Source organism: Staurois parvus, unplaced genomic scaffold (genome assembly GCF_062004578.1).
Source record: "Staurois parvus isolate SC_StPar_1 unplaced genomic scaffold, SC_StPar_1.0 ptg000257l, whole genome shotgun sequence".
Lineage (NCBI taxonomy): Eukaryota > Metazoa > Chordata > Amphibia > Anura > Ranidae > Staurois > Staurois parvus.
In genome coordinates this window covers 909,219-1,180,340 of record NW_028318053.1, presented here as the reverse complement: position 1 = coordinate 1,180,340, position 271,122 = coordinate 909,219, and the positions used below count along the sequence as shown (strand labels likewise).

General features: G+C 41.9%; 1 protein-coding gene across 1 annotated transcript; it reads left to right on the top strand.

Annotated features, from left to right (window-relative positions):
* Window positions 1-27,930: 27,930 nt before the first annotated feature.
* On the top strand, window positions 27,931-217,447 carry GALNT4 (polypeptide N-acetylgalactosaminyltransferase 4). Its single transcript, XM_089681040.1, has 11 exons — window positions 27,931-28,053; window positions 48,958-49,382; window positions 85,855-86,024; window positions 129,950-130,139; window positions 132,094-132,279; window positions 155,573-155,690; window positions 160,267-160,443; window positions 164,249-164,380; window positions 174,209-174,319; window positions 201,861-202,013; window positions 208,099-217,447. Exons 2-11 carry the CDS (start codon window positions 49,006-49,008, stop codon window positions 208,228-208,230), a joined length of 1,746 nt encoding a protein of 581 aa, XP_089537166.1. The 5' UTR covers window positions 27,931-28,053; window positions 48,958-49,005; the 3' UTR covers window positions 208,231-217,447.
* The last annotated feature ends 53,675 nt before the right edge of the window (window positions 217,448-271,122 follow it).

The following is a 271,122-nucleotide window of genomic DNA, read 5'->3' as shown; positions in this document are numbered from 1 at the left end:
CCCCTTCACTGCCCTGTCACCAGTGTCACTGATCAGTGAACCAATTTTTACTGATCACTGTATCAGTGTCGCTGGCGACTTCCGATAGTGTTAGCGCCCCTCCCAGATAGCGCCAGATTGCCCGCTAGTACACCAGTAATCCCATTTAACCCTTAATCTCCCCCCCCCCCCAGTTAACCCATTCACTGCCCTGTCACCAGTGTCACTGATCAGTGAACCGATTTTTACTGATCACTGTATCAGTGTCGCTGGCGACTTCCGATAGAGTTCGCGCCCCTCCCAGATAGCGCCAGATTGCCCGCCAGTACACCAGTAATCCCGTTTAACCCCTTGATCACCCCCCCCTCCAGTTAACCCCTTCACTGCCCTGTCACCAGTGTCACTGACCAGTGTCGCTGGCGACTTCCGATAGTGTTAGCGCCCCTCCCAGATAGCGCCAGTTTGCCCGCTAGTGCACCAGAAATCCCATTTAACCCCTTGATCGCCCCCCCCCAGTTAACCCCTTCACTGCCCTGTCACCAGTGTCATTGATTACAGTGAACAGATTTTTACTGATCACTGTATTAGTGTCACTGGTGACTTCCGATAGTGTTAGCGCCCCTCCTAGATAGCGCCAGTTTGCCCGCTAATGCACAGGATTTTTTTTACCAAAAACATGTAGCAGAATACATTTTGGCTTAAATTTATGACCAACTTTGAGTTTACGATATATTTTTTATAGCTGAAAGTAGAAAATATTGTTTTTTTTCAAAATTTTGGTGGTTTTTTTGTTTATAGCGCAAAAAATAAAAAGCGCACAGGTGATCAAATACCACCAAAAGAAAGCGCTATTTGTGTGAAAAAAAGGACGTAATTTTCGTTTGGGTGCAGCATTGCATGACCTCGCAATTATCATTTGAATTAGTGCAGCGCTGTATAGCAAAAAAAGGCATAAATTACAGCATCTATACGATAGTTTGTAGACGCTATAACTTTCACACAAAGCAATCAATATACACTTATTGGGATTTTTTTTACCAAAAACATGTAGCAGAATACATTTTGGCTTAAATTTATGACTAACTTTGAGTTTACGATATATTTTTTATAGCTGAAAGTAGAAAATATTGTTTTTTTTCAAAATTTTCGTGGTTTTTTTTGTTTATAGCGCAAAAAATAAAAAGCGCACAGGTGATCAAATACCACCAAAAGAAAGCTCTATTTGTGTGAAAAAAAGGACGTAAATTTTGTTTGGGTATAGCATTGCATGACCGCGCAATTATCATTTGAATTAGTGCAGCGCCAAACAGCAAAAAAAGGCCTGGTCATTAAGGGGGGTAAATCCTCTGGGGCTCAAGTGGTTAATAGTCATGTATTGATATCTGTATATGAATAAAGATGTCAATAAAGTAATCTAGCTGTTATCAATAAAGCAGTTTATATCAAAATCAATGTTAAGCCCCTTAGGGTGTAGGGAGCCCAATTCATAAATCCATTTAGATTCTAATTGTGAAACTGCTCTATTCTTATTTGACCCTCTCCAGTTAGCATTAATGATACCTACGCCCATAAACATGAGCAAGGATGGACCCCTGTTATGGCATATCCTATAATGGTGTGATAAAGAATGTTCCTTATAACCCTTTTTTAGTACTATTTACATGTTCTCTCAGTCTGTCTCTTAAGCGTCTCGTGGTACGCCCGACATACTGCATCTTGCATGGGCATTGCAGTAAATAGACCACATGTTTACTAGTGCATGTAATAAAATCCTCAATGTTGTAGGTATTACCTTTTACCGTAGAACTGAAGCAGTGGTTTTTCCTAGTAAATCTACTGCATTGGCAGATTACACATTTCTTGCAGGGATAAAAACCCGTCATGTTTGTAAAGAACATAATATCTTTTGGAGGGTCAATAATGTTAGGAGCTATCCTATTTCTAAGTGGCATGGCTTTTCTGAATGTAATTTCTGGTTTCTTTGGTAGTATATGATTTAAAACAGGATCAGATTTTAGAATTTTCCAGTTATTATTAATGACTTTAGTGATGGCTTTGTGTTGGATAGAGTAGTTAGTAACAAAAGGGCAAATCTTCTTTGGTCTTTGTATAACATTATCACTTAGCATAATATCTCTGTTAGAGTTCCCTATATCTACCATAACCTGATTCAACATGGGTTCATCATATCCTTTTTCCAGGAACTTAGTTTTTTTAACAGATGTTTGCTTATAATACATACTAATATTTGTACAGTTGCTTCTAATTCGTGAGAAATGCCCTTTGGGGATGTTACGTAGCCAATTTGGATGGTGGTAGCTGTCCAACGGGATGTAACTGTTTCTGTCAGTTTGTTTAAAATAAGACTCCATGACAATCATGCCATCTTGGTTAATTAGGGTCAAATCTAAAAAGTTTATACTGCTTCTGCTATAGTTAAAAGTGAGTTTAATATTCAACGTATTATAATTAAGAGTCGTAAAAAAAATTAAAAGAGCCTGTTCGTCACCATGTATTGGTAACAGTCTGTGTTTACATTGTAATATCATTACTGTTAAAGTTATAGCAGCTACTTTTTATTTTGTTGTAATTGATTAGTAGTCAGCTTCTTTACTGTGTAAATAAATTAGATCTTTATTTTTTGCACAGTTGTTATCATTTGGTATTAACATTACTGGTATATAGCCACATGAGGATTGGCTAAATTCATGTATAGACAAAAGGTTGTAATCACTTATTATATTTATCAGCAAGCGAATAAATGTAGGATAACTGCCAAAACAAATGGTGCCCATTGGTGAGGAAGTCTGAACGTTTGGGTAAATGTTACTTCTTGTGTGGAATATAGAGCATTTACATCTTTCTTCATTTTCCTGTCTATCTTCCATGTCTGTCTGAAATACCTAGACTAGTAAGCTTTGTCGAACGTCATTTTTACCTTTTATCTTTACTAATATTTTTATGAGACTGATTTTAAACAGTATAATTGAAATAAAATTGTACTGAGAGTGAATGAGAAAACATCCTAACTGCTCGGTTGCACCTATTGCAGCAGGGTGTGAGTGTGAATGAAAAGGGCTCTGACTGGACTCTTAAGAGGCAGTGAAAAAAAAATGTAGGATCTGTGCCTTTCTGCCTAAAAGCAGTTCCAGTTGACCCTTGAATGTGATTAGGTCAAGACGCTTCCCAATCTTTGTGGTTGAAATGCACCTGTGGGCCTAAATCAAACAGACGGATCTTGATGTGTTTGAATCTGTCTTCTTTGTAATCTACTAACTGGGATTTGTAAACTTGTAGTTAGACCTGTGAGCAATAGCTATATTGTAGAAAACAACAGCAGTGAGCGCTAATCCTGATAGCGGCTGAGCACTCTAAGCAACCAATAAAACTTAAAAGCAATAACATAAAATAGTGCAGCGCTGAAATAGTGACAATATGACAAAAAATTGTCCACTCAAAGTCTTGTTCATAAGAACGTATCCAGTGTCAGATGTGAATTCAGAATTGGTGACCCTTGAGCTTTTAATGCACACTGCGTTTATGTGTCTTACTTCTGGTGAGTGCGTTTTCCAGCCATTTCCACACGGATCACCAATTCTGAATTCACATCTGACACTGGATACGTTCTTATGAACAAGACTTTGAGTGGACAATTTTTTGTCATATTGTCACTATTTCAGCGCTGCACTATTTTATGTAATAGCTATATTGTAACTGCTATAAACCATACTGCAAATAGTTGTGCCTCAATTAACTGCCTGCTGTACTCTGAGCACTCATATATTTTTGATTATCCAAGTTTGCTTTAATTTTTTTTGAGACAATAGAATTTATAGTCTTACTTTAAGAAATCTTTTAGAATACTTTACGTAGTCAGGGGGGGGGGGGGGGGGGATTTGAACTATTGGCAAGTTTCGGGAAATCCCCAGACTGTTTGAAGGCTATAGTCAGAACAGGGAAAAAGTATTGTTTTGACAAGTAGTGAAAAGCAGCAATGGTGACAAGGGCGGTACCTGTTAGCCCAATCACTGGCCAGAAATTAGCTACCTCTGGGGGCAACCTCTTAAGGTTGGGAAATTATTCCAGGGTCCAGTATCCGTAAGGATGGGTAACAGTATCAACTCAAGGTGGGCGTCTAAGTGTGGTAAACCCTGCCAACTGACCCCAAGGGAAGAGATGATAGGTAAATATGGACCCTGGGTGGTAAAATATATACATGATTGGGAGCGCTGGACTGGAATGAAGTTTTCTAAAAGAGGTATTTTTAGGCCAAAGATTTGGGAGAGTCTCTGGTATGATCATCATACAAAGATGACACGCCCAAATGAAAGAGATGCTTGGAGTATATGGTTGTTAGAGTCAATGAGAAGGGAAGAGGCAGGGAATGTTTTTATTATGAAATTTAAAGAGAAATCATCCCAAACAACACTTGAAACCCCGGAGTTGTGGCAGTGATGAACAGGGGGGACTGGGGCCTTATGCAGTTGCCCAGTCCTTGACAGTGAAATGCTCAAGTGCTAATATGGACTGTCCTCTTTCAGTAGTTGACAAAAAGGGAGAGCCACAAGATAATCCCAAGTCTGATATCCCAGTACAACCCCCAGATGATTTACAGAAAGACTGTGAGGCACAGGAACAGAAAGAGGAAAGCAGAGCAGCCAGGCAGGGGAAGGCCAGACTGGAGTTAGAAGAGTATATGAAATCAAAGCCTAGCAGGAAAAGTTGTAAGCGTGCGGGAAAGACTCCACTGATCTTTGCTGCCTTTTGGATGGCTAAGCAATATGAACATTTAAAGTTGCAAAACGAATCCCTAAAGGAAGCTCTTGAAATATCCAAAAGTGACATGAGTAGTTTAAAAATGTCTGTATAATTCACATAGACCGTGCTTAAGGTAATTAAAACAATCAACTAAGTGACAGTATACAAATAATAGTGATTACAATGGACAAAAACATGTTAAATATTGGTATTCCATCCCAACATGTGAATTTGGTGCAGTAGTGCTGTATCCTTAATGGTGAACCTCCGTACTGAGGTGACAAGTGCTTCACTGTGCTCACATTGGTGCCCCACATGGATTTAAACTCACCGTCATCCCATGACAACCTATCTCTATGTTTGTTAAATGCGCTTTTGGGACTATCCCAGTATGTAACGTGGTGTTGTTGGCTGATATTCCTTCACACCCTTAACCATGGTTGCTATTGGTAACTGGTGACCCTCCACTGGGGCTGCATCAAGAAAGCTCCTCTCCTCCACAGGCAGTAATGCATATTCTCAGCATACAATAAAACAAAACCAGACATCCCATAGTGTAAAACCGTAAGAGGTGTATTCAGCCTTGTTGTACATAAATAAAAGTTAAAATGGCCGCCGCATTCCAGCATGCATTCCAAATGGTGGAAATGACGTTGACGAAAGTTGCATCATAAAACCTCGACGTGTTTCCACCAATAGATCATCTTCAGGAACCAATAGCAACCACGGTTAAGGGTGTGAAAGAACATCAGCCAACAACACCACGTTGCATACTGGGATAGTCCCAAAAGCACATTTGACCAACCTAGAGATAGGTGGTCATGGGATGACGGTGAGTTTAAATCCATTCGGGGCACCAGTGTGAGCACAGTGAAGCACTTGTCATCTCAGTACAGAGTATGTTGGGACTGAATACCAATATTTAACACTTTTTTGTCCATTGTTATCACTAATATTTGTATACTGTTACTTAGTTGATTGTTTGAATGACCTTAAGCGCGGTCTTTATGAATTATATAAGATTTTGTGTATACGAGTTCACAATTAGGACTGCTGCTGTATAGGTATTATATAGTTTTTTGGTTTGTTCATTTTTTCCTAAGCGCAACAGCACTCCCTTTTTTTTAACCACCTCCCGCCCGCCATATAGTTATATTATGGATGCAAGGTGGTTCTCTCGTTCTGGGAAGACGTCATATGACGTCCTCCCATTCTCACCGGCTCTGGGAGCGCGGCGATCGGCGGTGCGCTGTGTCCCTCGGACACAGCAGATCACCGATCCATGGAAAGAGCCGAAGATGTCCGCTCGGTCATGTGATCAGCTGTGTCCAATCACAGATGATCACATGTAAACAGGGAAATGCCAGTTATCGGCATTTCTCTCCTCTCAAGCTGTCATGCTGACAGTTCGAGAGGAGAGGAGAGCCGGTAATCGGCATTCCGCGGAGGGGCATGTACACTGATCATCAGGGCACTGATGATCAGTGTAGCCCCAGCAGTGCCACCTATCAGCGTCCATCAGTGCCTTGTGTCAGTGCTCATCAGTGCCACGTGCCAGTGCCACATCAATGCCACATATCAGTGCCTACCAGTGCACATCAATGCCACATATCAGTGCCCATCTGAGCTGCCTTTCAATGTCACCCATCAGTGCCAGTCAGTGCCACCTATCAATGCCAATCAGGCATCAACAGCATGGCTCTTACTTTACTTTCCATTCATCGTGCATCAGCATCAGAGGTTGGTCATCAGCTCTGAGGAAAGGGATTCGTCCCCGAAACGCGTCAGCCATTTGACCGCACTGACAGTGAGAACACCTTGCCCGCCGTTGTGGCCATTGTCATTTTTCTATGCTTTTTAGATACATGCTTCGTCTGTGAGTATGTTTTTATGATTTAATTCCTACAATAAACCTTGGATAATGCACTAGGTGTGTGCGCCACCTGTTTTCTCTCTATCCAGTGGCTGATTTCCCTGTCTGAGGAGGGCTGCACCCCTGGAACATTTCCTTTTGGTTGTCGCTGTCCTGGTACCCTTGGCTTCCCTTTTGGCTGTGCATATCCTGAGGCGCTGGAGAGTACATACGCTATCCAGTGCCATTTATCAGTGCTACCTTTCAGTGCCCATCAGTGATGCCTGTCAATGCCCATCAGTGCCACCTACCAGTGCCTCCTCATCAGTGCCCATCAGTGCCACCTATCAGTGTCCATCAGTGCAGCCTATCAGTGCCCATCACTGCAGCCTCATTAGCTCACATCAGTGAAGGAGAAAAATCACTTATTTACAAAATTTTATAACAAAAACTAAGAAAAAAACCTTTTTTTTTTCAACATTTTCAGTGGTTTTTGGTTTGTTTAAGAAAAAATAAAAAACCCAGAGTTGATTAACCTCCCTAGCGGTATGATTATTTCAGATTTTTGGTGCTGAAAGCGGTACAATTATTTTGCATGGAAATATGTAGTTTTTTTATTGTAGACTGTAATTTTTAGGAATAACTCACTGAAATCTGTCCGAACAAGAGTCTAGTAAACATCCCGGGTATGATAAAATTTGAAACACGAAATCATAAATTATAATTTAATAAATAATCATAAAAAATAATAATATAATAATAATACATTTAATTCAATAATATAATCAAACCAAAAACACTGAAATTTGAAATGGAGCGCCAAGTTCGCACATTGCTGAGCAAAGTCACAAAATCGTTTTCAGTGTGATGACGAATTTTCCCACGAATCATTGTCACTCAATTCTGCAAGTGGTTCTGATTTACTATCGCTATTCTCTAGCTGATCTAAACCCGCTTTTGACCTAAAGGGACACTTTTTGGAAGCCATGGACTTTTCTCAGTTTCCAGGCAGAATGAACAGTCAAAATGCAGGCAGGGCACAGGACAAAGCACTAGGGACAAAATGTATGTGAAATGGGTTGAAACAGCAATGTTTTACTATGCAAAATTTGTTTGGAAAAAAATGACATTTTAAATTTTCAAATTTCCCACCGCCGGCGGTGCCCTTACGTCCCAACGTCACAGGGACCGGAACACAGAAGCCAGATGCCGGCATCGGCCGGAGGAGATGGCCGGGGATGCTGCAGGGGATACATCGCGGGAGCGCAGGACAAGGTAAGCTCTTCACGGAATCCCTATGCAGCGCCGCATTATAAGCCCGAGTGTAGCTCGGGGTTACCGCTTTTGGTACTGACATTTTACCCCGAGCTACACTCGGGAATACTGCTAGGGAGGTTAAATACCACCAAAATAAAGCTCTATCTGTCACAAAAAAATGATAAAAAATTTCATATGTGTACAGTGTTGCATGACCGCACAATTGTCATTCAAAGTGTGATTAGGGAAAAGACCAGTGGGTCATGATCCAACCAGGGTGAGGTCGAGATGACAATCTTTTGAATTAAAGATAAATGATGGAAGGAAATGAAAACGTGATCTATTCTGCAAAAGCTCAAGTGTGGGGTCGAATAAAAAGTGTATTCCCGTGACGTAGGATGCATTTCCCGCCATACATCAACCAGACCATAAGCTTGCAATGTATCAAGTAATTTAGATTCCTGAGAGAGGTCGTGGCTAGGGGTCCCTCCCATCGGGCAATGGCGATCGACAGAGGAATTAAGAGCAACATTCGAATCACCCATCAATAAGAGGATACCATGTTGGTGGTGCGAAATCACCTTCAGCAAGTGAGAAAACAAATTTGTGTTGAAATCTATTTGGCGCATAATAACCCGATGGCTTCAGGCAGGCCGCGTAGGCAAAGATTACCCCGACGGGACCTATTTTCAAAATCTTCCAAGCGCAAGAGAGCCGCGTCAAGCTCTCTTCACAGGTCTGAAAGGTCCTGTTCGTGATTTTCGATCACCGTAGCCGTGGCGTCCATCTTATCTTCAAGCACATCAGTGCAGCTACCCAATTCGCGAATTTCCTTGGTGAGATGATTCGCCAACCTGGAGGTAGCGGTGTGAAGCTCCTGTTGCAGCATGGTTTTAAAGCTGGCCAGGAGGTCCGCATCCTGCATGGAGGGCTGTGGGTGCTCTGCGGCCCGCATGGAGGGCTGTGGGTGGTCTGCAGCCCGCATGGAGGGCTGAGGGTGGTCTACGGCCCACATGGCAGGCTGAGGGTGGTCTGCGGCCCGCAGTGGAGGCTGTGGGTGATCTATGGCCCGCAGGGAGGGCTGTGGGTGACCTGCGCCCTGTATGGAGGGCTGTGGGTGGTCTGTGGCCCCCGAGGGCCGTGGGTGGACCGTGGCCCACAAGGAGGGCTGTGGGGGGTTGGTGCCCTGCACAGGGGGCTGTTGGAGGTCAATAGGGTAGTCTGTCAGGCTCTCCAGGTCCGAAGAGGCTTCCGGGCAGCCTGAGGACCACGGCGGGGATGCGGCCAAAATCGAGGCCACGGTTTCAGCTAATGAGTAGGCCGCATCGGTGGGTCGGCTCTGGAGCCGAGCGCTGGAGGCGCGGGAGGCTGTGTTTTTTTTCCCCATGACAGCGGGGGGAGTCGGCAGAGAGTGAGGACAAAGGTGGGGGACAGGATCAGCTCCCCAGAAGGCCGAACAACAAGGAAATGTGCCCGGCTGTGGAGGAGTGCAGAGGTCAGGCAGCCATTCCGTGCGCTGCTCACGAGCGCCCCCCTAAAAATGACAACTTTAAGGAAAAAAGTATGTATATACATGATGTAGTGACCAGAGAACTGGTATATTAATACTCATTCCCACTCAAAATTTAATCCTTTGGGTATCCGGGTTTCAAGTTTATAAATTAAAAAAACTTCCCTTTTACAGGGAAGGGAGAAATGATCTCCTCCCCTTATTTGAGAATCTATGCATTCTATAATTTGCATTTTTAGAGATTTAGTATCAAAATTATGGTGCAATCTGAAGTGTCTAGAAATGTTCATTTCTTTACTGGTCTCAATATTGGATAGGTGGTTTCATATCCTATCACATCACTGAGACACCTTCTTGTGTGGCCTGCATATTAAACATTACAATTCTGACAAGTGATAATGCAGATTACAAATCGAGTGTGGCAATTTACTAATTGTCTAATTTCATAGTTGTTGCCATTAACACAGGAAGTGACAGTATGAGAGTCCCCAACAGAGCCTATGGTGTGTAACCAGGTATGTTCAGACTGTTTAGAGAGGAACAGGCTGGGGGAAACTTTATTGCCTATTCTTGGCCCTCCTAGCCACAAACTTCACTTTTTTGGACAAGCTGGTTTTATAGGCAGGATCTCCATTCAATATAGCAAGATATTGGGAAATAATGCGTTTGATGTTATTGTATTGGTTGCTATATCGTGTTGAAAAGACTACATGTGTAGTAGTTGTTGTTCTTTTCTTATTTCCACTGAGGGCTTTACTGAGAAGGTCTTTCCTTGGCATGTTACTCACGGACTGGTAAGCTTGGGTCATTATGTGATTTTTATAACCATGCTCTAATAAAATGTTCTTCATATGCTTGGCATTTATTTCAAAATCCTTGGCGAGAGCAGTTTCTCTTTAAGTGAGTAAACTGGCATTCAGGAATGGCCTGAATGACATGTTGTGGGTGCTCCTGGCACTCCAATGTTTTTTACTCCCTCTTATTCTTTTCTTTTGGAAAAATGTTTTTGAACCCCCTTGTTCTGGGGGGGGTAGTTTTTTGGCTGGGGGAGTCGTTATTCTTGAAAAAGAGAATTTTCAATTTTCTCTTTCTGTCCTTTATGCCTGATGTAGATGGAGAGGGGGAGCGAGAAGCATTCGTGGTCTCCCCTTCATTATCTGAAAAACTGACTCTCTTGGGGTTGTAACTGGTGTAGAGGATGTCCTGAGGATGGAGTGTTTAAATTTGCCTGAACTATGCAATCTATTCTGTAGCCGTGAAGTCGTCTACTTGTATGCTGTGCCTTCCTCATGATCTGATTTGTCTCTGAGAAATTTTGATCTCTTTGTGTGCACTATATGTTCTTCAAGAGTGTCCAAGGACTTAGTCATTTTCATTTCTCTTGCTTTAAAGTCAGGTTGGCTGTGAAAACTCTCCAAATTCTACTGACATTATGTAATTTCATTTGTTAAAGCCTCTAGGTTATGTTGTTTCGTGTTCCACAATTCGTTTCATTAGTTTGACTTAAGTTTAATCTAGGACTTGAATCCAAATGGTTCTGAAGATTACATCCTCTATGTGGAAAGAGGGGAATTTCTTTATCCCCATGTGTCAGGGTGCTGTCCACGGCAGAAGTCCTGGAAGATCTGGCATTTCTGCCAGTGCTCTACATGGCCGCAGAGGTACACATCAGCCTCAGTCTGGTGCTAGACGGCCTTTATAAAGAGGCTCATCACTTCCTCTGGTTGCTGGATGATCTCTAGCTCCCCGTGCCCTGTTCCTGGTTCCTGTGATTCTGACTTGTGATTTCCTGTTACTGACTCGGCTTCCTCCTGGACCTGTCTACTCTGATTTACCCCTGATCTGACCTCGGCTTGGCTTACGGATACTCTCTCTCTCTCGCTCCTCTGTGTAGGACCTTGGCTTTCCCATCTGACTACGTCCGCTCTGATTCCCACCTGGTACCTGACCTTGGCTTGAACCGACTACCCAGTAAACAGCCAAATCTCAAAAGGGCTTACATACCACGCACTATCTCCGTGCACCAGCTGTGCTTCTGAGTGGACCACCAACCAGCACTCCTACAGGCGACCAGTGCAACTTTGGGCCTGACTCCCGCTGTCCCACTCTCAGGGGAGTCCAGAACTTAGCCGCAAGGGAAGCCCTCTCTCCATTGGCCTCCATCACCAGGTATGTGATACCAGGCTTCTAGGAATTCTTTTTTCTTTGAGATACTCTTCAAAGGATGCTACATCCCACCACAAGCGCATCTCTGTAGCCAATAATCGTTGTAACTTCCAGAATGTCATCTCAAAAGTTTCCTTGTCTGTAATATTTTCAGCAGAATCGACTGTTTTGCTTTTCATGTTCCGTTCCATTATACAGTTTCTAGTGTCCCTGAAATGTGGTGCTGGCAGGGCTCCTTCCATTGTTGCTCTTCAGAATTTCAATACTTAATAAAAATTCTGCAAATTTTATGATAGAACTTTCACTGCTGATGAACAAAATAGCTAATAAAAACATAGATAGTAAAACAGACAGCTGGACAAATGTCCAGATGACTCTGTAAAGTAAATGCTTGTTTTTCAAATATGTGCTTGTTCTACAAATGCAAGCCTAAGTTTGGTTGATGTTTTGCTTTTTATATTATTTCTTCTAGGGTATATTAATATACAATCAGCATTGATAGCAGTGAACCAGGGCTGTTAAGAGGCCAAAAATTGATATGCCAAGGTAGGTGATTAGATCCTTCAAGTGAAAGGTCATCCACAAGTAGATATTACGCAGGCTTAGCTAATGTTTAAAAATTTAATGTTGTAAAGTAGTGTGAAAATGTGAAAAAATTATAATAGACTGTGCAAAAGAACAAGATTGATGTCATGAACGAATAATTTAGGTGACAACAGAAGGATATGTATCACTGTGTCAAAAATAGGTGCGCAGCGTACACTAATTTGGTGACTTGAGGAAAAATTATTGTGTTGTGTCTAAAATTCATGTTGTGATAGCTGATAATCTGTCTTTATGAGTAAGAAGTAGGGACTCCTGGAGAGGTGTACAATTTATAAGCACCAATCTTGTTGTGAAATAAATATTTTAACACATAAATAACAAAGAATTGCTAAATCTGAAGCTACAATGTTGATAGAGTGTAAACAGTAATTGGTGAGATAATGAACAGACAAACAAATACGTGACAGTAGCCTGATAATGATTGAGCTGAGTGGTATGTGTTGAGCAGGAAAGGAGAGTCTTATCTTATCTTCAGCTGGTAGATTAAGTTGGAGATATAAAAAGCAGTAAACAATCCACAATCCCACTGTTTTTAGGATTGAAGCTAAACAATTGTTTAATTATTAGTACCTCAATACCAGACACTTTCACTCCTTCCCTGCCCAGACCATTGTTATGTCACACTTTGAATGACAATTACTTAGTCATGCAACACTGTACCCAAATTACATTTTTATAATTTTCTTTGAGATAGATGGAACTTTCTTTTGTTGGTATTTAATCACCACTGTTTTTTTTATTTTTTGCTATATAAATGGAAAAATGCCAAAAAATGATCTTAGTTCCTGTTGTAAAAATGTGCAAATAAATAATCTTTTTTTTTTTTAAATTTAGGCCAAAATGTATTCTGCTACATCACTTTGGTAAAAATAACCCAAATCAAAGTATAATATTTAGTCTGCGTGCAAGTTATAGAGTCTACAATATATGGTATATACAGTTTATTTGAAAATTGATCAATCCTGATGTACATAGGGGGCCCATCTCATTTCTTGAGGGCCTAAAATGCCAGGACAGTACAAATATTCCCCAAGTTACTCCTTTTTATAAAGAAGGATGTCCAAAGTATTTAGTAATAGGCATGGTGAGGTTTTGAAGTTGTAATTTCTCTTGCAGCTTTTTGGTAACTAAAGACATTAAATAAAAGTTGTAATTTTAAATAGTTATGGCTCACACATGACATAGGCATACTTACAATTACACCCTAAAAAACACATTCTCATATGCCTCCTGAGTATGGGGATACCACAAGTGGGAGTCTTTTTCACAGCCGAAATGCATAGAGGGACCCAAAATCCAGAAAGCACCTTTGAGTGTCCAAGAAGTATAAATTACATGTACTAATGAACACTATGCATCTAATTTCTTTCACTATCACATTTTTTTTAGTCCCTGGAGTACCAGCAAATGCTCCAGGATATTTTCTACGAGGTATAATTTCACTTTTTGCCACAATTTTTGGAATATGCAGGAAAGAAAATGAAAATGTGTTTTTTTTACACAAAGTTGTCAATTAATAAGATATTTCTAACACACATCATAGGCATACTTAGAATTACATCCCAAAACACATTCTGCTACTCCTCCCTATGATGGGGATACCACATGTGTGGCACTTTTTTCACAGCCTAGCCACACATAGGGGGCCCAAATCCAAGGAGCACCTTCAGGTTTTCTAGGGGCATAAATTATGCACCTAATTTATTCACTACCTATTATATTTTTGAGACCCTGGAGCACCAGGAGAGTGAAAACACCCATAAAATTAACACATTTTGGAAAGAAAACATCCCAAGGTATTTTCTAAGAGGCATGGTGAATCTTTTGTAGACGTAATTTTTGCCAAGAAAAAACAAAGAAATAATATCCTACTAGGTAAAAAAAAAATCATGTATGTTGTGTATATTATCATATACCTGAGTGTGAGCCATCCACAATAATGATAATCCCTCCAAAAAAAATCATAAAATGGACTCCATGGCTCAAAACCAATCCCAAAAAACTGATTATTTCTTGACAGATATCCTTCTAATTCTTTTTCTATTTTCGTAAAAAAAGAGAAATTATTGTGAACACAATAACACATGGTACCTAGTGGGTTAAAATACATACAAAGCACCTATCATGTCCCCAAGAACACACATATATAATAATTGACATTCTGGTAAATTGGCTTTATCACATGATAATCAATGGGCACAGTCTACAGTAAAGGGATCCTAAGGGTAAAAATAAGAATGAATGCCTCCTGGCACTTTCCCTCATTGTTCTGGATTGGGCGTAATATCAATGCTATCAACATGACCGTTCTCTGTAGCCTCCCTAGCGGTCTGATTATATCCATATTTCTGTGCTGAAAGCTGTACATTTTTTTGCATGGAAATATGTAGTTTTATTTATTGATTGCCTGTAATTTTTAGGAATAACTCACTGAAATCTGTCCAAACAAGAGTCTAGTAAACATTCCGGGTATGATAAAATTTTAAACACGAAATCATCAATTATAACTTAATAAATAATCATAAAAAAATTATATAATAATAATAACAAATTTAATTCAATAATATAATCAAACCAAAAACACTGAAATTTGACTGATGGCGAATTTCCCCACGAATCATTATCACTCAATTCTGCAAGTAGTTCTAATTTACTATCGCTGTTCTCTAGCTGGTCTAAACCCACTTTTAACCTAAAGGGATGCTTTTTGGACGCCATGGACTTTTCTCAGTTTCAAGGCAGAAAGAACAGTAAAAATGCAGACAGGACAAAGCACTAGGTACAAAATGTATGTGAAATGGTTTGACACCGTAATGTTTTACTATGTGATTTTAGTGAATGTCACTTTTAAAATTTTCGCAGGGAACGGAACCCGGAAGACAGATGCTGGCATCGACCAGAGAACATTGCCAGGGACACTACGGGGGGCATCGCGGGAGCGCAGGACAAGGTAAGTGAAGAAAAGATCCGGGAGCAGCGCTGCAGGGTATTCCTGAGTGTAGCTTGGGGTTACCACTTGTGGTGCTGAAACTTTACCCTGAGCTACACCCTGGAATACCTCCAGGGAGGTTAAGATTTTGTACCTCTTCTGGATGCTACCAGTCTGAGTCCCTGCATTCTTTCTGCATTCTTTGCAGAACAAGATCATGGCCTTCATCTGGGCCTATAAACGTCCCAGGGTACCTCGTTCCACCCTCTTCACTCATAGGCTGCGGGGTGGCTGAATTTGGCTGCTGTAACCAAATGTTCTTTAAACACTGTCACCATGGAAGGGGCCTCCTTCGCTGGTACTGGGATCCAGCCCGCATAGCTCACTCGAACCCATTATATAGTGATAGATGCTTAAGGGGCTGCTGCCAATGTGAAGATGAAATCTATATATGGTGGTTTTGCCCCCGTCTGGTGGGCTTTTGGTTGCGGGTCTTCGGCCTCCTCTCGACCCTCTTTCATGTTCCCTTCTGCAAGGACCCCAAACATGCACTTCTTCAATGCCCGCTGCCGGGTCTCTTCTCCTATCAACAGAAACTAGCCACGTACCTGTTTATAACTGTTAAACACACCATTGCTAGGGCCTGGAGGAAGCCCTCAGTGGGGTTTGCGGAGGTGAAGGGCATCTTGACCACTCTTGGGATTCGTAAGAAAATGACAAGTATTATCACCTTTAAGTGCATTTTGAATGTTTTTTACTTAATAAAAACTGTGTTACGCTATGGAAGTTTCCCTTTTGATGTTTTCACAGTGGTGGAGGAGTATTGTAGATGTTCTGGAGGTGTTTTCACTTATGGAACCTGCAACCAGCAGATAGAGGCATCAAGACCATACAGACCGCGAACTTGCAGGAGAGTGCTGCTACACCTAAAAGAGCCATTTGACCTACCATTGCAGGTGGTCAACAATTTGTGGTTAGTGGGGCCCTGGAGGGGGAGCACTAAGTGGAGCACTCAACACAAACAATTTGAAGGATAAGATTAATCACTGTATCACCTAGTTTTACACTGGATGTGGATATTATTTCTTGTTGGAACTTTAAATGGCTGAACGCTGATTGGGACTTACTATTATTTGTATACAAGTGCAATATTTTGTATACAAGTGCACTATATTTATAGTTTGATGGTTTCATTGTTTATTTATATCACTTATTTGGTACACTCGTTGGTTGAAGCACGCAGGGTATTTACATATAATTTTTTCCCCAACCTAAGGACGCATTAAGCCACTGGGAAGGAAGGGCACATCTTGTTTAGACCTATGGTATAGAAAAACACGTATGTTTTGTGGGTCAATAACACGTATATAGGGTGGTATATTCACCCACTAGAGGCAGCGCAGCAATTATTTATGATTGTCTTATTTGAGCCTTAGTCCCCTGTGCGGGACTCCACCATTTATTTTGTCTTGTAAAACTTTCTCAATAAAAGATTATTGTACCAGAAAATAAGAATGAGTGGATGAGTAAAGGCTGAAACTCCTTCTGAAATTTATTGGAAAGTATCCTTTTTATAGAGATTAATGGCAATTTTCCAGCAATGTAGAGAATCCAGAATGATGGAAATGTTCCAAGATATGCAGTGACAATACCATGAATATGGATGTAATTCCAGAAATTCAATTTGCACAAAGGAGACTACTGTGGTCCAGGGGAGGAAAAGTATGAGCAAATAGAAGACTGACTAAAATGCTTTATCTTTGATGCCTCATACTTCGCTCACACAGATATGCAGTATAAGCAAATTCCAGCTATCTTGTGTGCAAGACAAAGGCTGGAATAAATGACATCCAATAATATACAGATATTTACTGTGGTCCAGAGGAGGAAATGGTGTATTGATAGAGAAGAAGATGTATCTTTCATATATTGCATGGTTGTCTCATACCTCCCTCGCAGACATCCAGCATGTATGTACAAACTCATCCATTACAAGTGGTAAGGATTTCCAGAAATATCCCTCATAGCGCCCATGAGGTATGTAAGATTGGCAAAGTGCATAAAGCCATGTATATAGCAATTGTGAAAGTCCCAGTATACTTATCAGTCCATCATATTGAGGGCTGAGCTGAAGCTAGCTCTGTTCCTGTAAGCTGTGTGGTTATGTGTCCCTTCTCTCCAATCAGTTCTCCAAGCTCTCATCGCTGATGTAACTTTAGCTCCCTGCCCCCTGCTTTTCAGAGCTGAGAAATCCTATGTAAAATTTGGACTTTGAATGGATGTAGGAGTCAGATTGCTGTAAATAGGTACAATTTATGTAGGAGGATTAGTTTAATCTGTGTATAACCTGAAGACAGTCACTTCACTGAGTATTTGTAAGGGTTTAAAACCATTTTAACCACTAGGGGACTGCCCGCAGTACATATACTGCTACAAGGCGGCCCCTGTGTGCAGGATCACGTATATAACCGTGATCCTGCTTTCCAGGGTAGGGGCGCGCGCGAAGCGTGTGATCAACGTACCTGCGGCACCGATCGCGGCCGCGGGTGTCAATCACCGGGTCCTGGCCGGTGATTACCCTCTGGAGCCTGGCGATTTCCAGCAATCACAGACCGAGAGGAAGGCTGCATTGTTTTCAATGGAACTTTCCTCCCTGTCAGCTTTCAGCACAGTGTGTAATAGAGCTGGTCACAGCCTTCCGGGACAGTGTGTAATAGAGAGGTACACACCCCCACCCCCTAGTAAAACACTCCCCTCACATAGTTAACCCTTTGATTGTCTCCAGCAGTTAACTCCTTCCTCCCCAGTGCCATTAGTACAGTGTCAGTGTTTTTTCTTTTTGCAATGATCAATTTATTGGTGTCAGTGACCCCAAGTCAGTTCCCCCCAGTGTCAGAATGTCCGCTGCAGTCCCACAGTCCCGTCATAAGTCGCTGATTGCTGCAATAAGTCACTGATTGCCGTCATAAGTCGCTGATCGCCACTGTTATTAGTATAAAAAAAAATTAAAATGCAGTATGTATGCGTTATACATATTTTTTTGTATAAACGCTATAACGTTCACGTTTGTAAACGCTATAACATTCACGTAAACCAATTAATTTACACGTATTGGGATTTTTTGTTAGCAAAGACATGTCGCAGAATACATTTTGGCTGAAATTTATGACGAAATTAGATTTTTACATTTTTTTACTGGAGATGTTTTAAAGCAAAAAGTCCAAAATATTGTTTTTTTTTTCTCAAAATTGTCAGTCTTTCTTTTATAGCGCAAAAAAATAAAAACCGCACAGGCGATCAAATACCACCAAAAGGAAGCCCAATTCGTGAGGAAAAAGGGATGTAAATTTAATTTTGGTGCAGCATTGCATGACCGTGCCATTGTCAGTAAAAGTGATGCAGCGCCATAACACAAACCTCTTCTGTAACCACTTCCTGACTGCCCTATAGCAGAAATACTGCTACAGGGCGGCACAGGTGCACAAAATCACGCTCCTGTGGTTTTCACTCCCCTCCCAGATAGCGTCAGATTGCCCATCAGTACACCAGTCATCACCTTTAACGCCTTGATTGCCAGGAAGATGCTCATACACAATAAACCTCCATTGATAGCATAGTGTCTGAACGGATCAATATGTTTGATCAGATGAGCACTATACCAGCGTTCACATTAGTATAGCTTCCCCAAAAAGGCATTTAGCGGGATCAGCCCCGGCACCTGCCAGCACCTGCATTTAGCCCCTACTCTTACCCCCCCTTCTCCCCCAGCAAGTGCAGTGCCAGTAGGTCAATGTCACTTGATCTATTGCACTCAAAACCGCAGGGTTCACAGAATCAGGCCTGATTCTGTTAGCACTTGCCAGTAAATTTTGATGACTCTCATATGCAGCAGAGTGCCAGTACTAGTGCCGCGCTACCTTTTGGTGAACTGGCGAGCACCAGCGGTCTAGTACATCCGGGTCTATCACATACCTCTTAGATTGTAAGCTCCAAGGGGCAGGGCCCTCCTAACCCTCTTGTATTGAACTGTATTGTCTCCCGTTATATTGTAAAGCACTGAGCAAACTGTAGACACTATATAAATCCTGTATAATAATAATACCAGCACTGCAGTATGACTTGGCAACATAGCGAGTCCCATAAGTGTAGTACAAGCTGGTGCGGTGGCGAGCATAAGTATTGTTCAGATTTAAGAGGGAAAAGATAGTCACGTGGAACCCCCCAGATGCCCAGACTACATGGGGAGCAGTGGCAAGATAGTTTGGGACTTGGTGTCATCCTTCTCCATATGGAGTACCACTTATACGTGGGCAATTTTTATTCAAGCGTGACACTATTTAGACATTTGTACAATCTTGGAACTGGCATATGTGGCAAAGTGTGACCTAATGTGTGTCCACCATTAGAAGTGGGTGGATGCAGGGCGGTATATTCTAATGGTGGGCATACCACACACTTTTTCTGGCAGAGATTTCTTCTCTTTTTTTTCCATTCAGTCCACAGGCTGCATACAAAAAAACAAACATAGCATATACAGTAATACTTCGGTCTACGAAGTTCTCTGCTAACGTAGTTTTCAGTTTACGAATGAAAATCCATTGAAAATAATGCCTCGGTTTACAAATTATTTACTAATTATTTTCACAATACGAAGTGTATGTCAGTGCTGATTTTTAAATGCAATTGCCATCTTTTTTTTTTCTTCAGTATAGCTCACATTAGCTGTCAGTTTCCCAGAGCTAAAGGATACTTTGTATATTTTAAGAAACTGAAAGGAAACATTGTATCTTTTAAGAAACTGAAAGGAAACATTGTATCTTAACTTGGGGAAATAAACTAAAAGAAACTTTCTCTCTTTCAGCTGGAAAGGGAAAGTGACTGCTGAATTTCTGAACTACTGTATAGTGAAGGGAAAAAAACAAAAACAGTAATTACATTTAAAAACTGGCACCTGACAGCTGAGTGAATTGCCTGCAATTAAATTTTTTTACATTCATCTGTCAGTGGGGAACCCCGCTGACAGCTGAAACATTAACACATGGTTGTCACTACTAAAATACTGCATGAGTTAATAAAATAACTCATGTGGTATTTTAGTAGAGTTTACTGTTTTTCTTACCTTCTGAATGGATTAATTGGTTTTCAATGCATTCCTATGGGAAACAGTGTTTCGGTTTACGAATTTTTCGCTATATGAAATGTCCTGCAGAATGAATTAAATTCATAAACCGAGGTACTGGTACATCACTGGAATTTGAATGGTTATACCAGGATGATGCCTACAGCTGCAGGCACCATCCTGATAGAGTTTTTTTCAGCCAGCGATCTGCTTTCATGTAAAAGCAATCCTGGTAGCTAATTAGCTGCAGGATTGCTTTTACAAGCAGCAGAAGACGATGCCCCCCTCCCCCGCTGCCTTCCACGGCCTTCTCATGCAGTCCTGTGCCATCGGGGCAACCTGAGAATGCAGCCGGTGTTTCTGCCAGCTGACCATAGAGCTGATTGGAGACCAGAATGGTGCCAATCATCTCTATAGTCTAAGAAATCAGAAGCTACGAGCATTACACCACTTCAGTTTCACAGGATATAAACAGCGCCATTTGTAAATTGGGAAAGCATCTGATCACACCGATCTTGGTTTGATTAGATAAAGTAAGGGCAGGGGAGATATCTAGAGTCTGATAGAACCCAGATTTCTCAAAAAAGAATATATGACAATGCCCATTGAAGTTATAGGGGATATTTGCATTCCCTGTGATAGCATTAAAAGTGATCAAAAAAAAAAAATGAAGGGGACAGTGTAAAAATAATTTAAAAAATCAAAATAACTTAAAAAAGAAAAGTACCCTTGCCCCCCTGCATGTGCACGCACGCATCTGCGTTCGTGAGCATTGACCCTGTGCCAGTATGGAAACATTGGTTGCACCATGCATGTGAGGTATCGCCACGAACGTAAGATCAAGGGCAGTAATTCTAACACTAGACCTCCTCTGTACATCTAAAATGGTAGCTTGTAAAGGCTTTTAAAATATTGCCTATTGATATTAAAAACGTATGCAGTTTGTCGCCATTGCACAGGGCATGCTCAGTTTTAAAGCATGTCATGTTTGGTATTTGTTTACTTGGCATACCATCATCTTTTATATTTTACCAAATAATTGGCCAATATTTAGTGACGTGTTTCGCGCTCCCGTGGTTTTCGCGCCCCTCCCAGATAGCATCAGATTGCCTGTCAGTACACCAGTCATCACAGTCAACTCCTTGATTGCCAGGAAGATGCTCATACACAATATACCTCCATTGTTAGTATAGTGTCTGAACGGATCAATAACTTTGATCACATCAGATCAGCACTACACCAGCATTCACATTAGTATAGTGTCCCCAAAATAACTTAAAAAAAAGTACCCTTGCCCCCCCCCTGCGCATGTGCGCATCTGCATTTGTGAGCATTGACCCTGTGCCAGTATGTAAACAGCGGTTGCAACATGCATGTGAGGTATCGCCGCGAACGTCAGATCAAGGGCAGTAATTCTAACACTAGACCTCCTCTGTAAATCTATAATGGTAGCTTGTAAAGGATACATTGCCTATGGATATTTAAAAACGTATGCAGGTTGTCGCCATTGCAAGGGGCATACGCAATTTTAAAGCATGTCATGTTTGGTATCTATTTACTCTGCATACCATCATCTTTTCTATTTTACCAAATAATTGGTCAATATTTAGTGTTTTTGTGCATTAAAAGTAAAAAAAGTGAATTTTTAAATTGCGTTTGAAAAATCACTGCGTGAGTACTATGTGACATAAAAAATTGCAGCACCCACCATTTTATTCACTAGGGTGTTTGCTTTAAAAAAATATATAATGTTTGGGGTTTAAATTAATTTCCTAGCAAAAAATACAGATTTTTTTCATGTGAACAAAAAGTGTCAGAAAAGGCTTGGTGTTCAGGTGGTTAGAAGAGTGAGTGATGTGTGGCATAAACTTCTAATGCTGGGCCAAAATCGACCCCTTTTTTGAATGTAGACACCCCAAACTATTTGCTGAGAGGCATGTTGAATCAATAGAAGAATTTATTTTTTTACCATGAGTTTTTGGAAAATGACAATCCAAAAAAAAATTTTTTTTTTTTACACAAAATTGTCACTTAAATGATTTATTGCTCACACATGCCATGGGTATATGTGGAATTACTCCTCAAAATACAATCTGCTACTTCTCCCGAGTATGGGGGTACCACATGTGAGAGACGTTTTGGCAGTCTAGCCAAGTACAGGACCCCAAAATTCAATAAGCACCATCAGGCTTCTTAAAGGACTTTATCTCCTCATTACACTTCCTGACTACCTATCACAGTTTCGGAGGCCCTGAAATGCCAGGATAGCACCAACCCCCCCCCCCCCAAATGACCACTTTTTGGAAAGTAGACACCCCAAGGAATTTGATCAGAAGAATGGTGAGTATATTGCAGATCTCGTTTGTTGCCACAAGTTTTTGCAAATTGAAGAAAAAAAACAAAAACTTATTTTTTTTTCTTTTTGTTAATATTTCAAAACCTTGTGAGAAAAAATTAGACCTGCAAAATACTCACCATGCCTTTTTTTTAAATTTCATGGGGTGTCTACTTTCCAAAAAGGGGTAATTTGGGAGGGTTTGGTGCTATCCTGGCATTTCAGGGCCTTCAAAACTGTGAAAGGTAGTGAGGAAGTGAAATGAGGAAGTCACGCACCTTCAGGCTTTCAAAGTGGTCATTGGATTTCAGGCTCCTGTATGTGGCTAGGCTCCCAAAAAGTCTCACATATGTGGTACCCCCATACTCGGTAGAAGTAGCAGAATGTATTTTGGGGTGTAATTCCACATATACCCATGGCTTGTGTGAGAAATATATAATTTAAATGACAACTTTGTTTAAAAAAAAAAAAAAAAAAAAAAAGTTTTTGTCATTTTCCAGAAACTTGTGGAAAAAAATAAATCTTCCATGGACTCAATATGCCTCTCAGCAGATAGCTTAGGGTGTCTACTTTCCGTAAAGGGGTCATTTGAGGGTGTTTGTACTATCCTGGTATTTTAGCACCTCAAGAAATGTGATGGGCAGTCAGAAAGTAAATGCTGTGTAAATTCCATTATCTATACCATAGTTTGTAGATGCTATACCTTTCACACAAAGCAATAAATATATACTTATTGGGATTTTTTAACCAAAAACATGTAGCAGAATACATTTTGGCCTAAATTTCTTATGAAATTTTAGTTTTTTGGGATATTTTTTATGACAGAAATGAGAAAATATATATTTTTTTAAATTAGTTTTACTCAAAATTTTTTTGTTTATAGCGCGAAAAATAAAAAGCGCACAGGTGATCAACTACCACCAAAAGAAAGCTCTATTTGTGTGAAAAAAGGACATAAATTTTGTTTTCATACAGCCTTACATGACCGTGCAATTATCAAAAGAGGCCTGGTCATTAAGTGGGGTAAATCCTCTAGAGGACAAGTGGTTAAGCTACCACCACCACCTTTTGACTGAGAAGGCAGAAACTCACGATCTTGGCAAGAACAACCCTATCTTTAATACAGTGCTTTTGTTTTTTGTTTAAACGTGCAATAAACAAGCATATATCCTGGTGCAAGGGTATGCGCCTAACAATGTGAGTGGGCATAGTGGAAATGGTTTTTAATAAATAAAAGGTTTTAAAAAAAGGTTTCACACTATGGTGGTCTCCCTCCATCTCTCCCTACATGTTGTGAGACATTTAAAAGGAAAGAGTTCAGCTGGCCCAAGAAGAAGGCTGATGGTGGTTTTCCATGATACTAAGTGCTGTGACTCACCTGTGATAGGTAGTCATATAAATCTGGTGAGTGCTTATGGTGGAGGATTTCGGGAACTGATAGTTGGAAATTGAGCACTTTTTTGAGCAAGGACACTTTAATATGTTTGAAGGCATTGTGCATTAATACTTTGAAAAACTGAAAACACTTGGACACGTTATATGCACAGAGAGACTTTATTGAAGCACAAAGGACACATTATTAAATCATATTTAAGGATATGAGCATTGTAGAGAATGTGCTTGTTTATTGCACGTTTAAACATAAACCAATGGCTCTGTATAAAAAAGGTATATATAAGAGCTGATACGATTAGTATAGCACTTAGTAGAGCAGCTGTGGTGAATTAAGGGATCACATCCAAAGCTCTGGTTCACATTATTTAAATTACTTAAGCACAAATTTGAAAAAAAAAGGTCTGTACACACAGTCATCACAGACAGGTATATTCAGAGATTCGTCATATACAGTTGCACTCTTCATGGGACATGGATTCTTTTAGTTTGCATTAGCAGTAAAGTGGCTTAATGGTTAGCACCTCTGCCTAGCAGTACTAGGGTCATTGGTTTGAATCCCAACCATGGCACCACCTGCCTGTAGTTTGCATGTTCTCCCCATGCCTGCATGGATTTCCTCTGGGTACTGTGGTTTCCTCCCACACTCCAGACATGCTGGTAGGTTAATGGTTTCCTGTCTAAATTGGTCCTAGTATGTATATCTTTATTCAAAATACAAAGATAATCAACATTTGCACAACTATCACATACCATAAAAAATGTGGTTCCTTTCACAATGGTGTTTAACCGATATCTGTTTGTCAGTTTTTCAGACAGATACAGGCTAAACCACAATGTATGCTTTTAGACAAAAACTAAAAAAATGGACATGTAAAAAATGGATGCAAAGCAAATGTAAACTAGATTGAACTGAAGACAGATGTGCACACTTATGTAACTTGAATCAGAATTCAGCATTTTTTCTTTTTTTGAAGGCCCCTTTCACATGAAGGGTCAGATCTGATCCGCCTGTCAGTTTTTCAGGCAGACCTGATTGGATGGTCCATGTATTTCTATGGACTGCCTGGTGTAAACGGGCTACCTCCGATCCAATCTGCAATCTATTCCCCTCTATTTAGGAAGATTAGAGTGCAGTTGAATGTAAACAGCTGGTCTGTTTACATCCGGCCGCTCACAGAGCAGCAGTGTCTGTATCTGTCCTGCATAAACTGAGTAGGCATTGACCTGTCATCCACCTGCTTTGCAAAGCAAATTCCGCCTTGTGTGAAAGGGGCCTTATACCAGCCTACCACCGAGTACTTTCTAGAGTCACACAGGTAGCAGAGGGGTGGTAAAAACCAGCTGTTGAGCCATGTCTTTACTGCCCCCCTCCAAATCAATATGGCAGCCAGTCAAATGAGTACACATTGCACTGTGCCTGTGTGGGTTTCCTCCGGGTACTCCGGTTGCTGTTAGGTTGTCTCCTGTCTAAATTGGCCCTAGTATGTGTACGTATGAATGTGAGTTAGGGACCTTATATTGTAATCCCCTGAATGGTAGGGGCTGATGTGAATGTACACTATATTGTCCAAAGTATTGGGACACCCCTCCAAATCATTGTATTCAGGCATTCCAATCGCCTCCATGGCCACAGGTGTATAAAATCAAGCACCTGGGCATACAGACTGTGTCTACAAACATTTGTGAAAGAATGGGTCACTCTCAGGAGTGAATTCAAGCGTGGTACTGTGATAGGTTGCCACCTGTGCAATAAGTCCATCTGTGAAAGTTCCTTGCTAATAAATATTTCACAGTCAACTGTTAGTGGTATTATAACAAAGAGGAAACAACTGGGAACAACAGCAACTCAGCCACCAAGTGGTAGGCCATGTAAAATACCAGAGCGATATCGTCCGCAGACGTCACCAACTGTCTGCAAAGTCAATAGCTAAAGACCTCCAAAACTTCATGTGGCCCTCAGATTAGCACAAGTGCGTAGAGAGCTTCAGGGAATGGGTTTCCCTGGCTGAGTATCTGCATCCAAGCCTTACATCACCAAGTTCAATGCAAAGCTTTGGATGCAGTGGTGTAAAGCATGCCGCCACTGGACTCTAGAGCAGTGGAGACACGTTCTCTGGAGTGACCAATCACGCTTCTCTGTATGGCAATCCGATAGACGTGCCTGGGTTGCCAGAACGGTACTTGCCTAAATGCATTGTGCCAAGTGTAAATGTTGGTGGAGGGGGGATTATGGTGTGGGGTTGGGCTTGGCCCCTCTGTTCCAGGGAAGGGAACTCTCTTAAGGTGTCACCATACCAAGACATTATGGGAAGAGTTTGGGGATGGCCCCTTCCTGTTCCAACATGACTGCACACCAGTGCACAAAGCAAGGTCCATAAAGACATGGATGAGAGAGTTTTGGGTGGAGGAACTTGACCGGCCTGCACAGAGTCCTGACCTCCACCCAGTAGAATACCTTTGCGATGAATTAGAGCAGAGACTGTGATCCAGGCCTCCTCCCCCGACATCAGTGCCTGACCTCAGAAATGCGCTTCTAGAATGGTCAAATCTTCCCATAGACACCCTCCTAAACCTTGGGGATGGCCTTCCCAGAAGAGTTGCTGTTATAACTGCAAAGGGTGGGCCAGCTTAATATTGAACCCTATGGACTAATGCAGGCCATAGATGGGGAGAAAACCGGCTGATTTTTCTTTAAAAAAACGAAAAATTGGTCGTTCAATCGGCTGACGTTACCAGGAACGGTAAAAAAAACGAACGATTTTCATCCCGTCCACAGCCGGCAAAAAGTGTCTCTGCAGAGAGCTCCACTATTTGACAGTTTTTTGACATTTATAGCGGCTGCAACAATGTATCTATTTGTATCCATTTCGGATACAGATGTTTTTAGTCGTAAACAAATAGATACAATGTTTCAGCCGCTATAAACGTCAAAGAACTGTCAAAGAAATAGCGGAGCTCTCTGCAGGGACACTTTTTGCTGGACTGGAATTCTTCTTCGTCCTCTTCTTCATCTTCTACTTCCTCTTCTTCTTCATCCTTTTCTTCTTCCTCCTCTTGCAGGTCACTGCTCATGTGCTATTTTTTTATCGGTAAAAAGATCAGCCGATTTCCCCATCATTGCTGCGAAAATCGGCAGATCGGCAAAATCGGACGATTTTTTTTCAAACTTTACCGATAAAAAAAATCTGCTAAAATACCGAAAAACGGCCGACCTATTAACCCACTAACGATCCGAATATCGGCTGATTTTTTTGGGGGCTGAAAAATCGGCCGATTTTTGACCCATCTATGGCCTGCATAAGATTTGAATGCCAGTAAAGTTCATGTGCGTATAAAGGCCGGCCGACCAATACTTACAATGTAGTGTATGTGTAAATTAATGGTGCTCAATAAGTACTTATAATAAATGAACCTTTAATAGGTGTCCCACCTGGTAATTTCACCAAGTCCGTATTTTAATGCAAAATTCCCCTTTAGCTGAAAAACAAAACAGGCATGAAGGGGGTAGCTGTATCGCAATGTGAACGCCGCCTCCACCGCGGAACGCTTTTCACAAGGGAGGAACATTCACACAAGGGAGGAACATTCACACAAGGGAGGAACATTCACACAAGGGAGGAACATTCACACAAGGGAGGAACATTCACACATGTGAAGGAGACCAGAAGTCGTCATTGCAGATTGTGTTGAGCTGAACACGGGACTGTGGTAAGCAGCTCATGTCCGGGTAGCACAAGGTGTAAACAGACAAGTGAATAGAACGTTTCCTCATACAGTGCAGGGTGTCAGCCGCCTGCTGGAGGGATGACATACAGCCTGTCGCCAGGATCACAAGACCCGTGTTGGAGACAAGACGATGACCTACATCCATTCCTACATCCATTGTCACACAAGAAATACCGGTTTGGCCTGATTTTCCGTCCAAGGGTCTGAGCTCCCAGCCTTACACAAGCCCAGCGGGGAGGGGAGGGCGCCTCTGACAGGAAAGACGGGGGGGAGGGGCCTGAGAAGTCAGGAGGACTCCGAGAAAGTGAAAGGAAGAGGCGAGCAGGGAACCTCCCCGGGAACTACACAGAGGAAGCTAGAGCGCCATCCTCAGAGCAGCGCACATAAGGCGGGGATGTGTTCCTGGACGGCACTTTATACTGTAAGTACCTGTATGATCCTTGTACGAGCCGGTAGTCCGCTACCCCGTATCATTACACTGGAACTGTGTCAGGGCTTTGGGGAATGGAGGAGATCGAGGCGGGGAAGATTCCCGGTACATAGAACCTGCACTTCACTGCTGGAATGTGTCTGCCATGAGTGCAAAGTTCATCTAGTAATTGTGGACTCGCTCTACAGGTATGTACAGCTACCGAGGAGGAGGGATCACCCGCCGAACCGGCCGAACTTCTCATGAATGTCTTCCAAATCAGATACTGTATGTACAGCTCATCACTGATACAACGCAGGCAGTGTTAGCCATTGTTCCCCACATTCTGACCTATACAGGGATGGACAAAAGAAGGAAACCATACATGATATGCAGGTGTGAAATTGATGAAAACAGAATTGATGGAACTTTCTATTTCTTCTGCTGTGTGATGAGACACCTGTGGGAAGAAGCCTCACTATTGTCATTCACTGCGTGCAGTACTGGTAATGCGGAGTCAGAGCTTACTGAGCTTCAAAGAGGGCAAGTTGTTGGTGCCGCTTAGCTGGCGCCTCTGTGACTGCACTTGCCAATTTATTTGCCGTGTTGTGAGGTACAGTATCCAAGGTTATCATGACATATACAGTTTCAGGGAAAATGTCGTCTGATAAGTGCGGTCACCATGGTCAACTGACCGAAAGAGACAAAAGGACATTGAGCAGGACTGTGACCCGGAAAAGGAAATCAACTGCTGCTAAAGTGATTGCAGAGCTCAATATCAGCCCCGTGACGTAACAATCAGCATTTTTTTTTGCTAGAAAATTAGGTCCGACCCCCAGACACTATATATGTGTGTGTGTGTGTGTGTGTGTGTGTGTGTATCTATGTGTGTGTGTGTGTGTGTGTATCTATGTGTGTGTGTGTGTATATATATATATATATATATATATATATATATATATATAATTAGCAGAGGCCCTAGTGAATAAAATGGTGGTTGCAATTTTAGTCAAACGGTATTTGCGCAGCGGTTTTCCAAACAGTTTTTATTTGGGGGGGAAAAATACACATTAATGAATTTTAATGCAACAAAACCACAATATATTACCCATTTTTTGGGGGTAAAATATAAAAGATGATGTTACACCAAGCAAATGGATACCTAACATGTCACTCTTTAAAATTGTGTGAGCTTGTGGAATGGCAACAAACTATGATACTTAAAAATCTCCATAGGTGAGGCTTTAAAACATTTTTACAGGTTACCAGTTTGGTGTGGTACGAACACCTTTTACATATGCATGTGCAAACTACATATGCATTCACTTCCTTCATGAAGGGATGAGGCATTCTAAAATATATAAATATATATATATATACACACACATTATTTTTTTTATCACTTTTATGTTACCATCCCTTGTACCAGGAATAAGGGATAAGACCCCAGATCTCTCCTCTACCCTGGAAAGCATGAGACTAAAATAAAACATTGATCTCATGCTTTGCAAAAAAAAAAAAAAAAAAAGCAGTTTTTACATCTGCCCTAACCGGAAATGATGTGATGATGTTGCTTCCGATCTCCTAGACCAGCAATGGGCAAACTACGGCCCGGCGGATGTGGCTGTCAGGATGTGTGTAGGCAGGGCAGCGTGACGAACAAGAGGGGAGGGGAGCTAGGCTCCTCTCACAGTCCGCCCTGAAGACCGGAACGGCGCGGGAACACGGCGAGAGGAACGCGCGGAGCAAAGGTAAGTGAATTGACACGGGGGACTTGGCTTACTACTTGGGGGGGAATAGTACTATGGGGGATGAATTAATATGGGGGATGAATTACTATAGGGGGGATGAATTACTATATGGGGAATGAATTACTATGGGGGATGAATTACTATGGGGGATGAATTACTATATGGGGGATGAATTACTAAATGGGGGATGAATTACTAAATGGGGGATGAATTACTAAATGGGGGATGAATTACTAAATGGGGGATGAATTACTATATGGGGGATGAATTACTATGGGGGATGAATTACTATATGGGGGATGAATTACTATATGGGGGATGAATTACTATGGGGGATGAATTACTATATGGGGGATGAATTACTATATGGGGGATTAATTACTATGCTTACTATGGGGGAATATTACTATACTTACTATGGATGACACATACACATCATTCATCTACTCTTGGTCCGGCCCCCGGGTCCAATATATGAACCCATTGCGGCCCTCAAGTCAAAAAGTTTGCCCACCCCTGTCCTAGACCATAGAGATGGCTGGGAACTTTCTGGTGCTCACCATCTCTATGATAACCCAGCAGCACTACCGGATTAGATATATGGCTCCGCGAACTGACGGGAGAGCCTGGAGAAGAGAGGGGAGGGGTGCCGCCTGTTAAAGCAATCCAGTGGATATTCTTAGATTGTAAACTCTAATGAGCAGGGCCCTCTGATTCCTGTATTAATTTGTATTGTAATTGCACTGTCTGCCCTTATGTTGTAAAGTGCTGCGTAAACTGCTGGCGCTATTTAAATCCTGTTTAATAATAACCATCTGCTGGGATTGCGTTTTAGATGAAAAAGCATTGCCGGCTGGAAAATAAATACCGGGGTTATGGCATACAGCTGCAGCCTTAACCCTGGTACAACCACTTGAAGCCGATAACGTACATGTACAGTGCTCAGCATAAATTAGTACACCCTAACAGATTTGTCAGAAAACCTTTTACTTTCATTTCAAAATAAACATTTCTATGGGACATTCTACTACAAAATACTCCCTACAAGGATTCCAAACAAGATTTCTTAATTTGCACACACAAAAAGTATTTTTCCTAACAAATTAATTCAAGACCATGTTGCAAAAATGAATACACCCCAATTAAAGTCTTAGGAGCAAAGCTAAATTTTAGACAAAACCCTAATAAAAAATTAAACTACAGTCTAATTATTCATTAAACAGGTATCCAGCAGACAGTTGATTATAAAAGGGCGTTGCTTAAAGAAAACCCCTTCCCATTTCATGCTGTCAGCAATAGCACCGCATGGAAGAGAAATGTTAAAGGCCTAAGATAGAAAATAATTTATTTACACAAGAAAGGTGAAGGCAACAAGAAGATCAGCAAAGCTTTACTTATCAGTCAGAATCAGGGTGGATTTGATTTAAATCAAACTGATTTAAATCATGATTTAAATCACTAGTCAGTAAGGCTTGATTTAAATCCTAGTTTTCTACATAAAGACTAATTCTTGCTGGTGTAACTTTTTAATATGCATTTAGATGAAGATTTTTAGAATAACAACTTTTCATATTAGTTTTTTATCCCCAGTTTAATAGGTTAATCATTCATATTTGGACAACTTTTCTGTTGTACTTAGGAAGGAGAAAAATAATCATTACCTTAATAACAATTTAAATAGATTTATTCAACTGAAACAATAATATTCCAGCATATGTTATTTGCTTAAACAAACATCCATGTTTGTTAACTAATTTGGCTAAAAAAAAAATATATATATTAAGAAACTTAGACTGTCAGCCCCTTCCTCCTCACACTTAGTTTCACTTTCTTCTTGTGCAGATCTATTCCACTCCAAACAATCAGAAAAATATGGTTTCTATTCTATTCACTGAACTTCTTGATACTTAGCACTGAAGGGGTGGATTCTTTATTCATAGGTTTGTAGAAGTTAGGATTAAGGTCTTTTTCTTAACTCTGTTCATGTTATAACATTTTTGCTGTGAAGAAGAGGCATGTGATCTCCGCTGAGTCAAATTCAGTTTTGATAACTGCAAAGTAAACCAAGCATCTGTGATAATATCTTGTAGGCAGAGAAACTGCCCAATAATCTTACAAAAACCTCTGGAAGAGCATGACATTGTGAATGGATTAATGGAATTTATTTACCAAAAAAATTAAACATATACAGCCTTATTCTACATAATTAAAAAACGAATCTTTATTTCATGATGGAATAACCTTTGGATGGTAATATATTTTCCTCAAAAAGCATTTTATTTAAAAAAATCCGATTTAAATAAAAAAAATCCGATTTAAATCAAAAAAATCTGATTTTTTTCTTTTTTTTTTTTTTGATTTTTTTTTAAAAAATCATTGATTTTTATCCACCCTGGTCAGAATACTGTAGCAAAAGTGATACACAAATTTAACAAAGATGGAACTGAAACTATCTCACAGAGACGTCCAGGCTGTCCACAGAAGTTAACACCAGAAGGAGCATCTTCTCAAGAGAAAGGTTGAAGAAAATCATCATGCAAGTTCACTGCAGTTAGCTAATGAAGTAGAAAGCCAAACTGGGGTGATTTGTTTTCTATGACACAATACAAAGTACGCTGCAGAGGAATGGCATGCATGGGTGTTGTCCACGAAGGAAACCTCTCCTAAAGCACATGCACAAAAAAAGTCCACTTAGAATCTGCCAGGGCCCATGCTAAAAAAGAAGACTACTGAGACTCTGTATGGAGTGCTGAGACCAAGATAAATGTATTTGGAACTGATGGCTTCAAACCTGTATGGGGTTACAAAGGTAAGGAGTACAAAGAAAAATGCATGGTGCCTACAGTGAAACATGGTGGTGGCCAGGGCTGGTGCACTGCTACTTCTGGGCGCAGCACAGGCTGACACTCTCTCTGTGTGGGATGCCGCCACATCATGATTGATCCTTCAGCTGAGGGGAGGAAGAAAAGACAGAGAAAGCTGTCTGGTGTCCAGGGCCAGTGTAGCAGCTGAGCTGCCACTCCTTCCAGTGTTCCTCTCAGACACACTCTCCTTACTGCAAGCTGGCTGGTGGCTGATAATCACTATAGAGTTCCAACCCTTCTCTCCCCATTCATCATCAGAGGTTGTGCTCCATCTGCGGAGGAAGGTAATGTCTGACTTATGTCTGTGTGAGTGTGACCCAACCGTCCAGCCATCCATCACATGTGCAATGTGTCCGTGAGTGATGACATCATCACGAGCCCACAGCCTGCTCTTCTAGTGTCTACTGATATGTGTCAGTGACGTTCAGAGTGGTGTGTTGTCGGATCTGTCACAGTGTGGGATCTCTCAGTAAAGATGTTCTTTCTGTGTGGGCTGGGCTGCCTGCATTTTACAGTTGCAAGAAAAGTATGTGAACCCCTTGGGATTACATGGAGTTTTGCATGAATTGGGCATAAAATGTGCTCTGAACATCATCTAAGTCACAACAATAGAAGAACACAGTCTGCTGAACATAATACTACACAAACATTAGATGTTGCCATGGTTTAATTGCACATAGCATGTAAACATTCACAGCATTTTAATGTTTTGTTGATTTTATTATTTTCTACTGGTTTTAAAATGTGTTTAGTTTATTTTTTTGTGGGGGTGGCACAAGTAGCTGGTCTTGCCTAGGGCACAAAATTGTATAGCACCGGTCCTGGTGGTGGCAGTGTCCTTCTGTGGGGCTGCATGAATGCTGCTGGTGTCGGGGAGCTGCATTTCATTGATGGTATTATGAATTCACTGTTCTAGATTAAAAGAGAAGATGCTACCATCACTCCATGCCCTTGGTCGTTGTGCACTTTTCCAACATGACGATCCAAAACACACGTCTATGGCCACTGTTGCATTTCTGAAGAAGAAACAGGTGAAAGTGATTCAGTGGCCAAGTATGTCTCCTGATCTGAACCCAATCGAACACTTTTGGGGAATTCTGAAGAGGCAAGTTGAACATAACTCTCCATCCAGGATCCAAGAGGTCGTTCGGGGGGGGGGGGGGGGGCATGGCCAGGCACATGGAGAGATAACAGCACTTCTGCATAGCTCCCGGCCCGTATCTGCTTTGCGGGCTTTTCTCCCTCACACAGGCTTTCTTCCGCCCTCCACGTGGGCAAAAATCAGCACCGGAAACCTGTGGGGGGCTGGTCCGATGGCGATTTGAGCTGCTATGTATCCCGATCTTCGTCTGAGGCCTCGGGCGCCCCGGCCTGCAAGATGGCGCCGGCACCTCTCCCTCCCCCCCCCCCCCCCCCCCCCCCCCATCCCCGGTGACATGGTGCTTCATGAAGATGGGCAGGTAAGCCCCCGGGGCTCCCTCTCTACACCAGGGGATTCTGCCATCAACCCACATGGCACACAGGATACACAGACATCTCGCAGCCCTTCCCCAGCATCTCTCTGCTCTGAGTCCCACATGTGGTCCCTGCACATCTATATTAAATCTCTACCTACAAAGGCTGATTTTGAACTCTGTGTGAAACGTATTGAATAGACTTACAAACAGGAAATCTCTGATCTTAAACAAGATATTTGCGTGCGTATGGAAGAGATTGAAAATACCGCCGACGGCCTGTGTAATGCCTTACAATCCCATGAAGAGACCCTTAACTCCCATACAGTCTTAATTCAACAGCTCATGTACCAACATGATGACATTGAGAACAGGAACCGCTGTAATAATATACGGATCAGGGGCATACAGACTCCATTGAATCTAAAGATTTAGCTGCAGCGGTTACTGCCATATTCAATCAATTACTACAAGCTAAAGACACACCTGTTGAGCTGGACTGCGTACATCGCACGATGGGCCCCAGAAACCCTGATCCATCTTTTGTCCATGATGCCCTTTGCAGGGTCCACTACTTCAAGGTCAAGGATGCCATTATGCTAACAGCCAGCACGCAGGATACCAGCCTATTCAATGAAGTGCCGGTGATGCTCTTCCCTGACCTGTCCCGCCAGACCCTGGCCATCCGCAGGACCCTGCGTCCTCTCACTCATATGTTGCAGGAGAGGCATATTCGCTACCAGTGGCGATTCCCATTTCAACTCAATGCCTCACAGAACGGAAAATCAGCACAATTTCGTACTCTCTGGGACTTGCCAACATTTCTCGGTGTGTTCGAGCTACCTCAGGTGTCCCGTCTGGACTGGCCCTTCCCAGCTCCCGTCCCCAGGCCTTCCATTTCCCTCATCCTGGCAGCGGTCCAATCAAAAGAAGAAGAAACGTTCCAGATCCTCCTCCCAGAAGATCCCAGTGGGCTGATTGACTTTCCGCGTAAACCAGGAGGTTTCTCCCCTCCTTTTTTCTTACAGTTTTTATGCATTCTGTTGGTTGCTCTTTTTTACCTGTGACTTCTACTCAAGCCAGGTGCCTTTTTGGCTCCGGCACTGTGACTTGGGGCTAGTTCTTGGGTTCCACCGTTTGCTGTGGTGGGCGAGGATGCCTTCGGCCATAGTCTCGGAGGTCCTGGGCCCTCCTTTCTTTTTGATTTATTCACACCCTGTCCTTGCTGGCTTATGTTTATGTCTATTGTCGGGGGAGGGGCTGTTTTTTTTTTTTTTTTCTCCCCCCCCATGCCTGTTTGAGGATTTACTTAACACGTTTTATGGGAGGGGGTCCATCCTCATCCTAGGGTGGCCTCACTCTAGGTTATCATTTGCCTGCGGGAGGCCTGGTTCGGGATCGGATACATGTGCCTCTGACGTTCCCCCACCTAGGCCTTCAGTGTACTACGTAGTATCACACTGTATGTTACCTAGACAGTTCACCTGTCTATTAGTTTTTCTTCTCACTTTCCTCTTTTTTTTTTTATGCTCTTCCTTTCTCAGCTTTTTATCCTTTTTCTTACTAGTTCTTTCTTTTAACTCTCTTCTTTTCCTTCCCTTTTTATTGTTTGTTTTTCTTTTTCCTCGGGAGTCGGGGACGGCCTGGTGAAGCTCTGATGATACACTCTTCCTATTTGCTCTACCTCGGACAAATATGACTCCGATCAAATTTTTCTCTATTAATTGCAGGAGCTTTAACACTCCGGAGAAGCAGAGCCAGATGCTCTACCATTTCCATAAACAAACATAAACCGCAGATCTTGCTCCTCCAGGAGACTCCTTTTCGCTCCGATGATATTCTAGTCCTCCGCAATCGCTACTATACTCAGTGGTATCATAGTACTAATCTGCAGGCCAGGTCCAGAGGTGTGTCGGTGGCTTTTCATCATACCTTTGGCCCGGAGGTCTTGGACTTACTAGTCGATCCAGCTGGTCGCTGTCTCTTCCTCAAATTGAAATACCATGATTTTGTTTTTTCAGTGGCGAACGTTTACACTCCCAATCAAGATCGGGCTCCATTTCTCGCGGCTGTCCTTTCCAAGCTGTCCGCTTTTGGGGGTCCCTGTTTCATTGTCGGAGGGGACTTCAACATATCTCTCTCTCAGGATCTAGACACTTCCGCGGGTAAATCTTCTTCCTCCTCATCGGTCTTATCTCAAGCCAATTCACGCTTGCATGAATTACACTTAGTGGACGTCTGGCGTATCCAACACCCTTCGGAGCGAGACTATAGTTTTTATTCTGCAGCTCATGCATCCTACAGTCTTGTAGACTATTTCTTTGTTTCACAGTCCTTTTTTTTTTTTAAGATTGTCCTACTTCATCCTCTCTAGGTCATTTCTTATGGTCAGACCACACCCCAATCCATCTTACGATTCAAGACCGACCCATCGTCTTTATGCCACTTCTCCTGGCGATTACGAAAACTATCCAAGACTTTGTTTTTGATCACACATTGGACACTACCGGCCCCCTAAATAAATAAAAGAAGGGTAAAACGAGCGCTGGATGGGGTAGTAAAAGTGATAGAAGCCACTGGCATAAAAGGCAAAACCTCAAAAAGCCTCATGATAGATAGTTAAAACATAAAATATGCAGCGCTAAACCAAAATATAAACAAGTAAAATGTATATCAAATAAAATGCATATGAGCAATCAAGGGATTGGTGCGGAAACCAATGATTGAATTTATGCTGAGGTATCATAAAAACAAAGCATAGTGCGTATAGTGACAATGGTGCCAAAGTCAATATATCAGTGGATATTTCAAGGTGACATGGGAAATCCGTGACATCTGTGGTATAGAATGTGATTGTTGATTGCACTAACCAGATAGAGCAAAGGATAGGGCATTGGAGTAAACAGACTTACTCCTGGTCACTGGATAAGGGACACTGTTAGAAGGGTGGTCATCAATTCAGCAACCTCCAGATGCTCTGTGTCGTCTCCAGGTGTACGCATGTTAGACCCGGTGCTCATGGTGGACTTATCTAAGGCTCGTAGAGACCTGCTTCAACTTTTAGATTCCTCCTCCCTTGTTGCACGAGCTAAAGCACGCAACACTCATTACTCCCTAGCTAATAAATGTGGCCAACGTCTGGCACGTGTACTCCACCCTGACCGTCCTGTTGACTGATCCAGCATATCAAGACGCCTTACAACACTAAACTCCACCACAACAAAGGAATCACTTCCGCGTTTGAGCGTTATTATTGTCAACTTTATCATTTTATCTTCGACAAATCCCACTGCTCCTCTCATTCCCTCCCTTCCGGCTATGTCCCAATACATTGCAGAGACAGCGTTGCCTGTTTTGGATGTCCAGGATGGACTGGATTTAGAGGAGCCCTTCTCGATTAGGGAACTTCTTGGGACAATTAAGGCCCTGAAAACTGGTAAGTGCCCAGGTCCAGACGGGTTTACCCCGCGATTTTACAAAACATTCGCCGCCCAACTAGCCCCACTTTTGGCCCTGGCTTTTAACGTTCTTGACGATCTGAACGTACCTTCTTCAGCTTTATGTGCCAATATTTTGGTTAAACCTAAGCCAGGTAAAGATCCTTCTCTCTGCGGTAGCTATCACCCAATTTCTCTACTTAATCTGTACATTAAGCTTTTTGCAAAATTTCTAGCGAACCGCATTTCACCTTTTCTACCAATCTTGATCCACCATGATCAGGTTGTCTTTGTTTCCCGGTTGCGAAGCTAGGGATAATACTTCTAAAACAATCCACCTTATCTCTTATATTAAGCAACGCGGCTTAAACGCTTGCCTCCTTTCATTTGATGCTGAGAAGGCGTTCGATTGCGTAGACTGGCGTTTTCTCTGTCTTACCCTAGAACAAATAGGTTTAGGTTCGCAGTTCCTCGCTCAGGTTATCTCCCTCTATTCTCATCCTTCGGCGTCTGTCCTTGTGAATAATAAGGTTTTTTTTCGCCCTTCCCCATATCGAATGGAACTAGACAAGGTTGTCCCCTCTATCCTCTTTGTTTCAGTAATGAAACACCTTGCGAGAGCTATTCAAGCTAACAACTCAATATTGGACATCCGCACTCCCTCCACACACCATAAACTATCCCTATACGCAGACGACCTTCTGGTTTACGTTCAACAGCCACTTATCTCCCTCCCCAGTCTTTTTCACGAATTCCGGAGATTTAATCTATTCAGTAACTTCAAGCTTAATATCTCTAAAATGGAGGCCTTGAATATTTAGTTACCTGACCATGTGTTGGCGAATCTCCGCTCTTATTTCTCTTTTCAATGGCGATCAATGGCTATTACGTACCTAGGGGTCATGATTTCTGCCGATATTAATATTATATTCCCTTAATTACTTAACCCTGCTTTCACGTATCTGAACAGATCTGGCTTCATGCGGTGCCTTTGCCCTGCCCTGGTTCGTCCTCATCAACACCCTTAAGATGGATACCTTACCTAAGTTGCTATACGTTTTTTTAGACTATACCAATCCAATGTGCCTAAGAGTTTTTCTTTCTCTATGCTCCCTTTCATTTAGATTTTATTTGGCACCGAGGATTTTCAAGAATAAAATTATAGGTTACTCACACGAAGCTCGGAGGCGGAGTGGGTTTACCAGACTTTGAGATATATTATAGAGTCACATTACTAGCCCGGATGCTTGATTGGTTTCCCAGACCCTTCTGTAAAGCCTCTTGTATGATAGAAGATTTATCTCAGGTCGATCTTCGGGCTTTCCCATGGGGTTACAGCCAAGACTTTCAGCATTTTTCCTGTCTGTCCCCATTGACTGTGGCTGTACTACGGTTGTGGTATAAACGGGCCTCATTGCTCTCTTATCTTCTGATCCCTCGCCTTTTGTCACCCCTATTTGATAACCCTGCTCTTTCTCCAGGGTGGGTTCTTCTACTATCGGTCCTTTTTTAATGCGTGCCTCATGGCCCGTAGCTCAAGACTATATTTGCCCCGAATCGGGTCTTCGGCTTCTTCAGGGTGGATCTAAGGATTGGTTGACCACTTCTCTCCTCATTTTACTAACACTTATATTCTTCCTCCCACACCCATCGCCCACTCTCTGAGTTTGAGCGGTTGTGCTCCCTCTCTGAACTGTCCTAGCTTCCCCCTATAAAGTGTTACACAATGCTCTTCATTCAGAACTCCATTCTTACACCAGGCGCGGGCTCAAGACCTAGGTAAAGATGTCTCGACGGCAGACTGGTTCACATCGTTCCACTTCACTCATAAATCGACCATTTCTTGTTATTCCCAGAAAATGAACTTTAAGCTCCTTTCTCGCTGGTACAGGTACCCCCTCTCCCTACACAATTTTTCCCTCTACACCTAATCTCTGCTGGCGTTGTACTAAAGCTGTTGGTACATAGCTCCATATTTGGTGGGATTGTGGCCAAATACAGCCCTTCTGGCGACAGGATTTTGTGGTGTATAATAGAGTCTATGGTGAGTCATTGGCCCCTTTGCCAGAGATTGCTCCACTCTCTATATTACCGGGCTCAATGGCAATACAAAAGAAAAGTCTGTTGCGCTACTTTCTATCTGCAGCCCGCCAATTGATACCCCTCTTTTGGAAAACGGCCACCCCCTCCTCTTCCGATATGGGTTTCTACGCTTTAATGATATCCTATGTATGGAGAAAATGCTGGCATTTGCCAAGGATACCTATGATAAACAACATAAGTTACTGTGGGTCAGTTTGGCTCCATTCCTCCTCCTCTTCGACTCTCCGTGATATGTGTTCTCCTGTCGTGCTCTAATAGAGTTGAGCCGTGCTCCCCGATTTCATTTTTCTTTTTGGAAGGTCCGCCGTTGTGGCCCCACGGCTCACACCAGGTGCGGTTAGAGAAATCACCCTGGTGGGATACTGGTAGAGGACAGCCTTGGTTCTGCTTTTTGTCGTTCCTGTCTCCCGACCCCCCTCTCTTCTCATCTTTCTCTATCTCTACAACTGACCTTCTCTTTTTTTCTCTTCTTTTATATTTTTTTCTCCTTTTTTTTTTTTTTTCCTCAGTTTGGGTTTATACTCTTGGTCATACGGAGCGATCTCATTTTGTTTCTTACATCTATCTGGGGATGCCTCCTTGTTACTCTGTTCGTATCTCCTTAATATGTGTTACTATGTTATTGATCCTTCCATCTGTCTGTTGTATGGAATCATTTTCACCCTTCCACATGAATCATTGCCACATCTGTGAGTGATGTGTGTGTTGGTTTTTTTTTTTTTTTTTATGTCCATCTACTTTTACTTGTTATCATTATTTCTCATGCCTTGTTTTGCTAATTTGCTGACAATGTAATAAAGACTAATTTGCCTTTAAAAGAGGGCGTTCTTGAAGAATGGAAAAAGATAGCTGTTGCAATATGTCGCCAGCTGGTTCATTCTATGCCTAGAAGACTTGGTGCTGTCCGTACAAATGGAGCTCATACAAAATACTAGATGTAGTTTTTGCTGTGGGGTGTATTCATTTTTGCATCAACTAATTTAAGATAAAAGGAAGATTTTGTAATCTAAGTTATATTATTTATTCTTACTTTCATGTAATGAGCTAAACAAATGTTTTATATGAGTCCGTCTTTTTGTCAAAATTTTGGAAATAGTTCTTGTGTTCATTGAGATGTTGATTAAAATCTTACTTTTCAGAAGGGGTGTACTCATTTTATGCTGAGCACTGTATGTGATCAGGCGCGGTCACCATGGCGACTAGAAATTGTGTCCTGGCTCCTGGGCTTTTATCAGCCCATTCTCCTCTCCGCACACTCAGGCCATCCTTGGCACTCGATCATCAGTTGTTCGCATGCGTGCTGGGCGCTGCTCAGTCTTGGCATAGGGAGGAGGAGAGATTGGCCTGGGCCTGCCTCACACAGTGCGGAGGGTGGCAGGAGAGCGGCAGGTGTCTTTCCAGGTTGCAGGATTGTGCCCTGGGCTTGTCTACCTTGTACTGGGGAGGGAGGAGGAGGACTGGGGGAGCGTTGCTGCTGCCGTCATGGCTCAGGAGAAAGTGGAGCTGGAAGTGGAGATCCTCTGCCATGGCAGCCTGAGAAGGTTCAATAGAGCCCCCCAATATTAACAGGCTCATGGGAGGCTGGGGGTGCAGATGGGGGGCTGTGTATTGTATGGAGCATCAGACATAAGGTGACTGTAGATGATTTGTTCAGGATGGAGACAACCTAGGGATTGCCAGCTGTGAAGGAGCTGCAGCACTTGGCATAGTACCCGTGGTGCTGGTATTTGTAGTTCTTCAGAGCCTGACATGCTGAATACATTCTAATGTGGGGATGCAGGGCATTTGTCTGATTGGCCGCCCCCTGGTGGTAATGATGGTAGACTTTACTACCACTTTAACCGGTTCCCTGCTGTCCTATAGCAGAACTAATTTGGCAGGCCTGCGCAAAATCACGTGTGTGTGTGTATGAGATTATGCATTTCCAGGTAGGTGGTGCGTGCTGCCCTACCCTCGCTGCCATTGGCGGCTACAGCTGTCAATCACTGGGTCCTGGCCGGAGATTCCTTCCGGCGAACAGTGACGGGAAAGGTCTGTATGTAAACCGAGATCTCTCCCCTGTCAGCACAGACATGCTTGTTTGTATTACTCTGCATAGCTGAGCAATACAAAGTAGTATGTCTCCCTAGTAAAACAGTACACAGCTAACCCTTGGATCGCCCCAGATGTTAACCCCTTCCTGCCCAGTGCCATTAGTACAGTGTCAGTGCTTTTTATTAACACTGATCACTGTATTGGTGTCAGTGGCAGTTAGTTTCTCCCACCCCCAATCCCCCCCCCCAGTGTCAGACTGCCTGCTGCAGTCCCACTATACGTCGCTGATCGCTGCCATTTACTAGTATAAACAAAAAAAATTCCAGTGTATATACTGCTATTCCTAGATGCTATAATGTTCACCTAATAATTTCCGTGTATTGCGATTTTTTTTTTTTTTTTTTTTTTTTTTTTTTAAACTGGATATACTTTATAGCAAAAAACTTTTTTTTTTTCAAAATATTTTTGTTTATAGCGCAAAAAATAAAAATGCCGAGGCGATCAAATACCACCTATTTGTTAGGAAAAAAAAAGCTATTTGTGGGGAAAAAAAAGGACACGCATTTCATATGGGTGCAGCGTTGCATGACCGTGTCAGTTAACCACTTGCCTGCCAGGCACTTATACCCCCTTATTTACCAGGCCAATTTTCAGCTTTCAGCGCTGCCGCACTTTGACAATTGCGCGGTCATGCAACATTGTACCCATATGAAATTTTGATAATTTTTTTCTCACAAATAGAGCCTTCTTTTGGTGGTATTTAATCGCCACTGGGCGCTTTACTTTTTGCGCTATAAATAAAAAAAGTGCAAAAAATTTGAAAAAAAAAAAAAGTTTCTTTGTTTCTATTATAAAATTTTTCAAACAGGTAATTTTTCTCCTTCACTGATGTGCGTTGATGAGGCAGCACTGATGGGCACTGATAGGCGGCACTGATAGGCAGCACTAAAGGGCACTGATAGGCAGTACTAATGAGGTGGCACGGATAGGCGGCACTGATAGGTGACACTGATGATGGATACTGATAGACGGCACTGACTGGCATCACTGCTGGGCACTGACTGGCGGCACTGACTGGCACAACCGCTGGACACTGACTGGTGGCACTGACTGGCAGCACTGCTGGGCACAGGTGGGTGATCTGCTGGGCACAGGTGGGCGGAGCTAGTGGGCGCACTGCTGGGCACAGGTGGGCGGAACTTGCGGGTGCCACTGCTGGGCACCGATCATCAGGGCACTGATCATCAGTGCCCTGATGATCGGTGCCGATCCTCGCTCTGACAACTGCCGGTTCTCGGCAGTACTTTCCTCACGATCTGACAGCATGAGGAAAGTGCAGCCGAGAACCAGCACTTGCATTTCCCTCTGATCAGCGTGTCATTGGACACCGCTGATCACGTGGTAAAAGGCCGCTGTGATTGGCCTTTTACCACATCACGTGATCAGCTGTGTCCGTAGGACACGGAGATCGCCGGGTGCGCGCCCCCTGGGGCGCGCAGGAGAGCGCGTTCTGGGAGGACGTCATATGAAGTCCACTCAGAACTCGCCAGCCGCAGTGCAGCCGTCGTTCCGCTATCTGCGGTCGGCAACAAGTTAAAGTAATGCAGCGTTGTATTGCAAAAAATGGCCTGGTCAGGAAGGGGATAAATCCTCTGGAGGGAAGTGGTTAATATATTTCCACGCTGTTGCAGATTCTTTTTTCCTTTCCCTGAATCAACTGTGGATATAGGATTGTGCATATGGAGGTGTTGTATGTTTGTAGGTATGTATTTTCTATTGGTTAGACTTACGCCTTTTTTTTTTTTTTTTATTCTCCCTGCAGAGAGAAGTGACTGTTAATCACCGCTGTCCGCTTTGCCCCCCCCAGCGTTCACTGGAGCGCTGGGCTGTGGAGAAGGCGAGAGCAGCATATGGTCGCGATCTTGGGCCGGCTCTGTGATGTCAGCTGAAAACATGGCACAGGAGTGCATAACAAACTGCACTCCTGTGATCCACAGAAGTACAGCCAAATGAGCTTTGGCTGTGCTTCCCCCCCACCCCCCTTTTTTTTTCTTTTCTTTTTCTTTTTTTTTTCTTTTAATCCAAAAACAAAAATGTAATATATTGCAGCTTACAAATCCATAAATGTGGTGGCTGCATTAGAGTGTTTGTTTTTTTTAACCTTTTATTTTGCCTGGTGATCCAGCCAGTAACACTTCTTGTCTTACCCTCCGGTCACATCAAAGCCGATTTTTGAAATCGTGTGACTTACAGTGACGATTTCAAAATCGGGTGACCTGCTGATTTCATTGCTATTTGCAAGACCTCTGACACAGAAGTCTATACAAATTGCAACAAAAGTAGTGCATGTACTACTTTAGAAATTAGTGCGGCTTCGACCATAGGGTGCGACTTAACATACGATTTGCAAGTCGCAGGGCATGCAAATCGCATGCCAAGTCGCACCCGATGTGACCGAGGGCTTAGGCATTTTGGAAGAAGTAGTAAAACAAACGTTTGGGCTGTCATATTGTCAGTTTGGGGAGAGGGTAGTGTTAGACTAGCAGATTTAAGACTGGTACACACGGACTGAATATTAACCGGTTCAACATAACTGGCCGACATTTGGTTCATGTGTATAGCAGCCTGTCCTGACAGAAGCCAGTGTAATGGCCAGTTTTTAATCGACCAGGCAGTCCCCCTGTCAGAACATGATAGCTCAGCGGGGGAGATCGCCCCACTAACAATACTTTAGTTGGTATGGCTTCATTCTGGGATAAAGATTTTACATGAATAACAGCTGATCATTGTAGGCACCCCTGTCGGTGTACAGTGGGGAAAATAATTATTTGATCCCCTGCAGATTTTGTAAGTTTGCCCACCTACATAGAAATGAAGGGTCTATAATTTTTATCATAGGTGTATTTTAAATGACAGAAACAGAATGTTAACCAAAATTCCAGAAAAAAACACGATACAAATGTTCTAAACTTGAATTGCAGTTCAGTGAGTAGAATAAGTATTTGATCCCCAAGCAAAACATGACTTAGTACTTGGTGGAGAAACCCTTGTTGACAAGCACAGAGGTAAGACATTTCATGTAGTTGGTTACCAGGTTTGCAAACATCTTCAGGGATTTTGGTCAATTCTTCTTTACAGATCTTCTCTAAATCCTTAAGATTTCTTGGCTGTCGCTTGGCAACTCGAAGTTTCAGCTTCCTCCATACATTTTCTATAGGATTAAGGTCTGGAGACTGGCTAGGCCACTCCATGACCTTTAATGTGCTTCTTCTTGAGCCACTTTGTTGCCTTGGAGCTATGTTTTGGGTCATTGTCATGCTGGAAGACCCGTCCACAACCCATCTTCCGTGTTCTGGCTGAGGGATGAAGGTTCTCATAGGACAGTCAGAGGTAAATGGAAACTCTTCCTACAAGATTAACCAGTGCTCGGCCGGACACTGATGGAAGTCACAAGACTGCTATATACTGCTGATTAGGTATTTAGCAGTTTATATTTACTAACATAATTTCCATGTTCTGTGTACTGTGAGAGACCAAATATAGTGAATGCAGGGTCCTGTGTTTAGTAACACTTTCAATCCTCTGTTATTTTGTCTGGACAGCTTTGTTTGTTATAGTAATTTGAAAAATAACACTTACTGGCTGGATCACCAAGTGAAAATAAAGGGGGGGGGGGGGGGGAGTCTAAAAAAATAAATTAATTCAGTAGCCACATCCAAGAGTCGGTAAGTTGTAATTTAATACATTTTTTTTTCTTTTTTTTTGGGGGGGGGGGTTTAATGATGAGCTCAAGAAACCGTACTATTTGGGACAGCTTGGCGTGATGTAAGTATGGATATATATGTGGAGGTAAAAAAGAAGCTGGGGAAACTAACAACCACTGAAGTAGTTGGTACTATATACAGTGAGATTGGTGATCTTCCTGGTTCTGTGTAAGCAGCTCTCCCTCTCCACACACCACAGGTAGTTGCAATTTCAGTATTGCCACCATTCATAGAATGCTTTGTATTTTTTATAATGAAGTTGTTCTCTGATTGGACAAGGTAGAGATTGTGACATCACCATCCCTCTTCTCCGCTTTGTCCAACCAAAGAACGCCTTGTATTCATTTTTTTTTTAATTGTGCCAGTAGTTACTTTTTACATTTTTTTCTTTTTTCTCTTACTGTATGCTTATTTTAAACTACTTGTCTAAGAAAATTTTTATGTTACGGGGACTCAGGCAAAAAAAAATGCTGTGTTAATGCTAGCGACAGAGTGTAATAAAAATATATTGTATATACGGTAATAACATTCTGAATGGACAGGGCTCTAAAAAATCTGGATAGTGAACAATAGTCTTTTTAAATATGCACTCCCTTACCAATATTAGCAGCTGCTGCTCTATTTATATCCAAAGATGTATGCAATTATTCCACTACCATGCAGCACTAAGTAATTGATAATATATTCTAATTATTGCAACTTTAAAGTGATATTAAAAAACCCAAACAAATTTCATATTTGTCATATTTGCCTGCTCTGTGCAATGGTTTTGCACAGAGAATCTCCAATCCTCTTCATGGGTCCCCCACTGGTGCTATGTGCCCCTCCTTCCTACCTAGTGCCCCCAGAGCAAGCAGCTTTATGTGGGGGCACCCAAGTAGGCTCGCTTCCAAGCCGGTGCTCTGCATATACTTTCACATACACAGCCACAGCTTGGCCTTGCCCTCTCTCTCCTCATTGGTTCACTGGCTGTGATTGACAGCAGCAGAAGCCAATGACTCAGCCAGTGAAGAGGGAAAGTTCCCGGAGAACCGAGGCTCTTGACGCATGTGTTTTCAGTCTTAAAATTGTTGATGACCCCATAACTTCAATTACTGGAGGGGCATTCATTGTAAAGGAGAGGATAAACAGACACACGGGAGCTGCTTTTGACATTGCAAAAAAAAAGTGAAGGGGTATAGTAGACATTTAGACCCTGTCCGTTACTCAGGTACAACGTTCAGCCCCACTGCCTGCAGCCTGTCAGAGTCTGACAGGCCAAAAAAGGCTGCATCTGGTTGTGGCTGGATGCTCCACAGAGCTGTGAAGTGTTTAAAGAAGAAATCTGGGCAAATGTTGTATTTTCCCACGCAATGGGGCTGTGCCTGTACTGCATGGGTTAAATGCTAATTTTTGTCTAGGGGCTCAGAAAGTAAAGAAATACTAATCTAATTCGCTGATCCTCCGAGCGCAAGATCGGTCCCTGCCACTCCTGTCCCCCCTGCATGCTAGCAGTCTTGTGAATGGTCTGTTCCTAATGTTATCATACCCATATACTAGCTCCGGACGTGAGGATGGCAGAAAGTCCACCGCTGAATGTGGGGGAGCGCGGTTTTACGGAACATTGAAGGAATGAGTAAGTATAGCTTTACTCTGAGCCCCTAGACAAAACAAGCACTTAACCCATGCAGTGCCGGCACAGCCCCACTGCATGGGAAATTAGAATTTTTAACTGGAGTTCTGCGTTAAGACCCTGTGCATTCAGAGCACGTCTCCTAAATGCATAGGACCCTGAATGCAAGTACAGTGTCCACCCACAGCATATTTCAGCCTGTCATAGATTTGGTCAGGCAGCAGGGCTGGACGTTGCTCCTTTTCCTCCAGAGAGCTTGAAAAGACTGGGATTTGGTGCATACAGGGTAAATTTCCAGTGTGCATGTAACCTAATGGGTGCAAGGATCTTTAAAGTGATATTAAAGGTTTGTTATTTTAACCACTTCCAGTCCGGACACTTTTACCCCCTTCCTGTCCAGGCCAATTTTCAGCTTTCAGCGCTATCACACTTTGAATGACAATTGCGCGGTCATGCATCACTGTACCCATATGAATTTTTTAGCATTTGTTTGAGACAGGTGAAGCTTTATTTTGGTGGTATTTATTCACCACTGGGATTTTTATTTTTTTTTTGCAATATAAATGAAAAAGTCCAAAAATTTGGGAAAAAAGTGTTTTTCTTATAAAATTTTGCAAATAAATAATCTTTCTTCATAAATCTTGGCCAAAATGTATTTAGTTTATCTTTTTAGTAAAAAAATAAATAACCCAAATTTAGTTTATAACAAAAATTATAATTTAAAAAAAAAAAAAATTACTTAATTTTTTTATATTATTGTTTGTTTATTTTTTTTCCGTTTTTTTTACATACTGTCACCCTAGCAGTACAGCATCACCATGGTGACACTGTACTATATGAGGGGGGTTATGAAGATTTTTTTTTTCCTTTACACTGATTGCTTTTACACCCATATAGGCTGTAAAAGCAATCATTTCTCCTTTTCTCTGGCTGCATTCTTGCAGCCACTGAGAAATACTGTGTGATCTGTGATTGGTCACAGCTTGTCACATGGTACAAGGCTGTTGTAAATAGCCTTGTACCATGTGACCTCTGTGATCATTTACAGATTTCTCTCGTAGTAAGCAATGATGTCAGAAGTGACATCTTGTTTACTACTCTTCATGTGATCACTGATTGGCCAAAAAGTGATCACATGATCGGGACCTCGCACAGAGGTCCCTTACAACGATCGGTGCTCCACTGTGTCCGGAGGACACCGCGGGCACCGGATCGCAGTGCTGCACGCTCCCAGGGATTGCGCACAAGTAGGGTGCGGGAAGGACATTTATAAGCGGCCACCCGCCCCTGCTCTGCCACTGTCCGGCCATTTTATATATATATATGGGCCGGACAGGAAGTGGTTAAAGGAAAAAAAAAACAAACCTGTCATACTTACCTGCTCTGTGCAGTGGTGTTGCACAGAGCAGCACCGACCCTCTTCTTCTCGGTTTGCCCGCTGGTGCTCCTGGCTTCTCCCCCTTGACCAGTGCCCCCAATAGCAAGCCGCTTGCTATGGGCGCACTGGTGCGCGCTTGCTCCGGAGCCCTTGTCTGTGTGTCCATAAAACACACAGACCCATGGCTCAGCCCTGCCCCACTCTCTCCTCATTGGCTCACTGGCTGTACTTGACAATGGCTCCTGCTGCTGTGACTCAGCCAATGAGCAGAGAGAGACCCGGGACAGCCGAGGCTCCTGGCTCCCAAGAGGGGTCTCAGGTGAGTATTAGGGAGGGCTGTGGGGGGAGCAGCACACACGTATTTTACCATCATGCATAGAATGCATGAAGGTAAAAAACCTTTATCCTTTAGAAGCACTTTAAATATTTCTGACACTAAATACTCTTCCTTTTTTTTTCTATATATGTCATAAAAGAATTTCTGAAGATGCAACAGTTTTTTTTTTTTTCTCTTTTCAGACGTGATTTGTTGTGACTTGGTGTTGACAAGACCAGAAGTCTCATGCAATGAGGATCCGTCTAAGAAGATGGCCTCTACTTGTAAAGACAGTAGTACTGCTTGGCATATTCATATTTACATATATGGTGATTGAACTTTCTGTTTCTTATTCCCTCTCAACTGAAGAAAACACTTCCACTAAAAGGATATGGGAAAGAGACTTTGTTGGTACTAAGGAGAAAATTCAGGACCTGAGTCATCCAGTTTACATTAAACCTCCACCAAATCCAAATTTTCCTGGAGAATGGGGAAAAGCTGCACATTTGTCTCTGAGTCCGGCAGAAAAAAAGATGCAAGAGGATAGCATAGATAAATATGCTATTAATATTTATTTGAGTGACCAGATATCATTGCACCGGCACATACAGGACAACAGAATGTACGAGTAAGTGACGTAATTTTTTTCTCTTCTTTAAGGCTCAGGTTTGATGTATATTTTTTTGCTTTTGTGTGTGAACACATAAAAACAATATAATTCACATACACGTATAGAATTAACAATTCATATAGTATTGCACATAACTTAAAGGGGTATTAGCCCTGGTTCACACTGGTACGACTTGGAATTCGACAGTTTTAAGTTGCACCCTATTGTCTACAATGGAACTGTTCAAATCAGTGCGACTCTGACTCCAATTTTGAAAGTAGTTCCTGCACTATTTTTTGCGATTTCAGGTGCAACTAGCATAACCGTTCACATCCAGCAATTTGGAATCATGGACAGAAATGTCAAAATTCTGCCCTTGCTTCCAAATTGTGGCAAAATGCATGACCCATGTTTGGGAGCATGGAATGATATTGTCGTGCATGAAAAAACTTGGTCCTTAAGGCTCCATTCACATCTAGGCGTTTTTTATCTTGGGAAGAATCGCCGCGATTCTGCCTATGATCCCAAAATGCTCTGTAAAACTAACAAATCACACCACGCTTGTTCGGGTGCCATTCATTTTCTGTAGCACCTAACATGCGGTGCGATTCTGTCGTGATTATAGTGCAGTAAATCGCTCTGCATTCGCGCAAACCTTGTCACCCCCTAAAGAAGCTCCTGCTCCTTTTTGGGCTACAAGCTTCGCACAATGTGGTTTCCCACAATTGCAGCACAATTTATCATGCACTGCGTTTTTAGGTGCCAGTGAAAACGAATGGCACCTGAACAAGAATGGCGCGATATGTCAGTTTTATAGAGTGTTTTTGGTTCGGGGCAGAATCACTGCGATTCTGCCCGCTATACAGACCACTGAGATGTTGATGGAGCCTAAGCTTTTTTGCTACGACAAATACTCATGAGGCAGTTCATTCATGTAAATGGGCTGCAGAAACGCTAACTGTTTTTTTTTTTTTTTCCTTCAGGGATAAAGATTTTATATAAATTAAGAAAAACTGAGAATTGTAAGCACCTGTCACTAGTAAATGGTTTATCTCATGCCTCTAACTCCTGCTTGGTCTGGATCACCAAGTGGAAATTGACTAAAAAAAAAAAGAACCTCAAACAAGTGGGTTGATTTGTAAAAGTGTGTAACACATTTAGGCGTGTGAAGCATTTGGGCATTAATGCATTTGATTGGCCAGAACAAATAATTTATCCTGGCCACTGAAATTAACGCTCAAGCGCTAAGCGCGCCTAGCGTTAATGCATGTTTAGAAGCGTCAAGCATCTTTTTTGCTGAAAAAATGCTACTGCTCCTGGACGCACTGGAGTTTTTTTTTTTTTTTTTTTTTTTTTTTTAAGGCCTCCAAATGCCTATGCTTCTAAACTCCTCTAAAAGTTTATTTGTACATGGATATGCAGGGGATTTTAAGAAAATAAAAAATGCCAGATGTCCCTGGAGCAGCTGTAAGAATGTGGCCTAATTGAACAAGCTGACGTTAGAAGCTAATTGGCTGCTATGCACTGCTGCTCACCAGATTTTGCACTCTCCAGTTTTATGGCCAATTCACACTACATGTGTTTTTTTTTTTTTTTTTTTTTCTCTGCATCCAAAACGCACAGAAAGTGGGTTATATGGTTGTCCATATCATAGTTCACATCAGTGCTTGCAGTTCCAGTGCTTTCTGGTTGCAGAAAAAGAAAGTAGAACTGGATGCATTTTTCCTGCACAGAACTGTACTGGAATGTGGTAAAATGCACCAGAACACACCAAAAACGCACAGGAACGCACATGTCCCTATTTCAATTGAAGAAAAAGAGCGTAAAAATTAACCGGAATGTGTCAAACGCGCATGCGGAAACACATCTGGACTGCATTTCTGTGGTGTGAACCGGCCCTTAAGCTTCATGCACACTGGTTTATTGCAAACGTTTCACCTGACAGGCAAAATCAGCATAGCTGTGTTCAATCATACCAGTTTAGGCAACCATCATTTGGTGTTAGAGAGTGTATTTCAATGGCCAAAATTTTAATTTATTCTGGCTATTGAAATGAATAAACTCTGAAGTGTTAACTGTTTAAGTGTACCTAGCGCTTAGGCACATTTAGCCATGTTTGGCATGCCCTAAAGCTCCAAAAAGCCTGCACACATAGACTTCTATTGACGTGCGTTCATGAGCTTAGACAAAAAACGCCAAAAGCCTTAAAAATGTTAGTTTAGGAGCAGCAGTGTGCATGAGGCCTTAGTAAATCACCCCCTATCTGTCCATGGGCATGTAGGCTTTTAGAGGAGTTTAGAGACAGAAAATAAACTATTCTAGCAAATTAAATGCATTAGCACCCAAGCACTTGACGCCTAAATGCGTTACACACGTTACAAGTGTCGGGATTTTTTTCTGCCAAAACACTTCTGCCAGGAGGGAAGGGAGGGTGTGCATGTGGCCTAAGATTTCGTTAGCTGCAGTTTGATATATTTTTGCTTTTGGGTATAATACTGCTTTAAAACTGAACTCTTCTTTGCAGTGGGACCCCCCCATGTAGTGAGCTAAATGCTCATATACAGGTGAAGCTCAAAAAATTAGAATATCGTGCAAAAGTTCATTTATTTCAGTAATGCAACTTAAAAGGTGAAACTAATATATGAGATAGACTCATTACATAAAAAGCAAGATAGTTCAAGCTGTGATTTGTCATTGTGATGATTATGGCTTACAGCTCATGAAAACCCCAAATCCACACTCTCAGAAAATTAGAATATTGTGAAAAGGTGCAATATTCTCGGCTCAAAGTGTCCCACTCCAATCAGCTAATTAAGCCATAACACCTGCAAAGGTTCCTGAGCCTTTAAATGGTCGCTCAGTCTGGTTCAGTAGGAATCACAATCATGGGAAAGACTGCTGACCTGACAGTTGTGCAGAAAATCATCATTGACACCCTCCATAAGGAGGGAAAACCTCAAAAGGTAATTGCAAAAGAAGTTGGATTTTCCCAAAGTGCTGTATCAAAGCACATTAATAGAAAGTTATGTGGAAGGGAAAAGTGTGGAAGAAAAAAGTGCACAAGCAGCAGGGATGACCGCAGCCTGGAGAGAATTGTCAGGAAAAGGCCATTCAAAAGTGTTGGGGACTTTCACAAGGAGTGGACTGAGGCTGGAGTCAGTGCATCAAGAGCCACCACACAGAGACGGATCCTGGACATGGGCTTCATAATGTCGTATTCTCCACTCCTGAACAACAAACAAGGTCAGAAGCGTCTTATCTGGGCTAAAGAAAAACAGACCTGGTCTGTTGCTCAGTGGTTCAAAGTCCTCTTTTCTGATGAGAGCAACTTTTGCATCTCATTTGGAAACCAAGGACCCAGAGTATGGAGGAAGAATGGAGAGGCACACACTGCAAGATGCTTGAAGTCCAGTGTGAAGTTTCCACAGTCTGTTTTGATTTGGGGAGCCATGTCATCTGCTGGTGTTGGTCCACTGTGCTTCATTAAGTCCAGGGTCAACGCAGCCATCTACCAGGAGATTTTGGAGCACTTCATGCTTCCTTCCGCAGACTAGCTTTATGGGGATGCTGACTTCATTTTCCAGCAGGACTTGGCACCTGCCCATACTGCCAAAAGCACCAAAACCTGGTTCAATGACCGTGGGATTACTGTGCTTGATTGGCCAGCAAACTCGCCTGACCTGAACCCCATAGAGAATCTATGGGGCATTGCCAAGAGAAAGATGAGAGACATGAGACCGAACAATGCAGAAGAGCTGAAGACCGCTATTGAAGCATCCTGGTCTTCCATAACACCTCAGCAGTGCCACAGGCTGATAGCTTCCATGCCACGCCGCATTGAGGCAGTAATTGCTGCAAAAGGTGCCCAAACCAAGTACTTAGTACATATGCATGCTTATACTTTTCAGAGGTCTGATATTGTTCTATGTACAATCCTGGTTTTATTGGTTGCATGTAATATTCTAATTTTCTGAGATTGTGGATTTGCGGTTTTCATGAGCTGTAAGCCATAATCATCACAATTATGACAAATCAGGGCTTGAACTATCTTGCTTTGCATGTAATGAGTCTATCTCATATATTAGTTTCACCTTTTAAGTTGTATTACTGAAATAAATGAACTTTTGCACGATATTCAAATTTTTCGAGTTTCACCTGTATGTCAAGAGTACGAGTAAAATGGACTTTTACTCAACTTATCCCTTGTTCTCCCAGTGGCTGGTGCTCTGCTTGTGGGTTGTTCCTTGACATCCTCACGTAATATGCAGAGCTATCGGCTGTGCATTATACTTGATGATGTCAGAGTGCCTGTGACCAAGAACCTCTCTAGAAAAGAGATTGTGGGGGGCAGTTACAGAGCATGGAGGAAGCCTGCAGGAGCAAGGCATTTGGTGTGTAAAAGTCTTTTATTTACTGGTACACAAGGCATAAATGAGCCCTATGGCATTTCAGGGGAACCCCTCTGCGAGGGAGGATTTTTCTTTTCCCTGGAGTTTAAAGCTGAACTCTAGTCATACAGTTAAATAAACAGATGGAATACATATATAAGATCTGTTGTACCTGGCAAGCAATTTTTGTATTCTCATTCATAGAGTTCTGAGATTTAAACAGTTGTGCTACACAGCATAGTCATATCTGACGGTGGAGGAATTTATCTCTGCTGTAGTTCAGCAACATTTTCTGGTCTCCTCACCACCCCTGCCGTGTTACTAACTAGATATTGAAGAAGCGGCAGACTGATCAGCTGTTTACTTTGTCCGCATGCTTTCTTCCCTAGCATGTCCCTTGCACTGCAGCACAACTGACTAACTTATTGTGCTGCTAGATCCCCTATAGTCTGAACTCTGCTGTACATTGACAGCAGAAAGATTATATAAAGCCAAATTCAGGTATTTACAATGTTTGCATTAAAAAAGTACATTTTAAGAATGCAATATTTACAACAGAGCTTCATATGTGTCTTATGTATCTGCCTAAATTCAGCTCTATAATACAAAAACAGCAACAAAACATTGGACTGTGTGTGCCATTTAATTGCTATTAATGCAGCAATTCTGTCAGGCTGTTTTTTAGGACTGTTGGTTGAAATTCCTTGTAAATACCAGCTTACTTCCTAAATACTAAATAACTATAGACCATTTACAAACTGGGTTTATTATCCACATTTTAAAAAAAAATTGAATAGCCATCTTGCTGTGAACTAAGTTTAAACTGATACTGAAGAAAATAACATCTACGATTCTTTACTTTAGTTTAGACCAGTGGTGGATCATTTTTTGCACTGTGAGGTGCATTGAGTTGAGTTAGAAAGCCAATTCAAACTCCATGTTCTGTAAAAGCACCTAACCGCCCAAATGTTTTGGTACTGCTGCATTTTTTGCAATGTAGAGCTACAATCGCTGATCAGAATGATCATTTAATTCAGTGGATGCAGTAATAACCCCAAGTATTGGTGTCAGTGACCGCAATAATAATCCCCAGCAATGTGTTCTCAAAACAGTGCTGGCGCTGCTTGCTATTTACCAATAAATAAAACAATTCATCAGTAATCCCCAAAAATAAATAATTAAAATGCGCAGTTCATAACAAATACACTAATATCTGTGTAATAATACATCTAAATATATAACGTGATCAAAAACAAAGTGCTCAGTGCAATAACTACTGTGATATCAAATCACACCTCAATTTATAAATGCAACATAAAAAAATAAATAATATGAACAATTCATAAATCTAAAAAAACGTGTATTTAATACAAAATGTGCAACGTGTCAAAGTCCCATAAATAGTCCAAAAAAGTGCCATGTGCAGTATCTACTGCGATATCCTTGAATATCAGATCACACCCCAACAGGCACTGTCTACCAACACCAGTCAAATTTTATGTTCACCTCAACAATAGACCCATCCATACATGTAGGTAACATGCGCTTTAAGCCTTCAACATGGTCCGCCACCAATGGAAGCTTGTTTTCATTGCCATACAATTCTGGTATGGATCCCTTGTAATCAACCTCAGCACCCCAAAAAATGGCATCTGAGATGAGGTGCCTAGGCACAGTTGGGGAGAAGAGCAGCAGAGAGATCTGAAGACTTGGACGATATCGCTGCCACCTCAGAAGAAGCTGGGGGACCAGCGTCCCAGATACCGTTTTTTAAAGCCTCAGATGGGACTATTAAAGTGATCCATACCAGGATTGTGTGGCAATGTAAACAAGCTTCCATTAGTGACAGACTATGTTGAAGGCTTAAATGATAAGTTATACCATATAGACCACGCATAAATGGTGTAAGACATAGAAAAATCAATTATATCGATAATCATAATAATCAATACACATCTGTAAAAAAAAAAAAAACCTTTCAGTGCAGTCCCAATATGTGCAAATAAAGTGCAAAAGGCTGAATTCTTGATAATAAACTCTGAATTAAGGTGACAAGTGCTTCACTGTGCTCAGACTGGTGCCCCACATGGATTTACGCTGGCCATCATCCTATGACCACCTATCTCTAGGTAGGTCACTAGCGCTTTAATTGGGATTATCCCAAAATGCCACGTGTTAGGAGTACCATGAGATGATGGATGGTGTCCTGGATTATTTCCTCCCAGATCTGGACCAGGGCATCACTGAGCTCCTGGACAGTCTGAAGGGCAACCTGGCAGTGTCGGATGGACCGAAACATGATATCCCAGAGGTGTTCTAAAGGATTTAGGTCAGGAGAGAGTGGGGGCCATTCAATGGTATCAATTCCTTCATCCTCCAGGAACTGCCTGTATACTCTTTCCACATGAGGCTGGGCATTGTTGTGCACCAGGAAGGACCCAGGACCCACTGCACCAGCCCAGGGTCTGACAATGGGAACAAGGATTTCATCAGGATACCTAATGGCAGTCAGGGTGCCTTTGTCTATCCTGTAGATGTACGCGTCCCTCCATGGATATGCCTCCCCAGACCATCACTGACCCACCACCAAAACGGTCATGCTGAACTATCTTTCAGGCAGCATATTGTTCTCCACGGCTTCTCCAGACTCTTTCATATCTGTCACATTTGCTCAGGGTGAACCTGCTCTCATCTGTGAAAAGCACAGGGGCCAGTGGCGGACCTGCTAATTCTGGTGTTCAGTGGCAAATGCCAGTCGAGCTCTATGGTGCTGGGCAGTGAGGACAGGGCCCACTAGAGGACATTGGGCCCTCAGGCCACCCTCATGAAGTCTGTTTGATTGTTTGGTCAGAGACATTTAACACCAGTGGCCTGCTGGAGCTCATTTGTAGGACTTTGACAGTGCTCATCCTGTTCCTCCTTGCACAAGGGAGCAGATGCCGGTCATTCTGATGGGTTAAGGACCTTCTACGGCCCTGTTCAGCTCTCCTAGAGTAGCTGCCTGTCTCCTGGAATATTCCTCCATACTCTTGAGACTGTGCTGGAAGACACAGCAAACCTTCTGGCAATAGCATGTATTGATCTGCCATCCTGGAGGAGTTGGACTGCATCTGCAATCTCTGTAGGGTCCAGGTATCACCTCATGCTACCAGTAGTGACATTGACCATAGCCAAATGCAAAACTAGTGAAGAACAGTCAGAAAAGATGAGTAGGGGGAAAAAATGGCAGTGGCCTCCACCTGTGAGACCATTCCTTTTTTGGGGGTCATTTCATTGTTGCCCATCTTAGTGCACCTGTTGTTAATTTCATTAACACCAAAGCAGCTGAAACTGATTACCAACCCCCTCTGCTACTTAACTGACCAGATCAATATCCCAGGAGCTTAATTGACTTGATTCTATACTCTGATTAAAAAGTGTTTATTTAATTTTTTTTGAGCAGTGCATGTATGGGTGCACAGTGCCTCTTGGGGTGCAATCTGATCTTCAAGGAAATCACAGTGGATACTGAACATAGCACTTTTATTTCCCACTATTTATGGGACTTTGAATTCATGTTGTACATTTTGTATTAAAGGATAAGTTCACCTTTTAACAAAAAATAAATGCACTTATTTCTTTCTTCATTTATTTTTGCAGGTAAAAAAAAATGTGCATTCGCTATTTTTGTTAGCAATTTTTTTTGTTTTAGGAACCTAGAAAGCATTGCAACAGCAATCAGCAGATCGCCGGTGCCATGCAGGTCTCCTGTAGTCTCAGTGTAATCTGTCTGCCTGTTCATTGATTTTCCTGTCTATACGATGAACTACCACAGCGCTCAACGGCTCCGTTGTAGTTAATTGAGAACTGCAAGCTGACAGCCACAAAGGTTGTCAGTACTTGTAGTTTCCCGTTCACAGAACTCTGTGAATAAATGACGCAGGCGGAGCTCTGCGCAGCCGCAGTTTTTTTAAAAATTGTGACACAATTTAAGTTTCCTCTACCTGGCACAACGAGGGATCGTAGGATGAGAGGGTGGTCTGGGCATCAGTCCTACACAACATGTTACACTCCTTTTTTCATATATATTAATTTTTTTTTTTTGTTTAATATTGCTTGTGAATTAATTTTTATTTATGCGGTATTTATAAACTATTGTGTGATTTTGAGGTCAGTGATTCTTGCACTGAGCACTTTGTTTTTGATTATTTATGGGAGTATGATCACATGCTATATATTTTTTATATGCAATATTACACAGATTTCAGTGTACTTGCTATGAGGTGCTCATAATCAATATTTTTTTTATTTATTTTTGTACATCCCTGATGAATTGCTATTTATTCGTAAAAAGTGGGAATACATTGGGGTGCATGCAACAGCTGTCAGGTGTTGTATATTAGGGCTGCAACCAAAAATGTATTTTTAGAATCGATTAGTTGGACGATTTATTGTTTAGATTACTCGGATAAAAACCTCTAAGTTTGGTGTATAATGTAGTTATTATGTAAAGTAATTTTTTCTTGAATACATACATACATACATACATACATACATACATACAGACACACCGGGGTAAATATAAATAACCAGCTATATGGTTAGGGAACAAAAGATCTAATCCACTCTTGAGAATAACAGAAGAGATATACAGTCATGGCCAAAAATATTGGCACCCTTGCATTTCTGTCAGATAATGCACTACTTTACTCAGAAAATTGTTGCAATTACAAATGTTTAGGCATTCTCATGTTTATTTCTTTTGTTTGTATTGGTATGACGCAAAAAAGTGGAGAGACAAAAAGTCAAATCTGACACATTCCATGCAAAACCCCAAAAATGGACTGGGCAAAATTTTTGGCACCCTCAATTTAATATTTGATAGCGAACCCCTTGGAAAAAATATCTGAAATCTATTGCTTTCTGTAACCATGAGTGCTTTTCTTACACGGATGGAGGTATAGGCGGGACAGAACACACGCAGAGAGTAGTGGGCACACAAGGTTTTTATTGAGGGATTTGGGACACTTGATCGGAGCAACAAGGGTTAAGTCCAGGGCACACAACAGAGGGACAGTTCAGGCAGGTAATGGGTAATCCGGGCACGCAACAGAGGGGCAGTTCAGGCAAAGATAATCCGGGCTCAGCAGAGGGCAGTTCAGGCAGGCAAGGGGTAATCCGGATACACAGCAGAGGGGCAGTTGAAGCAATGAGAGTCAAGGCACAGCAAAGGGCAGTCCAGGCAGGCAAGGGGTAATCTGTGCACACAGCAGAGGGACTTGCAGGGACACTCAGCAGCAGGCGGGCTTGCAGGGACACTCAGCAGCAGGCGGGCTTGCAGAGGCATTCAGCAGCAGGCGGGCTTGCAGGGACACTCAGCAGCAGGCGGGCTTGCAGGGACACTCAGCAGCAGGCGGACAGGCTTGCAGGGCTCTCAGCGTCAGGCAGACTTGCAGGGCTTTCAGCAATAAACAGGCTGGCAAGTTCACCTAGCAGAAGGCAGGCTTTTCAGGGTCTTGGCTGTAGGGTCTGGCCGCAACTCAGACCTCACAGCACTTTGTCACGAGCAGGGAACGAAGTAACTGCTCGGGTCCTGCTCCGGTCTTTTTATCACCGGAGAAGGACACTTAGTGGTTGCAACGGCCAGCCCGGCGTCGGGTTTCGGGGGCAACAAGCCCCGCCGCCTCATTCCAGCCACGCATAGGGAGTGCGGCCTTTGTCTCCGGCAGGCACAGAGCGCGGGAACCTCGGGGCTGTGCCTGCCGAGACAAGGGGAGGGGGCACGTGGAGACACCCAGGTGGCCTGCATGTGGGGAATCCACATGCAGGTGCAGCGGGGTGGCAGACTCCTCGGTGCCCGGCCGAGGAGAGGTGCGAACCTCACTGCAGGGGGCAGATCCCTGGCATCCAGCACACCACTTTGTGTGAGCTATGTGCGGGCGCAGGGACATGTAATGGCGAAGGGAGGGGGAAAGCGAGGGAGTGAGGGGGGAGACCGTGACACACCTCTCTACTGGAATTTTGAACCACTCTTCTCTCGCCAACTGCTCCAAGTCTTTCAGATTGAAAGGGTTCCTTTTCCCAACTGCTGTTTTGAGATGTTGCCACAGGTGCTCTATGGGATTGAGATCTGGACTCCTTGCTGGCCAGTTCAGTACTCTCCAGCGCTTCGTCTTAAATCATTTCTGGATGCTTTTTGATGTGTGCTTTGGGTCATTGTCCTGTTGTAAGACCCATGACTTCTGCCGGAGACCCAACTTTGACAATAGGCCCTACATTGCACCCCAGAATTCTTTTGATAGGCTTCAGATTTCATAATGCCATGCACACGGTCAAGACATCCAGTGCCTGAAGCAGCAAAGCGACCACAAAACAGTGAACCTCCACCATGTTTGACTGTAGGGACTGTATTCTTTTCTTTGACCACTTGCTCTCCAGAGGAATCCCCCCCCCCCCCCCTTCCTTACCAGTTAATTTTTTGCGTTACGGCGCTGCGTTACTTTAACGGAAAATTGCACGGTCATGCAAATTAAATTTTCACCCTTTTTTTTTTCCGACGCATAGAGCTTTCTTTTGGTGGTATGTGATTGCCTGTGTGGTTTTTTTTTTTTTTTACTTTTTGTGTTATAAAAAAAAGACAATTTTGAGAAAAAAAACAATATTTTAGAATTTTTGCTATTAAACATGTCCAGTAAAAAAAAAAATTAAAAATCTAAATTTCATCATAAATTTAGGCCAAAATGTATTTTGCTACGTCTTTGTTAAAAAAAAAAATTCCAATACATGTAAATTAATTGGTTTACATGAAAGTTATGGCGGTATCTTTACTAATGGCAGCGATCAGTGACTTCTAGCAGGACTACGGCGGGCATTCTGACACTGGGGGGAACTGACTTGATGTCAATGACATCCCCAGTGACACCAATACAGAGATCAGTGCTAATAAAAAGCACTGATACTGTACTAATGGCACTGGGCAGGAAGGGGTTAACGTGGGGCAATCAAAAGGTTAACTGTGTGCTGTTTTACAAAGTGTCCTGTGTTAGTGTTTCGCTGTAACAAAGCAGTGTGCAGGAGCTGACAGAGGAGAGAATTGTTTTGTTTACAACAATTCCTACCCGGATCTGCAAAATCACATGTGTGTGTGTATATATACAGTACGTGATTTTGCGCACCTATGCAGCCCTGTAGCAGTACTTCTGCTATAGGGCGGACGGGAAGCTGTTAAAGACTTAATTTCTTTTTCTGAAAACAATAGAATGATGGGCTTTTCCAAAAAGCTTTATTTTGTTTTGTCTGTCCACAGCACATTCTCCCAAAAGGATTTTTGCTTCCTCAGGTAAGTTTTTTGGCAAACTCCAATCTTGCATTTTTTATGTTTCTGTGTAAGCAGTGGGGTCCTCACTGGTCTTCTACCATAGTGCCCCTTTTCATTCAGATCGCAACGTATAGTGTGAGCTCACACAGTTGTACCTTGTGCCTGAAGGTCAGCTTGAATTTGTCTGGAAGTTGATCGAGGTTCTTTATCCACCATCCGAACAATCCTTTGTTACAATCTTCAATCAAGTAAACTTCTTGACAATGTTGCGCACAGTGGACACAGGAACATTAAAATCTGTTGATTGACACAGGTGAGTTAAATTACAGGAGCTTCACAAACAAGCTGCTTGCTGTAGGGGCACTGGACAGGAGGGAGGGGCCAGGAGAGCCTGCGGGGGACCCGAGCGGAGGAGGATCTGGGCTGCTCTGTGCAAAACCACTGCACACAAGCAGGTAAGTATAGATATGTTTGTTATTTTCATAATAAAAAAATGAAGCCTTTAGCATCGCTTTAAGATCTGTTAATTGATAGAGGTGAGTTTAATTACAAATTACAAGAGCATCACAGACTTGGAATGCAATTATTTCTTACAATTTGGAGAAAGTGCCATTCATTTTATACAGTCCATTTTTGGAGTTGTGTGGAATGTGTCAGATCTGGGTTTTTTGTTTCTGCACTTTTTTTGTGTCATACCAATACAAACAAGAAATAAACATGTGAATGGCAAAACATTTGTAATTGCAACAATGTTCTGGGCGAAGTGGGGGGGGGGGGGTTTGTGTGTGTGTGTGTACACTGTTAGCAGTTGAATCTGGTACACATCCTCAGGCTCAGATATCAAAATGGAACTTTAGCCTAAAATATTAAAATTGGTGGACAAGCAGGATTTTTGTCCCTTCTGCATTACAGCTACTTACCTGCCAGTGAGCTATGATTAAGTGCTAAGTGAGTGTGAAACTTGTTAGCTGGTGATACTCATCCCCCCCCCCTTATTTGTGTCTTTGAGCTGTTTTTATGAATATGCTGTAAGAAAAGGTGATATAACCGGATGTGCGGCCAACCAGAGCTTTCTTGCTACTTACCTGCCTGTCCACCCCCATGCAGTGGACTGCACACGTGCAGCTTGCTGTACAGATTCTGTAATGCCAAATTTGACTGAACTCCCTTGCATGCACAGAAGAGACATCTTCCCCACCCAGAGGATGCCACATAACTGGAGCTGAGGTGAGTATTGTTTCACTTTAAAGAAAAAAAAAAAAAAAAATTAATAGACCTAAAACTGTTTTGCAGATTTTTCAGACACTCTTAAAACAAACATTTTAAACGAAAAATTCATTTGTGTATGGCCGTCATAAGTGAAAGCAGTTGCAGGTAGCTTGATAGAAGCTGCCTGCCTATGACAAGGGAGTCTGTTATGCATAATATATTTAATAATATTATATTTAATAATAATATGCATAACAGACTCCCTTGTCATAGACAGGCAGCTTCTATCAAGCTACCTGCAACTGCTTTCACTTTTGATGGCTGTACACAAGTGAGTTTTAAAATTGTTTTAAGAGTGTTTGTTTGATTTTCTAATCATTCGTGGGATCAGATCTATTTTCCTTTTCTACAACAGTGACGGGAAAATGTGAAGGAGCAGAATAGAAAATTTTTCTTGATCAAAATAATTTTCTGACAGTGTAGAATGTACAAAGAATTTTCTAGTCTGAAAATCGATACGTGTATGGCCAGCATAAGACCTTTAGTAGCAGCAGCATGCATTTTTTTATCATCTGTCATAATGGTTATATTGTAATAATAATATAAAAACAGCACATAATCACTACTATAAGGGTTAATTTATACTGTGAAAGAGTGAAAGTAATTCTATATAAATAGGGTATTTTAACTGGGAGTCAGACATGAAGCTACATGAAGGGTGGGATGGAGGGGTATAAATCTTTTATATTAAAGTAGTACTAAAAGGCAGAGAGTTTTTTTGCATAGATATAATCATTTTATATAAAATGCACAATACTGGTAAACTTTTACATTGAATGTGATTGTAATGCCTTAAATTGCCTCCAGTGTATCAACCTCCAGCTTCTCTGGGTTCAGATGCTGATCTTTCCTACACAGGGCCCTGAAAGTGATTGTTGTTTATTTAAAAAAATCCAACATTTACAAACGTGTCATACTTGCCTGTTCTGTGTAATGGTTTTGCACAGAGCAGCCCCGATTCTCCTGTTCTGGGGTCCCTAAATGGCGCTTCTGGCTCCTCCTGCCTTCAGAGTGCCCTTGTAGCAAGCCACAAAGTATAGTATAATGTGCCCCTATAGCATGGTAGAAAAACTTCTGACTTTAGGATCACTTTAAATCATTTCCTTCTGCTCAGGACTACATGTCCCACGAGGCATTGCTCCTCACACATAAGTTCTCATTCACTTACATGTATGAACGGTGTACTGAGCTTTATGTGTGCTGCACTGTATTTGATATGTAAACAAATAATGCATTCTGTATATAGGCCAACTAATTTGATTATGAAAATAGCTGACAATTATTTTTCATAATCAATTATGGTGATTAGTCGTTTCTGGCCTATTATATATTATTCAGTGGGATTGGTTTTTTGATTGGGTAACAGTGCATAACTATTACTTAGTAATCCCCAGCAATGGTGATCCATGCAGTGGTAGTGAAATTTATTCCCTCCCTCCTCCCCCAGTTTGTGGTGTTTGCAGTCGAATTGAAATGTAACCCCCCCAAAAAAAACCTTGGAGGACCCACATCTAAAGAAAAGACACAAATATACCAGACTGGAATTTTGCTGAAGTGCATGTTGACAAACCACAGTCCTGGGAAAAAGTACTTTTGCAACAAAATTGGGTTTGGTTTTTGTGGATTGCAGCAGCTTTATACTCAAAAGTTTGCTTAAAGAGAAGTATTGGATGGCTTAAGTATTTATCAGATATCACCATCACAAATCTGCTGCTTCTTTCCTACATTCTTCTGTGTTTCCAGCACATGCACTGCATCTTTCATTTAGCTCCCAGTAACGGTCCATCTTGAGTTTGAAAGTTTAGATGGGGTGGATAGAACTTCAGCAATCCACCCGCCTTCTCTGTCCCTCCTTCCCTGGGAGCTGTGGACGAGCTTCCTGCATGGGCCCACATCCAAGCCACAAACTAGAACAAGCTCGTGTCACATGGCTCTGTTTTCTTGGTGTCACACAGAAAACAGGAAACCAAGGCTGCCTGGCAAGATGGTAAATGCTGTGTTGTTTACTGCTTGGACACACGTGTAATAGGCATGTCTGGATCTGGGGGTGTTGGGGAGGGCTTCTGCTCCCCCAGATTTCAGTTGCACCCCTCTTCCTTCTGTGGACACTGTGGCTGTTGAGTTGCTCCTCTCATCCTGTCACTTCACACACACACACTGCAGTTACTGAATTCTGTTACAGACAGCTTGGATTTGCACTGTGTGTATACAGACACATCCTAGTTCCTGCCATTCTTTATACAGACACATCCTAGTTCCTGCCATTCTTTATACAGACACATCCTAGTTCCTTCCATTCTTTATACAGACACATCCTAGTTCCCCCCATTCTTTATACAGACACATCCTAGTTCCCCCCATTATTTATACAGACACATCCTAGTTCCTGCCATTCTTTATACAGACACATCCTAGTTCCCCCCATTCTTTATACAGACACAGCCTAGTTCCCCCCATTCTTTATACAGACACATCCTAGTTCCTCCCATTCTTTATACAGACACATCCTAGTTCCTCCCATTCTTTATACAGACACATCCTAGTTCCTCCCATTCTTTATACAGACACATCCTAGTTCCCCCCATTCTTTATACAGACACATCCTAGTTCCCCCCATTCTTTATACAGACACATCCTAGTTCCCCCCATTCTTTATACAGACACATCCTAGTTCCTCCCATTCTTTATACAGACACATCCTAGTTCCTGCCATTCTTTATACAGACACATCCTAGTTCCTCCCATTCTTTATACAGACACATCCTAGTTCCTCCCATTCTTTATACAGACACCGCCTAGTTCCTCCCATTCTTTATACAGACACAGCCTAGTTCCCCCCATTCTTTATACAGACGCAGCCTAGTTCCCCCTATTCTTTATACAGACGCAGCCTAGTTCCCCCCCATTCTTTATACAGACACCGCCTAGTTCCTCCCATTCTTTATACAGACACAGCCTAGTTCCCCCCATTCTTTATACAGACGCAGCCTAGTTCATCCCATTCTTTATACAGACGCAGCCGAGTTCCTGCCATTCTTTATACAGACGCAGCCTAGTTCCCCCTATTCTTTATACAGACGCAGCCTAGTTCCCCCCATTCTTTATACAGACACCGCCTAGTTCCTCCCATTCTTTATACAGACACAGCCTAGTTCCCCCCATTCTTTATACAGACGCAGCCTAGTTCCCCCTATTCTTTATACAGACGCAGCCAAGTTCATCCCATTCTTTATACAGACGCAGCCGAGTTCCTCCCATTCTTTATACAGATGCAGCCGAGTTCCTCCCATTCTTTATACAGACGCAGCCGAGTTCCTCCCATTCTTTATACAGACGCAGCCTATCTCTGCCCCCTTTCTATACCGAGATCTTTAAATATATATTGTTTTCATTATGATTTTAGCAGAAATATGAGTACATGTTTATTGTGGCTAAATGGTTAGCACTTCCGCCTGGCAGTGCTGGGGTCGGTAGTTCGAATCCCAACCACAGCGCCACCTTCCTGGAGTTTGCATGTTCTCCCTGTGCCTGCGTGTTTCCTCCTGGTACTCCGGTTTCCTCCCACACTCCAAAGACATGCTGGTAGGTTAATTGGATCGTGTCTAAATTGGCCCTAGTATGTGTATGTATGAATGAATGTTGGGGACCTTCGATTGTACACTACTGGAGGTTTAGGGACTGATGTGAATGTACAATATATATGTAAAGCAATGTGTAAATTGGCGTTGCCATAGAAGTACCTGTAATAAATAAATACACAGCACCTTCAGTGATTTCTCTTGCCTTACAGTCTCTGAAGTGCTAGCTTCTGTTTACTGAAGATTGGAACAGCCTGATGGGGGGATTGGGAAGAGGGAGGGGGGAGCAGCTGTGATCTGTGGGGTCTCCGCAGCGAGCAGGCAGCCCAGACCAGATATCAGGGAAACAGAGGAAGGTGGGTGGATCCCGACCTCAATGTTGACATGACACTACAAAGATGGCTGTAACCCCTCACACGTGTATTTAACTCGATTCTAACAGTGTGCACTTTTGGGAGATCTGGAAAGATTTTTAGTTGTTAGCAGCTCACATCGAACAGATGTAAGCTAGAAGAAGGAAACCTATACTTCTCTTTTAAGAAGAACGGTGCCAGATGAAAAGTTTAGAAGTCTCATTCAGAGATACAAAAAATGCCTGCGTGAAGCTATCACCTCAAACAAGTGTGCGATAAATATTTGGTTAAGGGTACCAATAATTATGTCATTTTCCTTTTTGCTCTCTTATGTACTACAATATTTCCAAGTCATTAAGGAAAAGCTTAGCAAACGCTATAATGACAATGGAATAAAGTGAGTGGATGCCATTTACTTGTCAGTTTCACCTTATAACACAGCAAAGTGTGATTCTTTGGGGAAAGCCCTGTATGTTGCTGATCACAATGTGCGTGTGCACCGAGTCACTATATTTTGACAAACCTTAGTCACTACCTAGCATAGGTAAATCTCCTGAAATTGCTCAGTGTGTGTTTCATGCAAAAAGGTCAATGCTATATTATGAGAAAAGAATAGTAACTCCACAATGCTGTCATTATGCTCTTTGTGTGTGCCACGTTTACATTTTTTCCCTTTGACGTCTATGGGAGGCTTTTTCCCTTTTTGACGTCTATGGGGCGTGACTTCCCATTGAAGTCTATGAAGCGTGACTTCCCATTGAAGTCTATGGGAGGCAGTGTGTGAACCCTAGAACCAGGAGGCAATTTCTAGTCGCCATGGCGACCTGGGATTTAGGATCGGGTCCATCTTCATGATGTAACTGAGTGTGCGGGTTCTATCTTCATGCAGTCCTTTTTTTTTTTCTTTTCTTTTCTTTTTTGTGTGCCTCCTTTCAGTGTGTGGTGATTAGATATGCACTCTATGTACTGCAACTGAAGGATTGGTCTGTAAGATGTACATCAGGTACAGGCTGTGTCTGTGGCTGTTTGTGTGTGGACTGTTTGTGTTTTCTGACTATGCAGTGTAATTCTTTGTGGTCTCTCTGTGTACTGTGGCAGTGAGCAGTTGATCTGTGCGTTCGGACCGAGTGAGCAAGTTTATGTATTATGGCTGGAAAAGGTGCAAAATGCTTACTAAGTTTACAGTGTGCAGGACGTTTCCAGTGATTGATATGTAGTGTTCTCCCTTTCTTCTTCCTTTTTTTTTTAACTGGTTATCTTGAACACTACAATGTAATTTAATGTATATCTACACACTTTTGTGACTGCAATATTGTCAGGTGATGGATCCTCTGTGTCGTTAACTTTTATGTAGGCCCTGGGCCAAGTTGAAGGGCCTAAAAAAAAATGCTCAGTATTTACCAGAGCACAAGGGATAGTGAACTTTGCTGTGGAAGGCTCCCAGGTTTTGGCCCTCAGTTAAACTTGGAGTGGAAACCGCTAATAACAGGCAGACCCTAAGCATGGTACAAAATCGGACCCTAAGCATGGTACAAAATCGGACCCTAAGCATGGTACAAAATCGGAAGGCAAGGACATGGTCAAATAGGCAGAAATTCAGGGCAGGAAGATGAAGAGATTCATTGAGAAACATGCATAAGCTCAGGGTAGGTGGAAAACAAGGATCATCGAGAAGCAGGCATAGGTTGTAAACGGATATCAGAACTGGAACAGAGATTATTGGTAGAGGAACCTGGGAAAAAATACTCCAGTGTTTTTCAATCAATTTTACTTAACCTGTGCCAGATAGAGAATACATACATTTCTCAACAGCTGTATCAAACACATAGGTGTTACAATTTTGCTATATATACTGCGCTCTATGCAAAAAAGAAATTCTTCCTACAAATCAATTTATAGTTCATCAAAAACATACAGTATATGCATAACTGTGATATTTCCAGTTAATAAAGTGGCATTTACATCAATAAATCTATAAAGTGTCCACTGCTTTCAAATATATTCATAAAGTGACCAGTGCATCAAAAGCAATCATAAAGTGTGCTGTGCACCTATTAAGGAACCAGTGCTATATTTCCTCCACAATTATGCCACTGCTCCACCATGTCACAGGTGCCCACAAGCCACTCTGTGCTTCACACCACATGGTGCATCTGTATATTTCCACCTCTGCAAACTCACTAAATTGCTTTGACCCCTTTTATACAAAAAGTGGCTTCAATAGGACTTTTTCTCCTTGAGATATATCTTCTCCAGCTTTACCTGCTCACTTCATAAGCCTCATGCCAGACAGGTATTTACACGAAAAGAAGAAAGGCTGGCTGTAATTGAAGCATCACACCAAATGGCTCATTGTGCAAAGCAATGTTGACATTGTACAGAACTTCTTACCATCGCAGACCTCTTTACAATTATCCGCGTGTGTCAACTGGAGCCTGGGAGGCTGGCTGATGTGATTTCTAAACTCAAATGCTGGATTATTTTTCCATCTCACTGCCTGCTACCCTCGTCTGGCATGAGTCTTTTGAAGTGAGTTGGTGGAGCTAGAGCTTTTTTGTATACAAAGAACACTGAGCCAGTCACATCAGTCTCTGCACCAGAGAGGTTGCTTGTGCTGTAACTCTCTCTCTCCAGACACTAGGGGACCAGGTCTACCTGCCTGGCCCCAGTGAGTATGGAAGATTCAGGGAATGGCCCAGGCAGTGTTCCCACTGAGAGACCTAGCTTACGCTCTCAAGCTTTGTATTCACCTGAAGACCTTGGCTGTGGCCCTAAAAAAGGGGAATCCCTCCCTGCTTTCAGAGAGCGGGCTGCTAACCGTTTGCGAATTGCAAAGGAGGAGGAAAAGCGGATGAGCCTAAAAGCAGGTAAGAAAAAAGATGCTGCACAATAAAGCATGGAGCAGCAAGCATCAGAGTCTTAAACCAGAGCTGAAAGTTTTGGAGAATGCCATCGAAAAGCAGCAAAGTCTGATTAAAGCACTGAACAAAAAGAGCGGAGCATTCAAGAAATGTTCCAGAACGAGGAAAGGTTCCAGAAAATTAAGGGAGACCCCAGTCATGGTAAAGTTGCAGTATGGGTGGAGGGGGTCCTGGATGCCGCCCCTAGTATCCCATCCACCTCAGGATCTGTTTCACCAGAGCAAATTGCGGCCTCTGCCTCACTCTCTCCCCAGCAAGCTGGAGGAACAGCACAGGAGGTAGAGGAAAATAGGGAAGGGCTGCTAAACTTTATTACAGAAATGGAGTTTCCATTAACCTGAAGAACCTTCCGTTTTTCAGCTCATTCAGCTGATGATGGCGAGGACTCTGTACCTGATCCTCCTAAAGGAAAAACCTACAGAAAATCCATGCTTTATTAAAACTGTCGGTATGCAGAGCAGTGTGCACACATCAGAGTTTTGGAGAGAAATCCTCCTGTGTCTGCACAGACCTCTGCAGGGAAGATGGCTGCTGTGCCTGTAGGACTGGACTTTGCTGATCCTGGGATCTGTGACTGTGGACTCTGCTACCAAAAATTATGTGACTGTAGACTCTGCTGGGAGGAAGGTAAATGTGGGAATTGACATATTTTCTGAACAATTCCTGCTGGTAGCCGCAAGTACAGCAGTAAATGGTGGGAAGAAAATGTCAGCTGTAATGTAAAAAAAGGTGTTGCTGAAACCCAAGGGAGAGTGACAAGGAGTGCAAGGCTTTTGCCTAAGTGGAGTATGTTGCGGGAGGAGGTGAAGATGGGAGCATCTAGTGTGAGTGGGTCTGCTTGGAGCAGTAGTGCCACGAGTGAAAGAAAGTATGTGAAGGATAAAGCTGCTTGAAATTCTGGAAAAGGGAATGCACGTGTGGTGGCGGATGGAGTGACAGTTGCTGCTTCCTCTGGTAATTTGCAGAGTGCTGATTCTGTGGCTCCTGCAACCAATGGCCAGAGTGCAGATCTGAGTTCTGGAGCTTCTGATACTGCAAGTAAAACTTATGCTGGGGCTCTGGCTGGGAGGGAGGGGGTTACATCAGGCTGTCAGCTCGGGGGGGGGGGGGGGGGGGAGTCTGCTGCAGGTCTGCCATCTGCCTTTCAGGCAGCGGAATGTGATGCAGCTCAGGGTGGGAGGGTGGGGGTACCTCCCCTAATCAGGAGGTTGGTTGTGGACAAGATTTTGGTGATGGGTATCATTGGGAAGAATAGGATTGTTGTGTTCTACCCTGTAGAGCTCAAGCTCTGTAATAAGTGCGGTTCTCAGGGTCATTTCGCCTCCTCATGTGCTCTGTATCAGGACCTGGGGCATCTGGCTTAGGATTGCAATATCATCAGATGCAGTCTTTTTGGCAAGGTTGGGCATGCATAAAGCCAGTGCCCTTAGGCCATGCGTAACCTGTCAGCTTTGGTGTCAGTTTTTTTTTTCCCCCAAATCATCTTCCAAGACAGCCCATAGATATACAGTTAGGTCCATATATATTTGGACACAGGCACAATTTTCATACTTTTGGCTTTGTATGCCACCAGAATAAATTAGAACGAAACAATCCAAATGAATTTGAATTGCAGACTTTCAGCTTTAATTCAAGGGGTTGAACATAAATATCAAGTACAAATTTTAGGAACTGCAACCATTTTTATACACAGTCCCTCCATTTTCAGGGTCTCAAATGTAATTGGACAAACAAATATAATCATAAATAAAATGGTAATTTTCCAAATTTTGTTGAGAATCCTTTACTGGCAATGACTGCCTGAAGTCTGGAACCCATGGACATTACCAAAGACTGGGTTTCCTCCTTTCTGATGCTTTGCCAGGCTCTAACTGCAGCTGTCTTCAGTTGTTCTTTGTTTGTGGGTCTTTCTACCTTTTTTAGTTTTGTCTTCAGCAAGTGCAAGGCATGCTCAATTGGGTTGATATCAGGTGATTAACTCGGCCATTGCAGGATATTCCACTTCTTTTCCATCAAAAGCTCCTGGGTTGCTTTTGCAGTGTGTTTTGGATCATTGTCCATTTGTACTGTGAAGCACCGTCCAATCAACTTTGCTGCATTTGGCTGAATCTAGGCTGATAGTATATCTCTAAACACTGCAGAATTCATCGTGCTGCTTCTGTCACATCATCAATAAACACCAATGACCCAGTGCCACTGGAAGCCATGCCTGCCTTTGCCATAATGCTGCCTCCACCATGGTTTACAGATGACGTTGTGTGCTTTGGATCATGAGCTGTTCCAAGCCCTCTCCACACTTTGTTCTTCCCGTCATTCTGTTACAGATTAATCTTAGTTTCATCTGTCCAAAGAATGCTTTTCAAGAACTGGTCTGGCTGTTTTAGATGTTTTTTTTGGCAAAGTCTAATCTTGCTTTTCTATTCTTCAGGCTTATGAATGCTTTGCACTTTGTGGTAAACCCTCTGTATTTGCTCTAGTTAAGTCTTCTTTTGAATGTAGACTTTGACAATGATACGCACACCTCCTGGAGAGTGTCCTTCACTTGCCTGGATGTTGTGAATGGGTTTTTCTTACGGTAGTAGAGAGGATCCTGCAATCATCCACCACTATTGTCTTCCGTGGACGTCCATGCCTTTTTTTTAGGTTGCTGAGCTCACCAGTGTGTTCTTCTTTCCTCAAAATGTACCAAACTGTTGATTTGGCTACTCTTAATGTTGCTGCTATCTCTTTGATGGATTTGTTTAGTTTTTGAAGCCTTACAATGGCCTGTTTCACTTGCATGGACAGCTCCTTTGAACGCATGATGTAGGTTCACAGCAATAGATTCCAAATGCAAATACCACACTTAGAATCAACTCCAGACCTTTTACCTGCTTAATTGATGAAGAAATAATGGAGTAGCCCACACCTGGCCATGAAACCGCTTTTGATTCAATTGTCCCAATTACTTTTGGTCCCTTCAAAAAGGGGGGTGGCTACTGTTAAGAGCTGTAATTCCTAAACCCGTCCTCCAATTTGGATGTACATACCCTCAAATTAAACCTGAGAGTGTGCACTTTCAACCCATATCCAATGTAGAACTATAGCTTGAATATGTTTTGGTAAATACCTGAAAAATCCTAAAATGTTGCTGGTGACCAAATATATACCGTATTTTTCGCACCATAAGACGCACTTTTTTCCCCCCCAAAAAGGGGGGAAAATGTCAGTGCGTCTTATGGAGCGAATGTAAAGCGGCCGGTCCGGTATTTCTGCCGCCACCATGTCAGAATACCGGGCCGGCCGCTCAGCTGTTCTCTCCTGCAGGGCCTTACCTGTTCCTCGCTCCAGCGCTGCACAGTCTTCCCGCGCTGGCTTCTGTGACAGCCGGGTGCCCACTGCGCATGTGCTGCGCTTTGTGAATGATCCGGTGTCTTCTGGGACACATGAAAGGTCACAGAAGGCGCCGGGCCATTCACAAAGCGAAGCGCTTCTTGCACCTGCGCAGTGGGCACCCGGCTGTCACAGAAGCCGGCCCGGGAAGAAGAGGGAAGGCAACTCCGCGGAAGTGGGAGCGGGTACCTGTCAAATTCAGGTACCCGCTCCCCCTCCCTCCCCAAAGGTCAGCAGTCTCTGGTCATCCCCTTCACTGTCTGCAGTCTCTTATCATTCCCTGCACTGTCCGCAGTCTCTGGTCATTCCCTGCACTGTCTGCAGTCTCTGGTCATTCCCTGCACTGTCCGCAGTCTCTGGTCATCCCCTGTACTGTCTGCAGTCTCTGGTCATTCCCTGTACTGTGTCCGCAGTCTCTGGTCATCCCCTGTACTGTCTGCAGTCTCTGGTCATTCCCTGTACTGTCCGCAGTCTCTGGTCATCCCCTGCACTGTCCGCAGTCTCTGGTCATTCCCTGCACTGTGTCCGCAGTCTCTGGTCATCCCTGTACTGTGTCCGCAGTCCCTGGTCATCTCCTGCACTGTGTCCGCAGTCTCTGGTCATCTCCTGTACTGTGTCTGCAGTCTCTGGTCATTCCCTGTACTGTCCGCAGTCTCTGGTCATTCCCTGTACTGTCCGCAGTCTCTGGTCATTCCCTGCACTGTGTCCGCAGTCTCTGGTCATCTCCTGCACTGTGTCCGCAGTCCCTGGTCATCTCCTGCACTGTGTCCGCAGTCCCTGGTCATCTCCTGTACTGTGTCCGCAGTCTCTGGTCATCTCCTGTACTGTTTCTGCAGTCCCTGGTCATCTCCTGTACTGTGTCCGCAGTCTCTGGTCATCTCCTGTACTGTTTCTGCAGTCTCTGGTCATCTCCTGTACTATGTCCGCAGTCTCTGGTCATCTCCTGTACTATGTCTGCAGTCTCTGGTCATCTCCTGTACTGTGTCCGCAGTCTCTGGTCATCCCCTGTACTATGTCTGCAGTCCATTGGTTCAGAATATTTTTTTTTCTTGTTTTTCACCTCTAAAACCTAGGTGCGTCTTATGGTCAGGTGCGTCTTATGGAGCGAAAAGTACGGTATATGCTTTTTTATCATTCCTTGATTTATCCTTCTTTTTCCTCTTTATCTTACCCTCTCCCATATACTCTTTGCTAATTTCAAACCTTACTTTTTTCAATCTATCCGGATCATAGCCCTTTTGTACAAATCTTTGTTTAATTATTTTTGATTGCTCAATATAATCGCTCAACCTTGAACAGTTCCTCTTAATACGGTTGAATTGGCCCTCTGGTATTCCTTGAATCCATTGTGGGTGATGGCAACATGAAGTAGGAACATATCCATTCCTGTCTGTATCTTTAAAATATGTTTTAGCATATAACTTATTTTTATCTTTAACGATACATAAATCCAAAAAATTCACAGATCCTATCTCTATGGTCTGGGTAAAGCTTAATCCACGTGGGTTGTTATCTATATGTTCCAAAAAACTCTGTAATTACTCTATACTCCCTTCCCAAATCACCAGATGTCATCAATAAATCTTTTCCACAATCTCAATCCTTTCCATTCCTTTCCAAAGATCTCAGCATGTTCCCATCTTGCCATAAAGATGTTTGCTAGGCTAGGAGCAAACTTTGCCACTCCTTTCCACTGTATAAAAAAATTTCCTCCATACCAAAAATAATTATTCAATATACTAAATTCTAACAATTGAATAATAAATGTTCTTTGTTTCCTATGGATCTCTGTATAATCTCTTAAAACCTATTTTATCGCTTTAATTCCATCCTCATGGTCAATACTAGTATACAATGAATTAACATCAGTTGTAACTAGTAAAGTATCATATGTGATCTCCATGTTCTCAATCAAATCAATGATGTCCTGTCCATCTTTCAAATATGCAGGCATCTGTTTGTTTGTTTTTATGGGCTGTAAAAACATGTCAATGTATTCTCCAATTCTGGAGTGTATAGATCCTATCCCACTTACCATGGGCCTACCAGGAGGTTGGATTAAATCTTTATGAATTTTAGGTAAATAGTAAAATACTGGAATTTTACAATTGGAGGGGATTAAATATTTGGCTTCTTTCTCATCTATAATCTTTTGCTTTGTTCGCTATGTTATATAGTTGTTTCTTAAATTTATTAGTAGGGTTTCCTTTAATCTTATTATACGTATCCCCATCACCTAGAATTCTATTCATCTCCATTTCATATGCACTTCTATCTAAAAGGACCACCCCTCCTCCCTTATCTGCTGGATGAATATTATTGTTTTTTTCAACCAATGTTGTTAAACCCTGGTGAAAGAACTTTCCTTCTCTTTGTTTTATTAATTTGAAGCTCCTTCAAATCACTATTAACCATTTGTTTGAAAACGTCTATGTTTTGATTTGATGTAATAGTAGGGTTAAAAATAGATTTATTCTTGAGACCACTGTGCTGATATATACAGTGTGTTCCATTTTTATTCACAGAAGTAGTAGGTCCAGGTAGGGAAGTAAAATACTTTTTAATATTCAATTTCCTAATAAATTCAAATCAATAAATGTTTGAAACTTATTTAAATTAGATTTAGGCGCAAACTTTAACCCACGATCAAGTACTTCAATTTCTTTATCTGACGGGGATGGAACTGAGGTTATATATCCCCTCTCCTAAGTTTATTTTCTTTTTTTCTTGCTGTTGCTTTCTTTAATTTTTTTTTCTTCTACCTCTGCCATTTTTTCCATATCCTCTCTCGGGCTCTGCCTGTACCATACTCCCTACTCCCTCCAATTTGATCTGAATTCCCTGGGTTCTTCTCCCCTGTGCTGATGATGATACTCCTGCTGGCATTGGATCAGGCCACAGCCTTTGATCAGGTCAATCATGAGTACCTATGGCTGCATGTTGGCCTGGAGGGGGGGCTTTATCGTTTGGCTGAAGATTTTATACAAGGGGGCTAAAAGCTTCATGCTTGTGAATGGTTGGATCGGATAGCCTTTTGAGGTTGGCTCAGGTGTATGTCAGAGATGTCCTTTGAGTCCTCTGCTATACGTGTTCACAATCAATCCCTTCATCTGGAGTTCAGAGAGTGGACCGTTGTGCGGAGTGTCTTTGGGCATTCCTGGTGAGCCTCCTTTGAGGGTCGTGGCCTATGCTGATGACGTGTCTGTTTTCATCTGGGCAGCACAGTGGCTAAATGGTTAGCACTTCCGCCTGGCAATACTAGGGTCGCTGTTTCAAATCCCAGCCACGGCACCTCCTGCCTGGAGTTTGCATGTTCTCCCTGTGCTTGCATGGGTTTCCTCCGGGTACTCCGGTTTCCTCCGACGCTCCAAAGACATGCTGGTAGGTTGATTGGATCCTATCTAAATTGTCCCTAGTATGTGTATTTATGAATGTAAGTTAGGGACCTTAGATTGTACACCCCTTGAAGGTTAGGGACTGATGTGAATGTACAGTGTAAATGTAAAGCACTGCATAAAATGACAGCGCTGTATAAGTACCTGAAATAAATAAAATGAAGAATAAATCTCTGAGACGCAGGAGATGGTCTTGGTGATGGAACAGTATGCTGAGGCAAACGTTTTGGGATTTGGCCTGGCTCTTGTTCCATGACAGACTCTATGTGAAGGTCAACCTTAAGCATCACTCTGCGGAGAACCGTGGCTGTCCAAGAGTGGACTGTGGTGGGGTGGGGTGGAGGAGATGATGGACCATTTTCTGCTTCGGCTTCCCTTCAATATAGAAGTCTATAAGCGGGTGGGTGGGGCTCTGGACATCCCTTTTCTTTCAAACTTGAGTTTCAAGGAATGGTCTTACGGGGCCTTTCAAACTCACTGGGATTTTGATTTCGAGACACTTTTTCTAGTTAGTTTAGTAGTCTGTTACTTCACATGGAATGCATGATGTTAAGTTTCTATATGCAAAAAAGTCCTTCCTGTCGAGGTGGTGCACAACATTCTGGGTGTGGTTGGGAAGATTTGGGGACTTGTGAAGGACAGGTGGTGGCTGGGGGCTTGGACAAAGGCGTGGAGGAATGTCAAGTCCCCGTAGCTGCTGTCAGTCTCTGGGTGTACGGATTTTCTTTCTGTCCTTTCACAACCCCTAGATTTTTCTAAGATCAGATTTTGGAAAAAGGCTCCATGCATGGGTTCACTGTTTAATTGTGTCTTAGCCTGAGGGTGTGTTAAAGTGGAGATAGGGTTTGGTGAGGTGCCTTTATAAAGATAATCTTAAAATATGATTTTAGTTCGGTTTTTTTTTTTTTCCCTTCCTGACAAAAAAAACATTTCCTGTTTTCTATGCTGAAGTGTGTGTGTGTAGTTTTATTCTGTATATGCGTAAATATGGTTTTATTATGATGTTTGTAGGATTTTTAATAAACAAAAATTTGCCCAAAAAGAAGAGAGGCATCACACCAAATGGCTCATCATGCCAAACAATGTTGACAGTGTACAGAACTTCTGACCGTCGCAGTGTGTGAAACACAGATACCTGTGACAAGGTGGAACAATGGAATAGTGGTGGATAAAATATTGCACCGGCCACTTACAAGGAGCACAGGACACTTTATGAATATATTTAAAGCGCTGAATACTTATTTATTTTTGCTCAGACAACTTTCAAAGAAACTGAATAGGTTTAACTGTTTCCCGAGGAAAAAAAAGACAAAAAAAAGACCAACAATTTTGAGAAGAAACAATATTTTTGACTTTTTGCTATTAAACATTCAGTTTAGAAAAGTAAAGAAAGATATACTGCTACAGGGCGGCACGGGTGCGCAAAGTCACGTGTGTATATATATATATATGTGATTTCGCATTTCTGGGTAGGGGCACGCGTGCGCCCTACCGCGCCGCCATTCGTGGTCGAGGTTGTCAATCACCGGGTCCCGGCCGGTGATTACTTGCCAACACCCGGTGATTGCCAAGCATCTCTGATGGGGATAACTGTATGTAATCAATACAGTTCCCCTCCCTGTCAGCCTATGCACACTGCTTTGGATAGCTGTTCACAGAGCAGTGTGATTACAGTGAAGTACACAGACACAAGTAAAACAGCACAGGGTTAACCCTTTGATCACCCCTCATGTTAACCCCTACCTGTCCAGTGCCATTAGTCCAGTGTTTAGCACTGATCACTGTATTGTTGTCACTGGGGATGTCAGTGACACCAAGTCAGTTCCCTCCAATGTTAGAATGCCTGCCGCAGTCCCGCTATAAGTCACTGTTTGCCGCCATTACTAGTAAATAAATAAAAAAATTCCAGTATCTATACCGCCATTTGTAAACACTATTAACTTTCACATAAACCAATTAATTTACACGTTTTGGGATTTTTTTTTAAGCAAGGGCATGTACCGGAATACATTTGGCCTATATTTATGAGGAAATTTAGATTTTGTTTTTTTTTTCTTTACTGGAAATGTCTAATAGCAAAAAGTCAAAAATATTGTTTCTTCTCAAAATTGTTGGACTTTTTTTTTTCTTTCTCCTTAATAGTACAAAAAATAAATGCACAGGCGATCAAATACCACCAAAGGAAAGTTCAATTTGTGGGAAAAAAAGGACGTAAATTTCATTTGGGTGCAGCCTTGCTTGACCGCCCAATTGGCAGTTAAAGTAACACAGTGCCGTAACGCAAAAATGGCCTGGTCAGGAAGGGGGGTAAATCCTCAAGAGGGCAAATGGTTATGAGAAGTCTGTTTCCTTTTTTTATTTTTTTGGGGGTTTTTTAGCTTACAAAGGAAACAAAGTAGCCAGGGCACAGGAGGTAATTAAAACATTGTAACTGTTTAATGAAATCAAATATCCAAACTTACATCTGGGCAATAGAGGTGCAGCATGATTGTAACTGTGAGATGACAATCTGACAGGAGGGATCACATAGAGCCGCAGTAGCTGTGTATGTCAGTGTGCGGTAAGCAGAGACAGGACCCGCTGAACTACCACGAGGCTATGGAGTTACAGGCTCCCTTCCAACTATGAGGCTGTACATCGAGGGATTAGGATGGGGCAGGAGTGGGCGGGCACAATTCATTTTAGAAGTTCCGCCTCCTTTTGTCAAGTGCCTGTAGTGGGGAAATGCTGTTTTAAATACCGGCGAGTGACAACAAAAATGGACTGGCTCATTGAGGTCACCATTGCAACAGTATGGGAATCCTAATACAGATGGAACCAACTGACAATATATATTAAAATTTTATATTATTTGGGATCCATGTAAAAAGAAAATAAAAAGTGAAAAATAAATAATAATGGAAAAAGTAAAAAATGATAAATTGGCTATTTAAGAGGATGAATAAAAATACACAATGTTTCCCTACATCTATAAGTTACATATATTAAGAACAGAGGGATTGAAATGCATACATGCATATGCACATATGGGCAGACATGTATATACATCTATACACACAAACATTCCTACGTGTATATGAGGATTTTGAATTACAAATGCATGTGCATATATATCAACAGCCATAGACTAATTCGATGCATAAATCCCCTAGGAACACTAGTGGAACTGAAAGGATGCGTGTAAAGTCTGAAAAAATAAAAAAATAAAAAAAATTAATTGTCAAGGTTAAAAGGTGGTGTGGACCTCCAGGTCTTTGTTCAACTCTTTAGGAGCCAAAAGTATTAAGGGTGAAGATCCAAAAGTACCTGCATAGTAGTTGAATCCTTTTGGCAAAAGGAAGAGTATTCAAAATGGATTCTGTCATCCAAATCCTTAACCCTTCTGTGAATTTCCCATGTTTCAGAGTGAAATTACGTGGGACACTTTGGTCTACATCTCCTTCCTCCATTGATCTCCTATGTTCCCCAAACCTGGTGCGAGCTGCACGGATTGACTAGCCTTCATATAGGAGGCCACATGAACAAGACAAACAATAAATGACAAAAGGGGTGGCACAGGTGTAAAACTGATTTATGGCAAAAGTTTTGCCATAAAACATTTCTTTACACCAGTTGCCACCACCCTAGGTGCTTAGCAATATATCCAAGGGACAGTTCAGTAGGCTGAGGAGGAATTGTACTTTGAATATGTATTACCACCTACGGGGGGGCCAGTATAAAAATAAAATTTCTTGATAAGGGTTACAAAGCCCATATCATTGATCAGGTCCAGTCAAAGTGTTCCCCGGTTAATGGTATGAAACAACACAATAAACTAGCCCCTCAAACCCACCAGCATGACATAAAGTTCATAACGAAATTTCACTGTTAATACAAAGAAATGGAAAAAATCATTCTTTGCTATTGGAATATCCTCCTTGGTGACTCAAAATTGAGATCTGTTATTCCATCAAGGCCCCATTTTTGTATACAAGAGAGCTCCTAATATTGAAAAAAAAAAAACTGCCCCTAGCAAATTAAAAATTTCCCCTCCACTTTTGTCATCTACTGTTTTACTTGTCCATGTGGCCTCCTATATGTAGGCCGGACCATCTGTGCAACAACATGTACAGTGGGGCAAAAAAGTATTTAGTCAGCCACCAATTGTGCAAGTTCTCCCACTTAAAAAGATGAGAGAGGCCTGTAATTGGCATCATAGGTAGACCTCAACTATGAGAGACAAAATGAGAAAAAAAATCAAAAAAATAAATTCTTTCCAAATCAGCCAATGTGATTGTCTGGATTTTTTTTCTCATTTTGTCTCTCATAGTTGAGGTCTACCTATGATGCCAATTACAGGCCTCTCTCATCTTTGTAAGTGGGAGAACTTGCACAATTGGTGGCTGATTAAATATTTTTTTGCCCCACTGTAATTTCACTCTGAAACGCGGGAAATCCACGGAAGGGTTAAGGATTCGGATAATAGAATCCTTTCTGAATACTCTTCCTTTTGCCGAAAGGTTACAACTGCTATGCAGACGTGAAACCTTTCGGATCTTCACCCTCAAAACTTTGGCTCCTAAAGGGTTGAACGCAGACCTGGAGGTCCACACCGTCTTTTAACCTTGCCCATATAATTTGTTTAGACTTTACACGTACCCTTTCAGTTCCACTTGTGTTGCTAGGTGGTAAATGTATCTAATAAGTCTGACTGTTGATATATATGCACATGCGTTTGTAATTTAAAATCCTTATATACACGTAGGCACGTTTGTGTGGATACACGCGCACATGTGGGTGTGTGTATATGTACTGTATATACATGTGTGCCCATATGTGCATATGTATGTATGCCTTTCAATCCCTCTGTTCTTATTAATATATGTAATTTATAGATGTAGGGAAACATTGTGTATTTATTTTTATTCATCCTCTTTAATTGCAAATTTATCATTTTTTACTTTTTCCATTACTATTTATTTTCCACTTTTATTTTCTTTTTACATGGATCCCAAATAATATAATTTTAATATATATTGTTCGTTGTATACTTTTAGAAGTTACTCGAGTATTACAATAGCTGACTGTGTCAGCCCCTTTGTGTGGTTCCATCTGTATTATGATTCCCATACTGGTTTATTGCAATGGTGACCTCCATGAGCCAGCCCATTTTTGTTCTTGCTTGCTGGTATGTAAAATGGCCTTTCCCCACTACAGGCTCTTGACAAAGGAGGCGGAGCTTCTGAAATGCATTGTTCCCGCCCCATCCTGATCCCTCGTAGTTGGAAAAGAGCCGGTAATGCCGTAGGCTGGTATTTCAGCGGGTCCTGTCTCTGCTTACTGCACACTGACATACACAGCTACAGCGGCTCTGTGTGATCCCTCCGGTCAGACTGTCATCTCACATTTACAATCATGCTGCATCTCTATTGCCCAGATGTAAGTGTGGATATTTGTTTTCATTAAACTGTTACAATGTTTTTATTCCCTCCTGCTCCCTGGCTACTTGTTTCCTTTGCATGTCCTCCTTGGATCTTCCTCTGATCTGTTACTGCCAAGGAGCTGTAGAGTCCATCATCTCCTCCGTCCCTCCAGTGGGCTGTCATTTTTACCGACCACACTGGAACGCTCTCATCTGGCATCACCCCCCCCATGGTTCATCCACGGATTCTGTCCATGCTGGACTTCCTTCACAGCGGGACTGGCTTCTAGTCCTCTTCTCTCTCTCTCACCCCACTGGAGGATTTGGATCTGCAAAGGACTAATCCCATAGACCAGGGGTCTTGAATTAAAATTTTACGGAGGTCCGGTCAGCAAAATTTCCTTCCAACAGAGGTCCGAATCTTGTTAGCGATATAACACATCACTATCCTCCAGTACCTTTTACACTGTAGTCCCCTCTACATCACAGTCCCCTCTTTCAAGAAGTCCCACAGTGTCCTCCATTCCCCTTCACATCACAGCCCCCCTTTACAACACCATGCCCCCTAACACAACACAGCACCCCCTAACACAACACAGCACCCTTAACATAACACAGTGCCAATTTTAATGCAAGCCTTCCCCTGCACAGTCCTATGGTACCTTAGGCAGAACAGAAGCACTAATCCTTCTGGGGTGTCCTCTCCTGGGCCTCCAGCCCGCCACCGATGTCATCCTCATAGCGGGCGGGGGTGGGAGGAGCTGCAGACCGGGACCGAGGGGCAGGTGCTGCCCAAGTGGTCCGCCATTTAGTGACCACTGCCATAGACCCTTGTTCCATGAGTTTTTCATCCTACTTGAGGACTTTTCCTTCACAGGACTGTGAGCGCTGAGTTGTTATACATTGCTGCTTTTTTTTTTTTTTTTTTTTTTTTTTTTTTAGCTTACACCTGTTCTGTGCAAGTTGCTAATAACTAAAAATCTTTCCAGACCTCTCAAAAGTGCAACCTATTAAAATTGAGCTAAAGTGATTCTAAAGGCTTATTATTATTTTTTTTTTTTTAAGATAACAAACATGTCTATACTTACCTGCTGTGTGCAGTGGTTTTGCACAGAGCATTCCGGATCCTCCTCTTCTCGGGTCCCCCACTGGCGCTCCTGGCCCCTCCCTTCTGTTGGGTGCCCCCACAGCAAGCAGCTTGTCCATTCACACACGGAGCCATGGCTTGGCCCTGCCCCTCTTCTCATTGGCTCACTGGCTGTGATTGACAGCAGTGGGAGCCAATAACTCCCGCTTCTGTCTCCACCAATGAGGAGAGGGAGTCATGGGTTAGCCGAGACTCCAGTGCACATCACTGGATCGAGATGGGGCTTAGGTGCGTATTGGGGGGCTGCTGCACAAAGAAGGCTTTTTACCTTCATGCATAGAACTGATGATAAACTGATGAAAGAACTGATGGAAAAAAAAAAACACCCGTTTTGAAAGGACCCTAAATAGAAAGAGGCCAAAGATAGGCTGTGTCTGTATAAAGAATGGGAGGAACTAGGATGTGTCTGTATAAAGAATGGGAGGAACTAGGCTGTGTCTGTATAAAGAATGGGAGGAACTAGGCTGTGTCTGTATAAAGAATGGGAGGAACTAGGCTGTGTCTGTATAAAGAATGGGAGGAACTAGGCTGTGTCTGTATAAAGAATGGGAGGAACTAGGCTGTGTCTGTATAAAGAATGGGAGGAACTAGGCTGTGTCTGTATAAAGAATGGGAGGAACTAGGATGTGTCTGTATAAAGAATGGGAGGAACTAGGATGTGTCTGTATAAAGAATGGGAGGAACTAGGCTGTGTCTGTATAAAGAATGGGAGGAACTAGGATGTGTCTGTATAAAGAATGGGAGGAACTAGGCTGTGTCTGTATAAAGAATGGGAGGAACTAGGATGTGTCTGTATAAAGAATGGGAGGAACTAGGCTGTGTCTGTATAAAGAATGGGAGGAACTAGGCTGTGTCTGTATAAAGAATGGGAGGAACTAGGATGTGTCTGTATAAAGAATGGGAGGAACTAGGCTGTGTCTGTATAAAGAATGGGAGGAACTAGGATGTGTCTGTATAAAGAATGGGAGGAACTAGGATGTGTCTGTATACACACAATGCATATCCAAGCTGTATGTATGAGAATTCAATAACTGCAGTGTCGGAGGAGGAACTCTGATAAGCACCATGTGTGAAGTGACAGGATGAGAGGAGCAGCTCAGCAGCCACAGTGACCACAGAGGGGTGCAACTGAAATCTGGGGAAGCAGAAGCCCTCCCCAACACCCCTCTAGATCCAGACATGTCTATTACACTTCTGTCCAAGCAGTAAATTAGCACATTTACCATCTTGCCAGACAGCCGTTTCTGTGTGACACCATGAAAACAGAGCCATGTGACACAAGCTTGCTCTAGTATTATGCTTGGATGTGTGTCCATGCAGGAAGCTCGTCCACAGCTCCCAGGAAAGGAGGGACAGAGAGGGGGTGGATTATTGAAGTCTTATCCACCCCCTCTAAACTTTCAAACTCAAGGTGGACCGTTACTGGGAGCTACATGAAAGATGCAGTGCACGTGCTGGAAACGCCAAAGGAGGTAGGAAAGAAACAGCAGCTGATTTGTGATGGTGATATTTTCTAACCATTTATCCCATCCCATACTTCTCCTTTAACTCGATTTTAACAGGGCACACTTTTGAGAGGTCTGGAAAGATTTTTAGGTATTAGAAGCTAACAGAGAATAGGTGTAAGTTTAAAAAAAAAAAAAAGGAAACCTATACTTCTCTTGTAAGGTGATTGCCAGAGGAATGTGGTGTATGTAATGCTGCTTTGTTTGTAAAAGGAAAACTTCAGTCATAAAAAAAAAAAAAAAAAAGCATTAGATGCACACATGGACTACAGTATATAAAAGGTGCAGCGCTAATATACAAATGAATAAAAATGATTTTACATAAAAGTTCAAGGTGACATAGTGCATGTAGATAATAAACACTAATGATGTGTCTGGTAGACGTGAGGAAAGGATAATATCCAAACAGGAGTTCAATGTGAGGATGTGACTAAACTTTCAAACGTTCTGATACTTTTCCAGGCAACACCGACTGTGTGCACGGTGAAAAATGGGGGTACAAATTGCGCACTCACCAAATGCGCAACCTTTATGCGCTTTTCTCTCATATATAAGATCTCCAATCCCTCCTCCAGGGTCTGGTCAGATCTGGTCAGGTCCCCTTCTTAGTCCAAAACCTTGTAATCAGCGTCCTCCTTTGATTATCACCACTCTCCAAGATACCTGGCTCCCTCAGGAGCTCAGAAGAAAGCAAAGGAGGCCAATAGTGCAGTATGTCTCAAAGGTACATTTATTCCCACATATAGCAGATACAGGTATGGAAGAAGCAAAAAAGAATACTGACCCTGTGTGTAGTAACCGCCGGGCCCCTCGTGGTGCCGGCGGTGCATGCGTCAATCAGCTGAAGCCTGACCCAGACGCGTTTCGAGCAATAGCTCTTTGTCAACGGGTATTTGGCTATCCAGGATAGCCAAATACCCGTTGACAAAGAGCTATTGCTCGAAACGCGTCTGGGTCAGGCTTCAGCTGATTGACGCATGCACCGCCGGCACCACGAGGGGCCCGGCGGTTACTACACACAGGGTCAGTATTCTTTTTTGCTTCTTCCATACCTGTATCTGCTATATGTGGGAATAAATGTACCTTTGAGACATACTGCACTATTGGCCTCCTTTGCTTTCTTCTGAGCTCCTGAGGGAGCCAGGTATCTTGGAGAGTGGTGATAATCAAAGGAGGAGGCTGATTACAAGGTTTTGGACTAAGAAGGGGACCTGACCAGATCTGACCAGACCCTGGAGGAGGGATTGGAGATCTTATATATGAGAGAAAAGCGCATAAAGGTTGCGCATTTGGTGAGTGCGCAATTTGTACCCCCATTTTTCACCGTGCGCACAGTCGGTGTTGCCTGGAAAAGTATCAGAACGTTTGAAAGTTTAGTCACATCCTCACATTGAACTCCTGTTTGGATATTATCCTTTCCTCACGTCTACCAGACACATCATTAGTGTTTATTATCTACATGCACTATGTCACCTTGAACTTTTATGTAAAATCATTTTTATTCATTTGTATATTAGCGCTGCACCTTTTATATACTGTCTATTGGGAGGTCTTATATGGTGCCTTTGGTGTACAGCTGCTGTGTTTTTTCATGAGGCGCTCGCTTATTTATATATTTCAAACACATGGACTACAGTTTGCCCGCTGAGTAATTCATTTTATTATATCTTAACATTGCTTGTATTGCTCCAGTTTACCCCATTGACTGACTGTCTCATTACTGTTGCTTGTAATTGCTCTTTAATTATTTAAAAAGAAAACTGCTCAATAAGCTTTATAACTGCCATTCATATTCTCTTTGTAATATTTAGGCAGTTTGTATAAATTTAATCTGCTTACACATCTTCTATTTAACAATTTTCAGGTGCAAGTCCAAAACATTTCCTTATAGGAGACTTCCAACAACTTCGGTTATCATAGCATTTTATAATGAAGCTTTGTCAACACTGCTTCGTACAATACACAGCGTTTTAGAAACCTCTCCTGCAGTACTTCTGAGAGAAATCATATTAGTGGATGACTTCAGTGATAAAGGTACTTGTTATGAACATCAGTGACTTTTTTTTATCCTTGGGACTTAATGGGTAATGGTTTGGTTTTATACATATTATCTTTCTCATTTTATTATATTTAGAATTAAAACAAACTTTTGCCAGGTAAATATGACATAATAAATAAATATATATATATATATATATATATATATATATATATATATATATATATATGGAGTACCCCATGAAATATCTTTGGAAAGTAGAGCAGGAATAAGAGTACTGTGTTAAACACACTACCTGCATGTATTCCTTTCCAAGATACACCTCTCCTAAAACTTCCTGGGACATAGCAGTACACTCAGGTTAACACTTTTTGCTTACAGACCCTTCTACTTTCTGAATAGAATTAATTGCTGCAAGTGGTGGCCCCAGTAAACTGTTGCTACAACTACTACTATTAAAAAAAAATAAAAAAATAGAAGCGTGAAGTAGATATCGCATGGGCCAGAAACATTGAGCTACTGATGTCTCCTCTGTGTTTCAGCATGAATAATTGCATAATTGTGTCACTTTGCCTCGCATGATTTGATTTCTTAAACTTTTTAAGAACTGTGATATTCGCATCATATTTCCTACTTTTTTTTGTGCTGTTTTAACAGTAACTTTTTATTAAATAAAATAATCACAATTAATTCTAAAACAATGTCTGCATTAAGGGATAAGGTCACCTTTCATAACATGTTACACAGAGTGTAACAAATCTTATTCAGAGTGCAACAAATTACGATCTGACCAGCCCCCACACCCCCCAGATCCCTGTTGTGACAGCTAGCGGGGGGGCCACATCATTCATTCACAGCATTCTGTGAATGGGAAAACTACAAGTCCCTGCAGCCTTTGCGGCTGTGAGCTTGTAATTTTTAATAAACTTCCACAGCGCTGCACAGCACTGTGGTAGTTCATTGAGCCTTCCTGTCAGTACCATCTGCTTGCTCATGTGGGATGTACAAGCAAGCAGATTTACTGATCGGTCAGGGGGAGGCTTGCAAGGCACCAGTGATCTGCTGATTGCTGGTGCAATGCTTTAGAGACGCCACAGACAAAAAATAATAAATGCACATTTTTTACCTGCAAAAAAAGTGCATTTTTTATTTTTTGTTAAACGGTGAACTTATCTTTTAAGACACTCAGGTATCAACGTACATTTCTAGTATAAATTGATCTAGTCTAATTCCTGATTATCTCCATTTTATAGTGATTCTAAAGGTTATTTTTTTTTGGGGGGGGGGGGGGGCATGACAAACATGCTATACTTACCTGCTGGGTGCCTCACCACCTCTCTCTCCCCTCATTGGCTGATAGCCCAATGGCTCCTGCTTGCTGTCTCAGCCTGGGGCAGCCGAAGCTGTTGTTCACATCACTGGATCGCAATGAGGCTCAGGTAAGTTTCCAGAGGGCTGGGAGCAGTGCAGCATTCCATGCATGAAGGTAAAAGCCTAGAGCCTTTACAACCACTTTAAGATTTATCCCCTCCATTGTTAAACTTCCACATTTATTCTCCCTGGAGAAGAGGTGCTTAATATGGAATGTGATCACAATATACAAATCTTTAAATGGTGACTATTTAATCTAGGTGTAGAAAAATTCAAACACTTGAAAATGCGCTTCTTGGTGAACGCAATGTACAGGGATGTGGAAAATGATAGTGACATATGTGCACACACACTTCCACTCTGGTTGAACTGGATTGACTAGTGTCTTTTAACCTTACTATGTTCTGTATTAGCTTAATTATAAATACAAAATTTGCAACAGACCTCTCTTCTAATCTCTTCATCTGTAAAAAGAAAAAAAAATGTACTCCTATATTTTTTATTCTTTAACAAAGAACTGTTTATTTATATGCTTTCAGATCCTTTTAAAAGTTGTGGTTTAGCTCCTGTTCACACTGCTGCGACTTGTCATGTGATTTGACCATTCAAATCCCATGACAAATCATATCCAATGATTTGGCAATGGAACCATTCTAATCGGTGTGACCAATTTTTGAAAAGTAGTTTCTGCACACTAAGATGCAGTTTGCTAAGATGCCCTTGAGTTTTTTTCTTTTCTTGTTCAAAGTGTTTTATTGAAAGAGCATATCGGTGTACAGGCATAAATAAAACCATGTACAAAATCAGTGTAATACACTCCGTTTACATGAAGAAGAAAGATTTACCAGTTAGTTCTAAAAGTGGTTATATCTATAATCAAACAAAACCATTCTGTAGAACTGGGAACTATCATGAATAATCGTACAAAATAACCCCAGTTTTCAGGGGTAAAAGCTGTGCCTAAACACTCCAAGGTGTTTTGCGCAGAGTGCAAAATAGTAAGCCTGTAATGGACAATACAAAGGAAGAAAATAATGAGAACAAGGGTAGAGGGGGAAGTGAAGAGAGAAAAGCAAGAGGGTAGAGAAAAGGGTGTGGGGGGAGGGGACTTTTCAGTCTCCAAGAAGTCAGGTAGTGCCTCTTGATCTGGTGGCAGGGAACAGTTGTCTCCTATAATGGCTTAGTCAGGGCTCAAACAGTGTTTGATCAGAGTTAGTAAGAAGTGATCGACCCATAGTTGCCAAATTTTAAGGTGTTTCGGCACCCGGTCAAGTAGAGTGGCTTTGATTTTACATGGGATCATAAACAGTGTTTCAATTTGTAGTCTCGTAGAGACTTAAGGGGGTTTATTTACTAAAGCTCGAGAGTGCAAAATCAGACTCACTTCTGCATAGAAACCAATCAGCTTCCAGGTTTCATTGCCAAAGCTTCATTGAACAAGCTGAGGTTAGAAGCTGATTGGTTTCTATGCAGAAGGGAGTCTGATTTTGCACTCTCCAGCTTTAGTAAATAAACCCCAAGGTGTCAGTCTTCCAAGCTTTAGCAATGGTTTGCTTAGAAGCAATGGTCTCATACAAAAGTATATTAAATTGTGGGGGCATCAAATCCAGGTAACGTTTGTTCAGTAGTGCTACGGTAGGATCTGGGAGGAAGGAGATATTAAAGAGAACAGATAGCATTCGGAATACCTTTGTCCAGTATGAAGAAGCCACAGGGCAAGTCCACCATATGTGTAGGTGTGTGCCACTGTCCGCACAGCACCTAAAGCAATCTGGGGAGTATGAGGGGAGCATTTTAGCAATTCTGGCTGGGACAAGGTATCATCTGGTCATAACTCTGTAGTTGGTTTCCAGCACTAGAATATTAGCATTAGAAGATTTAGTGGATTGCCAGATCTCTCATTTTTTTTTTTTTTTTTCTTGAGAGAGTCCCTTATGCATTTTAAGGTTAAATTGCTTCTTGGCCAACTTCATTGAGTGGCCACGTGTCTTCTTAAGCAACCTGAGACTGAATGGTTTCTTCCCTATGGAACATTCACCATTGAGATGGACTATGTTGCCAAATGTATTGGGATGCTTGCTTTTACAAGCACATGAACTTTAAGGGCATCCCAGTCTTAGTCCGTAGGGTTTAATATTGAGTTGGTCCACCCTTTCCAGCTATAACAGCTTCAGCTCCTCAGGGAAGGCTGTCACAAGGTTTAGGAGTGTGTTTATGGGAATGTTTGACCATTTTTCCAGGAGTGCCTGGCTCCCAGTTCTCCGCTCTAATTCATCCCAAAGCTGTTCTATTGGGTTGAAGCAGGACATCCCCAAACTGTTCCCACAAAGTTGGGAGCATGAAATTCTCAAAAATGTCTTGGTATGCTGATGCCTTAAGAGTTCCCTTCTCTGGAACTAAAGAGCCAAGCCCACCCCTGAAAAACAGCCCCACACCATAACCCCCCCCCGACACACCAAAGTTTACACTTGGCACACTGCAGTCAGGCAAGTACCATTCTTCTGGCAACCGCCAAACCCAGACATGTCCATTGGATTGCCAGACAGAGAAGTGTGATCCATCACTCCCGAGAACACACTCCATGAAGCTCTCTATGCACTTTTGTTGTGCTAATCTAAAGGCCACATGAAGTTTGGAGGTCTTTAGCTATTGACTTTGCAGACAGTTGGCGACTTCTGCGCACTTTGTGCTTCAGCATGCACTGACCCTGCTCTGTCACTTTACGCGGCCTACCACTTCGTGGCTGAGTTGCTCTTGTTCCCAGTTGCTTCCTTTTTGTTATAATACCGCTAACAGTTGATTGCAGAATATTTCATGGATGGACTCATTGCGTAGGTGGCAACCTATCAGAGTACCATGCTTGAATTCACTGAGCTCTTCAGAACAACCCATTCTTTCACAAATGTTTGTAGAGCGCAGTCTGCATGCCTAGGTGCTTGATTTTATACACCTTTGGCCATGGAGGTGATTGGAACACCTGAATGCAATGATTTGGAGGGGTGTCCCTATACTTTTGGCAATATAGTGTATTTGTATATTAACCACTTGCCGACCTCCCGCAGTACTTTTACTGCGGACAGGCAGCAGCTGCAGGAGAAGCAACGTACCGGTATGTTGCTTTGCCTGTACTAACACGAAGGGTGAATCAATTTAAATCATACCGGCTTTGCTTCTGTTTCTGAAGAGCTGTGATTGGCCCACAGCTCTAACCATGTACCATGTGACCAGTTGGAGCCAATCACAGATCACTGTATGTTGAACTACAGTTTAAAGCAAGCATTGCATTGCAGAGCAATAATCTCTATTGCTCCTGCATTGCAAAGTGTAAAGAAGAAAAAAAAAATCCCTGATCACCCCTGCTCAGAAGTTATTATGGTAACATTGTACTCTGATGAAAGCATTAAAAAATAGTAAAAAAAAAAGAAATATAATGCTAAAAATAAAATATTGAGAAAATGTATACCCTTTTTTTTTTTTTTTTTTTTTTAAGGTTGTGTTTTTTTTTTTTGGCTACTTGCCAACCACCCGCTCGCAATGTGCGGGCGACTGACGGCTCTGGGCAAAGTGAGGTACTCTTACATTGCTTTGCGTGTGCCCCCTGCTGCCCCCTATGCCGGTCCAGGGAGAGAAGAGAGAACACTACACTGGGTAAAAGCACTACATTTTGCACACATGCACACACACATTATATTAGCACATTTAACCCTTTGATTGCCCCTAGTAACCTTTTGATCACCCAGCCAGTACTATTAGTACAGTGTCAATATGTAGAAATTTTCACTGATCACTATATTACTGCTGCTAGTGACATCAGATAGCATCAGGGTCAGTTAGCTCCACTCCCAGCCAGGGTCAGCTAGCGTTAGATTGCCCGCACACTATCGCACTCATACCATAGATTGCTGATCACCGCCATTACTTTTATAGTGTTTGTACGGATCAATATATTGATCATGAACAGAACTATACTAGTGCTTCCTTAGTATAGTGTCCACCAAAACGCAGTTAGGATCAGCCCGGTTCGCTGCCAGCACTAGTGTTTAGCCCCTCTGCTGTTTTTCATGGAAGATTTGTATTTGATTGTGGGCCAAAGCAATTTATACGCACAACAGTACATGGCTACCCACCCAAATTCAGTTCTTGCCAGACAATTTTCATGGAAACCTATCACGGTTTCATTCTATGCCCATGTACTCTGCTGTTCCATGTATGCCCAACAAGGACCAGCAACATACTGGTATGTAACTGGACTTTGGTTATACTGAAATCATGTCTGCAGCTACAGGCATAATCCTGGTATTGTTTTTTTTCAGTTGGCGGTCAGCTTTCATGTTAAAGCAATCCTAGTAGCTAGTTAGCCACTAGATTGCTTTTACAAAACAACTCGAAGGGACACCCCCCACCCTCTGCTTTCTCGGGCTCTCCCGTTCCACCAGGAATCCCAAGAATGCAGCCAGTAGTTCCGCTGGCTGACCATAAAGCTAATCGAAGAATGGAATGGCTCCAATCATTTCTGTGGTCTAAGTAATTGGAAGCTATGAGCATTTCATCGTTTAGTTTTCGTCAGATATAAACAGCGCCATTTTAAAATTGGGAAAGCATCTGATCACACCGATCTTGGTGTGACCAGATGCTTTAAGGAAAGAGGAGAGATCTAGAGTCTAATAGACCCCAAATTTCTAATAAAAAAAATAAATACTTGTCACTCCCTATTGCTATCATGGGGGAATATTTACATTTCCTGTGATTTAATAAAAGTTAAAAAAAAAAACAAAATTGAAAGGGACAGTGTAAAAATAATTAAAAATAAATAATTCACCCCCACCCCTGTGCTCGCGTACAAAGGCAAACGGCGGTCTCATGGCGGTATGTAAAAGGGTTTGCACCATGCATGTGAACTATCACCGTGAACATCAGATCGAGGGCAGTGATTCTAGCAGCAGACCTCCTGCGTAAATCTAAAGTGGTGACCTGTAAATGCTTTTAAGGCGTCAACTATGGATATTAAAAATTTACATAATTTGTTGCTGTTGCATGCGCAATTTTAAAGTATGTTATGTTTAGTTTCCATTTACTTGGCGTAATATCTTTTGTATGTTATCAAACAATTGGGCAATATATTATGTTTTTGTGCATTAAAATTCTAAAAAGTGTATCTTTTCCAAAATAAAGAGTATCTGTCACTGCATATTGCTATCATAGGTATCTATTTACATAACATCATCTTTTTTTTTATTTTAGCAAACAGTTGGGCAATATATTGTGTTTTGTGTATTAAAACTCTAAAAAGTGATTTTTTTATTTTTTTAAATGTTCATTGTGTGAAAAATTGCTGTGCAAATACTGTGTGATAGAAATTGCAACACTCGCTGTTTTTTTTTATTATCTAGGTCCTCTGCTTTAAAAAAATATATATAAAGATTGGGGGTTCAAAGTAATTTTCTAGTAAAAAAACTGTAAAGAAAAAGTGTCAGAAAAAGGCTTGGTCCTCATGTGGTTAGAAGAGTGGGTGATGTGTGCCATAAACTTCTAAAGTTGGCCCTCCCCAAATGACCCCGTTTTTGGAAAATAGACACACAGTATTTGCTTAGAGGCATGGTGAGTATTTTTGTTTGGAAAATGAAAAAGAAACTTTTTTTTTTTCTTTTTTTTTCCTGAAAAATTATATCTGAAAAATTCTCACTATGCTGGTTATCAAATTCTTTGGGGTTTCTACTTTCCAAAAAGGGCTCATTTAGGGGGGTGTTTTGGCATTTTAGGGCCTCCAAAACTGTGATAGGTTGTGAGGAGGTGACATGAGGAAATATGCCCTTTGCAAGCCTGAAGGTGGTTTTTGGATTTTGGGGGCCTGTATGTGGCTGGACGCCATGGACTTTTTTTCAGTTTCTTCTCAAATCTTTATTAGAATTTTGTATAAAAGTACAAAAATATAAGGTTAAGGGTAGAAATTGGGTACACACATCTCTTGCTCAACACCACAATTCAAATACAGTCTTAAGGTTGCAATGGCAGACATAAGATGGCCCATTGGCCATGAGCAAAATATACATCAACTATAAATTGCATTAGATAGAGGTTACGTGTCCAATCCAAATGATTATAAATATAGCATAATGTAGTTGCATAGTATTTTACTAATATTAGTCATAGTAAACCCGGATGTACGGGCCCACCAGAACCAGACCTCCTGAAAATATACATATAACAAACAAGAAGGAAAAAGAGAAGAACCAAACAAAGAGGGTACCAGGAGGTAAGGGAGAAGAGAAGAAAGTGTGAAACAAAGCAACCCAAAGGGGGAGAAGATAACAGAGCTCACATATTATTTGATACCACCTCACATTCAAGTCTATACATTACTATTGTTTGACAAGAATATCTCTTTCCATTGGGACCACTTCACCCATAGACTGATGAGTAACTGCTAAGGCCCTCTCGCATACATAATGTGTCTGTACTCTGTGAGTCACTTCTAAAATAGAAGGAATATTTGTTGATTTCCATTTAGTGGTAATAGCCAGTCTAGTGCCAATAAAGATATGACCTATTATCGTTCTATAATTGCCTGGGAAAAGGTTCAAAGTGATATTAACTAAGGCTAAACCCGGTGTTGGAGTGGATGTTGTGCCTGACACCCTTGAAATAAGAGCAAAGATTTCTTGCCAAAACATCTGTAGGCAAGGACACTTCCACATGATATGAAGAATGTTCCCTTCACCGCCAAAGTTCATCCAACACAGTGGAGATACATTGGGGTACATTTTAGATAGTTTCTATGGGGTAAGGTAGCTTCGATGCAGTAATTTCAGTGAACATTCCCAGTGGTTGGTACATTTAGTGATACTCAAATTGCTGCCCATGGCATTCTCCCACTAATCTCGTGTGAAGGATCTTTGTAGATCCCTTTCCCACTTTCCCACACAACGTAGCATGGATAGGTCATTATCGTAATGTAGAAATTTATTGAACCAGGAGATTCCATTTTTCAGTCTAATGGGATTAATAATAGTATGCCATAGCTTAGTCTATTTCCAGCCATGTCTTCGGGCCAGTACCGAGAAATCCTTTAATCTGCAGAAAAGGGTGTAATCCTTTACTCAGGACAGACGTTCCTCTATCGGCAAAAGTGTTGTAACCAAGGTCTCTTAAAGGTTTAGTATTGAGATTTGGAATGAAGTGTTCGTATGCAGAGAGTGGGATATTAATTTGAAGTTTGGGCGATGATTTAAATAATTTATTTAAACCTGTTATCCGGGCTTCCAATGTTGTAGTGATAGATGGTAGGAAGGTAGTTAAAATCTTAGAGGTAACCGATCTAGCCAGAAGTGCCCTAAGGTCTTTATTAGGGACCACATTCTGTTCTATTTGTACCCATAATTTGTCTGAAGGGGCGAACCATGCCGGAAGTTGGTCTAGGATTGTTGCATAATAATACATAGAGATTTCTGGGAGGCCTATTCCTCCTTTTGGACTTATGTTTGGTAAGGGACATAAACGGAATACGTGGTTTCTTCCCTTTCCAAATCTTTTTTTATGGCCACCTCTAGTTTATGGAAATAGGTCCGAGGGATGAGAATCGGGATTGTTCTAAAGTAATATAATATTTTGGGAAATATCAACATCTTGAATGCTGCTATTCTACCTATAAACGAAATTTCAAATTTGTTGATTCTTTGCATTTCCAATATAGTGGACTGAGACAATTTTTTAAAATTATTTTTAAAGGTATGTGAGGTTGGAGCTGAAATACAGATTCCAAGATAGTCCAATTTTTTGTTGGTCCAATGATAGGGAAATTTGTCCTTAAGGAAACTCAGAGGACTTTTCCTTATCGCAATTGGGAGGGCACAAGATTTTGCGATATTAAGTTTGTAAAAAGATACTTCACTAAAAGACTGCAGGGAGGTTGAAATTTCTGTGAGGGAGTTCACTGGGTCAGTGACAGTTAAGATTACATCTTCCATGAACAGACCAATTTTATGAGAAGTGGATGCCCGAAATCCGTGGATTATTTCTAATCTCGGTCGCTTCAATCACCAACGAGAAGATGATGGGGGATAGAGGGCAACCCTGTCCTGTGCCATGAGGTGATATTAAAGGGAGCTGACAGGGCATTGGATGTGAATACCTGAGCCGAGGGGACTGTATATAACGCCATGATGGTGGATTTTATGAAGCCATTGATGCCAAATTTAGTTAGAGTAGCATCTAGGTATTGCCAGTGGACTCTGTCAAACGCCTTCTCGGCATCTAGTGCCAAGAACACCGCCTGAAGTCCCCTTGACTCAACCAAATGCATCAAGTTAAGAATCCTACAAGTCCCATCCGCGGCCTTTCTGCCTTTTACAAAACCCACTTGGTCAGCCTGAATGAGGATAAGCAAATTGCTAAGATTTTGGCATATATTTTAAGATCTGTATTTAGTAGGGAGATTAGTCTAAAATTTTGGGAGCAGTCAGGAGTTTTTCCCGGTTTGGGTAGAGTAACGATAATAGCCCTCAACATTTCAGGTGGAAATGTGGATATACAGTGGGGATTGAAAGTTTGGGCACCCCAGCTAAAAATTTGTATTAATGTGCATAAAGAAGCTAAGGAAAGATGGAAAAATCTCCAAAAGGCATCAAATTACAGATTAGACATTCTTATAATATGTCAACAAAAGTTAGATTTTATTTCCATCATTTACACTTTCAAAATAACAGAAAACCAAAAAATGGCGTCTGCAAAAGTTTGGGCACCCTGCAGAATTTATAGCATGCACTCTCCCCTTTGCCAAGCTGAGACCTGCCAGTGTCATGGATTGTTCTCAATCATCGTCTGGGAAGACCAGGTGATGTCAATCTCAAAGGTTTTAAATGCCCAGACTCATCTGACCTTGCCCCAACAATCAGCACCATGGGTTCTTCTAAGCAGTTGTCTAGAAAACTGAAACTGAAAATAGTTGACGCTCACAAAGCTGGAGAAGGCTATAAGAAGATAGCAAAGCGTTTTCAGATGTCAATATCCTCTGTTCGGAATGTAATTAAGAAATGGCAGTCATCAGGAACAGTGGAAGTTAAAGCAAGATCTGGAAGACCAAGAAAAATATCAGACAGGACAGCTCGCAGGATTGTGAGAAAAACAATTCAAAACTCACGTTTGACTGCACGATCCCTCCAGAAAGATCTGGCAGACACTGGAGTTGTGGTACACTATTCCACTATAAAGAGATACTTGTACAAATATGGTCTTCATGGAAGAGTCATCAGAAGAAAACCTCTTCTACGTCCTCACCACAAAAATCATCGTTTGAACTTTGCAAATGAACATATAGACAAGCCTGATGCATTTTGGAAACATGTTCTGTGGACCGATGAGGTTAAAATTTTACTTTTTTGGCCGGAATGAGCAAAGTTACGTTTGGAGAAGAAGGGGCACAGAATTTAATGAAAAGAACCTCTGTCCAACTGTTAAGCATGGGGTTGGATCAATCATGCTTTGGGGTTGTGTTGCAGCCAGTGGCACAGGGAACATCTCACGAGTAGAAGGAAAAATGGATTCAATAAAATTTCAGCAAATTTTGGATGGTAACTTGATGCCATCTGTGAAAAAGCTGAAGTTAAAGAGAGGATGGCTTCTACAAATGGATAATGATCCTAAACACACCTCGAAATCCACGGGGGATTACATCAAGAGGCGTAAACTGAAGGTTTTGCCATGGCCTTCACAATCTCCTGACCTCAACAGAATTGAAAATCTATGGATAGACCTTAAAAGAGCAGTGCGTGACAGACAGCCCAGAAGTCTCAAAGAACTGGAAGACTTTTGTAAGGAAGAATGGGCAAAGATACCTCAAACAAGAATTGAAAGACTCTTGGCTGGCTACAAAAAGCGTTTACAAGCTGTGATACTTGCCAAAGGGGGCAGTACAAGATATTAACTCTGCAGGGTGCCCAAACTTTTGCAGATGCCATTTTTTTGTTTTCTGTTATTTTGAAAGTGTAAATGATGGAAATAAAATCTAACTTTTGTTGACATATTATAAGAATGTCTAATCTGTAATTTGATGCCTTTTGGAGATTTTTCCATCTTTCCTTAGCTTCTTTATGCACATTAATACAAATTTTTAGCTGGGGTGCCCAAACTTTCGATCCCCACTGTAGACACTGCTTCGTCGTAAGCTCTTTTAAGATGAGGTACTAAAATAGATTGAAATTCCTTATAGTATTCTGCAGTAAAGCCATCCGCCCCCGGGGATTTCCCTTTAGGCAAGGCTTTGATGGCCGCACTTATCTCGCTTTCCAGGATGGGTTGATTGGGCCCTTCCAATTTTGCTGCGTTAATTTAGATATTGGTAGGTTATGTAAGAATTTATGGATCAGCTCTGGGGTAGGCTGAGGAGTGGTAGGATCCTCTTTGAGAATATATAATTGGGAATAATAGGATCGGAACGCGTCCGCTATTTTATTGGGATGATAGGTAGGTTTGTTCGACACAGGGTCCAGAATTGATGCTAATTTGGATTTAGATTGTCTAGTAGCAAGGTATCTCGGAAGCATTTTACCCGCTTTATTTCCTTGCGTCTAAAAGGTTGTCTTGGCTTTTTTTAGATTTAAGGCATGTCGCCATGCCATAATGGTCCTAAGCTCAAGTCTGGCTTTTGGAGTTCCTGCAGTACAATGGGAGATAAAGATTGTGGAGTAGTTCTAGCTTAGTTATCCTATCAACCATGTCTAAGAATTTTTTTCTTCCAAAAATACTTTATTAATATAAGAGGAAACAAGGAAGCATATAGAGCATATGCAGCTATAAATCATAAATTACATTCAGTACATAGACATGACGTTGCCTCCCGTGTCGCAGACGGGACATATTGTAAACTGTACTACAAGTTGAAATGGGGTAGAACGTTACATCAAATATACAATGCAAACCAGAGGACACACAGAGGAAAGTGGATAAATCAATGTTGGTGCATGTTGTTTCGTGTTGAATATCAGCAATTTTTAGTGATGAGGTGACAATTGAGATTAGGGTAGATGTCTAAGAATTGTTTGTCCCTGTCCCACCTCGCTTGAGAGGCCAATTTCAAAAGTAAACCTCTGCAAAATGCTTTACGAGCAGACCATGTACTAAATACATTTGTAGTAGGAGAAGAGTTAATATCAAAATATTCTTGTAAGAGTGGAACGAAAAGCAGGGTTATAATACATAGATATGTAATTACGCCATAAAAACACTGGGGAAACTTTTAAGGACTCCTCAATGCTTAGTGAGATAGGTGCATGATCCGACCACGTCATAGGGTGAATTTCAGCACTGGAGACATTTTGTAATAGTTGGATATCTGTCAAGAAGAGGTCTATTCTCGAGTAAGATTTGTGGAGTGCAGAGTAATGCGTATAGTCTCTTTCAGATGCATGTAGACATCTCCAGGGATCATACATATTGGCTTCAGAAAGCACATTAGCTAAAGAATGTCTCAAGCTGTGAGAGGGATGGGAAACATCTAAGGAATTATTAATAGTAGCATTGAAGTCTCCACAAAATAATAGGAAGCCCTTCTGAATTTTAGCCACTTTTTTCCGCAGAGAATTGAGAAAGTGGATCTGGTGCACATTAGGAGCATAGAGGTTGACTATGGTGTAGGTGATATTATTAATTTCGCACACAATAATTAGGTATCTACCTTTGTTATCAGACACTTGGGATAACAACGAGAATGCAACAGAATTGCGAACTGCTATAAGAACGCCACATTTTATAAAGTATGTGGAAACATATGGTGTGAGCAGTGTGGTGCTTTAGTGGATGCAAAATGAGTTTCCTGGACACAAACCACATCTCCAGCCAACCGTTGTGCTTCTCTCCTATCTGGCGTTTAAACGGGCTGTTAAGGCCATGGGCGTTCATAGAGATTATTTTCAAGACCATGATGATTTTAGGAAAAATGATGAAAAGGTTGCCCTCATGCGGTGCAAATGGGAAATGCATGGTAGCATAGATAATCCAAATGGTTAAGCTTACCCTTCCTCTTGTGTTAGTTTCCTGTTACCATCTCTTATGTTAACTGGTCGGTTTTGACCCGTGTCTTAAATCAGCTGTAAAATACACTAAAAACAATTATCTACCATCCAATTTGTTTCTCATCTCTTGGTTACCTTATTGGGCTTCCTTATCCATGAAAATATTGGTTTTAATATTTTTGGTGTGGGCCCCTGGGCCTTTTATTTGTCAGTATACCCCTCGATTTCAATTAAAAAACAATGTAAAATGAACCTCAAGAGAATCATATAAATAAATAAAAGGTTGTTATGCCACCTGACTATTACTGAGGGGATTTAGAACACATCTCTGAAATAAATTTGTTTTGTTTATTTTTTCATTTTAATATTATTAACTATAGTAACATCTATGGTGTTACGGGTCAATTTCAACCCATATATATAGAATTACTTCAAAAAGGCAAAAAAGTCTCTTTTTTTCAGCAATAGAACTTTAGTACAAACACAAAATGAAAAACAGAACAAATATATGTATATATATATTTAACATAAATATAACAAAATATAGATTTGCAAGGTCAAACAAACAACAACCAATCAAGCAAATCAAACCAATAGAAATCAATTACTTGTTCCAACACTAATAAAAAACAAAATCAGAGTCTGTGTGCAAGAATGTGTGTGTGTGTGTGTGTTTAGATGCATGTGTGGCAAAAAGTGACACTTTTAGTGTGTTCTTTGCAGAGATATTGCAGTTGAAGCACAGTACATTTGTCTTTCTGTCCTTACTGCTTGGGCAGACCTGACACTTCTTTCTTTTAGAATCAGGTGGCCTGAGTGGGGTTGTGGTTGTGGCTGTTGTGGATGATGTTGAGGCAGGGCTGGCTGAGGAGGATGCTGGCTTGGACAAAGTGCTAGGTGATCTCTGCAGCTGTCTGACCAAGATTGCAGCATCTGGGTCTCGGGGCACCCGTTCCCTTCGCTCAATGTGTGGCTTGACAAGGGAATTTCCCAGCTCCTCAAGAAACATTCTCTGCTTGTTTGTTTTATTTGGTTGAGTTCCATCCTTGGTGGATGTGGGTCCACAACACAAATGCATTATATGCAAACACATCAAGGATATTGTAAAACACAACCATTGACCATCTCCTGGTCATTCGCTGGCAAGTGTAGGTGGCAGTCAGCTTGTCCAGGTTGTCCACTCCTCCTTTGTTTTTGTTATAGTCGAGGATAATTGTGGGCTTTTTGTCGCTTCCTGATGAGACAGCTGCATCTTTGTGAAGAGTAGACATAAGTATCACATTCCGTTTTTTTTTGGACAATATGAGACAACAGTGGTGGTGTCTGTAAAAGCAAACTTTGTGGACAGTGCAGCCCTGTCCTTCACCTGCAAGATTTCAGCAGGCAGCTCAGGTTTATTTTTCTTCACTGTGCCCACCATGGTAAGTTTCCTCCTGAGAAGTTCTTGTCCAAGGTCATGGCTGGTAAAAAAAATTGTCACAAGTGACATTGTGACCCTGCAGTCCAGTAGTCATATCGAGGACCACACGTTTTCCTTGTTTTTTTCTCAGGGATGCCACTTGCAGCTTTGCCTGTGTAAATCTGTAGATTCCAGGCATGGCTGGTTTTTGCATCACAGGCTGCCCAGATTTTTATGCAGTACTTCCCTGGCTTACTGGGTATGTATTGCTGGAAGGGGCATTTTCCCTGCAAAGGGACAAGACGTTCATCCACTGTCACCTCTGGCCCAGGGTTGAACATCAGTGGAAGGAGCTGCACCCATCTTTCCCAGACAGCCCTGATGGGGACAAGCTTGTGAGATCTTGCTCTGGTATCTCTGTTGTCAAATCTGAGGACTCTTGATATCATTTGAAAGGTCTGAAGTGACATTGTTGCCTGGAAAATATTTCTGCCTGTTGATGTGTCCCACAGACTATCAGTGGCCTCATTGCAGGATCTGTACGCTCCAGCAAGAAGAACACCAATATAGGCAACCAGGTATTTCTCATCAATGTCTTTCCACATGCTGCCATGGACTTTGTTTCCTTCAAGGTTTGTCATAGCAATGATGACTCTTTTTAGTGACAATGGCATAAATAGCTCAAAACATGTCTTGATGTCACTGACTCTCATCACAGCAAACCTTGTGATTCCAGGGGTCATTTTGATGACATTTGCAGCAGCGGCCCTGCTATGTACATCAGGAGGTACTGAGTTCCAACAGATCTTACCATTTTTGGACTTGAATATTTCTGCGGGAGCAGCTTCAGCACCGGTGGACTCCTCATCAGATGTGCCTGTGTCTTCTGGATGATACTCCACATTGTCTTCCTCCTCAGAAACCTGCTCATCCAAATCCCTATGCTCCTCTGTGTCCTCTCCCTCATTTTCACCAAAAATATTATCCAGAACTTGGCTCAATGAAAATCTTCTCATTTTTGCATGCTACAAATTGGAATGTGCACTCTGCAAGTCACCAATTCTATACTGAATTGGCCTCACATGTCTGGACATGCCCGTCTTTGTTTGTTTTGTTTTTGTGCAGGTATACTGGAAAACAAGGCAGCATGAGAATCCCCTAAAGCTCACATGATTGGGAGAGGAGCTGGCTGTCAGTATGCTGGTTGACAGTGAACTTATGATTTCAGTTTTGGCTCTAATTATTGCTTTATAAACTTATTTTTATAACTGGGTCGAAACCAACCCTAACAACACAAAGGTCATAATTTCAACTTGAGCATTTTAAATTTAGTGAAAACAATTTTTTATTTTTTTTATTTTGTTGAAATAGAGGTTCCTGACAAAGTCATAAAGCCTTGATGCAATAAACAAATTTTATGATTATTTTATGCATTTAAAACCTAAAAACGGGTCGGTGCCAACCCTTACACAAGACAAAGGTTACAAGGACCAAAGTGTTCCAGCAAGGAGAAAAAGGTGTCGTTCACTTAGGATGAGAGGAAGTCAATGTATGTTTATTCCATAACTTGCTGATCAGGGTGCTCTGTGAAAAAAAGGTTGGAAAAAAGGAGAAAGAAACTTGTAAAGAGACAAAAAGAACAGTTAGCGTGAAACTTTGTGTGAAATTAATCACTACGATGGGTGGGGGGTTCAGAGCCGAGAAGCGCAGCTCACTAAATTGCTGTCTAAGTGCACAGCGGGTATGCAGCAAATAATTAGGAGGCATGGAGAAGTAGCGACATGGCGCATCATCCTGCTACCTGTTCCCAGTCAGGGGTTATTTTCCTGGGTGAAGCTTTAGTAGGCGCTGGCATTTCATCTGTTGGTAGAAGGCCCCATTTTTTGGCTAACTGGAATCCCTCTTCTTCAGAGTTGACCGTGAGCACACGGTTATCTTTAGTGATAATCCAAATTGCAGCTTTGCTTTTAGCAGAAATTGCACTGTGAAAATGTTTCCAAACTCTAGATGAGGCTTTTTTTTACCTTTTGAGGAACCCCTGGCAAAAAGCCTGAGATCTAAGGGAACCCCTGAAATAATTTTTGTATGTACAGCTTGTCACGATCGTGGCGTCAGACCCCAGCCCTTCTCACCAAACTCGTGAACGAAGGACTAGCCAATCTAAAACCTCGATGTCGCGTGCGCAACACCCAGCTGCACCCTGCACAACAATTTTCCAGCTAATTAGACCACAACCCATGTACCGGCAGCCTGAGCGATTGTTACTGGGTCAGGTTAATTACGCAATTAACCCTTCCCACTGCCACCACCTCATTTTTGTACAGAGAAAGAGGAAACTCGGCGATATCAGTTATAACACTATATTGGTTGAGGTAATCGCCTGTATAACACGGTTATACAGAGGGTTAAACAAACACAGTAGCGTTCTCTTTAGAGGCAGGAATTCGTAAATTGCAATACAGAGTTATAGAAACAGTTCAACACTTTCAGAAGGAAAGATTTATTATTAAAAGGTCAAACGGGTGCAATAAAAATATATACAGAAAAAGATGTAACTAAGATATATATATATATATATATATATATATACATACATACATACACAGAGACTGACAGCACAGCAAAGAGATATCAGAGAGAGGTGAAAGGGTTAAGGTACTTGCCAAAGTCCTGGGTTAGCAGATCCAAGTTTCAGAGCGAAAGGGCATGGGTCTCCCCAGGTGGTACTGATGTTAAAATGGGAGACGTCTTCAACTCACTTTCTCTTAGGCCTGAAAGACTAATTTGTAGTTCCCCAACAGGGGGTGTCTCTGAAGTCAAGGACCTATACCCCGTTTAGGGCGTGGAGGTCTGGGCGTGGACCTAAACTAGAGCCAAAATCTCCCTTACCTCATATTTTGGCCCATAACTTTCCATCTGCACAAGTGACATTCCAGCCGCGGGTAGATTATTATGCAGACACATCTGAGGATTGATTAGATATGAATTATGAAATTATACACTGAACGGTTCACGAGATCTATTTTTCGGCTTTCTTATGTATTCGAGACAAGGCGAGTGACCCATCAAATTGTTCGTCTTCTCTTAGCCAATCTGACAATATGTCCGGTTTTTATGTAAGTCTCTCATATTCCAAGATATGAGACATAGGGGAAAAGGGATTTTAACAAAGGTTTTCTGGTAGTGTTTCCTTGGAAGGTTCTTTGAACTCCGGGGAAAGCTTGCCTTATCTTATACGAGGTGTTAAATTGCACAGGTTCTTTGGACAGCTAGGCCCTGGCTCAGAGAGGTGTTTTATAGCTCTGTGCTCCCTGCTGGCTCTAGCCTGCCAGTGACCCACAACCAGATGTCACTGTGGCTGAACAGAGAGGAAGGGGGAGAATGGGGGGGGGGGGGGCATGGAGAACTCTTAACCAAATGGAGGACTGCGTCAGTCTCTGGTGCGCACATTTGCAACACAGCTCACGAAACATAGATATAACAATTATTCTTAGAGTATTAAACAATTAGATAAATATTAAAACTTGGCTCCTTGCGGGTTTTTTTTTTTTGCACAGATGCTCAATTCTGGGTCAAACTGGAGATAAGCCTTGTACAGGGGGTCAGCAGGGCAGAGCACAGGGGATCCAGGAGAGAACAGTATAGGGGGGCTAGGAGAGAACTGTACGGGGAAGGGGCAGGAGAGAACTGTATGGGGAGGGGTCAGGAGGGAATAGTACAGGGGGAAAGGAGGGAATAGTGCAGGGGGACAGGAGGGAACAGTATGGGGAACCTGGAGAGAACAGAATAGGGAAGCCAAAAAGGAACAGTATAGTATAAGGGGGCCAGTAAAGCAAGCACAGTACAGAGGGGCCTATAGCAGTTATTCTCATGCAGATTAGCTCAGGAAAGCTGCTGCATCAAATCTGACATGCTGATCCCTACCCGCCCTTCTCTCCTGTCCCTCCTGAGCTATGTTACACATACGCACTTGGGACAGACAGGAGGGGAGGACTGGCTGGGATCGGTGCTGGATTGTGATGCAAGTTTCCCTCTGCGACTTTGCTGCTTGACTATCAGCTTTGTGAGGATGAGATCTACTCTTCTGCTTGTGATGGAACGGCAGATCATGGGGGAACCCCCTGGGGACCTCTCGTGGAACTCCGGTTGAGAAATACTGCTCTAGATGTTGGTCTCACCATTTTGCTGAGAGGAGAAAAAGAAAAAACACCTTTTAGAATACTGACCAGACTATAGGTAATCATTATGCTATGACGGTGGAGAACATTAATATGATGTTTTAATGGTTATAAAGATAAACTAATTTGTCAAATTTACCCTCTTACCTGTCAGTTAAGGCCTGAGAGGAGGACATCTACTGTATCCCAACAATTGTGCAACTGTAGGAGGTACAAGATGAAGCCCACAAGCAAAGTAAATTGTTCCCCTGAAGTGCCCCCTAGCGACAGAAATGCACATTTCTCTTGTCTGAGAACTACAATGAAAAGTACAGTGTTTGAATTAGGGATACGTCAAAATGTATCGGCCAAAATAGTGTTATTGGCAGTTTGTCGATAAAAATTGTGTAAAAAAAACAAAAAAAAAAACTGACTACTTTGGTCATAGTGCAATATCAAAAAAAATCTTAAAAAAAGAGAAAAAACATTTAATAACTCGCCATGCCTGTTATGAAATACGTCCGGACTGTCTACTTTTCAAAAAGGGGACATTTGGGGGATATCTGTACTGTTCTGACATTTTTGGGCCTCAAGAAATTAGATTGGCTGTCAGTACTTCAGGATTGATCAATTTTCAGATATATCCCATAGTTTGTGAACTCTATAACTTTCCTACAGACTAAATAATAAAATCTAAGTTTTGGGTTATTTTCACCAAAGAAATGTAGCAGAATACATCTTGGCCTAAATTTATGAAGAACAATTATTTATTTTTAAACTTTTATAACCGAAACAAAGAAAAACTTGTTTTTTTTTTTCTTCAAAATGTTTGGTCTTTTTTTGTTAATTTAGCAAAAAATAAAAACCCCAGAGGTGATTAAATACCACCAAAAGAAAGCTCTAGTTGTGTGAAGAAAATGATAAAATTTGAATTTGGGTACAGTGTTTTATGACCGCGCAAATGTCATTCAAAGTGTGACAGCACTGAAACCTGAAAATTGGCCTGGGCAGGAAGGGGGTAAAAGTGAGTCATATATTATCTGTGATAATTAATAAATAATGATAAATGAACGCTGGATAGAATAAATATAGCCGCTAGCATAAAAGGTGAAACCTCTAAAAACCTTTTCCTAGAATCATAATATGAATAGATGCATCGCTAATGATAAATAATTTATAAAAAACATAGATAATATATAAAACAGCATCAGCAATATATCCTATAAAATTGCGCTCTGTGGCGCTAAAATGAATGATGGTATATAGATATTATATATAAAGCAGCATAAGCAATCAAATAAATTTGCGCTCTATGGCGCTAAAGACCGTAACATGTGAAAACGTCCAGACTTGACGTCAAGGTGCGTATAGTGATGTATAGAAATACAAAGTTCAATAGCAGCAAAAAGGTGAAAATCCGTGACCGTGGTGTCTATAAGAATGTGTAGATTGCACTAATCAGAAAGCGCAAAATAATGCACGTTGGAGTAAATCAAGACCAACTCCTGGTCATCAAGGCAGGTAGCACACCATAGGAGTATCCAGGCTCCAGAGATATACTCTCCAAACAGCAGGGGGATCCAAACATGCAGGTAATACAGGGTTACCAGGATTCACCTTGGGGGGGGGGGGGGGGGGCTCGTGATGAACAAGCCAAAAAGAAATAATCTCCAATAGTGTAGTACTTTTATTGAAGCATAGGGGTGATAACAAAGCAAATACACTCATAGACTGGTGTATGACAGCAACCAAAAGGGCTGCCGGCTGTCCACGTGGGCCGTGCGGAGTGATGCACAGGGTGATGCACAGGGTAGGGCACCTCCCTAACACGTTTCGTGCTCGTGCACGTTCTCAAAGGGAACGTGCCTCATTGAATGTGCTTCCTTTTATATCGTACCGCGCGCATGCACGGTATCGCTTATTGATGTCATTTTGGTCCGTTCACGCATGCGTGATGCATGTGAACGGTGGCCATTTTACTGGAGTTCATTTGCAGCAACACAGATAGAAGACATCCAAGGAGGGGATAAGTTGGGTAACAGCTGGTCACCAAAAAATAGATTAATAATGCTTAACAACACTGAGAGGTAGTATAAAAAAACGGACCTCTACTACCTTCAATGGAAGAAGAAATTTAAACTGGAATTTACAGCATTGCTGCTGGTTTATCCATGCAACTACAGGTGGCAGTGGAAACTCTGCCTTGGGTGTATTCATATGTTGCTGGAATAAGATGATCAAGCACTCAACATTATTGCATTTTATTCAAATATTATATAAAAATAAAATTAAAAAAGAATTTCTCATTATTTGTAAAATGAGATTCAATCTATACAAAACACATATATAATACAATCAATAATAAAATTAAAAAGATGTTGCTACAGACTATCAATTATAGCAATACCATGAGTAAATCTAATATGTAATAAAGAACCAATAATAAATTATTATAAAAATCAAAATTAAAAGTAAAAAAAAATATACATATGAAAAATTGGGAGATGCTATCCATTAAATCATAAAATACCTGGAAAACTATCATATGATGTACAACGAGATCTATAAATATAGATATAAAATTATCATATGATGTATAACGAGATCTGAAATAAATTATAAAATGATAAAAATGGAGAGTATTATAAGATTATTAAAAGCTCATTATATGATCACCTATAACAATGATTGTTGTTAAAAAAAAAATTAAGATAATGGGATGGAAAAATAAAATAGAAATGGATGATAAATAAATATATCAGGCATATAGAGGATGTTATAAATGTTAATTAATAGGAGATAATGGCAACAGATGGTGTTTAAAAAAAATCCACTTATGTTCATCAAGGTGCTATTGTATCTAAAAAATCATGAAGAAGGGAATCAGCTAGTATCAATAAAACAATTGATGTCGAGATCAATGTTTAGGCCGAGTGGTGTAAGTGTTCGCAATAACAAAATCCACTTGGTCTCTAGCATGGACACCGCTCCAGGTTTGAAAGTCCCTCTCCAATGTTTCTTTATAATATCTATACCTGTGAATTTTAAATGGTGAGGGTTCCTGTTATATGATTCCCGAAAGTGCATGGATAAAGAATGCGCTTTAAAACCTTTCTTAATGTTACACAGGTGCTCTCTGAGTCTATCTCTGAGTCTTCTTGTGGTCCTTCCTATATACGGTTAACCACACGAGCATTCTAGGAGATACATGACGTGCATACTATTACATGTGATGACCGATTGTATGTCATAAGATTTTCTAGTGGAGCTAGAATGAAAGGTTTTCACGGGTCTTTTGTGAACTCCATTGTTGACGCATAACATACACCTATTGCATGGGTAAAATCCTTTGACTAAAGCAGAAGGATACCTTTTGTGTGGATTTACTATGTTAGGGGCTAAAGACTTCCTCAAGGAGGGTGCTTTGCGGTAGGTGATTTCTGGGAAATCCGGTACAGCAGTACCCAAAACTGGATCGTTTTTTAGAATGGTCCAATTTTTTCTAATAATTTTCGCTACTTGTTTATTTTGGACGGAAAAATTGGTTATAAACGGACAGAATCTGTCCGCCTTGGTTTTATTATTAGGGGCAAGGACGTCTTCTCTATTAAGATCGCCCACTTCTTTGATCTCTTTCTCTAAGGTAGTAATATTATAACCTTTTTCCATAAACCTCTTTTTTAAGGATATTTGATGGGAGATGTAATCTTCCGTCTTATTCTGCGTAAACGTAGGAATTGCCCCTTTGGGATGTTGTCCAACCATCTAGGGTGGTGACAACTATCCTTTGGTATAAAACTATTCCTATCCGCTGCCTTAAAAAAACTTTTAGTAAAAAGTCTTGTACCATCGTTAAAAAGAGTTAAATCTAAAAAACTGACATTGTTGTAGTCATATTGGAAGGTAAGTTTAATGTTCAAGTTGTTATAATTCAAAGTAGTAAAAAAATTTTGTAAAGAGAACTCATTGCCTTTCCAAAGTAATAGAATATCGTCTATGTAGTGACAGTAAAACAATAAATCAGGCCATTCCCTAGAGTAGATCAGATCTTCTTCCCATCTTGCCATAAATAGATTGCCTAAACTAGGGGCAAATTTTGCCCCCATAGCTACGCCCGTGGTTTGCAAGTAATATTTATCACAGAACCAGAAATAGTTATGGCTCATAGCAAAATTGAGCAACTCCAGTATAAACAGTTTCTGTGGTGTGGGTATGTCTTCTGCCGTGTTGTGGTAGAACTCGGCCGCTGACATCCCATCTGCATATCTGATATTACTATAAAGTATGGCCACATCAGCCGTCACAAGAAATGTGGGGTGTTTGTATATTAATCCCTTTTATTTCCCTCAGAACTTGTTTCACATCTTTAAGAAACGCTGGAGTTTTGCAAACTAGAGGCTGGAGAAAATAAGCGATATACTCCCCCACACGTGAGCAGAGGGAGCCTATGCCGCTTATTGTGGGCCTACCCGGGGGGTTAATGAGGTCCTTATGGACTTTGGGCAAAAAGTATAAAATAGGCAATTTGGGAGCAATAGGACAGAGGTCAATTTTCAACAAACAGGTCCATTCCGCAATAGAGGACACCCTCAGCATAATAAATCCTCTAATCCTAATAATAAGTATTACAATCATAACTATAGAGATCAGACAAATAATGTTAATCAGCTATGGGGGCAAAATTTGCCCTTAGTTTATCCAGTCTTTTTATGGCAAGATGGGAAGAAGATCTGATCTACTCTAGGGAATGGCCTGATTTATTGTTTCACCATTGCTACATAGACGATATTCTATTACTTTGGAAAGGTGATGAGTTCTCTTTACAAAATTTTTTTACCAATTTGAATTACCGTATCTTTCGCTCCATAAGACGCACCTGACCATAAGACACACCTAGGTTTTAGAGGTGAAAAACAAGAAAAAAAAATATTCTGAACCAATGGACTGCAGACACAGTACAGGGGATGACCAGAGACTGCGGACACAGTACAGGAGATGACCAGAGACTGTGGACATAGTACAGGAGATGACCAGAGACTGCGGACATAGTACAGGAGATGACCAGAGACTGTGGACATAGTACAGGAGATGACCAGAGACTGCGGACATAGTACAGGGGATGACCAGAGACTGCGGACATAGTACAGGGGATGACCAGAGACTGCGGACATAGTACAGGAGATGACCAGAGACTGCGGAAACAGTACAGGAGATGACCAGAGACTGTGGACACAGTGCAGGAGATGACCAGAGACTGCGGACACAGTGCAGGAGATGACCAGAGACTGCGGACACAGTGCATGAGATGACCAGAGACTGTGGACACAGTGCAGGAGATGACCAGAGACTGCGGACACAGTGCAGGAGATGACCAGAGACTGCGGACACAGTGCAGGAGATGACCAGAGACTGCGGACACAGTGCAGGAGATGACCAGAGACTGCGGACACAGTGCAGGAGATGACCAGAGACTGCGGACACAGTGCAGGAGATGACCAGAGACTGCGGACACAGTGCAGGAGATGACCAGAGACTGCGGACACAGTGCAGGAGATGACCAGAGACTGCGGACACAGTGCAGGGAATGACCAGAGACTGCGGACAGTGCAGGGGATGACCAGAGACTGCGGACAGTGCAGGGGATGACCAGAGACTGCGGACAGTGCAGGGGATGACCAGAGACTGCGGACAGTGAAGGGGATGACTAGAGACTGCTGACCTTTGGGGAGGGAGGGTGAGCGGGTACCTGAATTTGACAGGTACCCGCTCCCACTTCCGCGGAGTTGCCTTCCCTCTTCTTCCCGGGCCGGCTTCTGTGACAGCCGGGTGCCCACTGCGCAGGTGCGAGAAGCGCTTCGCTTTGTGAATGGCCTGGTGCCTTCTGGGACCTTTCATGTGTCCCAGAAGACACCGGATCATTCACAAAGCGCAGCACATGCGCAGTGGACACCCGGCTGTCACAGAAGCCAGCGCGGGAAGACTGTGCAGCGCTGGAGCGAGGAACAGGTAAGGCCCTGCAGGAGAGAACAGCTGAGCGGCCGGCCCGGTATTCTGACATGGTGGTCGCAAAAAAAATATTCCCTCCATAAGACGCACTGACATTTTCCCTCCTTTTTGGGGGGGAAAAAAGTGCGTCTTATGGTGCGAAAAATACGGTATAACAACTTGAAGATTAAACTTACCTTCCAATATGACTACAATAAGGTACATTTTTTAGATTTAACTCTTTTTAACGATGGTACAAGAATTTTTACTAAAAGTTTTTTTAAGGCAACGGATAGGAATAGTTTTATCCCAAAGGATAGTTGTCACCACCCAAGATGGTTGGACAACATCCCAAAGGGGCAATTCCTACGTTTACGCAGAAACTGCAATAAGACGGAAGATTACATCTCCCAATCGAATATCCTTAAAAAGAGGTTTATGGAAAAAGGTTATAATATTACTACCTTAGAGAAAGAGATCAAAGAAGTGGGCGATCTTAATAGAGAAGACGTCCTTGCCCCTAATAATAAAACCAAGGCGGACAGATTCTGTCCGTTTATAACCAATTTTTCCGTCCAATACAAACAAGTAGCAAAAATTATTAGAAAAAATTGGACCATTCTTACAAACGATCCAGTTTTGGGTACTGCTCAACCGGATTTCCCAGAAATCACCTACCGCAAAGCACCCTCTTTGAGGAAGTCTTTAGCCCCTTACATAGTAAATCCAACTAAACAGCTGTCCTTCTGCTTTAGTCAGAAAGGCTTTTACCCATGCAATAGGTGTATGTTATGCGTGAACAATGGAGTTCACAAAAGACCCGTGAAAACCTTTCATTCTAACTCCACTGGAAAATCTTATGACATACAATAGGTCATCACATGTAATAGTACGCACGTCGTGTATCTCCTAGAATGCTCGTGTGGTAAACCGTATATAGGAAGGACCACAAGAAGACTCAGAGATAGACTCAGAGAGCACCTGTGTAACATTAAGAAAGGTTTTAAAGCGCATTCTTTATCCATGCACTTTTGGGAATCACATAACAGGAACCCTCACCATTTATAATTCACTGGTATTGATATTATAAAGAAACATTGGAGAGGGACTTTCAAACGTGGAGCGGTGTCCATGCTAGAGACCAAGTGGATTTTGTTATTGCGAACACTTACACCACTCGGCCTAAACATTGATCTCGACATCAATTGTTTTATTGATACTAGCCGATTCCCTTCTTCATGAATTTTTTAGATACAATAGCACCTTGATGAACATAAGTGGATTTTTTTTAAACATCATCTGTTGCCATTATCTCCTATTAATTAACATTTACAACATCCTCTATATGCCTGATATATTTATCATCCATTTCTATTTATTTTTCAATCCCATTAATTATCATCTTTTTTTTTTTTTTCTTAATGATCATTTTTATAGGTGATCATATAATGAGCTTTTAATAATCTTATTATACTCTCCATTTTTATATTTTTATAATTTTTTTTCAGATTTCATTGTACATCATATGATTTTATATCTATATTTATAGATCTCGTTGTACATCATATGATAGTTTTCCAGGTATTTTATGATTTAGTGGATAGCATCATCCAATTTTTCATATTTATATATTTTTTTTCATTTTGATTTTTATAATTTATTATTGGTTCTTTATTGCATATTAGATTTTAATAACACTATATTCAGATTGTTTACACCAAGATTTTTTACCCCCATTTGTTGGGGCTTATTTACTCATGGTATTGCTATAATTGATAGTCTGTAGCAACATCTTTTTAATTTTATTATTTGTTTAAATTTTCTTCTTCCATTGAAGGTAGTAGAGGTCCGTTTTTGAATACTACCTCCCAGTGTTGTTAAGGATTATTAATCTATTATCGGATCGATAATCTATGTCTCTGATCAGATTTGTTACAGTAGAATGTTTGTTGGTGACCAGCTGTTACCCAACTTATCCCCTCCTTGGATGTCTTCTATCTGTGTTGCTGCCTAATGAACTCCAGTAAAATGGCCGCCGTTCACATGCATCACGCATGCGTGAACGGATCAAAATGACGTCAATAAGCGATACTGCGCATGTGCGCGGTACAATATAAAAGGAAGCACATTCAATGAGGCACGCTCCTTTTAATAACGTGCACGGGCACAAAACGTGTTAGAGAGGTGCCCTACCCTGTGACGTCACTCCGCACGGCCCACGTGGACTGCCGGTGGCCATTTTGGTTGCTGTCATACACCAGTCTGTGAGTGTATTTGCTTTATCACCCCTATGCTTCAATAAAAGTACTACACTATTGGAGATTTTTTCTTTTTGGCTTGTTCATCACGAGCCCCCCCCCCCCTCCAAGGTGAATCCTGGTGACCCTGCATTATCTGCATGTTTGGTTCCCCCTGCTGTTTGGAGAGTGTATCTCTGGAGCCTGGATACTCCTATGGTGTGCTACCTGCCTTGCTGACGCTTGCCAGATGACCCCTAGTGTTCCAGTTTCCAGATGCAGATGACCAGGAGTTGGCCTTGATTTACTCAAACGCGCATTAGTTTGCGCTTTCTGGTTAGTGCAATCTACACTCATTCTTATAGACACCACGGTCACGGATTTTCACCTTTTTGCTGCTTTTGAACTTTGTATTTCTATACATCACTATATGCACCTTATGACGTCAAGTCTGGACATTTTCACACGTTACTGTCTTTAGCGCCATACAGCGCAAATTTTTTTGATTGTTATGCTGCTTTATATATAATATCTATATACCATCATTCATTTTTAGCGCCACAGAGCACAATTATATATGATATATTGCTGATGCTGTTTTATATATTATCTATGTTTTTTAAATACTATTTATCATTAGCGATGCTTGTATATATATTATTATCTGTGATAAGCCTGTCAAGAATAAATCCCGATTGATCAGGTGAGACCAAGGAGGAGATAATAGGGGCCAATCTACGACTAAATATTTTTAAATCTTTATTCATCACCGAAATGGGCCTATAGTTTTGTAGTAGAAGGTGGTCTTTTAAGGGTTTAGGCAACAGAAGACATGTTGGCCAAAAGCATCTCGTCTGGAATCCTGCCCCCCTGCAAAACCTCATTGAACATAGACACCAAAGATGGGGCTAAAAGAGGGGCAAAATGTTTGTAATAACTGACCATGAACCCATCAGGGCCTGGTATTTGTAGATTTTTTCATTGTGCTAATTACACGTGTAACTTCCTCCATAGTACAAGGGGCATTAAGGGTCGAAATCTGACAGGGTGTAACAGTAGGAAGAGGTAAAGCATCAAGCCAAGAGACTTTTGGGGGAGGGGAATCTGCCTGTGGTGGAAGCAACAGGGAGGAATATAATTCCTGAAAAATGTCCAACACTTCGTGGGGTAACGAGCAGACCATACCATGCTTATTACGCAGTTTATATATACAGTCAGGTCCATAAATATTGGGACATCAACACAATTCTAACATGTTTGGCTCTATACACCACCACAATGGATTTGAAATGAAATGAACAAGATGTGCTTTAACTGCAGACTGTCAGCTTTAATTTGAGGGTATTTACATCCAAATCAGGTGAACGGTGTAGGAATTACAACAGTTTGCATATGTGCCTCCCACTTGTTAAGGGACCAAAAATAATGGGACAGAATAATCAAAAATCAAACTTTCACTTTTTAATACTTGGTTGCATATCCTTTGCAGTCAATTACAGCCTGAAGTCTGGAACGTATAGACATCACCAGACGCTGGGTTTCATCCCTGGTGATGCTCTGCCAGGCCTCTACTGCAACTGTCTTCAGTTCCTGCTTGTTCTTGGGGCATTTTCCCTTCAGTTTTGTCTTCAGCAAGTAAAATGCATGCTCAATAGTGATACAAAAAAATTCAGCGCCCAATACTTCCACGATAAGAGTCTAACCTTATCATTGCATAGAATATCCAAGCCCCAAATAGGAAGCAAGGAGATCCACATAATCTTGTATGACTACAATCATGTACAAACATTAAAAAAACTAAAACATAAATCAATAGAGACAAGGCCGTGCAGCCCCGAAAACGAGAGATCAAGACAAACCATGGATCAGGTGGTCAAGGTGCCTCACCTGAAAAGACAGAATCCCAAACCCTATCATCTCCTAGCTCAGTAAACAGAGTGGACACTCCGCAACAGGGCAGTGACCACGCCTGGCAAGAGGGTGGGGTGACACATCGGCGACCCACGCAGAGTCAGCCTGCTAGCCAAAAACAAGGGCCTAATAACACTGTTCAACAGGTAAAAAGTTTTGGGCATAAAATTAGCTAATCTTACATAATTTTGAGGTGCTGAAAATGACCCTAAAAAATGTTGATTGGCTCTAGTTTCCATGATATATTCACCCATCTAATGACGTAAGCCATTCAAAATTATGATGCAACTTCAGCTGCATATTGCGCAATTGATACTGGTGACCAATATAGAAAATTGCATGTATACTGAGATGATGCAATATTAGCCTTTAATTGCATCACTTCACTGCATAAAAGCTGCAGTATCTGTAGCTGATTGTAGTTCGACAGCGTCTTTACATTTCGTTTTATGCTTATATAGGCTACTCAGTAATGCCTCGAACTTGTGTGAAAAAAGCAGATAATTTCTGCTATATCTGCGGTGAAATAACTTTTATCTCACAAAAAAGGAGGATAACAGGAATGATTAAGAAAGCCTACAACTTGTATTTTGGCTGCAAGATAGGAGACCAGGACAAGAGCTGGGCACCACATATATGCTGCAATTCTTGTGGGACGGCACTGGAGCAATGGTTGAATGGAAAAAAGGCATCTATGCCTTTCGCTGTGCCAATGATTTGGAGAGAGCCAACAGATCATGTTAGTAATTGTTACTTTTGTATGGTGCCTCCAATTGTAAAAGGGCTAAATAAGAAGAAAAAGTTATCTGTGCACTATCCAAATATTCCATTGGCAATTGGCAATACGTCCAGTTCCTCATGGAGAGGGGCTACCAATTCCTAAAGCACCAGAATCCTTTGTGGTTGAGTCAAGTGAGGAAGAACCTGAAGCGTGTAGTCACGTGCAGTTGTAAAAGATAGCCCTTTCCTCGAATACAAGAGAAAAGCCAAGAGAAGCAAAACCGACACAAACTGAAGACAAAACTAGTGAGAATCCTAAGTATTAAAATGATTCAACTTAGCTTATGGCTATAATTTTTCTTGGTAATCCTATGCAATATATTATGCCATTTAGGCTTTGTTATGTAGTCAATATCACTTGCTTTATATTTGTGGAAAGACATCTATCTATATAATTATTGTGCATTATGTAGTCATTACGCCTATAGTAGAAAACTTTCCGTTTACAGAAAAACTAGAGCCAATTGACAAATTTCATTGTTATATTTGAACTCAGAATGTGAAATTCATTAAGAAATGGATCCTTTTGTTTCCAAAACTGGCAAAAAATAAAAATTTGTTGAACAGTGTAATCTGTTAGGTAGCACGTCAAATTATTTAGGGCATACACCCAGAGTTAATTGACACAACTAGTTCAAAGGCATCAATGGCATGTCCCAATAAGTGAACAAAATAGGGGATAGCAGCCAAAATCATCCTGCCTCCTGTCTGACTCTCCTCCTCTACCGCTTTGGATATGGTGTGTTCCAAATAGGAGATATTTGGGGAGTTTAAGGTGGATGTTGAGGCATGTGAGCATCCGCTAGACCCAGTTTCACCAGGATATCTCGCTCTTCAAGAGGAGTGGTAGCTGTATATGTGCTTCCATTGTGTGGAATAATCAACTTAAAGGGAAAGCTCCACTTATTTTGAATTCGCGCTGAGGCTAAGACAGACGTGACATCTTTCATCTTCAAGCGTTTCTCCAACATGGCCTGAGAGACATCAGGAAAAATTTGTAAAGGTGACCTGTCCAAGGATATCATAGGGGTATTGCAAGCAACCCTAAGAATATCCTCTTTAATCAAGAAATCTTTCATGCACAGAATAATGTCCTGAGGAGGCTTGTCAACAGGAGGTTACAGACGCAGCACTCTATGTATACGATCACAGGCAAGACTTAGAGTCCTGATCTGGAAGAAGGGACTTGAACAGCTTCGTTACAGCTTGTGAAAGATCAGTCATGGTCTCAGGGACCCCACGGATGCGTAAATTATTTCTGCGATTACAGTTGTCAAGATACAGTTGTCACTTGCGCCTGTAACTGTAAATGTGGTGTGCAAAAGGTCATGATCCCTGGATAGCTCACTATAGGCCATACTAAGTTCATGTTTTGTTTTGTTTCTAACCATTCTGTTCTAGCCCCAAGTGCAGCGATATCCTGCGAAAGGACATTAGTGCTTTTATGGAGTTCAGACTGAAATTTGGCGGCCATTTTCATATACATAGACTCCAAACAAGACTCCAAGTCCCCCTTTGTAAGGTGATGTGAATACTCACATTCCTGTGCAGATGGCTGAGGAGCTGTGTCCCATGAGAAATGGGATGGGGATGCTCCGCCGGCGCCATCTTAGGACATTCTGCACTACTCCTGTGTCTTTAATAGATTGGGACATGCTGCACTACTCCTGTGCCTTTAATAGACAAGATCCCTTACTTCTTTTTTTAGCTGATGGCATGCAGGTCACTCTCCTGGAGGTGATCAGCTGATTTGCGGGCAAAAATGAGGGTTCGGCAGGCTCCAGGGAGCGGTGAGAGCTGAGTCATGGACTGAGCTCCTGCTACATGTGGCTGTTCTCCATGGTGCCGCACATGCGCCCCCCAAAAAAGCACGATTTTACTGCAATTTTGCCTGCGGTTTTACCCATGATTTTGCAACGATTTTTGCCACGTTTAGGGTGCTTTTTTTCATAGGCTATGTGACTCAAAAAATGCATCAAAACTCAACGTGTGCATTTTTTGATGGGTTTTCAATGCATTTCAGGCCTTTCAATTCATTTCACAGCAATGCAGTGCATTTTTTTGATGCTTTCTTTGATGCTTTTTTTTTTTTTTTTGGCCAATTTATTGCTAGGCACATTCAAAACGCATTTTCAATGCATTTCAGGCCTGGTTCACACCAATGCGGTTTGTGTTTTTTTCCATTTTGCAGTGCGTTTCGCATTTTTGCACACACATTTTTGATGCGTTTTTTACGGCAAATGCATTATATGCGTTTTCTTCAGTATCTCCGTTGAAGTCTATTAAACCAAAAATGCAACATTTTGCGTTTAAACAAAGTCCCTGTCCCTAAAAAAAAAAAACCACATCAGCTCAAAAAAATCATAGATATGAACGTGTATCATAGGAAACCGTGCTAAATGGATTGCAGTGCATTTCTGCAAAAAGCTCTAAAAACGCATTAGTGTGAGTCAGGCCTCAATGGGGTGCATTTTTGGTGCGGTTTTTTTTTTTTTTTTTTTGCCAAATATGCACCAAAAATGCACTAAGCAGGATTTTTAACTAAGAGAAGCAACGGACCAGTGTGAAGATATACATTGAATTTAAGGATGCATGAGTATAAAGAAGGGCTGACAACAGAGGGGGACAAAGTAATAGTTACATTCCAAAACTGGGGTGGTGGAGAGGAGGGGGACAGACTAGAAGATTCAGTGAAGATCAACCCAACCAAGATCAGGGAGGTCAGAAATAAGGATGGGGAGAACCGTTATTCTGACTGATCCCAGATGTCCCAGATCTTGTTAAACTGTAATAAAGTACCATTAACAGAAGCTGTGAGGTATTCCATTCTACGTATATCAGTGATAATGTTTTAGACTAATGAACTAGTGGGTGGTTCCACTAATAACCAGCAAATAGGAATAGCTCTTTGTGCCGGCAGCAGTACATGAGATATCAGCTGTTTTAGATGATTTACTAAGACATGAAAAGGGAAGAGCTAACAGGTAATAGAGTGGGTCCAATGATAAGTTCACATTAAATAGCATTTGAAGGAGAGACATCAGACACCCAGAAAAGTTGTATGAGTGGGCATTGCCAAAAAATATGGAAATGAGAACCTATGTCAGTGCCACATCTCCAGGAGAGTTGTGAGAGTTATGAGTCGTGACGATGCAGGACTTCTGGGGTTCTGTACCAAATTAGTAGTATCTTAAAAATAGTCGCTCTCTGCACCACACATCTAGAGGATTTGGAAGCGGAACTCCAAATTTCCTCTCAACTAGGGAGAGGGATGGGTCTCTGTAATATCAGAGCCCATTTTTTTCATATAGGTATGAAGAGCCAGTGTAAGAGGAGTTGCATCATGAAGTAGATGGTGGATATTAAATGGAGCTGATATGGGCCTTGGGCACAGGTGAATTCAAATATAGTGGGCCTATCTAAGGAGAGGGATGGGGATAGAGAGGAGAAAAAATGTTTACCTTGGAGGTAAGAATAATGTAAGTGTTTGAGAATATGATATTTGGACTGTATGCCAAATCTTCAAAGTAAATAACATGGGTGCTAGACAGAAATGTTTTGAAGTTGTGTCTATTGAGAGTTGGGGACCACACCAGAGCACAAGGATGGTCAGGGTAGAGGGAACCCATTTCAATTTCTGAACATCTATTTGGGGAGTATTGGCTCGACCATGAGTGATGGTACGTAGATGAGTAGCATAGTAATATTTGATATCTGGGGCCCTCCACCTTCCCCGTATTCGGGAAGAAAAAAAAACAACACAGCTGGTGACACGATGGGCCTTGTTATTCCATGTGAAGTTAAGAACCCAGCTGTGAAGTGTTTTGAGTTGGCACATGGGTATAGGAACAGGTAAGGTAATAAAGCAATTTAGGGAAAATAGACTTTTTTATTTTACATTTATCCTACCCATTAATGAGATGGGATAAGCGTCTTACTGTTTAAGCATACAGTTGACGTCTTTTAAAATGAGTTAGGATAGTTGGCGGTGAGTAAGGTAGAGTATGTAGGAGTTAGATTAACTCCAAGATAGTTGAGGGATTGAGAGCCCCATCTATAAGGGTATGTCTGTTGTAAAATAGCTAGAAGATCTGAGGGGAGAAGGATAGGAAGGACTTCAGTCTTAGATGGATTAACCTTGTAGCCCCATAGCAATCCAAATGTGGACAGTAGTAAAGATGGGAGGGATAAGAGAGGATTTGCTATTGACAGAAAGCTTATATTCCCTCTGTCTTGTCAGAACTCCATTTATGTCTGGGTGAGTACGAATGGCTGCAGCCAAGGGTTCTAGACCTAAAATAAAAAGTAGAGGTGATAATGGGCACCCCTGCCTGGTCCCATTTTGACATCAGGAAGGAAGGAGACTAAAAAATCTGATAATTGAACTTGGGAGGTAGGGCAAGTGTACAATGCCTGCAAAGCTGCTAGGAAAGGGCCTTTAAAACCAAACCGTAGTGGGACAAAGTAGCAAACATATAAGGCTTTCTGAGCGTCAAGGCTTAGTATGTGGGCCAGATGGTGAAATTTATTCAGTAAGTTAATGAGGTCAATAGCGCGTCTGGTGTTGTCTCCCACATGTCTAGCAGGGACAAATCCCACCTAGTCCTTATCAATCAGTTTGGGAAGAACTTGGGTCAGTCTATTAGATAAAATGTTCATAATGCGATTGGCCTATAATTGTCTGGGGTAGAGGGGTCTTTCCCCAGCTTGGGTGTTACGGTAATAAATGAATGCAAAAATTTGAGAATGGGGAACCTTACCCTTGAGGGTTCATTTTGAGTGTTCATAAAAAGCTCGCATATGGGGTTGTAAAATTTGTGAAAAACTTTTGTAGTATGTATAAAGGAGTTCGTCAGGACCAGGAGATTTTTGTGATGGGAAATGTTTGATAACGTGTTAGCTCTTCTGGGGAGACAGCCTCATTTAATAGCTGTATTTTAGAAGAAAATTTAGGCAAGTTTTTAAAGCAGCGAAAAAAGAATTGAATGATACTTCTTTAAAGGTGATATGATTTCCAGGAGTCAGAAAATTATACAGTTTTGGATAGAAGGCTCAAAAGACCCTGGTCATGGACTGGGGGCAATGTGTAGGTGTGCCGTCTGCTTGAATAAGGAAATCAGGGAAAGTAAGAAAAGGAGAAGAGCCACCACGGAAGAAAGGATACATTTTTTTCTTTCAGAAGTACTTAGTTTGCCCAACAAAGTTGTTCCTTAAAGCATCTCTTTTAGGGTGGGAGCCAATGGAGATGCATTATCCCCTGAAAAAGGCCATGTGGGCTTCCTACAAAGTGGACTCCTCCAAGACGGGACCCTCGTTGAGTTGGAAAGACTCCAACAAGTCATGGGAGAGCTGCTCTTTATTCTCCACCATGGAGAAGGGAATCATTAAGACACCAGTGTCACTTTTTAAGAATTTTGCAATGTAAGGTCCAAAAAGATTGAAGCACAGTCGGACCAGGTGAGTTGACCAATTTCAGAAGCTACAGTATTGGATAGAAGAGGAGCAGAAATGAGAAAGTAAACAAGTCTAGAGTACATTTTGTGAGGTGGGGAGTAGAATATGAATTGTTTACCAGTGGGATGCTTTATCCTCCAGGAGTCTAGGAGGAGGAGGCGATAGGTTCGGAGGAGTTTATGGAAGGAGGTGGGCAAAGAATGGACCTGGTGAGATGGGGTGGAGGGGGATAAGGTGCGTCTGTCTCTTGTGGGGGAGAAAAACGTATCGTAAAAGGTTGGGAAAAACTTTCCAACAAATCAAAAGTTGAAGTATGGAATTTGGAGCATAAATATTCATGATGGTGAAAGAGGTAGCCATGTGCTGACAGGAAAAAAATCACAAAACGCCCCTGCAGATCCAGATGGGAGGCCTTAACCCAAATAGGGCAGGCACGTCTGATCAAAATTGCCACACCAGCCTTTCCAGTAGGGTCAGAGGCCAGGAAGGAGGTGGGGAACTGTTTAGAGACAAATTCAAAAGATTCCCCAGGGCGGAAATGTGTCTCCTGTATCAGCATCACATCCGCTCCTGAGTGTTTACTTTTTCAATGCCAGCCACCGTTTCTTAATGGACTTCAAACCTTTAGAATTATGGCTTTAAACATAATATCCTACAATGTAAAACATCAAATAGCATATGTAAACATAAGATAGAAAAAGAGGTGACCCAAGGTGTATGTAACATTGTCCCATAGCTTCTCAGAGCTTAAGAACACAAAAACAAAATTTAAAAAGTGCAGAAAAAAAAAAATAACAAAACAGAAGCAGAGTAGGTGAAATCCACAAATGGCCTAAGGGAAGGGAATCTCTTCTTAATGGGGCTGAGAGACAGATGTATCTTCCGGGACCACAGTCTCGGAAGGTAAGGGGAGACATGGAGACCTCCAGAGATGGCATCTGGGAGGTCCCTCACTGCATATCCAACATATCTGAAGTTAAGCTTTTTTAGCTAGCAAACTGTGAGATAACTCAAAAAGAAAAAATCTTTACCCCATGGGGCACAATGGGGCCCTAAATACAGGCCAAAACAGACCTAATGGTTGGGCAAAAAAGAAAAGAAAGGAGAGAAAAAAAAAGGGTAGCATCCCAGAGAAGACAGGATCCTCACATCAGCGTTGAGTGTGGGTTGCTTGGGAAGATGCTTGTGTTGAGGCATGGCAGAGGCCTTTTTTGATTTAGACTTGGCCGGGGTCCAAATCTGGGACGGAGCAGGAAGAGATCTTGGTGTAGAAGGAGTTGGTAATTTTTCCTCTGGAAGAGAAGGTAGGCCCAGGTTTTGAAGAAGGCTTCCCCTTTGTATAGATCTCAAAGCACATGCTGGGCGCCATGTTCGGTAGCTACAAGGCGAAACAGGAAGCCCCGGAAGTAGGAGACATGATGAATTTGTAGGTGAGTGGTGATAGGCCTCATGTGCCGTTTAGCCAAGGTGATGGGTGAAAGATCATTCTGTCACCCTTATATTCAATTTGTGACTTATTGTGAGTAGCTAGAGTAAGGGCTTCCTTGCTATCATAGTATATCATAGTATCATAGAAAGCAAACAATAACGTCTCCGGGTTGCGCTCCAAGTGGAGGTTTAGGGGCCAAGGAACGATGGGCCCGGTCAAGACACCAATCTATGTCATCAATGTCAGGGGCCAAGGTATTGAACAAGCCCAGGAGATGAGAGCACTTTGGTGTCACTCACGGTTTCCGGTACTCTGCTGATGCATAGATTTTGGTGCCTTTCTCTGTTCTCCAGGTCCTCCGGTTGTAGTTGCAGTTGAGAGACTGTATGTTTAAGTGCAGAGTTTTCCTCCTGCAACACATGAATATATTGGACTAGATAGTCAAACTTACTCTTTAATGTACCTGTGCATTCACCCAGCTGATTAATTTTCCCTCTCAATTTCTGGGATAGTTTACCCACTGCTTGAGAGATAGTGGGTTAGTTGGTGGAGTGAGACCTGCAATTTTTCATCTAGGAGTTCCAGTGTCAGAACTGAATGAGGAGGAAGGGATTTATTGGGAGGGAGAGTGGAACATGGAGCCTCTTCCACCATGACAGCGCCAAGCTGCTCAGCTAGGTCTTCTTATGTAAGCTAGGCTGGGAATGCGGGCCTAGTAAGGAACTGCTCCATGATGGCTGGAGGCCACAGCTCGAATGGCAGCGAGGCAGTATTTTTTTGCCACCCTATTTTGCCCATGAGGTGCACTGAGGCAAGGGGGATCGGTAAAGCTTACCTCTGGAGTGGATGGAGCAGTCAGCAGCAGAAGGGGGGTTGTGGAGAGCGGGTCAGGACCAGAGCTAAATGTCCGCCATCTTCAGAAGCCACCCATGCGCTGGTCTAAGAATTTTCATTACGGTGCACCACTAATTTGAATTGTATTCCATGATTTGCTTATTCTCAGCTGAGACAACTTTACATAAAGTCTCAGAATCTTTCATTAACCACTTGCCCTGCAAAGGGTTTACCACCCTTCCTGACCAGGCCATTTTTTTGTGATATGGTTCTGCGTTACTTTAACTGACAATTGCGCGGTCATGCATTCCCCACAAACGGAGCTTTCTTCCTTTGGTAATTGATCGCCTGTGCGGTTTTTTAATTTTTGTGTGCTATAAACAAAAAAAGACCAACAATTTTGAAAACACCAATATTTTTGACTTTTTGCTATTAAACACATCCTTTAGAAAAATTTTAAATATCTAATTTCGTCATAAATTTAGGCCAAAATGTATTCTGCTGCATGTCTTTGCTAAAAAAAAAATCACCCAATATATGTAAATCAATTGGTTTATTTGAAAGTTATAGCGTCTACAAATGGCGGCGTATATACGTATACTGGAATAAATTTTTTTTTATATATATTAGTAATGGCGACAATCAGCAACTTATAGCGGGACTGCGGCGGGCATTCTGATACTGGGGGGGTGGGGGAACTAACTGCCTCTGACATTCCACTGACACCAATACAGTGATTAGTGCTAATAAAAAGCACTGTCACTGTACTATGCAGAGCAATACAAAGCTGCGTGCTGGTGCTGACAGGGGAGAGATCTGTATTGTTTACATACAGACCTCACCCGTTACTGTTCTTCAGCGATAGCCAGCTGGGAATCTCTGTCCGGGACCCGGTGATTGACAGCTGTAGCCACCAATGGCGGTGCAGGTAAAGCGGCGTGCACATGACCCCTACCCGGAAATACAAAATCACATGTGTAATATATGTGATTTTGCACAGCCCTACTGCCCTGTAGCAGTATTACTGCTATAGGGCGGTCAGGAAGCGGTTAAGGTCTTCATGTTATATAGTTTGAATGTTATGTCATAGATATATTCTTTATCATTTTAAAAGTACATATTGCACACTTCTTTATTTTTTTCCCAATTTTAACGGAAAAAAACAAAAATGGCTTTGGAAAAAAGTTTTTCAGGTTTTTTTTTTTCCCCAAGACTTCCCATCTCTGTTAGGATATATTTCTAATTAACTGTTAGTTTGCCAGGCAGTGTATTTTGCCAGGGTTTACTATCGGTGCATAGAGCGGATCCCAGATCTTAATGATCAACCTTGAGGAGATGCTCACAGCAAATGATGATTTAGGCTTGAGAGAAAAAAAGAGAGAAGGATGGGACTCTCTAGGTACCAACCAACAACACCATTAAGATAACACAATACAACATTTATTGAACATGATTACAGATTATACATGACACATATATACTGGACCAGTTTGTGCTAAATTGTAACTACATTAGTAGGTGGTGTTCGGTCCGTTGGGAAATTTCCATATGGATTTTGCGACCTTAACACCGACGTCACACAAATATGCGGCCTTCTGGGCTTTTTTTCATGGGGCTGCGCTCCCAGCACAAAGACCGCGGTGTCACTGAGACCCCCGTGTCCCGTTCTAATGATCAGGACCCGGGACTTCCGATTCCGGATCACATGATCACTGTGATAGCCTCTGATTGGCTAGCACAGTGATCAGTCACTGTACAACCCGGCCCCCTTGCTTTTTTCTCTCTCTATGAATGGAGAAGAGAGATACATTGTATCTCTAACTCCTGGCATAGAGAAAAAAAATGTTTGTAAAAAAAAAATAAATATTAAAAAATGAAAGAAAAAAATAAAGAAAAATACCTAGATCAAGTTTTGATCTAGCTCAGTGCCAGGGTTAGTGTTTGGGTCAAAGTCAGGGTCAAAGGTCAGGATTTAAAAAAAAAATTGGTGTTAGTGTCAGTGTGTCTTAGGTAAAAAAAAAAAAAGACAAAAACAAAATGCGCACTATTGTTTCTGGGCTGTACTACGGGTACAAACAACAAATAACACACATGGTATCACTGCGATCATCAAAAGCTGGATAATTTATTTTGGGTTGTTCTTTGGTGGTAGGTTATGGTAGTAACAAGAAACACCGCTAAATAAAAAAAATGATTTTTTTTTTTACTATTTTGGGCCAGTTTTCCTTTGATAATAATAAAAAATCAGGAGCTATCCATTACCATTTACCACCAAATAAAAGCCCAGTTTCTCCTGAAAAAATCGCGGTATAATCCACCTGGATGTACAAAATAGTCGTGATGATATGTATGATTTTACTAACACTTGTCAACGTTGCAGAATTGTGCTTAGGCATTTAGATTTGTTTTACCCTTAGGCGTGAAGAGGTTAAAAACCTCAATGCGTTTCAGCCCTTAACGAGCCTTCATCAGGAGGAAGAAAAATGGTCTAAATCAAAAACACAGGCCATTCATGTTACATAGGCTACTGGTACATATCCAAATAAGGGAATGTATAAAAAAAAAATATATAATAGTGCAGCGCTATAAATAAAAATAAGTATACACTAAATCCCTCCAACAAAGTGATAGGATCCTAAATGGATCTATAAATGTAAAATAAGTGACACAGTGATAATCATATATAGAAACACGTGAACCATAAATAAATTCCTAATCCCCTCCACAATCCACACTTGAGGGATCACTAAATCACAGATAAATGGTGCAAAACTGTGTGCATCCCTATACAGGGATAAAATCCTACAAAGTGATAAGTGTGCCACACTTGACAAAATGGTCCACACTAAAATAAAATAAAACTCAGAACACCCCACATAAATGCTATTATACACAAATGAATATAGTCCAAAATTGAAAATATCAAATAGTGCTCCAAACATCAAAATCATGCAGGTGATATTGTGTAGTCGTGGTCACATCACAGGTGCAAATCCTCAAATGGGCAAAATGCCCCCTCACCTCCTTACAGTGACCACATGGGCCATCTCGCTTTTAGGATCACACCACGATCCTCTTCGTAGATCAATCACCCCACTCGGTGTCATCAATGGTGGCACTTACTCCTCTCCTTACATATCTCCTCCAGCCACTGGCATCAGCAACACCGCTTACCCTCCACACAAGATCAAAGTAATAAAACAAAGAGATCCTCCATGGTGTAATAACGTTTTAATAAAGCCAGATATTTAAATAAAAATACCCACTGACATTTAGGTAGTGTAATAGTCGCTTTTCACCACACACTATTAGTGTACTGCATGGGTATAGGGTGCACCAAGATCGGCGAAACGCGTTGACGTCACACGTCAGATACGTCACTTCCGATTACATGCATTGGTGCCATACACACTGAGCAGCAGGGAAGTGGCCATATTTGTTCGCCACGAGCTGTGCTAGGCTGCACAGGCACCAAGGGGAGAACGGAGCCCGCCAGTCACAGTCCTGATGTTAGCGGCTGTTCCCGGGACTATGCCTGGTAATCCAGACAGAGGAAACTACCAGAAAATATCACCTATGGCTCGGGTGGTGAGTCACACAGCTAGATGAAGAGGCGTTTATTCGCCACTCTACACATACATCAGCAAGAATATATTGATTAACTGTCCATTTGTCATCAATTTATTGCAGGATGGGGACAATATGATTCACTATCCAGGTGCAGGGCACCAATTATATATCACAAGAGACGGAGGACCCAGCAGGCTTCATACTATCATCTATATTAAGGTGGTTTATAGTCCGCACGTTGCAGTGAAGAAACCCCTTGAAGCAGGGCCCTGCCATCTTTATCACCTTTTCCTCATTAAGGATGCCAACAGTGATTCTTTCATGAATGACTCTGCATTTTTACATATGGGCATGTCCACTGTGAATCTGTACATATTCACCACTCACCCATGCCCTGCATAGGAGCTGTATTGTTATTATTTCATCATCCTGTTATTATAGGAGCATCCGTACCCCCATTTATATTTCTAATTTTTTCACCCACATTGCCTTGATTAGGTTATGGGCAATCGTATTACTATATGGTGCCTGTTATTAGCCATTATTGCATAACGTTGCACAGTATTATATCTGATGGGACAATTTTTTTACACACCCCCTGCTGGTGGTGTAACCAATGTGTTGGTGCTGCAAATGCACTAGACAGGTTTCTGTCATTGCATATGCAGCACATCAATAATATTAAGACCCGTCTTGATGTTGCTTTTATGTGATTTTAGGTCTTTGTGTATTATCTCACACTGAGGTGATGGTGAACCAGGGTATTTACCCTATAGTCTATAACTATTCTGTAATAAAGCATAATTTTTGGGAATTATTCTGAGTATCGCATTCTGTCCATGATGTAACCACTTTTCTGTGAATCTCTTTTTCACAACCCTTCTTTTTTGTATGCATGTTTTTTGGTTACTGGGCAGAAACCATATATTGGGTGATACAGCATATTTATGAACCTCTACCCTCTCCTATTCTTTGCACCAAGATGGCGCCCACGCCGGAAGTGACGTCACCGCGTACCAGAAGTTCCTCCCCGCGTACCTATTTCCGGTACGCGGTGATGTCCATCTACACAAAAACTTTAGTGCATCTAAAGTGCCTAAGAATTTTTTTTACACTACTGTGTATATTGAAGATATATAATCACAAAAAAAATCCGTAATTGTTTTTCCAAAAAACAAACACACGGTGCAAATAAATTATCTGTGATTCCAAGGTCCAGTTAAATACTTGTGCAGGCTTCTTCTGGTTAAAGTGTATGTTTTAGTTTTGGATATGGTAAGGTTAAAACCTTCTTATTGGGTTGTTTTAGTTATTTATTTTGTTTGTGTGGTGTTTTTTTTTTTTCTTTTTTGCTGTTCTAGTCCTGCTGGGGGGATTTCCCTTCATTTTCTTTTACAAATAGTAAAGCTTCCACAAAAATATTGTGTGACGATAAAGGTAGTACAAAGGTTCAAACAAGACAGAATATTTTCTATAATTTTCTGTCTTAGAAATTCCCATCTTGTCACCAGAACATTTAACTCTTATTGGAGCATTTTTGCTCTCATGTCAGTTCTACATTTTAGAATTTCCTCTCACTTTATTTGTTTGTTACTTTATTTTTGCCTTGGCTGCTCAAAATGGTCATTCACTATGTTAACTTTTCATATAAAATAATGCAAAATGAATGTAGACTTCCGGGCTTATTAACTGTGCTTAAAAATGCTCCCTCCCCCCTCCTAACACCTATACTAACTAACCTGTGTAAACAAAAAAGTATATACGTACCTAATCTCAGGTCGCTCCAGTCGAGTCACATGATATCCCTGGTTGTTGGATCTTCCTCCTCTCCCCTGTAGTGACTGCTACCTCACACTATTTAGTATAGGTGTTAGGAAGGGGGAGGGTGCATTTTTAACATAGTTTAGTAAAGGCCCAAAATTCTACTTTAAAGTCTTTAAAGTGTTACTGGGTAAGGGGGGGAGGGGTTAAATAATGGGCAGTTTCCCTCCAGTGCTGACAGGTCTATACTCTTCTTCACTTATATGACCATTTTAGTTGCACTTTAGAAGTAGTACTTCATTTGATCTTGCATGCTTTAACAGCGTGTCTCTTTTGCTCAAGGGCTAATTTACACCAGTGAGTTGATCTGCATTTTAGTTCAGCTGTAAAATGCAGATCAGTGAAATGACATCTGAAAAACAGTAATTTCCAGTGTGTCCTATTCACACCATAATGCTGTGTCTGCATGTCAGTGGACATCACAATGTATGTCAATGGACGTCGGCACGTGTTAAAACTAAAATGGATGGAAATGTTAATGCATTTGCCATACATTTTAGCTCAAGTCAGTGTGAATTTGGCCCTAAAGTGGTTATAAAGCTGGGTTTTTTTTTAGAACCTTAATGCTTTGCCTGCATTGAAGTGAAAAAAAAATCCCCACTATTTCCCTCCCCTGCCTCTCTAAACACCCAAGCCTGTCAGCGGTCCAGCACTGTCCTAGGTCACCCCCCCATAGCAAGCGTCTTTCTATAGGGGACCCTGAAGAAGAGGAGCAAAGAGCACTAGTGGGGGACCCCAGAAATGGAGGAAGGAGACCACTCTGTGCAATACCATTACACAGGGCAGTAAATACCACCTGTTTATTATTTTAATCTAAAAAAAAATGCCTTTACAACCGCTGTTGTAAGTGACATTAAAAAAAAGAAAACAAAAAGAGGCTAGATTTTTTTCGATGAATATCAGTCATAAGTGTCCTCTGTGTAGCAAAGAGTTCATTTGTTTATATCTTCTTTTGGTAGTATTTCTGTGGAGCAAAGAGTTCATTTGTTTATATCTTCTTTTGGTAGTATTTCTGAAGTCTCAGCTGGAAAATTATATCAGTTCCCTGGAAAGAGTACGTTTAATCAGGACAACAAAACGTGAAGGACTTGTACGGGCACGACTAATTGGAGCAACTTACGCTACAGGTGATGTACTCACATTTTTGGATTGCCATTGTGAGTGCATTAATGGTTGGTTAGAACCACTTCTGGAAAGGTATGTGTAGACAATATTGTCAATTTTGAAATATTAGCCTCCTTGATTTCAATTGGAAAATGGTTGTGAAATGTTTTTTCTTTGCTGTCATTGTCCCATTAGGGGAAATATTAAATTTCTTTCTTGTAGACACAAGAGGAAATAGTGGGATAGTTTCCTTTCACACAGTTGTCGTTGAAACATTTTTGCTGATTGGTAAATATCCCCCCTATTCTTGTTCTGGCAACAATTCAAAATGTTGGATTTTCCCCTTCTTTCTGTCCCTGTGACAGTTGTCACCAGGTAAAATAGAGAGAAAAAATTGTCAGTGGGAAAACCAACAGCAATAAAAACCGATTTCAAGGAAAAAAAATTGCCTTTTTAGATTCACTTTAAAGGTTGCACCAATATCGGTATCTGTGCCGAATACTAGTTCAAATGCTCCGATACCTGAAACCTATACCTTTTGTGGTGAGATTTGAGCTCATACAAAATGAATAGGGCGCTCAAGTCGCTGATAAAAAGAAAACGGTATTAGTGCAACCCTACTTTTAAAGCTGTCTTTTTTTTTTTTTTTTTTTTTTAAATAAATAGGGTGAGCGGTTAAAGCAGAATAACAGTTAAAGTAGGATAACACTAATACTCCCCCCTCCAACCCCTGTTCTAACTAAGCTGTGTAACAGAGATGCATATTCAGTACTTACTATTTCCATGCAGCTCCGGTCTGGTTAGCTACTCTGTTCTCAGCCAGTGGAGGCTTCAGGGGAAAGGAGGGAGCACTGACAACGGATGGACCATTAAATACTGTAGTTGACATCATAGCTCTAGGTTTTACCAGCCGTTGTCAAGCGCTCTCTCATTTATCCTGCAGCCATTTGCTGACACAGGAGGATATCACATGACCTGACTAGAGCAGAATGAAAAAAAGTATACGCATATTTTTTACACAGGATAATTAGAATAGGTGTTCAAAGGTGAGAGGGAGTATTTTTAAGATTTGCTCATTTTATCCCAGAATTCAACTTTAATACTGATGAGACATACTCTATGAGCAGATTCATAGTAGAAAAGCTTGGTGAACCACTTATTGTTCTAGAACTAATGTGTACAGTTGGTGCTGTTGTATATACTGTATGTCCATAGATGCATAATGTCATCAACACATCAAAGATGCTCCAAATAAACCTTTTTCCGGTCGCACACATAAGCAACATTTGGAGCCTTAAAACAGCCCCTTTCTCAGTCAATAGTGAAGTTGTGCTTTATGAGCAGTTTTTCTGGTGCTTATCCTTGTTTATATGGTTATATGGATTCTCGGTTGTATATATATGTAAGCGGGAACTTCATGATTTTTCTTCATTATGCGGGCAGCAGTAATTACGTTGCTGCACTCATGAAAAGGCTGGTGTTGAAATCTATCTCTATATGCTCAAACATTGTTTTTTTATTTTAGAATTATTTTTTAGTTTTATTTTTTTTTTATGAGCATAAAATGAGCATAACACTCCTAACACAAGGCAGCATTTGTAAATGAGCGCAATAGGGATTGGGTTGAAAATTATAATCCTGGTGAATCTAAAGCTTGGCATAGATGGATCAAAATTCAGCCCGTTTAGCAAGGACCAGCCCAATTTTTCAATCTTTGTGTGGTCTGCCTGTTTGAAAGTTGATCATTAGATTGACTTCTGTTGAAAGGACACAATGAAAAGCTTGGTGTCGCTGTCAGGTCCCGGCGGTGTAGAGGGGTTTCCTGAACAAAAAATCCAACAATCTATGACCAGCCTGAGAATAAAATTAGTACTATCAGCATATATGTTATACATTGCTTTTTCACATGAGAAGGCCTTTAGTGTGCTCAAATGACAAGTTTAAAAAAGTTCACAATTAGAATGACGAGCTTTATCTTGTCTTGTCTCAGATGAGGAATATGATGATCAATCTCACTGAATAATTGCTTCATTTCTGTCTCTTTTAGAATTGGGGAGAATGAAACTGCAGTTGTCTGTCCTGTGATTGATACCATAGATTGGAACACCTTTGAATTTTACATGCAGACAGGGGAACCAATGATTGGAGGATTTGACTGGCGACTTACTTTTCAGTGGCATGCTGTGCCAGAGCAGGAGCGCCACAGAAGGAAATCCAGGATAGATCCAATAAGGTAATGTATTGGAACCATTAGTAACATCAACCTAAGCAAGGTCTGCTAGCTGAACATAAGTAAATATGAAGAATGTCAAAAAGATATATATATATATGACAGTAGGCAGGTAAAATCACCTGGTTGCGTCCAGGATGGCAGGTACATTTGTCCTAGATTCAAGCTCTATGTGGATTTGTTCCACTAGGGGGAAGTGCTGAGGCCTTCAGCAGTGAGGTAATGAGCCCAGCTGAAGGTACTGGGCTCATTAGGGCCTCTATAAAACTTCCCAGCCTGCATAGGGAGTTGCTCCATCCTGGAACCAGTTCTGTGCCTGTGTAGACTGGGGAGCTTCATAGCTGTCTGAGCGGTGAGACAAATGCCTGTATGGCCAACCTCTAAATAACAAGGAGATAGGGACTGGGTGCAGCACAAGGATGCACCTAGTTGATAGCGAGGAAAGCTGTGTGTATAGTAAGTGGCCAAGCTGGCAAGGATTTATTTTCATGTTTCTTTCTGTTTAGATGTTTTTCCTCTTGTAAATAGTGTAAATATACGGCACCTTTGTTTTCTCACCTAAACTGCTCTTTTGCTGTGCCTGTTTTTGTGTTGTGAACTCATCCAGGGGGTCACACACACTCGCTGCCGAGCAAACCCCATTACACATTGTAGAGGTCCGCGGGCAGTTTCTGGTAAATAAAGGCCAGCATGGAGGAGATGGCTCTGGCAAATGCCAATCAACAACAGACTAATGCAGGTCTCCAACAGAGCATTGCAGCCCAGCAGCAAGCCCTGGAACAAGCGGAGGCCTACCATAGGGAATTGCTGGCACAGCAGGAATAGAGGCACCAGCAAACAAGTTGAGGACATCATGAAGCAGCTCCAGCAGAGGCAGCAGACTGAGGCTGGGAGTGATTCCGGTAATACACCATCATTTTGTGTGAGCCGTTTATTGCCAAACATGACTGGAGAGGATGATCCTGAGGTGTTTTTAACCACATTTGAACGGACTGCTAAAAGGGAAAAGTGGCCTAAGGAGCAGTGGGCTGGACTGATGGCCCCATTCTTAGCTGGTGAGTCATAGAAAGCTTACTATGACCTGCAGCCTGACCAAGCAAAAGACTATGATGTGCTGAAAGTAGAAATATTGGCACGGTTGGGCGTTACCCTCACTGTCCGGGCTCAGCGTGTGCATAATTGGACTTTTCAGCTTGGGAAACCCCCCAGGTCGCAGATGTATGATCTCATTCACCTGAGCAGGAAATGGCTGCAGCCAGAGACTTTGACCGCACAAAAGGTTGTGGAACGTGTGGTTATGGATCGGTTCCTGAGATCTCTTCCTAATGCCATTCAAAGTGGGTCAGCCATGGAGACCCAGAGACAGCGGACAAGATTGTGGATCTAGTTGAGAGGTACTTGGCTATGGAGAACCTGACCTGCTCTTCCAGAGACTCAGACTTTCCACCCTAAGACCAGACCATCCCCAGTGGCGGGTAAGATGGTACCAGGGTGGAGAGAGTAAAAGGGTGGGAGTCCTTCCCAATGTCTGGCGAGAGCAGCCGAGAAGGTCAAGGCCACAAGAGGCGGCGAAAAAGGTTATTTGCTACCGCTGCCAGCAAGAGGGACATATTGCAGCCAATTGCCCAGTTGTGGATAAGCCAATGCAATGTGGCTTTCTAAGGGACAGACGTCAGTCGCTGTTTACGACAGTCGCATGCACTGCCAGCTGGGGAACCGAGGAACATTTATGTAAAATGTATATCAATGGGAGGAATGTTGTTGTGTTGCTGGATTCAGGTAGCCTGGTAACCTTGATAAAAGAGGAATTAGTCACTACAGAGGTCTCTGGGCATAAAAAAGTGGCTGTTGTGTGCATGGGGACACCAGAGAGTATCCAGTGGCAACCATGTCTTTTGGGACCCCCAAAGGTAACCTGTCTTATCAGGTAGGGTTGGTGCCTCACTTACCACATGATGCCATTGTGGGGAGGGATTTTCCAATATACTGGGAACTCTGGGATTGTCCTGACCACTCCCACTGTCTCCCCTTAAGACCAGGAAGGTGAATCCCAGGAATCCTTTGAGTGTGGTGCGGACTCTCCTGAGTTCCCCTTGTCGATATTAGCAGGGAAGACTCAAGGAACTAGGGAGGAGCCTACATCTTCAGCCGAAAACATGCCGGCTTAGAGGTGACTTAGAGGTTCACAGGGAATGTGTTGCCACCGAACAATTAAAAGACCCTGCACTGATAAAAGCACGGGAAAATGTGGTAAAATTAGATGGCGAACTAGTGAGCTCATGTAAGACTAAAGGGACCTACTATATCGAGTCACTCAAGCGGTGGAAGAAACCATTGAGCAACTGGTGGTACCCAAACCTTGCAGGAAGTTGGTGTTGGAGTTAGCCCATGGACACATCCTTGGAGGTCATTTGGGCACAGTGAAAACCCGAGAGAGAGTATTGCAGAGGTTCTATTGACCTGGGGTCATTAGGAAAATAGAAAATTACCGTTCCTCGTGCCCTGTGTGTCACAAGTCAGTCCCTATGCCCCATTTCCGTAATCCACTCGTACCTCTTTCCATCATTGAGGTCCCTTTTGAGAGGATCACAATGGATTTGGTAGGTCTGCTGGTGAAGTCCGCAAGGGGGCATCAGTACATGTTGGTCATACTTGACTATGCAACCCGCTATCCAGAAGCAATTCCGCTCAGAAATACCTCTGCCAAGACCATAGCTAAGGAGCTATTTCTCATTTTCAGCCGAGTGGGTATTTCAAAGTAACTGCTTACGGACCAGGGTACCCCCTTTATGTCCCGGGTGATGAAAGAGTTATGCAAGTTGTTCAAAGTAACACAATTGCGCACCTCTGTGTATCATCCCCAAACAGACGGGTTGGTTGGAAGGTTCAACAAAACCCTGAAACAAATGTTAAGGAAGGTGGTGGATAAAGATGGAAAGGGTTGGGATTATCTAATACCTTATTTCATGTTTGCCATCCTGGAGGTACCCCAGTCCTCTACGGGTTTTTTCACTTTGAGTTGCTATGTGGGAGACACCCAAGAGGGCTGTTGGATACTGCCAAGGAAACTTGGGAAAGTGATAGTTCTTTTGACAATTGTTTTCTGATCCCCATGGCTCAGTATCTAGCCTAGTCAGTGCGTCCACATAAGAGCTAAAGCTCATTGACTATTTATACACTGACACTAATTGCTATTTAGAAAGCCACAGATGTGGGACATTAACCCGTGTGTGTCACCTTGTGTGTCTGTACCAAGGCCAAACATTCCAGGGTATGTAAACTTTTGATCATGGCCATTTAAGTGATTTCTGTTATTATGATTTTAGAAGGAGCCAAACAACTATTTGATAATAAATGGCTTCATTTGATCATCATCCTTCAATAAAAGAGCATTTTTTGGCATGATCAGTCATATTCTTAATATCAATGCCAATATTTCACAATTTCAGCCAGGGTATGCAAACTTTTGAGCACAACTGTATGTACATGTCGTTTTTTTAATTCATTTCAAAATAAACTTCTTGCACGTTGTCATTATGGGGTATTGTTTGTAGAATGTTGAGGAAAAAATGAATTGAATCCATTTTGGAATAAGGCTGTAGCATAACAAAATGTGGCAAAAGTTAAGCGCTGTGAATACTTTCTGGATGCACTGTATATATAATCTCACTTCTGATCCATTCCAGACACTTTTTCGTTTATTTGTTTTTGATAGAGTAGGGAAAGGTTAAAATATCAGGATTTTACAATGCTATCTGGCCATACTGGGGAATTTGTCCATTTATACAGGACAGCAATCATGTGACTGGCCTATCCTCCAGTTACGAAAGAGAACTCTGTGACACATCAGGCTTCATGCCTTGGCCTACATAAAGGGCCATAAAACGCAGACCACTGTGAGGAGTAACTTTGTGATGCATAGCGATAATGACATCCACTCTTTTTTTAAATGGGCTCCAAAACATATGTAGGTCTGTGGAGAAGAGATATAACTTCTGACAATGGTTCTATGGTAGTCTGTTCCTTCCAGTCTCATTGACCATGGCACCCCACTTCTTGCATGGGCAACACAGAGACAAGTAGTGAGGTCACAGACAGAAGTAAAATCTGTCCTTTCCCTAACCAAATGGGGAAAAAAAATAGTTTGACACACAATAGAGAGAGCCCTATTTCATATATTTGTTCAGATGTGGTGGGCCAATAGATATTGGAATTTATGTAGTTAAAGTGTGTAAATGTGAAGTTGATAACTACCTGTTTTTCAGCTTGAGGATTTTGTTGTATTGTTCTGCAAGTGGCATGGACAGCACTAAAAAACAAATTTAGCCTATGCATGCCACATCCCTATTTTACTTGAGAAGCACAGTACCTATTTGACATGGCGGGGACTTTAGAGGCACAAAAAAAACTTACAGCTTTAAAAAAAATTAAAAAGTTTGTTTTCTACCAAAAAAGACTCCTTTTAAAATCAAGTTTCCAATTCCATGTCAGATAAAATCTTATTCTTATTCAAGCTCAATGCGCTTCACGGAATGTATCCACTTCATCAGAAACTATAAACATGATAGATGAACATTTCTTGATATAAAAGTACATGAGAATACAACATATTCATAAATTTCATGATGTGTAAAGTTGGCCATAGATGGTTCAAATCTCATTCTGTTTCTGCTGAACCGGCCGAGATTCGAACCATGTATGGGCCAGCTGAATGTACTGAAGTCGATCGATCAGTCAACCTAGGTAAAACCAGCCTCATGGAATTTTCATGCGATTATTGCTAGTGGCTATTATAGCCACTAGTAATAGTCACTGTGCTCTCCCAGTGGGGATGGCTTCTTTAATGGACAAGCTTTGGCAATTGCCTCTTGCACTACCTGGTTATAAAGAAATGTAAACAATCTTGCACAGCTGGAAATATGAATTCAGTTCTTATTTCTGGCAGAAAGGTGAGTTAGAAACCCTCATTCTTGTAAAAACTTGACTGGTTTCAAAATGAACTGAGATTTTGTAGGCACATTCAGCCTTGGATAACAGAAAAAGCTAATTGTGCTGAAACAAAAACAGCAGCAGAGGTACAGTTTGAAGGTATGGCTGACTCCTTCTGTATATCCATTAGTCTGGGCATGGAGTTATGCCTCTCATAAGCATGTCATTCTCAAAATGATGTATAATACCTTTGAAAACCTTTATATGTTTTGCCACACCAATCTAGCACTGCAAGTGGAATCTCTTTAACTAGTCAAGTGGATGAGATGTCTTACAACCTCAGTAGGATTAGCAGACAGTGGGGGCTATTGACTAAAACTTGAGTGCAAAATCCGGTGCAACTCGGCATTGAAACTAATAAACTTCCAGGTTTTATTGCCAAAATCTTAAATGAACAAGCTGAAGTTGGAAGCTGATTGGCTACCATGCACAGCTGCACCAGATTCTGAGTGCACCAGTTTTAGTGAATCTCCCTCAGTGACTATATCCAAACGACATCTAGCAGATCATAGAAAGTTTTTACTCAAAAACTTGTGAAAACCATACAGATGAAAATCATGGTGTGTGTTGTGTGTATATCTCCAGCTTATCACAGTACACGTGGAGAATAAAAATGGAGACCAAGCATGAAGAAGGGAACTAACTACATAGAACATGCCCAATGTGTCTCTTCCTCAGAGTGAGGAAGAGACAAATTGTTAAAAGGCAAAGAGACAATGGGGTTAATTTAGTAAAGCTGGAGAGTGCAAAATCTGGTGAGGAAACCAAGCAGCATCCAGTTTTTGTTTTTTTTTTGTCAAAGCTTAATTGAGCAAGCTGAAGTTAGAATCTGGCTGCCATGTTTTAGTAAATGAACCGCAATGCATATGTAACATGATATGAACTGTCTCATGATCTCACAGTGCTGCCTGGAACTTCATGAAGTTTAACAATTTATTTTACAAGTGCACATGTTGTTTCCATTGCTGAGGGAATTCCCTTTATTGGTATAAAAAAGCAAAAAAATTTAGGTTTTCAGATGGGAAAGCTCAACAATTAAGTCTGTAGAATGTTCTTTGCCATTGCTTCATTTTAACTAAGAAGAACTGATTTGGGTTTATGCACAAATACAGATATGCATAAGTTCTAAGTACAACTAGGAAAATGAAAGAGGATAACATGGGGTGGCAGTGAGATGGATATGGGAGGAGTTTTCTCTTTATGCTTGCATTTTCATTTTCTTACACACAACACATCTGTGCTTATAGGTTTAAGAATGACTTGTCTAAAACCTAATAATTGTCCTCTGTTCCATTTTTGTGACATCTGAGCTCTGAAGATGGTAAAAATGGGCTGAGATAGAAAGGACTGAAGTTTTTCCCCTTTTATATAACTGATCACATATCCTCTGTTCTCAGCTGCATAAAGAGCTTAGAGTGCTTGGGGAGCAGAAACTGCAGAACACTGAACTTTTCAGTGAATGGCTGGTGGGGAGGGGGGCATGGCAGCAGAACACTGAACTTTTTTTTTTTGGGGGGGGGGGGGGTTGGGTGGTTGGTGGAATCAGCCCAATTAGAAAACTGACAATGCTGTGCTTCCTTGCCCAGTGTGGTCAATTTTAATAGGAAATCAGAGAAACTAGCAGGAACACTTGGTATTTCACACAAAGGAAGCAATACAAAGAGAACAGGATCAGGGTGGATTTAAATCACTATTGAAAAGGCTCGATTTAAATAATTTTTAAAGACCAACTGTCATCGCTGTCCCTCAGTGGCTCCTTCTCTGACCTGCTGTTGACTCACCGACAGTCCCATTCACTTTAATGTGATGGCTCGTAATGCTGCAGTGACACAAGATGAGGTACATGGCGGCACCAAGTGAGTGGATGCCCGCTAACAGGCGCTGCCATGATGGATGGATCTAAAATGACAGGTGCTCTTTAAATCTCACTCTTGCTGGTAGTTAGAATCTTTTAAAATTTGCAAACCAAATAAAGGTTTACTTTTTAGAATAATAAGCTGTCAGGTAAGAATAACATCGATATCTGAATCGATTTTAGGTTAATAGGTTAATCAAACATAGTTGAACTACTCAAATTCTTTTATTTCATGTTTTTTCTCATGGTTACTGTGAAATTGTGTGAATGTATTAATGCAGTGCATGTTATCTCAGCTTGCAGAGCTTGGATTCGTTGAATGAGTTTAGTAAAAATTTCAATATTGCAGAATATACAGCCTCATGCTACGTAACTAAGCTCCACTTCATGCGGAATAAACTAAATTATTAATGTATCTTAAATAGAAAATTATCTTTAGATAAATAGATTTTTACTCCAAAAGCATTTAAATTTGATAAAATTTTAAAAAAAACCTGATTTTCTTTTTCTTTTATTTAAATCATCAACACAATACTTTTTCATACAAGCACATGGTACAGCAGGTACATATAAGGAATATGAAATGCTGGGTTTACATATTCTTTAACCTATTTAGGACCGCCCGCCTGCATAGTACTGCTGATGGGCGGCTCTTATAGGCACAGCAACATACCTGAACGTTGCAGGCCTTTTCCAGGTACAGGACGCATGTACACTTGTTAGGCACACACTTGACCCCTTGATTACCCAGAGATGTTAACGCCTTCCCAGCCAGTGTCATACAGTATTATCACAGATCACTGTATTAGTGTCACCTGTGGATATCCGTGTCAGTCAGTTTGCATCCAGTGTCAGTGTCAGAATGCCTGCCACACTATCACAGTCCCACTATAAGTCATTGATCACCTCCATTTCTATTGTAGTATTAAAAAAAAAAAACTTTTCAGTGTGTGTATATATATATATATATATATATATATATATATATATCATAGTTTGTAGAAGCTATAACTTTCACACAGATCAATCAATATATACTTATTGGGATTTTGCTTTTTACCAAAGACATGTAGCAGAATACATTTTGGCCTAAATTTATGCAGAAGTTAGATTTTTTTAACATTTTTTATTGGATAGGTTCTGCAGCAGAAAGTAAAAGTATTGTTTTTTTTCCCGAATTTTCAGTCTTTATTCGTTTATATGATTAAAAAAAACAGTAGTGTTCAAATTCCATCATAAGAAAGCTGTAATTGTGTGGAAAAAAATTATATAAATTTTTTGTTTGGGTATAGCTTTGCACGACCACGCAATTATCAGGTAAAATAGCACAGTGCTAAATAGCGAAAAATGGCCTGGTCATGAAGGGGGTAAAACCTTCCGAAGCTGAAGTGGTTAATCAGCATAATTGCTCGGCAAGTCTTTTATGGATGGTTTATGATTCTCATCAGCCTTAACACAGTGATTTGTATACTTTAGTTTATATCAAAGCTACATAGATTTTATCAATTCCAACAAATTTTAATGAAATAATGTCCCAGGACCTTTCAGGAATAGAAAGATATTTCAATAAGCCCAAGGCATTAGTTTTGCTGCTGTTATTTTTTATGTAAACTGCATGTCAACTGAGTTTATTTTTTATATACTATATATATGTATTCTTTATTTATAGATTTGAAGTATTAAGACACTTAGGCCCCTTTCACACTGTCTTTTTTTCAGGCGGACCCAATCGGACCTTCCATTCTCCTCTATGGAGTGCTGTATGTAAACAGACTTGTGTCCGATTACACCAGCCTACCTCCAATCCAATCCGCTAAAAATAAACTGAAGGTGTAACTGAACTGGACCCAGACTGCACTAGGGTATTTCCATTAAACTCCCACTTCCCTGTCCGAACACAGATCCACGGACACCACTCGAAGTAAAATCAGAAAATAGACTGCTTTATTTTAACACAGACACAAGATATAAACATTCAAGAGAACAACCCACCTCCCTGCATAAGAACACAGGGCGCGGCAAACCAAATCTAGCAATAAGAAACACATCAGCAGACAGTCCCATCAGGGGGAAGGGCTGCTGGAAACAACCCCACCAAGCCAATACACAAACACATGCATCCCATAATAGTTTGCTCCCAAGCCAGACACACAATAGAACAATGGAATGCACCACATGGCAGTACAATGAACAACCCCCACACCCCACCTATACATGTCTACACAATATCAGGACATTCCACCCTGTACCCCTAACAGGCACAGGATGACTTACACATAGGAGGGATATGGGGAGCTGAGACAGGGGTCTCCCCACCCCTCCAACGTGAGTTGTGTTCCATGGGCCCCCCACCTAAAGTCACTCCCGTCACAGAAGGGCGATCCATTCCCCTTCTATCTAGCAGATTGAATTGGATGCGTTTACACCTGGCTTCCCATAGAGCAGAGCAGGCTGTGCCTGTAACTGCTCTGCAGAAAAAGAATGGACACTGACCTGTCATCCTCTGGCTCTGCTCAGCAGGGGATCAGCTGACAGATCCCCCACTGAGCAAAGCGCAGGCAGCCCCCTGCAAAAGGGGCCATATTGTAACACACGTGAAGTTACAAAAAGTATCAAAGATTTGCATGGCATAGCATTAAAGTCATAATCATTACCTAATTGATGAATGGAAGAAATGAGTAAGTAATGATCATACAACAATGTATGTTGAAAAAGCCCTACCAAAATAATAGGGCTCAAATTGTAGCACCAGGTACAGAACCGTTTAATCATCAATTTCTCAGCTGTTAGATTGGAATAATACTGTTCTGAGATTTTGAACAATGACCCTGCGGAGGAAGTATATAGATATTAAATCGAAAATCAATGAGAGGGCTTATAAGACAAGGAAGAAGAATTGATGAGTAAGTGTTAAAAAGAAAAACGTAAGTAGAAGACACAAGGGAGGGGAAAGAAAAAAGAGGATAGTGAAAAGGAGGAGGAAGGAGGGAAAACCGGTTGAACCAGGTTGAGGTAACCGACATCGAATAATGCTCAGATTATTAGCATGGATGATTAGTCAAAAGAGAGTTGATCTCTTGTCAGATGATATATTGCTTCGTAAGTTGTTTGAACTCATCACTGCAGGTAAATTATAGCTAATAAAACCATGTGGCAGTAAATTTAGAATAGTTGCTTTTAAGGTGCTAGTCAGACATTCCATTTGTCTGATGTCTTCAACTCGATTAATCCTTTACTGGATTGTAGGGATGCAGGTGATTTCCACAGTGTAGGAGTACAAGAACAAGCAGGACTGATCAAGTGGCAAACTGCTTACTTTTTGTATGCCTTAACAGGAATCAAAGTTGTAGTGTAGAAAAAGAAAACTGGAATTTTGAGAATTTTCCTGTCCCAACATAGTTATAATGTGTCCCTAATAGAGAAGTATAGCCAAAGCCCTTTTGGTCATACTACTTTTGTGAGTCACAGGAGTGCATTTACTTGTGCTTTCCTGTGACCCAGAATAAGCAGAGGGCTAAAGCTAATGTCACAGAGCTGCTCCAGACCCTGGAGGGATGTCGACAATATTATCGGGATCCACCCAGATGCCTTATATGCAGTTGGCTCAGCCTTTCAGTGCACTGATGAGAGCTTGAGCTAGATGCTCCTACCCCTTCCCCAGCCCAAAGCTATAATGCTTGTTAGAGGGGCAGAGTAGAGAGCAGTGACTGACAGTCCCTTCTCTCTGCTCAGTGCGGACCCAAGAAGTGATCGATTAGCATTCACATGATTTCTCAGTTCTTGGGCTTAGAGCTGGTGGGGACAGCAGCAGCATTGGCCCAGTTCTGCAACAGGTAGGTAAGTATGTATGTTTTTGTAGAATTCACATACTTCCCCTTTTAAATACTACAAGTTCTTATGATCTTTAAAAATCATTTATAGGATAGGCTACACTATGATGTCATTCATCAATAGCTGGTTTGATCGCCCAGAGTTCTTGGTCCTTCATTTCATAGTTATTCCCAACAGCGCTTGATTTCCTGGAAAAAAGGATACAGGATGCATAAAGTATTTAGGTCCTTGGCATTATGAGGTGCCAACCTCCAGGATATATAGCAAAGCTGGATATGGGTTCTTTAGGATAGGTGCTGCAGTAAGTTGTCTGTTCAACCTGTAAAATTTAGACTGCAGTTCAGGGGACCTTAAAAAAACAGTCCTGCTTCTTGAGCAGAGTAATGGTGCAATAATATCTGATAACACTTTTTAATACAATTTCTGTGAAAATGTGTGAATCCAATGAATCACTGTACCTCTTTATGCATTTGGGGTGGCAAATTTAGAAAAGAGGGTACGTTTTAAGGGTCTATTGCCATGCCACCAGTAGAGATAAGTTCAATGAACTGAACGACCTGTTGTGCAAATTCACATTTCGTTGCTTAGGTATAGAGGCCATAATGTTAACAATATGCTGGAATGTGGTGGATGCATTGCAAAGACCGAAGGGTATACAAAGGTACTAATAGTAGCCAAAGCATGTTCAGAATGCTATTTTCTATTCACCACCCTGTTAAGTGAATGATCTTTTTTTTTTTTTTTTTTTTTTCTTCTATGAACAATATTCTGGCTCCAGCTACAGTTGATGATATAAAGGGATGGATCAATTCCTTGAGGTTTTAGTCAGTCTATTCCTTCAGGTCCTCTAGCTAAGGCTTCAAGACTGCAAGAATTCTCCCAAATAGAGTTTCTGCCCTGGGACAGTTGTAAGTTCTGTGCAGTGGAAGTACCCCTGCTTTTTGTTTGTCAAACAAACTCCAGAAGTCATGATAGGGTTAAGGAAAGTCTGTATTTCAGAGCTGGGCTCAGGCAACAGAAGGGAAGCCAGTTCTGTAAGCAAACAGTAGTCAGACTAGAACATAACCCTGCCCATACTCCAGTCATTGTGAGGAATTGTGTGTCTATAGCTACAGCAAAGCCAGAATAATCAGAAACCAGGGAGATACAGTGATGTCTAGGTTTAGTAATTCTCTGTGCCCACGATTATTCGTTAGAGGATGGCTCTGCTGGGAACTGGGTCACAATTTGATGTTTGACCCATCAAATTGAACAGAAAGTCTTTTTAGAAATTGTTCAGAGGTATATGATGCTGTTGTGCACAGTCATGGTCCATGAAACCACTTCATGTGCCGAGTCCATTTATATACTGGATTTGGATTGTCATTTTTGGAGACTACATGTAGACAGGGCTATATGAATGAAATGAACTTCAACTAGATAATCACAATCGGAAGAGGAGGAGTGACATCTACTGACCTTTGTAAGATAGGTCTCTATATGGTGTCCCATCCCACCATAGTATAAGCAGAGATTATTCTGGTGTCATTGTAACATAATAGTGGGGGATTTGAAAGACCCAGCCTCATAGACTACTAGCTTTTCAGTAGCAGCCACAGTAGGTGTTGAAGAGCTTGCAGCAGCAGGAGGTGCATCTTTAGGAAACTTCCAAGTTGAGTGAAACTGGCTGGCATTCTTAGACTTGAGCTGCCTTAGATGGCAATTTATTTGAATTGACACCAGGAGAGCTCCTTCAGTGAGCTCCAAAAGCAAGGAAACAACAAAGCCTACTTTAGTGGATTCTAATGAGAAGGTTCAAGACTGCAACGTGAAGTTGAGTTGACCTGTTTTGTGAAAGCTCAAAGCTTGAATTGGTTCCCTGTGAATCTTTCTGCAGTAGACATGTGGGATTCTTTTTGGGGATACAACCATTGTGGGTAATTGGATGAATGTTTCTGAATCAGCTGAGGCTAGAGAAGTAGGTCTTGTTTATGCCAGGTTTCAATTTGACTCTGAAGTTGCAAATCTCCATCTTTAGGCCCTTTCGCCGCTTACGTCATAGCTGCAGACCTTTGATCATATTTGGTAGACCAATAAATAGTAGTTTATTTTCTCACATTTTAAACTATATAAAAACACCAACTGTGGGGCAAGTATTCATAGTTTTATTTTTAATCAAAGATATAGCGCAGACTATTCCCCTTCATATTTTTCCTACAGTGAGGTTTATGTTGCCCTTTGCTATATTTTTGCCTGCAGGTGTACCTGCAGAGCTGTGACCAACACAACGTGCTGTGAAGGGACGCTCTCATAGCAGTAATTTATGGAGCAGGTAGGTTGTGCAGTCCTAGAGCACCACTACAGCTGGCTGTACCCTCCTAAGTATGTCACATATTGCTTCCCTTCATAGAACTGTACATGATTGATGCTTGACTCTGCAAACATTTTTCCAGCTAGGTGGAATTTATTTTATACCACCACACCATAACCTGTATGTCTGTACTGATATCTTAATTCATACTCTTTAAAAGCCATGGATTCCATACACTGTACTGATTATGACAAGCTAGCCGAGAACAGCTCTATACAGTTAGGAAGAAATTGCTGTATCTGTACTCCAGTGGTTCAGGATGTATACAGTTAGTTCCATATATATTTGGCCACAGGCACAATTTTAGTTTTTTCAGGTATTTACCAAAACATGTTCAAGCTATAGTTATATAATAGATATGATCTGAAAGTGCACACTCTCAGGTTTAATTTGAGGGTATGTAAATCCAAATTGGAGGAAGGGTTTAAGAATTACAGCTCCTAAGAGTAGCCCCCCCCCCTTTTTCAAGGGACCAAAAGTAATTGGACAATTTGAATATAATCATAAATAAAATGTTCATTTTTAATATTTTGTTGAGAATCTTTTACTGACAATGACTGTCTGAAGTCTGGAACCCATGAACATTACCAAAGACTGGGTTTCCTCCTTTCTGGTGCTTTGCCAGGCTCTAACTGCAGCTGTCTTCAGTTGTTCTTTGTGGGTCTTTCTGCCTTTTAGTTTTGCCCTCAGCAAGTGAAATACATGCTCAATTTTGTTGATATCAGGTGATTGACTCGGCCATTGCAGAATATTCCACTTCTTTTCAATCAAAAGCTCCTGGGTTGCATTTGCAGTGTGTTTTAGATCATTGCACATCTGTACTGTGAAGTGATGTCCAATCAACTTTGCTGCATTTGGCTGAATCTGGGCTGACAGTATATCTCTAAACACTGCAGAATTCATCCGGCTGCTTCTGTCTCTTGTCATGTCATTAATAAACCCCAATGACCCAGTACCACTGGAAGCCATGCATGCCCATGCCATCACACTGCCTTCACCATGGTTAACAGATGACGTTGTGTGCTTTGGATCATGAGCTGTTCCAAGCCCTCTCCACACTTTTTTCTTCCCGTCATTCTGTTACAGATAAATCTTAGTTTCATCTGTCCAAAGAATGCTTTTCAAGAACTGGTCTGGCTGTTTTAGCTGTTTTTTTTGGCAAAGTCTAATCCGGCTTTTCTATTCTTCAGGCTTATGAATGCTTTGCACCTTGTGGTGAGCCCTCTATATTTGCTCTTGTGAAGTCTTCTTTTGAATGTAGACTTTGACAATGATGCGATCACCTCCTGGAGAGTGTCCTTCACTTGCCTGGATGTTGTGAATGGGTTTTTCTTTACCGTAGAAAGGATCCTGCATTCACCCACCACTGTTGTCTTCTGTGGACGTCCATGCCTCTTCATGTTGGTAATAAGCTCACCAGTGCGTTCTTTCCTCAGAATGTACCAAACTGTTGATTTGGCCACTCCTAATATTGCTGCTATCTCTCTGATGGATTTGTTTCATTTTTGAAACCTACATTTTTGAAAAAGCCTGTTTCACTTGCATGGGCAGCTCCTTTGAACGCATGATGTAGGTTCACAGCAATAGATTCCAAATGCAAATACCACACTTAGAATCAATTCCAGACCTTTTACCTGCTTAATTGATGAAGAAATAATGAAGCCACACCTGGCCATGAAACAACTTTTGATTCAGTTGTCCAATTACTTTTAGTGCCTTGAAAAAGGGGGGATGGCTACTCTTACTGTAATTCCTAAACCTTTCCTCCAATGTGGATGTACATACCCTCAAATTAAACCTGAGAGTGTGCACTTTCAGCCGATATCCATTATAGAACTATAGCCTGAATATGTTTTGGTAAATACTTGAAAAAAAAACTAAAATTGTGCTGGTGTCCAAATATATATGGACCTAACTGTAGTTGGCCCAATGGACAAATAAGTATTTGTGAGGTTTGCACACTCTAGAAAAAATAGGAATAAATGTCTTTGTGATCTGTGATGGAGATGAGGCATGCAGATACCTTTTTTTATTTTAAGAAGGCTCTACTGTGCTTCCAAAAAACAAAAACATGTATAATCCTGTTTCAGAGCTAAAGGAAACGTAGGTATCTAGATACCTGTGTCTTCCCATTGTGTCTTGGGGGTACCAAATTTCACTCCCTGTAGGCTGTGGGGAGTAGGAAGATGCAAGCATCCTTACCTGGAGAGCAAAGATCAGCAGTTATTACTTGTCCTGCATGCTAAAGCAGGTGTTTGCTGGTGTCTGTTGTGTGTCAGTGGTGGGGGATGGTGCCTTGTTACAATGCAGGGAACGGTTTCATCTTTTTTTATGTTTTTGAAGTGTCACAAAATAGCATTCAATTAATTTCTTTGTGATGTGGCTTGAGGTGGGGATACAAAAATAGTCTACATTTTTACACAACACACTACAACCCCCCTTGAGCAAATAATCTGGTGTGAAGAAGACACCTAGAAAAAATTTGTTTTTTCTAGGTGCTCTGGTGTTGAGCCTAATCAGAGTAACTAAACTGAAATGATGTGAATGACCCCTTATACATATGTACTTTTAATAGGCTAATTATAGTTACCTTTTTGTGGCATTAAAATTATTCTGAAAGTCACCCTTCCAGTTTTACTGGTTATGTGGCCAATTGCTGAGTTGTGCTAAAAATTTCATTCAGGCTATTAGTTCATAGAGATACCACTCCTTTGCAAATAATCCTAAGAAGGATTTTAATTCCATTGCTTCAGTACTACAATGTTTGGTGAGTAATGACAAATGTATTAGGCTAATGTACAGTCATTGTGGTCTTTACTGTAATTATAGCTGTTTTTTTTTTTCCCTTAAAGTGTTAATAACCTACAACAGTACAATCAGTCTCTATATGCAGTAAAGCATGCTTGTTATACTCACTGTGGAACCTAAGGAGTTAATCCTCTGCAATCTGCAAAAAGGCCGTTTTTGATCCTTTCTTCTCTGCTCCTCCCTTTTGTTTAAATGTCTTGTTTCTGAGAGCATGTAATTGGCACAGGGACAATCTGCACTCTCCAGGCAGAGGTCAAGGGTTTTGCATCCTCCTAGAGCAGAAAGAAAACTCCAAGCTTTAACCAGTGCTCTACTGAAAACTGATAGCAGTCACAAGACTGCTCTAACTGCTGATGAAAAAGGTATTAGTTTTGTATTTACTAAAATAATTGCACTTCCATGTTCTGTGTACTGTGGAAGACCAGATAAAGAGAATACAGGGTCCTGGGTTTAGTAACACTTTACGAATCACTTTTAAATTTAGTTTGCTCAGTGTCACAAATCATGAGAAGTAAGAATCCATATCACTGGTTAGCGAAAATAAATAATATTCAGTCTTCCGTGTTTAACAATTAACAATCGCAGCTGTTGTGCTTGCATACAAATTAAATTTTAGTATTTTCGCATTTGGGGTCCATGTGCACTAGGCGGCTAAAAAAAATATGCTCATAGTGGCTCATATCACCCAAGAGTTTTAGCATTTCTTTGGGGTTTTGCTTTTAAAAGCATTTTTTTCCAAAACATTCCCCTCTCCTCATTTTTCACTATGATCAATATACACTTGAAAATGCTAAACGCCACACTTATGCACATTTAGCCATGTTTATTTGCATCAGGCATTTTTGCTGCCTGAAAGCTCCTCTCAAAAACACACTTGTGTTTATTTAAATTTTTTTTCCCCCAGTCTGAAAAACCTCCTTGGCGAATATGCCTGTAAACACCCAAATGTGCATGGACAATAGGCTAACATAGAGTTGTTTATGCAGGCTGAAGAAAAAACACAGCCTGTATAAGTATAAAGAAAAGGACCCCCTGAATTGCTTGGGACCTTGAAGGCATAGATACATAGATTGAATTAAAAATGTGAAATCTTTATTTTGTCAAATTTACACACACAGAAATTATGACGTAACATGCCATCTGTGATTATATTGTGACATCACCATCAAGGCTATTTGCTTGGTAACAATGCTTTGTATAACCATACACGATAAACCATTTGTGATCATATTAGAACATCCATTTTGGGGGGCCCTGGGTACCCGAGACTCGCCGGTTCCCTGGCTCGTGAGGTGGCGGCAGACTGAAGCCTTGGTTTTAACTTTGGTTGAAGATTGATTCATGTCTTCTCACTCTTCTATATTGTGAGTACAGAGACTGGGAATCACAAAATGTATTGCCAATTGACTTAAGTAACGCTCTAAACAAATATATTTTAAATTTTGTAGATCATATCACCCTTATGCAGAGTTCTCTTTTCCCTGAGGAAGGAGTGAAATCACTCCGAAACGCGTTGGATCTATGTAAATTGTTCCTGCAATTCTTTCAAAATAATGTTTTGACGGTGATGTTCTAATATGATCAGAAATGGTTTATTGTATATGGTTATACATTTGTTGTTACCAAACAAATAGCCTTGATGGTGATGTCCCAATATCACAGAAAAGGAAGGCCGGCCCTGGGTTTGTGCACCCAAACCGATTTGCCAAGTTGGGTGAAGATGTGGGGGTGGCAAGCTCTTGGGTAGCAGCCCTGGATGTCACTGCTATCCCTAACAGCCAGAAGGGCAGATCATCTGGGAGGGGTGGTGAGGGTAGTGCCAGAAGGCCTAGACAGCTGGTGGTAGTAGGGGATTCTATAATCAGAAGGACTGATAGAATAATTTGTCGCCAGGATTGCCTCAACCGAATGGTTTGCTGTCTCCCTGGTGCCAGGATTCGGCATGTGGTGGACCAGGTTGATAATTACTGGGAGTTCATGTTGGAACCAATGACAGAATACATGGAGGTGGAGGCTCCTTAAGAATTAATTTAAAGAACTAGGCTGCAAGTTGAAGGGAAGGACCTCCAAGGTGATATTCTCTGAAATATTACCTGTTCCATGCGCAACTCAGGAAAGACGGGGAGATTAGAGAACCCAATGCATGGCTGAAGACCTGGTGTATGAGGGAAGGGTTTCTAGAGTACTGGGCTGACTTTTAATAGGGGTGCAACATACAGTCAGGTCCATAAATATTGGGACATCGACACAATTCTAACATTTTTGGCTCTATACACCACCACAATGGATTTGAAATGAAACGAACAAGATGTGCTTTAACTGCAGACTGTCAGCTTTAATTTGAGGGTATTTACATCCATATCAGGTGAACGGTGTAGGAATTACAACAGTTTGCATATGTGCCTCCCACTTCTTAAGGGACCAAAAGTAATGGGACAGAATAATAATCATAAATCAAACTTTCACTTTTTAATACTTGGCTGCAAATCCTTTGCAGTCAATTACAGCCTGAAGTCTGAAACGCATAGACATCACCAGATGCTGGGTTTCATCCCTGGTGATGCTCTGTCAGGCCTCTACTGCAACTGTCTTCAGTTCCTGCTTGTTCTTGGGGCATTTTCCCTTCAGTTTTGTCTTCAGCAAGTGAAATGCATGCTCAATCGGATTCAGGTCAGGTGATTGACTTGGCCATTGCATAACATTCCACTTCTTTCCCTTAAAAAACTCTTTGGTTGCTTTTGCAGTATGCTTTGGGTCATTGTCCATCTGCACTGTGAAGCGGCGTCCAATGAGTTGTGAAGCATTTGGCTGAATATGAGCAGATAATATTGCCCGAAACACTTCAGAATTCATCCTGCTGCTTTTGTCAGCAGTCACATCATCAATAAATACAAGAGAACCAGTTCCATTGGCAGCCATACATGCCCATGCCATGACACTACCACCACCATGCTTCACTGATGCGGTGGTATGCTTAGGATCATGAGCAGTTCCTTTCCTTCTCCATACTCTTCTCTTCCCATCACTCTGGTACAAGTTGATCTTGGTCTCACCTGTCCATAGGATGTTGTTCAAGAACTGTGAAGGCTTTTTTAGATGTCGTTTGGCAAACTCTAATCTGGCCTTCCTGTTTTTGAGGCTCACCAATGGTTTCCATCTTGTGGTGAACCCTCTGTATTCACTCTGGTGAAGTCTTCTCTTGATTGTTGACTTTAACACACATACACCTACCTCCTGGAGAGTGTTCTTGATCTGGCCAGCTGTTGTGAAGGGTGTTTTCTTCACCAGGGAAAGAATTCTTCGGTCATCCACCACAGTTGTTTTCCGTGGTCTTCCGGGTCTTTTGGTGTTGCTGAGCTCACCGGTGCATTCCTTCTTTTTAAGAATGTTCCAAACAGTTGTTTTGGCCATGCCTAATGTTTTTGCTATCTCTCGGATGGGTTTGTTTTGTTTTTTCAGCCTAATGATGGCTTGCTTCACTGATACTGACAGCTTATTGGATCTCATCTTGAGAGTTGACAGCAACAGATTCCAAATGCAAATCGTACACTTGAAATTAACTCTGGACCTTTTATCTGCTCATTGTAATTGGGATAATGAGAGAATAACACACACCTGGCCATGGAACAGCTGAGAAGCCAATTGTCCCATTACTTTTGGTCCCTTAAGAAGTGGGAGGCACATATTCAAACTGTTGTAATTCCTACACCGTTCACCTGATTTGGATGTAAATACCCTCAAATTAAAGCTGACAGTCTGCAGTTAAAGCACATCTTGTTCGTTTCATTTCAAATCCATTGTGGTGGTGTATAGAGCCAAAAATGTTAGAATTGTGTCGATGTCCCAATATTTATGGACCTGACTGTATATGCTAGAGATGGTTTGTACCTAAATGGAAGGGGGTCTGCTGTGCTAGGGTAGAGGTTTATGGGAAAGCTGGAGGAGAATTTAAACTAGGATCGAGGAGGGTGGGAGAATTAGATTATAACGGGGTAGACAGATCAGACAGGGGTCAGTACTTATTGGTGGGTGGAATGGGGAAAGTTGGGGGGGAGGCTATGGCAGATAAGAAGGTTCCCATGTTACCAACCAGTGGAATTGGTACCATTTGTATGAAAATAAAAAATATGCAAAATACGTGTGAACAAGGTATCAATGCATTAAAGTGTTCACCAATGCCAGAAGTCTGCCAAGCAAAATAGGTGATTTGGAAGCTTTGGTGCATGAAGAGAACTATGATTTAATTGGTATTGCTGAATCTTGGCTTCATTCTTCACATGACTGGGCCATTAATATTCCTGGCTATGTTCTCTTTTGGAGGGACAGGGTAAATAGGAAAGGTGGTGGTGTCTGTCTCTATGTGAGAAGTGATCTCAGAGCAAGTGTGAAAGAGGACCTAGCTGATGGAGAGTGTGATGAGGCTGAAGTATTATGGGTAGAACTGCACATGGGGGTGCCATACTACAAAGGTAATCATTGGAGTTTGTTATAGGCCTCCCAGTGTTAATGAGGAGGTGGAGACTTGGCTCCTTGCACAGATCGAAAGCGCTGCAAGGGCTGGGACAATGATAATAATGGGGGATTTTAACTACCCAGAAATTGACTAGAGTAATGGTACTGCAGCAACAGTTAAAGGACAAACATTTTAAAACCTACTACAGGACAATTTTATGGTACAGTTCATAGAGGCCCCTACTAGGAATGATGTTCTGCTGGACCTGATGATCTCAAACCATGCAGAGCTTATTATGAATGTCCATATAAAAGAACATCTGGGTAGCAGTGACCATAACAACATGATTTAATTTATTGTTTGCTGTAAACGGCAAGTACATATGGAAAAAATCCGCTCAATTTTAAGAGCGCTAATTTTACAAGGCAGAGAGCTGCTCTCCAAGACTTAGACTGGGAGGGAATATTGGCACCAATGAACACAACACAGAAATGGGAGTTCTTCAAAAAGACTGTATGTGAACACACTGCAAAATATATTCCCATGGGCAACAAGTTTAAAAGGCTAAAAATCAAACCTATGTTGCTTATGGCCAAAGTTAAAAAAGCTATAGATAATAAGAAAAGAGCATTTATTAAATATAAAAATGAAGGAACGCTATCATCGTTTAAACATTACAAAGAATATAACAGAATATGCAAAAAGGAAATAAAGGCTGCAAAAATTTAAAACGAACGACAGATTGCAAAAGATAGCAGGACCAACCCCAAAAAATTCTTCAAATATATTAATAGTATAAAAGTCTGGTCCAAGCATGTAGGCCCTTTACAAAATAATCTAGAGTGGTTGACAAGGGACAAAGAGAAAGCAAATTTATTAAATACCTTCTTCAGCTCTGTGTATACAAAGGAGCATGGTGGAGCTCTTGTCCATAATGGGAATGGTATTGACACAGCTCCAGATGATCCACATTGGCTCACAATTGTTATGATCCAAAAATATTTAGGTGAATAAAGCACTTGGACTGGATGGCATACACCCACGGGTCCTTAAAGAATTGAGCTCTGTCATTTCAAAGCCATTGTTTCTAATTTTTAGGGATTCTTTAATGACTGGCATAGTACCACTGGATTCATGTAAGGCCAATTTGCCAATATTTAAAAAGGGGTCAAAATCTTTACAGGTAATTATAGACCTGTTTGTTTAACTTCTATAGTTGGGAAGATACTGGAGAGTTTAAAAAAGACCACATAGATGAGTTCTTGCTGTAAAAAAATATTTTAAGCAACAGACAGCATGGATTCATGAAAGACAGAAGTTTTCAAACAAATCTGATTTCTTTTTATGAGGAGGTGAGCAAAACCGTGGACGTGGTATACTTGGATTTTACAAAAGCGTTTGACACAGTTCCCCACACACAGCTAATGTGTAAGGTAAAGTCTACGGGCTTGGGAAAATCGTTTGTAAATGGCTAGAAAACTGGCTAAAAGATCGTATTCAAAGAGTAGTGGTTAATGATTCATACTCCTGAATGGTCTAGGGTTGTCAGTGGTGTACCCTAAGGTTCAGTGTTGGGACCCTTACTTTTTAATATATTTATAAACAATATAGGGTTTTGGATTAAAAATTTCAGTCTTTGCAGATGACACCAAGCTGTGCTGTGGAATATAAGGGGTAAATGTGAGCGCAATCCAATTTTGACCAAAAAAAACTGCTAGCATAAAAGGTAATACCTCAACACCTCAAGATAATAAATATGGATAAATATGCAGCGCTAAAAAACATGTAGACTAAATAAGTAAAAGTGTAAACCAGTAATAATAAGGAAGCGTTGATATTGGCGTTAAAATTAGTGCAGCAATAACACGTCTATGAGTGACGTGACTACAATCCCATAACAGTAATAGTCCAAAAATGGTGATGTCCGTAAAATGCGGTAATTAGTGCTTCGTGACATTCAATATAGGTGCCAGAATCTGGTAAAGTGATGCACTTACCAGAAGTACATATACTATGCGCCTTATATGTATAGCCTTAATGGTGGGGTCATCGGGATCTGGTCTATGGCTGCAGGGTCATCAGGCTCAGTGGTGGACACTCAAGATGATGGCTCACACTCAAGGGTCTCACTCCGCTCACAGACTCATCTAGCAACAATAGAATACTGGCTCCTCTCTCCCAAAATGGCTCCACCTTATAAGGCTCGCAGCAATCAAGCCAAAGGACAAAAATGGTTCTTCACGATGGTCAGGAACAAACATTTGTTTGTGTGCCCCCCCCCCCCCAAATCCTTACCTGAGCCCCCTATGATCCACAATAACCTCGGCTGTATGGGAACTCGCCCTCTTCATTGGCTGAAACAAAAGCTGGAGCCCATTGGCTCCGGCTGCTGTCAATTACAGCCAGTGAGCCCATGAAGAGAGAGTGAGGGGGGACGGGGCTGAGCTATAGTTCTATATGTCTTATGGATGCATAGAGCAGCAGCTCAGGAGCATGCAGCAGTGCTCCCATGGCAAGCCTCTTTCTCTGGGGGCACTGCTTGAGGGGGAGGGGCCAGGAGCACTGGCGGGGACCCGTAAAGAAGAGGATCGGCGCTGCTCTTTGCAAAACTACTGTACAGAGAAGATAAATATGTGTGTTATGTAAAAAAAAAAAAAGCTTTAATATCACTTCAAACATTAAAAGCACTCTCATGGGAGTACTGCGTTGTCTGATATTTATATTTGCTGTATACTGGTTAATTTGTATATCAATTTGTGCTTTTTTTTAAACTTAGTCTATATTATCCTTATTTCAGTATAGCAATGACTGAAGCAAAATTGGCACTCAAATTAGACTCACAGATAATAACTCAAATAATTTTATGCTTGGTAAAGTGGAGCCCACCACTTCAAACTAAACGGGAAAGGACTGCCTACATAAGAGTCATAGTGAGGTATGACTCAAATGTTTATGTCTTATTTTTAAACCTGCTACTGATATTTACAGGAAATTAACATTTTAATTCTAGATCTCCTACCATGGCTGGTGGATTGTTTGCCGTAAGTAAGAAATATTTTGAATACCTTGGAACTTATGACATGGGGATGGAAGTTTGGGGAGGAGAAAACTTGGAACTTTCATTTAGAGTGAGTATAAATTAAATTGTAATGACTTTATACTATGTAACATGTTTCATGCAATATTTCATTGGAGTTGCTTTTATTGCACTGCCCTGTTTGGGCATATTTCACCTTTTATCTTTCTTGGTGACCAGATAGAAAGCAAAGTTGTTGTTTTTTTCTCCTAGTGCTTTTTCAAGAATTTTCTCCACACAGAAATGAGATGAGGATTCTCCTCCAAGAGAAGAGAATTCTTCTCCAAGAGAAGAGAAAGCAGGCAACTAAAAATACCTACTACTTAGAATATAAACTTGGGCTGAGGGGGCAACTTTAAAGCAAATGTGTTTGCCTATTAAATTATATATACTGATACATCAGCATGGACTTCTAGGTGCCTGCACATCAGATTTATCCACTGTATTAATGCCTCAAAAACTGAGATCTCTGCTATGGAAACATTTACCATTTTTCTTGGTAGCTGCCGCTGGCCCACCTCCCTCTGCACCTTACTGCAGGCCCTCACTCTTTGGCAGCCTTGTTGACTTGTAGTAAAGGTCAAGAGGCAGTGGGGTAGGACGGGTCCAGTGATGGTAACAGATCACCCCTGCTTAGGATTTTCATAGGGGATTAAAACTGGCATGTAAGCACCTGGCGGTCCCTGCTGAATATGTTTCAGATAAAAAATGAAGGCTGGTGACATGGTCACTAATGTTTAGTTGTACAATTTAAAAAAATTTTTGCAGCAGGGAATAATTTATGCATTTTTTTAAATTATTTATGAGCAAAGTAAGTAAGCTTTTGGTGCTCTGCACATACTTTCTTGCTGTCTGCCTTAGCTTTTTGACATGACAGAGGCAGGCTGTCTTGGGAGCTACACAAAGAAACAAGTTCTAGAGCAGAAGCTCCATTTTTTTTCTTCTTCCTACCGTATGTGCAGTTCCAGCACAACAGAAGCTCATAAAAAATAAAGGGACTCTGGGGATGCTCTTTATTCATAGCAGAGGAAGATCAGCTTTGCTTCCATGGTTCCCCCCTCCTTAGAAGCAAGTGGCCAACCAAGTGACAACTTGGATAGCTGTGTAACTGAGCAGAGCAGCAGAGCTTAATACAGTGCAATGATCCAAATTAGTGTAAGTAATAATGAAAAAAGACTAATAATTTAACATGAATATTAGTCTTGTTGCGGAAACAGTAGTGTGCTGACAGGTATGGAACACAAACTCCTCCAATCCAAATGCATCTCCGCATAACCCAGTTCTTCCAGAGAGATACATTTATTGAATCCAGCAATAGATGACAGAGTAAAGACTCTTCACTGTGTTCTGTGCAAGAGGCAAATGCCTTTCCTTTCGTATTTGAGGCCAACCTGTTTATAAATTTAAATGCAAGTTTTCCAGTTAAACGTGAAAAGTCAGGGGACATTTTAAAGTTGGCTATTTATAAATCTACAAGGGTTATCAAATACAGGTTGGTTATTTAAATGATGGTAAATAGACTTGAAGGGGTCTTAAATATTAATGGGGTGATGTAAATGTTTCTGTCCTTGTTTATGGAAAATAGCATTTCAAAGGGGTAAATAGTTTACCTAGTTAAGAGTGTTAATGCAATTTGGCCATAAACAATACAAGAAGTATATAATGGTGGTAAATAGACTTGAGAGGTATTAAATATTCACAGGGTACTTGTTTATGGTAAATAGCATTTCAAAGGTGCAGCTTGTTTATCTATGCAAGCATGGTAAAGAATGCAATTTTGCCTTGAACAATACAGGAAACATCTGAACACCTTCAAATGAAATTTATTCATGCAGCTGTTCTAGGCCAAGGATCCTTGTTTGTCATGCGTAAGATCAAAATTGCTGGTATAATCAACCAATTGGGATTGCTCTACATCCTTGTCAATGGGGAAATGTGTATATTAGAGAAGAATGACTTGGTGATTTGGCTGAGTTATGACAAGAAAACTGGGTACCCTGGTAGCTTTTGATTATTATATTGTTTTGCAAGTACAAAACTGTATTGGACTTTTATCTATTGCTGAATCCAATAAACGTGACTCTTCCCAGAAGAACCACGTTGCTGCGGAGATTTATTTGTATTGGAGGAGCTTGTGTTCTATACCTGTTGATGCACTCCTGTTTACTCAAAAACACTAATAATTATTCTTAATAATTAGCTATCATTATCCGTGGATGCAGAGAAGGCTTTTGATAGGCTGGACTGGGGGTTCATGTTAGACACGCTGGAAGTTTTGGGGATAGGTCCCAAAATGAGGGAAAGGATCTGGAAGTTATATAGTCAACCCTCTGCTGCAGTAAAGGTTAATGGATGGAGCATTATCGGATTTTTTTATAATTGTATAGCCATAAAAAGGGATCCGGATGGGAGAGACAGAGCATAAGGTAGCAGCGTATGCTGATGACATTCTATTCTATGTGGTAAACCCCAGGTTGACATTGCCCAACTTAATGAAAATAATGAAAGATTACGGAGAACTGTTAAACTTAAAAATGAATCCAACCAAGATCTTAAACATTCACGTTCCAAAATCTGAGGAGAAAGTTTTACAAAGAGAATTTCCCTTTTATGGAAGGAAAGAAAATTAAAATACCCGGGAATAAACTTAACCTCATCCTTAAAGAACCTATATAAAGCAAAGTATATCCCATTAATGAATGAGATAAAGGATGAATTAAGGAAACTAGTGGTAGGATCCCTATCTTGGATAGGACGAATACATTTAATAAAAATGATTGTTACAAAAATTCTGTATAAATTCCACATGTTGGCTATACAGCTTCAAGGAATGTACTTTAAAATAATAAAAAAAATGGGAACAAGGTATATTTGGGGGAATAAAAAAACGAGAATAAGTTACGAAGTGCTACGCAGAGATAAGGAAAATGGGGGTTTAGGTGTACCAGATTTTAAGAGATATTATTATTCAGTATTATTATCACGTATTTTTGATTGGACATAGAATGCACTTGGGAAAAGTTGGGTAAACATAAAATGCACTAAGTGAGACATAATTGAGTATGATGGTGTGGTTGCCACCTCAATATCGTGGGCTGGCAGAAAGCACGAGCACTTATACACAAAATGTATTAAAAACTTGGGATATAGTTCACAAACAAATGGGATGGGAAGTTAACTGAATGTTGATGCCGATTGTGACTACAGATTTCTTTCCACCTGGGAATGAAAACATTTCGGGTAATTGGATAAGAAAGGGAGATACACAATTAAAAAAAAAATAGCCATTATAATTATATAGTTACAACAGGCATTACGCTCATCGCTGCCCCAATCTGAGACTGACAACTGGTGTGTGCATGTAGAGCAGCTGGGTACTGACATTGGTCTGTCACTCCAGAAGTTGCAGATCCCTGCTATTTTAACTTGTTTAGAACATAAACTGTGTAGAGTCCTTTTAGAACATGTTATTCCCTATTCCCTGATGCAAATGTTTAACTAAAAAGTGATGACTGAAAACTGGGAAAAAAAAAAAAAGTGAAGTAAAACTTGTATTAATTTTGAATGGTATAAGTGGCACTTTGGTGGTTATTGATTTTCCCTTTTCTGCTTTACAATATCATAATTTGAATCAAGCAATTTTGGGGGCTGGTAGTACTTGAGGTACTCCTAAATTTGTTAACTGCCATTGACATCCCCAGTGACACTAAAACCGCGATCAGTGCTAATAAGAAGCACTGACACTGTACTAATGACACTGGGCAGGAAGGGGTTACAATCTGGGGCGATCAAAGGGTTAACTGTGTGCTGTGTGTGTTTTACTGTGTGCTTTGTGCTGTTTTTTACTAGGGAGACATGCTGTTTTGCATCTCTCTGCTGTGCATAGAGATGCAAAACAGCATGTCCATGCTGACAGGAGAGAGACCTGTGTTTAAACAAAGGTCTCTCCCGTCAGCTTTCCTCGTGTATCGTCGAGTCCTGATGATTGACATCTCTAGCCGCCAATAGCGGTGCGGGTAGGGAAGTGTGCCGCACCCTACCCAGAAATGCAAATCACGCGCGCGTGTGTGTGTGTATATATATATATATATACACGTGATTTTGCGCAGCCCTGCCGCTCTGTAGCAGTACTTCTGCTATAGAGCAGAGGGAAAGTGGTTAAAGGATCAGTTCACCTTTTACACTGCTAAGTGAGGCCTAGTTATTACTGCTTACCTCCACCATCACAGAAGTGAGCACTTTCTCTGAATCAAATCCCATCACATGATGTTTCTCTCCCGTGATGCAGTAGCACGAAGCTCAGCTTTTGAGACCTCAGTCCTGTGATGGTGGGGGCGTGCAGTAATGACTAGGCTTAGTAACGTCTCGGGAGTATTCTAGTCAGGCTTCATAAGGTGGCCTACACCTATAGTAAGTGCAGTATTCAACTTTAGCCAGAGCTGCCCAGTTTTTTTTTTTTTTCTATAGACACCCTTTATCTGCTTAGGCAGTTTTTTGGTAGAGGTGAACTAACCCATTAACAAAGAGCATTTACCCTTCTCAGCAAGTGCATATTGCAACTTTACACATGTCCAAGTTTAGTAGATATAATAAAATCAGTAATTTTATTCCGCTTTCATTCATGACAGGTATGGCAGTGTGGTGGTACATTAGAAATTCACCCATGTTCCCATGTTGGACATGTCTTTCCCAAGAAGGCTCCTTATGCAAGGCCAAACTTCCTACAGAACACAGCTCGTGCTGCTGAGGTGTGGATGGACCATTATAAGGAACATTTTTATAACCGAAACCCACCTGCCAGAAAGGTATGTGTGAATCAAGGTGCAGGCTTATTTCCTACAATTAATTTAAAAAAATGTCTTGCGCTGCTTACAGCATTAATTCAAGTACATAAATAAATCCATAAATGTGCAAATAATTCATAGCAATATTAAAATAATAACTTCGTGACAAATTAGATGATTGTGAACACATGAAACAATCATAACGTCCAACAGGCAAATTGGTGCGATAAAATCATGTTCAATCCATGCATCAAAAAAGTGAGATGTGCTTGAAATTTTCACCACTGTGCGTGCCACTCAAGGAAATATAAGCCTCTTATCAGAAGCTGAGACCTCTACAACAAGGTCTAACAGAGCTTTTTATAGGGCCCTATATTGAATGGATGGATCAGCACGTGGAGCTCCTATGGCCACCAGTCGTTGGTAAGAGCAGTATAGATCGCACTCGTAACCCTGCCGTCAGGTGCTGACCCAAATTGTGGAAGTATATCAATCAGCAGACTTGTGATAAAGTCAGTACTGGAGTTCTCTGGAGGATGGACCTAAGGTCTAAAAAGCTTGGAGGTGAGAATGAGCGCAGTCTGCTGTTTTCTGAGGGAAAAAAGGTATGTGTGTATTCTGGAAACACCATGTAAAAGAATTAAATTGTTACTTAATATGGTGTTTGTCCGCCTTAGGCATCCAAGACGGTTTGAATTCTCCTGGGAATTGACAAATATAAGTCTTGGATGATGAATAATGGAATCTGATACCACTCTTCATGCAAAAATCATTCCAGTTCTCGCAGAGGTGCCAAAGGCGGCGGAAAACAAGGCCGAACCTTGTTCTACAAAATTGACATAGTGGCCCTATGATATTGAGGTCCAGCAACTGCGGCACCCAGAGAATGTGCAAGACTTCTTCTGCATGTGCATCAAACCATGATTTGATAACACCAGTTAGGTGATTTGGAGCATTATCATCTTGGTAAACGGTGCTGTCTTTGGAAAACAATGTCTGCACCTTGAGATGCACGTTGTCAGACAAAATTTGTACATAGTTGCTAGCAGTGACTCACCCTTTCAAGGTGCTGATGGGGCCTGCAGAATACCAAGATATGGCTTCCCAAACCATGATTGCGCCCCATCTTTCTTTACTGTTGCCACAAGACATTCTTGGGAATGGGGTTCGCCACATATAAGCACGTCCAGTGGCTGGGAACAGTGTGGAGCTCTATTCATTGGACCATATTACAGTCTTCTGTAGATCCATTATTTATGGGTGTTGCACCTCTGTTTCCTCTTCTGAGCAATAATATCAGTGGTTTGGTTCTTGGTTTTTGTGGGCACGGGCTTTGGAAGACTGAGATTGAGCTCTGCAGTCACTTTTGCAGCAGTTTTCTTGTTCTGGGTCACAATCCTGCACAATGTCCTTTTTGTCTTTTTTGGTCAGTTGATGTTTTCCTGGAAACTGTATATGCCATCATAACCATTGATACTGTACCTCGCAAAATGGCAAATCAATTGGCAACTTCAGTCACAGAGGGACCAGCTAAGTATGCACTAACAGTTTGCCCTCTCTGCCCAGTAAGCTCTGACATGACTCATATCACTAGCAGTGCACGCAGTGAATGACGAAAGCGAGGTTTCCCACCAGTTAGCTAGGTGTCTCATTACACAGTGGAAGCAAAAGAACGTTATATCACTTTCGCTTTTCAAATATGTCATCACTTTCACACCTGCAAATCAGGTAGGGTTTCCATATTTTTTTTGTCTGACCTGTGTGTGTGTATGTATGTGTACACATTAGGACCACTTGACAAATCGTCCATAGTGCTCAGCATTGACACATTTCTCACTTCTTCAGGATAGGCATGTGAGCTTATTCACATTATTTGGTTCTAAGTTGCAAATGTATCTGAAGATATACACACAAACTCTACCATCACCCCAACAGGTCATAATAAAATATTATGGAACATATCCACATTTATGTATACATTGGGGTGGACCAATACCAGTTACCCCTTTTTTTTTTTTCCTTCATGCCTCCCTATTGCAATAGGTGCATACACAATGATCCCCAAATAATAGTGAGTCCCTATAAAATAATGGTTAGATTACTGGTTTCCCTTCCAGCAGGAAATCTCCTTAATATACCACATTTGCTCCTTTTTTTCCCCCTAATGTCTTTAGGTGATGCACACCTTCTCCGCTGCCCAACCAACGACCCTAGTACTGCCAGGCGGAAGTGCTAACCATTTAGCCACTGTGCTGCCCAACCAACGACCCTAGTACTGCCAGGCGGAAGTGCTAACCAACTATATGTATACCTTTGCTTGTACCCCTGACTCCATCCTTGCTGGAATAATTCCCCTGGCAGCTAGGGAAGGAATTCTGTTTCAGCAGTTCCACTCCAGAGCTGATATGACATACAAGGTGTGACAATTTAATTCCTGGAATGGACTGTAGTAAAAAAAAAAAATTGAATGAAATTTGAAGATTGCATTCTTTCTCATCTTCTATCAAGATTTGGGGCACTGTCTTTGTGGAAATCATTCTCCGTTAGAATCTGCCACACTGTTTCCCTGGTCATGTTCAATTCTTCTTCCATCATTCGCCCACTCAGTCTTTGATCTGAGCATAGGAGCGTTCTTTGTCCACATTTGCATTTGTCCTTTGCATTTTTGGCTGCTCACTTCTTTCTGCTCCTCCTTTAACCACTTGCCTACTGGGCACTTATACCTCCTACCTGCCCAGGCCAATTATCAGCTTTCAGCACTGTTGCACTATGAATGACAATCGCGCAGTCATGCAATATTATACCCATATGACATTTTTATCATTTTTTTCACACAAATAGAGCTTTCTTTTGGTGGTATTTAATCGCCACTGGGTGTTTTTCTTTTTTGCACTATAAACAAAAAATTTAAAAAAAAAGGTTTTTCTTTGTTTCTATTATAAAATTTTTCAAACAGATAATTTTTCTCCTTCACTGATGTGCGTTGATGAGGCTGCACTGATAGGCAGCACTGATGAGGCGGCACTGATGATGCTGCACTGATATGCAGCAATTATGGGCACTGACTGGTGGCACTGTTGGTGGGTACTGCTGGGAACTGATGGGGGTCACTGCTGGGTGGCACTGATGGGGGGGCACTGCTGGGCACTGATCATCAGTGCCGATCTGTTCTGACAGCTGCCAGTTATTGGCAGTACTTTCCTTTCGCTGTGACAGCGTGAGGAAAGTGCAGCCAATAACCGGCAACTGTATTTACCCGGTGATCTGCTGTGTCATTGGACGTAGCTGATCACTTGGTAAAAGGCTGCTGTGATTTGGCCTTTTACCACATCACGTGATCAGCTGTGTCCGCAACTGGTCTGCAACTCTGTTGAGTGCAAGTCAGAACATCGTGAATGGCTGTACAACTTACTACCATTGTGCTATGCCGTGGGCATTCCGGGAATTAAATTGTCACACAAGTAAATATATAACATTTGAATAATCCATTGAAAGAACAGGCACACTTTGCTAAGCCATTGGTAATAATGTATTTAGTTATTTTTTTAAAATCAGTAGATTTTTATTTCCCTACAACTTTCATATACCATTGTCTTCTGCTTTATAGTTTTTGGCTATATTTTTCCTTCTCCCTCTTTCTAATTTAATACTGTAGCTGTAATTCACAAGGGTTTATTTTTAGGCCTGCAACACAGTTACATTGACCTGTTTTTGCTTTGTACAACCTAGTGGATAAAGATTAAAACAGTATGAACTACATAAAAAAACTTTAAGAGCCATCTTGCAGTTTGTTAGTGAAAGCTTTTTTGTTTTTATTGTACTACAGGAAAAATATGGAGATATTTCTGAGCGTAAGCTACTCCGAGAGAGACTGCAGTGCAAGAGTTTTGATTGGTACTTGAGAAATGTTTTTCCAGAACTGCATGTGCCTGAAGACCGTCTTGGCTGGCATGGGGCGGTAGGTATTCTTTGATAGTTGTTTCATTCAGGTACAACATATAATAACCACTTCAGCCCCAGAAGGTTTTTCCCCCTTTCTGATCAGGCCATTTTTTTATTTGGCACTGAACTATTTCAACTGGTAATTGTGCGGTCATGCAACACTGTACTCAAATAAAATGAATGTCCTTTTTTTTTTTACACAAAACCCCATGGTATTTGATCATCACTGGGTTTTTTTATTTTTTGTGATTCAAAAATGTTTTTGTTTTTTTTTTTATAAGAAATATTTTCTACTTTCTGTTATGAAAAATATCCAATAAACTAAAGTTTAGTCATAAATGTAGGCTAAATGTATTCTGCTACAGTGGGGCAAAAAAGTATTTAGTCAGCCACCAATTGTGCAAGTTCTCCCACTTAAAAAGATGAGAGAGGCCTGTAATTGGCATCATAGGTATACCTCAACTATGAGAGACAAAATGAGAAAAAAAATCCAGACAATCACATTGGCTGATTTGGAAAGAATTTATTTGCAAATTATGGTGGAAAATAAGTATTTGGTCAATATCAAAAGTTCATCTCAATACTTTGTTATATATCCTTTGTTGGCAATGACAGAGGTCAAACGTTTCCTGTAAGTCTTCACAAGGTTGGCACACACTGTTGCTGGTATGTTGGCCCATTCCTTCATGCAGATCTCCTCTAGAGCAGTGATGTTTTGGGGCTGTTGCTAGGCAACACGGACTTTCAACTCCCTCCAAAGGTTTTCTATGGGGTTGAGATCTGGAGACTGGCTAGGCCACTCCAGGACCTTGAAATGCTTCTTACGAAGCCACTCCTTCGTTGCCCGGGCGGTATGTTTGGGATCATTGTCATGTTGGAAGATCCAGCCACGTTTCATCTTCAATGCCCTTGCTGATGGAAGGAGGTTTGCACTCAAAATCTCACGATACATGGCCCCATTCATTCTGTCCTGTACATGGATCAGTTGTCCTGGTCCCTTTGCGGAGAAACAGCCCCAAAGCATGATGTTGCCACCCCCATCCTTCACAGTAGGTATGGTGTTCTTTGGATGCAACTCAGCATTCTCTCTCCTCCAAACACGGCGAGTTGTGTTTCTACCAAACAGTTCTATTTTGGTTTCATCTGACCATATGACATTCTCCCAATCCTCTTCTGGATCATCCAAATGCTCTCTAGTCCCTGGCGGCGTAGTGTGTTACTGAAGGTAGCCTTTGTTATGTTGGTCCCAGCTCTCTGCAGGTCATTCACTAGGTCCCCCCGTGTGGTCCTGGGTTTTTTGCTCACCGTTCTTGTGATCATTTTGACCCCACGGGGTGAGATCTTGCGTGGAGCCCCAGATCGAGGGAGATTATCAGTGGTCTTGTATGTCTTCCATTTTCTAATTATTGCTCCCACAGTTGATTTGTTCACACCAAGCTCCTTGCCTATTGCAGATTCAGTCTTCCCAGCCTGGTGCAGGTCTACAATTTTGTTTCTGGTGTCTTTCGACAGCTCTTTGGTCTTCACCATAGTGGAGTTTGGAGTGTGACTGTTTGAGGTTGTGGACAGGTGTCTTTTATACTGATAACAAGTTCAAACAGGTGCCATTGATACAGGTAATGAGTGCAGGACAGAGGAGCCTCTTAAAGAAGAAGGTACAGGTCTGTGAGAGCCAGAAATCTTGCTTGTTTGTAGGTGACCAAATACTTATTTTCCACCATCATTTGCAAATAAATTCTTTCCAAATCGGCCAATGTGATTGTCTGGATTTTTTTTTCTCATTTTGTCTCTCATAGTTGAGGTCTACCTATGATGCCAATTACAGGCCTCTCTCATCTTTTTAAGTGGGAGAACTTGCACAATTGGTGGCTGACTAAATACTTTTTTGCCCCACTGTACATGTCTTTTGATTAAAAAAAAAAAAATGGTTTGTGTGAAAGTTATAGCAGCTACAAACTGTATATCAGGTATCACTAAATGGCGGTCCAGATGTGGAACTAGCCACGGTTTTATCCGGACCCGGTCACGCCATTTAGGAGCCGCTTCTCCCCCCCCCCATCCTCTCCCGTTGTTATAACAGCAGAGCGGACAGCAGGAGAACATTTCTGGAGTGAGTGCAGAATAACAACACATTACTGAACAGAGCGTGGGAGCTGTCATAACATTTCTGGATCAGATGCAGGAAGCACAGCACGGCATTGAATGGAGTGTGGGAGCTGCCGGAGTTATCTTTTTGTATTAACCAGGAGGTGATTGGGTGCTAAGACCACCCTGCTTCCAATCAGCTGCTGGTTAACTTAAAAAGTTAACCCCGGCAGCTGCTGCGGTCTATTCAATGCTGTGCTGTGCTTCCTGCACCTGATCCAGAAATGTTCTCCCGCTGTCCGCTCTGCTGTTATGACTCTCTTAGGATTGAATGTTAGGGAATGTTGCAATCGCCTGTCGAAAATCAACAGATAGAAACTGACATGACATACATATGACAAAAATTACAGGTAAAATTGGTTATGTTTGCATTAACGAGACATTTGCAAAGCAATTTTTTTATGAACAGACCCCATACAGTACGACACTCATTCTACTAGATACCCTGTAGAAGTTTAAAAACGGTTATAAATTATTACCATGCATTAAAGTGCATGTATAGCCCAAACCTTTTTTTTTTTTTTCTTTTTATGCAGTTTAGGATAGAGTAGAGAAGGACTAAAACCCCTGCAAGGTTTGCAGTCTATGCACCGCTGGAGATCCTTTATTTCCTGTCTCAGAGGCACAACAGTTAACATAACATGAGTAACGTGAAGTTAGAGGAAATTTCCCAAATGGGGAGCATCTACTTTTTAGACAGTTGTCCTCAAACATGAGTCCTCTTTGGAACATTTCCCCTCACCTCTTCTTCTTGAAACAACTCTATAATTTTGCATTTCTTTGTGTGGTCACGAGTGAAAATGAGGGTTGGGGGGGTCACCCTGGTGATGATATAGACCCTTCCCCAATCTATGTTGAAAAAAAAAAGGCCTAGATTATGCTTAGAGATGGCCAGGGTTCACTGCAGCCAGAAATCCTTTACAAAGCAGACTGGTGATGGCTATAGCTTTCCAACTGTGTTTAGATGTAATCATACAAGGAATAATTTGTGGCAGTTAGGGATAGATGATTGTTACTGAACACACGTGCCTTGTGTTTACAGTCAACTTTCTATGCTTAACTGCAGGTAATCCCTGGGTGTATTCAATTACATCTTAACACTGCTGGACAGTTGCAGCCCCTGTCAGGGTGTCATTGCTTTGTACAGACTTCCTTTCTATGGCACACCTTGACTGATTTGGCCTTGTGAATGAGGACTAAAAGCCAACTCTCCTAAATGCCAAAGGCTTTAATAGACCCACGTGAGCCTAATTATGCACTGTCCGCTTATCATTACTTTGTACAGGCGTCATGGCCATGGCTGTTCACAAAAACCTGGGCTCCTGGGCAGTTTTACACAACCTACTCGCCACACCATGGGTGATTTGGCCATGTGAATGTCAGAACATGTCTGAATGATTAATTTAGTCAGCTATATCGATTTATTTAATTGATCAATGAACCACAGTGTCTCCAATACAAAAATAATTTATAAAAATGTATGTAAGCTGACTTAATTATTCCTGAGTTATCTTTCATTCAGAAAGTCTTTGAATAGCATGGTAACATTGGGTGTAGGTATGGACTGAGACCATCAAAAATAAATTCATATTTGACAGAAGTCACTTTACAAACACTGACTAAATTATAGTCAGACTGGGATATGCATAGACACGAAGATATCTATAATGAAGTTCTACAATTATCTGTCACAGCACAGTATATATTTGAATAAATTCAATAATGAATTTCCAATTTTGTAGATATCCTAACTTGTTTTTATAAAATTTGACAGATAACCTGCATGTGACTAACTTTGCCTGTGAACCCGCTATAGTCAAATTCCCTGGGGAAGTCTGTCTAAAGTTACGCCATTAAGGCAAATTAAAATGACCAAATTTTGGGGTGTTTAGGATTACTAATGGGGTAGCAAATCAGCTAGCATAAAATTATTTAAAACAGAAAAATCAACAAGCGAAGTGGAAACTATAGTTAAGCTTCCACAAGTGATTGTAGGCTTTGAAATGGCTGTTGGCCAGACTCTCACAAGATGGCTGCCAATCAATGGGTAGAATTGTCTCTTAATGTTGACTTGTCTAAATGTATGTCTCTGTAGATGATGTGCATGTGTCCTGGTTTTAGCGAAGGGTGTCCCCCTTCAGGTGATATTGTTATATATTCAGTTGCAGACAATACACTCATAAAAGCTGCCCAGAAGGTGTAACCTTATTTCTTATTGTTGGATTTGTTTACTAACCACCTATGTGTTTATTCAGGCATTAGTTCACTTCAATCTTCTACTATAACAGATTGAGCTATGTGCTTTTACCTACAAACATAAAATGAGAGTCTGGCATCTTTCTAGTTTGTGGTAGTAGCCTTTAAATGGAAAACATTTTTAAACTATAAAGAAGCAGAGTTTCATATATATCAGTCCATAATTAAAATATTGATAATACACATAGAGGAAAACAAACAATATGCATACTCAAACCACTACTTGATTATGGCTACATTATAACACACACATACATTTTTAACAATGGTGATCATTAATAAACAAACTGCATACTAGTACATTATGACAGACAGAGCCCTCCAGCGCCGTGCTGTCACGGCTCCCCTGCACCGCTACCTTCACCTGGTCTTCCTTTTGGGTTTGCGGGCTCCGGCAGTATGAATGGCCAGAGTCGCGATGACATCACTCCCACATATGCGTGCGGGAGCTCTCGGGTGTGGCACAGAGCTCTGAAGGACTTCACATCAGAGCACATGCGCTGGTGACATCACCGACTGCATGCTTTTTGAATTTCTCCTAAACTGTGCACGTTTAGGAGATACTGTACTTTACAGGTAAGCCTTATTATAGGCTTACCTGTAGGTACAATTTAAAAACTGAATTTTACTTCCACTTTAATACACTATATACCTTTTTCTGTAGCCCGTGTGGTGAACATTCACCCTAGGCATGATATATCGGTGGTGCTGGCCACCCTCTGTGTGAGTGGAGGATTACAATGAGGATGGATTCCCATACTGTGATGCCCTGTCTGTGCTAAACACGCTGTCTGCTGCCTTTTTGATGCAGCTTCATAGCTGGTAAGTGTGTAAAGGTGGTGGTTTGGAGCAACACATATGTGATATATTTGGACTGTTGGATGAAAACTGCACATGGACTGTTGGAGATATTATTTTCGTTTTGTTGGTTTTGTCATAAGTATATTATTTACAGTTTGGTTTTTGATTAAAATATTGTTATATTCATTTTTGATCACTTAGGTGCTGCACTTTCATTTTCACATTTTATTTTAGGGTTTGTGTACTTGCCTTACTTGCTAGCTGCCTTGCACATGTCTGACTTTGGAAGCTATGCAGGGTTCGGCCTGGTCCGTACTTGGATGGGAGACCACTTTAACTTGCTAGCTGCATAAGGTCAGCCATAGACAGTTCAAACTGCTGAACTGGCTGAGATTTGAACTGTTTATGGGCAAGCTGAATGTACCAAGTTGATCGATCAACTTTGGTACAACCAGCCTGCTGCACTTATTTGCGATTATCCTGAGCAGCTGCTATGGCCGCTAACACCTTCCCCCCTGGGAGAAGACAATGTCTCAGCAGGAGGGATTCTCCTGCCAGCACTGCCTGTGTTGATGGGGGAGTCATGCGAATTCCTTTCTTGCAGGAAAGAAATTTGCACCATCTATGGCCTGCGTGTGTATTCTCTTTCCCTACCACTGACTATTACTTTTGAGTTCAGATGTTTGTCTTTTGTTTCTTTCCCAAAACTAAGACAATGGCAAGCAGCTGAATAGACAAGGTTAGGTTGTCCTGGGTCAATAGAAAGTAACATATATATTGTTTTTCTGATCTTTGTTTGCATGTGTAAGCAAGCTTGTTGATCTAACACCGCCTTTGGGTTCTTTCTCTTGGGCTGCTTAAATGTTTATAGGACCCATGTCTCTACCCTTGTTAGAAGACTTGTATGGTCCAAAACTAAAATTATCAAATATATTTGCATACATATATTTTCCATAAAAGGTTTGACATGAATGAAGCCTTAAATTGGTGTAAAAGGAAGCACGAAAAAGGTTTAGTGCTAGAATTTACATACAAACTTTTTTTACTCTGCAGTGCTTTTTAAAGTGGCCCTGTCATAATTACTACCCATCCACTGCAAGTATTCTTGTGATGTAGAATGCTTGCTCCTCTTCCAGCCACTGTGGTTCCTCCCACTGGTTTGTTTATCAAATCAATATTTTCACTAAAAATACAGTAAAATCATTATTAGTGGATACATACATGGCGAAATTTACAACGTTCCTACTAACTATGAAAATTAAAACTGTATTGAGTTAATAAATATTTGTAAATATTAAATTGTGCCCTTTTGTGAAATGGAGAAAAATGGAAGGTACTCAAATCTGTTAGAAACAAATAAAAATAAATAATAAGTTACTATAGAGATTTGGAGGTTACCATTTTTCACATACAGCTTTCAGAATTTTTAATAGACCCCCCAAACCATACATTTTTTGAAAGCACATGACCTGTAGAATAAAAAAAAGTGCTAATGTTCATCAAATCGCTGTTTTAATTAAAAATAAACTCAAATCATTATTGGTGCCCACAAACACAACATAACTTAAAAAATACCTACTAAATTGTTACTAAAGACTCGTTTACATAGTGCATACTAAAGTGTATGCCCATGGAGGGTCGTGTTTATCCACATGGGGATTCCTAGGTGTTCCATGCATCCCCATGCAGGCAGTCTTATTCATGTCTCTTGGGATGCAACAGCTGCACTGGTATAGCTGCTGCTCCCAATCTGACATCTGTGTGGGTGTGGGTGCATGACCCTGAGTGCAGGATGGATGTCCTATTGGGAGCAACGGCTGTATTCGTGCAGTTGCTACATCCCAACTGACCTAAGTGTGACTGCCTGCCAAGGGATGCACGGAACACCTGTGCATCCCTGTGCGGGTAAACATGGCCTTGCAGGGGTGCGCACTTTCTATGCCCTGTGCGAACAAGGACTTACTGTGTTTTGTTTGTTTTTTTTTACAATTTTATTTTTTAATACTTTTTTGGGGGGGCTTTGTATTGCTATTGCTCAGTTATCAATGGATACAGGAGCAATTGGTAATGATCACTGACTGTATTCATTGAAGGAAAGGGAGGGTGCTGGTAAACTCATGTCTATCAAGCCCCCACCCCCCGCCCTCCGTCCTAACAGCTTCCCCAAGTACTGGAGCAGCAGAGCATCAGTGAGTCGGGGGCCATTGTGGGGAGCCGGAGAGGCGGGGGGACATATCTTGGTGCCTTCAAACCCCTGCAGCACCCACCTGAAGCTGGCAGGAGAGGCAGAGGAGGGAATCTGGTGGCTGCAGGGGAACGGGTTTGTGGCGGGAGGGGGGTGGGGAATCTGTTCTGGGGGTGGGGGGGGAAGGAGGGGAATCTGTGCTGGGTGTAGGGGTTGGGGGCGGTGAATGCAGGGTAAAAAACAAAGTAAAGTAGGGGGGGGGGGCATTTAAGAGAAGAGCGGTGGGAGGGAAAGAGACTAGAGGCAAGGAAGTGGCAGAGGGAGGGCGATGTCACATATGAGGTGAATAGCTCTGATCGGCAGCTTGTTAACCACTAATCAGAGCTATCTTTTTATTCACCAAAGTCTACTGAACATTTTTGCTATAAGCTCATGGTCACTGAAGTGACTATGAGCTTATAGAAGAAGCAGGAAGGCCAGATGGAAACAGTACTGTAGGTCCATACAGACCTTGCAGCAAAAGGGTTAAACCCTACTTTTCGGTTAAAAGTAAAAAAACAATCACAAGGAACATTTTTACCATAAGTGTGATGTGCCCCTTGTGCTGCTGTCTCTTGGTTTAGGTGAAATATTCACCCTCCGACTTCCCGCACCTGCTGCCATAATCTATGGGTGTGACGGCTTAGTAGAACTGAGGTAGCTGTGACAGGCTCTCAGGAAGACTGCCCAACTATACCTGACCTTTCTGACCAGTTCATCCATTTATTGAAGCTGTACTACAGGATCTATGAATGAAAAACGATTTATGAATGAAAAATGGACAGCTGATTGAAAGGTCCGCCCCCTCCATTCATTTTCATTCATAGACGATGTAGTACGGCTTCTATGAATAGAGGAGCTGGGTGGAAAGGACTGGCATAGGCACTCTTAAATTAGTGTCATGGTTCTGTTAACCCCTGCCACCCTGGAAGAGTGCGACAGTGGGAGTGGGGGTGGGGGGGGGGCGGCTATTGGGAGGAGGAAGATTTTACCCAAACCAGGATACAGCAGCACAAGGGACAAATCACACCAATGGTAATGTACTTTTTTCTTTCTTTTTTTTAACCACTTGTCCGCCACCCTATAGCAGAAGTGTTGCTACAGGGCGGCAGGGCTGCACAAAATCACGTTTATATAAGTGATTTAGCATTTCCAGGTAGGGGGCATGCGCGGGATACGATTCCCCGCCTGCGATCGCCAAGTATCACTGACGGGAGGGAGGTCTGGATGTAAACAATACAGACCTGTCTCTTCTCAGCTCCAGCATGCTGCTTTGTATCGCTCTGCATAGCAGAGCGATACAAAGCAGCATGCTTACATTGTAAAACCCTTCACACAGAACAGATTCAGAACAAGGCATGGTAAGTTGGCAATGGGTAAAAAAATGGGTGTTCAGAAAAAAAAAATGTGCATTTATTATCTTTTCCTGCAGAAGTCTGGAAAATATTGCACCTTCTATTAGTGGATCACGAGTGCAGTGTGGGCTCCTGCAGACATGTCCTCCATCTTTTCAGCCCATGCCTCTATTTCTGTTTAAAAGCTGGAGGACTTTTCAGTGGATTACAAGAGCACTCATCAGCACCCCTGCAGCACACTGAAACCACCAGTTCGTCTGCCATGGTGGAAGATGGTACTTGTAGTTTTTTCATTCTTAGGAATCTGTAAATAAATGACATGGCTGTTTGTGTAGAGCACCACGCAGCCCCACTGTTGTTAAGAAGTGATGGTGAGTGCAGGAAGAAGAACCCCCACCTGCTGTCACAGGGAGGGGGTATTGAGGGGAGAGGGGGCAGGAGCTGGAGCAGGTTACATGTTCCACCGTAAATATAGATGGAACTTGTAACATGTTTCAAAGGTGAACTTCTTTAATTTTCTCCTCAAACATTAAACCTTCAATGACAGACTGCATTTTTAAAAAGTGAATTTATGCACATTCAAGTACTTGGCAATACATACTTTCTAACTCATATATTCCAGAAAAAAAAGATTACCAATTTGAAAATACAAAGGATACCTGTCTGTGTGCCATTGCTGTTTTTTCATCTCCAGCACTCATGATGTTGTCATATTGGGTGACCTTATTTACTTTAACCCTGACGCAAACTCCATTATCACATGTTTCACTGAGTGTACACTGACTGTGACCGACTGTTTGGGAAGCTCTAAAGTATGTGCACTCTATTATTTAATAATGAACACTTCTTATGCAGTATAAAGCAAGCTGACACAGACCACATGCCCACCTTCATTTGCTGGACTCATAGGTGCAGGCATTCTAACCCTTGAATATTTACAGTTGGGAGCTCAATGCCTAACTATTGGAATACAGAAAACTTTCCTGATATTAGGCTTATGCCTGACAAATAGCCAAAGTTATATTCCTACAAAGATTAAAAGAGCTTTGATGTTTTTTTGTAGGTGCGGAGTATGGGCATATTGTCAGAGTGTCTTGATTATAATGCTCCAGATCATAATCCAGTCGGGGCGCATCTCTCTCTCTTTGGATGCCATGGGCAAGGTGGCAATCAGGTATGCTCCACTGTATAAGCTTTGTAGAATTTAGTAATTTCAGTTTTATTGTGCATTTAGCAACACATACACGCAGAATACATATACATGTGCATTAGACAAATACTCATTGTAAGCCAGCACATTTTAAATAGTGCATAATTCCTGCAATTCTTTACTTATGATGTAAGTTCGAGGTGTATACATGTCATGAATTTCTCTTTTATTTACTTTTTACTGACCATCAACACTAAAGCTGTTGCTATACTCCAGGCATTCCGACAGGAGAGTTTGTCTGCTGTGTGGCTGCCCAGGACTCCTGTCACCTGTCTATTTGCAGAAGGCTTTGTATTTTGTGAATGGGGTCATATAATATAAAGCATTCCGTGGTTGGGTAAGGAGAGGAGGGGTGTCGTACACTCTACAGTTACTTTATAGGAGACCCAAAGGTCCACCACTTTTGGTGCTTTTGTTAAATTGAAAGTTCCAAGCAGAATTAAAAGAAAATATTAAGTTAGCTGTGAACTACAGAATATCCCTCCTCACCCTCCGGTGTAATGAAGAGGAGGAGTTGTTCATGGTCCAAGCCAGAACAGCCTAGCCTGACAATACTGCATCTCCATAGATATATAGTACAGTGAGTGAACATTGTCAGGTAGTGTGTTACTGGCAGGATCACCAGAGGAATGGGGGATTGAGAAAAGGAATGCAGCCACCACATTGAAAGACTAAAGTATATTGAATTTTGTGACTGCCGATGCCTATGTGGGCCTCCATTTTTATAGAGTAAGGAAAGGTGCATTTTACAGCTTTGATGCATGCTTTTTTTAAACCTTTTCAGTCTTGCAATTTGAGGAACAGAGCAGGCTACAGCTGTAAATCCAAAAAGTACATTTTATTCTCCCCGAGACAAAAGAAAAATGTTTTGAATAACTATATGCACATATTTCAAAGCACACAGACCAGCATTTCAGAGGTGAATACTGAGACTGAGGCATTTTCAAGTCAGGAATTACGTTAAAAGGATAAGTTCACTTTTTAGAAAAAAATAATGAATGCACATTTTTTTTGAAGGTAAAAAAATTTGCATGTATTGTTTTTGTCTACGGGAGCCTGGAAAGCATTGTACCAGCGATCAGTAGATCTCCTGCAGTAGATCACCAGTAGGTCTCCTGCAGACCTGTCAGAATATCTGCTTTCCGTACAGGATGTACAAGCAAGCAGATTTTCTGACAGAAAGCTTCAATGAACTACCATGGCACTCCACAGCGCCGTGGTAGTTCATTGAAAACTACAAGCCCACAGCCGCTAAGGCAGCCGGAACTTGGAGTTTATTCATTCACAGAAGTCCGTGAATGAATGATGCAGCCGTGTGGGCGGGGCCCTGCACAGCCACGCTGTTTTCAAATCTGACAGATAGTATTATCTGTCAGAGGGAGGGGGGGGGGGGCGGCGGGCAGTGGCTGTGGCTATCGGAACATATTACATGTTCCACAGTAAAAATGGGTGGAACATGTAACATATTCCCAAAGGTGAACTTTAACTGTCATGTGCCCAGGGTTTAACTTGGGTTTTTATGCCTTTGAGGCTGTGGCTTTGTTTGCTCTTCCACTGGGGAACCTGAGTTTTGCAGTATACACTTTGCATAGTACCTCTGCTCCTAGTACAATCAGATCAGTTTAAATTGCAGGGCTTCCTTTGAACCATGCCCATTTGTTGGATCTATTTCCCTGGGTTTGCTATAATTCTGGACTTTGACTTTTGCCTGATTACTGGATTACTCTCTTTGCCTCTTGTCCATTTATGACTCTTCCTGTCTCTGACCATGCTTCTGGGTTTTGACCTTGTACCTTGCTTTCAAGATACAAGGTCAGAATCCAGAAAGCGTGGTCGGGGACAGGCAGGATCATACACGGACAAGGAGAGCCCATGACCCCTACAGAGCCTATGGATGTCAGCCATGTCCACCTAATTGAAGCAAACTGAACACTCATTGGGCCTATGTCTGTATTGTAGACTGAAAGGACACCTATTATCCGCTTACCCCACCCATGCAGTAAAGAGGGAGAGTCTAACCCATGTTGGAGGAGCTGGGCTAGATCCTGTGAATTCCTCCACCAAAACTTAGTTCACAGAACCCATAACCGTCCATTTCATGGATTCTGGAGCAGTGGGTATATTCCTAGCCCAGACTTTCATCAAGGAAAACATTTGTTTTGTCCCCAAGCCAAGACCCCTGACCATCACCAAGGTAAATGGACAACCATTAGGAAAAGACATAGTGGAGTTCAAGACCATGTTGATCTCCCTACAGGTTGGTGCCCTCCATAAGGAGGAAATTAACCTATCTCTTATTGACTCTCCATATCTGCCTGTAATCCTTGCATATGCAGGGTTGCAACTATACAACCCTTCATTCGATTGGCTTAATTGGGAATTAACCTCCTAGGGCACATACTGCCAACAGAACTGTGTACTTCAACCCAAGACTATCTCACAGTTTACTGGCTTCTGTGTCCATACTTCCCACCTTGCCACAGGACTACCGTGACTTTGCAAATGAGAGAGCTGAGGTATTGCCCACACATCATTCTTTTGACTTGCAATTACCCTGATCCTGGGGGTGCCTCTTCAGAAAGGAAAGACATATCCCCTATCACAGCCAGAACAAAAATTTGTGGAAGAATACCTTCAGGACAACTTAGAGAGGGGCATTAACAGTCCCTCTTCTTCTCTAGTGGGGGTTGGATTCTTCTTTGTTGAGAAAAAAAGATGGTGGACTTCGTCCATGTATAGACTATCGAGATTTGAACCAAATCACTGTTAAGGACTCTTACCCTTTGCTCCTTATCCTGGAATTGTCTGACCTTCTGAAAGGAGCCAGTATCTTCACCAAGCTGGACCTGCTAGGGGCCTATAACCTGATCCGCATAGGATGGTGTCGAGTGGAAGACAGCATTCAACACTTGCAGTGGGCATGTAGAGTATCTAGTAATGCCTTTTGGGCTCTGCAACGCCTCTGCTGTCTTCCTGTGTTTTATGGATCAGGTGTTCCATTACTTCATAAACAAGTTTGTACTAATATATCTGGATTACATCTTAGTCTTTTCCAGAACACTCAAACACATTTCCCATGTGAAACCGGTACTGCAGCCACTGCATGAGTACCAGCTCTATGCAAAGATCGAAAAATGCAGCTTTCATCAGACCTGTATGCTGCTTCTGGGCTATATCATAAGCCCTGATGGTTTTAAAATGAACCCACAATGGTCACAACCTAATGCTTTGGGAGAGCTTCAAAGCTTCCTGGGCTTTGCCAACTATTATGGACGCTTTATCAAAGGCTTTGCCACCATTGCCATACCCCTTACTGCCATGACTAAAAAGGGGGCCAGTTGTAAAGTATGGTCCCCTGAAGCTTGTCAGCTTTCCAGCAGTTAAAAGAAATTTTCAGCAAGGCTCCAGTCCTGCAACATCCAAACCAGAACTCCAGTATCTTGTTGAAGTGGATGCATCTGAAGTAGTAGCTGGGTGCAGTGGTCTCTCAAAGACAACCATAAATTGGTAAAATTCACCCAGTAGCCGTTTTCTCCTAAAAGTTTTCTCCTGCTGAGGTTGACTATGATGTCAGGAACTGATAACTACTGGCGATTAAACTTGCACTGTCTAAATGGAGGCATCTCTTGGAAAGGACCTCAAAGCCCTTCACGATCTTGACTGACCACAAAAACCTTCTGTATCTCCAGACAGCCAAACGTCTGAGTCAAGTCAATCACGATGGGATCTTTTCTGTTCCTGTTTCAACTTTATTTTCCTTCTTATGCTCCAGGACACAAAAACAAAAAAACTGAAGCTTCCAAAACTGGTCCGCCCACCAAACAGTACATAATACCACCTCACAAGATTGTGACACAGCTCTCTACAGCCCTTTCACAGCAATTACAGGAGACCCAGAGTCATATTTCCAAGGTCAGAAAGTGCCATCTGGTCATCTGTTTTTACCTCCTAGTCTCGGGAAGGTGGTACTTCTTTGGGCTCATGATGGGATGTGGTCTGGCCACCCTAGTGTCTCAATCACCTTAAAAATTTTACAGCACCATATTTGGTGGGCAGGGATGAAAAAGGATGTTTCAGATTATGTAGCTGCCTGTCCAACTTGAGCTACAAATAAGACTCCTCTCACTCTACCTACCTGCCTTCTACAACCACTCCCCGCCCCTCAACAACCTTGAATCCATTTGGCCGTGGATTTTATTACGAACCTACTCAAGTTTGCTGGAATGACTACCATTTGGGTCAAAATGAATAATGTTTCCTTGATGAGTCACTTTGTGCCACTTTCTGGACTACCTACAGCTGGAGCATTGTCTTCTCTCTTTCTGTCTCGTTTTGTCAAACATCACAGGATACCTACCAAAATTGTGTCTGATCGGGGCTCCAAGTTCATCTCCTGATTCTGGAGAGCTGTATGTAAAAAGTTGGGGGTAACCGTGCCCCCCTCTAGCACACGCCACCCTCAAACTGATGGCCAAACCGATCATTTGAACCAGACTCTCGAGACCTACATTCAGCATTATGTCAATGCATTATAGTCTAACTGGTCTGAATATCTACACTTAGCTGAACTTGCCATTAACTCTGGGTGGAATTAGTGCCCTTCATATCATCGCCTTTTTATGCAGCTCTAGGCTATCATTCACACACTAGTCCCGTGCTGCAGTCTTCTTCTGATGTACCAGCAGCAAACCTACAAGTAAAGGACATCCTACTACGTAGGAGGAAGATTTGCCTACTTCTACAAGAAGCTGCAGGCAAATATAAACACTACTCTGAAAAACGAAGACACCATATACCCCCATATGCAGTCGGAGACAAAGTATGACTGTCTGCCAAGTATGTGAGACTAACCTTCTGCCAAGTTGGGCCCACGATTTATCGGTCCCTACAAGATTATTTCGGGCCAGTCTCTTACCACCTGAAATTACCACCTTCTCTCCGAATACACCCAGTTTTTCAAGTTTCTCTATCAAAAAGGCAGTCTTTAACCGGTAATCAAGACCTCAACAACTACCTCTTGCTGTTCTTGTGGATGGGCAGCACGAGTACGAGGTATCCAAGATCTTGGATTCAAGACGGCGAAGCTGAGGAGTATACTACTTAATGCATTGGAAGGGATACCCTGTGACTGATAGATCTTGGGTTCCCGATAAAGACCTGCATGCCCCTGCCCTTGTTTGGGATTTTCAAGCTACCATTCCTACTAAGCCTCAATAGGCCCCCAGAGGTCCATTTGGGGGGGCCCTGTCATGTGCCCGGGGTAGAACTTGGGTCCTTCTGCCTTTGGGGCTGTTTCTCTATTTCCTTTCCCACTGGGGAACCTGAGTCTTGCAGTATACACTTTGCATAGTAGCTCTGCTCTTAATGCTCTCAAGTCCCACCTGTCTCACAGCTGCAATCCATCCACAATAAGATCAGCTTAAATTGCAGGAATTCCTTTGGAGTGTGCTCATTTGTTGGATCTGTTTCCCTGGGTGTGCAATGCTTCTGAGCTACTGGATTTCTGAAATTTGTCCTTTTGCCTGATTACTGGATTACTCTTTGCCTGACAATTCTACCAGTCCATGTATGACCCTGCCTGTCCGCGACCACGCTTCCAGACTCGGAACATGTACTTTGCCATTAAGATTTGTTGCTGGCCTGGCCTGCCTGACTACACGAACGCCTAATCCCCCCCAGCCAATACTCCGCTTGGGACTATACCTTATAAACAGGTACCTTACATTAACCTGCCAGCCTCTATACATGTGTTACACATGTTCTTCTGTACAGTATCTCCCAGATATTTCATCCTGTACTCTCTCTGCGAAGGCAGGATGAGCCCTGCGATTTTTTTCCCCTTGTAACGTGGATCAAGTAGGGTTGCCAACAGTAATGGTCCCTTCCCTGCCTTTTGATGCCACAAATCCTAGGTTCCTTTTGCAGGCTCTAGGTAATGATCGAGTCCATGGAATCTTATGACGATGACATTGTGCTGAGCTGCCTCCACCCAACCACTACTCCCAGGGTTTGGGAGGCACAAAACCCACCCCTGGAACACTTCCTCATGTTGTCCTCAGCCTCAGTGCTCCCCAACCATACTTCCTCCTCCTCCTGTGCTTGCTGTGTCTCACATGGATGGTGTCTGCATAGGTTGAGCTCTCCTACTGTTCTGTCTGGAGTGCTCTGTCCACGAAGCAACACATTCTTGTTGCCTCCTTAAGCATTGACAATACAATGCATGCATCCTATAACAGCAGCCACTGATATGGGGAAAAGAATCCCAGCTCCCCTGAGACTGCCTATGTGTCATACTCACACAGGTACTAGTTTATGGCCTTCTGTTGCATGTGCGGGCACTGCAGCATGGCCAAAGTAGAGTTCCACCTGGCTGGTATGTCCCGGATCAGGTGGGTTGCAGGCAACAGAATTCCTGCCGCATTTCACCCAGACAGACAGTGGCTGGACAGAACCGCCTGAAGTGGATACAACCTCTTCTTGCCTCCCTCAGATTGTCTGGTAACCCAGAATACCTGTTCAGGAACTACTGTACCACCAGATTGAGCATGCTTGGTATGGCACATGTCATCTTTCCCTGCTGGAAGTGTATAGTAGGGTATGGGTGGAAAAGAGAGATGGAATAAGGCCCATTTTCTGACATGTAGCTTTTTGGTGCTGTTCCCAACAAGCTGCATGATGAGAGGTCAGATGTCTTTTCATGCTTGTGGTACTCAAATGGCTTATGCTATTGCCATGCTTTGAGGCAGAGACTGCAAATAACAATAACCTGGTCTGTTGTACATGAGCTGAAAAGGTCCCACACAGCGGGGAGTGGACCTGGGGTTAACTGTGCCCTGCACCCTTGGAGCTTTGCCATCCAGTGGAATAGGGCATGTTCTCCCTTCACTTCCCTGCACCTGTCCCTGGATGACATCCAGCCTTGATAGGACTGTGCCTCTTCCTCGCTTTCCTTCTCTGCACTATTGGGCACCCAGGTAAAATTAAAGACCTCATCACCCAAACTCCTCTTCACTATAACCAACTTGGAAGTGTGCTGGGTGAACGTCGCTGGCAATTGTTCATAACTGATGTGTCCTCTCTCTAGGCTTCTGTTACTCTCCTCTTCAAACTCAGAGCCAACATCAGAGCAAATTAATTGCTGTATTCTCTTGCGGCACATGGCTGACACTATGCTCAAATAATTCAACCCACTCTTCTGTGCCAGTTGGCAGGGCACAAGCAGGAGTAAGTGTGGATGAGAAATCAAAATATGCTGTAATGAACTGCAAGCTATTCTGAGCCTGGGTGGGTGGTGGAAGAGGAGGACAAGGATGGCTTTATTAGCTACTCCACCACCTCCTTCATGTGCTGCGGCTGTGTAGCCCAGCACCCCAATAAAAGATATATCTCACAATCAAAATAAAATAAAGCTAAAAAGTACAAAAAGTCAAATTTAAAAAAAAAAAAATCCAAACAGCCACCCGAAAACCAGAAGAAACAAAAAGTACCTTTTATTGACAAAAAAGCCAAGTAACACCCCAAAATAAAAAAAAAATGGAGAAATAGCTTCAACACAGCAATAGAACCTGTTGCAGACACAAACAAAAACAAGTCCTTAAAAGGACTGTTGGGTTTGTTTAATTTGAATGTAGTTGAGCTTACACAAACTGTGATTCACTGCAAAGTATGAATGGCAAATACAACAAAATATAATACTATATATAGCACAATACTGAAAGCACGCTACACTAATCTGATTTTCCCTTAACCACTTAAATACCAGGCACTTTTACCCCCTTCCTGCCCAGGCCAATTTTCAGCTTTCAACGCTGATGATGCCAGTGATGACTGAAGCAATGTATTGTGGGACTTTGAGAGAAGGAATTCCTGCCAAACAGCCTTAAAGTTCATATCTTGCTTAAATATCTGAACAGTGAAGGTTTGCTTAGAACCTGCATGCAAACCGAACATCAAGCTCATCCCTAGTGCTGACTGCGTAGAGAAAGCTCCCTCAGTCTCTGTACCAGCCCATGAACCAGTCCAAAGACCAGGGGCTTGGCAGCCCTGCACAGTTTTCATGATGCAGTGGACTGACCAGTTTCAGGGATGGCTGACGAGGATTCAATATCTAGAGCATTTGCACTGGAAGTGCTGAAGACCCCAAGGGATCAGTTTTGGTTAGGTCTTCCCTCTATAGATTGTTCCTTAGCTGCTTCACAGTATTGAGATAAAGGGCATCTGGGGAACTGCCCCAGAGGGACTTGATACTCAGACATTCACTGACTCCTAGGAGACATTCCATGGGCACTCTTTGACCAAGCCAACCTGCTGTCTCAACTTCTGCTTCATGTTTGCTGGTTTTGAAGTTTTGGCTTTTGGAGCCCAAGTCTCAAGGAATCAGCGTTTCTCCAAATTTGTTAATGCTACACTGCTTAAGGCCAGGAAAATACTTCTCAGAAGGTCTATTATCGCACTTGCATGGCACAGAACTATACTCCATGGTATGTGACATGTTCTTTCTCCAGTCTGGGCTGGATCAGTACTTCGCCTTGAGCGCTCTGCAGGGTAAGATTTCGTTCTAAGCTATTCTCTATACCTCTGGCTACTCATTCGCTGGGGTAGGTCACATAGCTCCCCCTGTTTGTTCCCCAGTCCATGGGATCATAATCTGCTCTTGTTAGCAAAACGAAAGCCTCCCTTTTTTGACTATTCAGGATATTCCCTTGGCCAGCTTTACTTATAAGGTGGTTTTCCTTGTGGCTCTCACGTCAGTGAGACAGGTCTCCGAACTGGTGACCTTATCTTGTACAGAACCCTTCATTGTTACATGGTTAGTCTGGTTGAAAATACACAAGTCCATCTAGTTCAACCAATAAAAAGGAAGGAAAAAAAAAATTATACAATCCTATACCCACAGTTGATTCAAATGAAGGCAAACCAACCCCCACCCTGACCCCAGCAAGACATGATTCCGTTTGCTCTAGCAGGGGGAAAAATTCCTTGCTTATCCCCCATGAGGCAATATGATATTCTCTGGATCAACTTTACCTATAAATGTTCCTCACTGCCCTACATACAGTCTATACAATACTGCAACACAACCCAACTAAATAAATTTAATACGATACACTCCCTAGATATACAGTTGTGGCCAAAATTATTCAACCCCCACTGAAATTGAGTGTTTTGGCCAGTTTGACATTGCTTTTGATCATTCAGTCATCTTGCTTACATTTACATTAAAGAGGCACTTGTAGGTCAGACAAATATAACATAACAGTTATAATGAAATAACCACAAATGTCTTTTCTGTGCTCACAGCATTATCAGTTTTATTCAACCCCCAAGTGACATTCAATCTTAGTACTTAGTACAGCATCCTTTTACAGTTATAACAGCTTTTAAACGTGAAGCATAGCTTGACACAAGTGTCTTGCAGCGATCTACGGGTATCTTCGCCCATTCTTCATGGGCAAAGGCCTCCAGTTCAGTCACATTCTTAGGCTTGCGCACTGCAACTGCTTTCTTTAAGTCCCACCAGAGGTTCTCAATCGGATTTAAGTCTGGTGACTGCGATGGCCACTCCAAAATGTTCCAGCCTTTCCTCTGCAACCATGCTCTAGTGGACTTGGAGGTATGCTTGGGATCATTGTCCTGTTGAAAGGTCCAACGTCTCCCAAGCCTCAGGTGTGTGACGGACTGCATCACGTTTCCATCCAATATCTCCTGGTACTGAAGAGAATTCATGGTACCTTGCACACGCTGAAGCTTCCCTGTACCTGCAGAAGCAAAACAGCCCCAAAGCATGATTGACCCTCCACCATGCTTCACAGTAGGCAAGGTGTTCTTTTCATCATAGGCCTTGTTCTTCCTCCTCCAAACATAGCGTTGATCCATGGGCCCAAACAGTTCTAATTTTGTTTCATCAGTCCACAGAACACTATCCCACAACTTTTGTGGTTTGTCCACATGGCTTTTGGCATACTGCAGTCGACTCTTCTTATTCTTTGGAGACAGCAAGGGGGTACGCCTGGGAGTTCTGGCACGGAGGCCTTCATTACGCAGTGTGCGTCTTATTGTCTGGGCTGAAACTTCTGTACCCACATCTGACAAATCTTTTCTCAGTTCCTCAGCAGTCACACGGGGACTTCTCTCCACTCTACGCTTCAGGTAGCGCACAGCAGTCGAAGTCAGCATCTTCTTTCTGCCACGACCAGGTAGCGTTTCAACAGTGCCCTTTGCCTTGAATTTGCGAATGATGCTTCCTAAGGTGTCTCTTGGTATGTTTAACATCTTTGCAATCTTCTTATAGCCATTGCCCTTCCTGTGAAGAGAAATCACCTCTTCTCTTGTCTTCCTGGACCATTCTCTTGCCTTCACCATGTTTGTAACCACACCAGTAAATGTCTAGAAGGAGCTGAGTATCACAGTCATTTTAAAGCTGCCTAATTGGTGCTTATTATGCTTGATTGCTGCTCGGTGACATCCACAGGTGTTTTCAATACCTGATGGAAAGCACCTGTATGAACCTCTGTTCTTCAGAGTGGTAGTCTTTAAGGGGTTGAATAATTGTGGCAATGAAGAAACCACATAAGAACCATTTACTACTGTATTACATAAACAATTGATGTCATTTTAGTTGCATTTGGGTAGTTACAACGTCCTTGTAGGATTTGATTCTGAATACAATTCCAAATGTACACTATAGTCCCTAAACCCCTTTACAGCATTGGGGGTTGAATAATTTTGGCCACAACTGTAGATGGATTGCCATAGTAGTGATTCCAGCAGGTGAGGGGTATGTCTAAACTCCTTTCATGGAAAGCTTCTTCGGGAGACCAGGGTACTAGTGACAGAAGTGTGTGTGTGTGTGTGTGTATATGTGTGTGTATATATATATATATATATATATATATATATATATATATATATATATATATACACATACAGTTGTGTTCAAAATAATGGCAGTCAGACATCACTAACCTGATCAGTCACTGTTTTTGGTAGAAGTGATATTTCTACATGGCAAATAATTTACTAGCAGGTGTAGTAGAGTAATAGAAATCCAACAGACCCAACCGTCATGACATGCATGCTGCTGATTCTGTGTAATTGAATCACTAATTGAAAGGGCATGTTCAAAATAATAGCAGTGTGGAGTTCTATTAGTGAGGTCATTCATTCTTTGAAAAACAGGTGGCAATTATTGCCCTTATTTAAGGAAGGAAGGCAGCAAATGTACATGCTGGTTACAGTGCATTTCTCTGTGAAATTCTGAGGAAAATGGGTCGTTCTAGACATTGTTCAGAAGAACAGCGTACCTTGATTAAAAAGTTGATTGGAGAGGGGAAAACATATAAAGAAGTGCAGAAAATGATAGGCTGCTCAGCTAAAATGATCGCAAATGCTTTAAAATGGCAACCAAAACTTGAAATACGTGGAAGAAAGCGAAAAACTACCATTCAAATGGATAGAATAGCCAAAATGGCAAGGACTCAGCCAACAATCAGCTCCAGGAAGATCAAAGAAGGTCTAAAGTTACCTGTGAGTACTGTTACAATTAGAAGACGCCTATGTGAAGCCAAGCTATTTGCAAGAAGCCCCCGCAAAGTCCCACTGTTGAAAAAAAGACATGTGCTGAAGAGGTTACAATTTGCCAAAGAGCATTGACTGGCCTAAAGAGAAATGGTGCAACATTTTGTGGACTGATGAAAGTAAGATTGTTCTTTTTGGGTCTAGCGGCCGGAGACAGTTTGTCAGATGACCCCCAAACACTGAATTCAAGCCACACTACACTGTGAAGACAGTGAAGCATGGTTGCACAAGCATCATGATATGGGGATGTTTCTCATACTACGGTGTTGGGCCTATTTATCGCATACTAGGGATCATGGATCAGTTTGAATACATCAGAATACTTGAAGAGGTCATGCTGCCTTATGCTGAAGAGGAAATGCCCTTGAAATGGGTGTTCCAACAAGACAACGACCCCAAACACACCAGTAAACGTGCAACATCTTGGTTCCAGACAAACAAGATTGAGGTTATGGAGTGGCCAGCCCAATCCCCGGATCTTCATCCAATAGAAAACTTGTGGGGTGACATAAAAAATGCAGTTTCTGAGGCAAAACCAAGAAATAGAGAAGAACTGTGGAATGTAGTCCAATCATCCTGGGCTGGAATACCTGTTCACAGGTGCCAGAGGTTGGTTGAATCCATGCAACACAGATGTACAGCAGTTCTCAGAAACAGTGCTTACACAACTAAATATTAAGTGATTCAAAGGAAAGCAAAATCTTCAAACATTTTTCAGTTTATATAGTGAATGTTTGAGTTTGTAAAGAAGAATAAAAACACTGCTATTTTTTTTGAACCGTCTAATATTCACTTTTCATCCATTTTTTTAGGGGAACAACACAAATTTGATCTATTTTTCTTCATGTTTTGATTTGGAATAGAATGTGTAGTGTTCCCAATGCATTTGTGTGTATGGAAATAAAAGCTATTAGAAGGATTTTGAGCTTTATTCACTTTTTTCAACACACTGCTATTATTTTGAACACAACTGTATATACACACACACACATTATGTTAATATAAATAATACATACAAATGAAGTAAAGTGCAGAATCAAAACACCTTAGCTTGTGTATTACTCACAACAACATGTATAAAACTAGGTGTGGATAGCCACTATATGGTGCAAGGCCCAGGGGGAGAAGGAAGCATCATAGAAACCAACCATAAATAAATAAAAGTCCATATGTCGTCAATCTTAAAGGGTGGGAGCATATCGCTATTAGGGAGGTTCCATGTGTTCTGTGTAATGCTTCAGTACATTATACCCCAATGTGATGTGCAATATAATGTTTTTTAAGAATGTATAATACATTTGGTTGTTTCTATCCTTAATTCGTATCTTTTTTTTTTTCTGGCTTGTGTGACATCTCTTCAAAGTCTCATATGTTTTTCTACAATGTGGTTTTATATGTAGCTTGAGGGATGTGGTGCACTCTTTACTCACCAACACCATCTCTCTTTATCGTACATTATGGGACACAGAGCAGGCTATAATCATTACCCCTATATAACTCCTCCCATACAGGAAGCACACCAGCTTTCTTACCAGAGTTTTGAAGGTGATGGTCACTAAAGTTCAGCTCTGTGTGAGAATACTGGTGGTCTCAAAATGGTTCAAATAGTAATCAAGGGACTGGATAATCAGATCCATTTGGATAGCTGGATGCTAAAATGGATGGTACCCGAGTCAGAGATGGAAAACTCAGTGGGACTGCTTGTAATGTGGCCTTTTGGTGCTGGACTCTGCATTACGGAATCCTGGGCAATCACTGGCACTGACCAGGGAAGCTTCCGGCAGGGTGCTGTACAGATCCAAGGCAGTAGACCCCAAAGCAGAGAAGGGGTACCAAGTCCTTGAAAGTCCTGAATGACTAAGCCTGCCATGATTAGGGAAGATTAGATCTCTATTTTTTAAACAGGATCCCGTGGCATGATTGGTAAGTTTTAGTGGCAGGGTTGCTTTAAAAAAAATTTGGGGTTGCCAGGGGTCGTCCTCCTTGTTAGCAATTATGAGTAGTAGGTATGCTCACATTATGGATTGTGTTTCATCAAACCCATTACCCTTGTGTGCTCTGGTTTGCAAAGCTGTGTGTACCTGGTTTTGCTTTCTCCCCCTGCAGCTTGTATTCCGATGGCTGTTACCAGTGTTTCTCTGTGTCCTGGGGCATCATGCATGTGGGGCCAGCAGCCATCCTGGTTATGAATTGAAGCCTTTGTTTACATGGCCTTGCTTATGGAGGCAGATGCGGCCAGTTTATCAGCTGGGAAGAACACAGGTGTCATAGAGCGAGGCAGAATGATGGTTGAGAGCATGTGAGTGCTATCAAGGAGGCTGGATGCTGGCAACCGCAGGAGGCCCTAAATTACTGCTTATTATACTGCTTTTCTTACGCATTGCCACTGCATAATTGTGCATGATTGCTGCAAGGATTACAGCTTTGTGCTGCATTTGCTTGTTTGTCGATTGATAGGTACTGCTAATAAGTGCATACATGCATACTTTCATTGACCAAAATATTTTCGTCGTTTTTGTCAGCGGCATGTTTCCAGTGACAAAAACTAAAAGAAAATTACTTTGAATTTTTGTCAAATGACGAAAATTGATTCTAATTTTTGGCAGTGAAAATGTTTACTCACATGAACTTCCACTTTCCTCAGAGCTCCTACTGTAAAGCTTGTGAGTGTTTCCCCACCCAGCAAGCAAGGGAACATGTTTAGTGGCATAGTGTGCTTAGCACTGTGCAGCATTATAGGCCTCCTCAGATGACCATTCAGAGCACTGTACAGCATTTATAGGCCTCCCGGCTGTCTAGTGCACTGTGCACAGCATGATTACAGGCCTTCTCAGACAGACGACTGTCCAGAGCACTGTGTGCACTATTACAGCCCTCCTCAGATCAACCTCCAGAGCACTGTGTGCACCATTACAGGCCTCCTCAGACAGCTGTCCAGAACACTGTGCATTACAGGCCTCATCAGACTGTCCAGAGCACTCTCTGTGCACTACAGGCCTCCTCAGACCATCTAGAGCACTCATTGTGCATTACAGGCCTCCTCAGACTGTCCAGTGCACTCACTCCTCAGACTATCCAGACCTCTCTCTCCGAGTCACTTGTATGTCCTTCCCAACCATCCCCATTTGTTGCGCAAACTGTATAGAAATGTTGGCATCTGGGACTGGGAGAAAGAGATTTATGGATGTGTTTTACATTTGATGCTAAGGAGAACAAGACTCTTTGCAAACCATGTGGAGCAACATTCGCTGGTAAAAATACAACAAAGTTAACGGGTGCCTCCATAGCAAACTGCTTACTATGGGTGCACCCGACAGGAGGGAGGGGCCAGTAGAGCTTGCGTGGGACCCGAGAAGAGGAGGATCTGGGCTGCTCTGTGAAAAACCAATGCACACAGCAGGTAAGTATAGATATGTTTGTTATTTTCAGAAAAAAAATGTAAGCCTTTAGCATCGTTTTGAGATCTGTTAATTGATACAGGTGAGTTTAATTACAAAATTACACACAAAATTAATCACATACTTGGAATGCAATTAATTCTTACAATTTTGAGAAGGTGCCATTAATTATGTCCCATCCATTTTTGGGCTTTTGCGTGGAATATGTCAGATTTGACTTTTTGTTTCTCCACTTTTTATTTATTATTACATGTACTTATATAGCGCTGTCAATTTGTATATACATATTGTACATTACTTGTATATACATATTGTACATTCACATCAGTCCCTAATGCTCAAGGACCGTACAATTTAAGGTCCCTAACTCACAATCATATATACTAAATCTGAATAACTACATACCTGCATAAATGAATGATTGCTTGACTGCATACCTGCAAACTGCATAATTGGGTATTGGCAGCAAAGTTGCTACAATATTGCCTACAAATCACTTAAAGGAAGGGCTTCCAAAAAGTATTGGGGGAGCACAGCCTGTAGGGCCATAAGTGCACCGCCGTAAAGCCAAGAGGACTCCAGTCCTAATCCACTGTGTTCTCATCTCCCGATAGACCAGAAGCATCAGGTGTATCTGCAATGCTACATTTCTCTGGCATTGTGCCTACTCTTAGCACATCAACCTCAGCGTATGTCACTAAGGATAACTTGGCTGTGGCATTGACAGGCCTTGAATTGCTGGAGCGATTGCTTCTGGGCACAAAAGTTGCTGCTTAAAAAGAAGGGCAGGGATCCAGTTTATAGAGGAATGGTTGCTTCACCAGCTGGTACCTAGTCATCCAAGCAGTCTTTTCGGCGCCCATAGGCATCTGGATCCAGAGAGAATCCACAGGGCCAGAGGGCTGGCCTCCGCTCCAGAAAAAGGATAGTCTCTGAGAAGTTCCTGGAAGCTAAAAATAGGCGAAGGTTCTCTTTGATACATCCTTTTCTATGAGCATGCTAGGAATGATGGTGTTCAAGGCTTTCCTTATGCTCAATTTTACTCTAGGCTATTACAAAGGAATATCCTGTCCGTATGAACAGAAAGCTTCAGTGTCTGGATTGCCTTATGTCCCTAGCTCCCAGTACGTCACATACATAGTTACCTATGTGGGTGTGTGTGTGCTCATGTCAAAAATCTTATCCCATATCCCTGTATATTGTGTTCACGAAGATGTTCATCTAAGAGTGTTTTGAAACTATCAGCTGATATCCCCGATTGTGGAAGCCAGTTCCACAACCTTACCACTTTGACAGTGAAAACTCCAACACAGTTTAAGAATAAATCGCTTTTCCTCCAATTTCATTAAGTGGCCCTGTGTCTTCTTATACTCCGAGACTAAATAGTTTATTCTTTATACTAAAATCACCATTTGAGGTATTTGTATATTGCTATCACATCTCCTCTCAAGCGTCTCTTCTCCAGAGAGAATAAGTTTAATGTTTGTAGTCATTCCTCGTAACTGAGGTCCTCCAGTCCCCTTATTAGTTTTGTTGCCCTTCTCTGGACCCTTTCCAGTTCCAGCACATCCTTCCTGAGGACAGGTGACCAGAACTGGATGGCATACTCCAGCTGTGGCTGAGCTAGAGTTTTATAAATTGGCAGGATTATGGTTTTATCTTTGGGGTAAATACCCTTTTTATGCATGCTAGTATTCTGCTAGCTTTGCTTGCTGCAGCTTGGCATTGCATGCCGTCGCTGAGTCTTTTATCTACTAGGACCTCCAGATCTTTTTCCATCATGTATTTTCCCCTAGTGTGTAACTTGCTGTTACATTTTTAGCCCCCAGGTGCATAACTTTACATTTTTCATTATTAGACCTAATTTTGCGTTTGCCCACTCCTTTATTTTATTGAGGTCTTCTAAAGTTTCTATATCCTGCTGTGAAGTTAATGGCATACACTGAGATAAAGCTATTTATACCAACCTCTATATCATTTATGTATAAATTAAAAATAAATGGTCACAGGACAGAGCCCTGGGGTACCCCACTTACCACCCCATACCAGTCTGAGTACCAATCTGAGTACTATTAATCACCATCCTTTTGGATGTGCCCCTGTAACCAGTTTTCTGTCCATGTGCAAACCCTCTGTTCCATGCCTACAGACCTTAGTTATTAAATTAAACACTTATGGGAAACTGTATTGAATGCTTTTGCAAAATCCAGGTACAGCACATCCACAGGCCTTTCTCTGTCTAGATGGCAGCTCACTTCCTCATAGAATGTTAACAGGCTGGTTTGGCAAGAATGACCTTTTGTAAAGCCAATCTTATTACTATTAATGATACTGTTTTCTTCAGCAAAACCTTGGATATAGTGCCTTATCCCCTCCAATAGTTTACATACTATCGATGTTAGACTGACTGGCCTGTAGTTTCCATGAATGTATCTCTGCCCTTTTTTAAATATTGGTAAATATTGTTGGTACTTCGCCAATCAGCAGGTACCATTTCTGTTAGTATGCTATCCATAAAAATTAGGAATATTGGTCTGGCTATAACCTGTCTGAGTTCTTTGAGGACTCTCAGGTGTAAGCCATCCGGTCCTGGTGATTTATTTTGCGTTAAGCTTTTCAAGTCTTTTTCGGACACTGGCTTCTGTTAGTCACGGGTACACTCTGTGATGTGTTACTAATGATACAGTCTTGATTACTGTACCCCTCCTTTACCATAGTAGACACTGAAGAGAAGAATGCATCTAGTACAGGTGCCTTCTCCTTGTCATTTTTAACCAACATTCCTTCATCATCCTTTATGGGGCCAATATGTTCTGACCTTGCTTTTTACTAATAATAAGAATTTTTTAGAATTTTTATTACTCTCTTCTGCTATGTGTCTCTCATGGTCTATCTTAGCTGTCCTGATTGCGTTCTTACATTTCTTAATGCATTGCTTGTAGTGTTGGAATGCTGACAATGACCCCTTCTTATTTTTTTTTTCTCTTTAACCCCTTGGCGCTGGTGCCTCCTAACCCTTTAAGTGGTTTGTGATGCCAGGAGGCAGGGGCGCAGATTACGGTCATGTGACCACCGTGATTGGTTGTCACAGCGGTTGCATGATCGGAAAGCTCCCAGTTGCAAGTAGCAATTGGGACCTTTCCGTGAGGCACTGATAAATGTCCTGGGAACGCGCAGGGCGCGCTCTCTCTGCACGTTTGTTTACATTGTGTACACAAATATGCGGCCTCTCTGCATCAAGGCCCAGCCGCCGAGAGGCTGCATATTTCCGTACCATCAGCAGCAAGAAGTTAATGTCTTTTTACATAAAGTTTAGCCACCCAGGTTGATCTTGGCTCTTTTATTTTTGTTGCCTATTGGAATACACTGGCTAATAACTCTGTTTTATATATTCCTAAAGTACTCCCATTTTCCTCAGTGATCAATGTTTCTAGGATTTGGTCCCATTTAATATTTTGGATTATTGTGTGCAGTTTAGAAAAGTTGGCTGTTTTGAAATTAAAGTAAAACTGCACTGCATCTGTGCACCCCCAAACCAAAAATGCTGCTTATTTCATTGTTGCTCCTACATCCATCCATGTCTCCATGCTTTAATCTTGACATACACTGGCACTTCTGGCTGTGGCCATCTTGAGTAAGGGCAGATGATTTGTGTAACATTTAATTCCTGGAATCCATCTGTCCTTAGCTCAGGCAATGGATGAGCTGAGAACCCTCCCCCCCTTCTGAAGACTCCTGGGATGTATGACATCATTTGCCTAGGCATGGAAAGCAGGAAGTAACTAAAGAAATGTAAAAAAAAAAGTTTAAAACAAGTAAATGTGATATACTTTCCAATATATTTACTAATGTTAGCAGCATAAGGATTTAAAAAAAGTCAATGTTGAGTCTTTGCAGCCATAGACCCCATGCCCTGGGCTTGATCTCTCTTGTGTACTCCACTATTATTTCTTATAAAACGCTCCCGGTTCGTTCTTATCAGCAATGGCAGTCGGAACTCGGGGGAAGTCTGGATCAGCAAGACTGGCAGACCATGACCCAGGCATTTTCTAAATGTTCAAGAAATGTTATTATTTTAGAAAATCCCTATAAGGTCCTCTATAGATGTTATTACACGCCTGCCCGTCTGGCCTGTTTTATTCTCCCCGACTTGCTTTCCGGGCTGTCAACAAGTAGGCACCATGGCCCATATTTGGTGGACTTGCCCTAAGGTTTGCAGACTGTGGATCAGGGTTTATGCCCTTCTTCGCACTATGTTTCATACAGACATTAAGCGCAACCCATACGAGGCGCTATTATTTAAACCATTAGTGGGTCTACTTCGTCCTGAGCAGCAGCTGGCATCACATCTATTCATGGCCACCAAACTAACGATCGCGAAGGCCTGAAAGACCCCCCCTCCTCAACTTCGAAGTAGTCAAAAATCGGATGAATTTTATAATAGTTAATGAAAAACTGACAGCTATGCTGTTAGACACTCACATGAAGTTTCAACAGATCTGGCGTCCCTGGCTTTATATAGCTCAACCATCCAGATTTGACCAGACCCTTTTGTCAATATAAGTTTTTTTTCCGTCATGACCCCCTGGAGCCCTTTATTTGTCTTTTGAATATAATTATCCTGTGATCACTGGTGCCAACGTTGTCCCTTATTTCCACATATGCAACCAGATCTGTGCTATTTGTAATTAATAGATCTAGAAATGCATTTCTAGACATGGCATCCACCAATTGGCACATGAAGTTGTCCTGTAAGACATTTAAAAATGACGAGCCGTAAATGAGTGAGCTGCTCCTTCCGCCCAGTCAGTATCTGGATATTGAAGTCCCTCATAATGATGACATTGCCTTGCCTGGCTGTCATTTCTAACTGTGTTAGGAATTCCAAGTCCTCCTCATCCTTCAGGTTAGGGGGCCTGTCAGATACCCCCACTATTATTTTCCCACTTATTTCTTCCTTTTGAAGCTCCACCCGCAGAGATTCCACCTCGCCTCTTGTCCCATTTACATCATCCCTCATGTTCACAAGCAAATCATTCTTTATATACAGGCATACCATTCTTTTACTTCTACCCTCCGATACAAGGAATACCCCTGAACAGTTGCCAGCCAGGAATGCGAGTTGCCAAACCAGGTGTCTGTTATTCTTATGAAGTCAAATTCCTCTCAGCAGCAGCTCCAGCTCTTCCATTTTGTTAGCTAGACTTCTAGTATTTGTGTTCATTGCTCTAGTTGTTCTGTGCCTGTAATTGTTTTGCCAACACAATCCACCCTTTTTTAGGTGTTATGATTATACTCCCCTAATGCCTCCATTAGAACCCTCTGACATTCTCTCACTTCTATCTATCAATTCCTTTGATCCCTCCCCTCTGCCACCTAGTTTAAAGCCCCTCTAACTTTTTGGCCATCCTCTCCACCAATAGAGCTGCACCTTCCCCATTAAGGTGCAGTCCGTCCCTACTATAGAGTCAGTAACTGACTGAGAAGTCAGCCCCATTCTCCAAGAATCCAAAACCCTCTTTATTGCACCAATTTCTCACCCACTTGTTAAGTTTTCTTATCTCCTGCTGCCTCTCTGGTGTGACTCTCGAGGTACATGCAGTATCTCTGAGAATTATCTCTGAGAATACCACCTTGGAAGTCCTTCTTCTCTTCAATATATTGCCTGAAGTCCCTAAAATCATTTTTTAGGACATTTCAAGATAAATTATCGTGTATGCCCAGTATAATTCACCTCCCAGTACACTAGCTGCTCACCTCATTCATGTATTTACAAGCACCTTGCTGTTTACCCAGGTTGCAATAACTCTCCAGACCACTCTAGATGTACTTAGGAACTTAATCACAACAAGGGATCGCCAGACTCTCCAGAAAGCAATGAACAGTACCTCCATTTAGATGGTGCTCAAAAAGAATTAATCCTCATTACGCCGTATTTAAAACACCATACGTTTATTAAAACATTAAAAAATCCAGAGGAAATATACAAATACTATGCACTGGACCAACTGCTTCTTTAAAACCGTGCCAGCATGGATTTCACATACAAGTGTGCTTCCTTCCTATTTAGAATGCTGTCATCAAGCTATGCCCTCGACATGTTTCTCGGGGGTTCCCTATAGCCACCCCTCTGATAGTCTGCCCTATCAGTCTGTTCTATGTACTTCCCTTCGTTTGGTCACTTCACGTGGATCAGTGTTGGTATACTCTCCCTTCTCCTTATATTCTCTTTGCTGGTTTGACACCTTGATCTTAGGTGTTTTTTTTTTTTTTTTTTTTTGTGTAAGGCCCCATGTACACGTTACACTTCTGAATGATGAAAACTGACTGCTGGAAAACGTAGGTTAAAAAAAGTCTGTTTTAGCCACATTTGCATAGCGCGTTTATGTGCGTTTGCGTGTAGAAACGTTTTTTTAAAAGATAAGAACAGGAGAACCTCCCAAATGCCCAGAATGCACTGAAAAGTGGTAAATTATTAACTATTTCAGACTGTTTCAGAGAAATACACACAGTAGAAGCAGAGACAGAAGTATGTGTTGAGATAATTAGGTGTGAGTTGCTCATTAACTTTTCTTTTGTTTCCAAGGGTGGGATAGGTGTCTGGTGGAGTGAGGCATTAAGGCCACCTGGCAGGGGGTCTTCATGAGGAATGGGCATTAACATATCTTTTGTTTCCAAGGGTGGGAGAGGTCTAAGGTGTGAATTGGTCATTGCAGTACAATGTGTGACAAGCTTGGTAGGAACATCCTGTGTTAAGATTTTGTCCATCTGAGTACATTGAAAACGCTTGCATTTTTCATGTTGAAAAAAGGCTCTAAACAGCATTGGGAACTGGAAGAGTTAAAAAAAAAAATTCAGACGCAAATACTTATAAATGCAATTTGCCGCGTTTACAAGCATTTTGCGTTTGAAACACTGATAAAATCAACTGCTGAACGCAATTTTTCTGCGTTCAAAGAAAACGACTGTAAACTCGAATGCCTGTAAATGACTGTAAACGAAGATGTGTACATGGACACATAGGAAAACATTAGGGTGAGTTCAGGGGCTGCTGAAAAAAACGCTGAACAGCTCCTTAACTTGAGTTTATCAGCTGTACATGAGCCCTTAATTTCATTATGACTGGGCAGCACAGAGAAAATACTTTAGTTTTTTTAGGACGCTCCACATTCCTATAACTTTGTCAGTGGTCCCATATGCACCATGATGGCTGGGTCCTCTCCAGTCTCACCCAATAATCTGTCCATCCGATCCGTTGTGTGCCAAACCCAAGTCCCTGGTAAACAACATACCGTTCATTGATCACAGTCTTTGTGACAGATTGCCCTGTCTGTCCTAATAACTGAATCCCATACCACCAGTATCTGCCTATCACTGCTTTTATCCTTGCCCCCCTCCTTACCAGAGCAGTCATTCTCCTGGCAGCTAGCGGTGGAGGCCTGCTCTAGCTGTGCCACCCCTGAGCTGATATCCCCAACATCATGCAACTTGCCATATTTATTGGGATGTACCAACCTAGGACTAGCCTCTCTAAGGTTGTTCCCTCTACTCCTCCTTCTAACTGTCACTCAGCTACCTACCTCAGGCTCCTTTACCTCCATTTACCCACCCCCCTTTATACTGGCCCCCACCAGCACCTGCTGGGTAATGTCCAAGCTCCTTTCCAGGTTGTTGATGCTTCACAGTGTTGCCACCTATTTCTCTAGATTCAAGATCTGGACTTCTAAAGAAACAACTATTTCACATTTCGCAGAACAGTATTCACCCTCGAAAGGCTCTTCAAGAAACGTATACATGGAGCAAGATGTGCACCGAGTTGCATCACCAATATTGTTGGACATTTCACTTCCCTTTTTTTTTTTTTTGTGATTTTAAGCCTCCTTATATACTGATTTGAGCTGTACCCCCAGTTACTCCAGATTTCCCAGTGCTTAAAGTTACTTCAAACTACTCCAAGTAACTTTGAACAACTCCAATTTACTCCCAGTACTCCGAGTTATCTCAAATTACTCCCGGTACTGCAAGTTATTCCAGATTACTCCCGGTACTCCAAGCTACTTCGTGATCCAAGCTACTCCCAAAACACCAGTTATTCCAAGTTACTCACAGTTATTCTCACTGCTCTGAGTTACTGAGTTACTCCCAGTACTCCAAATTACTCCCAGTACTCCAAATTACTCCCAGTACTTCAAATTACTCCCAGTTTGCTCCGTTACTCCAAGTCAATCCCAGCACTCCATATCTTTCCAAATCATACCCAGTTATTCCTACTCACAGTGCCTCAGTTCTCACCTACTTCAGCACTCACTGCTCCTCTGCAGTCATTCTGATGACTGTGTCCTGCTCTCTTGCTATTTTGGGATCTGCCTCAGTACAGGGACCTTGGTCTCCTCAGGAAATGCGTTTTGACCACCAATATTCTGGAGCTTCTGGCTGTTCGGATGAACCGGTTGCGGGGTCTTCCAGTAAAAGTTCAGTCCAACAATATCATGGTGGTTGCATGTATCAATTAGTAGGGGAGCACTAGGTTCAGGGTGCCACCAGGTTCAATGACAAGGTGGACATAGTGAGCTTGGCAATTGACTGACTTTCTGGTCCGGGCAGACCTATTGTCTCAGGGACCAGTCTTGCAAGCTGTTTTACAATTGTTTAGTGATGGCCTGGCTATTGAAGCCCAGTTGCTGATGATTGGGGTGTCTCTGGGCTGGTTATCTCTATTCTGTGGAAAGCAGGAAAACGGCATCCAGGAGGCTTTATTGTATGACTTCTGTATGAAATCTTATGTGTCCTGGTGTGAAGCCGGGAAGTGGCATCCTCTGACATTTTTGATTGAATTTTGAGCTTTCTCCATACAGGAGTAGGAGTAAATTTCCCTTTTAAGTACTATTTAAAGGCCAGTCATCGCCTCTATCTGTTTTTCCAGAGGCCAAATGTTTCTCATTCAATCAATGTTTTGTTCCTTCATTCAGGGGTGTCCAGTATGGTTCTTCCTGTTAGATGTCCTTGGGATTTCAATTCGGTTTTGCCTGTTTGCAGAAACCACCTTTTGGATCCAGTTTGTGATGTTCCGTTAGTCTTATGTACTCGGAAGGTGATTTTTACTTCTATCTTTTTTTGGTTGTGATCACTTTCACAAGAGTACATCACAGGTCTCTCACTTCTTTCTGGAAGTTCATTGATTGCTACAAATCTCTTGTTCTTCCTGTATGGGAGGGGTTATATAATGCAGGTCTTTCTGTGGTTTTTTTTTTTTTTCTTTTATTGCCCAGTGTCCAATCACCTATAGGTGGTACATAACCCAGATGGCAATGATTAAAGCTTGCTCTGTGTCCCATGATGAACTCCAAGAAATGGATCTTACAGGTAAGTAGAAAAAAATCCAAATTTTTCATAAAGGACGCTTTAACTGTTCTTCATACAGGTGTGGTGCTTTTGATGCCTTGGACTTTTTTATCCCTAGGGTGGTTAATCAGGACAACGTCCAGCCTTCTCTTTGTTTAGTTCCAAAGCATCCGAAAGAGATTTCTTTCCACTGTTTAGCTGTGTTATGCACAGTTGAGTTTACCCCTTGTCACTGTTCTATCCAGAACTTATGTTCTCTTTTTGTTCTGCCTGTAGGATCAAGCAAGGGGTATTCTGCATCTCCTTCCACTTTTTACATTAGGTTTATCATTAAAGCTTATGCCTTGAAGAATATAAATCTTCACTTTCCTGTTAAAGGCCCATACACACGATGAGAATATTGGACAAATGCTCCTCCATTTTTTTTTTTTTGTTTTTTTTTTACATGCTAGTCACATATCGAAAGTGAAGAGGTTACTAAGGTTACAAAAATTCTTGTATGACAGAATAAAAATTTGAAATTGATGTTATGTATTGGTATTGTATTTTTGGACTGTGTCCTGTACTGAAAGAAAAAATTATTTATTTATTTTATTTAAAATCCTTATCCTTGAGAACAGGACAACCTCCTGAGAATTGTTGGAAGTGGAAAGGGTTATATGGGCTGTCCCAACAGACATGTTTGCCAGTGACCTCACCTGAAGGGGGCAGGATATAACCCATTGTCCTGATTAATAGAAGCCAGTATTATCTACTGTACTCTAAAAAAGGAAAAGTAATGCAGCCATCGCACCTATTTATGTTATTGGGTTTAGATAACACTTTGATTCTAAAAACATATATTTTATCTATTAATTCCTGGAACGTTGTAAATAGGACATCTTTCTGCTCTGCATTGCTGCATGTAACTATTCTAACTTGAATATTTCATGAGGAGGAAAAGAAAAAGAAAGAAACAACAAAAACCCATGGGAAATTTCCCTATATTGTAGTAATTAGAAATGTCTAAAAAGTAAAAAATAAATGAGTGGGAGGGTGTGGAGTGGTGTACTCACAACTGTGAGGTTGCTGAACACCTAAAAGGGACTGGATAACCTGTTTTAGACTCTTGCGAAGAATGCATCTGACTCTGTGCAGTGAAGGTTGCACTCGTTGCTTGTTGGGGTGATTCAGATAATTTTACACTGCCACATTCTGTGGATCCCAGTGTGATGCACAGTGAATGATTTTTATCCCTCGAAGAAATGGGAAATGGAATCAGCAGAGGCACCTGTCAGTAAAGGACGTACTTAGAAGCTGCTTCTTCATGAAAGTGGATGTGTATCCACTTCATGCCACTTCAAGTGGATGTGTATCTATATTTATTAATAAAAAAAATTTCACTGCTCAAAAAAAATTAAAGGAACACTTTTTTTAATCAGAGTGTATAGCATCAAGTCTATTAAACTCCTGGGATATTGATCTGGTCAGTTAAGTAGCAGAGGGGGTTGTTAATCAGTTTCAGCTGCTTTGGTGTTAATGAAATTAACAACAGGTGCACTAGCACCAATGAGATGACCCCGAAAACAGGAATGGTTTTAGAGGTGAAGGCCACTGACATTTTTTTCCCATACTCCTCTTTTCTGACTATTGCATTTGGCTAGGGTCATTGTCACTACTGGTATCATGAGGTGATACCTGGACCCTGCAGAGGTTGTTCATACAGTCCAACTCCTCCAGGATAGCACATCAATATGTGCCATTGCCAGAAGGTTTGCTGTGTCTCCCAGCACAGTCTCAAGAGCATGGAGGAGATTCCAGGAGACAGGTAGGAGAGCTGGACAGGGCCAGAAGGTACTTAACCGTTCAGCAGGACCAGTATCTACTCCTTTGCGCAAGGAGGAACAGGATGAGCACTGCCAAAGCCCTACAAAATAACCTCCAGCAGGCCACTGCTGTGAATGTCTCTGACCAAACAATCAGAAACAGACTTCATGAGGGTAGCCTAAGGGCCTGACGTCTTTAGTGGGCCCTGTGCTGACTGCCCGGCACCATAGAGCTCAATTGGCATTTGTCACCGAACACCAGAATTTGCACAATTGTGCTTTTCACAGATGAGAGCAGGTTCACCCTGGGAACATGTGACAGACGTGAAAGGGTCTGGAGAAGTGCTAGAGAATGTTATGCTGCCTGTAACATCGTTCAGCATGACTGTTTTGGTTGTGGGTCAGTGATGGGGAGGCATATCCATGGAGGGACGCACAGACCTCTGCAGGCTAGACAATGGCACCCTGACTGCAATTGGGTATCGTGATGAAATCCTTGGACCCATTGTCAGACCCTACACTGGTACAGTGGGTCCTGGGTTCTTCCTGGTGCATGACAATGACCGGCCTCATGTGGTGAGAGTATGCAGGCAGTTTCTGAAGGGTGAAAGAATTGATACCATTGAATGGCCCCCACTCTCGCCTGACCTAAATCCAATAGAGCACCTCTGGGATATCATGTTTCGGTACATCCAATGCTACCAGGTTGCACCTCACTGTCCAGAAGCTCCGTGATGCTCTGGTCCAGATCTGGGAGGAAATACCCCAGGACACCACCCGTTGTCTCATTAGGAGCATGCCCCGACGTAAGGCATGCATACAAGCACATGGGGGCCATACAAACTAATGAGTACCATTTTGAGTTGCTGCAATGAAATTTCAGCAAAATGGACTAGCCTGCTGCATCATTTTTTCACTTTGATTTTCATGGTGTCTTTGAATTCAGTCCTCTGTAGGTTGATAATTTTAATTTCCATCAAACGATAGGGCATCCTTGCATTTCTAACACATTATCCAGTCCATATCAGTTTAGCTAACCAACATGACATGTTTCCCCATTGAGATGTGATGTTTTTTTCAAAGTGTTCCTTTAATTTTTTTTGAGCAGTGTATAAGACTTCTGAATGGCAAAGAAGCACTCTGCCTGACTATTTAATTCTGGCTACAGTACAGTATCACTTACTGTATGTAGGCAATACTATTATCAGTCAATTATAGCACACAAAGCAACCAGATCATACTGTGGTGTAAAGTGAAAAACCTGGAATTCTGGCTTTTAAGATTACTTGGTTCTGACAATTTGACATCCTCTGTTTCAAAGTATTTTTATAATATTGAAGTAAAAATATTTAACTTTTCATATATGATTTCTTTTGCTTTCAGTTTTTTGAATATACAACAAACCAAGAGATACGCTTCAATTCTGTAACTGAACTATGTGCAGAAGTCCCTGAACATCAGACACATATTGGGATGACACATTGTCCTAAAGATGGAATTCCTATTCCAGCAAATATCATATGGGAATTTAGAGATGTAAGTGTGCCTAACATTATGTAAAAAGAATATTTACTAGCAAAAGTTGGCCTTTTTTTTAATGGAAGTTGCCATAAGCTCCTACTAAATATCATCTTATTTACAAACTTCACACTTTCCTAAAATGCTGTTGAAGCTTTATTGATGTTCCCCTACCAGCACTATAGCTGCAGCTACTAGGCTGGAGCGTTTACTAAAAGACCATATGGCCACTGCCAGCATGGCAGAAAATAATATATATTTAGGTAAAAAAAAAAATCTGGACAAGTTTAAAAAAAGAAAAAAACTTTGCTTCCTTAGGCAGTCAGTACATGGCAAAACTCCTATAAAAGCATGATCCAGCTGTTTACTAACAGGAAAATTGCCAACAGGTAATCCGATATCTCCCTGGATCAACGTTCTAAGTTATTTCTATAAATTAGTCCATGTTATATTTTGTACATTAGGTGTTTAAATGTTCTTAGGCAATTGGATAAACCAGTTTTGTTGATTTGTTGCTTCTGTGTTTGCTGGATGTTTGAACTTACTGTAAAACACCTCTTCTCTTACGTTCATTGATGGACACATCTCTTCTGATTCTTGACCATAGGGTTATAGTGCAACCTACAGGAGTAGGACACTAGGCAGAAAAAGAACTCAGCACTGCCTCTGGGCAGGCCTAGCTGGTATAAACTCCCCCCTGTGCTATAGGCAAGCCAGTTATTTTGGGGTAGTCGGTCCTGCTGGGTCCCCTCCCCCATGTAGATCTTGGTGGTTGTCTGCTTGGCCCCGCATCCAGCTGGTGAACCCCACATCTCTGAGGGGGAATGTGGGACTCATCTGCTGGATGCGGCCCTCCCTTGGTCCCTCGATGGGCGTGCAGACCCCTGCGGTCTTGTGGAGGCTCATTGGTGCTGGGGTGGCACTGTTTATCTAGACTTTCCCCCATTTTGTCCCCTGGTGAGTAGTCTGGCATGGTGGGGGGCTTGGTCTGGTTGTCCTGGTGTGTGGTTGCCTCCTCTTGCGGTTGTTGTGGGCTGCTTTTGCTGGGCCAGGGTTTCAGCTGGGCCCTTCCAAGGGTGGGCACATGATGCAGTCAGGCTGGCTAAAAATATTTAGGCTGCAGCTTTGGAGCCTACTGGGCGCGTCATCTTGTTTTTGGGCATTCGCCCTTCCTTGCTTTACTGGCCACCTAAGAGCCCAGCGCCTCTTCCTGGGGCTGTGGAAAGGGATGTTCCCTGGGTGGGTTGTGAAGCCACCAGGTTCCCTGTGAACATTCGCCCTCCTCCTGTGGCTGGCCTCTAGCAGCAGATTCCCTCTAGTGAGGCTGCAGCTGGCACCCATTTTAGTGTGGCCTCATCTGGCGGCCCTTGGGAGCACCTGAGGCATCCCTCTTGTTGTTCCACCTTGCCTAGGGGTACATTACCCCTTTGAGGAAGCCCTTCTGGGATGTTTCCCTATTCTTTAGGCTGCGTACGGCAGCCATGATACAAGTGGAGGAGTCTCCCTCCTTTTGAGGATCCTGCAGACTGCTGTCCTATGTTAGCATTGTGCCCTGCGTGTGTCACGGCTTCAGTGTCTCAGATGTTCACAGCATGGGGCAAGGTTTTGCATAGACATTTGTCTATTGGGCTAGTAGTTCAAGTGTCTGTGGAACTGGCGAACAAGTTGGTCCAAGGTCTTGAGCACATGTGATGCATCCGTGGATGCTGTTTTGCTCTTTCCAAGCTTTTGTCTCAGGGTGGTTCTTCAGTGGGTGCTTTACCTCACATGCTGGTCTTCTGACCAGATTTTTCAAAAGGCCTGGGTGGATCTGCCCTTCCAGGGTGAACATCTCTTCGGTGCAACCTCAGATGACATATTCCAGAGAGTATATAAATAACAAATTATAATCTAGCGCTACTCACATAATAAACAAGTGCATATAAATATATGTACCAAGTGTATCAATTAGTGAAAAATGCCAAATCAACTATTGACCAAGTGATTTCATGCAAAAAATCCAAACAATTATATGTGAACACAAAATGTGATGGTGATAATTGAAAACAATTGATGCTGATCAAATACAATCTTCAAAAATAATTATAATGACCTAAATCATATGGAAAACATATATATCTCTTTATACAATTCCATTCAGTGTAAATAATATATAAAATCACGCGTGCATATAGTGAACATACTATAGTGAAACCACAATACAAAAACAACAAAATCAGTGCTCTTAAAGTCCAATATATGCCGATGGTAACCATTTGGAGGGATAGCAGGCTTGGAGGATCCGTGAGAAGGATCCAGTAAAGTGCTTTGACCCGCAAGGGTCGAAGCTATAAGGTGAGAGGCTTATCCAGACGGTGGTCGGATTGTCATATCCACTTGCACACAAATATCAGCATGAGTGTGTGCCATCTAAGTGTTACCATCGGCATATATTGGACTTTAAGAGCACTGATTTTGTTGTTTTTGTATTGTAGTTTCACTATAGTATGTTCACTATATGCACGCGTGATTTTATATATATAGGCCAGAGTGCCTTCCTCCTTAAAGCCAAGAGAGGGATTGAACTGCGTTGGATGTCCGAGCTCTCCTTCCCTGCCCACAAGAGGCCTTTTTTGTTCCCCTGGCTCCTCTGACAAGGGATTTAAGCTCTTCAAGGCTCCCGCAGGTGAGACCAAGCACTCCTGGACACACAAGCCCACCAAACCTGCATGCAAGTCAATTTCAGTCTGCAGGTTTGCCCCCACCCATTTCTGGGATATGGGGTTGTCTTTGCTACTTCTCAGGCCCTTGAACGTCCCTCTTTCCATGTGAAAGGGTCCGTGAATTTTTTTCCCTCCAATCTTCGACTCCACCATTGCACCTTCAGGTCTTATGCAGGAGTGTGCAAGATCAATAGCAATATTGGCAGGACACACTTTTCACTAATCTTCATACAACAGCCCTTCCTGGAGGTAACATGGAATGGCCAGTATATCAAGGACTCTATCAAAGCAGCCCCAGTCCATGTAGCAACCTCTAGCACTTAAGCCAGCCATAGTTGGATTGAATCTCGGCCAGTTCAGCAGGGACCAACCAAGATTTGATTCACCACTGGGCAGGCTGGTTGTACTGAAGTTGATCCGTCAAGCAACTTGGGCACAACCAGTCAGATTTTTTACATGTGATTACTGATGGCAGCTATAGCCGATAGCAGTAATCACTGTGTACTGCCTGCAGGGAAGAAAATCGAATCTTCTGTGGTTTGCCTTAGAGCCTCCACAGCAAGGTCTTTACTCACAATGCCATTGAAGCTGTCTGCCACGCAGCCTATTGTATTGATATATATGCATCCATTACATTTCTTAACTTTGATTTTGTTACATTTAAACAACAATCACTATAACTAAAGGACTTTTTTTATCACTTATTTTTTAATACATATATTTTTTAATTGTATATATTTTCTACCCTTAGGATTCATATTTCTCTGTATTTCACCAGATGAACGGTACACCTTTCACTGACAAAGTGGCCACTACAGAGCCATGAAGAGCAGTGATGGTGTTTAAACTTGTTTTTGTGATCAATAAATACTGACCTTCCTGAAGAATCCACCTTATCCATATTCCGAAAAACCAGACAAGCATCAAGTGCGACCATGCACACTGTGTGTGGAGTCATATTCTCCACGTGTGCAAAAATAGGTTGCTTGACCCTAGGATGGGTATCCAGCTCATGAATGTGAATATACGCTTGCTATACTTTTTTGCAATATTTTTCACATGCATACATCTGAATACTGCTCTTAAAAGGAACTCTTACTCCTCTTTTTGTCCTGGTCCCTGCTTATCTGGAGAATAACTGACCCATCTACTTTCTTGTTTAGCTCGCTCCTTTATAGCAATAATCACCCTTTGTTATGCATTTTTGAGCATCAAGCCTTTTTTCAGGTCTGTTAAGCTTCTACCTTGTCCTGAATTTTCAAAGAATGAGGGTCTGTCCAGAGAATGTCCTTAAGCCCAGATGGCTTTTGCTGCCTATGAGGACCTGACCAAGGGGCAGTTTGAGTGTGACATCTGGGTGAACCTACTTTATGGCCGGGCTCTGATGGACTCAGCTAGGAGAGCAGAACCTATAACTAGGATCCTGCGAGTAGTATGTATACATAGGGATAGTAAAGACTACCAGCTGGTACAAGCGATTATGGATACTACCTGTGCCACAGTTGCCAAGAAGGTCGGGGTGGTACCCAACCTCATACATGACATAGTGGGACAAAGACTCCTCGTTGATCATGGGACTATGTAAGCAGATGACTCTCTGTACAGTGTTACTATTTTGCTCTCTTTGAAGGGCCGGGCGGTATGACTCTAGAAAGTATTGATGAGTTTGTACCTGTGGCAGATGGTCTACAGGCAAAGGAGACCCCTGGGGGGGTATCTTCTATTATGCAGGTTGTGGTTGGGAAGAACATAGCGGATACCTCACCATTACATGTTATATCCAAGGTGATATCCAAGGGGGAAGGTTCCTCCAAACCCACGCATCCTGACCTGGAAGCGTCAAGGATGCATTTTGTGCCATCCAAATGCAGGACCTGATATTAAAAAATGTCAGAGAACAAGTTACCGTGGTTAATGGGGTATCACAAGATCTTGAGGCCAAAAAAAGTTTTTTCCGCTTTGCTGTCAATGGTGAATTGGCGAGTCAACGAAGTGCAGGGTAAACTGGTCAACCGGCCTGGTCCCCCAAACCTTTATACACATGGTACTCGACCTGACTCACAATGACGCACTGGGAGGTCACCTGGGGACGAAGAAAACAGAGGCATGGCTAATAGACTGGTAATATTGGCCCGGATTACATAGTTACTCTGGTTGAAAAAGCACACAAGTCCATCCAGTTCAACCAACAAAACCACAGTACCTGTAGAGGTAAAACAATATTGAAGTTTATGTCTCACATTTCAGCTAACTGCCACAGCATCACATTTTAGGAACCCGCTTAGTGCCTTTTCCCATTTTCAAGGTACCGTTTGAGTAAATTGCAATGGATCTGGTGGGCTTATTAATGAAATCAGCTTGGGGACACAAATACACCCTAGTGGTTTAATTGGTTATGCCACAAGGTATTTAAAGGCAGTCCCTTTTGAAATAAACTTCCTCCAAAGCGATTAATAGGGAGCTGTTCAACATATTCTCAAGGATGAAAGGGAGTCAGAAGGAAGAAGGAGGTGTCTGAGGTAGTGTGAAGTGGTTCACAACTGTGAACAAGGGTGAACTCTATGGAGATTGAGGCGCTGGTTTTGCTGAGCTCCGGTGGCGTGTCTTGTACTCTGAAACAAGTGGAAACTTTTTCTTTACTTTTGCTGAGGAAAGTCATTGTGTTTGCCAGTTTTGAGAGACCAATAAAGACTATTTGCTTTTACAAGTGGCTTGCTGGTGATCTCGGGCTCTCCATATAAAAGTGTATATGTGTGTGAGTGTATTTTTCACATGCTAAGATAGTGAAGTCAGGATGCCTGTACCTTCTTAATTTATAGAAACAAAACTTGGTCATGACCACACTAGTGGAGATGTGGATCATCATTCTTGTTCAGTGATTTCCATCTCTGCTGCAGTGTTTTCACTATTCATTTGTTTTATTCCTGGACCATAATGGGGGAGACCCCACTTCAAACATTGCATTGGGGACCATACTTTGTAGCTGCACCACTGGCTTCACTGCAAGGTAAAAAATAAAGATTTTTTTTTAAAGTCTGTTATGTTACAGGGAGATTTCCCTGTACTGCTTGTCTGGAAAGACACAGCAGCAAAGTAAATAGGTTCCTAAATTAGGTGAAATACCTCTCTCACATATGTCAGTGGAACAAATATGTCTATTGGAAGATTTCCCCTCTACTACTGTTTCATTGGCATATTAAATTGCGGATTCCTTTTTACTTTCTCTCCTGGTGACATTGGTAGTCAGTGCAAAATATCCCAGAGACAACAATAAAAGCCTGACAGAGGTGTCAACCCTCCACCACTATGTCCAAAACTAGAAATAAAGTTTGGACTGGAGCAAAGTATGAGCATTTGCAAATAAAAAAATAAATGTAACTTTTGTTTTCATTTATGTACAGGATGGAACAATCTATCATCCACATTCAAAGATGTGTATTAGTTCATTCCGTACATCAGAAGGTCGGGCAGATGTACAGATGAAGACCTGTAACATTTCGGATAAAAACCAAATCTGGACGTTTGAAAGGTAGAAACTATGTAAAACCTGCATATTTGGACAGAAACCTGCATAGAAATTCCTTCAGTGTAATCCAGGCCTTCATGACTGAATACCACATACATATAAACTCATCTGAATTGAAAATGCCTTAAAGCATATGTACAGTACAACTTGTGTAATGACTTTCTGCCTATTCGGAAGTGCCTTCATATACGATATGTGCTACTCTCTGCTCTCTATCAGGCTCGGTTTTTTTGAATGGTACATAAATGTTTTATTTGCAGCTCACTTTTATAATTTTTTTTTCTTTTCAGTTTTGAAATGATTCAAAGTCTTAAAGTGAACCTGTACTTTGACCTTTCAAAGCAAAGTAAGACGTTTGCTGCACAGCAGGCAAGTAGGCAGCCTGTCCTTACGTTTCACATAGTCGCGTGCTCCCCTGATCCTGTTGCCTTGATTCAGCTCTTTCAAAAGTCCAAAATTAATGGAGGTGAACACTCCTTCCCACCCTCACTCATCCTCTAGCCGTCACCCATTCTCCAGCACCTAGTCCTGGCAATTGGCTCCTCCCGCACTAACTGCTGAATTGTAAGGAGGAAAAGGGGGATGGGTCAAGTGGGCCACACATACCTGCGAGTACTGATTATTTCACAATGTTCATTAGGCTAAGCAGGGCAATGAGAAGGTTTGTGCAGGGAGTCTATGTTGTTTAGTATGGGCAACCTGCAGATTTGCTTAAAGTGTATGGAGGTTTATATCATACTTTAGTACATTCAGTAAATCAGTGCTGTGAGTAATGAAAATGCTATAACTCATGGCAACAATTCAATTTATTAAAATTAGATAAGTAAATGAAATTAATGTTGGTACTTCTGATTTCTACTGTTTTCAAATTGTTCCTTTCTAATAGGAAAAAAGCATATAATGTGTTTGAAATGCTGTCTACATTAGTGCCACAAGTCTGTCATACTCCATATGCCTTTGCAAAGTGAAAATCATAATTCTACTGTGTTCTTTCAAATGAGGAAAATTTTCTGTGTATTGTAGCTTTCAATGAACAGTACTCCATAAGTATATACTGACATGCCATACACAAGTCTTTTTTGCAAAATTAATACAAATCTATGCTTTTATATTTGACAACAAAATGCTTATAAAAAACAAGGCCTGGTTTATTTTAGTATTATTGAACACTTAACATTTATCATAAAGGCCACCAACTACATTTGAAAGCACATTGGCTTACATAGCCAAACTAATGAAGTGATTGTGTATTAAAACATACAATTAGTTCATTGAGTTTTCATCTAAATGTAAAACAAGTTAAATCCTGAAGGCCAATATTGCAGCCCAAATTATAACATGAATGCAGTCTGGCTGCCTTAAACTGGCCATAGATGATGCAATTTTCTTTCCAATCATTTGATTCCCCCATCAACACAGTATTAATGGGGGAATCCCTCCCGCGGAGCTATTGTGTTCTCCCAGTGGGGATGAGTGGGGTAGCCTTCCCTGCAGGGAGAACACAGTGAATATTGCCAGCGGCTATAGCCGCTACCAATAATTGCATGAAAAATCCAACAGGTTGGTTGTACACAAGTCATACAAACACATTGTGTTTTCTACTGCTTCAAGTCCTACCTTATAACTTCTTTATGAGGTCATTATGTGGAACTGTATCAGATGGTTTGCTGAAATGAAAGCATATGATTCAGCATGAGCAGCATGTTTGTTAGAGCACTGTACAGGGGGGGTGTCAGACTGCATGTGATCTGGACTGCTGCTGTGATAGCAGAGGTCCAGATCTCCGACATGTTGCCAGCACAGGATACTTTATTGAAGTCTGCTACACCACATGACCCACATCTTTCTTGTTGCCTCCCTAGCGGTCTGATTATGTCAGTATTTCTGTGCTCAAAGCGGTACATTTTTTTGCATGGGAATATGTATTTTTTTTATTGTAGGCCTGTCATTTTTAGGAATAACTCACTGAAATCTGTCCGAACAAGAGTCTAGTAAACATCCCGGGTATGTTAAAATTTGAAACACGAAATCATAAATTATAATTTAATAAATAATCATAAAAAATAATATATAATAAATTTAATTCAATAATATAATCAAACCAAAAACACTGAAATTTGAACTAGAGAGCCAAGTTGGCACATCACTGAGCTTAGTCACAAAATCGTTTTCAGTGGCTGATGACGAATTTCCCCACAAATCATCACTCAATTGTGCAAGTAGTTCTAATTTACGATCGCTGTTTTCTAGCTGGTCTAAAATTGCTTTTGACCTAAAGGGACGCTTTTTGGATGCCATGGACTTTTCTCAGTTTCCAGGCAGAAAGAATGGTAAAAATGCAGGCAGGGCACAGGACAAAGCACTCGGGACAAAATGTATGTGCAATGGTTTGATACAGTAATGTTTTACTATGTGATTTTAGTGTACTTAGTGAATGTCACTTTTTCACATTTTTAAATGTCCCGCTGTTCCGTCCCCGTACGTCCCGACGTGGCAGGGAACGGAACCCAGAAGACAGATGCCGACATTGCCGGGGACACTGCAGGGGGGACATCGCGGGAGCGAAGGACAAGGCAAGTGAAGAAGAGATCCCGGAGCAGCGGTGCAAGGTATTCCCGAGTGTAGCTCGAGGTTACCGCTTGTGGTGCTGAAACTTTACCCCGAGCTACACTTAGGAATACCTCCAGGGAGGTTAAAACAGCCCGACTGCATCCAACTAATAAAAAGGTTGGGCTCAGTATGACATATATCCCCATTGCATCTTATATATTACTGTAAAGCAGTCAGGCTGAATATACAATAATAAATGTTCTCCTTCACAATTGTTTTATATTTGGCATGTGCAAGGGTTAAAATAAATATGTTGGAGAATTTCATACACAGTGCAGCTTTCCAGATCTCCAGCAGTCTGACAAACCCTTCTGTACACTGCTTACAACAGCGATCATGCTTCCTTCGCACTATACAAGGGATTATGTGAAACTAGTAATAAATACAGAAGTCTTATTTGTGCTTTACATCCACTTGAACATAATATAAAAAAAAATATTTGTTAAAGTGTAAGGGCATGTTCAAGAAAAGTGCTCTATTTAAATGTCCCTAACCATTCTCAATTAAACTATAGTAAAGCTCCACCCCAGCTGCTTACTTACAGTCATGTCAAAAAGTAAGTACACACGTTAATTGCTGGCTTTCAACATATTTCAGCAGTCATATTCATTAAAATCGTGCTTACAGATAAAGGGGATTCACCTGCATAAAAGCATACGGAAATGTTCTTTTTACTAATTTATTCAACAAAAATGCCTTTTTGTAGGCATTTTGAATGACTGCCCACCAGGCCTGTTATTGACTTGGTGACATTTTTTGACCACTCCTCCATGCCAAATTCCTTCAGTCAAGCAGTACAAGATGTTTGTGAGTCTCATTGCATGACCTGCCTGTTTATGTTCCCCCCACAACATTTAAGTTGGATTTAAATAAGGGCTGACTTCCACCCAATTTTAGGGTGGAACATGTAACATGTTCCCATAGCAGCAGCTGCCGGCCCCCCTCCCTCTGACAGATAGTACGGGGAGACTTCTCCCCGTACTATCTGTCAAATTTAAAACTGCATAGACGTGCAGGGTTCTTGCAATTCTGTTCTATTCTATTCTGTTTTATGCTGTTCTATTCTTTTTTATAGGCTTTTTTGAGTTTGGGCAAGGACGCAGGGGCCCCATGATCCCCTATTGCCCGGGGGCCCCATGAGTTGTCAGTCCACCCCTGGCTGTGACTATGGGGTCAGACCCTGAAAGAGAAAGTAACTCCAAACTGTAGCATTTCCACCGCCATGCTTCACAGTTAGTATGAGATGGCACTCCTGAAATGTGGTCTTTAGTTTGCTCTGAACATGTCTACTGTTACCGTGCCCAAACATCTTTAACTTTGATTCATTAGTCCACAGCATATTTTTTGCAGAACAACCTATATATGTTCAATGGCAAACTGTAATCCAGGTCAAGAATTATTTTTGGACAGTAAAGGCTTTTTCCTGGCAGACCACCCACGAAAGGTAAAATGGTGCGATCTCTTTCTGGTTGTAGGTTCATGCACAGTGACACTAGTCATTGCAAGATTCACGCTCAGATCCCAAAATGAAATGTTGGGGTTCTTGGATAATTATTCTAGCATTAGCTCTTGGGCTAATTTTGCTGGAACAGCCAGTTGTAGACAAATTAGCAGTTATTTGAATTCTTTGCCACTTAAAGATTATTTTGAATTCTCTGTATATTATTTGCCAGATTCAGAGGCGTTCATTTTTGAGGGTCCTAGAGAATGCTTTTGGTCTTGGTCTTGCTTGAAAACACCAAACCCTAGATATCTGAGGTTTAAATAAGAGTCTTCATGCATACCCCCCAGAAAGTTCTAATGGCACCCAATCTGGAACAATTGATTCTATTTTAAAGTATAATCAAAGACAAAACGTTTTAGGTATTGGTCTACCTGTCAGGTTTTACCTGATGTTTGAGATTCACCATCTGTTTTTCCTGTTTACTGTTGTCACTGAGAGGGAAGGTAAAAGAAAATCCCAAATGTTAGGTTCTCATCAAAACAGTAATATAGGGGAAATCTTTTAATGGGGACACTAGTTCTGGTGACAACCATTTTGAAGGGATTTCCTCTCACTTCCTGTTTTAGCTATAGGACAAGAAGTGAAGGGAAATTTCCACAATGGGAGACAGATGGCAAAAAAAGAAACCAACTGGCGTTATAACCCTCCCTTACTCTATTTAAAATAAAGAAAAACGTTTTGCCTTTGGTTCTGCATTAAGGATTTGGAGCGGCGGTGGTAATTGTAGTGGTGTACGTGACATATATACATTTTAATTATTTTATATTGAGAATTAATTCACCATGTCTATTTTATGTGTCATTTGTTCAAGATAATCATATAATGATTATCTGTGGATACTTTCTTAATAAAGATCTAATGTTTGCCCATTTAAATATGTTGAAAAGGTCAACAATTTCCATGGCGTGTACTTAGTTCTGTTGACATACTGTGAGCCAAAATCCTGTTTGGCACTTGGCTGTATCTGCACAGTGAACCCTCAAAAATGATGCATGTGGCCATCACTCTTGTTTGTTTAAGCTCAATATATCACACATTGGAAAGGCTTTGTAAAATAACAAACTTTATGGTTCAGCTATAAAAAAAATAATTATGTACTCTACAAAAGACTTGTTCAGAGCGTCTGCATTTATTTTCTTTTGCCATTCAGTGTTGGAAAGGGTACTTTATAGAATTTACAGACCCTTAAGAGTAATGCTTTCATAGATATTCGAGAAATTAAAGCACAGACAGGAAAGAATATTCTAAAAAAAAACAAACTGGCAGCTGCTTGGATCAGTGATTTTGTTTTTTTTTTTTAATTTGGTACAGCCACAAGCTGGGGATGGTCAAGTGCCTTAAGTCATTCTGGGCGTCTGGTGTTTTCTGTATCTTTGAGGGTGGGGCTACCTCCATGTAGGCCAGTTTTCAGTGTATTCAATACTATATAACATGTCCCAAGATGGAAGCACAGATAGAGGAATGTTAAATCTATGGATAGAAGAGGATTCATTCTTAGGGAAATGCTTTAAAGAATAAGTTTACCTTTAGGAGCATCTTACATGTTACACCCATATTTAGTGTGCAACATGTAACATGCCCCTATTCAGCCACTTCCTGCGGCCAGAGCACCCCCCCCCCCCTGTGACAGCTGGTGGGGGTTCCTCTCCCTGTACCTGCTGTCACATTTTGAAAATGGCATAGCTGTACAGGGCTTCTGTCTGCACAGCTACATCATTTATTCACACCAAAAACAAAATACTCAAAGCAGCGCTGGAGATGTAATAAATCAAACCCAATTTCTAATAAAGTGCAAACACAATACAGGTGTACCTCGGTTTACAAATGCCTCGGTTAACATAATTTTTGGTTTACGAATGAAAATCCATTGAAAATAATGCCTCGGTTTACGAATTTTTCACAATTGGAAACATCCCAGAGAACGCATTAAATTCGTAAACCGAGGTACACCTGTAAATACCTATCCAGATTTAGTGCAAATATTGAAATAGGTGCACACAATATATGTCTAAAAATGTCTGAAAAAATTAACACAAACCATAAAATCCACAAAATCCACAAGAGAAAATATATAAATGTGTGCATTTCAAATCATCACAGTAGCTAGTAATTGCTATTCTGATATGCACTGATGTTCTACTTCGTTTGTGAGTGGTTTTTAATCTGCCGTTCATACATTGAGCTGCTCCTTTTTCTTTCATGTTTCATTCACCTTCACGTTTTCTTTCATGTTTCATTCACATTTTGAGGAAAGTCTAGCTGAAACCTCTGATTTGGGGTGGTTACCCAAGGGGAGAGAACACTTCTAACCCTTCATGGGAAACAAGCTCTATAGACAGCAAACTACTTGGTCATTTTAATTTTTTTTTTAACCACTTCCAGTCCGGACACTTTTACTTCCTGACCAGGGCAATTTTCAGCTTTTAGCGCTATCACACTTTGAATGACAATTGCACGGTCATGCAACACTGTACCCATATGAATTTTTACCATTTTTTTGAGACAGATAAAACTTTATTTTGGTGGTATTTATTCACCGCTGGGATTTTTATTTTTTTTGCTATGTAAATGAAAATGTCCAAAAATTTTGAAAATGTATTCTGTTATCTTTTTAGTAAAAAAAAAAAAAAAAAATAAGCCAAATTAGTTTATAACCAAAAATTATAATTTTTAAACATTTTTTTTTTACATTTTTATTTTTATATTTATTTTATTTTATTTTTACATACTGTCACCTTAGCAGTACAGTGTCACCATGGTGACAATGTACCATGGTGACACTGTACTACTTTTGGGGGGTGATGAAGATTTTTTTTTTTTTTTTTACACACTGATTGCTTTTACACCCATATAGGATGTAAAAGCAATCATTTCTCTTTCTCTCTGTCTGCATTTTTGCAGCCATTGAGAACTACTGAGTGGGCTGTGATTGGTCACAGCTTGTCACATGGTACAAGGATGTTGTGAATAGCCTTGTACCATGGGACCTCTGTGATCATTCACAGATTTCACACGTAGTAACCAATGATGTCAGAAGTGACATCTTGCTTACTACTTTGCATGTGATCACTGATTGGCCAATCAGTGATCACATGATCAGGACCTCGTACAGAGGTCCCGTCCAACGATCGGTGTTTCACTGTGTCCGGAGGACACAGTGGGCACTGGACCGCGATGCTCTGCGCTCCCGGGGAGCGTGCACAAGCAGGGTACGGGAAGGCCGTTTATAAACAGCCACCCGACCCTGCACTGCCACCGTCCAGCCATTTATATACAACAGCCGGTCAGGAAGTGGTTAAGTGGGCAAAGTGTAGCACGTGGTAGAGACTTCTGCACTTTCACAGAGTGATTGAGTATGAGAAGAGCACTGGATTGTTAATTTAGGAATTTATTTTGTCACTTATTAACATTATTGTAATTATTACTATGCTGCCTTGTTTTAGTTCTGTGTTTCAAATAGACTTTTTGAGATTGTATCATTGTCCCACAGATTTTGATTTGTTGCGCATTATTTCACAATTACTAGTTACTGTGAGCGTTTGGAATACATGCATGTATATTTGTCTCTGGTGATTTTAGTTTGGATATTTGATGGTGTATGTTAATTTTGCTTTCACATTTTTAGACACATATCTTGTGCACTTATTTCATTATTTGCACTAAATATGTTAATGATAGGTATTTATTGTGTTCACACTTTATTAGAAATTGGGTTTGATTTAGCACATTGATAGCACTGCTCTGGTTATTTGTTTTTGGTATTTTTTTGGTGTAGTGGAGCACCCTTTGAGTGCTTGCTGTTTTTTTTTTTTTATTTGTACACATAATTGTGCAGATTGTACTCTGGTTTTCTATTCCTTCACACCAATCTGTGAATGATTAATCATCTGCCACCAAAGCAGAGGGCTTATAGTTCCCAATTGTCTGCGGTGGCACTGATGAGCACCCTCATAGTTCAATTGCACTGCCTACAGCTTTGTAACTAAAAGCCCTACAAAGGAGCTGGCAACAGAGCTATCAGCAGTGTGTACAGGAGCCAAGCGCTGTACCCACCATCCACTGATAGTGGGTGTAATGTTCTGCAGGCTGCTGTGTATGTGTGTGTGTGTGTATGTATATGTATATACATGGGTATGTATATATATATATATATATATATATATATGTATATATATATGTGTGTATATATATACACATATACACACATTGTTTTTCCAGCAAAGATGAACTTAGCCTGTAATTTCCAGGATGAAACACTAAACGGATATGCTGGGTCGCAGTAGAGGCCTCAGGCTGAAAATTACCAGCAATGGTGCCTGCATCACTAGAACATTTACTTTGAAACCTGACAATGTTATACAAAAAAAGATTGGGATAGATTTGGGCTTGTTCTTGCTATAACAAACAAAAGTTTGAAAGTAATTTTACCACCATGTGAGATATCATTAAAGACTTATCTGTATAAATTATATATTTATTTTTTAGAATGGCTGTTTTTTTTATGTAATTGGTTTTGAATATTGTTACTGTGTTTTCTCAACACAAAATTACAATCTTTGTGACAAGTTCTGGTTCTGTTTACCATATATCACCTCAGAATGAGCATTTTCAAAAACTGTCTACACATCAGAAGAAAAACCTGGTGGAAACAAAGACCCTTATATCCATCAAAAAAGAACTGCATGCATGTACAAAATTAGTTGTGCAGTGCCATTTATTAATACGTAATAATGCAGCCTTTGCATCAAAGTGCAGCGCTTTCTATGCAACTTTGTAAAAATATGGGCATAAAAAGAATGTACAGGTTTATGGGAAATCTGATGCACTAAACTAGTTTTAAAAATATTTTTTATTATTTTCTAGACAGGTTACAGACAGATGAGGGGCCTGTGCACAGTGCCATAAGATTCAGCTATAAAATAAAACTGCATGTAAAACTACTATTGGATAATAATGTGCTGTTAAGAATGAAATTGATTGAAAAATGATTTGTTTTTAAACTACTGATCATAATTTTAATAATTGTATTGATAATGTTCTTTACATGCAAAAGTAATTTAATTTTGTAATAAAAAAAAGTGTTGGAAAAATAAACAGATTTCCAAAAACAGGTGATTGTGTGGTTTTGTATTTGTAAAATGTACATGATAGCCATTTTATAAAGTACTTATCTGAGAGTCTTTAGGATATGTTTGCATGTGCACAGGTAATCATCCAGTTTCCATATTGCTCCAGTGGCATTCTGCCCCTGATTTAAATGCTTTCTTGGTGGGGGCAGAACTCTAGGGTATGCCATCTAGATCACTGGCAGGCTATATTCCTTGAAAACACAGCAGTGTCAGCTCAACCATTTAGCTTAATATGCTCTCTCTTTCCTATCCGGTAGAAGGTGCTGTTTGTGTTTTTGAACATATATAAAAATATACATGTATTTTGAATTTACAGATAATGTTGCCCTGGGCACATTTGAATGATGATGCCTATTTGTTGACTTTTTGTCATCAGCCGTGTTAAATAATGTCACAAAAAAATCTAAATAGAATGTAGAAACATTGTTTGAACTGCTTAGTTTAGTCTGCTACCCTTCTCTGTTGATGATTGCTAAATGCCATTGAGGATCTTTAACTCTTCCTATTAGCTCCTGTACTTGGTTCCTTCTAGAGTGCTGCTGATTGGTTCATCTACATTTTACCATGCAAGGAACAAATAATCCTAAACTATAAATGTTTTGTGTAACGGATCCGACCCAGTCTGCGCTTGGGTACTTCCATTATAATACCGCTTCCCCGTTGGAAAAACCGACCACAGACACCACAGCGGACCAAACAAGACTAGATGACACCAGTCTGTCTGAACATGGAATTTATTTGAAACTCGAGCTGGCTTTTTATACACTCAGGGGGAAAACCCCCCTTTCTGAATAATGATACAGGGCGGGGCAATCTAGTCAATCTAGCAACAAGAGACACACAGGTATTCAAATTTCACAACAGCAGACCGTCCCATCAGGAGGGAAGGTTGCTGGAGACAGCCCCCCCCCCCACTAAGCTAATACACATAAACACATACATCCCATAATCGTTTTCTCCCAAGCAAGACACAATAGAACAATGGCATGCAACCACATGGCATTAAACAATCAACAACCCCCCACCCCAATATTAGGACAGATCACCCTGTACCCCTAACAGGCACAGGGTGACTTACACATAATAGGGATATGGGGAGCTGAGACAGGGGTCTCCCCACCTCTCTAAAGTGAGTTAGTTGGGTGGGGGTTCCATGGGCCCCCCACCCAAAGTGACTCACATTTTGCTTGTCCTGCTTCTCTTACCCTGATGCCACAGGTATGAGCTAATAAGTGCCTAATGGTTAAAATTATCCTGCAGCCACTGGTTTATCATACTATTGAGGGACTCAGTGGTTTAAAACTAAAGTGATAATAAACCCTTACGTAAGTCCACTAAAGTTACTAGCCTCAGGTGGCAAGGGGCAGGGATCTGATGTCACACACTGCACAGCACAGAGTGTAAGCTGAGACCTGAGTGGAGGGAAAGCACACATTCCCCCCCCCCCCCCTTACACAGTCTTACTGGGAAAAATGCACATCTTAGGCTATAAATCACCTGCTGTGCGCTGGGGGAGGAGTGGACCATCTCCAAAGATTGCCTGGTGTCTAGAAAAACTGTCAGAAGTGACTTTAGTGATGGCACTAAGATCATCACATATGCCCCAGGCTATACAGGTAGCTGCTTGTTTGATGTTTATGCTTTTTAGTAAAACATATGAAATAAGTATAGCTCTGCGCCTTGGATAAACTTGTGCCTTAAAATCTAAAACAGAATAATGTGACTGCTTGCCATTAAAAATTGTGCTATATAAAACAGTGTATCGGCAAAGACCATATATAAACTGTGCATGTCAAACATAACTTGTATTCCATAAACTATAACAAATAAAGTAAAAAAGAGAGTCCAGTTTAAAGTCCCAATATGTGCAAGGTGTCCATGCTTTTATACACATATCTTTGTGCTCCACTTGACAGTGCTGTTTGTGCCCCACATGGACTATTCTTCTTATTATTATACAGTATTTATAAAGCGCCAACAGTTCCCTCAGCGCTGTACATTACAATGGGAGACAGAACATGCGACAGTACAATAACAATACAATGCGATACACGAGGGGTTCAAGGGCCCTGCTCCTTGGAGCTTACAATCTAGGAGGGAGGGGATAGTGGTACAGGAGGAAATAGCTGTGGGGGATGAAGTGGTAGGAAGAGTGGAGGAGGTTGAGAATTAGCAGGGGGTGAGGTAGGCTTCCCTGAAGAGATGGGTTTTCAGGGTGCGCCTAAAGGAGAAGAGAGTAGGTAATAGTCTGATGGATTGGGGTAGGGAGTTCCAGAGTATTGGTGTTGAATTAAGTCAATATATATATATATATATATATATAAAAGCGCTTTAGAGCGAGGTTTATTGCATTAGAATTGGCTATTATAAGGCGTATATAGAAATATGCACTTTTATTTTAAAACATGCAGTTGTGTTCAAAATAATATCAGTGTGTTGAAAAAAGTGAATAAAGCTCAAAATCCTTCTAATAGCTTTTATTTCCATACACACAAATGCATTTGGAACACTTCATATTCTATTCCAAATCAAAACATGAAGAAAAATATATCAAATTTGTGTTGTTCCTCTAAAAAAAAATTGAAGAAAAGTGAATATTAGACTGTTAAAAAAATAGCAGTGTTTGTATTCTTCTTTACAAACTTAAACATTCACTATATAAACTGAAAAATGTTTGAAGATTTGCTTTCCTTTGAATCACTTAATTAATATTTAGCTGTATAACCACTGCTTCTGAGAACTGCTGTACATCTGTGTTGCATGGAGTCAACCAACGTCTGGCACCTGTGATCAGGTATTCCAGCCCAGGATGATTGGACTACATTCCACAGTTCTTCTCTATTTCTTGGTTTTGCCTCAGAAACTGCATTTTTGACATCACCCCACAAGTTTTCTATTGGATTAAGATCCGGGGATTGGGCTGGCCACTCCATAACGTCAATCTTGTTGGTCTGGAACCAAGATGTTGCATGTTTACTGGTGTGTTTGGGGTCGTTGTCTTGTTGGAACACCCATTTCAAGGACATTTCCTCTTCAGCATAAGGCAGCATGACCTCTTCAAATATTCTGATGTATTCAAACTGATCCATCATCCCTGGTATGCAATAAAGAGGCCCAACACCGTAGTAGGAGAAACATCCCCATGTCATGATGCTTGCACCACCATGCTTCACTGTCTTCACAGTGTACTGTGGCTTGAATTCAGTATTTGGGGGTCGTCTGAAAAACTGTCTCCGGCCACTAGACCCAAAAAGAACAATCTTACTTTCATCAGTCCACAAAATGTTGCGCCATTTCTCTTTAGGCCAGTCAATGTGCTCTTTGGCAAATTGTAACCTCTTCAGCACATGTCTTTTTTTCAACAGTGGGACTTTGCGGGGGCTTCTTGCAGATAGCTTGGCTTCACATAGGCGTCTTCTAATTGTAACAGTACTCACAGGGAACTTTAGACCTTCTTTGATCTTCCTGGAGCTGATTGTTGGCTGAGTCCTTGCCATTTTGGCTATTCTTCTATCCATTCGAATGGTAGTTTTTTCTTTCTTCCACGTCTTTCAGGTTTTGGTTGCCATTTTAAAGCATTTGCGATCATTTTAGCTGAGCAGCCTATCATTTTCTGCACTTTTTTATATGTTTTCCCCTCTCCAATCAACTTTTTAATCAAGGTATGCTGTTCTTCTGAACAATGCCTGGAACGACCCATTGTCCTCAGAATTTCAGAGAGAAATGCACTGTAACCAGCATGTACAACATTTGCTGCCTTCCTTCCTTAAGTAAGGGCAATAATTGCTTCATGTTTTTCAAAGAATGAATGACCTCACTAATAGAACTCCACACTGCTATTATTTTGAACATGCCCCTTTCAATTAGTGATTCAATTACACAGAATCAGCAGCATGCATGTCATGACGGTTGGGTCTGTTGGATTTCTATTACTCTACTACACCTGCTAGTAAATTATTTGCCATATAGAAATATAATTTCTACCAAAAACAGTGATTGATCAGGTTAGTGATGTCTGACTGCTATTATTTTGAACACAACTGTATATATTCAGTTGTTTTTGTGTATTCAGCTACATTGGGCACATGTGGGTCTATTGCACCATTGGGCGTTTAAAGTATTAATACACCATTGATACTGATAAAATGTGCAGACTGGTCCACTATACATCATAAGTGTTGTAAACTGATAAGCAGTGAAGGGTGTAACATTTATTAAGGAAACCTTATAAAAATGAGAACTGTAATCAATGTGGCCAGAGCATCTGATGGGCAGGGCATGGGTGCTCTCACACAGCTGTATTTTCACTAATATATGATTTGAAGCTCTCGTCTGCAAGGTTATTTATTTCAGGTTTAATGCCGTGAAATTCCTAATCAAAAGCAATCAAATCTCCTCTCTGGCTGCATTGCTGCAGCCATTGAGAAACACTGTGAGTGCTGTGATTGGTCATAGCTTGTCACATGGTACATGGTACAAGTCATTCACAGATTTCACAAGTAGTAAGTAATGATGTCAGGAAGTGACGTCTTGTTCACTACTATTCATGTGATCAGTGATCACATGAATCGGGACCTCACACAGAGGTCCCATACAGCGGTGCCACGCGCGCCCAGGGAGCGTGCACAGGCAATGGATGCATGGGGGACATTTAGAAACGTCCACCCGCATCGGCAGTGCTCCCGTCCGGCCCATGTAGATTTAATTGTGGTTAAAAAAAACGTATAATACAGGCAACTCATAAAGGCATAGTAGAGGAGCGCTTGTCGTGTCATGTAATCGGCATCCGCTGCGTGGTGAGATGTGGATCACTGTCACCAGCATTGCCACCTGACACCGGACCCATTACCTGGCACAGTGACCCACATCTCACCACACAGCGGATGCCTATTACATGACATGACAAGTGCTCCCATACACTCGGTGTTGCCACACAAATCCTATTACCAATGCATAATTTCTAATGCTTTTATACAGCCTATACTAAAATTTTAAATTAGTGTGTTCATGTTAAACTCCACCATTGCTTTTCATACTATTCCCATGTTAGATGGCAGTGTGAATAATACTAACCTCTACTGGCAGAAATAAATACCTACTTTCTAACTTTCAGTGGCTGTATAAATACTGGTAAATATAAATGTACAAAAAAAAAATATTTAACAAAAATAAATAAAAAAAATTATATATGAAAAGTTCCACAAAATTATGTTATAAAATTAAATATCTGTAATAAAACAATTCAGATCAGTTTTTATGTTAAAACCTTGTGGGGTTAATGTTTGAAGCTCATGGATCCCTTTCGTTTCATTGCGTGAGATTTCCTTAGTCATATTAGATCCTTGCCAGTGCCATTCCACCATATAAATGGTATAGAAAAACAAACAGGCTAGAACCCTATTGAGCACCAAATGAAAATTATTCAAAACACTGTGCTTTCTAAAGCCATTGCGTATGTACACTTATCCTGTTTGTGAATGCACATGTGGTCCTCTCCACATATTGGTACCCACAGGTACACTCCAGGATATAGGTGACATATTTCATACTGTAAGTAATTAATTTTTTCTAGTACAATAATTTTTATTGCATGCAAAAAAACAAGACAGCTGAACATCCACGCAGGGGGTACACAACAAGGAACAAGTGATATAGGAATGAGTCAATGTGCACTCGTGTCATGTGCAACTTGACATTTTAGCAGTAAAAATTATTTATTGAAAGACCTCGCAGTAGGAGCCGTCAGTCCACGTAAGTAGCCTAAGTTTAAAGGCCCAGGTGCATACAAAGGATAATAAAAAAAAAAGGCGTACCAGTTAGCTGGTCACAAGAAAAAGAAGAAAAATAAAGGGGGGAATAGGAGGGTAAAGGATGGGGAAGGTTCCCATAGGGGAGAAGACAGGAACTAGAAGGAATGGGGGGGGGGTTTCTTGTAGGCTTGGGTGATAGCATTAACAATCATGGGTTGCCCAGGCTGGTCAGGTGCAGGGTGGGGAGTGCTGACAACCACCAAGGGGCCCAAACGGTCAGAAATTTAGCATGGGAGATATGTAAGATGCTGGACATCTTTTCGTTTATCAGGGTAGTCAGATTGCTCTTCACACTGCAAACGATACAGAAGGACTCTTCCAAGCCCTGGCAATAGCACGTTTAGCCGCAATAAACAGGTAAGTTGCAAGATTCTGCTGGTATGAGAATAGGCCCTGAATCGATCTATGCAACAGTGCTAATTTTGCATCTTTATGAATAGGTGCATGAAATAATGTGTGTAAGAGCCCAGAAACCCATTACACATGGGTAAGACCACCAGATGTGAACCACGTCACCACATTGGCCACAGCCTTTAAAATGCCTATCACTGCAGGATGGGTTCATACCTGCAGTGTGGAACAGGACCTAATACCACCTCAAAAAGACCTTGTAAATCACTTTCAGTGTGGTCATGCTGAAAGAACATTTTGCTATGGAAGACCAGGCCTTACTCCATTCCTCAGGGTCAATGGAGATTCCCAACTAGACTTGTAGGCACTGTAAAGGAGGGTCAATAGCATTCAGGAAATAATAGATCACGGAGATTGTGCCTGGAGCACCAGGGGAGTGTCCACAGGTATGTTCAAAGGCCATGGATTGAAAGGGAAAAATGGAGTTGTGTCTCAGGGAGGTCACTCAGTGGCAAAGTTGTACATAGCAGAAGAATGCCGCAGGTGATGCTTCATGAGTCTCTTGAATAGAGGACCATGAAGGGAAGGTGCAGAAGGTGAGGAAGTGGTGAACTTGTGTGAAATCAAGGGACGACCACCATAAAAATGCTCTTGGCTGTTCTAGACATGGAGGAAAAAGGATTGATGACAAGGGGAAGAAGAGATAGAAAAGGGGACATAAGGTTGCCCGAATGATGGACCAAGTCCCAGATTCATAAACTATCATTCATAAGGGGGCAAAGGGGCAGAGTCTATGGGAGAGCAAAAGAACTGCCAAGGAGATCAGCATACAATTGGGAAGCTCCAAGAGTACCCAAAAGGGAACATCCGTAGTGACATGAAGCAGGGTGAGTTGGGAACTTTGTGCTGCCATGTAGTATTTCAACATATTGGGAACTCTAAGTCCACCTTGCAGTCTGTGGGTATATAAGGTAAAGCGTGATACACTGGGGCGCTTATCGGCCCAAATAAATTAGAGGATTTTATTCTGTAAAATGTGCAAATGAAAGGAGGGTACGCGGACAGATAGGGTTCTGAAATAATATAACACTTCAGGGAGTATGGTCATTTTAACTGTGTGAATGTGCCTGATCCACAACAAAGAAGGGAACGGCCAGGGTTGCATGAGGGAGGTAATGGTTCGTAGACGTGGGTAGTAATTGGTCACAAAAATAGTGGAATATGAGGGGGTCAGTTTGACTCCCAAGTAGTCCAGGTAAGATGTGGCGCAAAGATATGGAAAGTATGTTTGGACCTGTGATAGCATAGAGGGAGGCAGAGAGATGTTGAGCACCGTCGTTGTATGGGGATTAATCCGGAGGCCCGATAGATTGACAAAGTGTGAAAGAAGATGCTGCAGGTTAGGGAGTATAGTTAAAGGATTGGTTAAAGTCAGAAGTGTGTTCAAAAAGCTATTATAAAAAATGGATATTGCGCAACACCTCAACACAAATCAACAAACATAGATAAACTATACAGATCTTGAAAAGAATTTGCCAACAGATATTAGTGACTTACAAACTCCATTTATTGATTAAAAACTCAAAACACACTGACCAGGCGGATCATCAGCCATGTCAGAACAAATTTTGGACTGAAAAGTATACCAATCTTGCAACCATGAGGGGCAACATTTGAGTTGTATTGAATTGTGGACATGAGAAGGCCACTATTATTACTTTGTAACTTTACTCCAAGCCTCTGATCTACAGTTTGGCAGAGACACACATATATTACATGTATTGGTCAATCAAGTGAAAGTGCATGTGCATGTCCTTTATAACAACAGCCAACTGTGCGAGGGAGGTTGACGGGTATATGAAGTTAATGTGTGTCAACGCACATCTTTAGAACACCTTCATAGAAGCTCGGTTTCCTCCTCTGGACCACCTCCAATTGTTCCCTGTAATATGGACATTGGTGATTACAACACATGAACTCAATTTTGTCCATATGTGGAAATCCAAACGCAGTAATATTTGATGTCATTTTAAGTACAAGAAACAGCGGGTTTAATCTTGCTTACCTTTCAGTCAACAATACATCAATGGATTTATCTTTACCAACAATTTATTCTACATATCGCCAACTGTTTTGAGGATGGATTTTGGGGAATAAGTATTCAGCATGCTGATTATTTACTTGATGGCCACCTTTTGTCTATCTCTTATAGCTGTCCCTTTTATCTCTCTGAGAGCTCTCAGCTTTGATTGGTTACCTAAATTGTGTTGATTAGAGCATATGTGCAGATACAGTTTAAAGATACTCCAATAGCTTCTAGACATGACTTTTGATTTTTAATGGGTTTATTTATATATGGTCCATATGTTTTGGGTTTTTAATCAATAAATGGAATTTGTAAGTCTCTAATATCTGTTGGCAGTAAATTCTTGTCTAGATAGTTTATCTATGTTTAATGGATACAATTATGATGATTTGGGATGAGGTCCATTTTTTGTACTAGCTTTTGAACACATTACTTTTGTGGTGTGCTCCTTCGCCGCTTGTTATATGAAGTATAAATATAGCACCTGGTAGAATCTACACTTTATACTTTCTTTGTTAAAGTCAGAAGTGCATCATCCACAAATAAGTTCAGCTTATATTGTATACCTGCGTATTGCATACCAGAGATATTAGGGTTATCCCTGAGCACAATTGCCATGGGTTTGAGATAAATAGAATGGGAGATAAGGAGCACCCTTGTCTTGTGTCTTGATGAATAGAGAGGGGGAAGAAAAGTGGCCAGCATATTTAACACTGGCTGTGGGGGAAGAATAGAAAGCCGAGATCCATGATAGGATTTAATCACTGAAGCCCCATCTCTCCAAGACATTAGGGTAGTAATCCCATGAAGAAATCAAAGGCTTTGTAGACATTGAGTGAAAGAAGGAAGCTCGGGATCTTGCGGTGGTTCAGTAGGTGGATCAGATGAATCACCTTCCGGATGTTGTCACCCACTTGGTGGTCGGGTACAAAGCCTACATGATCCATGTGGTTCAGGGAGCGCAGGTACCTGTTGATGCAGAAACGTAGAAATTTTCACGAAAATCTTCACACCCTCGTTCAGTAAGAAAATCAGTCTGAAGACTTGGGGGTCAAATGCAGATTTGGGGATCATGGTCACATGTGCCCTCAAGGAGTCCAGAGAGAAGAGGAAACCTTGTTTCAGGTCATTAAAGTAGGCAGTCAGGTGAGGTGTTAGGATAGAAGATATTTTGCGGTAAATGAGACCAGAGAAGTCGTCAGGGCCAGGGGCCTTAGCAGATGAATGTAATAGCCTGAGCTACTTATAGGTTAGAAACATCAGCGTTGAGTGCCTCTTGGGCAGCCTTGGTAAGGGGGGGAGCCTTGAAAAAAATTGGTCTGCAAGGTCATTGAAACAGGGGGCTGGTTTGTCATATAGTGAGGATAAGAAATCTGCAAAGGAGGAGGAAATCTTGGTAGGGTCTGACTTTAAGTCAGGCAGAAGCTAAGTAGAAGGTAGGGTAATGCGGGGAGAGAAATTTAGGGGAAGAAGCGGATGAAAGCCTGGTCTCTTGTAAACATACAATATCAATTTGCCTGCTTTTGAGATGGTGGAAGACTTTTGATCGCTTGACAAGCGAGTTGAACTTTTGTATGTCATGGGAATAGATCCTCAGAGGTCTGTTAGCCATGTTAACAGGAGACAGTGGGGCTATGGTGTTGCCGGGGCTCAGGATCAGGGTAGCCCAAATAAGGGGATGCCACAGTGATCGAGAAGACCCAAGTCTGCAGGGCGGAGGGGGGTGGGAGGGGAGAGGAAGAAGGGAGGGAACAAAGGGAACCAAAACCATAAAAAAAAGAAATAAAATAGCTTAATAAAGGAAATCTTTTTTATGGGGTTGCACTATACTTTGTCCTCCTTTTCCCCTGAGCATTTACCATCCCAGTGGAAAGCTGAAATCCGGTTTCTTAAAGGGACAGTAGCAAGGATATAGCTACTAAGGGATAGCAGTGGACAAGCAAAAGATTTACCAACGTTTATAGTGCTTATGACCTACAGTATCTCACAGAAGTGAGTACACCCCTCACATTTTTGTAAATATTATATCTTTTCTTGTGACAACACTGAAGAAATGACACTTTTCTACAATGTAAAGTAATGAGTGTACAGCTTGTATAACAGTGTACATTTACTGTCCCCTCAAAATAACTCAACACACAGCCATTAATGTCTAAACCGCTGGCAACAAAAGTGAGTACACCCCTAAGTAAAAATGTCCAAATTGGGCCCAAAGTGTCAATATTTTGTGTGGCCACCATTATGACTGATGCTTGACTGTAGGCAAGACACACTTGTTTTTGTACTGGTTGCCACCACACAGGCTTGACACCATCTCAACCAAATCAGTTTATCTTGGTCTCATCAGACCACAGGACATGGTTCCAGTAATCCATGTCATTAGTCTGCTTGTTTTCAGCAAACTGTTTGCAGGCTTACTTGTGCATCATCTTTAGAAGAGGCTTCCTTCTGGGATGACAGCCATGCAGACCAATTTGATGCAGTGTGTGGCGTATGGTCTGAGCACTGACAGGCTGACCCCCCACCCCTTCAACCTCTGCAACAATACTGGCAGCACTCATACATCTATTTCCCAAAGACAACCTCTGGATATGACGCTGAGCATGCGCACTCAACTTCTTTGGTCGACCATGGCGAGGCCTGTTCTGAGTGGAACCTGTCCTGTTAAACCGCTGTATGGTCTTGGCCACGGTGCTGCAGCTCAGTTTCAGGGTCTTGGCAATCTTCTTATAGCCTAGGCCATCTTTATATTGAGCAACAATTCTTTTTTTCAGATCCTCAGAGAGTTCTTTGCCATGAGGTGCCATGTTGAACTTCCAGTGACCAGTATGAGAGAGTGAGAATGATAACATCAAATTTAACACACCTGCTCCCCATTCACACCTGAGACCTTGTAACACTAACGAGTCTCATGACACAACGAGTCACATGACACCGGGGAGGGAAAATGGATAATTGGGCCCAATTTGGACATTTTCACTTAGGGGTGTACTCACTTTTGTTGCCAGCGATTTAGACAATAATGGCTGTGTGTTGAGTCATTTTGAGGGGACAGCAAATGTACACTGTTATACAAGCTGTACACTCGCTACATCACATTGTAGCAAAGTGTAATTTCTTCAGTGTTGCCACATAAAAATATATAATATTTACAAAAATGTGAGGGGTGTACTCACTTCTGTGAGATGCTGTATATGATATATGTTTCAAGGAAGAAGGTGAGTGCATGGCACACTCATTAGTTATGGGGAGCAGTTTTGTATATGTTGGATGAAGTGATCACTTTACAACACTGTTGTGGAGCATGGTGTGTTTTGCTGTAATGTGAGCGCATATGATTTGTGCACTCAACTATTCATTTAAACGGTGTTGCACTATGATACATGTTTTCGCTTTTATATACACGTTTTTGGAGTTGTGATTGAGTGAAGACATTCTGGATTCATAGCCACATGAAAGGATTCAGTTCTGTAAAAACGCATTTGACCGATTATAATTTATAGGTCAAACCTAAAGGTGAGCAGGAAGAGTATTTTGAGCTGTTGGTTGAGCAGCCATTCATATAATATTTGCCGGTTTATTACTCAGCTTATGAGGTTTACAATTTTATTATTTAGTTAATTTATTTATTCCCATTGCAAATATGGAAGTTTTTGAACTTCAAAGAGATCTATTATAACAGAGGAGGTGTTTACATATGAGGAGGAAGTTGACAGTTTACATGGGCTTTTCATACACTTGGCTAACCATACCACCTCCGAAATTAGAACTATCTGGGATATTTTATTTCTAGAAAAGTATGTGAATGAAGTCATGGTTCCTAGATCTCTGAGGTGTGACATTCCACCTGAGACGGATGGCATCAATAGTGATATTGAATGGTACCAGTTTTTTAATAATGTCGATATAGACAGTCTCAAATTTCTTATTTTAAGAAAAAACTCATATCTTGATACAGAGATTAATAAAACGAGAAAAACTGGTACCGTATATGAATAGAGAAGAGTACAAATTGGAATCAGATAAATTAAAACAGCATTTGGAAAATACCAACAAAGAGCAGAAAATTAAGAAAATGAAAAAAATTTCCAGTGACTTAAAAGATTATAAAGAAAATGGTGTTTTTAAGTGGCAAGGTACTAAGCAGACCTCCCCCCCTAACCTATCCACACAGAACTCCTTTCATCAACCTTCCAATAACATTAAGAAGAGTAATATGGTTCAATATAGGTCTCGCCCACCACGTACACATTCTCCTAGTAGTTACCGTACTCCTGATAGACAATACCAAACAGCACCTAGGAATAAAAATATTCATTTTAATATTCCTGTTAATAACAGGTTTGAGGCACTTAGGGATCTAAAAGACCCTGAAATTGGTGATAAGGATATGAGAATTCACCCCAACACCCAGTTTACCAACAAAATGGTTATTTTAAAAATGCGAGGCAATCCAATAGAATAGATGGTCGAAGATCGAATTACACAAGACAACCTAGATCACGTATTTCCTCATGGAATGATTCTAAGAACATGGGTTAGCAACGCCCCCCTCCATATCAATATGCTCAAAATAGGGGCAATGGTAGATCTCAGTATAATAGCAATAACAATGGGTCCTATTACTCCCCATGTCCACAGAGAAGTAATTCTGGACCACACTATCAGTATCCTGAGACCCAAATATACAGGCGGTATGAGTATGAAGCTAGCAGAATCACAACTCTCATTACCACAACAGTCATTTTTTAGGAGGGGCCAATCCAGAAAACTAAATACAAGAATAGAGGAAAACGAGGGGGGAAAAAGAGTCAATAGACCCCAAGAAAAGGAGAATGTAAACAGGAACGGCATATTTAATCTCAGTCAAACCAACCTAACTGATAAAGAATTAAGTTTGCTGAATAGGGGCCTTAAATTTGCCCCAAAATCTAAACTCAAATTTCAAACATTTATTGATGTACATAAATTTACTAGAAAATTGGCTATAAAGAGACACTTTATCAGCAATCCACCAACTAGAGAAATTGTTCTGAATGCGGGCATTAAATCTTAATAACTCCTCCTTGTTTAACCCACCCTCGCATTCCCATATTGGTATTTTTCGAAATATGAATTATGATCTTGAAGCTCTTAAGATTAAAAATTGGCACAAACAGCGTAACGTTGATGAAGCCATAAAGTCTCTCCTCGAGAATTGAAATCTAGTAATTCGTCCTGCCGATAAAGGAGGAGGGGTGGTTTTGCTAGATAAAACAACCTATATTAAACAAGTACAAACTATTTTAGAGAATGTTAATACATACAGATTATTGCCTAAGAACCCAATACTCCCCTATAAAAAGGAATTTATATGGGCATCCTCAGTAAAAAGGAGAGGTATTTTTTATGCCCTGTAGCCCCTAAACTTCCAGTATTATACTGCTTGCAAAAAATTTTGTTTAATAATCAATTTTATCTGCAAACTACAGTGGTTGCAATGGGTGCAAAATTTGCACCCAGCCTGGCTAATCTGTTTATGTCACGATAGGAAGAGGACATCATCTATTCGAGAGATTGGCCTGAACTATCGTTTTACCGTCGTAATATAGACAACATTTTTCTTTTATGGGAAGGCGACAAATTCTCTTTAAAATATTTTTTAATACCCTCAATTTTAATAATATAAATATTAATTTAACTTATCAATATAACCAGGTAGAAGTGAACTTTTTAGACCTCACCCTCACCAATATAGGTACCAAGATTATTACGAAAACATTTTTTAAGGTTACAGATCGTAACAGTTACATACCGAGAGATAGTTGCCATCATCCAGTTTGGTTAAACAATATCCCTAAAGGGCAATTTCTAAGATTACGTCGTAACTGTGATAATTTAGAGGACTTTTTTATACAAGCTTTCCTCCGCCTCTTCCCCTAAATTTCTCTCCCTGCAGTACCCTACCTTTTACTTAGCTGCTGCCCCTGAGAAACACTGGGGAGTGTTGATAGCGTTCAGTCACAACCCTCCCTCGATATCTACTAAGCCTTTGATTCCCATTCATGGGATTAGCGTCTCCTGTCTTGGAGAAATGTGAATCAGGTGATTCAATCCTATTGTAGATCTCGGCTCTTTATTCTTCCCCCCACAGCCTATGTTAAATATGTTGGCCGCCTTTCTGCCCCCTTCTCTATTCATCAAGGCACAAGACAGGAGTGCCCCTTATCTCCCATTCTATTTATCTTGGCGCTCAAACCCCTGGCAATAGCGCTCAAGGATAACCCTAATAACCTTGGTATTTAATACGTGGGTATACACGGGTGGGTATTTGCAGATGACACACTTCTGACTTTAACTAATCCTTTAACTAGAATCCCTAACCTGCTGCATCTTCTTTCACGCTTTTTCAATCTGTCAGGCCTCCGGATTAATCTCCATAAAATGACAGCGCTCAACATCTCTGCCTCCCTCTATGATATCACATCTCCAAACATACTTTTCACATCGTTACACCACTTTTTATCTGGACTACCTGAGAGTCAAAATGACCCCCTCGTATTCAACTATTTTCATGACCAATTACCACCCACTTCTACAAACCATTACCTCCCTCATGCAATCCTGGCAGTTCCCTTCTTTGTTGTGGATTGGCAGCATTCACACGGTCAAAATGACCATACTCCTTAAAGTCTTATATTACTTCAGAACCCTACCTGTCCGCATACCCTCCTTTTTATTTGCGTATTTTACAGAATAATATCCTCTCTTTTATTTGGGTGCCCAAGAGTATCACACTTTACCCTATATACCCACAGACTGCGGGATGGACTTCCCAATATGTCGAAATACTACATTCTCCCAGCTCACTTTGCTTCATGCCACCACGGATGTTCCCTTTTGGGTATTCTTGGAGATTCCCAATTGTGCACCAAACCCCATGGCAGCTCTTCTGTGGCTCCCCCATGGGCTCTTCCCCTCATCCCTCAGCCCCCTTATGATTCATAGTCTGGTGGTCCTACCCATGGGGTTCTGATCCCGGGTCTATGGGCTCTTATACATGTTATTTCATGTAACTATAACCTCTGCTAATTTGGCACTGCTGCATTGCCTGATTCAGGATTTATTCTCATAGCAGCAGAAACTTGCAACCTACCTGTTTATTGCCGCTAAATGTGCTATTGCCAGGGCCTGGAAGGTACCTTCTGTATCATTTGCAGTGGTAAAGAGCAATATGATCGCCCTGATGATAAACAAAAAGATGTCCAGCAGCTTACATCACTCCCACGCTAAATTTCTGAAAGTGTGGGCCCCTTGGTGGTTTTACGCTCTCCCCAGCCTGGACAACCTATAATTGGTGATGCTATCACCTAAGCCTGCAGGAACCCCCCACATTCCTTCTAGTTCCCACCTTCTCCCCTATGGGAACCTTCCCCCTCTTATTCACCCCCCCACACACACACACACACTTTTTTTCTATGCTGGCTAATTGGTCCACCATTTTGGTTTTTCCCTTGGTATGAACCTGGGCCTTTAGGCTCAAGCTTAACTTAACTCAGCCACTGGCTCCTACCGTGAGGTTGTTCAATAGAAGTTTTGTACCGCCGAAATGTTTAGTTGCACATGATTTCACTCATGCATATATGACTTGTTCTTTGTTGTGTACCCCCTCCGTGGGTGTTCAGCTGTCTTATTCTTTTTGTGTGCAACAATAAAAATTATTGTAGCAGAAAAATTCATTACCTGCAGTATGAAATATGTCACCTATAACCTAGAGTGTACCTGTGGGTACCAATATGTGGGGAGGACCACTCGCACTTAGTTGTGCACTCACAAAGAGGCTACATGAACATATTATAAATGTATACGATGGCTTTAGAAAGCACGTTTCAAATTATTTTTGTTTGGTGTACAATAGGGATCCCGCCTGCATGTCTTTCTATGCCATTGATATGGTTGAAAAGCACTGGCAAGGATCTAATATGACTAAAGAAATCTTTTTACTTTTTGTATATTTTTGTTATTAATATTTTCATAATTATTTTTTAGTGACTTTTTTTCTGTACATTTATATTTTCCAGTATTTACACGCTACTGAAATCTAGAAAGTAGGTATGTATTTCTGCCAGTAGAGGGTAGTGTTATTTACACTGCCAGCTAACATATAAATAGAGAAAGAAGATATGACTGCCCACCACTAGATGACAATAGTATGAAAAGCAATGGTGGAGTTTAATATGAATAGACTAATTCATTTAAAATAGAATTAAAATTTTAACCTGTTGCCAACCAGCCACTGAATTAAAATGGTGGCAGGGCAGCACGGCTGTGCAAAACCACGTTTTTAAACGTGTCTCACGCTCCTGAGGTTTTCCCGGCAGAGGGGGGGGGCGCGCGTGTGCCCCTGCCAACCCGCTGGTGTCACTATTCAATCCCCGAGGGATCAATCATTCGGTTTCAGCCAGTGATGTCCGGCTGAAATCAGATGATTGGTCCCTGTCCTATCCTGTCCTGTGTTGACAGTTACACAGGACAGTATATTATGTCATTCTTCTCTGCCTGGGCACATTCCATTCCAAACAGAGAAGAAGACATACAAATTGTGAGTACAAAGCACTACACTTTCAGTTAGAACACTTCCCAGGACACATTTAACCCCCGATCGCCCCCCCCCCCCAGTTAACCCCTTCACTGCCCTGTCACCAGTGTCATTTATTACAGTGAACAGATTTTTACTGATCACTGTATTAGTGTCGCTGGTGATTTCCGATAGTGTTAGCGCCCCTCCCAGATAGCGCCAGTTTGCCCGCTAGTACACGAGTAATCCCATTTAACCCCTTGATCACCCCCCAGTTAACCCCTTCACTGCCCTGTCACCAGTGTCATTGATTAGAATGAACAGATTTTTACTGATCACTGTATTAGTGGTGACTTCCGATAGTGTTAGCGTCAGTTAGCGTCCCTCCAAGATAGCGTCAGATTGCCGCTAGTACACAAGTAATCACATTTGACCCCTTGATTGCCAGGAACACGCTCACTTGCACGCTAAACCTCCATTGCTAGTATAGTGTCTGATTGGATCAATATCTTTGATCAGATCAGCACTATACCAGCGTTCACATTACTATAGTATCCCCAAAAACGCAGCATTAGCAGGATCAGCCCCGACACCTGCCAGCACCTGCGTTTAGCCCCTACGCCCCCCCCCCTTCTCCCCCAGCAAGTGCAGTGTTAGTAGATAACTGTCACTTGATACATTACACACAAAACTGCAGTGTTCACAGAATCAGGCCTGATCTCTGTTAGCACTTGTCGGTAATTTTTTTGTAGCGGTTCAAGCAGTCCCTGACAGCCAGGCGCTCTTTTTCCCATGAGTCACACTAGGTACCTATAAATTTAGTGGCCAAAATGTCCAAGCAAAGGTACACTAGTGAAGAGGCCTACAGGATTCTGAGCATGTCAGGTGAGAGCGAAGGGGAAGACTCACTGGCAGAATCGGGCTCAGAATACGAACCTATAAACAGCAGCGGCACCCTGACAGATAGCTCAGATGACGGAGAAGAGGTCCCTGCTAAGATCAGGCGTACCCGACCCCATTTCCAGGTTGCTGAGGTGGTACAAACGCATGATGACTCTCATATGCAGCAGAGTGTCAGTACTAGTGCCGCACTACCTTTTGGCGAGCACCAGTGGCCTAGTACGTCTTGGTCTTATACATACCAGCACTGCAGTATGACTTGGTGACGTGGCGAGTCCCATAAGTGCAGTACAAGCTGGTGCGGTGGCGAGCACAAGTAGTGTCCTGCGGCCACCAAGAATTCGCAGACAGGCCCGTAGAGCCCCTAGTATCCTTCCGGATGTGCTTGCAAATCCCAATTGGCAGCCCAAAAATTCTGAAGCACACTTCCCCCATTTTCTACCCAACACGGAATTAAGGTGGAAACAGCAAATTTGAATGCTCCCCTTGATTTTTTTGAGCTGTTTTTCACAGATGATCTTTATGCATTGATTGTGGATCAAAGCAATTTATATGTACGACAATTTATCGCTGCCAACCCAAATTCAAACTTTGCCAGACCATTTGCATGGAAACCCATTACGGTTTCCAAATTTTAAAGTTTTTTTGGGCCTAACCCTCAACATGGGCATTAATAAAAAAAAATCAATTGCGGTTGTATTAGTCCACAGACCCGCTTGTTCACATGTCCGTGTTCTCTGCTGCCATAGCCAGGCATAGATATGAGACGATATTGCGTTTTATGCACTTCAACGACAACACACTCAGTCGTCCTCGGGGTGACCCTGAATTTGACCGGCTCCACAAAATTCGGCCCCTCGTAAATCACTTTAACCAAACATTTGCAGATGTGTATACTCCCCATAAAAAAATCTGCATCGATGAGTCCCTCATTAAATTTTCTAGCCGCCTTGCAATCAAGTATATCCCCAGCAAGCGTGCCAGATATGGGGTCAAGATGTATAAGACCTGTGAGAGGGCAACAGGCTATACATGTAAGTTTCAGATTTGCAAGGGAAGAGAGAGTCACCTGGAGCCCCCTGGATGCCCAGACTACATGGGGAGCAGTGGCAAGATAGTTTGGGACTTGGCGTCATCCTATTTCCATATGGAGTACCACTTATACGTGGACAATTTTTATTCAAGCCTGCCACTATTTAGACATTTGTTCAATCTGGTAATTTGCGCATGTGGCACTGTGCGACCTAATCGCCGGGGCTTCCCCCAACGGCTTGTAAATACCCATCTTAGAAAGGGGGAAAAATCCTGCTTGAGAAACGAAGAAGTGCTCGCAGTGAAGTGGAAGAAGAAACGGGATCTTTGCCTCCTGTCTTCCATTCACACAGATACGACCATCCAAATTGCCACAGCAGCTGGTGTTTTTGAGAAGCCCCTCTGTGTCCACGATTATAACCTTAACATGGGAGGGGTGGACTACAACGTCCAGATGATGAAGCCATACTTTCCCAAAAAGCCAGACGCTGGTACAAAAAAGTGTCTGTTTATTTATTTCAATTGGCTTTATATAACGCTTTTGTTCTCTACAAAGCAACTGGACATAGTGAATGATACTTAAAATTCCAGTTAGAGATCATAAGGGCCCTTTTGTATCCAGAAGGTGCTATGCCCCAAACCCCCAACCCAGATGCAGTTAGCCGGCTGCATGAGAGGCATTTTCCCGATGCCATTCCTGGTACCCCAACCCAAAGAAGACCCATAAAAAAGATTTTGTGTCTGTAGCAGACATGGAATTAGGCGTGACAGCAGCTTTTGTTGTCCCTCCTGTCCTGACCAACCTGGCCTCTGTGTCAAGGGCTGCTTCTGCCTCTACCATACACTAGTGGAGTATTAGTATAGAGTACAGCACAACAGAGATCAGGGCACATTTACACAGGGTCTCGAAAGATGTTAGGTAATCAGGAAACTGGCTATCGCATTTGGAGAGACCCTGTCATCTGTTTTTAACATGTTAAAAGTTTGAAAAAAAAAGAAGTTAAAAAAATAAAGTACAAATCCCCAAAAAAATTAAAAATTTTAAAAACCAAAAATAGTTATAGTTTTTTGTTGTTGCTGTCATTTTTGTTATTCTACTTTTACAGTTTTTTTGTTACTGTTTTATTGTTAACCTTTGCTGTTTGCAGGAATGCTTTTAGCTGCAGCACTGACCTGTTTATTCTGACAGCAACGGGAACTTGCTCTCAGAATATACATAAATCAGTGTGGGCAGAGATTTTTTATCCGCAGTTAAAAAAAGAGCATATATGCCGAAGCATGGGGGGCCTGGGGTGGCCAGTGGGTGGATGGCCCCTATGCTTCGGCATATATATTTTATATTTGTTGGCACATTTCATGTGTGCCCACCATTAGAAGTGGGTGGATGAAGGGAGGTATTCTAATGGTGGGCATACCACACACTTTTTCTGGCAGAGATTTCTTCTCTTTTTTCCCATTCAGCCCACAGGCTGCATAAAGAAAAAAAGAACATAGTATATATACCCAACAAGGACCAGCGACGTACTGGTACATCACTGGACTTTGAATGGTTATACCAGGGTGATGCCTGCAGCTGCAGGTATCATCCTGGTATTGTTTTTTTCAGCCGGCGACAGGCTTTCATGTAAAAGCAATCCTAGTGGCTAATTAGCTGCAGGATTGCTTTTACAAGCAGCGGGAGAAAATGCCCCCCCTCCCCCGCTGCCTTGGGCAGAGGAGATATGATAGACCCCAGATTTCTCAAAAAAGAATATATGACAATGCCCATTGAAGTTATAGGGGATATTTGAATTCTCTGTGATAGCATTAAAAGTGATTAAAAAAAAAAATTAAAGGGACAGTGCAAAAATAATTAAATAAATCAGAATAACAAAAAGAAAAAAAAATACCCTCGCCCCCCCCCCCCCCCTGCGCGCACCTGCGATCGTGAGCATTGACCCTGTGTTAGTATGGAGGTATCGCCAAGAATGACAGATCAAGGGCAGTAATTATAGCTCTAGACCTCCTCTGTAAATCTAAAATGGTAGCTTGTAAAGGCTTTTAAAGTGTTGCCTATAAATATTAAAAATGTATGCAGTTTGTCTCCAGTGCACGGGGCATGCGCAATTTTAAAGCATGTCATGTTTGGTATCTATTTACTCATCATAGCATCATCTTTTATATCTTACCAAATAATTGGCCAATATATTGTGTTTTTGTGCATTAAAATTAAAAAAGTGTATATTTTTCAAAAAAATTGCAATTGAAAAATCGTTGTGTGAGAACTATGTGAGAAAAAAATTGCAGCACCCACCATTTTATTCACTAAGGCGTCTGCTCTAAAATATTATATAATGTTTGGAGGTTCAAATTAATTTCCTAGCAAAAATACTGATTTATTTAATGTGAACAAAAAGTGTCATAACAGGCTTGGTCTTCAGCTGGTTAGAAGAGTGAGTGATGTGTGGTATAAACTTCTAATGCTGGGCATAAAATGCCCCCACCCCCCAAAACGACCCCTTTTTGGAAAGTAGACACCCCTAACTATTTGCTGAGAGGCATGTTGAATCAATAGAAGAATTTATTTTTTTACCACAAGTTTTTGGAAAATGACAAAAAAAGAATTACACAAAATTGTCATTTAAACCATTTATTGCTCACACATGCCATAGGTATGTGTGGAATTACTCTACAAAATACATTCTGCTACTTCTCCTGAGTATGGGGGTACCACATGTGAGAGATGTTTTGACTAGTACAGGACCCCAAAATCCAATAAGCACCTTCAGGCTTTTAAAGGGCTTTATTTCCTCATTACACTTCCTTACTACCTATCACAGTTTTGGAGGCCCTGGAATGCCAGAATAGCACCAACCCCGCCCCCCCCCCCCCCCCCCAGAAGACCCATTTTTGGAAAGTAGATACCCTAAGGAATTTGATAAGATGCATGGTGAGTATTTTGCACTTTTTGGAAAAATTTTTGTCATTTTCCAAAAAGTTGTGGAAAAAAAATAAATCTTCCATGGACTCAATATGCCCCTCAGCAGATAGCTTAGGGTGTCTACTTTCCGAAAAGGGGTCATTTGGGGGTGTTTGTACTATCCTAGTATTTTAGCACCTCAAGAAATATAATAGGCAGTCAGAAAGTAACAGCTGTGTAAATTCCATTATCTATACCATAGGTTGTAGATGCTATAACTTTCACACAAAGCAATCAATATACACTTTTTGGGATTTTTTTTTAACCAAAAACATGTAGCAGAATACATTTTCGCCTAAATTTATGACGAAATTTGAGATTTTTGGATATTTTTTATGACGGAAATGAAAAAATATTGTTTTCTTTTCAAAATTTGGGGGTTTTTTTTGTTTATAGCACAAAAAATAAAAAGCGCACAGGTGATCAAATACCACTGAAAGAAAGCTCTATTTGTGTGAAAGAAAGGACATAAATTTTGTTTGGGTGCAGCATTGCATGACCGCACAATTGTCAGTTAAACTAGTGCAGCGCTGTATAGCAAAAAATGGCATAAATTACAGTATCTATACCATAGTTTGTAGACGCTATAACTTTCACACAAAGCAATCAGTATACACTTATTGTGTTTTTTTTACCAAAAACATGTAGCATAATACATTTTGGCTTAAATTTATGACTAACTTTGAGTTTACGATATATTTTTTATAGCTGAAAGTAGAAAATATAATTCAAAATGTTCGTTTTTTTTTGTTTATAGCGCAAAAAATAAAAAGCACACAGGTGATAAAATACCACCAAAAGAAAGCTCTATTTGTGTGAAAAAAAGGACGTAAATTTCGTTTGGGTACAGCATTGCATGACTGCGCAATTATCCGTTGAATTAGTGCAGCGCCAAACAGCACAAAAAGGCATGGTCAATAAGGGGGGTAAATCCTCAGGATGGCAAGTGGTTAATGATATCAAATAAGTTATGTCATTCGAACTATTAGGAATTATGCATTGGTAATAGGATTTGTATGGCAACACCGAGTGTATCCAGCATTTAAGTCCTGGCATAATTGTAATTGGAAAATTTAGGGTTAATGCCCAGTGGGTATAAAGCCAGCAAAAAACAGGGCAGATAGCCAGGTTCCTGAAGACGATCTATCAGTTTGAAACGCGTTGAGGCTTGGTGACGCAGCTTCCGCTGACGTCACTTCCAGGTGGTGGGACGCATCCCACTTCTTTTACAGGAGCAGGCAGCAGCCATCTTTCCACTAATACACAAGCTGTTTACAATGGGTGATGATCTTTTAGGCACTGAATTATGTGAGTGTATATTTATGTGTTTTTTATAATAAATTACTGGAGTGGTATTACACTATGAGAACTTCTTTCTGTGATTCTTCCCCTTGAATGGATTCATCTTCTATGCTGTATATTATCCTGCAAAACGGTACTTTGGTGATCATATAGGGGAAATTCCCACAAGCACTTTTGACCATACTAGAAATATGTGGTCACCTACATATGGTGAGTGATAGTCCATGTGGGGCATAAATAGCTCTGTCTAGTGGAGTGTGTTAATGTGTATAAAAGCATGGGCACCTTTCACATATTGGAACTTTAAATTGGACTTTATTTGTTACAGTTTATGGAATGAGTTGTAGTTATGTGACATGCGCGGTTTATATGGCCTTCTTTAATAAAACATCCCTGAATGATCTGCACTACTGGAGTGTTTTCTTTCTTTTTTGGACATCAATGTTTTGATGTGACACTGGAAGTGAAAATATTGGCTGTGGTCCATTTGTGTATCCTGGATGGGGATGTTACCATACTCATGTTTTAATTGACCTCTATGCTCCGAGATCCAGCTTTCAGGTCAGCCTATTGATTCAAGTTCAATATTTGTTTGATATTCAGACGTCTCACTCACACAATTTACAGTTGGGGTGGGATGACAAAATTACACATTCAGTTTTATTTAAGCCACAGTGTGGAAGTTATAAGGACTATTCTTTTATTTACAAATGCTCATATGAATCTATTTGACCATTCATTTAGGAGATTCAAGCATATTGTTTGGTGTGGGAACTATTACTCTCACTTCTTACACTTTTTTTTTTCAAAACTGGCTGTACATTAATTCACAGGATGATCTCTTAACATACATTTATGAGTGACTGAAACAGCTTTTGTGTTTATGTAATCATCCCAAAGTAGTGCTGCGCTGCCCTCTAGTGAACTGGAAAGCATATAATGATAAATACACTCCATCCTGAGTATCAAACCAATGAATGATTAGAGAAAACACAAAACTAAAACGTTCCAAGAAACAATATAGTATATGATAAATACCTGGCAGAGCCACTAAATCAAATAATAAGTGCAGTGTGTTACATGGGATAAATGAAAAAGTGCAACCACAATATCAATATATATGAAATTTTGTCAAAAGTAAACACCCTGCTGAGCTACAGACTAGAATGCAATCAAAATCATATATTGTGCACTCAGAATCTGGCTGAAAAGTCAGTCCCTAATTATGTGGAATGTAAACTAAATAAATAAGTGATAACAAAATTTGTAGCAAATGCCCGGATGGGCTCACATAAATAAATAAGCAAACAACGTGCTAAATCAATCAAGGATAAAGTATAAATAAATAGCCTACTAAAAGTCAATATATAAAGCGAATAATAAAAAGCATGCAAAGTGCAGTCCAATCGTTATTATAAAGTCTCTTTCTTCAATTCTTTAAATTAGTGCACCAGTGACTTCAACAGATGTTTAAATAAATTGTGCTTCTCCACCTTCAGGCATGAACGGTCACTTTAACAGCTGACTCATAAAGAATATAGGTAAAATTGTGCTGGATATGAATTGTATCACACTGGGTAATCAGGTTCCACAAAACACTGCAGGTAGACTCCTTTTCTCCTCCTATATATACGTGATTTTGCAGTTCCGGGTAGGGGGCACGCACAGGCCCTACCTATGCCGCCATTCGCGGCCTCCGCTATCAATCACCGGATCCCGGCCGGTGATTTCTCGCCAGCACCCAGTGATCACTGAGTATCTCCGACGGGGGAGAGACCTGTGTATAAACAACACAGATCTCTCCTCTGTCAGCTCCTGCACACTGTTTTGTATGGCTCTGCATAGCAGAGCCATACAAAGCAGTGTGCTTACAGTGAAACACAGCACACAGCCTCATTGTAAAACAGCACACAGTTAACCCTTTGATTGCCCCACATGTTAACCCTTTCCTGCCCAGTGTCATTAGTACAGTGTCAGTGCATTTTATTAGCACTAATCACTGTATTGGTGTCACTGGGGATGTCAGTGACACCATGTCAGTTCCCCCTAGTGTCAGAATGTCCGCCACAGTCCCGCTATAAGTCGCTGATCACCGCCATTACTAGTTAGAAAAAAAAATCTAGTATATATACCGCCATTTGTAAACCCTATAACTTTCATGTAAACCAATTAATTTACACATATTGGGATTTTTTTTCATCAAAGACATGTAGCAAATACATTTTGGCCTAAATTTATGACGAGATTTGATTTTTTAAATTCTTTTACTGGACATGTTTAATAGCAAAAAATCAAAAATATTGTTTGTCTTTTTTTGTTTATGGGAGCTGTGCTGAGGCCAGGCCCCACATCCAAAGTCTCGTTGAGTTCCTGTGAGGTTGTTGTTGTCCCTAGAAAGCTGTGTGGGAGCTGTGCTGAGGCCAGGCCCCACAGCCAAAGTCTCGTTGAGTCCCCGTGAGGCTTCTGTTGTCCCTAGAAAGCTGTGTGCGAGCTGTGCAGAGGCCAGGCCCCACAGCCAAAGTCCCGTTGAGTCCCCGTGAGGCTTCTGTTGTCCCTAGAAAGCTGTGTGTGAGCTGTGCAGAGGCCAGGCCCCACAGCCAAAGTCCTGTTGAGTCTCCATGAGGCTGTTGTTGTCCCTGGAAAGCTGTGTGGGAGCTGTGCTAAGGCCAGGCCCCACAGCCAAAGTCCTGTTGAGTCTCCGTGAGGCTGCTGTTGTCCCTAGAAAGCTGTGTGGGAGCTGTGCTGAGGTCAGACCCCATAGTCAAGGTCCCGTTGAGTCCCCGTGAGCTCGCTTATCGTGAGTGTCCCTACAAGCCGCATGTTGCAGAGTGCCAAGAGCTGCCCCGATTGAGTGCCTTCCATAGTTCAATAAAGCTTTTTGTGTTTACCATCTTCTTTGTGTGTTCTGTCCTGCCTACGCTTCCGTCACAGTATTATTTTACCAAAAGGGTGGTTGTTTGGAACAGACATCCAGCAGAGGTACTGAGTCAGTAAACAGTAAGTGGATTCAAACATGTATGGGGAAAACATATATCTATACTCAGGCAAACAAAGTTAGAAAACAATAAAAAATACAAAAACATGTATACATTAACCCCTTGATGCCTACCGTACGCAAATATGCGTCCTCTGGGTTGCTGGGCCTTGACGCCGAGAGGCCGCATATTTGCGTATCATTTGAAAACACATATGTGCTGAGTGTGCACGCCCTGCGTGCTCCCAGCATATATGTGGGTGTCTCACAGAAAGGTCCCGATCTCCCCTTGTGATTGGGACCTTTTCCGATCATGTGACTGCCGTGACAGCGAATCACGGTGGTCACATGACCTCTGAATGAAGAGGGGCAGATGAATGCCGGGATCTCCCCTACCAATTTGGAGAATGTGTTGCATTCTGGGAGAAGAACAGTATGAGTTTTGTGGATGGCTGGGGGGACAGGAATGGAGATCGGCACAAATCCTTTACAGTGGCAGTTATTATTGCCGCAGTGCCAGTAGTCCACAGCGGTGTTTCCAGCATTACTGAGAAATTGATTAAGGCTAGGTTCACACTTACGCAGTTTGCGTTTGATCCATTTTTTGCAGTGCTTTTTGCGGTGCGCTTTGCATTTTTGCACATATGGTTTTTACTCAGTTTTTATGCGTTTTGTAGGGGGTTTCAGCTTCTTGCTGGGCAGAATAAAACGCAAATGCTTTTCTGCAGCGTCTCCATGGAAGCCTATAGAACCAAAAAAGCAACATTTTGCATTTAAAAAAGTCTCTGACCCCTTCCAAAAAACGCACCGGGTGAAAACGTGGAGTTGTGAACCTGTCCCATAGGAAATCGTGTTAAATAGATTGCTGTGCTTTTCTGCAAAACGCAGCGGAAAACGCATAGGTGTGAACCTAGACTATAACAGTATCCAGAAGCAGCAGCTGTCAGGCATTCAGGAGGCGGTAATGCCACCTCTTGAACGCCTATTTTCTGCCAAAAGGGGATTTTGAATTGGAATACAACGTGCAGCCACATTCACTTGAATGGGTCACGTTTTGTGATGTTGCTGGCCCTGAACGTGGTATCATTTTTGCTGTATGATAAGGTACTTTTAGAGCAGGAGAGATAACAGATCAGAAACATTAATAGAAGAGAGTTATTGATGGATAAAAGTAATATTAAGAATGATATGGGATTAGCAGTGGTGATGAACTATAATATAAAACAGAAACAAATTGAACGAATAATATGTAAACATTGGTGGATTCTTCAACAAGGTAAACTTTTAACCATTTACAATACTGAGGATTTACCCCCCTTAATGACCAGGCCTCTTTTTGCTATTCGACGCTGCACTATTTCAACTGATAATTGTGCGGTCATGCAGTACTGTACCCAAATGAAATTTACATCCTTTTTTCACACAAATAGAGCTTTCTTTCGATGGTATTTGATCATCTGTGTGCTTTTTATTTTTCACGCTATAAACAAAAAAAGACCGAAAATTTTGAAAAAAAACTATATTTTTTACTTTCGGCTACAAAAAAATATATAGTAAACTCAAATTTAGGCTAAAATGTATTCTGCTACATGTTTTTGGTAAAAAAAAATCCCAATAAGTGTATATTGATTGCTTTGTGTGAAAGCTATAGCATCTACAAACTATGGTATAGATAATGGAATTTATGTCATTTTATGCTATACAGCACTGCACTAGTTTAACTGACAATTGCGCAGCCATGCAATGCTGTACATAAATTAAATTTATGTCTTTTTTTCACACAAATAGAGCTTTCTTTTTGTGCTATTTCATCATCTGTGCGCTTTTTATTTTTTGCGCTACAAACAAAAAAATACCGAAAATGTTTTTAAAAACTATATTTTTTTACTTTTGGCTATAAAAAATATAAAGTAAACTCAAAGTTAGTCATAAATTTAGGCCAATATGTAGTCTGTGCATCCTGGGGGCCCCACGTGACTATCTTTTCCCTCGTATGTATAGCCTGTTGACCCCTCACAGGTCTTATACATCTTGACCCCATATCAGGCACGCTTGCTGGGGAGACATTGTTTGGATGCAAGGCGGCCGGAAAAATTAATGAGGGACTTATCAACGCAGATTTTTTGCAGATGTTTATATTCCCCAGGAGTAGAGTTTACCGGCGTTTCAAACGCCAAATGTTTGAAACTGCGTGCAAACACTTGTAAACACGTGTAAATGCATGCACAGTGTTTTCCATGTATTCAACCTAGGGAAGGAATGCATTCTAATCTTAGAAATCAGACAGTGTTTTATCCCAAATTTAAAGATAATAGATATATTGACATGTTTGAAAAATTGGTGATTGAAGATTTAGAGAAACTACCTATAAAAAACACCATGAGGAATGGAAAATTAGAAAACGAGTTAGATCATTAGAAAACAGGAAAGAATTGGTTATCTGTCAGTGGATAAAGGGGAGTTAGTTATTGTAGTATGGTCACAAGAACAGTATACTAATGAGATGGAGAAATTATTGGGGGACATTAACACATATGAGATATAACCAAATAACCCCACCCAATTGTACAAAAAGGAAACTAGAGATTATAAAATATGGTGCCAAAAAAAGGAGTCCTAAATAAATGAGGAGAAATATCTAATCCCATCTACTTGTAAAATTCCAGTAATATACTGCATTACTAAAATTCATAAAGATAGCTTATATCCCTCTGGTAGGCCTAATATAAATGGCATTGATTCTCTTACATCTAGACTGGGGGAGTACATTGATTCTTTCTGCAGCCCTTAGTACACAAGACTCAGGCTTATTTAAAGGATACTAAACATGTTTTACAGTTGCGTTAGTGTATTAATGTTTCAGATCATACAGTGATGCTAACAGCAGATGTGGCATCACTATACACTAATATAGATTATGAGAGAGCCGTGGGAGCTGTTTAAGTGGGCTTGAGGATTCAGACAGACTAGGAAACACAAAAAAATTAATTTTAAAAAGTTTGGAATTTTGTCTCAAACACAATTATTTTTGGTATAATGATAAACATTATTTACAAAAAACAGGAGTAGCCATGGACACAAAATTTGCACCCAGTATAGCTAATATATACATAGCGAAATGAGAGGAGGAATATGTGTTCCAGTATGATAAACCAGAGATAAAACTACAAGCGATCTATTGATGATCTAGTAGTATTATGGTATGGAAACAGGAACATTTTGAAGAATTTATGAATACACTAAATAATTGTAACAGGAATATTAAGATTACATGCGAGAGCAGTAAGAGCAAGATACATTTCTTAGGTTTAGAACTGATGAAAAGAAGATAAAATTCACACAAAAACGTTCTTTAAGAATACTGATAGAAATTCATATATTCCAAGAAATAGTTGCCATTATAAACCATGGTTAGTTAATATACCTTGGGGACAGTTTATGAGGATAAAAAGAAACTGCACCCATGATATAGACTTTGAAACCCAAACTGATAGAATAATGGATATATTTGAGAAAAAAAGGGTATGATAAGGTACATTTAGAGCAGGAGAGACAACAGGTCAGAAACATTGATAGAAGAGAGTTATTGAGGGATAAAAGTAATATTAAGAATGATATGGGATTAGCAGTGGTGATGAACTATAATATACAATATAAACAAATTGAATGAATAATAGGTAAACATTTATTTATTTATTTATTATTTATTTATCGAGTTTATATAGCGCCAAAGGGTTTGCTCAGCGCTGTACAATAGAGGGGGGACAATACATGAAACAGTACAGTAACATCAAACAGCACACAAGGGGTAAGAAGGCCCTACTCTTTCGAGCTTACAATCTAGGAGGGAGGGGGTAGAGGTACAGGAGGAAATGGCTGTGGGGGATGGAGTGGAAGGAGGAGGGAAGGGCAGCGGCTGTTAGGTGAGGGTGGGGTAGGCTTCCCTGAAGAGGTGGGTTTTCAGGGAGCGCCTGAAGGTGAGGAGGGAAGGTGACAGTCTGATGGGTTGGGGTAGTGAGTTCCAGAGGATGGGGGAGGACCTGGAGAAGTCTTGCAGTCGTGCGTGGGAGGAGGAGACCAGGGAGCAAGATAGAAGGAGGTCCTGTGAAGAGCGAAGGGTACGGGTAGGGTGGTACCTGGGAATCAGGTCGGTGAGGTAGTTAGGGGCAGTGTTGTGAATGGCTTTATAGGTCAGAGTGAGCAGTTTGAATTTAATGCGTTGGGCAATGGGGAGCCAGTGGAGGGAGAGGCAGAGGGGGGTGGCAGAGGTGGAGCGGCTGGTGAGGTGGATGAGTCTGGCAGCTGAGTTCAGGATGGTCTGAAGCGGGGTGAGTTTGCACTGGGGTAGGCCGGTGAGGAGGGAGTTGCAGTAGTCAAGGCGTGAGATAATCAGGGAGTGAACGAGTAGTTTAGTGGTGTCTGGGGTAAGGAAGGAGCGTATCTTGGAGATGTTCCGGAGGTGGAGCCTGCATGAGTTTGTGAGAGATTTGATATGAGGTTGAAAGGAAAGGTTTGAGTCCAGAATGACGCCAAGGACCTTGGCTTGCGGGGCGGGATTGATGGTGGTGTTGTTGGTAGTGATGGAAAGGATGGGGGGGGGGGCACGGGAAGGGGGAAAGACGAGAAGCTCGGTTTTGGAGAGGTTGAGTTTGAGGAAATGGAGCGACATCCAGTCAGAGATGTCGTTTAGGAGGTGAGTGATGCGGGCGGAGAATGTGGGGGTGAGGTGAGGGGTGGATAGGTAGATTTGAGTATCATCAGCATAGAGGTGGTAGTTGAAGCCGTGGGAGTGTATGAGTTTGCCAAGGGAGGAGGTGTAGATGGAGAAGAGAAGGGGTCCAAGGACAGAGCCCTGGGGGACCCCAACAGAGAGGGGGAGGGAAGAGGAGGTGGCGCCGTTGTAGCAAACGCTGAAGGAGCGTTGGGATAGGTAGGAGGAGAACCAGGAGAGAGCGGTGTCTCTGATGCCAAGGGAGAGTAGTTTATTAAGGAGGAGGGGGTGGTCGACTGTGTCAAAGGCCGCAGAGAGGTCTAGGAGAAGGAGGACAGAGTAGTCGCCTTTGGCTTTGGCGGTTAGTAGATCGTTGGTGATTTTGAGGAGGGCAGTTTCGGTGGAGTGTAGGGGACGGAAGCCGGACTGTAGTGGGTCAAGGAGGTTGTTGTCAGTTAGGTGGGCGCTTAGGCGATCGTAGACCAAGCGCTCAAGGAGCTTGGACGTGAGTGGCAGTAGGGAAATTGGTCTGAGGTTGTTGAGGTCAGTGGGGTCCAGGGAGGGCTTTTTGAGTATGGGGGTGATGTGCGCATGTTTTAGGGGGGAGGGGAAGACGCCAGTAGCGAGGGAGAGATTGAAGATGTGGGTAAGGGAGCGGATGAGGGAAGCGGGGGGTGACCGGAGGAGTTGAGAGGGGATAGGGTCCAGGGGGCAGGTAGTGAGGCGGGCTTCTGAGAAGACTCTGGTGACTTCCTCAGTGGTAGTAGGGCTGAAGGAGTGCAGTGATGGGGGGGTTACGGTAGGCAGGGCCTTGGGTGTGGTGGGGGGCAGTGCCGTTGCAAGGTCAGAGGAGGGGAGAGATGAGAGGGTGATGGAAGGGGGGAGGCTAGATGGGGAGGTAGACTGCAAGTTGACTATGTCCTTGCGGATTGCGTCAATCTTGCTATGGAGATGAGTGGCAATCTCGTGGGCGGTAAGTGAGGTACTGAGTGGAGGAGGGGGGGGAGAGAGCAGGGAGTTGAAGGTGGAGAAGAGTCGGCGAGGGCAGTTTGAGAGGGTGTTGATCAGGTCAACGAAGTAGGCCTGCTTGGCGGCGTGGAGGGAGGAGGTGTAGGTGAGGAAGGCAGATTTGTAGAGGGAGAATGCATGAGGGGACCTGGTTTTGCGCCATAGTCTCTCCAGCGCACGACTGCGACGTTTGAGGCATTTAGTGTGGTCGTTCTGCCATGGTTGGAGCGGTCTGGGTTTGATGTTGCGTGTGGTTAGGGGTGCCAGAGAGTCTAGGGTGGCTGATAGTGAGTCGTTGTACGCGGTGGTGGCTAGGTCAGGACATGACAGTGGAAGGATGCTGTCGTGCAAGCGGTCGGCAGCCGAGTGGAGGGGGGCCGGGTGCAGGTTGCGGAGGTTGCGGCTGGTGATGGTTTGGCGCACTGGGGGGGGGGAGTTAGGGGAAGGGGAGATGGAGAACGTGAGGAGGTGGTGGTCGGAGAGAGGGAAGGGGGTGTTAGTGAAGTGGTTAAGGGTACAGAGGTGGGAGAAGACGAGGTCCAGGGTGTTCCCATTGATGTGGGTGGAGGATTGAGTGTGTTGTGTGAGCGCGAAGGAGGTGGTTAAGTGGAGGAGTCGAGAGGTAGCTGGGGTGTTGTCGTTGATGGGGATGTTGAAGTCCCCGAGGATGATGGTCGGTAGCTCAGAGGAGAGGAAGAAGGGAAGCCAGGCGGCGAAGTCATCCAGGAAGCGGGCTATGGATCCGGGGGGCCTGTAGATCACTGCGATCCTTAAGGGGGTGGGTGAGAAGAGCCGGATGCAGTGAGCCTCGAAGGAGGAGAAGGTTAGGGAGGGGGGGTTAGGGAGGACCTGGAAGGTGCTCAGCGGTGATAGGAGCAGGCCGACACCACCACCTTTGTGACCGCTCAGTCTTGGTGAATGGGACCAGATGAGACCTCCATGAGAGAGTGCCGCAGGGGAGGTAGAGTCGGTGGCCTGTACCCAGGTTTCGGTGATGGCTAGGAGGTTGAGGGAGCGGGAGATAAAGAGGTCATGGATGGCAGTTAGTTTGTTGCAAACCGAGCGGTGGAACATTGGTGGATTCTTCTGGAGGATAAACATTTAATAAATTATGTATCAACAAAACCTAGATTGATATATAAAAAAGCACCAACAATAAGAGACAAATTGGTTCATTATTGTAGACCTTCCCAAATCAAGAAAAAATCAAAGGGAAAAGGTTTTTTTGCTTGAGTTCATTGTTAGGGCTCATGTACACTGCAGCTGCTAAACTGAAGTTTAGGAGGTGTTGTGCAGTTTTTTTTCAGCAGCCCCTGAACTCTCCTTTGTTTTCCTATGTGTCCAAGTACACATAGTCATTTACAGGCAGTTAAAGTTACAGGCATTGTTTTGAAAGCACAAAAATTGCGTTCAGGAGTAGAGTTTACCGGCGTTTCAAACGCCAAATGTTTGAAACTGCGTGCAAACACTTGTAAACATGTGTAAATGCATGCACAGTGTTTTCCATGTATTCAAATGGACCTAGTATACCAAAGCAGTCAGTTCCAGGTTTTGCGTGCAGGAAAAAATGGTTGAACGTTTTGCATTATTTCTGCACAGAACTGTACTGGAACACATCAAAACACAGCAACAAAGCACAAGGAGTGTTGTGTGCACTCCAGAATGCATCCGAAGGCATTTAAGGCATTACAGCACTTTGTAGCTCCTCCCACAGTGCATGCATGTTTCACAAGCCACTTTTGCCACAGTTGCAACACCCATCAGAAAGTAGTGAGCTCTCTGCTTCTGCTCTCTCTATTTCTCACAAAATGTCTGAAATAGTTAATTATTTACTATTTTTCAGTGCATTCTGGGCATTTGGGAGGGTCTCCTGAAGTTATATTGTAAAAACGCTTCTAAACGCAAACATGCATAAAGGCGCTTAAACACGGCTAAACGTACGTTTTTAACCTGCGTTTTCTAGCAGTCCGTTTCCAGCGTTAAGGAAAGTTTTTCAAGTGCCCTGTGTACATGAGCCCTTATAGTTGTGTGAGAACTAATAATGCCAGGAGACGTAAAGATTTTATTCACTCAACCACAGGAAATTATGTCATTAAAGTGGAGTTCCACTCAAAAGTGGAAGCTCTGCTTATTTGCCCCCCCTCCACTGCCATATTTAGCATCTTTTGGGGGGGAGCGGGTACCTGGTTTTGACAGGTACCCGCTCCCACTTCTGGCTCAGTTTTCCGCTGCGAAGTGAGCCTGACGTTCAACTCCCTCCTTGCTCCCGCAGTCTCCTGGGAACTTTCTCCCAGGGTGGGGAGGGAGGTATTCTTTAGTGTGGGGAGATGGGTTATTGTTTAGGGTGGGAGAGAGAGAGGGGGGTATTGTTTAGGGTAGGGAGGAGGATATTGTTTAGGGTGGAGAGGTGGGTTATTGTTTAGAGTAGACAAAAGGAAAAGCTAATAGGGCGCATCTGTAAAGGAGAATGAGACCAGTAAACATATTGGGAGCATATGAAATTTATACGGGACCTTTGGGACTATTATCATTTTTACAGAAAGTTTTTCCCTTTGTATGTAAGGAGAAGAATCTGAGTTATTTAGGTGTAAAATTAACCCCCATTGTTAAGAATATTTATCAGGCAAATTACATTCCATTAATAAAGGAGTTGAAGGACGAATTGAGGAAAATAGCTACTGGATCAATCTCTTGGATTGGCCATATAAATTTGGTAAAAATGATAATAATCCCAAAGGTCCTGTATAAATTTCATATGCTCCCAATATATTTACCGGTCTAATTCTTTGAGATAATAAAAAAGATGATATCTAAGTACATATGGGCAAATAAAAGACCAAGAGTCAGTTATGAGATATTGTGTAAGGACAAAACTAACGGGGGCCGAAACGCACCTGATTTTTAGAGATATTATTATGCAGTGCTGCTTTCACAAATAGCAGATTGGATTTATAACTCACTGGGGAAAGTTGGGTAACGATGGAAAGTACACTTGCTTAGTCACAATTAGATAAGATTATATGGCTCCTACAACAGTTTAGAAAATTATCGGGTAATACAAGCACTTTAACACATAATGTTTTTAGGATTTGGGATAGAATCCACACAAAAGGGTTGGGAATATAATTCACTGTTAATATCGTTGTGGGGAACAGAATTTTTCCCCCCTGGGAATGAGAATATTGCAGGTAATTGGATAAAAGATAGAAATGCACGTTTACAAGATATTATTGATAAAGGTGAATTGTACACTTTTATAGATTTAAAAAATAGGAAGGAAATATTCTGTGTATTAGAAGAGTGGTGTTACTATCATTTACCCGCCTCCCGTCCATCATATGACGTCCTCCCATTCTAACCACGCATGCGCGGCTCCCGGAGCGCACCGCGCGGAGATCGGCGGTGCGCTGTGTCCCTCGGACACAGCGGATCACCGATCCACGGAAAGAGCCGAAGATGTTGGCTCGGTCATGTGATCAGCTGTGTCCAAGCACAGCTGATCACATGTAAACAGGGAAATGCCGGTTATCGGGATTTCTCTCCCCATGAGCTGTCACGCTGACAGCATGTGAGGAGAGGAGACCTGGTAATTGGCATTCCTCGGAGAGGACATGTACACTGATCATCAGGGCACTGATAAGTGTGCCCTGATGATCTGTGTAGCCCCAACAGCGCCACCTGTCAGTGTCCATCAGTGCCAGCTGTCAGTGCTCATCCATGCCACCTGCCAGTGCCACATATCAGTGCCCATCTGAGCTGCCTTTCAGTGTCACCCATCAGTGCTGCCTATCAGTGCCAGTCAGTGCCACCTATCAGTGCCATATGTGAGTGCTGCCTTTCTGTGCCCATCAGTGATGCCTGTCAATGCCCATCAGTGCCACCTACCAGTGCCTCCTCATCAGTGCCACCTATCAGTGTCCATCAGTGCAGCCTATCAGTGCCCATCACTGCAGCCTCATTAGCGCATATCAGTGAAGGAGAAAAATCACTTATTTACAAAATTTTAGAACAATAACTAAGAAAAAAACAATTTTTTTTCAAAATTTTCAGTGGTTTTTGGTTTGTTCAAGAAAAAATAAAAACCCAGAGGTAATTAAATACCACCAAAATATAGCTCTATCTGTTAAAAAAAAATTATAAAATTTCATATGGGTACAGTGTTGCATGACCGCGCAATTGTCATTCAAAGTGCAACAGCGCTGAAAGCTGGAAATTGGCCTGGGCAGGAAGGGGGTATAAGTGCCCTGCAGGCTAGTGGTTAAGACTAGAGATGAGCGAATCGAAGTAGGCGAAGTAGAATTCGTTTAGAATATTAGGAAAATTTCGATTCGCGCCGAATCAAAATTTTTCCTAAAATGGCGGCGACATGTGCGGCGACGGAGCGGGGATGTCTGGGAAGGCGCGCAGACAAGGCGCGCTGACCCATAATGCATTCATTCATGACATGTGATCGCATTAGCCAATCAGCAGCCAGCCAGCCAGCACTGTGTAATGGTCGAGCTATAAATGGCGGCCATTTTAGAATTCTCCATTTGACTCCAGTCATTCAACAGAGGCAGACCTGGCTGTATTCAGAGAGAGAGTTAGGGACACAGAAACGTTACTTAGGGACACAGAAACGTTACTTAGGGCCACAGAAACGTTACTTAGGGCCACAGAAACGTTACTTAGGGCCACAGAAACGTTACTTAGGGCCACAGAATTGTTACTTAGGGACAGACACAGAATTGTTACTGAGGGACACAGAATTGTTACTGAGGGCCACAGAACTGTTACTTAGGGCCACAGAAACGTTACTTAGGGCCACAGAATTGTTACTTAGGGACAGACACAGAATTGTTACTGAGGGACACAGAATTGTTACTGAAGGCCACAGAACTGTTACTTAGGGCCACAGAAACGTTACTTAGGGCCACAGAATTGTTACTTAGGGACAGACACAGAATTGTTACTGAGGGACACAGATTTGTTACTGAGGGCCACAGAACCGTTACTTAGGGCCACAGAAACGTTACTTAGGGACACAGAATTGTTACTGAGGGACAGACACAGAATTGTTACTGAGGGACACAGAATTGTTACTGAGGGACACAGAATTGTTACTGAGGGCCACAGAACTGTTACTTAGGGCCACAGAAACGTTACTTAGGGCTAAAGAAATGTTACTTAGGGCCACAAAATCGTTACTTAGGGCCACAGAATCGTTACTTAGGGCCACAGAAACGTTACTTAGGGCCACAGAAACGTTACTTAGGGCCACAGAATTGTTACTTAGGGACAGACACAGAATTGTTACCTGAGGGACACAGATTTGTTACTGAGGGCCACAGAACCGTTACTTAGGGCCACAGAAACGTTACTTAGGGACACAGAATTGTTACTCAGGGACAGACACAGAATTGTTACTTAGGGACACAGAATTGTTACTCAGGGACAGACACAGAATTGTTACTGAGGGATACAGAATTGTTACTGAGGGACACAAAACCGTTACTTAGGGCCACAGAAACGTTACTTAGGGCCACAGAAACATTACTTAGGGCTACAGAAACGTTACTTAGGGCCACAGAATCGTTACTTAGGGCCACAGAAACTTTACTTAGGGCCACAGAATTGTTACTTAGGGACAGACACAGAATTGTTACTGAGGGACACAGATTTGTTACTCAGGGACACAGAACCGTTACTTAGGGCCACAGAAACATTACTTAGGGACACAGAATTGTTACTCAGGGACAGACACAGAATTGTTACTGAGGGACACAGAATTGTTACTGAGGGACACCGAATTGTTACTCAGGGACACAGAATTGTTACTGAGGGACACAGAATTGTTGCTGAGGGACACAGAATTGTTACTCAGGGACAGACACAGAATTGTTACTCAGGGACAGACACAGAATTGTTACTGAGGGACACAGAATTGTTACTGAGGGACACAGAATTGTAACTCAGCGACAGACACAGAATTGTTACACAGGGACAGACACAGAATTGTTACTGAGGGACACAGAATTGTTAATGAGGGACACAGAATTGTTACTCAGGGACACAGAATTGTTACTCAGGGACAGACACAGAATTGTTACTCAGGGACAGACACAGAATTGTTACTGAGGGACACAGAATTGTTACTCAGGGACACAGAATTGTTACTCAGGGACACAGAATTGTTACTGAGGGACACAGAATTGTTACTGAGGGACACAGAATTGTTACTCAGGGACAGACACAGAATTGTTACTCAGGGACAGACACAGAATTGTTACTCAGGGACAGACACAAAATTGTTACTGAGGGACACAGAATTGTTACTGAGGGACACAGATTTGTTACTGAGGGCCACAGAACCGTTACTTAGGGCCACAGAAACGTTACTTAGGGACACAGAATTGTTACTCAGGGACAGACACAGAATTGTTACTCAGGGACAGACACAGAATTGTTACTGAGGGACACAGAATTGTTACTGAGGGACACAGAATTGTTACTGAGGGACACAGAATTGTTACTCAGGGACACAGAATTGTTACTGAGGGACACAGAATTGTTACTGAGGGACACAGAATTGTTACTCAGGGACACAGAATTGTTACTGAGGGACACAGAATTGTTACTCAGGGACAGACACAGAATTGTTACTGAGGGACACAGAATTGTTACTGAGGGACACAGATTTGTTACTGAGGGCCACAGAACCGTTACTTAGGGCCACAGAAACGTTACTAAGGGACATAGAATTGTTACTCAGGGACAGACACAGAATTGTTACTCAGGGACAGACACAGAATTGTTACTGAGGGACACAGAATTGTTACTCAGGGACACAGAATTGTTACTGAGGGACACAGAATTGTTACTGAGGGACACAGAATTGTTACTCAGGGACAGACACAGAATTGTTACTGAGGGACACAGAATTGTTACTGAGGGACACAGAATTGTTACTCAGGGACACAGAATTGTTACTCAGCGACAGACACAGAATTGTTACTTAGGGACAGACACAGAATTGTTACTCAGGGACAGACACAGAATTGTTACTGAGGGACACAGAATTGTTACTGAGGGACACAGAATTGTTACTCAGGGACAGACACAGAATTGTTACTCAGGGACAGACACAGAATTGTTACTGAGGGACACAGAATTGTTACTGAGGGACACATAATTGTTACTCAGGGACACAGAATTGTTACTCAGCGACAGACACAGAATTGTTACTCAGGGACAGACACAGATTTGTTACTTAGGGACACAGAATTGTTACTCAGGGACAGACACAGAATTGTTACTGAGGGATACAGAATTGTTACTGAGGGACACAGAACCGTTACTTAGGGCCACAGAAACGTTACTTAGGGCCACAGAAACGTTACTTAGGGCCACAGAAACGTTACTTAGGGCTACAGAAACGTTACTTAGGGCCACAGAAACTTTACTTAGGGCCACAGAAACGTTACTTAGTGCCACAGAATTGTTACTTAGGGACAGACACAGAATTGTTACTCAGGGACAGACACAGAATTGTTACTCAGGGACAGACACAGAATTGTTACTGAGGGACACAGAATTGTTACTGAGGGACACAGAATTGTAACTCAGCGACAGACACAGAATTGTTACACAGGGACAGACACAGAATTGTTACTGAGGGACACAGAATTGTTACTGAGGGACACAGAATTGTTACTCAGGGACACAGAATTGTTACTCAGGGACAGACACAGAATTGTTACTCAGGGACAGACACAGAATTGTTACTGAGGGACACAGAATTGTTACTCAGCGACAGACACAGAATTGTTACTCAGGGACAGACACAGAATTGTTACTGAGGGACACAGAATTGTTACTGAGGGATACAAAATTGTTACTCAGGGACACAGAATTGTTACTCAGGGACACAGAATTGTTACTGAGGGACACAGAATTGTTACTCAGGGACAGACACAGAATTGTTACTCAGGGACAGACACAGAATTGTTACTCAGGGACAGACACAAAATTGTTACTGAGGGACACAGAATTGTTACTGAGGGACACAGAATTGTTACTGAGGGACACAGATTTGTTACTGAGGGCCACAGAACCGTTACTTAGGGCCACAGAAACGTTACTTAGGGACACAGAATTGTTACTCAGGGACAGACACAGAATTGTTACTCAGGGACAGACACAGAATTGTTACTGAGGGACAGACACAGAATTGTTACTGAGGGACACAGAATTGTTACTGAGGGACACAGAATTGTTACTCAGGAACACAGAATTGTTACTGAGGGACACAGAATTGTTACTGAGGGACACAGAATTGTTACTCAGGGACACAGAATTGTTACTGAGGGACACAGAATTGTTACTGAGGGACACAGAATTGTTACTCAGGGACAGACACAGAATTGTTACTCAGGGACAGACACAGAATTGTTACTCAGGGACAGACACAGAATTGTTACTGAGGGACACAGAATTGTTACTCAGGGACACAGAATTGTTACTGAGGGACACAGAATTGTTACTGGGGGACAAAGAATTGTTACTGAGGGACACAGAATTGTTACTCAGGGACAGACACAGAATTGTTACTGAGGGACACAGAATTGTTACTGAGGGACACAGAATTGTTACTCAGGGACACAGAATTGTTACTCAGCGACAGACACAGAATTGTTACTCAGGGACACAGAATTGTTACTGAGGGACACAGAATTGTTACTCAGCGACAGACACAGAATTGTTACTCAGGGACAGACACAGAATTGTTACTGAGGGACACAGAATTGTTACTCAGGGACACAGAATTGTTACTCAGGGACACAGAATTGTTACTGAGGGACACAGAATTGTTACTGAGGGACAGACACAGAATTGTTACTCAGGGACAGACACAGAATTGTTACTCAGGGACAGACACAGAATTGTTACTCAGGGACAGACACAGAATTGTTACTGAGGGACACAGAATTGTTACTGAGGGACACAGAATTGTTACTGAGGGACACAGATTTGTTACTGAGGGCCACAGAACCGTTACTTAGGGCCACAGAAACGTTACTTAGGGACACAGAATTGTTACTCAGGGACAGACACAGAATTGTTACTCAGGGACAGACACAGAATTGTTACTGAGGGACACAGAATTGTTACTGAGGGACACAGAATTGTTACTCAGGGACACAGAATTGTTACTCAGGGACACAGAATTGTTACTGAGGGACACAGAATTGTTACTCAGGGACACAGAATTGTTACTGAGGGACACAGAATTGTTACTCAGGGACAGACACAGAATTGTTACTCAGGGACAGACACAGAATTGTTACTCAGGGACAGACACAGAATTGTTACTGAGGGACACAGAATTGTTACTGAGGGACACAGAATTGTTACTGAGGGACACAGATTTGTTACTGAGGGCCACAGAACCGTTACTTAGGGCCACAGAAACGTTACTTAGGGACACAGAATTGTTACTCAGGGACAGACACAGAATTGTTACTCAGGGACAGACACAGAATTGTTACTGAGGGACAGACACAGAATTGTTACTGAGGGACACAGAATTGTTACTGAGGGACACAGAATTGTTACTCAGGAACACAGAATTGTTACTGAGGGACACAGAATTGTTACTGAGGGACACAGAATTGTTACTGAGGGACACAGAATTGTTACTGAGGGACACAGAATTGTTACTGAGGGACACAGAATTGTTACTCAGCGACAGACACAGAATTGTTACTCAGGGACAGACACAGAATTGTTACTGAGGGACACAGAATTGTTACTGAGGGACACAGAATTGTTACTCAGGGACACAGAATTGTTACTGAGGGACACAGAATTGTTACTGAGGGACACAGAATTGTTACTCAGGGACAGACACAGAATTGTTACTCAGGGACAGACACAGAATTGTTACTCAGGGACAGACACAGAATTGTTACTGAGGGACACAGAATTGTTACTGAGGGACACAGAATTGTTACTGAGGGACACAGATTTGTTACTGAGGGCCACAGAACCGTTACTTAGGGACACAGAAACGTTACTTAGGGACACAGAATTGTTACTCAGGGACAGACACAGAATTGTTACTCAGGGACAGACACAGAATTGTTACTGAGGGACACAGAATTGTTACTGAGGGACACAGAATTGTTACTGAGGGACACAGAATTGTTACTCAGGGACACAGAATTGTTACTGAGGGACACAGAATTGTTACTGAGGGACAGACACAGAATTGTTACTCAGGGACAGACACAGAATTGTTACTGAGGGACACAGAATTGTTACTGAGGGACACAGAATTGTTACTCAGGGACACAGAATTGTTACTCAGCGACAGACACAGAATTGTTACTCAGGGACAGACACAGAATTGTTACTCAGGGACAAACACAGAATTGTTACTTAGGGCTACAGAAACATTACTTAGGGCCACAGAATCGTTACTTAGGGCCACAAAAACATTACTTAGGGCCACAGAAACGTTACTTAGGGCCACAGAATTGTTACTTAGGGACACAGAAACGTTACTTAGGGACACAGAATTGTTACTCAGGGACAGACACAGAATTGTTACTTAGGGACACAGAATTGTTACTCAGGGACAGACACAGAATTGTTACTGAGGGATACAGAATTGTTACTGAGGGACACAGAACCGTTACTTAGGGCCACAGAAACGTTACTTAGGGCCACAGAAACATTACTTAGGGCTACAGAAACGTTACTTAGTGCCACAGAATTGTTACTTAGGGACAGACACAGAATTGTTACTGAGGGACACAGATTTGTTACTCAGGGACACAGAACCGTTACTTAGGGCCACAGAAATATAACTTAGGGACACAGAATTGTTACTCAGGGACAGACACAGAATTGTTACTTAGGGACACAGAATTGTTACTGAGGGACACCAAATTGTTACTCAGGGACACAGAATTGTTAGTGAGGGACACAGAATTGTTACTCAGGGACACAGAATTGTTACTCAGGGACAGACACAGAATTGTTACTCAGGGACAGACACAGAATTGTTACTGAGGGACACAGAATTGTTACTGAGGGACACAGAATTGTTACTCAGCGACAGACACAGAATTGTTACACAGGGACAGACACAGAATTGTTACTGAGGGACACAGAATTGTTACTGAGGGACACAGAATTGTTACTGAGGGACACAGAATTGTTACTCAGGGACAGACACAGAATTGTTACTCAGGGACAGACACAGAATTGTTACTGAGGGACACAGAATTGTTACTGAGGGACACAGAATTGTTACTCAGCGACAGACACAGAATTGTTACTCAGGGACAGACACAGAATTGTTACTGAGGGACACAGAATTGTTACTCAGGGACACAGAATTGTTACTCAGGGACACAGAATTGTTACTGAGGGACACAGAATTGTTACTCAGGGACAGACACAGAATTGTTACTCAGGGACAGACACAGAATTGTTACTCAGGGACAGACACAGAATTGTTACTGAGGGACACAGAATTGTTACTGAGGGACACAGAATTGTTACTGAGGGACACAGATTTGTTACTGAGGGCCACAGAACCGTTACTTAGAGCCACAGAAACGTTACTTAGGGACACAGAATTGTTACTCAGGGACAGACACAGAATTGTTACTGAGGGACACAGAATTGTTACTGAGGGACACAGAATTGTTACTCAGGGACACAGAATTGTTACTCAGGGACACAGAATTGTTACTGAGGGACACAGAATTGTTACTGAGGGACACAGAATTGTTACTCAGGGACAGACACAGAATTGTTACTCAGGGAAAGACACAGAATTGTTACTGAGGGACACAGAATTGTTACTGAGGGCCACATAACCGTTACTTAGGGCCACAGAAACGTTACTTAGGGACACAGAATTGTTACTCAGGGACAGACACAGAATTGTTACTCAGGGACAGACACAGAATTGTTACTGAGGGACACAGAATTGTTACTGAGGGACACAGAATTGTTACTCAGGGACACAGAATTGTTACTCAGGGACACAGAATTGTTACTCAGGGACAGACACAGAATTGTTACTCAGGGACAGACACAGAATTGTTACTGAGGGACACAGAATTGTTACTGAGGGACACAGAATTGTTACTCAGGGACACAGAATTGTTACTCAGCGACAGACACAGAATTGTTACTCAGGGACAGACACAGAATTGTTACTCAGGGACAGACACAGAATTGTTACTGAGGGACACAGAATTGTTACTCAGGGACACAGAATTGTTACTCAGGGACACAGAATTGTTACTCAGGGACAGACACAGAATTGTTACTCAGGGACAGACACAGAATTGTTACTGAGGGACACAGAATTGTTACTGAGGGACACAATTGTTACTCAGCGACAGACACAGAATTGTTACTCAGGGACAGACACAGAATTGTTACTGAGGGACACAGAATTGTTACTCAGGGACACAGAATTGTTACTCAGCGACAGACACAGAATTGTTACTCAGGGACAGACACAGAATTGTTACTCAGGGACAGACACAGAATTGTTACTGAGGGATACAGAATTGTTACTGAGGGACACAGAACCGTTACTTAGGGCCACAGAAACGTTACTTAGGGCCACAGAAACGTTACTTAGGGCCACAGAAACGTTACTTAGGGCTACAGAAACGTTACTTAGGGCCACAGAATCGTTACTTAGGGCCACAGAAACTTTACTTAGGGCCACAGAAACGTTACTTAGGGACACAGAATTGTTACTCAGGGACAGACACAGAATTGTTACTGAGGGACACAGAATTGTTACTGAGGGACACAGAATTGTTACTCAGGGACACAGAATTGTTACTGAGGGACACAGAATTGTTACTGAGGGACACAGAATTGTTACTCAGGGACAGACACAGAATTGTTACTCAGGGACAGACACAGAATTGTTACTGAGGGACACAGAATTGTTACTCAGCGACAGACACAGAATTGTTACTCAGGGACAGACACAGAATTGTTACTGAGGGATACAGAATTGTTACTGAGGGACACAGAACCGTTACTTAGGGCCACAGAAACGTTACTTAGGGCCACAGAAACGTTACTTAGGGCCACAGAAACATTACTTAGGGCTACAGAAACGTTACTTAGTGCCACAGAATTGTTACTTAGGGACAGACACAGAATTGTTACTGAGGGACACAGATTTGTTACTCAGGGACACAGAAACGTTACTTAGGGCCACAGAAACATTACTTAGGGACACAGAATATTTACTCAGGGACAGACACAGAATTGTTACTGAGGGACACAGAATTGTTACTGAGGGACACAGAATTGTTACTCAGCGACAGACACAGAATTGTTACTCAGGGACACACACAGAATTGTTACTGAGGGACACAGAATTGTTACTGAGGGATACAGAATTGTTACTCAGGGACACAGAATTGTTACTGAGGGACACAGAATTGTTACTGAGGGACACAAAATTGTTACTCAGGGACAGACACAGAATTGTTACTCAGGGACAGACACAGAATTGTTACTGAGGGACACAGAATTGTTACTGAGGGACACAGAATTGTTACTGAGGGCCACAGAACCGTTACTTAGGGACACAGAATTGTTACTCAGGGACAGACACAGAATTGTTACTGAGGGACACAGAATTGTTACTGAGGGACACAGAATTGTTACTCAGGGACACAGAATTGTTACTGAGGGACACAGAATTGTTACTGAGGGACACAGAATTGTTACTGAGGGACAGACACAGAATTGTTACTCAGGGACAGACACAGAATTGTTACTGAGGGACACAGAATTGTTACTGAGGGACACAGAATTGTTACTCAGGGACACAGAATTGTTACTGAGGGACACAGAATTGTTACTCAGGGACACAGAATTGTTACTCAGCGACAGACACAGATTTGTTACTCAGGGACAGACACAGAATTGTTACTCAGGGACAGACACAGAATTGTTCCTTAGGGCTACAGAAACATTACTTAGGGCCACAGAATCGTTACTTAGGGCCACAGAAACGTTACTTAGGGCCACAGAAACGTTACTTAGGGCCACAGAATTGTTACTTAGGGACAGACACAGAATTGTTACTGAGGGACACAGATTTGTTACTGAGGGCCACAGAACCGTTACTTAGGGCCACAGAAACGTTACTTAGGGACACAGAATTGTTACTCAGGGACAGACACAGAATTGTTACTTAGGGACACAGAATTGTTACTCAGGGACAGACACAGAATTGATACTGAGGGATACAGAATTGTTACTGCGGGACACAGAACCGTTACTTAGGGCCACAGAAACGTTACTTAGGGCCACAGAAACGTTACTTAGGGCCAAAGAAACATTACTTAGGGCTACAGAAACGTTACTTAGTGCCACAGAATTGTTACTTAGGGACAGACACAGAATTGTTACTGAGGGACACAGATTTGTTACTCAGGGACACAGAACCGTTACTTAGGGCCACAGAAACATTACTTAGGGACACAGAATTGTTACTCAGGGACAGACACAGAATTGTTACTGAGGGACACAGAATTGTTACTGAGGGACACAGAATTGTTACTGAGGGACACAGAATTGTTACTCAGGGACACAGAATTGTTACTCAGGGACACATACTTGTTACTCAGGGACAGACACAGAATTGTTACTCAGGGACAGACACAGAATTGTTACTGAGGGACACAGAATTGTTACTGAGGGACACAGAATTGTTACTCAGCGACAGACACAGAATTGTTACACAGGGACAGACACAGAATTGTTACTGAGGGACACAGAATTGTTACTGAGGGACACAGAATTGTTACTCAGGGACAGACACAGAATTGTTACTCAGGGACAGACACAGAATTGTTACTGAGGGACACAGAATTGTTACTGAGGGACACAGAATTGTTACTGAGGGCCACAGAACCGTTACTTAGGGACACAGAATTGTTACTCAGGGACAGACACAGAATTGTTACTGAGGGACACAGAATTGTTACTGAGGGACACAGAATTGTTACTCAGGGACACAGAATTGTTACTCAGGGACACAGAATTGTTACTCAGGGACACATAATTGTTACTCAGGGACAGACACAGAATTGTTACTGAGGGACACAGAATTGTTACTGAGGGACACAGAATTGTTACTCAGCGACAGACACAGAATTGTTACACAGGGACAGACACAGAATTGTTACTGAGGGACACAGAATTGTTACTGAGGGACACAGAATTGTTACTCAGGGACACAGAATTGTTACTCAGGGACAGACACAGAATTGTTACTCAGGGACAGACACAGAATTGTTACTGAGGGACACAGAATTGTTACTGAGGGACACAGAATTGTTACTCAGCGACAGACACAGAATTGTTACTCAGGGACAGACACAGAATTGTTACTGAGGGACACAGAATTGTTACTCAGGGACACAGAATTGTTACTCAGGGACACAGAATTGTTACTGAGGGAAACAGAATTGTTACTCAGGGACACAGAATTGTTACTGAGGGACACAGAATTGTTACTCAGGGACAGACACAGAATTGTTACTCAGGTACAGACACAGAATTGTTACTCAGGGACAGACACAGAATTGTTACTGAGGGACACAGAATTGTTACTGAGGGACACAGAATTGTTACTGAGGGACACAGATTTGTTACTGAGGGCCACAGAACCGTTACTTAGGGCCACAGAACCGTTACTTAGGGACACAGAATTGTTACTCAGGGACAGACACAGACTTGTTACTGAGGGACACAGAATTGTTACTGAGGGACACAGAATTGTTACTGAGGGACACAGAATTGTTACTCAGGGACACAGAATTGTTACTGAGGGACACAGAATTGTTACTGAGGGACACAGAATTGTTACTCAGGGACAGACACAGAATTGTTACTCAGGGACAGACACAGAATTGTTACTGAGGGACACAGAATTGTTACTTAGGGACACAGAATTGTTACTGAGGGACACAGATTTGTTACTGAGGGCCACAGAACCGTTACTTAGGGCCACAGAAACGTTACTCAGGGACAGACACAGAATTGTTACTGAGGGACACAGAATTGTTACTGAGGGACACAGAATTGTTACTGAGGGACACAGAATTGTTACTCAGGGACAGACACAGAATTGTTACTCAGGGACAGACACAGAATTGTTACTGAGGGAAACAGAATTGTTACTGAGGGACACAGAATTGTTACTGAGGGACACAGATTTGTTACTGAGGGCCACAGAACCGTTACTTAGGGCCACAGAACCGTTACTTAGGGACACAGAATTGTTACTCAGGGACAGACACAGAATTGTTACTCAGGGACAGACACAGAATTGTTACTGAGGGACACAGAATTGTTACTGAGGGACACAGAATTGTTACTGAGGGACACAGAATTGTTACTCAGGGACAGACACAGAATTGTTACTCAGGGACAGACACAGAATTGTTACTGAGGGACACAGAATTGTTACTGAGGGACACAGATTTGTTACTGAGGGCCACAGAACCGTTACTTAGGGCCACAGAAACGTTACTCAGGGACAGACACAGAATTGTTACTGAGGGACACAGAATTGTTACTGAGGGACACAGAATTGTTACTGAGGGACACAGAATTGTTACTCAGGGACAGACACAGAATTGTTACTCAGGGACAGACACAGAATTGTTACTGAGGGACACAGAATTGTTACTGAGGGACACAGAATTGTTACTCAGGGACACAGAATTGTTACTCAGCGACAGACACAGAATTGTTACTCAGGGACAGACACAGAATTGTTACTCAGGGACAGACACAGAATTGTTACTCAGGGACACAGAATTGTTACTCAGGGACACAGAATTGTTACTCAGGGACACAGAATTGTTACTGAGGGACACAGAATTGTTACTCAGGGACACAGAATTGTTACTCAGGGACACAGAATTGTTACTCAGGGACAGACACAGAATTGTTACTGAGGGACACAGAATTGTTACTGAGGGACACAGAATTGTTACTCAGGGACACAGAATTGTTACTCAGCGACAGACACGGAATTGTTACTCAGGGACAGACACAGAATTGTTACTGAGGGACACAGAATTGTTACTGAGGGACACAGAATTGTTACTCAGCGACAGACACAGAATTGTTACTCAGGGACAGACACAGAATTGTTACTTAGGGACACAGAATTGTTACTCAGGGACAGACACAGAATTGTTACTGAGGGATACAGAATTGTTACTGAGGGACACAGAACCGTTACTTAGGGCCACAGAAACGTTACTTAGGGCCACAGAAACGTTACTTAGGGCCACAGAATCGTTACTTAGGGCCACAGAAACTTTACTTAGGGCCACAGAAACGTTACTTAGTGCCACAGAATTGTTACTTAGGGACAGACACAGAATTGTTACTGAGGGACACAGATTTGTTACTGAGGGCCACAGAACCGTTACTTAGGGCCACAGAAACGTTACTTAGGGACACAGAATTGTTACTCAGGGACAGACACAGAATTGTTACTGAGGGACACAGAATTGTTACTGAGGGACACAGAATTGTTACTCAGGGACACAGAATTGTTACTGAGGGACACAGAATTGTTACTGAGGGACACAGAATTGTTACTCAGGGACACAGAATTGTTACTCAGGGACAGACACAGAATTGTTACTCAGGGACAGACACAGAATTGTTACTGAGGGACACAGAATTGTTACTGAGGGACACAGAATTGTTACTCAGCGACAGACACAGAATTGTTACTCAGGGACAGACACAGAATTGTTACTGAGGGACACAGAATTGTTACTGAGGGACACAGAATTGTTACTGAGGGATACAGAATTGTTACTCAGGGACACAGAATTGTTACTCAGGGACAGACACAGAATTGTTACTGAGGGACACAGAATTGTTACTCAGGGACACAGAATTGTTACTCAGGGACACAGAATTGTTACTGAGGGACACAGAATTGTTACTGAGGGACAGACACAGAATTGTTACTCAGGGACAGACACAGAATTGTTACTCAGGGACAGACACAGAATTGTTACTGAGGGACACAGAATTGTTACTGAGGGACACAGAATTGTTACTGAGGGACACAGATTTGTTACTGAGAGCCACAGAACCGTTACTTAGGGCCACAGAAACGTTACTTAGGGACACAGAATTGTTACTCAGGGACAGACACAGAATTGTTACTGAGGGACACAGAATTGTTACTGAGGGACACAGAATTGTTACTCAGGGACACAGAATTGTTACTGAGGGACACAGAATTGTTACTGAGGGACACAGAATTGTTACTCAGGGACAGACACAGAATTGTTACTTAGGGACAGACACAGAATTGTTACTGAGGGACACAGATTTGTTACTCAGGGACACAGAATTGTTACTGAGGGACACAGAATTGTTACTCAGGGACACAGAATTGTTACTCAGCGACAGACACAGAATTGTTACTCAGGGACAGACACAGAATTGTTACTCAGGGACAGACACATAATTGTTACTGAGGGACACAGATTTGTTACTGAGGGACACAGAACTGTTACTCAGGGACACAGAATTGTTACTGAGGGACACAGAATTGTTACTGAGGGACAGACACAGAATTATTACTCAGGGACAGACACAGAATTGTTACTGAGGGACACAGAATTGTTACTCAGGGACACAGAATTGTTACTCAGGGACACAGAATTGTTACTCAGGGACAGACACAGAATTGTTACTGAGGGACACAGAATTGTTACTGAGGGACACAGAATTGTTACTCAGCGACAGACACAGAATTGTTACTCAGGGACAGACACAGAATTGTTACTGAGGGACACAGAATTGTTACTGAGGGATACAGAATTGTTACTCAGGGACACAGAATTGTTACTCAGGGACACAGAATTGTTACTGAGGGACACAGAATTGTTACTGAGGGACACAGAATTGTTACTGAGGGACACAGAATTGTTACTCAGGGACAGACACAGAATTGTTACTCAGGGACACAGAATCGTTTAATTAAAGAGTATGTCAGACAACATGCATAGGAGTGGCAGAGGAGGCAATGTTTTAGGAGCGAGCAGACGTGGCAGCAGAGGAAGGGGTCGAGGCAGCACTAGTCGCAGCCAGAGGCCAGTGCTCCCGGTGTCATCCAGCGGTCGTGTCTCCACCGACAACCCTGCCGTCATCGATTGGTTGGCTCGGTCGTCTTCCTCTTCCCAGGTCACCTCTGACACCTACAGCCAACGGTCGGTGGGTACGTCAGACACAACCGTTAGTTGGCATGGCCCGGGAGCAAGCCCACTGAAATCACGTGTCCTCGACCTGCCCCTGTCCTTTGGTGTTCCCTCACCAAGCAAAGTATCGTATGCTGTGGGCTCAGCCCCACTGTACAGTGAGGAAGAGCTAACAGAGGGCGGTCAGGAACGGGGGGAGACATCCGCCTCTTCAGCAGCCAGGCGAAGAAGTACTGGCGAGGAGAGTGGCTCGGTAGCCGGTCTAGAGACAGGTCTGTCTCCTGACCCACACACAGCCGAGGGGGCTAGTAGTGAGGCGGAGACCCTAATTGATGATGATGAGGCTGATCGCACTTGGCAGCCTCGTCGTCATCTGGCTATTGCTTCCGCATCATCAGGAGAAGAGGGTGGCAGCTTGGCAGCGAGCAAAACAGTCGGTGGGTTGCCCAGGAGGCAGCAGGGTCGCAGCAGTGTCAGTGGAGGCAAACGGCCACGGAGTACAGCACCAGCTCCACTGCAGCCTACCACCACGGCCAGTAGTGGTGCCGGTGTGCACGGAGGAAGCAGCAGTCAGCCAGTGAGGAGTATCGGGGGCAAAGTTTCCTACTCGGCGGTGTGGCAATTTTTTGTCAAGCCGCCTGAGGAAGTAAACGTAGCCGTATGTCGACTATGTGGCCAGAAAGTCAAGCGTGGCCAGGGGGCCCATGTTGGGACTACAGCGTTGCGGCAGCATATGCAGCGTCGCCATTTGGTGGCCTGGGAAAACCGTGATAAAGATATGGCGGTTCTGCCTGCCCCAGCTCCATCACCCGCTCCGTTACTTGCTCCGTCACCCGACGTCAATCGCCCTCTATCAGCCAGTCAAGGCTCCAACACCTCTGCTGAGGGGAGTTGTCGCTCGTTGGCATCTTCCGCTCATTCTGATGCTCCTTCTCCTGCTACTCCTCTTCATGGATTCCGTCAGCAGTCTTTCTTGGAATCCGTTTCCAAGAGACAACAGTTTGCGAGCACGCACCCGACGGTGCAAAAGCTGAACGTCCTCCTGTCCAAGTTGCTGGTGCTGCAGTCCCTCCCTTTCCAAGTGGTGGACTCAGCACCTTTCCGAGAAATGATGGCTTGTGCCGCGCCGCGGTGGAGAGTGCCAAGCCGTCATTTCTTCACCAAAAAGGCAGTGCCAGCCCTGCATTCACATGTAGAAGAGATGGTGGGCCAGTCTTTGAGCATGTCGGTCTCTGCCAAAGTGCATGGCAGCGCCGACGTGTGGAGCTGTAACTACGGTCAGGGACAGTACATGTCATTTACGGCCCACTGGGTGAACGTGGTGCCGTCACAGCCACACCAGCAACTTGGACAGGTCACGCCGCTTTTGCCTCCACGTTTGCATGTCCTTGGTCCGGCAAAGATGTCCGCCTCTACCACCTCTTCTTCCGCCGTGTCCTCAGCCGCCACCCCCGTGCCAAGTCCCATTACCCGACCGGCATATCACATGTGCAGGGCGCAACGGTGTCACGCTGTGCTGCACCTGGTATGCCTTGGCGAACGTAGTCACACAGGGGAGGAACTTCTCAGTGTAATGAACAGAGAAATCGACAGATGGCTGTCTCCGCGCAAACTGAAAATCGGAACCATGTTGACCGACAACGGAAAGAACATGGTGTCTGCTCTGCGTCAAGGAAGGTTGTGCCATGCGCCATGCATGGCTCACGTGTTCAATCTGGTTGTCAAGCGTTCAATCCCACTGCAAGACATCCTTAAAATGTCACGTAAACTTTGCATGCATTTCAGCCATTCCTACACCGCAAAGCACACCCTCCTTGAGCTGCAGCGGCAGAACGGAATTCCACAGCATCGCCTGATCTGCGACGTTGCAACAAGGTGGAATTCAACCCTACACATGTTAGACCGCCTTTACGAACAGCGAAAGGCCATCACCGATTTCCTGATGTTACAAGCGGATAAAGGTACTCCCCTGTGTAACTTCGATGTCAGCCATTGGCAGCTCATGCGTGACACCTGCCGCTTGCTCAGGCCCTTTGAGGAGGCCACGCTATTCGTGAGTCGGCAGGACTATGGGATGAACGACGTCATTCCTCTGTTGCACGTCCTGGAACAAATGCTGTTAACAATGGCTGGTCAGGCTGCGGTAGACGTGGCGCACAGATCTCAACGCCACATGACCCCTGTGGGGGCAGGACAGGAAGAAGAGGAGGAGGTAGAGGAGGACATTTGTGCTCAGGAATTATTGAGTGAAATGGGTGGTTTTTCCACTCAGCGGACAGGAGTGGAGGAGCAGGAGCATCTGGTAGAGGAGGAGGAGGAGGAGACAGAGGACCCAGACGCACCGTGGCAGTATGCTGTGGAGATGGAGGCAGGGAGTCCCTCGCATTCCTTGGCACAAATGGCCCATAGCATGCTCGGTTGCTTGCGTAGCGACAGCCGAATAATAACCATCAGACAGAGGGATGACTTTTGGCTGTCCACCTTGTTGGACCCTCGATACCGTTCAAAAATGGTGGCCTTTTTCACACCTGCTGAGAGGGAGGCCAAAATAACGTACTATAAAAACCACCTATGTTGGTCTCTGCCTTTCTGCGCCAACGTCCATCCTCAGACACTGTGGGCCCTGTGCGCTCGCGTTCCGCTGCCATGGCAGCAGGGGAGGGGTGGGGTGGTAGGAGCA

What these genes read in the sequence shown, in the direction of transcription:
- GALNT4 (XM_089681040.1), top strand. Translation starts at nt 49,006, where the DNA reads ATGAGGATCCGTCTAAGAAGATGGCCTCTACTTGTAAAGACAGTAGTA. An exon ending in GGATGACTTCAGTGATAAAG is followed by an intron (nt 86,025 to 129,949) that starts GTACTTGTTATG and finishes TTCTTTTGGTAG; the next exon opens with TATTTCTGAAGTCTCAGCTG. An exon ending in GTCTTGGCTGGCATGGGGCG is followed by an intron (nt 164,381 to 174,208) that starts GTAGGTATTCTT and finishes GTTTTTTTGTAG; the next exon opens with GTGCGGAGTATGGGCATATT.